Raw genomic sequence first — 210979 nt, forward strand, 5'->3', positions numbered from 1 at the left:
ATTAGTTTATTAGTCATTGATCATAGAGCTATATCTGAAGTAATGAAATTGGATTGCAGTATAATGACTGCTATGAAGTATATATAGGTAGTTATTTGTTTTGAAATAAAATTAGTTTAAAGGCTAAACAAAAAAGCAAAGAGAACCTGAGCTTGTATTCGTTTTCTCTTATATTGGAGCCCACTCTAACACATGGTCATAGCTGATACTCGCTATCACCTTATACCACAAATAGCTTGAGTTCAGAGAGTTGTTCAATTGTCTCACAGATGCAAGCATGACTTGCCATTGCTTTTGAAGTGTCTCTCCATTCCAGTACTATTTGTGCAATATCGTTATTGTACGAAATGTTTGGCATTTATACTATTAAAAGTTATATAATAAAAGATTTAAAACTACAAGGCGTATACGGTATATTTGAGACAAACAGCATTATTCTTTTCATTCTTTTCAGATGTTTTTTAAACCTGTGAACAACAAAGTACGTAGTAACTGAAGGTTAGCAATCACCTGAGGCCACTTTTTCACCCCTCTTATCAGGTGAAAACAGCGCTGAAGATAACATATGTTTGAACAAGTTGGACCCAAACAATTATTGGAGACATCACCTATTTTTACTCTCCTATACACTTGTCATAACATGCACTTCTACTCTACTTGCTGCAATATACACTACTTGCAGACATGATGCATTATGCACTACCAGTATACCTGCTGCCCTTTGCACTACCAACATTTCTGTCACATTATGTGCTACTGGCATACCTCTTGCACTATGTACTACTACTACTACTACTGTATTTGGTGCACTATGATCTACTATTATATCTGCTGAACAATGCACTACTATTCTACCTGCTGCACTATGTACTACTTGCATACTCACTGCACTATGCACTAATTGCATACTTACTGCACTATGCACTACTACTTTATTTGCTGCAACGTGCACTACTATCATACACGATGTTATATGCACTACCAGCCTACCTGCTGAAGTATGCACTACTAATATTTCTGTCTGATTATGCGCTACTGGCATACCTCCTGCACTGTGTACTACTACTGTATTTGGTGCACTATGCACCACTACTCTATTTGCTGCACCATGCACAACTACACTACTTGCAGTATTATACACTCATAATATAAATGCTGCACTATGCACTACTGGCATACCTTCTGCACTGTGTACTACTACTGTATTTGGTGCACTATGCAGCAATACTCTATTTGCTGCACTATGCACAACTACAGTACTTGCAGCATTATGTACTCCTAATATAAATGATGCACTATGCACTACTGGCATACCTACTGCACTATGCACTACTACTTTACCTGCTACAGTATTCACTACTAATCAGTTTGCTGCACAGCCAGTGTAGTTGTCAGCGTATGCTGCCATTATTTGTAGTGAATAATACACACTTTATCAAACATGTCATTCAACAACTTTCTGTGGAGTTTCATCTACCATAGTAGATTCCATTGAACCTTAAAGCAAGAAATAAAGGACTACTCTCTATAGGATGCTGGCGGACTAAATTCTTTTCAATCCTTCAGTTTATTATTTCATATTCATGCTGGTATAACTTCTATAATTGATTTTTATCACGGATTACAGCAGTAGTTGTACGAGAGACAAGCTGAAAGCTCAGCTCAAGGTTTTCAAATGCTTACAGACTGTGTTACTTGCGATTTTCCCTTGAAATTCTAATTACTTCTCATTTTTAAGGTTTTTTTGAAAAAGTATATAAATATTGTCTATTAAATATTTCACAAATTTTACTGGCTAACTGATGTTATTTTTTGTTTTATATTATGATTCTTGTATAGCATAAATTGGAAAACATTTCTGTTTGAAATGAAATTGTTACCAATGAAGCAGTATTTACAATGTATATAAACATCATTTTATGTTTGAATTTACATGTAAGTTAATTTGTGTATTATGCTATTGGCACTTCAAATGTTGAAGAAAAAATAGCTGTAAAATGCTTTCCACTATGATTGCTGAGTTGCCTGGCAACAATATATACAAATAAAAAGCCTGTTTTTGAACTTTTTGATGGTGGGGTCGTCAATTCAGAATCAGTCCTACCTCATGTGAGTTTTTTTTAATTCTTCAACTTGTCCAAACTCTTTTTAGCAAAGGTTTTAGAAACATACTTTGGTGAAAAACTTGTAAATTTCCCAACCAACTTGTAATGAAACAGCTCAGCTAGAAAGAGCAGAGAAGCTAAGGAATCATGTGATCTATAGTCTTAGATACTTTCTTCCAGATGGACGCTAACAAGATAAGAAGAGATAAACCAACAATGGCTTTATCAAATATAATGACAAGTAACCTGATGATTTCTTAGTCCAGAAAGTCACGACTTTCCACACTAAGCTGGAGAATGCTGTAGAATATGTGAGACTGAGATGGTTGATGAGCTTCCAAGACCAGATCTGAAGTTTGGCCAAGCTGCACTTATGGAGAATGAAAAGACAGAAGTTGAAGTTGTTAGTAGTGGTGGGCCATCGGCTCAAACGAGGACCAAATCAACACGAGAAAAAGTACTGCAGATTAGCCTCCTGTTGCTAGCAATTTTTGTCATTGTCACGGCGTACTCTGTGATCGCTCCATTCTTTCCTCAGCAGGCCACGCGTGTCGGCATGACTGAGACAGAAGTCGGCTTAGTCTTTGCTCTATTTCCGACCATCGTTTTCATCATGAGTCCAATCTACGGATATTATGTAAGTATGCTCAATTTTTAATTACATAAATCTTTACTGTAAAGCCATTCATTTTAAATGTATTCTCTAGAGAGTTGAGGAGGAAAGCATGCTTACAATTAAGATATGCTAAATTCTTGCCTTCAGCCTCTGTACACTGTCAACAAAAACCATTTTCACCCAGCTTTAACAGTTCAAAACTAGCTACGAACATCAAAACTTCATCTATACAAGTACTTTGGTACTAGCTAACAAGTTAGTTCATAATATTTATTAGATTAGAATATAAACTATGTACATTGTCAAATAACACCTTCTGTAATTCTTGTGAACAGTTCAACAAATTTAACCATAATCATTATAGAATAATTATGTCTTTGTGTTTATTATGGCCTTTGTCAAAGGAGTGTTTCTCATTGTGAAAACCTGGATCTTTTCATACCGAGGGTATATCATGAAAATACAATTCCTGGAGGTTTGTTGAAAGGTTGAATAATGATTTTGTTGTAACCTTAGCTTAAAAATTAAACACAAGACATTTTATGCATTTAGCCAAAGCAGTACATTTTGTTAAAATAGCAAACAAAGACACTTAAAAGTTAAACACAAGTCATTTTATGCATTTAGCCAAAACAGTAAATTTTGGTAAAATAGCAAGCAAAGACACAGGTAAATTCACTAAAATATCATGAAGATATAATGAACTTAACCACATTTATTGTACATGTATGAAGAATATTCAGTCTTTGTTATTCTTACTAGTTCTCTCCCTGCTGCTGCTACTAGTGTCGACAGCTATCTATGCTACAGTATCTATTTGTACTTGCTGTGAATACAACCACTAGTCAACAATGTCAAAAGGTTATGTAATACGCTCTTTCTGCCTGGGTAAGAGCACGCCAACGTCTGTGGATAATTAAGAAAAGTCTTGTTTTTATAAATTTTAATAACAGGTGCTACTGTCACCACTGCATCGGTACTATACTACATCTTCTGCTAATATTTGTGTATTACTACTACTACTACTATATATGTAACATCAGTGCTGACTGGTTGACAGGGAAAAACTAAAAGCGGCTCTGCTAGTATCAATTCTTCAAAGCATTGACTTACGTTGAAATCAAAATGCCCGTAGCTTCAGAAGTGAATGTGAAATTATTAACATTGTGAAAAAGAATCATGGAGCTTATATTTTTTCATAGACAATGCAATACCATTGTGTTGACTGCAGATTGTCAAGATGGGTCCAAAGTTTCAAGTGGTGTCTGGATGCTTCTTGTGTGGAGGAAGTTGTATACTGTTTGGGTTAGTCTCTAGTAATTTGTAACTAACTCAAGTCATCATATGTAAGTTAGTTGTTCTTAATTTATTACTAACTCAAGTCATCATATGTAAGTTAGCCGTTCTTAATTTATTACAAACTCAAATCATCATATGTAAGTTAGCTGTTCTTAATTTATTATTAACTCAAGTCATCATATGTAAGTTAGTTATTCTTAATTTATTACTAACTCAAGTCATCATTTGTAAGTAAGCTGTTCGTAATAGGTCACTACCATTCTTACTTTGTTAATAACTCAAGTTATCATGTGTAAGTTAGCCGCTCCTAATTTGGGTTAGTCTCTACTAATTTATTACTAATTCAAGTCATCCTATGTAAGTTAGCTGTTTTAAGTCATTATCCATTCATGTCACCTTGTTTTAGTTTAATTAGTTTGGTACTAACTGAAGTTGACTGATTTCAGTAATCTTGTGAAACTAAACTTTGCAGTCTATCTATAAGATGCATACATTAAGTAAATTATAGTCAAACCTTTTAATAACTTACATCTAAACTGTCCAAACTGATTTGAAAATCATTTCAGCTAAAGATGCAAAAGTAGATTGTGTTTTCTTTGAAATGCTTCTTTTGCAGACTTTTAGGTCAAGTCAACAATAGAAATACTCTACTGGGAATGACTCTGTTGTGTCGCGCCGTGGAAGGTAATGGTTCAGCAATGCTTAACGTTGCAGCTGCATCGCTTGTCATGAAGTCTTTTCCTGGTAAAACCGGGCTGATGTCAGTAAGTATTTATATAGCTAGAGCAAGGTTAAGTCTTAACTCCATACGACCTCCACTCATACAATCAAAGAATACCTAGCGCTGTCTCATCTGATTGATTGCGTTGTCTGTTTCCATAATTACAATTTTCTATCAATAGCTGATGAGTTTATTTATACATGCAAAACTTTGTCAAATTCACATGTCAGATACCTTCCCTGTTCATACATGTTATAGTTCACATGTCAGATACCTTCCCTGTTCATACACGTTATAATTCACATGTCAGATACCTTCCCTGTTCATACACGTTATAATTCACATGTCAGATACCTTCCCTGTTCATACACGTTATAATTCATATGTCAGATACCTTCCCTGTTCATACATGTTATAATTCACATGTCAGATACCTTCCCTGTTCATACACGTTATAATTCACATGTCAGATACCTTCCCTGTTCATACACGTTATAATTCACATCTCAGATACCTTCCCTGTTCATACACGTTATATTTCACGTGTCAGATACCTTCCCTGTTCATACACGTTATAATTCACATGTCAGATACTTTCCCTGTTCATACACGTTATAATTCACATGTCAAATACCTTCCCTGTTCATACACGTTATAATTCACATGTCAGATACCTTCCCTGTTCATACACGTTATAATTCACATGTCAGATACCTTCCCTGTTCATACACGTTATAATTCACATCTCAGATACCTTCCCTGTTCATACACGTTATAATTCACGTGTCAGATACCTTCCCTGTTCATACACGTTATAATTCACATGTCAGATACTTTCCCTGTTCATACGCGTTATAATTCACATGTCAGATACTTTCCCTGTTCATACGCGTTATAATTCCACAGAGCCTCATAGAAGCTGCGATTGGACTGGGATTCATTGCTGGTCCAGCCCTCGGTTCTGCCTTCTATGCTGTGAGTATGAACTTTAGCAAATTTGAGAGATCTTCCATTACATCCAGCTAACTCAGGCTAGTCACGCACAGCTCTAAAATAAGACTCTTGGTGTCAATATGCATTTATAATATAAGTGAAAGCAATTTTAGTGTTGGGGTAAGTGCTTCATAGCACTTAGGGTGGTGGTATGCAGTAGGCTACTAGCAGAACTGGAACAGTTGCTCCAAAGTACTAGAGGTGTGGTATGTAGTATTGGAACAGTTGCTCCAAAGTACTAGGGGTGTGGTATGTAGTATTGGAACAGTTGCTCCAAAGTACTAGGGGGTATGGTATGCAGTACCAGGGCATATGCTCCATAGTGCTAGAGAGTATGCTACACAGTATTAAAGCATGCCCTGCACTCCGATATTTCTTCTACAGTTATAAAAAATTGTAAGTAGATTTTGAGTAAAACTCAAAACAAGCTATGTCACATGTTACTAAACAATCTCGTACTGGAGGTCAACACAGGTGTAGTCTGTAGTCCACAACAGCGTGTCTACACTTTGGTAACACATCAAACTTGCCAAAATAGTCCATGAGCAAAGTTTGCTGAAAAAGGAGTTGAGTAGAGAACCTGTGGGCCTCTCTTCTTGAAAAAGGAAAATCTGGCAGTCAACTTGAGCTAGTAGCATCCAGCTCTCCCTACTAGCTGTTAGATGCTGGTGGTTGACTCTGGTGTTAGTATACAGAGACTAAGAGACTAAATACATGTAGATATGATGACCTGAAGAGGAGACTACTCTATAGCAACTCTCAACTATCATATCAGTTGCAACACCTGCAGTTCAACTTGTACAACTTTTATAGTTAGGTCAAAGCGACGGGCGAGCCATATTGATGACACAAGTATATCTGTAATGCAGTGAAAAGTAAAGTGGGTGGTTAGATAACTAGGGGATCAAATAGGTCAGTCAGCTCAAAAATGAAAATGATGGCTGGCGGTATTTGTTGATAAATGGCAACCGACTACAGGTGGTTTGTGGTTGGTTCTGGTGGCTAATAGAAAGAAATTGAATACCTGAGGTAGAGGTCAACCCTGCAGACGTACATCCAAAAAAAAAGATGAGTGGCATACCAGTGCTAGAACAAAAGGATAAAAACAAACTCACCGAAGCGATGGTATCCATAAAATATTTGCCAAATCAAAGTATATTAATGTTCCTGATGGACTGAGCATGAGGTATTAAGTGTGAACATAGTTATGCTAAATACTCCTATATTACATTTGATAGGAAGCTTAAATTTTACATACTTTGTCATTGTATTTTTATAATAAAAATTATTTATCTCAGAGTTTACTCCAGCAGTTACTGTAAATGAAATTGACTACTCAGTAAAGAAGTCAATCAACTCTACCAAATCTGTTAACCGAAGATGAAAGCTTCACAAGTGACAACCTAATTCAACCCCTTTTAGTTACTGTGCCAGTTGTGGAGCAGTATTAAACCTTTGCCTTCCTGAAGCAATACTGTCTTGCAAAGAGCAGAACAGTAACACAATTGTCAAGTGCCTTATGCTTATATCCATTCAACACCTGACAGGAATAACCAACATTTTAAACATAAAATATCTGTGACAGCAACAATTAATCACTGGTATTTCTCATTGTCTATATTATGTTTATCTTACGCAATAAACATTGCTGCTAAATATTTCATTTCATTATTCAAACTTTTTTCATAAAATTTCATGAAAATCTTATGTAAAATATAGTAATATTAATTTCAGGTAATGTTCAAAGCCCAAGTTTAACTTTATCACTATTCAACTTGATGAGCATATCTATATAGCTCAGTTCAGAGTCAGAATCCAAGTGGAGACAACATTTAATACTAACTAGAGCCTACCTATATCTTGTTGCGCAGTTAGCATTGTAACCTAGTATGGTATGATTGTTTCTGTAGCAATGATATTTTTTAGATTGGGGGATTTATTTTACCCTTTATTGTGATTGGAGGTCTGGCTATGCTAGCTTCCCTACTGCTTCTCATAGTCCTTGACAAATCAGGTGAGGTCATCTAAACTGCTTCTCCTACGTTCTACATGGCAGCCGACGTAATACATGGCACAAATTTAGCATGGCATCACAAATGACTAATAATTAGTTGTCAGTCAACCCTAATATAAATGAAATACTCTGTGACGGTAGTTCATTATCTGCTCCTGAGTATAAATAATGCAGACATAATACCATGTTGATACAAGTCCTCGGGTTCATGATGTATTTAATAACAACACCGCTAGGCGCTATTGATATTTGTTACTTGAATATTTCACAACTGGTTGTAGATGATGTTGATCCCCAACCTCAGAACTTTTTGAGAATGTTCCGGATTCCAGGAATATTTGTGATGTTTTTGCAGTTTGTAGTAAGCTCTCTGGTGATGACCTTTTTAGATCCAGTCTTTGGCACCTGGCTGGAGAATTTGGTAGGTCATTATCAAACTAACAGCACTTCGGTGACACAAATTTTTAAAAGATAATTTAATCAGTTTCACAATATAATATAGAGAAATTGATTACAGTTATCACTAATCTGTATAGTAACGTAACCCATAATCATGGGACAGATAGCATGCTTACAGTTAGATTACAGCATCTGTCACTCTAGATGAGTTAGTTGTGCTATCTCTTGTTGTCATTGTAGAAATTTAATAAAAATATAATTGATTTAAAATTAGCTTAATGAATGTTTGAGTGTAGAGATATCTGACCTTCACATGCTGACTTTCACTTGTCAGAAAGATTTACCAATTCCTTTTCATTTCAAATACAGTTTTGAATAATGCATGTTTAGTGCAACAGGATAACACGACTCCATACCCTCATATACCTGATTACAGATATGTATATATATATATCTGTCTATAAGTGATATACAGATATACATGTGCGTATGGTTTAATCTCACAATGTTGCAGCTCGGAGTTACCCCATCAATAGTTGGTTTAACCTTCTCTTCATGGTCCCTATCCTATGTGATTGTGACTCCATTAATTGGAAAAGTTGTAGACAAGGTAAGCCTAACCGGACTCTGTTTCATTTCAGCATTATTAGTAATCGTCATCTCCTGGACTACACTAACTTGCAGCCGCAACTTAGCAGAAGCTTTAAATACCACTTGAATGTTGCTTTGCTACATTTTGAACTCTATGAACTCTATGAACTCTATGAACTCTATGAACTCTATGAACTCTATGAACTCTATGAACTCTATGAACTCTATGAACTCTATGAACTCTATGAACTCTATGAACTCTATGAACTCTATGAACTCTATGAACTCTATGAACTCTATGAACTCTATGAACTCTATGAACTCTATGAACTCTATGAACTCTATGAACTCTATGAACTCTATGAACTCTATGAACTCTATGAACTCTATGAACTCTATGAACTCTATGAACTCTATGAACTCTATGAACTCTATGAACTCTATGAACTCTATGAACTCTATGAACTCTATGAACTCTATGAACTCTATGAACTCTATGAACTCTATGAACTCTATGAACTCTATGAACTCTATGAACTCTATGAACTCTATGAACTCTATGAACTCTATGAACTCTATGAACTCTATGAACTCTATGAACTCTATGAACTCTATGAACTCTATGAACTCTATGAACTCTATGAACTCTATGAACTCTATGAACTCTATGAACTCTATGAACTCTATGAACTCTATGAACTCTATGAACTCTATGAACTCTATGAACTCTATGAACTCTATGAACTCTATGAACTCTATGAACTCTATGAACTCTATGAACTCTATGAACTCTATGAACTCTATGAACTCTATGAACTCTATGAACTCTATGAACTCTATGAACTCTATGAACTCTATGAACTCTATGAACTCTATGAACTCTATGAACTCTATGAACTCTATGAACTCTATGAACTCTATGAACTCTATGAACTCTATGAACTCTATGAACTCTATGAACTCTATGAACTCTATGAACTCTATGAACTCTATGAACTCTATGAACTCTATGAACTCTATGAACTCTATGAACTCTATGAACTCTATGAACTCTATGAACTCTATGAACTCTATGAACTCTATGAACTCTATGAACTCTATGAACTCTATGAACTCTATGAACTCTATGAACTCTATGAACTCTATGAACTCTATGAACTCTATGAACTCTATGAACTCTATGAACTCTATGAACTCTATGAACTCTATGAACTCTATGAACTCTATGAACTCTATGAACTCTATGAACTCTATGAACTCTATGAACTCTATGAACTCTATGAACTCTATGAACTCTATGAACTCTATGAACTCTATGAACTCTATGAACTCTATGAACTCTATGAACTCTATGAACTCTATGAACTCTATGAACTCTATGAACTCTATGAACTCTATGAACTCTATGAACTCTATGAACTCTATGAACTCTATGAACTCTATGAACTCTATGAACTCTATGAACTCTATGAACTCTATGAACTCTATGAACTCTATGAACTCTATGAACTCTATGAACTCTATGAACTCTATGAACTCTATGAACTCTATGAACTCTATGAACTCTATGAACTCTATGAACTCTATGAACTCTATGAACTCTATGAACTCTATGAACTCTATGAACTCTATGAACTCTATGAACTCTATGAACTCTATGAACTCTATGAACTCTATGAACTCTATGAACTCTATGAACTCTATGAACTCTATGAACTCTATGAACTCTATGAACTCTATGAACTCTATGAACTCTATGAACTCTATGAACTCTATGAACTCTATGAACTCTATGAACTCTATGAACTCTATGAACTCTATGAACTCTATGAACTCTATGAACTCTATGAACTCTATGAACTCTATGAACTCTATGAACTCTATGAACTCTATGAACTCTATGAACTCTATGAACTCTATGAACTCTATGAACTCTATGAACTCTATGAACTCTATGAACTCTATGAACTCTATGAACTCTATGAACTCTATGAACTCTATGAACTCTATGAACTCTATGAACTCTATGAACTCTATGAACTCTATGAACTCTATGAACTCTATGAACTCTATGAACTCTATGAACTCTATGAACTCTATGAACTCTATGAACTCTATGAACTCTATGAACTCTATGAACTCTATGAACTCTATGAACTCTATGAACTCTATGAACTCTATGAACTCTATGAACTCTATGAACTCTATGAACTCTATGAACTCTATGAACTCTATGAACTCTATGAACTCTATGAACTCTATGAACTCTATGAACTCTATGAACTCTATGAACTCTATGAACTCTATGAACTCTATGAACTCTATGAACTCTATGAACTCTATGAACTCTATGAACTCTATGAACTCTATGAACTCTATGAACTCTATGAACTCTATGAACTCTATGAACTCTATGAACTCTATGAACTCTATGAACTCTATGAACTCTATGAACTCTATGAACTCTATGAACTCTATGAACTCTATGAACTCTATGAACTCTATGAACTCTATGAACTCTATGAACTCTATGAACTCTATGAACTCTATGAACTCTATGAACTCTATGAACTCTATGAACTCTATGAACTCTATGAACTCTATGAACTCTATGAACTCTATGAACTCTATGAACTCTATGAACTCTATGAACTCTATGAACTCTATGAACTCTATGCCTGTCACATTCATAAATCTTGTTTGTTCATTTATTGCTAATTTGTTATTTCTTTGTTAATTTGTTTTAATGTAGTTTGAACAAATCCAATAATAGATTTATAGCATAATTGTTTTATAGCATACACAGAATGTGTTTGCTATAAAACAATCATTCTTTTATCGTAGGCTAAGAGCCTAAAATATTTATAAAGCTCTCGAGTCATGGCTTTTGGACTATCACGCGTTTCATTGGAAACACCAAATACTATATTTATCTTTAAAATATGAGAATTAGACAATTTGATTTTCAATTCATACCTTTGCTTGTATGGAACCCAAAAGGATCCCGAGTCGTCTGCTAGCCGATTGTATATATGTTATGTATATATAACATGTAAAGTTATACATGTACATATTATGTTATGTTATATGTTATATTATGTCATGTTATATATAACATGTTATATATAACATGTTATGTATAACATGTTATGTATACACACATCTAACATAGTTGAATGCCCGGCGTTGCACAAGTAATAAAAAGTCTTTGCACAGAGAATTACCATTTATCTACCATCTAACTTTTAAATGAAGGTGTTTGTTTATTTCTATGCATGCTCACCTGTCTGGAGATCTGGAGGTTCTGAGTTCATATCTAGTGTGAAGCAGATTTTTGTTCTTAAAACTGTATTGCTAGAGCTGGATGAATGATGAATGACCAACAAACAAACACTGAAACACGTATATATAAATTAAACATATATCTAATGCAATGAGAAATGTAATTGAATTCATGTGAAATAAATTACAAGAGGATAGAAAAAAGAGTAAAATAAGACAATAGCCTCAGTACCCATGTTTATATTGATTTTTGCTTTATGTTTTATATGAGCAAACACATAAAGAAAAAGTTTAGAACTGTTTCTTGTATGTGTTAGCTTACGGTCAGATATACCGTATGTAAATAAGAAGACAACTCAGAAATAGATTTTAAAAAAGAACTCATAGCTCTAAGAAATACTTGTTTATAAGTTACATTAATCCAGTTTTGTCTCATAAAAATTTCAACTTGAGGAATGTCTTTTTGCTTGGTTTTTATTTTATGTTCTGTAAAAGTTGCAGAGAACCAGAAGAATGCAGCATTTTAATTAAATCTAGCTCATCATAGTGAAAAAATCACTATGATGAGCAGATAAACTAGTCCATAGATGAGTTTCAAAACTTTGATCTGAATAAAGTCATTATTCTCCCTGTTTTTCTAGCCAGTTTTATATATGTATTTTGAAAAACTCAAGTTTGATAAGATAAGCTTTTTTAGCCTGGTGGCCGGTAAAAATAGGAAATTTATGAAAGGCTTGGAGTCATTCCTAATAAAAATAGTTTGTATTTTTTGTAATCAAAGTAGACAGAAATAGAATTTGCAAGATGATTTGTGAAAACCGACTCCTGCTTTTCGCTTGTCAGAGCATATCACTCTCTTTTAGGGTTACGTGTTTTCAACAATGATAATTGGAGTGTTCTCATCTGGAATAGCTTTCATGTTCCTTGCGCCATCTCCGTTGCTCGACTCCATATTTCCTGGAACAACGTGAGTTTGCAGAAACATTACTTCAAGATTTTCTAGCTGAGCTGGTGAGTCAAGCTTTGGTTGCAATCATTCATATATCTCATATAGAAAACAATAGACAACGATAAACCGGAAAATCATAAATAAGTTGTTGCAAATAAAAATAATTATTCGGTTAGTTTATATTTTCTGTAATTACTCTTCATCTCTATACTTTTCGGCGATATACAAAGAGTTGCTGAACAGTTTTTCAAAAACGCAAGCTTCTCACTAACCGTTTATTTGAAATAGAAATAATTTACGCTATTGTAATTCCAATGCTATGAATCAATCTCTCAAGTGAACAATATAAAATATATAATTGGAACACACACCAATAAACTATAGAACTGCTTTTCATACAAAGAAAAGGCAGCTTTAAGTTTAAATATTTGGCATTGGAAAGTTGAATTTTTATCTCTACGATTGCTGTATATACATTTGTAGAAGCTTGTGGATTGTGGTGGTCGTCTGTCTAATACAGGGCATCTGCAACGGGGCTCTCTACGTCCCAGGATACCAGGCTACGCTCAACACCGCTGAGTATGTTCTAAAATGCCTAATGAGTCATTTACTTCTCGTTGATGAAATTTCATTTAATGAGAATTTAATTGATGGATATTTTGTTGAATTTCTTAAAAAGTATTATATTTTATTATATTATATTTTAGAGTAAACGGATATGAGCTTAATGTGCAAACGTATGCTTTGACATCAGGCATTATGAACTCAGGCTATTCTCTTGGTTCAGCAGTAGGACCCCTGCTCTCAGGCTATCTCACTGAAACCTACTCATTTGCTTGGGCAACAACTATAATGACCTTCACTCTGGTATCAATGGTATGTTTCTAGCAGTGGGTGACACGCTTTATAACTCTAGATGGCTATGTTAGAAAACAGTAGATGGTATGTTATCTTGTAATAAATTGTATGTTCTCAAACAGTAAATGATATGTAATCTAACAATAGAAGATTATGCTATAAAGCAGTACATGGTACATTATACCGAGACAGATAGTGAGTTATCTAAATGACATGTTTTATAGCAGTATCTTGCAGTACGCGGTACCCTATCAACCAAAGATTGTTTTACTATTTAGTGGATTATAGTATGTTGTCTAAGAGTATCTTCTGCTTTTTGCAAGTATAACAAGATTACTAGAGGTTTGGTCTTAATTAAGTACCTGACCGACCATATCCAATAGCATTGAATAAGGACTAATATTTCATTGTGAAGACACCTAATAATCCGTCAAAAGTCAGTGAACAACTATTTCTTAATTAATTTGGTATTAGATTTATAGCCAAAACAATGTCTTCTTTAAGAAAATATTTTTTAACGCGGCGTGTAATATTGTTATACTAGGGGTGTAATACTTCTTCAATAAGAGATGTAATATTGTTATACCAAGGAGTGTAATACTTCCCCAATAAGAGATGCAATATTGTTGTACCACTGGGTATAATACTTCCTCAATAAGAGATGTAATATTGTTATACTAGGGGGTATAATACTTCCTCAATAAGAGATGCAATATTGTTATACCAAGGAGTGCAATATTTCCTTAATAAGAGATGTAATATTCTTATAGTAAGGGATGCAATACTTCTTCAATAAGAGATGTAATATTGTTATACCAAGGAGTGCAATATTTCCTCAATAAGAGATGCAATATTGTTATACTAGGGGTGTAATACTTCCTCAATAAGAGATGTAATATTGTTATACCAAGGGGTGTAATACTTCCTCAATAAGAGATGTACTATTGTTATACCAAGGGGTGTAATACTTCCTCAATAAGAGATGTACTATTGTTTTCCCAGAGGGTGTAATACTTCTTCAATAAGAGATGCAATATTGTTATAGTAAGGGATGTAATACTTCTTCAATAAGAGATGTAATATTGTTATACTAGGGGTGCAATATTTCCTTAATAAGAGATGTAATATTGTTATAGTAAGGGATGCAATACTTCTTCAATAAGAGATGTAATATTGTTATACTAGGGGTGCAATATTTCCTTAATAAGAGATGTAATATTGTTATAGTAAGGGATGCAATACTTCTTCAATAAGAGATGTAATATTGTTATAGTAAGGGATGCAATACTTCTTCAATAAGAGATGTAATATTGTTATACCAAGGAGTGCAATACTTCTTCAATAAGAGATGTAATATTGTAATACCACGGGGTGTAATACTTCCTCAATAAGAGATGTAATATTGTTATACTAGGGGGTATAATACTTCCTCAATAAGAGATGCAATATTGTTATACCAAGGAGTGCAATATTTCCTTAATAAGAGATGTAATATTCTTATAGTAAGGGATGCAATACTTCTTCAATAAGAGATGTAATATTGTTATAGTAAGGGATGCAATACTTCTTCAATAAGAGATGTAATATTGTTATAGTAAGGGATGCAATACTTCTTCAATAAGAGATGTAATATTGTTATAGTAAGGGATGCAATACTTCTTCAATAAGAGATGTAATATTGTTATACCAAGGAGTGCAATACTTCCTCAATAAGAGATGTAATATTGTTATACTAGGGGGTATAATACTTCCTCAATAAGAGATGCAATATTGTTATACCAAGGAGTGCAATATTTCCTTAATAAGAGATGTAATATTGTTATAGTAAGGGATGCAATACTTCTTCAATAAGAGATGTAATATTGTTATAGTAAGGGATGCAATACTTCTTCAATAAGAGATGTAATATTGTTATACCAAGGAGTGCAATACTTCCTCAATAAGAGATGTAATATTGTTATACTAGGGGGTATAATACTTCCTCAATAAGAGATGCAATATTGTTATACCAAGGAGTGCAATATTTCCTTAATAAGAGATGTAATATTGTTATAGTAAGGGATGCAATACTTCTTCAATAAGAGATGTAATATTGTTATAGTAAGGGATGCAATACTTCCTCAATAAGAGATGTAATATTGTTATACTAGGGGGTATAATACTTCCTCAATAAGAGATGCAATATTGTTATACCAAGGAGTGCAATATTTCCTTAATAAGAGATGTAATATTGTTATAGTAAGGGATGCAATACTTCTTCAATAAGAGATGTAATATTGTTATAGTAAGGGATGCAATACTTCTTCAATAAGAGATGTAATATTGTTATACCAAGGAGTGCAATACTTCTTCAATAAGAGATGTAATATTGTAATACCACGGGGTGTAATACTTCCTCAATAAGAGATGTAATATTGTTATACCAAGGGGTGTAATACTTCCTCAATAAGAGATGTAATATTGTAATACCACGGGGTGTAATACTTCCTCAATAAGAGATGTACTATTGTTATACCAAGGGGTGTAATACTTCCTCAATAAGAGATGTAATATTGTTATACTAGGGGGTATAATACTTCCTCAATAAGAGATGCAATATTGTTATACCAAGGGGTGTAATATTTCCTTAATAAGAGATGTAATATTCTTATAGTAAGGGATGCAATACTTCTTCAATAAGAGATGTAATATTGTTATAGTAAGGGATGCAATACTTCTTCAATAAGAGATGTAATATTGTTATACCAAGGAGTGCAATACTTCTTCAATAAGAGATGTAATATTGTAATACCACGGGGTGTAATACTTCCTCAATAAGAGATGTAATATTGTTATACCAAGGGGTGTAATACTTCCTCAATAAGAGATGTAATATTGTTATACCAAGGGGTGTAATACTTCCTCAATAAGAGATGTACTATTGTTTTCCCAGAGGGTGTAATACTTCTTCAATAAGAGATGCAATATTGTTATAGTAAGGGATGTGATACTTCTTCAATAAGAGATGTAATATTGTTATACCAAGGAGTGCAATACTTCTTCAATAAGAGATGTAATATTGTTATACCAAGGGGTGTAATACTTCCTCAATAAGATATGTAATATTGTTATACCAAGGGGTGTAATACTTCCTCAATAAGAGATGTAATATTGTTATACTAGGGGGTGCAATATTTCCTTAATAAGAGATGTAATATTGTTATAGTAAGGGATGCAATACTTCTTCAATAAGAGATGTAATATTGTTATACCAAGGAGTGCAATACTTCTTCAATAAGAGATGTAATATTGTTATACCAAGGGGTGTAATACTTCCTCAATAAGAGATGTAATATTGTTTTCCCAGAGGGTGTAATACTTCCTCAATAAGAGATGTAATATTGTTATAGTAAGGGATGCAATACTTCTTCAATAAGAGATGTAATATTGTTATACCAAGGAGTGCAATACTTCTTCAATAAGAGATGTAATATTGTTATACCAAGGGGTGTAATACTTCCTCAATAAGATATGTAATATTGTTATACCAAGGGGTGTAATACTTCCTCAATAAGAGATGTACTATTGTTTTCCCAGAGGGTGTAATACTTCTTCAATAAGAGATGCAATATTGTTATAGTAAGGGATGTAATACTTCTTCAATAAGAGATGTAATATTGTTATACTAGGGGTGCAATATTTCCTTAATAAGAGATGTAATATTGTTATACCAAGGGGTGTAATACTTCCTCAATAAGAGATGTAATATTGTTATACCAAGGGGTGTAATACTTCCTCAATAAGAGATGTACTATTGTTTTCCCAGAGGGTGTAATACTTCCTCAATAAGAGATGTAATATTGTTATAGTAAGGGATGCAATACTTCTTCAATAAGAGATGTAATATTGTTATACCAAGGAGTGCAATACTTCTTCAATAAGAGATGTAATATTGTTATACCAAGGGGTGTAATACTTCCTCAATAAGATATGTAATATTGTTATACCAAGGGGTGTAATACTTCCTCAATAAGAGATGCAATATTGTTATAGTAAGGGATGTGATACTTCTTCAATAAGAGATGTAATATTCTTATACCAAGGAGTGCAATACTTCTTCAATAAGAGATGTAATATTGTTATACTAGGGGTGCAATACTTCCTTAATAAGAGATGTACTATTGTTTTACCAGAGGGTGTAATACTTCTTCAATAAGAAATGTAATATTGTTATACCAAGGAGTGCAATACTTCCTCAATAAGATATGTAATATTGTTATACCAAGGGGTGTAATACTTCCTCAATAAGAGATGTACTATTGTTTTCCCAGAGGGTGTAATACTTCTTCAATAAGAGATGCAATATTGTTATAGTAAGGGATGTAATACTTCTTCAATAAGAGATGTAATATTGTTATACCAAGGAGTGCAATACTTCTTCAATAAGAGATGTAATATTGTTATACCACGGGGTGTAATACTTCCTCAATAAGAGATGTAATATTGTTATACCAAGGGGTGTAATACTTCCTCAATAAGAGATGTACTATTGTTTTCCCAGAGGGTGTAATACTTCCTCAATAAGAGATGTAATATTGTTATAGTAAGGGATGCAATACTTCTTCAATAAGAGATGTAATATTGTTATACCAAGGAGTGCAATACTTCTTCAATAAGAGATGTAATATTGTTATACCAAGGGGTGTAATACTTCCTCAATAAGATATGTAATATTGTTATACCAAGGGGTGTAATACTTCCTCAATAAGAGATGCAATATTGTTATAGTAAGGGATGTGATACTTCTTCAATAAGAGATGTAATATTCTTATACCAAGGAGTGCAATACTTCTTCAATAAGAGATGTAATATTGTTATACTAGGGGTGCAATACTTCCTTAATAAGAGATGTACTATTGTTTTACCAGAGGGTGTAATACTTCTTCAATAAGAAATGTAATATTGTTATACCAAGGAGTGCAATACGTCCTCAATAAGAGATGTACTATTGTTTTACCAGAGGGTGTAATACTTCTTCAATAAGAAATGTAATATTGTTATAGTAAGGGATGTAATACTTCTTCAATAAGAGATGTAATATTGTTATACCAAGGAGTGCAATACGTCCTCAATAAGAGATGTACTATTGTTTTCCCAGAGGGTGTAATACTTCTTCAATAAGAAATGTAATATTGTTATAGTAAGGGATGTAATACTTCTTCAATAAGAGATGTAATATTGTTATACCAAGGAGTGCAATACGTCCTCAATAAGAGATGTACTATTGTTTTACCAGAGGGTGTAATACTTCTTCAATAAGAAATGTAATATTGTTATAGTAAGGGATGTAATACTTCTTCAATAAGAGATGTAATATTGTTATACCAAGGAGTGTAATACGTCCTTAATAAGAGATGTACTATTGTTTTACCAGAGGGTGTAATACTTCTTCAATAAGAGATGCAATATTGTTATACTAGGGGTATAATACTTCCTCAATAAGAGATGTAATATTGTTATACCAAGGGGTGTAATACTTCCTTAATAAGAGATGTACTATTGTTTTCCCAGAGGGTGTAATACTTCTTCAATAAGAAATGTAATATTGTTATAGTAAGGGATGTAATACTTCTTCAATAAGAGATGTAATATTGTTATACCAAGGAGTGCAATACGTCCTCAATAAGAGATGTACTATTGTTTTACCAGAGGGTGTAATACTTCTTCAATAAGAAATGTAATATTGTTATAGTAAGGGATGTAATACTTCTTCAATAAGAGATGTAATATTGTTATACCAAGGAGTGCAATACGTCCTCAATAAGAGATGTACTATTGTTTTACCAGAGGGTGTAATACTTCTTCAATAAGAAATGTAATATTGTTATAGTAAGGGATGTAATACTTCTTCAATAAGAGATGTAATATTGTTATACCAAGGAGTGCAATACTTCTTCAATAAGAGATGTACTATTGTTTTACCAGAGGGTGTAATACGTCCTTAGTAAGAGATGTAATATTGTTATACTAGGGGGTGTCATACTTCCTTAATAAGAGATGTAATATTGTTATAGTAAGGGATGCAATACTTCCTTAGTAAGAGATGTAACATTGTTATACCAAGGAGTGCAATACTTCCTCAATAAGATATGTAATATTGTAATACCAAGGAGTGTAATACGTCCTTAATAAGAGATGTACTATTGTTTTCCCAGAGGGTGTAATACTTCTTCAATAAGAGATGCAATATTGTTATACTAGGGGGTGTCATACTTCCTTAATAAGAGATGTAATATTGTTATACTAGGGGGTGTCATACTTCCTTAATAAGAGATGTAATATTGTAATACCAAGGAGTGCAATACTTCTTCAATAAGAGATGTAATATTGTTATAACAATCGGCATAAAAGCATCTCAAGAATGATTTAAGTCTCTTTCAGAGGTTGAGCAGACCTTTTTATTCAGAAATAAATGTAATAATTTTTATGAGTAAATACCAACAGCAAGTTAGAGGAGTTGGTTGTAGATCAATCCAATATAAAAGAGATTCAGGGGAGGCATTGCTAGATTCGTGAATACCTGTACATATATGTACATGTCATATAATTTCAGGGCTTCATCGATGTAATATATGTTTGTGCAATGAAGTGGGCAGGAAAGCCACTAGCTTTGAATAACAACGAGTCTGAGCACGAAGATTCAGCTGGTACAGAACTACATCCTGTAAACCAATGATCAATATAAATCTCTGACTAATTGAACAAGTGCTTGTGTTAAATACTGCATTACTGTTCTAGGATTGAGGCATGCGCTTGCTTTAACTCCTTTTAAACAAACTTGTTTCATGTTATATTATTTGTTAACATTTCTATAAAGTCTTATAACACTTGTTTGTTTCTATTTATAGTTATGATGAGAACTGCTTTAACTGAATTATAGTTGATATAATAAAATCTTTTCATACAGAGACTGGTATGGAAAACTTCCATGTGTGAGCTTTAAACGGCTAGACTTGATTGATTGTCTGATCTCTATAGCCACTAACCAATTAGTGAATCATAACCTTGATTAACCTCAAGTGTCTGTTTTTAAATATTCATATATATATATATATATATTTTCCTGGTAAGGTCAATGAAAATGACCGCGCTAAGATCCTCTGGGACTTCTACATCCGAACTGACAAGCATGTCCTAGCAAACCAACCAGATATAGTGGTGGTAGACAAGGAAAACAAGAGGGCTACTATAATAGATATAGCAGTACCCAATGACTACAATATAGCCAGCAAAGAAAAAGAAAATGTAGAGAAATATCTCCCTCTTGGAGAAGAGATTGAAAAATGCTGGAATGTAAGAACAACTGTAATCCCGGTAGTCATTGGGGCACTGGGCGCAATAACACCGGCGCATAAAATGTGGCTTGCCCAAATACCAACAACAATCAACTCAGGTGAATTGCAGAAAAGTGCGCTATTGGGAACAGCTAAGATCTTGAGGCGAGTGCTCAAACTCCCAGGTCTCTGGTAGGAGACCCGAGTTAGAGCAGAATTTACCACCCATACGGGGTATCCGGGGTGAGGAAACAAATTTTTATATGTATAAGCTAATTTATACTGCTCCACCCTATGTTGAGCAATCTGATTTTATTTCAAAGTATGATACATTTCAATTATGTGTTGGTTAGTCTATTGTATGGCCAGTTACAGCAATAGAACACTTGCACTTGCCAGTGTTAAAAACTAAAACACCCTTTGCACTGAAACTTAACTCAAAAACACCAGTTTGCACGCAGGCAAGCTAACCACTACAGCACTCAGGCACCTTGCCATACTATGGAATAATCATGCACATACTTATTACACCTGACAATCTCTAATGGTCCATGAGACTGCCAGTGTACTAGAAGAAAAATCCGTGCCCAGACTTCCCCAACTTCAGCTCTAAATTTATGTACATATAGTATAAACTTAATTAAACTCGGTCTACACAGAAATAAATATATTCATTTAAAAGTTAGAATGATGAACGTTGTATAATTATGTTGATTAAAAACAAATTTTTGGCACTAAAAAGTATTCATTATTCATGCAGGGCATTCGCCAACATAGTTCTATATCAAATAGAAAGACAGATAAAACTAAAAAAACTTTGTGTCTTAAATTCTATCTAGATAAATTCCTTGTAGAACATGACCTGATGCCCAAACATAAGAAATAATTTGTACCACCCTGTAAATATCCTTAATAACAATCTATGTGCCTGAAGTGTATGTGCCTGAAGTACAGCCTGCAGTGTATGTCTTTATGAAGAACCTGCTAGCACTTGCTCAGAGTAGTCAATAGAGCCAATGAGAAGAACAGTCTCTTGCTCATCTACATTACATACTTGTAACAAGCATTCATACATAATTCTACCTTTTTATTTATGGTAAGTTATGAGTGATCCAACTCCTCACTAAACAATGCATGATATATATTTAACCTGTATCCACACACTTCCTGTAGGTACAAAATGCATGATTACTTGATCTTAGATGCAGTAAGTGACTAATGTTCTCCGCTCCTTTACATACTAATCAGCTGGGTCAGCTGCATCTACCATGCGCATGACAGGGGTCTCATTATAAATGTAGTTGACAAACTTCTCTTGAGCAGCCCAGTTATTGGCTCCGTACTTTCGCTCAGCGAGCTCAAACAGCAGAGCAATATCAGTTTCCATTCTAACTTTGTGACCTGAAAAGAACAAGCTTTACTCCATCATAGCATTGACTTGTTAAGTGAAATAATACATAATTACTCATTCCTAAAAAGCTTGTGGCTCATGGTTAGTAGGCAACTAGAGACGACCAAATAATTGGTTTAAAAAATTACAGCAGAATATCAAGACATTAGCGTATTTTATGTATTGTACGTATTGCATGTATTGTACGTATTGTACGTATTGTACATATTGTATGTATTGTATGTATTGTACATATTGTATGTATTGTATGTATTGTACATATTGTATGTATTGTATGTATTGTATGTATTGTACATATTGTATGTATTGTATGTATTGTATGTATTGTACATATTGTATGTATTGTATGTATTGTATGTATTGTATGTATTGTATGTATTGTATGTATTATATGTATTGTTATCCTTTTTTCTGTATTCTTATTTTGTTCCTAGAGCCGTGACTTTTTTCCATGTTTTGTCAAATTTAAGAATTTATATAAATACTCTTATCTGCATTACGATACAATGAAGAAACATGAAGCTAGTATATAAAATATTCTTATCCGCATTAGGATAAAATGAAGAAACATAAACGCAAGTATGAATATTTGAAGCGAGGAAGTCTGAGCGGGCAAACTGAAAAGCTCTGATGTTACAGAACTGACGTACACACCATTCTAATGATAGAGGTTTCATATCGATAACTAAACTATTATGCTTGTAACTACAAAGCCATATTTATTGCTACAATGACATCTAAGATTATAGTGATACTTCTATGGCTAACAATCCATATCTATAGCAAAACTGCCATATCAATAGTTGATGTTTTATGTCTATGATTAAGATATGGTATTTGCGACTAACATGCCACATCAATACTAAGGCTTAAGTTAGTAACTAAGGTCCTATATCAATGAGAAAGATCAAATTTCTAGGTATTTTCAATCCTAGTTAATGTTAATCTTATTATTTAGATTTGATCATTTTGCGCTGTGTCATCTTCCAGTCAACTTGTTTGAAGTAGCCCACTCAGTCTTACCATATGGCCTGTCTTTTGTTCGGAGACTTGTCATGCAGGTGCAACACATGGTGAAGAAGAGCACTAGGCCACAGGCAGCGGCTAGTGAGATCCCGATAGAGTCACGCGTATTCGCAGGTGTTTGCTCACAGGTCTCACCAAACCATGTTCCAATGCAGTAACATTTAAATCTAAAATACAATAAAATATGGCAGACTCACATGTAGCTAAATTTAAAGTTATGAAACTGTAATCTATTCATAGATCTATTCATAGAATGCACTGCTGCCGATCAACACAAAAGTACAACATCTGAGGGAGATTATTATAAGAACACCCATTGAGAATCAGAACAATGTAATTTAAAATTAGAATTTAAAAATATTAAAAACATATAATAATTATAATTAATCATGAATAATAATAATAAATAACATTTTAACATTATAAAATTTAAAGAATGAATTATAAAAAATTTGGACAATTAGTTAAACATGAAGAAGCTCAAAAACTAGCTTTAGGAGGAATACAAAAAATGCTTATAGTGGCAGGCATATACATGTATTGCAGGCAAATCAGGTGAAAACGCAAAAAGTCGGTAAAAAAAGTTGGGATTCTTTAGGCTTTAAATAATGCGTGTTGTATATTTGAGATGCATGATAATACATGTTCATGTTCAACATTGTCGGGATTTCACAAGCTACACTGTGATTTTAATGTTTCTTGATAAGATATCCCTCTTACCATGTGTCGTTACATAGACTGTGCTGCAGGGCAGCGAGCTATCATTCAGATTTACTACCAATATCTCAATTGCTGATATCATTCCACCCTGCTGACCTAAAAGAGCTTAAGTCAGCAGGGTGTCATGGTGCATTAATACCAGTACACCAGTAATCATGCGAGATCGCAAAGCAAACTTTGTGATTAACACACTCTTAGAATTAGCATCGGTATTCTTGTTAAAAAGCATCCAATATTGTGGAGATGCTGAAAGCACTTAGCAGCCTGTTTTACTGTAATTACTCGGAAACTGAGCTTTCTCAAAAACTGTGATTTAATAATAGTTTAACTAGAGTTGTCTTCTCTTTCTTTAATATTCTTGTCGTGACATACCCATTGACAGTGTTGTAGCACTCTCCCTCATTTTTACACGGCTCTCCATGACAGCCCGTTTGTGTCTGACTGCAATCACTACCAAAGAATCCGTCTTTACCTAAAACATTTATGGAGACAAATGTTTCCATCATGGGGGTGAGTTTTTAGAGTGGAAACACTACAGAACTAAGAAATTTGAGATGGTGAAACAACAAAAATAAATGACTTGAAATGGTGAAGAACATACAGACAAACAAACATACAGACACATTGACTGTGAAGTCGTTGATCAACGCAAACTCCTTCATTTTGACATTCTGTTCTCTTGCAATCATCTACATCAAACGCGCACTTTGGGCCTGTGAAACATATATGGCCGTTTGTCGTCAGATTATGACATTATCAATGTACGCAGTGGTTGTTAATCAGATCTGTACAAGTACTATGGATTTACTAACTTGTTTTCTAAAATTACAAAATAAGGTTGAAGATACTTATTTTAGGAAGTAAATAACCTACAATATACATACATGTACTTATCGTAGATTGTTAATTACTGTCTATAATTATAATCTATAATTGATGCAGAGATATTTTGATACCTAATTACACATTCTGTCTGAGTATGAGTAATCTCATGCATGTAAGACCAATAGCTAAAGAATAACGAGTTTTAACAACAGGGCTTTAAATACAAGCTAAGCCACAGAAGATAGCCAAAGACAGATCTCTGCTGACAGCATGTAAAAACAGCGAGTCCTCTCAAAGATTATTTGAAGAAGTTATACACAACATCTGAGACAATATCTCTAATCATCAAGTAGTCATCTACATACAAGTTAAAAGTTTTAGCTGTGAATCTATTACTGTGGTCTGTTAAATCATTAGATGACAATATCTGCTTCCATCACCTATTTTCACAAACTCTTCTTAGTAAATCCAGTAGACAAGACTGTTGGCAAACCCCAATTCCATTCTATCTGTAATACCTTAGTACATATGAATAGAAGAGGAAGGATATTTCATGTATATAAAGAGTGAAGGGTGAGGAATAACCTACATCTAACCAACTCAGCTATCCTATTATCTAAGTCTGATCGGAAAACCACCTAAATAATCACCGAACCTGCTGAATCCAAACAGTCACACCTGCGCTTGGTCAAACCCGCACAGGTTCCATGTAAGCAGTAGCCTTTTTTCTTTTGTTGTCTTACATCTGGAGGTACTGACCAAATCTCTCCTACTTTCTCACTATTGTTCAAGCTGCAAGACAGTAGCTCACACCTGCGATAAAGTTGGTACAAGACAGTAGCTCACACCTGCGATAAAGTTGAAACAAGACAGTAACTCACACCTGCGATAAAGTTGGTACAAGACAGTAGCTCACACCTGCGATAAAGTTGGTACAAGACAGTAACTCACACCTGTGATAAAGTTGATACAAAACAGTAACTCACACTTGTGATAAGGTTGATACAAGATAGTAACTCACACTTGTGATAAAGTTGATACAAGACAGTAACTCACACTTGTAATGAAGTTGAAACAAGACAGTAACTCACACTTGTGATAAAGTTGAAACAAGACAGTAACTTACACTTGTGATAAAGCTGATACAAGACAGTAACTCACACCTGTGATAAATTTGATACAAGACAGTAACTCACACCTACGATAAAGCTGATACAAGACAGTAACTCACACTTGTGATAAAGTTGATACAAGACAGTAACTCACACCTTTGATAAAGTTGATACAAGCTTAAACTTTGTACTGTAGTTATATACATCACAAACAATAGAAACAGACACATTTGATCTTGTTTTTTCTTTGTACCTTTTACCGAAGTGAGGAATTTTACATTTGCAGTAATAGTCTTCTAAAGAGTTGGCATTGTTAGGGTTTTTAAAGGAAATACATTTTCCATCATTCAAGCATGGCTCCATGATGCAGGCTTCATCAGGTACACAGAACCGCATTCTAATCTCATCAGTAAGAGTCAGGTTGGCATGACAAATGGCTGTTCTAAATAACAAAGTTTGCTGGATGTATATAACACATGAAAACACGTCATCTCATAGAAAAGAAACTATTTGGCAGTTTATGAGAGTATGATTATGTCATGTATAGGAGCTCGTGTGGCAACTAATGACAGTTGGATTGAGGCATAGTAAGGAGACGATGTCATAACAGAGTACACACTTGCTAGATGTTTGCCATGAGTTGTTGCTGTAAATGCCTGTGATGACATGGAAGTGAGTGCTACAGTCAAATTTGATGAGATCAAATGGGTAAACTGTCATCCGCTCTATATGATCTTCTGTAACAAACAAGTATTTAGTGTAGATAGAACTAGGCTAGAAAGTCTATAAAGTTTGCATAAAGTACAATACGAGGTTGAGCAGACAATATTTCATACAATTAATTTCGTTCATTTCGATAGATATGATGAGGTATTGAAATATTTATTCGCTCACATGTATCATATATTTATTCGCTCATATGTATCATATATTTATTCGTTCATATGTATCATATATTTATTCGCTCATATGTATCATATATTTATTCGCTCATATGTATTCAAACTTTTCAAACTTTGAGCAATCATTATGATTTTTATGTTGTGCTTACTAAAGAGAGTTTTACGTTTATGAGTTGTGTTATAACTGAACTCTCACCAAAAAGGGTTCCTCGGGGATGAGTTGTATTATATTTGAACAGGCTATAGACTGCAACCTTCTTCTGCGGAAACAGGAAGTCACTTATCTTTATATCTCTCAGATAGTATACAGTGGCAGCTGGCTTTAAACCTTTTGTGGTGCCCAGATATCTGTTATACTGCAATAGGTGTCAAATAGTTAGCTCGGAGCAATGTCACTCACGACTCACTAAGGAGATCATCAAGCTGTGCTACACACGAAATTGTAGAGGATGTGTATTCTCTTTATGCTTACCCAGAATGGAGAATAAAGTTGTTTTTTTGGACAGCCGACTGATTCGTTCAAAGTCTTTATACAGAAGACCTGAACGCTTGAGCCCTATAATGACATAGAGTAAAATGAAAGCACACTAAAATATATAAGGAAACCTGCAGCACCAGCTAATCCCAAGTCAGCACCAGCTAATCCCAAGTCAGCACCAGCTAATCCCAAGTCAGCGCCAGCTAATCTCAAGTCAGCACTGATTTAAAGTCAGCTTTGGCCAAATGAAAGGACATGGTTCAATTTCTTTTCATTACATATTTCTCAGACAATCTTGAAAATCTGATTTTTGTTTTGAAATGTGTTCGCTTGTATTTAAAAATGTTTTTGGTCATGTTACTCTCTCCTTCCCATCAATTTCACCTCATTTTTGCACACTTCTTATTGCCATGCAAAACTATTTTAGCCCCTTTTGTTGTAAATGTTTTACAAAGATATTATAAGTATAGCATTCTGTTTAATGACATAAATGATAAACTAGTAATTTAGCTCTACTAGGCATTTCAATTGATCATCACAAATGTCTTCTTTTGCACGACTCAACCCAACCCAACTCAGGCTCAACCCAACCCAACCCATTGCCTACACTCTGCAGAACAATCTATTTACATGTTTAATTCTTTAGCGTGATGCATGCAGTTCTGGTGCTATCGTGAGTAAGTTATGTTGATTAACTTTTTCCAACATAATGCTCTTTGATTGTGAAATAGAAAACAAAGCAAACCCTTTTGCGTGCAAGCGTGTTTCAGCGCGTGCCAGCGTGTACAAGCGTGTGCAAGGGTGTGCCAGCGTGTGCAAGCGTACTCGCACAAGCTAACATGCCTGACCCACCCTTTTGCTCACACTCAAGGAAATAGAAACCAGCGCAGTCACAAAACTACATAAGGTTGAACTCACGTTACTTATATCAGCCGGACCTACAAAAAAGGAGAAAAACTACAAGTGTATGTATTTGTCAAACTCCTTACTTGTCATGCATATGATGTTGTGACTGCAGAACATTATGGCCGGGGCCGGCCGGATTGAGTGTAGGACTGAACCCATCACGCTGTAGCCGAGCCTCCATACCAGGAAAGGAGACTCGCCTGCCGGTGTTTCCAGATAGGACAAATAGAGATGGAAGGAAGCAATAAGCAGGAAGTGGCGCCAATTGCACGGGCATGTAAATAGAAGGTGCAAGTGGAGCTAGCGCAATCCCTCTGCACTATTTTTATTGCTGTGTGTACATTACATTCATGTACTTTTATATATAGTCATAAGATAATATATATATTCTGGAGATTAAACACTCAGTGTTTATTTGCTTTGCTTGTCTTGTGGAAAGCAAAAGGACGGGCCGAGTCTTTTACAATTAAATGATTAAAAAATGGCTGTTATACGTAGATGAGCAGTATGATGACAAAATTTTTACAATTTCTCAAAATTTATTTTCTGACAATTATGATAATTTTTTAGAAATTCAAACTTTTAATTTGCTCCGAGTACAAAGCTGAACTTGCAATAGAAAACAAAATTAATTGAAATCAATGCCTACACTGTAAAAATTTACAGTGGAATATACAAAGCTGTGTAGTTGCGTAAGCCAATGGAATATCAAGAAACATACCTTGGTCTGAAGGGAAAGCATTAATTGAGGGTTTGTAAGTGGGGTCAGTAGCCTTAGCTATGTTTATCAGCAGAAATCCTCTAAGGTCCTTAATCACATCAACGCAGCTCTGGTTGCAGTTTTGTTTATTCTTCTCCAGGCTACTATAACAGAAACAGTTTCTTGCATCAGTTCTTCAGAGCCTCTTGAATGAAAATTGAGAGCTTCATAAAAATGTTCCAAGTTTTGGAGTCATTTCTTATATTAAAGAAATCTATTGTTTCTTTCCTTAATAAACGAAAGCCATAAAAAGCATAGACAGGCGTGAACTACGTGTATTTAAGAGATTTAGACAAAATATTAGTTTTCAAAGGTTGCTACCACATGTCAAAGGGGGTTGCAACGTAACTAACATGTAACATGTAACGAGGGTTGCAACAGACAGTTTAGGAAACCTGAAAAACTAGAAGGAGTGTTTATGTGTTGCAGTTAAAACAAGTGGCTAGCAAATGAGTGTTTGAGTGATACCACCATAATTTTTCATTGAGCAGATAAATGCAGGAAATACAATTTTGATGTTAGTATACGCTAGTAATGAGATGAACAATCGCTGAGACCAGAGCCGGATGCCAAAGAGGAGCCAACACCTAAGCGACCGATGAAAGGAGCTGAGCTCGATGCTGAGCCCCCTTGAATTGACAGATGACACAGCCACCAGTAATACTTCCGGTCGGCTGACGGTAGACTCCCGAGTTGATCATGCTACTGATGGGCGAAACCAAGCAGAGATGAAAGATATAAAAGAAGCCACAGAAGCAAGCAAGATCAGAGCATCAGAAAGTTTTCTGCTATGCGGTTGATTGTATGAGAATTGTTACCTTTATTCTTAAAAATTTGAAAAATACATATTTGTTGCCTCGCACTCAAGCCGTTTGTTTCCTTTTGGAGCAAATCGAAAAACTCGGTTGGTTCCTTTACAGTATCAGAACTGAGTTTTTCTGTTTCTGATACATTTGACATGTTATGAAAGTAGAGAAGTATTGCAACTGATGAGAGTACTTATAGAAGTGAAGAAGTATTGTAACTGATGATAGTGCTTATAAAAATACTATTAACTGACAGCAGGATTTACTTACTCTCCTTCTATGTACCGATTACCCATTTGAAAGGCACTAGCCGCCTGAATCCACTGATAGTACCATTCACCGTTGTTTGATACCACTACATGCAGGTTCAGTGGTATGTAAAACTTTTTAGCTTTAGCTTTTTTCAATCCTTTAAGCAGCTCATCACCGGCTTCTAGCGTATTTGGTATGAATGATGCTACAGGAAATCAAACAAGTTATATTTGTGTTGCACGGTGGAGCTAGAGCAATGTATGTTATTTCAATTTATATTGCACCGACCTAGTGAAGGGCGAGGGCAGACAGCAGATCGAACTACTCAACTACATACTAAACTGCCAGTAAAAAAATAATTTAATGACAACAATAAACAATTAAATTGTCAAATCAAACTAAATAAGTTCATATTTAGATAAAGACATATGAAGCTTTTATATAAATCAATAAGATCCTTATTATTACAGTACTATTACTAGTATTAATTTTGAGCTTACTCAATTACTTACTCATTAGTATTATTTACAAACTAAGTACCCGCACTCACCTACAATATCTTGATGAAAATATTCTGGCAACCTAGCCTCAGCTTCGCCATCGCGTACAGGCAGATTCCCACAATATGCTCTAGCTCCTTTCCAACTTATTAAAGGAGACACGTGGTAGCAAACAGAAACTCTCTCATCATTGAATGTGCCTGAGGGCAATATGTTGCTTTAATGAACTTAAAGGACTACAGAAGTCGCTCGACCTATAAGACTTAATAAAGAGTAAAGGACAAAACTAATCCATTGATCAAATAACCCTAAGATTTGAGTAAGAGCTCATCAGGACTGACTATTAATGCATTCAGACATGTTCCTTGCCAGTTTCATTAAATTGAACACGTATATATTAGTGTGTATATATATATATATATATATATATATATATATATATATATATATATATATATATATATATATATATATATATACAGTAGATGCAGTATGAACAGTCTCTTGCATGAAAGTGCTCAATATTAAAATAGAGCGATGTAAAATTGGGTAAAAATGAAAGTTAAAGTTAAGTTTAAAACAACTTCCACCAGTAATACTTCCGGTCGGCTGACGGTAGACTTATTAGTAATAAAGTTGTTTTAAACTTAACTTTAACTTTCATTTTTACCCAATTTTATATATATATATATATATATATATAGTATATATTAGTGGACTACATCTGGCTATTCTTGTCCATGCACGGTTAGACACCAAGAGATGTATCAGCTTCCTTGTTAGTTAGCTACAACTGAGCATTACTGTAACTTGGTGGAAAACCGTTATGAGTGGCTTGCAACAAATACGGTGCAAACAAAGCGCTTCCCTGAAATGAGGACATACTTGCAAGAGTTATCTACTCTCGCTACAATATTTTGGGTAGTGAAGGCAACTCTTACTATATGTTTAAAACCTTAGAGTTGAAGGCTTCATGGTGAGAACAGCAGCTCTGTGAGTCAAGGCAGCTGCAGCCATTCCTTCTGTTAACACAAGATTACAGGGCTTGAGCAATGATTCTCACCTGATAACCCATAAGGTGACATAGCCTGCAACATGAGAGAATGAAGCTCTATTGTAGGAACTTACCCACCGGGACCCACCCACCAGTACTTCTCACTTCTTCACAATCTAAGGAGTAGGAAGAAAAGAAATCCTGCTCGGCTTCTGTAAACAGGAATATAAACGGTAAGAGAATTCATCTACTGTGCAATAACCGTATAATGACTGTATGATCACTGCATAACGATTGCATGACGACTGTACAACGTCTGTGTGATACCTAATAAGTAATAACGGTCTAATACACAACATAACACATGCTAGACAGACTCCTGCCTTAGTTAAACAAGTTAAATAACAAATCATTTGCAGATACATCCATACTAATGAACTAGACCAGAAATTAGTGGTTTACATGCTTTTACGATATTTTAATAATTAGGTTGAACAGTAGCATAAAACAGAAAATATTGTGAGAATTTTCATTCTTTTTATGACGACTAAATTTTTAAAAAGCTAACTGAATGTATGTGAGTATAAGAGGTTTGCCTGCAATTCTATATAATCTAGCCATGCCTGCTTCATTTTACATACCTTTTACGCTTTCGAGTGATTGAAGACATATCAGGAAGGAGAAGAGCTTGTGAATGCCTCTTTCTAGCATTATGCTCTACTGTATGTAATGCACTACGCATGGACGCAATGACTTGTTTTGTACTTGTGTATATAATAGAGTTACTCCATCATCTCTATATCACTGTCTTACGTTATAGTATATGTAGTATAAATTAGTATAAGATGTACATATATATATACATATATTATATATATGTATACATATATATACATATATATATATATATTATGCATATTTTATAGAGACAGTATATTCACTGTATATTTATTATAGCTAGACACACTGGTTTTGTAAAGAATAATAAGGAAAAAGCACTTGATACACTATGTGCAGGGTGAATTATAGTACAATGTATCGTACAAAGTATAATATGGAGAGTACTTAGCTGTTAGTTTATCACTACTAACAGATCTGTTTCAAGCAGATACAGGTTTGCTCTCATCAGGTGATAGTTTTAGAGAGCAGACCTGTCTCCTCTCTAGTAGGCACACACACATGCACGCAGGCACACACACCACACTCTACACCACACGGCACGCACCACACCCACCACACACCACACACAGCACACACGCGTGCACACACATCACCTTCAGTATGACAAAAAAATTCTGTGACTCAGTCGTTTAGTCATGGCTCACATAATGACCTCTAAAACTCAACCATCAGCTCCCTCTCACACTCCCTGACAAGGGTCACATGTTTAGTTATCACATATGCAATTCAATCACTAAATATAGCCCTTCTTTTGCTAGCAATGGCTCAAGGAAGGCAACGAAAAGGCCATTATGAAGGATTCACATTTTATTTTTACGTCAGGCATAAAAGTCTGCATTTGTGACGATCTCAACTATAGCCGCCCTTGTAGCAAAAATAATTAATGCTGTTGTTATACTTTTCATTGGAATTATTGAAATTAAAAGATTAAATTTTCTTTTAAAAAATCTAAAAAAAAATCACATGAGAGTATGACTATAAATAATGTTTGTGTAATAAAAAAATAAATTGATTGATATTAAATACAAGAGATCATGTCTGAAAAATAGATTCTCTATGAGTATTGATTGTGGCAAAATCGATTGAAAATTGGATGACAATAATATGGTCTGTATCATCTGTCTGGGTAAGTATCATCGATGTTCACCTTTATGGTTTATCTGCAGTGGGGTAAATATGTTTTTCATTGAATCGACTGCTTTTTTGTATAAATTCAAGCAGATGTTGATAGTTGTAAGGGTCAGGAAATATTTCTCTCAGATTGGTGTAATTGCAGCATCTGTATGCGGTCTACTGTTTCGTCTTCATCCAAGCATGTGCATGTTGGTGTAAATGTTAAATTGAGTTTGTGCAGGCGATAGTGTGAGGTTGTGTGGCCTGTGAAGAGCCCGGTTACATTAAGTAATATAGGTAATATAGTTAAAACAGATAATATAATTAGAATAGAGTTTTTCTCCTGAAGTTATGCTTCTAGGTTCCTTAAAAAACCAGTGGAGCAGTGTCCTGTTATCAGATGAGTTCTCCACTGGTGTTGCCGATCATTCTTTAGTTGTTTCTGTATGGTGAACTTTTTAAAATGACTTGCTAACATATCTGTTATAGTTGTGTTTCTACCATTTAGGTTTACAGTGTGAGAATGTATCTTTTTTAAGTTTGCCTTTGTAAATAACAATTTTTTTGCGAAATAGCTCTGTCCTATTGCCATTCTACAGTATGTGTATATGTCTCTGGAGAGTAAAGACTCAGCTGTAGGTATGTTTGTGATATAGTAGGGTGCTTCTGTTGAGAGATTAGTCTTTGCTCTTAGTATGTCTTTCAAACAGCTATGGAAAGATGTTAGCTTTTTGATCCCATATAAAACTACGTGTATTTTAAAAGCTGTTGGCAGTATGGTTGGTTCTGGTATATTTTTAGAATAGTATGGCTTTAACCCTGCATTGATGAAAAGGAGAAGTAGTCTCTATTTCTTAGCCAATATTGCTATTGCTTCTTCTCTTTGTTTGTTGAATGTTAACTTAGAGTCTAGGGTTAAACCTAAAACTCTAGTAGAATAGGTAATATTTATGTTTTCTCCGCTGACTTAAAGTTGTTTTGGGTTACAGTTGAACCAAGTTGTATTTGACTTGGAACAGTTTGCTTTCATGTGCCATTGTTTCAGCCAGTGTGTGAACTTCATGCAGTTACTTTCCATTGTTTCCTATAGTAGGTCTTCATTTGGTCTTGAGCAGATAACTGAACAATCGTCTGCATATTGGAGCGTAGTTCCATTCATGACCTCAGCATGTCTCTGGTGTAGAGTACAAAAAGTATAGGGGATAGGATGCTTCATTGTGGCAGTCCTATTTCACATTGTTTTGGCTGTGATAGACGATTGTTAACTTTAATTCTGATTGTTCGTCATGTGAGAAAATCAAATATTAATTGAAGGAAGGTCCATTTATTCCTAATTCGGCGAGTCTGAGCAACATCCTTTGGCACCATACACTGTCAAATGCTTTTTGCAGGTCGATATAGAGGCCTGCGACCTTTAGTTTAGGTGATTGTGTTGAATTACTATCATCATAAGTAGAGGTAAGTAGGTAAGCAGAGGTAGATCTGTTTTTACGGAATTCATGTTGGTATTCTGGTATTAGCCTTCTGACTCTGTTGGAATTCTAAGTCTGTGCTCAATTATTCTCTCTAGAATTTACTACAATGTACTATTCTAGAATGTACACTACAATTACTATTCAAAAAACAAGAAAATGTTGGTCATCAAGTAAAGTGGAATACATCTATTATTTAATCAGTTAGCCGAGTTGGTTGACGTCTGCGTAGCCATATCTATAGCAATACGTATACATGTATATACCCGTTTACACTACATACACTACTCAAGTCCGTATACATTTACATATACACATGGCGATTATTCGCGTTTTCATTACAGTCCGTGTTTTCGTGAAACTACACTACAACGACGGCGCGCTTACATGTAGAAGCCAGAACCGCCGCATCTACGCATGTGAGGAAAACAATTAATTGTAGAACAGACAACTCCAACAATAGCCAAAATACATCTCTAGAATAGGTAGACAAAAATTGGAAGCCTCGCAAGCCCGAAATACCTGCATTAGAGAGATTTTATAACTATTCGGCGCCATTACCGATAATGCGTGATCGCAGTCACGATTGCTGAGCGGTTAAATTTTATCGCCTGGAGTTTCACATATTGAGTTACTTGTAGTACAATGTTTGTATGTGATATTTTTGTATGAATTCATTTTAAACATTTTTGTATAGCAGTTTGTTGTAAACAACGTCACTAGCGTTTTTTTTCACTAGCCATGCTCTCCACTAGCATGGAACGCCATAATAAGGTTTTCAAGTTTAGGATCATAGCATCTTTATGATTTCAAAAGGGTTGTAAAACTACTTTACTGTGTTTGAACTGATTGGAAATGTAGCTAGAGTTCTATGCTCGATATGTCTGCATTAATTTCCTAGAAATGCAGTACATCTGTTGCAAGTCTTAAAATCACCACCGATTTTTGTCACAAAATCATCTCTCAGTGCTACATTATCTATAGTTGAAATGTATGGAGTTTGTTTTCTAGCATATCAATTGTTTTCTGTATGACTGTTACGAACAAATTGTAGACAAGCTCATAGCAGCATGGCAAACTTGAATCGGCAGAGCTTTGGTGATAGGGGTAGTGGAGCTGAATACATTGGCCCCATTCATATACCCAGATCACAAGAGCGTGGTCAGGGTGAAAACAATACAAAACCAATGATTCTTACAGGTATGAAGTATACTGCCCTTTTGAAGACCACAGTTGAAAGTGTATTTTTTTGTTTCTTTTGCTCATTAAAAGTGCTTGCATTAGATTACGTACAACCATTCATACTTTCTTTCAGTTTTGTGGCAATGTTTTATGATCTATTCGTGTTTTGTTTGCTTTCATTGATTATGAAAGTATAAAATTGCATTTGTTTGCTTTCATATTGACACAGTTTTACACTGTGTTGTTGGTTTTTCTGTTCTTATGACCAATGTCTGCCAGATAAGTATTGAAAGTTTGTCCATTTTTTTCTTAGCAAATACAGGATTTGAAGTTGCAGCTCAAGTTTCACAAACCAACAATACTCAGCAAAAATTACCACCTGGAGTGGAGAAGCCAGGGCCTCGCCCTGCGGTGCCTATAGAGTCGGCAGAATACCGACAGTGGTATGAGAAGTGGTATGCATACAGTCAGGCCACCGGTGATATGAGTTATGAAGAAGTGCAAACTATGGATGTCAGCTCTCAGTCTTCACATGATACAGCTGAGTCACTAAGTGCAAGTGCCAGTTGGAGCCAGGAAAGTCAGCAATATTACTCCAGCAATGATAAGCCGTATCCTTTGGATTCTGGGCAACAATTGAATCAATCATCAAACTTGTTGTTGCAAGGTAATCACAGCTCATCCGGTGAAACCACTCATCACGGCCATCAAATGACTTTTGTGACTTCGTCTCATGTGAGGCAAGGTGACTGGAATAATGCTAGAGCAAACGTAGTCGGCAACCCAGCTCAGTCGCCATATAATGAGAAGCAAACTGAGTGGCAAAAAAATATGGATACTCAATATCAAACTGCTGAGTCTGCTAGTCATAATCATGTCAGTCTGCATAATCAGTTTTCTGCGCAATCTGCACAAAAATATTCTAGTGCTGACCCAACATTTCCACCTAATGAACATACAAGTGGGAGAATGCCAAGGCATCAGTTTCAAGCGGGTCACAAATTAGGTGCGGTAGAACATTTTAGCAATACTTCAAACTGGCCCATTGACCACGAACTAGGTACTAATCTATCAAATCAGTCTTTTGAAAGTGGATTAAATGCAGCTAAAGAGAGTGAAACTTTTCATTCAAGAAATGATGGAATCCAGAGTAAAAGTTTAAATCAAGGTGTGTACAATAGGCACAGTGCTGTGAAGATGGGAATTGATTCTGATAGGGGCCCAACTGTTCCAGAAAACATTGCTAGCAACTTGCGTACCAGCGATATGCCTCGTGGGTTTGAAACAGGCAGAGCTGAGTTTTTAGGCAGGCCACCTTTTCTTCCCAGCCAGAGCCACATAGGAAGGTCGCATGCTAATGATGCAAGCAATAGTTACACAAATGTAGGTTCAAATATGGGAAATAATCCTCAAAATCCAAGGCTGAATCGCTTTGTTTCCCAACCTGGAATGGAGAGGCCTTCATTGAGTAGTGCTAACATACGCACATCTTTAACCAGTAGCGAACACACAAATCAAAATTTTGCTTTCCAAGCACAGGTTCGAGGTCTTGCTCCAAGAGTAGCCAGCAATACAAATGCAATACACAGCAATAGTGTGTTGAAACATGAAAGTGTGACTCAAGCTCTTGTTACAAATCAAAATAATTCTGATGGTAAAGGAGAAAATGCAATGGTTGATGCGTTGAATCGAATGAAAAACACTCCAAATTCTCTTATGGCAAGCATGATGGGGAAGGAAGGTAATATTGACCAGTCAGCAATGAACCGTATGATTGCTTCAGCCATGAAGAATGACCCTGTAGTTGTTCAAGGGCTGATTGGTAAAATGGCATCCGGTACAATGGATCCTAAGGATATGACAAATGCTGTCACTCAAATAATGCAAGCTGCAATTGGTAATCGGTCAATGACTATGCCAACAAACCCTACAGTACACCAGCAGCTTGATAATTCGATGATGGGTTCTTCTCGGCTTGCTTCACCCAGAAATGTTCGACCAATGATGAAGCCATCAATTCCTCCTAATATGCCCTTTAATCGTCCACCCATTCGCCAAGCAATGTTGGGGGAAAAATTTATGAACCGAGCGCCGATTGCGAGTAACCAGTTCACAAGAGGGCCTGTGAATAGCCATATTCGTGCCCATAAAGTTCCCATTAACACTGGCGTGCCACACAAATCCCCTTGGGTTGGTGATGAAAGTGATGCTTGGCAGACGCAGGGTCCTCCTAGCAAAAAGATAAAGACGGACAACCCAATCGCAGAATCAACTTTAGTATCGCCTGTAGGAAGGTAAGGCCCTAGTTGTAGTTGTACTGCCAAAGATTTCAGCGGCTTTGTTCTTACAGCCTTCCCTCTATTCTTTCCATCTGCTCATTTGGTGGGCGGTTCTATTATTTAAATGGGTGTTACTTTTCAAGATACTAGGATTTCATAGTTATGACATCATTTTGGAATGGTATTTCAAATAAATTATCTTGGAAGAATAATATCATGTATGTCTGTACATGAAGCTAGTTACTTGTTGCCAGGTAAGTTATTGCTAAAGGCACTTCTAAAATCTTTTGAAATGAATAACTTGACGTTTTACTTTATAGCAAAGTTCTATCTTTGCTTGCTGTCTGGTTTTACTTTTAGTTGAGTTGGATTGTTCCTTTGATGTGTAGTTATTTAGATTACCTGCTATTTCTTAATGACATCTTTTAACAAAACATAGCGTAGGTCACCTTTTTTTTTCGTTGTAAAACACCTCACACATACATACATGTATTATAACCCCAAGTTTTGTGAGAAGTTTCTAAGAGTTGCAAATAACACTCAATCGAATTAAAAGATTAATCATAGACATGTGACCTGAAGATGGCTCCGAACTTTTGAGCTAACTTGAGATCATTCAACTTCTATGTATGTGTCAAGGATGAATTGCTTAATATATGCGGCCAGTTGTTTTTCCAGAAGTATTAAGCAAATTAGTTGTATGCCATAGATGCCTATGGCTGTAACTTGCAATTATTTATTCTTTTTGTCCACTTACGGTGTCATTTTCTACCAACTTTCATCATCATATTGTATGTCAGCTATTTCATATTCGGAGTTTTATATGTCACATTTATAGCATAAATCTCTAAAAAAATTAGGTTTTCAATTCAATATCTACAGCTTCAAAATATATGGCATGATACCATTGGGGCAACTAAGTGTCCCAACCTTATCACATAAGATTTCCGATACATGTATCTCAAAAAGGTAGGATCATAAAACTTTGAATCATCTTCTGGACGCAAAAATATGCAGTACACCTGAAACAAAAATTGCTGCAAGTTCTAAAACAAGGCTCGTTCAAGGTCTTATAAAATAGTGCTGAGTTGCATTAGGTCACATTGGTTAGGTGTCGTAATCAGTGATCAGTGCCTTTGACAAGGCAGATATATAGTAGACACTCCAGATTCTTATGTATAAGATATGCCCTCCTTTATTTATCACCGATATATTACATAATCAAATCCAAGTCCAGACCTAGCATTTGTTGCATCATCTGGATATACTTTTGTCATACAATAGGTTTTAAATCTGTTGATTAACTTGATTTTTTTAAAAATTTTTGTTTATTAGGCTGCACGTTGTAAGCAGTTAAAAATCTCCACTTAACCCGAGCTGCCAAAAATGCTACAATGAATAATGAGTTGCAATCCTTCCCGAGAAACTGACTAATGCTCGTTTAACATGTACTGATGTATTTGACACTGCCGAAATTTGACACTCGTAAACTAGATGCCATAGTTTAGTGATTACTTGCACCATTTAATTGAGTCTTTCCAATTTGGTTCAAGGATTTCATGCAATCAGTTAGTCTCCGTTATGTTATACAGTATATTTGATGGTAAGATTCAATGGTCATACCTCGACATAAAAGTGTTTCAACGTACGAGAAATTTGAAATGCAAGCAAACTCTCGAGCAAATTTTTCCGTTGAGGTGCGAGACAAATTTGAGATACGGGCGTATGAGACGAATCACGACGCAAGGTGGATGAGTATGTGAGAGGCTACTTCAAAAACAGAATAGCTCGATCTTGTCGGATCAAATTGAAAAAGTTTATTAAAGGCTGATTAAAAGTGAAGGTGTAGGCGAGGCAAAAGGAGCCAAGCCCGAAGAAGATAATAAAGAAAAATTAAGACGAAGACAAAATTAATTTTAGTGTAAGACTAGATGAATGCCTGACGTTGCAGGGCAATAAATTAGTAATCTGGTTAGTAATCTTTACCAAAACAAGTGTCGTGTTTATAGATACTTACTAATCATTCCGTTACGTGTAGTGATTTACAGTGCTAGTTAATAACCCCAAGCGCCGTAAGCGTGAGTATTTTAACTGATGTATTGAATGTCTCTACTTTTAATAATTGCCAATCTCAGTTGGACACCTAGTCTAACGATTAAGCTAGCTGCCTCTAGATGTTCCAAGAACAAATATAGTGCGTTACAGATTTTTCATTGTAAGATTTGATCGCTATAACTGGGTTCGGGGATAAAAATGAAAATACAAACGAACACCGAGATTTATATATACAGATTCGAACTTATTTTGTAAGCTAAATTTATCTGGGTTAGATTTGAAAATTGTCTGTTGTTTAGTGTCACAAAAGTAGCGGTACTGAACTTGTTGTTGTCAAGTTGGTCTCACACAGCCGTTAGCCGCTGCCATCAGTCTCGACGGTAAAAACTTCATATAGTACTGTACATAATGATGTTACATTTTATTGCTGATCATGACTAGATAGGTATTTGTTATTTCGTGAGCGTAGGTGGTGAATTAGGACAATTGAAAACACATTTTTCCATCATAATATCCAGTTTTGAGGTAGTTTTTTTCAGAAGGTGAGAACGGATTCACTTATGTTTAACAATTTTATATAAGCAAATTTGATTTGAGATAGGGGAGACTTGACAGGCGAACTCGGTCCCGGAATGCATTAAGTTTGTATGTCGAGGTATGACCGAACTGTTAATTTGCTAAATCATTCAAGCCTGGTTTTCAGCTTGATATTTTTTAGTTTCCTCGGTATGTTAGTTCAGGTAAACAAAACACATCCACGTGTTATAGTGACACATCTTATGGTTTACCATTTAAAGCTCCAGATGTTCTGCTCTTCAGCAAGTACAAAAACAGCTTTGTTAGGCCATTTTATTTCTACAAAGGCCTGTATACTATAGTCACTAACTTTCTGTTTGAGACATTTGTATGAGCTGTTAGTAACTTGATTTATAAAAGTGTGGATAATTTTGGTTTTTGTCTTGAGGTAGTTCAAGCAAATTATTCGGATATCACAACCCATAATTCACACAAGTGTTGGTGCATTCATACATCTAGATTGTGCAGAAGTAGCCAGTGGTTCAATGAATTTTCTATAGATGCAATTACAAAATGATGGTAGTTGTTGACATTTATATCATTACATTGCACTACCTTTAGCTTGTTTTCCTGAAAACCATTTGAATCGATGTACGGAAAGGGGTTCATTATTAGTACTATCATGTCACTTTTTGTGCCTTTTGAGGTCATACTGGTCGAGTTGGTGGCACTGCGCCTCGACAAAGTTAACTTGATCTAGTCTACACACGGCAAATGTTTAGATTAACTACATTACACAGATTGATGAAACAAACATCCAGATTCAAGTACAAAAGAAGTCTACTTAAAGAAAATATGGCAGCACACTACAAAGAGTTTTGGTGCAGTATCATCAAATTGACATTAAATTACTAGCCTGCTATATGAGAGGTTTTTTATTTTCGTTTTTAATATTTTTGTAGTACATGAACCAATTATCATAGTTTCAGATTGATATTTTTCCTTTCAATGTTATTCAGCCAATATTCATTTCAAGTTAACAAGCATGTAGCTTTCTTTACAAAGTCAATTTGGCCTTCCTATGCTATAATTATGATATGTTAGTCTGCACTATACGAGTTGTTATTGAGTATATGAGTTATTTGTATTAAGTTATGTTTTTGAGTTATATGAGTTATTGCCCTTCCAAGTACAAGTACACCTCACTCCGAAAGGAGATAACTGTAAATAATTACTGCAATGCATTTTTACATCAAATTTTATTATCCATTCTTATCACATAGTACTGTTTTGATGTTTTGTTAGTAAGTGACACTGAAGGTCACATTTTTTAATCATAACCCAGTGTTATGCTACATGTTCCTAGTGTGAACCCTTTTAAAAAGGAAACATTTATGTGAGTTGTTTGCTGTTGAGCATTGACACTGAAAATCCATGGGCAGAGATTACTGTCCGAGTTGAGCTACCTGTGGTAAATGTAGTTACCAGCCCTTCTAATGTTGTTCAAAAAACAAGTGGTGTCCAATTGGGTACTTTCAATATCTTTTGTTCTCATGATTTACTAAAACAACTGTGAGACTTATTAATCACACTATCAATTATTTACAATTTTCAAGATTTATGTAAGATATGTTAACCTGGGTGCTGTAGCCATGTTTGAGGACACATTTTTGGGAAACTGCATACCCTTCAAATGAAGTCATATGCCGACATTTTTTATTTTTGAGCTCGTATTAGCAATGCCTATACCAATTATAGGGCATTCCATGTTTTGAAAGGTGTTTAATAATGAAAAATATAAATTAAGATCAGTTTTATGTTTAGTTGCATTGATTTTCAGTTTCCATAAAACCATCACAAAATTATTTTACACTGCAGTGTATCTTTCTTTAAATATTTCTAACATGTAATCATCTTGACCTGTAGCTTTTCATATCACACCGTTTTGTAGGCTTGAGCGTGTGTTATCATATAATTTTATACCTTACAGGATGAATTTATTCGCGGAGTTATATTTCGCGAAAATTGTCTTTTCACGCATATTCGCGGATGAATTTATTCGCGGCTGACAACTGCCACTCTCTAGGAAAAGTTAACTCTATTGCGGCTAATAATAGATATTCCTACGCATGCGCACACCACGTGTTCCGGTTTATATTTAGCTTACAACTGCGAGGTGATCATGATATTCTACGGTAAACATTTTTGCTGCGTCCAGAGGTTTTCACGATTATTCATCGCTTTGGAGGCCTTTGATAAGCCAACAACTTGTGGTAAGTAATGAGTTTTTTACATTTACTAAATTAGTTAAATTTTACTTTGGTTCTTCGGTAAAACGCAATACTAATTTTTTCCATCCTTACCGCTTCATTATTTGTTTTAGTGTGAGAGAGATTTTTCATCATACACCGAAGAACAATGATTGCAAGGGTGGTAGATGCCATTCTTAGAAGATCACCAATCATTCAGGGAGGTCTGGAAATTGAGGTTGAAGTGACCGCAGCTACTTACGAGAAGAATATATCTGTTTTTAAAAAAGGAATGAAAACGCCTTTACGAGCACAAATCTTTGGCCAACCGGTAGAACTTTGCAATAGTAAGCCACGAGGAGAGTTCTGATGATAACTTCCTTACCAGCCATGTAGTAGCGAGAGAATCGCCTTCAACACATACCCAAGACAGTGACAGCGACAGAGCTGCTATTACCAAAATAACTAGTCAGAAAGCACCATTACACGCTAGTATTCACATATCAAGAGTACCAGTTTAATTTTATAGCTAGACAAACGCCATATGGACTAAACTGTTTATATTTACTCCATGCATCGTTTGTAAAATTTTATTTGTATTTGAAATATTTTATTTGTACACTCAAGTTTGTAATAAATTATAATACATCTATACATGAAATAAAATATATAATTTAATCATGTTTGCTACAGCGATATCAAGGAGTTGTCGATGAAGGGGTCTAGGTTGACTGGTTGCCTCTCTGCCAATATTCCTGCCTTGAATATTATTACTACTTGTCTCTAGTTTTCGTAGTCAATCTGCAGTAAACACAAATAAGAAAAAATATTAACGAGTGTTGAGGAAGTACATGAACAATACCTGAAGTATTTGATGAAAGTGATCAGTTTTTAAACAAAAGAATTAACTAATGCAGATGATAATAGAAAAACGTATCTGCACTGCAAATCAAATACATACCATAATGTCCAGATCAGAATCATGATCGTCCTTGACTTCGGTATTAGAGATTGATGGAGTTGATTCTAATGTAAAACGACGAGGAGAGCTTTTTTGCTATGCTGAAGCCATGCCGAATAACTTGTGAAAACCTTGAATAATTTTGTAAAGTTTGACGCAATGGCAATAAAGCTCGAAGCCTGGCGATGATTTTAAAGAAGTTTTGGAACTCGGCTACGTTTAGTACTTTTGCCTCGCGGCTATTTTCGCGTTGACGCCATTCTGCATATCTTGTGACAACTCGAATAATTTTGTAAATAAATGTGATGCATTGCCAATGGTGTTAGCTCAAAGCTCAGGCAATGATTTTAAAAATGTTTTGGAACTCAATTATGTTTAGTATTTACATTAAAAACAAGGCTAGCGACTAGTTTTAAATTTGATGCAGTAGTTATTCTCTCTTGTGATTAAAAATAGAACTAATTATTCACTGAATTTAATAATTCGCGGGATTGACTGTTCGCGAAATCGCGAATTTTTATGACCAACGAATATTTTCATCCTGTAGGGTAGGTAGTAATCAATCGATACATTTAGATAATGACTAAAATTAACGCAGCAAAGCCCAACCTTTTTTTAAAGAAATTCACTTCCTCACTCGTTAACATGATCTTTTCATATCTATGGGTGTCATTGCATATTCAAAAACTCACTCCACTCTTGCCTTCACACTAGCTTGGGTCTAATACAAATCATTAGAGGGATAAGTACCGGAACCTTGTAATGATGGCTGCTATTATTTTTTACAGATTTTCATTAAATGCAAATATGCTTGACTCGTACAAATTGAAGTCGAAATGTAGGTTTCAAGACACTGCAGTATTTGTTGATAATCGATCAAAGTGTGACCTATAATTGTTATAAGTTATCATTCTTTAGCTTTCAATATCTGAGTCTACTCTGAAAATGGTGGGTCAGGTTTACAATTAAGAATCCATCATGTGTCTGCAATAAAACCAAATCCTCATATTACTTACCCCTTACTAGCCAGCGATATATCCAAGTGTATCAAAATTATCATAAGCTGCAAATCTGTCTTGATTGTAATGTCTTGCCGTACCTAATAAATGTTAGTAAGCATTTACTAGCTAACATGGCCAACATTGTCAAGAAACTTGTGGAAACTCTAGTGGACAGTGTGACAGCGAAGCAGGTGTCACCACGTGATAGCTTGAGCTGTAGCAAGCCTTACTACCCTTTAGAACTAAACATATCTGTGCATTGTATTATAGCAGCTGTGAAACAGGAAATGATTATAATGTGATTCTACTTATGTAAGTTTTTTTGCAGCTCTAAACCAGCATCTCAGGTGCCAGCAGCTCACCATGTCACACCGGTAAGTGGTTCTCATCTTCGTTTCTTGCTAAATGAGTTATGCGAGTGTTTATGGTATGGACATGCTTGCTCTTATTATAAAGAGTTTGTATAAAAGACCTATATATAAATAATTACATAATAATAGATATATAATACTTGCACGGTTACATACCCGAGGCATCTTTCTTGATTTTTAGTTTATTCAAAATGGTAGGAGCTTTAAAAAATGTATAGGTAATGCAGAATTGGCTACCAAATATGAGTAGACGCTCCTATAACGTATGCGTCCTATAGCTTAAATTCTACATAACATAAATAATTTATGTGAAGTTTTTGCTTCGTACTATGTAAAGAATTCCATATAACGTAAAGTGTCAAGTTGGTGCAAATTTTCAAACATGATTTGATTAACGTAAATCTTTTAGCCCTAAAAATATCTTCATCTCTTCTATCTAATCTCTTCTAATCTCTTCTATTTATCTTTATCTAATAAAAAAACTTTCTCTCTTGCTGCATTTAAGAGAGATTACATTGTATGAGGCTTTATTATATATACAGTAGGCGCTCCTACAACATTAATAATTCGTTCCAGGAATGTTTACGTTATACGGATTTTATATTATAAGAGCGGTAAAATACATGTAAAGCGCTTAATTTGTTCTAAGATCTTTCTAAACTCGCCCATTTCTGCATACAAAAAGGAAAAACTTGATTTAGCTTTTGTAATTTGTGGTCTGTACCATAACTGCAGCAATATTAGTTTGCATCGACAATTTCTATGATCAATTTCACTGGTTGTATAGACCATGATTGAGGTAATTTTACAATAAGTTGATGGAGAGCGCACACCTTCGACATTCATTTACAGCGATTTGATTATTTCATTTAAACAGCAACGTAAAAATAATAACAAATATTTTATACGTCTACAAGAAAGCAAAACAAAATCACAAAAAATGGTACTACCTGTTCGTCGTCTATTTGTATCCAAGGGTCAAGTTAGGATAAAAAAGAACATTCAACTATACTCCAACGCGTGACATTCAGATTGGTGGACCGACGATGTAACACCTGCACCAATCAATCGCCTTTTGTATTTGTGAACAACTGCGCAGCTATCCTATTCTCTGTTTTGTCGGCACATCTGACGATTTTTATTTCGAGAATTTTTTATGTGGGTAGCAAGCAAAACTTTGCATCATTTTTTTATGTCATCTGGAATTTATGTTATAATAGGTATACGTTATAGGAGCATCTACTGTACAAGTACCCTGGCAATATAGTTCGCCTTCACAGACCGTCAGATGTGTCGGCAAAGAACTGAAAGTGGGTGGGTGCGCAATAGTTCTGAAGTACTTCAACAAGCTGAGCTATTAGTGAAGGTGTTGGAGTGTCGATATACCAAGCTTAATGTCTCGAGTCTTAATCTAGTCGAAACTGTTCTTTTATCTATAACTTCGAACTCTGACGGCGGATGGATGGACAGTCAGGCAGACACCGCTCCTAATGTGTCTAGTAAAGCTACAGTATATTTTTGTTTTGCTTTAGACCTGTAAAATATTTTGCTAAATTTTTTCTTTGCAAAATAAACATTACTGTTTAGAAAAAATGAAAGTACCGATGTAAATTGACATTGATGCTGTGCGCTCCCCTTAACTTAGCGTAAAATTATCATATTCATCAATGATAAACCAAGTAAAATTGGTAAAAAGTAAAAAAAAAACTTGTTTATACCAACCATTAATACTGCAGTTGCTGTACAGTCCTCAAATTAAAAAGGTGAAGTCCAGTTTTTTCCTTTTGGAAAAGCTAAATGAGTAAGTTTGGGAAGATCTTAGAAAGGATTAGGCAATTTATATGTGTTTTATTTTTGTATAACGTAAAATCACTATAACATAAACGTTTGTTTACGTTGTAAGATCGTCTACTGTATTTAGTAAACATTACTATTATTGTTATTTTTGTCAAATAAAGTCCTCATGTGTTACAGGAACGGAACAATCTGCTTTTTATGGATCAGCTCAGGAAAGCAAAAAGAGGAGGCATGGATGTTCGGAACATGCTCATTTTTTGTGAGGTAATGCATGACTTATCTCCGGTCAATCAGCAATCCCATCAATTCAGTTGTTAGTATATCATCTCAAATTGAAGATGAAATGCCATTTATGATATGCTACCATGTCAATAAATGGTGAGATCTACCATGGTTTATCTAAGAGCTTTCCTGTTTCTGAGGGCATTGACAGGTGCATTAGCTAAATAGGACTAGTATGATGGTAGTCTCGTGAGCTGTTTGAGATGGGCACGTGTAATAACTATGGGCACAGTTATCCTTAGATGTTGAGTTAGGGGCAGGTGGCTGAGTGGATTAGATGGTGGTACACTTGGCCAGGAATCTGAACATCTAGGTTTGATTCCCGTGTCGTGCGATCTTTTTCCATGCAATCGTTTTTGCGTGGCTTCGAATGGAAACTCGAAGTCACCCAAAAAGTATGGCGCTTAGTATAGCAAAGAGCCAGTAGAGATTATTAAGCCTATCTCACTGCGAAGTGTTCAAATGTTTGCAAAGCCAGATTGTGATAATTGTTGCTTCTTTGATAATTTGTTCATTTTGTAATTTCCAGTTTTTAGTTATTTAACAAGTTGACAGTGTAAAAAGAACTGACTAGTGTTGTTAACATACATGGTAGATTAGGATATTCTGAACATTTATTTTTAATTCTCTTGTTTTTATCTGAGTGTGTTTTTTGTAGACATTTTTTATGCCGAGTGAAAAAGTGCTATGCAATTACATTACCAAGCCAAGAAAGTCAGAATGTTTTCTTCTGTTATTGTTGCATGAAAAATTTAGTGTCGTAGACAGCAACCTGATTCGCGTGAAATCACTGTTTAACGGAATTTACTAAAAAAATCTTGTAATTTTCCACACAAGATTGAGATCAGTTTTGGCTGAAGTGGGTTTTTTTTATATCAGCTGCTTCTGTTGTGACAGGCTCCACTGCAGTTAATTCTAAACTACAGTCTCTGTTTCAATTCATCTTTTAACACAACTTAATACTTGTCTGGTTTTATTATTGTAAACAAATGTAAGCAATAGGCTACTAGGGAACCTACGTGGTGTCGAGTACCGCTGATACTTGCCGGCGCTGATACTTGCCGGCGGGCAATTTTAGAGTTTAGTGCTGTTCAACATTTGTTAAGTGCCGCAAGCAAAACCTTCCCGAAATGTACTGTACAGTTGAAGGTCGGCACTTTCGAAACGGCATGGCGAGCAGCCATTTTTATGTGATAATTAGCGATGCAGTTTTATGTGAACAAAAGCTGCCGAGCCTAGCGCCATAAGTGTTTTGCTGCGCGAGATTGCTGCCAGGGTCTCGCAGCCGATATGACGTATATTAAATATGCCTACTAAACAATTTTTGAACAGCATGCAGTTTAACTGTCATTGCCTTCAGCTATTTTACCACTGCATATATATGTGTTTTTATGATGATGGTTTTACGTGGCAAGATTTCGCTATTCAGATGTCTATGTGTGGCTTCAGCTATTGTTTTTAAGCTTATTTAGTAAATTAGCATTAAACTATCTCAGGCTTCATATTGGTTTTTTGGATGCATCTTACCTCTCAATGTCTGTTCTCTTGTGTGTCGTGTAGCACCATTACTATATACATATATTTTACTATAGTGGTGTGCGCCGCTCCTTTTTGCTGACTTCTCTTTGGTTTTGTAGTAAAACGTATTCCCAACCTGCGATGACCCATTGCAAACATTTGATAATGTATGTTACAGGCATATTGCGGCACCCATTGCAAACATTTGATAATGTATGCAACAGGCATACTGCGGCGCCTATTGCATAGTTGTGAATCCGATGTCTGTTTCATTTAGGCTATGCTTTACAGGTTTGTGATGATGTTTGGGGAGAGAAAGCGCATCCAGTCAATGACTATGTGACGCATCATGTGTCATCTCCCGACCATTGCAAGGTAGGTGATTCTCTCCTTTAAATCTCATTTACTTCTTCTGTGGCGAAACATATGTATGTAACCTCGATGCTTTTTACTTTCTTATACAGGGACTCATTGGCTGGCTGGATGTTCATCCCAACAAGAGATACCAGGTATGTCTTCTACCCAGTCTTCCTCTCATTCATTCATTCTACCCAGTCGTCCTCTCATTCATTCATTCTACCCAGTATCTTACATATAATAGCAGATATCCAAGCAGCTTGATCACAAGCAGTCATCTGCCATGAGTTGGTCTTGGTCTGCCTTTATTTTAAACTCCTTTTAGCTTAATCTTTATAGCGGAGTCTAGGCCTTCTTTGATTTCACTTACCATCACCTAGTTGTGAATATAATAGTTGACATGAAAGCCAGTCTTGTTCCATTCTGTCTACATGGCCCAACCGTCTTAGAATCTTTTCAATAAGGATGTCAGCCATGATGATATACCTGACCGTTTTACGATTTCTGTTAAGCAAACATTACTTTTTAGGAGATGCTGACTGTCCCTCCACACAAACCACGGTGTGATGCCAAAAAGTCAGCTCCTCTCAAGGAGAAACTGAAATACGCTTATTTCTGTGAGGTAACATTGTACATGCTCATTTCTGTGAGGTAACATAGTACTCGCTTATTTCTGTGAGGTAACATAGTACACGCTTATTTCTGTGAGGTAACATAGTACACGCTTATTTCTGTGAGGTAACATAGTACATGCTTATTTCTGTGCTACTTGTATGGTTCTGATAATTTCTGAATGCTCATCATCCTAAAGCTTGCTCACCTTCAGTAAAGTATCTTAGCCCTATAATTGGTCAATGTTTGCTATGTACATGTAAGTGTGTAAAACTGCTACAAGTCTGAATGTCCAGGTCTCGTGAGAGGTAGCAATTATCGGGGCTGTTAAAATGATGAGCTGGTTAGCTAGGAGGATGCTGTTAGACCTAGCTTTATCTGTAGAGCTAATGGAGCTTTATCTGCGCAACAATTGAGGTTCTCATCCTGTTCTGGTTTAAAATGCACCCAAATAATTTTTTGATTTAATAAACGTCAGTGATCTCATAAGCTGCATAGCTATTTACCTCACAAGCCTATTCGTTATATGCTTTCAATATATATTCTCTTATTAGAATTCATAATTGTCTTTAAGAAAGCTACCACAAAATTCGTAACAGATTTCTTTGGGATTTCACAGTTTCTATTTATTGACCTCAGCTCTAACCAATATACAAGGGTGTTTTTGCTATCATTGCAAATATTTACTCAAGTCTCCTGAGCTCAAAGAAAATGAATGGGTAACATGTGTTGCGATAATATTGCAGTTTCGTGTAAATCAGGCTGACTGTCTGGGTTTAAGCATAAATAGTCCAAAAAGACATCTATAAGCTCATTGCGCTTATAATGGTCTATTGATGGTTTGTAATGAACACTTGATTCATGAGCATCTAGAATCTAGGCACTTTGCAAAGGCCTGTGTGAATATCTCAGCAAGCCTTTAATTCTCTAGAAGCACCACTGTTCAGCTGCATATTGAACGGTTTTTGTACACCTCGATTTGAGGTTTTTACGTATGACGGAATGTTGTCACAAGATTTCCATAAAACATTTCGAGATTTCATATACAAGATCATTTATACATCTCGTGTACATTGAATCTTCATTCAAGGTATGTGAAGTCCCTGCTGGCTACTGCAAGAAGGTGTATTTCCAGCACATGAAGTTAAAATCACACTTAGATAAGATGGTGGTAAGTAATGAATATTCATTCTCAGCGCTCACATCCCTTTACAAACATATTTCGTGGACTCATAAATTCACCAAATTCATTAGCACTTCACTCACAGAACCTGCTCTTTTGTCATCCCTAAACAGGTTCATTACTAATTATCACTAGTTAACATGCTTGACAGTGGACTCGAGGTAGGCAAAATTATTTGCAGTGTGGCCGCATGGCAGTAACTTCACATCTTACTTTGGAGTTTGGATTAGCTCCCGGGTCAGTTTTGTTAGGTTGCATACAAAATCTATTCGTGGATAGGTAGGTGCAACTGCCGTAGTTAGGCTGATATCATTAAAGAGACCAACAGAGTCATTTTAATAAAGAAAACAAGGTTAGATTGTCTTGCAGCAAGCTTCTATGTCATTTTATGAATATGTCAGATTTTTGTCAATTTTTGCTTTGACAGTCTTTGATAAATACCATCAAGCCTCAACCGAGTGGAGCCAAAAAAGTGGAAGAATTGGTGAGTGTAAATACTTCTCTTTAGATTCTTTACACTGGTCAACAACTTTAGTACTCTTGATAACTCTTCACCATTTGTCTCTGCAGAAAGATGCCGAGTACTTGCTTGTGCCTCAAAGGTTGCCAGACCTGACTAGAGAGAAGAACAGATTAAAGAGATTTCCTTGCCAAGTAAATTTTATCTACAAAATCTTCTATTTTGTTGCTTAATCAATCTTGTCAAGTCTGTTTTTCCATCTCGTGCAGTTTTATACCACGTATCATATCTGTATGCTACATGACTTTATTAAAAGGCAGTATGCTGTGGAATTTTCCAGATTTGCTCAGTGGCTGCGAATGATGTTGGAGAGCTGACCTTTGATAACTGGCTTGGTCATATGACTACCCAGTTTCATATGTCGGTAAGTACATTATAACTTATAATTGTTATAACAGTTGTACGTTTGATAACTGGCTTGGTCATATGACTACCCAGTTCCATATGTCGGTAAGTACATTATAACTTATAATTGTTATAACAGTTGTACGTTTGATAACTGGCTTGGTCATATGACTACCCAGTTCCATATGTCGGTAAGTACATTATAACTTATAATTGTTATAACAGTTGTACGTTTGATAACTGGCTTGGTCATATGACTACCCAGTTTCATATGTCGGTAAGTACATTATAACTTATAATTGTTATAACAGTTGTACGTTTGATAACTGGCTTGGTCATATGACTACCCAGTTCCATATGTCGGTAAGTACATTATAACTTATAATTGTTATAACAGTTGTACGTTTGATAACTGGCTTGGTCATATGACTACCCAGTTCCATATGTCGGTAAGTACATTATAACTTATAATTGTTATAACAGTTGTACGTTTGATAACTGGCTTGGTCATATGACTACCCAGTTCCATATGTCGGTAAGTACATTATAACTTATAATTGTTATAACAGTTGTACGTTTGATAACTGGCTTGGTCATATGACTACCCAGTTCCATATGTCGGTAAGTACATTATAACTTATAATTGTTATAACAGTTGTACGTTTGATAACTGGCTTGGTCATATGACTACCCAGTTTCATATGTCGGTAAGTACATTATAACTTATAATTGTTATAACAGTTGTACGTTTGATAACTGGCTTGGTCATATGACTACCCAGTTCCATATGTCGGTAAGTACATTATAACTTATAATTGTTATAACAGTTGTACGTTTGATAACTGGCTTGGTCATATGACTACCCAGTTCCATATGTCGGTAAGTACATTATAACTTATAATTGTTATAACAGTTGTACGTTTGATAACTGGCTTGGTCATATGACTACCCAGTTCCATATGTCGGTAAGTACATTATAACTTATAATTGTTATAACAGTTGTACGTTTGATAACTGGCTTGGTCGTATGACTACCCAGTTTCATATGTCGGTAAGTACATTATAACTTATAATTGTTATAACAGTTGTACGTTTTCAATGACAGTTGTATAACAGGAAAAAGGGTTTGTCTTGCAACGATTGCAATGACAGTTATTCATTAACAGATAAAATAATTTCTTTTCAACATTCATTACAAAAACTTTGTTGTGCATTTCTATCCCTTTTTTCAACTTGCCATTGTGCTACAGATTCTCTATGATTGGTTGGCCAGATGCAAGGCAGTTGCTGCAGTTCCTTATCAGGTTTGTGCATTTCCAGTTCTCTTTTTATTAGATTATGAGCAAATGTGTCTAGCAGATTTCATTTCTTAACATTTCATAAAGAACGTTTTTTTTCTATCAGACTTGGCAGTTATGTGTACGAGCTATGTCTACAAGGCATCTCATTTGTTAACAACATTGGTTAACAAGTGTTATGTTATGTCAATGTTACTAGTATTTAAAATATTAGATAATCCTTTAAGAGGCTTGAAATGCAATTGATTGAAATTGATTTGGATTGAAATGTGCAATGACGTTATGCAATATCTAAATGGAAACCTAAAAGCTCATTCAAAAAGCCTATTCAGCGGAATGCTATATATTTGTATTTAAAAGTCTATTCAAATACTCCGAGAAACTTCTGCGTCACTTTATTTTACATTCATTTTTAGTTAAACTTGCTTGTATGTTTTTTTAAGTGGCATCCATGTTATCCATTATAACTTATGATGGAATTTTTGGCTCATAGATCAACAATAACTACAAACGTAATTCCTTGCAGAAAGTGATGATGTTTAAAGGACATACGGTTGCTGAAAAGAAAGACCCGCATTATTTTTGTGAGGTGAGTCTTTTTATGTTTCTACTTGCTTTTATGGTAATTCCTCATTTTGAGCCTTTAGAGGATGTTGCTTTTTAGCTCAGTTCATTTGCTACCTTCTCATTTTTCTTAGATTTCTGGTTGAACTTTCCATTTGAAGAAGTATAATCAATTAGAGTCAATGATCCTATCCGAGTATTTGGTCATGCCAATAAGGGGTGATGTTTCAAGGAACTCTTGATCTTATAAGCAGCCAAGACCAAATTAGAAGCAATAAACTCATGTTTAGTAAATTTTTAATAAGAAATTGAACTTACCAAACATGATTTTTGCTATGAAATGTTTCTTATGTGATATCAACGCACAAAGTTTTTGTAGTATTGTTTTTGAAAAGGTTGTTTCTATTTGAGACATGATGTAAATGGTCGGAACTTTGTTTTTAGATATGCCTAAAGAGGGTGAAGCATGAAGATGAGCAATACAAGAGGCATCTGCAGAGTTCTAAACATCTCAAGAACAGTAAGGTATGCTTGGCCACTATTAAAACTTTGCTTGTTTATTAGACACGAGGAAGTTTGAGTGTATTTATATTGCTTACACGCAAAACTGCGCTAACATGTTTCTATAGCTTCCATGTATACTTTAAAGGCTTTAACGGATGAAGTGAATAAAGCTCTTTCTGGTGGTCCTGTCACACGAATCCTTGAGGAAGAAAAGAAAAGCATCGATGTGTATTATGATGACATAGATGAAGAGTGGCTTCACCCTCATGCGCAAGCGCATAGGGAAACGCAACAAGAGACAGCCATTGAAACCCGGAGGTTGGCGGTAGAAAATGAGATGAAACAACAAATCACTAGAGAAGCGCACCCAAAAACACTGCCACAGAACACAACTTCAGAAGGCACTCCACCACGTTCGATTGCTCAACAAGCCGTGGGAACGCCTTCAAATGTTGGACAGAACCGAATGCAACTAAAAAACAGTACTCGGTCTGAAGGCCCCATTTTACGTCATATTCCTCCAAATGCATCCACACCAGATCTGATTCGGCAGCCCATGCCTAGAGTTCAAAATCCGCATCGGTTACCAGGACCACGTAGTGAACAGTTACGAATGCCACCACCTCGAATTGCTGGTCAGAATTTTCCCAGACAAAGACAAATGGAAGCACCGAGTTCCGATCATAAACTACAAAACCCATCATTAGGACACGGTACAAATGCTCAAACAGGTGGCCCATCCAGAATGAGAATGCCACCCCCTGTTGGTTTTCCAAATTTTGAAAACCCTCGACATCCTATGCCGCAAAATATGCCCAGAAATCCTTTGCGTAATATTCCTCCAAGGGACCAGATGATACCACCCAATTTGAGACCTAACAATCCTCGAGCTAGTATGTCGAGGGGACAAATGCCTACACCGAATATGAATCGTATGCCTCTCCCAAATATTCGACATCCTCCTCCACAACCAAATGTGGTGCCACCTGCACATGCTAGACCGCAGCCCAATATTCCTCCTAGACCTTTTGGCCCTAGAACCATTAGTCCGAGGCCAATAAAAGTGGAAGGCTTAGAAGAATCGCCTTTGGATGTACCGCTGGTGGGCCCTGAACGATTGCCAATGGCACATCAGAGATTTATTCGTCCTCGCCTGAATGCTCCCACTTTGCCTAATAGAATGAATCGTCCGCAAGCTCCGCGGCTGTTACCTCCGCGGAGTGTAGTACCGCAAGATGGTCAAGAGTATTTCCCAGATATGCCGCCGCAATCACCAGATGCAATTGAAGGTAGGAGAATAGCTTCACAAAACATTAGAATGCAAGGACCAAATAATATGGGCCCTCCGCGCAATCGAACTGCAGCTCCTATGCAACAGTTGCGTGGACAAGCACCTACTGGCACCAGAGGCCCAATGCCTTTTCGCCCAAGAGGGCCTTTACCTGTAATGGACCGACCGCCTTTAGGCATGCCACATCCTATTAGGAATATGAGACCGCGAGCAATGTTGCATGAAAGCGCACAAAATGATGCGCATTTCAATGAGGATGTATTTGAAAAGAATACATTTAGAACCCAAAATGAACCGGACTCCAGATTTAAATCTAAAGAAGACCAAGAAACGCTAAAAAACCCAACTGTTGCCCAAGATAAGTGGATGGAAGCTTCAGAAAGATTTGTGCAACAAGCATCTCAGGGCCTTCCTATAGCCACAAAATCGTCAGGTTGTGTTGATCATCAAGAGAAAAATGCAAGTGGCCACTCATTGCAATCAGTTATGGATATAAAGTTTGATTCTCGTCCACCTGCCAAAACAACTCCTGAACATATGCATTTCCACAGTTCGTTAGAGCCCCATCAGCACAGTACATCACACAGTGAGCTCAGAGTTTCAACTGAGACTGATCGTTTCCAGCAAAAGCGGAATGATGCTCCCCTCTCGTCAGCTCACGAGCGAGACATTCTTCAGGAACAACGCCAATTGATCAAAAATGCTCTTAATTCAGTCAAGGCTAATGATGCTATGTTAAAAGCAAGTGAAGGTCGCGATGGAAAACCTGTTCAATTAATGAGAAGCCACAACGCCGACCTTGATAGAAATTCGTATTCACCAAATGGGCTAATATCACAAGTGCCTTTCTCTAATGAAGCTAGTCTAGAACCAAAGTTATCACCTCCCTTTCCACGAAGTCAAGCTAGCAAGGCTCTCTTACCAACACCAGGCAAATTAGCTTTGCTACCAACACCGGCAGTTTCAGTAGCCACAAACAATGTGTTCATTCAGAGAGAGCGTGGACCTGATGTGAGTCACTGGCTATCCTCATTGACCCAGATTGTTTTACACTAACGCTGTCTTGTAACATTTGTATTTAGTTATCGCTTTTATGTTGCAGATGTAATATTCTTGCTACGGTATACATGTTATAATAAGTATGTTTATGTTGGCAGGACTACTTATTGTTTCCTGACAAGCTAACAAAGTTGGCTATTTTACCAGCATTTCCTCTGAATGATGCGTATTGTGAGGTGAGTAGAACAACTGTGGTATGAGAAAAGTATACCAAATAATCATTCTCAAAGTAGCCTTTATTGTATTGACACTCCTTTTTTTATTTATGCTTAGAGTTCTAGGTTTTTGGTTGTGGTTGTATCATGGTACAACTGGAAATGCCTTACTACTGCAAGCGTCAACAAAGCGGCGTTTTTAGTATAAGAAGATAGTAAAGTTCACCCATCTTTTGTAGCTCTGTCCACAAATTCCTGCCTTCTCAGACATTGTCGAATGGGTGGAGCATGTGAGCACCCTACCACACATGATGGTAAGTTATTCAAGCTCTATTAACTTTAAAGTTAGATTTAATGTCTAAAAAAATTTTAAAACTGACCTGGCCATATATAATCTTTCATAACATGAGAAGTAATTGGTACATCATTAAACTGAAAATTGCATCTTATTCAGCTCAAAATCTCATTTCTAATGATATATAAAATAGCTAGCTTTATTAATTCTCTATTCCATAACAAACGAAAAATGGTTTGGAGAGATAATTTCAAAATCTCCTTAAAATGCAGGAGATTATTGACTATAAGGACAAAAAAACAATGTTTCACAAGTTTTCTGACTTTTCATGTTATTGATGTAGATCAGGGCTGGGCAAAGTGCGGCTCTTTGCAAATTTTGTTGCGGCTCTTTCAACTCTGAAAATTCAAATTCTTTTTAGGTATATAGAAATATCCTTATAATCCACTGTACAAAACTACATGCATTGTGACATGTTAGGCTTATGTAAAAGTGCACTATTACAGCGTTATATACATAGCCAACACATGCATCATGAGTCATAATTCATGACATCATGCACTTGTAGCTTTTCTGATGTAATAACGTCCTTGCTGACCTAATGAGGACAAAAATGGAATGCTCCAGAAAGGTTCATCAGGAAGTCATTTCATCATGATTTCATAATGTTGGCTTATATAAGATGCTGTGCCTTAGTTGAACATGTCATTTGCATTAAGCCAATTAATCCAGTGGGGATAGCAATGGCATCTTCAACAAAACAAACCATTTCCAGAGTTACAATTATAGGAGTCTCACAAAGTAAACGGAATAGAAATGAATCTACAAGAGAATTCCAAGATGAGTGGACCCTGGCATACGCGTTCATTTTTAGGCATGGCAAACCGCAATGTCTATTGTGCCAGGAAACGATCTCCACTAACAAGAAGACGAACATCAAATGACATCATGAGACGAAGCACAGAGAGTTTACTCCAACACTTCCACTGGGATCTTTAGCTAGACATCAAAAGCTGAATAAACTTCAAAAATCACTAACTTCAGAAAGTATGTTAGTTTCTTTCACAGCTGATGATAAACGCGCTACAGAAGGTTCTCTACGAGTCTCAAAGATTCTAGCAAAAGCAATGCTTTCCTATTCTCATTGCTGAGATTGTAAAAGAATGCATGGTTGAGACTATGGAAACACTTTCCAAATAAGCGTGATGTGATTGCTAAAGTCAAGGCAATACCACTTTCTAGGAAAACTTCCACTAGTAGAATTGAAAGCATTAATGATCATCTCAGAATGACTTTGCTAACCCATATAGACCAGGCGATTACTTTTCAATCGCTATCGATGAATCTACTGATATAATGTATGTAGCTCAATTAGCAGTCTTCGTAAGGTATGTAGGCTACTGTGTGTACACTAACAACTGGTAATAATGTTTACCATGCAGTTGCAAGCTGAAGTCGTACAAGTGCATTTTAAAAGACAGTAAAGAGAGAACACAACTCCAAGTAGAAAATGTTGCACTTATTTTATAATATTTGTTTCAAAGTGACTAATCATCACATTTTTACTACATGCTTCTTTATAAAGCATCAGCATGTTTCTTCATAAAGCATAGTATTATGCTTTAGTCCTATACCCTGTGTTGGCGATTCTTTGATGGTGAAGAAATGAAGGATGAGCTTCTTACTTTGGTTGGATTAGAAGGAGAAACCACCGGCCAGGCTACCTATGATACTCTCGTTAAGGGACTTGATAATATGAAGATACCTCTCCACAAATGCATATCTGTAACCACAGATGGCGCACCAGCTATGGTTTGAAGAGATCAAGGTGTCATAGCTAGAATGAAGAAAGATATGCCATCAATGCTAGTATTTCATTTCGTCATCTACCAAACTGTTTTATGCGGAAAACTAAATGATCACTTTCAACAACTAATGTGTAAGGCTATGAAGATGATCAACTTCCTCAGAAGTCAATCAGCTCTCAGACACAGAAACTTAAGGAAGTTTCTCAAAGAAAGGGATGCCACTTGTGAAGATTTACTAACATACAGTAACATTAGATGGCTAAGTAAGGAAAATGCTTTGTCGAGGTTGTGGAGTATTCGTCAGGAGCTAACCTCATTTCTAAATACATGCACAAGTCTGAATGCAAAACAGTTTCAAGAGATGATGAGCTCTGCTAAAGATATGATTGACCTTGCCTTCCATGTAGACATCTGTGGCCATTTGAATGATTTGAACCTCAAGCTTCAAGGGAAAAACAAGTCTATCATTAATACACTACCAGCTGTTCAAGCCTTCTCCCATAAGTTGGAGTTGTTTCCATTAGATTTGCAAGGTGATATGCTTCACTTTCCTACTCTAAAAGCATTTTTAGATGACAATGAAGAAATGGCGTCTTGTACAGCTGAGTACACTCACTTTATAGAAAAGCTGCAACAAGAGTTTAACAATCGATTTAGTCAGTTTCAATCTTTGAAACACATCATACAACTCATAAAAGCACCAATGAAGGCAAAGCCTAATGGAGAGTGGGTTACTCAGTTGCAATTGAAAAGTTTTAATGTCTCATCTCTGCAACTAGAGTTGTGTAACCTCAAAGGTACAGATATAGATGAAATTGAGGAGGGATTCTACTTGAAAGCTTCAACGAAGGCTAAATATCCACAGCTTGCTCAACTAGGAAGATGGTTGTACACTGTGTTTGCTGCCACATATATATGTGAATCAGCATTTTCATACATGAATATTATCAAGAGCAAGTTGAGATCCACTTTGACCCAAGATCACTTGCGTCAGCTCCTAAGAATAGCATGCTGCGGCAGAGAGCCAGATTACCAAGAGATAATGAGCAGCCATAAACAATTCGATGTATCTCACTAAACTTTAAGTTATGCAAAGCTCGTTAGGCTCACTTCAACATTATTCAATGGTATTGCAAAAGTATTCTAATAAACAAATTTAATTACAATACCGCTACCAAACTTGTATTATCAGTATGAAATGGTATACTGATACACATATTATGCTGCTCCCAAAAATCTTGCAACTTTGAAATTTGAGAAAAAACTTTGCCCACCCCTGATGTAGATCGTAGTAAGCACTGAAACCTTGTGATCATAGTAGCTTTATTATTTTGAACTTTAGAGGACATGTTTCCATCAATCACTCATGAAAAATTATGAGTAGGATTATAGAAGGATTGTAGAAGTTGTGTGCTCTTTTGTATTATAATGGATTAAATCCTCAAGTGTAGAGGTTCTTTATAAGTTTGTACAAAATAACAGTGTTGACTTTAAAAGCTATTTAAAAAAATCGTTTCTAGTCCTAATACTTACTGAAAAACTTCCGAAACCTAAAGCGCCTGTAAAAAACGATAGTAGGTAGGGTAAGAGTAAATTATCAGTCAGATAAGTTGATCAAAAACCTTGCTAAAGTGCTTTTGATTAGTTGCAATAGAATCCGAAACTAATGGAGAGTTCATATATCAAAATTCACATTGATTGTGTTCATCGTTTCATAGCGATGAGAAAAATTAAACTGGATACTTGGCTCTGGTGGTTTAGTTATCATTTTTGATTTCCAGTTTTGGAAAAGTGATAAAACAAGTTAATTTGCCGATATAAAATTTCATATAGGTTGTATCTTGTAGAGAATTTTGTGGATAACACAACTAAAAAATTATTCAGCTACCGTTAGTGATCGCCATGTAACAAGCAAATGAACTAAGCAATGTTAGCAAGCCGCATGAAGCGGCTCTCTAACATTGCGGCTTGCCGACCTTGAAGAGCTAGTGTCCTGTTTAAAACATCTGTATTTATATAGACCCATGAACCACCTATGCATACATTTGTTTTTAGACTCTCTTTAGAATAGCAGAAACGCGTCGTGGGCCTCTCGCTCATCACTTATGCGTAAGTATTTGTCATAATCGCATTGTCCTTTTGCCTAATCGTCCTTTTGCCTAATCGTCCTTTTGTCTGTTACTTTTCCAAGCTGGGATATCGCTTGTTGACACTCTAACATTTCTTCGTTTTATTACTTGATGATTTATTGATGGATTGCAGGGGAAAGTTGTCATACCACCTCATGGTCCCCAAAACAATTACTACATTTGTGAGGTATGTTGTCATACTGCTTTATTGGTACGAATATGCACTCTTTTACCTCTCATGTACATTTAGAGTTTGAAGCATATGTTTATGACCCACATTTGTCCTTGAGTTTGAGTTGCTGAACCATATTTAGCAGTAAATATTCGTTGCATTAAAAAGCATAAACCAAAACTAAAACTTGATAATTTTACTAGTTCTGTCTGAATCAGCCTGCAGAAATTAATACTAGCCCAAAAATGTCACTCCTTTAAAGAAACAAATGGAAACTTGCTAATGCTAAAGAAAACTATTTCATAAGCATTCTTATAAAAAGAAAATATTGGTTAAAAGACATTCTCTTTTTAATTTGCAATTTTGACTCATTTTACTATTTTGTTTCAAACCTGTATTGTTAGTGCAAACGACTGAATTATCCTTACAGACCCAAAGGTTCACACTTTACCTGAGATGAAGTTGTATAGTAGCCATACAGATGAGTGTGAACTTTTGCAGGATCATTTTAAATGTTTGTTAAGTAGTGTTCTCTCAAATAGTTTTATTTTCATTTGCTACTGAACATTTTTGGCACTTTGTTGGTTCAACTAGAAATTCCCCTGTCATACAGCCCACGACCAAAGAGAAATTGGACAAAAAGAAAGGGTACTGATGGTTGAGAAATGCAATATTATTAGTAAAATGGCACTGCAGTGCAATAGGATAACTGCAATAGTAGCTGTAATGTACTGGGTGTGAGTGTTATTATATACAACAAATAGCAATAATGAAAGGAAAAGATTATATGTTTATATCTCTCCCCCTGCAATAGGAGAAATGCAATATTGGCTAATATTAGAAGTAAAATGCACTGATATTATTAGAATAACCAATATTATTAATATAGTAATAATATAAAACCAATACACAATTTTGTTTACATTTAAAAACTTCATAGTTTTTATAATCTCATAAGTATAATCTCATAATCTTAAAATCTCATAAGAATCGTTAGAAAAAAATATCATCGTCATTTCCTTTACTTACACTGCGTTGTACATCAGTTAGAATACCGAAGTACTCAAGAGTCTAAAATGTCAGTTACTTTGAAATCGGCGAAAATGAAACGATTTCAGTACTCTTATGTAAATTACAGAAACCTTCAACAATGCTATAGACTGGTGAAATATGCACGTTATTTTTTTGTGAAATGCGCACGACTTTACCGTTCTATTCTCTTTTGCTCGGCGTTTCAATTTCCGGTCTTAACTTTTATTAAACCAAGCTTATCAAGCGTTTTGTGGCGATTTTCGTCCAAATTAATCTGTCTATTTGTGTATAATCCGATCAGATGGGTTAGTTTTAGGAATTTGCGGTAACCTTTCATAGGCTTGGTAACATATTTAAATAGGTTTATATGCGTTTTGTATCATTATTATACTTAAACGACTTTACCGAAAAATAGTTAAATTTGTTGATAGGATTTCGTTGAAAAGGTTTGGTGAGGGCCGTTAACGGATAATTTTTCGGGAGTTGTGTGCACATGTGCATTTATCATAAATCTCCCAATCAATCGCTTCGCTCTTGTTTGGTCGTGGGATGATCTTAAACCTTGATCAAGGTTCAAGATCAGGTTGTTTTTTAAAGTCTCAGTCTAGAAAAAAGCTTATATGGAAATTTTGTTGCTTTTCAATTGGGCATTTGATGAATTTGGTGAATAGCTACCAAAATATTACCAAATATACTACCAAATATTATATCGAAGCTTAGGTTTGGAGTAAGAAATGTCTGTTACTTGTAGATTTATCATTTATAATTTTGTCAGAGCACGCCGGAAGCATGTTCAAAGCATGTACATACGCTACCCCACTTATGAACATTCATGTTATATACCACAGTAGATACGAATGGTGTTGTGCATACGGACGCTACCCTAAAACTATCCTTTATAGCTATATTTAACCATGTTGCGTTTTAGCTCATTTCACTCATTGATATGTTTGCTCAAGTTTGCAGCCAAAACTGGCTTTTTATGTACAATAGAAGAGGAGTTATGAGCGTCGATCATATTTAAGCCGCGAGTCTATATAACCGCATGGATGCTATCAAGTAATTTGCTATAAACCTTCACGCTTATACGTTGTATAATAATCTATCAAATGCTACAGATGTATATTCAAGAACAAGTGACATAAACACCCAATAATTGTAATACATGCAGATACAAAAATTAACATTTTAGGGACAAAAATATTTGTGTCGTTTGCTTGACAGGTTGTGTTTTGATTGTTGATTTCGTATAGAAAAATTTTATCGTCTGGTTGTCCAATTCTTTCCAAATTGTTTGTCAATCTCAACTTTTTTTCTGCACTGCTAAAATAGGCAATATTTTTATTAGCATTTTATTAATAGTCAATATTTTTTGTTCGCAAAACGAAACTTTTACGCTTTGCTATTTGAAAATCTTTGGAAAATAGCAATAAACTTTTAGCCTGTGCGCACTGCACAAGTTATAGTCTAAGACAACTTACGCACAAATTTGCTTAACGACCATCCGGAATGTATCTCGTTCGTAAGTTGGAGAGCATCTGTAGTAGGAGTTATTAAACTGTTAATCATAGTAGAAAACAATGCATCACCTAGCTGTGTTTGCAGATTGGTCAGCTTCGTGGCAACATTTAGTGGCTTGATAGTAAAATTCGCATGACTTTGAGGTATAAAAATTTTTTTTTATACATTTTCACTCTTTAGTCTTATTTAAATTATTTTGAAAAGTTGGTATAACTTATATTAAACCTTGAGTTATTTTGGAAGAAACTATAAAAAATAGCTTTCACATTTTGCCTATCCCAGGTTTATGCCATATATTAAAACTTATTCCTATGCATTTAGTAAGAAAGTCAAGTCATTTAAAAGACTAAAGATGAGTTTGAATGCTTTTACACCCAGTGCTAACAATTACTCCATCATGTTCAATGTGTACAGCTATAAATACAACTATAAGTGCAGCTATAAGTTCGCTAATGTCACAGGTCTGCTGCATCCTCAACACAGAGAACAACATGATTGACCACCTCAGTGCCCGCAAACACTTGATCAATCTCAAGGTATGTTTCGCATCACATCTCTCTCCTTTCTTGTCTAGCGCCTACGATTATATGCGTAGCAGCTGCCAGTGCGAGTGGTACGCATGACCAATGGTGTACGTATTACAACTGGCAAAGGTCTCACACCGAAAGTGGTGTGAAACCGCACTATGGAATATGCGACATAACAAATATGCCTTAATACCAAATATGTCGATGTGCTATTTGCTGACATCCCTTTAGCAACTAATGAAGGAGATGAGATGTTTGATCTCACTCAGATCAGCATTATTAATTATTGTAAAAACGAAACCGGAAACAGATGTGTGATGAAATTTTAGCGATGAGAGAGTTTAAGTTCTGTATAATAGTTAAAAATACATACCAAAACTTAGTATGTGTTTAATAAGCTAAATTCATATAAATTAAATTGAACATTTATGTTATATGTCTGCCTCAAAGGTAAGACCTCCCCACGGTAAGTACTGCACATATTACATTGCACATAGTACAGAATACATTTTACATACATTGCAGATCATAGCCACTAAATACTAAAGTTACTGTAGGTAACTATAGTTTTAAGGTTAATGTACTATTTTGTTACTAATTTTTAATATGTAGTACATATATTAAATTTTGATGGAATTTACCAGGGTGTGTTGGCATTAGATATTTACTACGGTTTCTATACCCCTCTATACTAAATTTCCGCCTCACGCTGCCAACATTGGAATAAATTAAAACAGACTGCGAGGCTCCATTGTACTATGCATTGGTGGAAACATTGTCATAGTTACATTTTTTGGTTCATTTAATTGTAAATAGGGATTTTTTAATTTCTATTGTAATTTTTAATAAATCTCATGTTAGTAACCCTTTCGCTGCCAAAGACACATTTATGCGTTTTCTAGGGTCGAGTGCCGTAGACACATTTTCGCGACTTTCTCAGCAATTGCGTTGTAACTTAATTTTATTATTCGTTAACAACATAACCCATGGCCTTTAGGGCCTTTATGGAATTGACAGTGTTGTCCGAAGATTTCTCTATAAAATTAGCCTAAAACAACGAAGCAATTTTAAATTTTTGTTTGAGAATTTCTAAACTAAAATCGAACATTTTTTGTTTAAATTTTGTTAAGTACCGCGTGAGTCAGAAAACAGGTAATTAGTTATGTTGATGACATTATAGCCAATTCAGATTCAGATTTTCGTGATTATACAGATAATTAAAGTAGCAGCACTGTCTCTGATAGTGGTGAAAGTACCGTACTTTTCGGACTAAACCGCACCCCTATATAAGCCGCATCTGCTTTATATTTGCAAAATGATAATAAACAATACATAGGCCACACTTTTGTATAGGCCGCAGAACTCAGGACGGTGCTTTTTAATGCGGCAGCAACTTCCCTGTTTAAAACGGAACAGTGCCTAAAGACATAGTTTCGTATTAATCGACTCTTTTTAACCTAGTGCCTATCGGAACAGTACCGTTAGGCATTGTTTCGTATTTTCTTTCACCGCTAAAGGCGCACTAACCGGAGATTCCCGTTAATGCGCCCTAGCGATGAAAGAAAAATCCACAGATTAGCCGCACCCTTATATAAGCCGCATGGCTCAAATCATCAGAAAAAAGTAGCGGCTAATAGTCCGAAAAGTACGGTAATAGTTTTGTAAGAGTAAGGAACATTGCAGGGGATCGTTTTAGTTTCGCAGCGATCAGAGCTTCACATAGCTTTATGATCGCACAAAGTATAGATACATTGAATTTTTGGCATAGCAATGTTGGTTAAAATGGCAAAATATAATATATAAGAAAAATGTTCCAGATAGAGTTTGAAACTGAAAAAAATATTGTATACATTTCATGAAGCAATATCGGCAATTTTCGGTAAAATGGCTGGCACTAGGCCGATAGCCGAATTTGGATATGGTTGGCAGTGAAAGGAATAAAAGCAAGTACAATGTGCTCACTTGCGAGACAATGGTTGGTTTTTTGCAGAACTTGGCAGTAACTATGAGAGATTCGTGTGCTTGGATGAGGGAGTTTCTTATCAGCAGCAAAAAAGAGTTCTGGAATAGAGCGGTAAGTGCACACTGAACCTCTCGTTTACAGCTAGTGCTCTAGCGTCTTTTATGCCATGGGTATGCCTTTTGCCTGATTATATGAAACTTGGTGTACATACATACACACACACCTTATTGCTGGCTTTTGTTATACTGCGAGTTGTTAGTTCTTTTTGGGGCTACTTCAAGATTCCTAGTTTGATATCGTCAGCTCATGAATTTAATCAATGAATCCTCATTATCAATAATTCTCTATCGATTATAAAAACTAGGGAGATAACAGATCATCACCAACTTCAAACTTCATTTGTTCCTAAACAGTTGAAGCTGTACTGACCTGCTGCACGTGCTGATAGATGGAGATTTGTACGTTAAACCATAAGAGTAAATTTGCAGTTGGTGTCTGTCACACTGACATGTTGAAGACTATTGAATTAAACCTCAACAAAATACTAAGGATAGTACACTATACTAAGGGTACGCCCCCAAATCAACACCTACGTGTAGTTGGATTTTCCTTTCGGTGCATTTAATTCTCATTCACGTTAATTACTCTGTTAATTACATTGAAACTTAAATATTAGCCATATCTGTTATTTTTAGTGGTTCTTGCATTTATGTTGCTTTACAGCCCAGTGAAAGTTTAGTCGATAAATGCTGTGAGAGTATATTTGAACGCAATCAATCGAAATCAGCACCTGTAACTCCATCAGTCCTGCAACACGTATCTCCTTTAATGCAAGCTGTATATATATCAACTTCAGCTTCAAGAGAACTACTGACCTTAAATAATTGATGAACCCCTTGAAGAGATATTCTATAATAGAGTAGACACTCCTATAACATTTACCTCCTATAATGTAAATTCTACATAACGTGAATATAATTTATGTAAAGTTTTTGCTTCATACTACATGAAAAATTCCATATAATGTAAAGTGTGAAGCCAGCGCAAGTTTAGAAATTTGATTTGATTAACAAGCATCTCATGGCTAGCCATCATAACGTACAGCATGATTAGCCATTATAACATACAGCACGATTAACCATCATAACATACAGCATGATTAACCATCATAACATACAGCATGATTAACCATCATAACATACAGCATGATTAGCCATCATAACGTACAGCATGATTAACCATCATAACATACAGCATGATTAACCATCATAACATACAGCACGATTAACCATCATAACATACAGCACGATTAACCATCATAACATACAGCATGATTAACCATCATAACATACAGCACGATTAACCATCATAACATACAGCACGATTAACCATCATAACATACAGCATGATTAACCATCATAACATACAGCATGATTAGCCATCATAATGTACAGCATGATTAACCATCATAACATACAGCACGATTAACCATTAAAACGTACAGCCTGATTAACCATAATAACATACAGCATGATTAGCCATCATAACGTACAGCATGATTAGGCATCATAATGTACAGCATGATTAACCATCATAACATACAGCATGATTAACCATCATAACATACAGCATGATTAACCATCATAACATACAGCACGATTAACCATCATAACATACAGCATGATTAACCATCATAACATACAGCATGATTAGCCATCATAATGTACAGCATGATTAACCATCATAACATACAGCACGATTAACCATTAAAACGTACAGCCTGATTAACCATAATAACATACAGCATGATTAGCCATCATATCGTACAGCATGATTAGGCATCATAATGTACAGCATGATTAACCATCATAACATACAGCATGATTAACCATCATAACATACAGCATGATTAACCATCATAACATACAGCACGATTAACCATCATAACATACAGCATGATTAACCATCATAACATACAGCATGATTAGCCATCATAATGTACAGCATGATTAACCATCATAACATACAGCACGATTAACCATTAAAACGTACAGCCTGATTAACCATAATAACATACAGCATGATTAGCCATCATATCGTACAGCATGATTAGGCATCATAATGTACAGCATGATTAACCATCATAACATACAGCATGATTAACCATCATAACATACAGCATGATTAACCATCATAACATACAGCATGATTAGCCATCATAACATATGTACAGTATGATACCAAACTATTTGGGCTCATTTTGATGAAAAACATGTGCCTGCCCATGGGATAGAGGGCTTCACAGGCATTTTCTACAGCTTTTGGTACTGCATCAACCAATCATAGACATCTCCATTCTCGGTGTTGTGTTTTGTCTTGACAAGCTTAAATTATACAACATTTATTCACATAAAGTGTTATTGTTTTTGACTTTATAAAGCATCGTGACAAGATTTAATGCCACGATGCATACTGTTTGATGAATCTTTAGCATGTATGGATTTTGGTGTAGGATTTAGTATTTTTTCATTTTATAGCTTGCATGTGGTTGTTGGTTAAAGTCAAAAATGCCTGTTCGGTTGAATAAAATTGTAGGGAATGAGTTTAACTTATGCATGTAGAATTTAAATCTTTCACTAAAGTGAAATGGAGAAATAAATTAACACGAATAAAGTTAAATCTCACTGCTTGTCAACTTTGACAGGAAATCACCTGCCTAGCCTTACGAAATCTTTCACAGAAGCTTCACAAAATCCTTCACAAATGATTCACAATATGATAGGTGTAACATGATAAAACAAATAGTGGAAGCTCTCCTTCACTGTGGTTCTTCCATTTTGAATTGGCCCCCTTTTCGCTTATGGAGTGGACTTACTGTATCCTTCGGTTTTAAGGATGATGACAATCCATGTAAACTAGATGAACTTCAGTTACACGCCGAATGGATCTCAACGGATTTGAAACGTTTGATTGACAAGCGAAACCGAGCTTACAGTGCAAACTTGAAGTTTCCCTCTAAGCATGCTAACGAAAAGTTGCAACTATTGAGGAAACAGGTGAAGCAAATGTTGCGAAAGGAAAAATGTGCTCATTTCAAGATAAATGCTTACAGCCACATTGAAGATTCCCAAAAAAGCGATGATGATTGTCAAGTCGAGACTAAAGGTGAAAGCTCTGAGGTCAAGGTATGCATATGCTAACACTTGAGTCTACTTGATAGAGAACCATTAGATGTGACAGCAGGAAGGATATTTCACAAGGGCTGAATCTACTTTTTACACACATTCATTTGCGTCATCATAGTAAAAGTGGGCAATGAGTGGCTTTCACTTCACTCATTTTTGCTGCTCACAGTGTCAGCCGCAATATTATTTTTACTTTTATTAATTATGAGCTAAGATTTTGTAGAAACCAATGTCAACAACTTTTGATGTCTCTATTGTGACTATCAAAGTGCTCATGCTTAGCAGACAATAAAGTCATGGCCTCCATGCCTATATTTTATATTTTTATAATTATATGGAATTTATTTATTGGGAAATAAAATGATTAGTGTAAAGATTACGTGAACAATAATTTCTGAGAAACACTTACCAGTGATTATCAAACATTGGTAAAATAAAACATTCATGCAGTGATTATCATATCACAGATGCACTTATTGACAAAAACGTTGACAACTGGTTTCATTTTATCAATATGGACGGTTATATGGACATATAGCTAAATTGTACTTGGATTGAGTCGCTTCATTTTAAATAGGTCGTCCTTAACCCTTTGGCTGGGGAAACGGCAAAAAATGTTGTTTATCGGTTGCGTGGGGAAATGACATTTATGTCACTTTCGGTAAACAAGCGACATAAAGCTGTCCCCTAGTAACGCTAAACAAAGGATATAAACGCTAGTAAGTTTTAAATATCATCAACAAGATATTAGTCGATGAATTACAATATGAAACGATTATTTGAGAGGCAGTGCTTTGTGCTAAAAGCTAGGGATGGCATTTGTTGTTTGAAAAGGTGTTGTCGACTACCGTTGGAGTTGTCCCACCGATAGCGATAGTTCGAATTATAAATGAGCAGACAGAGTTCACCGATAGTTATCGCGTGACTTGGCAGCTGGTAAAACTATCGTATTATCGTGTCTGAAAAGATCGAGGTTTGTGGGAAGGGACAGGAAAAGGAAAAGCTGCAGACAAAATAACAAAAACTACAGGCAAACTTGGATAACTCTAACTTCACGGGACCGAACGTGTTCGAGTTATCAGAGCGTTCAAGTTATAAGAGCACTGTTACAAGTCCATGTATTTATTAGTAGATAAATGTACATATACAAACCATGTATAAATCAAAGGTATAGATGGCTTATTGCAAATTTAAAGGCTTCTACTGTAAAGTTAAAAAAAAATTCATCAGGAAGTATAGAGACTTTTCTATCACTTGAAATTGGTTTGTTGTTTTGGGTGATGTGATTGCCAGGAAGTTTTCAGATTGAAATTGGCAAAACTCGATCGCTGTTGAAATGCTCAGAAGAAAAGACATCTTTTCTTTTGAGCGTTTTAGCCAAGATCAGGTTTGCCTAATTTTCTTCAAGCTTCTTCGAAGGTTAGCTCACTTTTCCTTGCTTTCGGAGGGCCATCGCTAAGCGGATGTTTTGCAAAATTTGATCTTTTGTAAACTTAGAAAAATCGTTAACAAAAATATTTTGCCGATGATGGTAATAACCATGCCTAAGAACTCCTAAAAGTCGAGGTTTATCTCTATGGCTTGGAATAAAGCGATATTCTAAAGCAATAACAACCGTCGCAGTAGCCGTTGGGCAAAAAAACTGTCCGAGTTAACCAAGTTTAGGTCGAGTTATCTAAAGCAATTTATCATTGCGTGTGAGCGGACCAAACAAATCTGTTCGAGTTAACCATGTGTTCGAGCTATCCGAGGGCGAGTTATCCGAGTTTGACTATATCCGCAAAACTATCGGGTTATTTTATGTTTTATTATTCGATAACGATACATAAGTTTCGGATGTTTCGATAGGCTAGAAATAGGCAACATTCATATCGAGAAAGATAACTATCGAGCTATCGTGCAACCCTACTAAAAGCTAAAGAAATCGCGCCTCCTTGGAAACGAATAAAAGTTTGAACAACCAGTCAACATCGGCTCGACGTTCAAAACAGTAAAATAAAAATTTATTTGATCCTGCGATCGTTAGTGGTTTTTTTTCTGAGCAGAGTAAAAATAATTCAGATGATAGAAGTGATGTAAACTTTTTGGACTTTTAATATACTTAGAATATACATAGAAAAACGATTGTTATGGTAGCTCGCACGGCTGCGTTATAGCGTTAGACTCTACCGAAAGAAATGCTTCCAAGCATTTCATACAGGGCCAATTGCACATGGTTGTATTCTTTTTGTAGTAGTAGATATGTAAATGAATGTTTATGTACAAAAGAATTTGTTCATAGAAATAAATTCAAGTTTGAGCTATGCATGTTCATAAAATACCAATTTTATCGAATTTTCAAAAATAAATTATGACTTTCGGGTGTTTTTGCGAGGCTTTAACCCAACCAAAGGGTTAAGTTGAAACCGACCTGTAGATGTTGGCAGTAGAAGAACATAGTTTATGTATTCCAGGCACCAGGCATACCAGGCATACCCAGTGGTATTGTGTACTAAGTATCGCTTACTTCTGCTTTTCTGATTACACTGCAGGTGTAGCATTATCATACCAGTATATCTATGTTAGTAACATGCTATTTCTTTAACAGCCTCCGTCTGAGGGAAAATCAGGTGCTGGAGTCATGACTAATACATCCAAGCCTGAGTACGATGTGGAGACAGGAAGCTCAACATCAAATTTGGTAGGTTGTCCCAGATATGTCGGATAGTGCATCACTATTTTCTTCCCTCCTCTTGCTAACTCAACCACAGCAAGCATCAAATGCTCTGCATGGTTGTCCATAGTATGAAGGGATAACATATGGCTAGACGGCTACCTCTCATGTCTCGTTTTGTTTTAGCTAGTGTCTTGGCAGTCTAGTGTGCCATGGGTAATCGTTAGGTGTGCCAATAAAGCTCTAGGAATAAGTATCTGCACAATTGTGCTTACGAATAGAATGGTGCAGGTGTTAGAGAATTGGTCTCTCAAATTAAGTGTTGCGAGCTCTATTCCCGCTTGTAGCAATCCTTTTTTTCCAATCTCTAACTGTGGCTTCGAACATAAACAGCTCTTATTATAGCACATATTTGCTACACTACATTTACTGACTCCTAAGATTTAAAACATCACCAACATATGTCTAAATTGATATGTAAACTTTTTAGTTTTTATATTTGCAGAATGTTTACTAAATAGGTTCTGAAATTGTGGAGTCGTCGAGAGCTTTGTTTTTATAAGAGTTACTAGCTATAATGAATGAGAGCTTCATGTCTTCTTTAGGGTATTGAAAAGTGTAGAATAGCTGTTGAAACCGATTGCATGACAAATTTTATGCGTTGAATGTGAAGATAATCTCGAGTAAATTTTAGGATAGTCAAAATGCAACTGGTGACTACTGCCCTTGTATTCACATATTTTAAAACTGAGGAAAATAGTACTTTGGCTGCTTTACTTAACGGTCTATTGGTTTATGGCTTATGTTTATGTTTATTGGCTTATCTGAAGCCTTGTTCAGTCTCTCGAAGGTGAACAGGGAACAACTATGATTGCTTAGTGACCATTATCATTATGTACTTAATTCTTTTACTGCTTGAATAACCAATGAAGTTGTTTTATATACAGGTCAATGAACACATTTTTGTGAGTGTAAACGTTTACAAGTAAATCGAAACAACATTCATATGTTGAAATTGATGATACGAACAAGTTGTATGGTTGATGCTGGTAGTTAGCAATACAGAGTGAGAGACTAGCATTAGTGATAGGCCCGAGTAGTAAATTGTACCTTCCAGGAATTACTATGAGCTAGTACTTAATTCTGATGACTCTCAAATTCTCAAATGCCCTTCAGGCACTTTATCAGGCACTTTAAAAGCTAAATAAGCAATAACGAATGATTGATTTCCTTCCTTCCTATCAATTCTATGTTATTCGATTGTCATCATTGTCACTTGTATTATTATGTATTATTTTGTGGTATATTCAGGATTCTACTAGTATACTGATCCATTGAAGAATAACTAAAGCTATATATTTAGTTGCATAGCAGTATTGGTTTACTGTTGAGATGAATGCTGAAATAACTTAACTTTTATTAGTCAAGATTAATTTGCTAGCTGTACATCAACACTGAAACTATTGTCCTCAGCTCGCAACCAATGTAATAAACACTGAAACTATTGTCCTCAGCTCCCAACCAATGTAATAAACACTGAAACTATTGTCCTCAGCTCGCAACCAATGTAATAAACACTGAAACTATTTTCCTCAGCTCGCAACCAATGTAATAAACACTGAAACTATTGTCCTCAGCTCCCAACCAATGTAATAAACACTGAAACTATTGTCCTCAGCTCCCAACCAATGTAATAAACACTGAAACTATTGTCCTCAGCTCCCAACCAATGTAATAAACACTGAAACTATTGTCCTCAGCTCCCAACCAATGTAATAAACACTGAAACTATTGTCCTCAGCTCCCAACCAATGTAATAAACACTGAAACTATTGTCCTCAGCTCTCAACCAATGTAATAAACACTGAAACTATTGTCCTCAGCTCCCAACCAATGTAATAAACACTGAAACTATTGTCCTCAGCTCGTAACCAATGTAATAAAGATATAAATATGCGACCTGTCCAGCATCATTTAATCGTTTGAAATGAGAAGCAAAAGTCAAGCTAAACATAAATTATCCTGACCCCAAGTTACTAGCCTTTCATAGACGTGCAATTTCTATTTTGAAGCGTGAAGCAAGTTCAATAATTTAAACAAACAGTTGATAAGCCCACCAAATATGTTATTCAGGGACAAACATCCTTCTCATGTGGTTTACAATTTCTGTATGTTCAGCACCATGTACCAACAAATATTTGATAGTCTGGTCACAATTTGGTTAGTTTTGGATATTCGCTACATATTCATCTATTAGATCAATGCCATGTTTTACTCATTGCATAGACCTAGAAGAGACTAGTTATGTTTTTCTTTGCAGTTTGATTTCCAAGATCCTCAAATGGCATTCCTACATTCAGTGTTAACAGGAGTAGTGGCCCTGACTACGTTCAAGGACATGAAGGTTAGTACAAGATGTTTAGATGCTATGCCCTGATGGTTGCACACTGCAACACATGTTTACTAGATGTGGCATTACTATATGATTATATGTCAGCCTACTCGACCAATTTGGACTCACCAACTCACCCTAGATCCATTCTCTAATTTATCTTTGTAACAAGTTATCACTGTCATTTAAAGCACTGTGTGCAACACAGATTGGAGATTTCTACAGAGCATGCATTGTGAGAAATTATTGCACCATCTTGATTGCCTACGAGTGGATTAATCCATGTGAATGTGCTCACATCTGCCTTTTGGTAAAAAAGCGGCTGTTTGCATGTCACATACAGCAGTTGATCTCTGATGGGCCATTTTATTCAGTTACAAACACACCATGTATTATATTATTTGCGATGTCGTACATCTAAGTTCTTTAAAAACTCGTTATATTGGTTTTATTATATTTCTACTGATATAATAAATAAATTGATTAACTGAGTTCAAACCAACTCAAATATTAGCATTCCTATCCAGGATATTTAGGGAGCGCTTGATGTAGAGCTCACTGTTAGACACCAATGAAACGTTGAAACTTGTATTCACTTTAAGAGCTGAGTAAAGAAATTTGTTTGACAAACAATTTGGTATTTAGAATACTTACTCAATATTTGATGTAATTTTCTCTTTTAAACTAACCATGAAATATTAAAAATCCTTAGTATAGACTAAGAGCGGGTTAAAAATTGGAATAAAAACTAAATAAATGTCTCACAAATCTGCTTGTTTAGCTAAAAACCTTATATTCTCTGGTTGGGATACTTGAGCATCACTCAGCCATGGATATATTTTACTGTCATTAAAATTAAATGCTTAAACTACATTGAGAGGGTTTCTGGTCGCGCGCTGTGTAATGGATTAAAAATAGCATTGCTACTCGACCTTTCATTTGCTTACAATTGTCAATGTAAAGCCTAACAACCATGAACTGTCCTATTACTCATTGTACAGACAACTTCTGTCATTCGTGCAGGGTGACCCTTGCTAGATTTTACTAATTTTGTGGGTTGCCTGAGATCAGGTGTTTTTATTTTTGCTATTCACGTTGTAACAGTACATGTATGTTGTTTACTTTATACGATTGAACGCTTTTTACAAAGCAGAATTATCTTTGTACTTGATGTACATACTTCCTGTATGACAGATATTGCAACAGGACAAACAATAAAAAAGAACAAGAGTAAACGCAGTCATCGTGGATTCGTTCCACCTTGCTTATTGCTTAATCAATAGTTGTGTTCTCTTGGCATATCTGTTAGCGCAGCAATGACAACTGGCTTAGTAACTGAAAAAGTAATACCAATATACAGTTAATTCTATGTGGATTGGAGGTTATAAAACTAGTAAGATGTGTATTCATCACGTACTGAGTTGAGAATGAGCGTTCAACAATGATATACATAGGTGTGGGAAATAAATTGGACTCCTTTGTTGGAATACTAACTCACATTTATTGCATTTTAATTTTTAAATAATCTTAATATTGTTTAAAGTTGAATTTACCTAGTAAACTAAAATGTTAAAAGACCATGTTTTTAAATGATTAAACAAGCGTGCGTACTCCAATTTTTTTAGATGATGATACTACTTCATACATAATGTGAAACCTCAACATACAAAAGGCTCTGCATAAGAAGTTTTCATGTTGTGAATTGTTTTTGGTAGACGATTTGCTTCGACTTGAAAATTTTTTTTATAGATATTTTCGTGTTTTGGTTTAGTTGCTTGCTTACATCACGCGAATACAATGTACACCGTGCCTGACTCGGTCTGATTCGCTAGTAAAAGTCAATAAATGGCTAAGGATTAGTTTTTGTTCGCTGTATAATTAGAAGTTATCATATGCTACATGAAGGGTAGAACGACTTCAATTTTTATCAGTCAAGGTTTTGCGGGTTTATTATCGTAACGCGTCCTTTTAAAGTTGTGGCATGTAAATGAATTTTTTACTTGCAACTTTTATTCTTGAAACATTTAATCTGAACAAAGACAAAACAACACTCACCTCCACTGACCGCCAGTTCTCTCACTTTCTCCGCTCTTCGCTTAGCCTCATCCAGGCGGCCAATACCAAAGGTTAACTAACATACTATTTTTAGTTTTTGTTTGTTATTTCTCTGTTTTTTCCATGTGTACTTCTTCTTTCCGTTATGTACTAATGTAATAATAAAATTCTAACATGTAGTTTTTTAGGTTTTAGCCCTTTGACCAGGTATAAGCCCCCCAAAAACAAACGAAACTCATGTAATTTATTTTCGAAAATTGAAGAAAATCGATATTTTATGAACATGCATAGCTCAAATCTTAAATTTATTTCTATGAACAAAATTTTTTGTACATAAACATTCATTCACATATCTACTACTCAAAATTAAATACAACCATGTGCAATTGTCCCTGTATAAAATGCTTGGAAGCATTTTTTTTTCGGTAGAGTCAAACGCTATAAGGTAGCCGTGCGAGCCACCATAACGATTGTTTTCTCTGTATATTCCAAGTATATTAAAAGTCCAAAAAGTTTACATCACTTCTATCTTTTGAATTATTTTTATTCTGATCAGACAAAGAATCACTAACGATCGCAGGATCAAATAATCTTTAATTTTACCATTCTGAAAGTCGAGTCGATGTTGACTGGTTTTTCCAACCTTTTTTATTTTCCAAGGAGGCGCGAGTTGTTTAGCTTTTAGCACAAAGCAATGCCTCTCAGATAATCGTTTCATATTGTAAATCATCGACCGATATCTTGTTGATGATATTTAAAACTTACTAGTGTGCATATCCTTTGTTTAACGAAACTAGACGACAGCTTTATAAACGTCTACCAAAATAGACAAATTCGTTTCCTCACGCAACCGGTAAACGACATTTTGGTTGTTTCCCCTGCCAAAGGGTTAATCATTACATGTATTTATAATTTATACAAACATTGTATCCGAGTTTTGTGGGTGCTTGGATTAGAGCATTTGCATGGTAAAATGTGTTTCTATTTGCAAAATTTTCTACTTATGAAACGACTTCCAGAACGAGTTACTTTCGTAAGTAGAGGTTCCACAGGTTATGATCACACCACGTGCACACCTATTTTAAGCTACCCTACAGGATAAAAATATTCAATGGATTTAATAATTCGCGATTTCGCGAACAGCAGCAGACGATTCCGCGAATTATTAAATTTCGCGAATAATTAGTTCTATTGTTAAACACAAGGGAGAATAACTACTGCCTCAAATTAAAAAACTAGTCGCTAGGCAGAAGTAGTAAACGTAGCTAAGTTCCAAATTTAAAAGAAATCATCGCTGAGGCTTTGAGTTAACCCCATTGCCAATGCACCAGACTTTTTTACAAAATTATTCAAGGTTGTCACAAGTTATGCGGAATTTGACACGGCATCATCATCGAAAAAATCTCCTGCAGTTTACTTTGAAAAAACTCATAACTTACCACAAGTTTGTTGGTTCATCAAAGGCCTCCAAAGCGATGAATCTTCGTGAAAACCTCTGGACGCAGCAAGAAATTTATAGCTTAGCATGATCGACTTGTAGTTGTCAGCTAAATAGAAACCTAAACACGCGGTGTACGCATGCGAAGGGTCAACTCTATTGGTAGCTGCAATAGAGTCAACTCTTAATAGAGAGTGGTTGCATTCCTCCGCGAATAAATTAGTCCGCGAATATGCATGAAAAAGGCGATTTGCGTGAAACTTAACTCCGCGAATATTTTCATCTTGAAGGGTATATTTAGAACAACTTTAAAAAGCGTTAGGTGGCCCAGAAAAGGGATATTCAGGTGGCATAGTTAAACTCTTGCATATTATTCTTAGTAATAAATGCTAGTAGATAGGTTCTTTGAGATCTATCTATACAAGTGTAAGTAACATTTCCAATGGGTAGTTGCAGCTATATTGTTGTTATAGCAAACACATGAGCGCAATTTAATGAAAATTCCTATCACATTTTTTGTTTGATGCTTATTCTACAAACCAATAACATTTTCCTCCAAATGCTTTGTTTATGTTTGTTACAAGTGAAATGTTATTGCGTTTTATTACTTCAAAAATCTTTTCAACTAGCTACGTTTTCATTGAAGTATTTTTTTAATTTTTGGATACTGTGATTGTAAAATATGTTGATCCTCTATATTAGATGACTGGTTTTAGGAAGAAGGAGGAGACATACCTGTAGATCTTGAAGCCAAGATTGGCCGGGAACAAAGAGTGATTGTTGAGAAGATGTGCACCAAGTCTGGTCATCTTGTTATCAGCATCGCCAGGTTAGCCTATACTAGCTACCATTCTTTTATATCTATATCTCAGTATCCGTGTGTTCAGTCTAGCAAAAACTTTTCTAGCGATAAAGTTTTTGTAATGAAAAATCCGCTTTGTCTGGATTTAATCTCGGAACTTCCAGTTCTGGAGGTGTCAAGCTTACCCATTAGACTACTGCAGTCAACTGAGTTGGCTGATTAATAATGGTGAAGATATTCATTACATCGATTAAAATATGCATAGCGACATTGCGTCACATGTAACGAATGCCAGCTGGCCTCATCAGGTAAATGTCCGGCATTGCGCGGGTAATAAGAACTGCTTATGAACAGTTGCAGGTAATGTAGTGTAAAGGTAATGTAGTAGGTAAGGTAGTGTTTAAAAGCTGTATGTATTTTATTACTCATACAACGTGGGGCATTCATCTAGTATTATATATATCAACTTGACCGCTTTGGTATCAATATCACAATGTTAGTCTACACTAGTTATTATTCTTAAAACTTTGTGTCACAAATACAGTGTGATATCACAAACATTTTCATGTGTGCTGTATATCTCATTTTTATATTTGTTTTGTGGAAAACAGTTTATTTATGACTGTTATGTGTTGTCTGTTCCAGTCTATTAGTTTGTTTAAAGAGATAGTGATTTTAACTACAAATAGAACAGGCATAATCTTGGAACCTCAGGCTTCTTTTGCTCTAACACGTTGGCTTCACGACCATGTCCCTTCTTATGCATCTATACCAATGGTTACTTGTCATCAGAGTTTCCTTGTTTGATTTAGGCGTGTTATTGAAAAGGAGAGAAAAGAGAAAATCTTGGAATATTATCCTGAAGTGAAACCTCAGTTTGTGGACATCGTAACAGGATTGCAGCCAGATATTCTCAAGCTGATAGCAGACACTCCTATTTTAGACAGGCCGCCCTCCTAATCCAGTCCTGTCTGTAAACTTGCATGAAGGAGGCTTGTTGGCGAGACTAATTCACTGACATTGTACATACCATACACATTCATTTATAAATACTGCAGTCACCCAGGCATTCATAATTCTATTCAGTTTTGTCACATTTCCTTCCAAGCACCTGTCGCTAAGTGGCCTTTGTAAGACTGTTTATAGATTTTTGGCTCACTTTTTGCTATTATTCTTACGCATTTGTATTTGGTTGTTACCGAATATATTTTAACAATCTCAAAATGAGGAACAAATACATTATTGTATTGTAGGTGTCTAAGCATGATCAACCGCAATGTAATATCTTTTAAATGTGTTTTTGCCCTGCCTTCCCATAGGATAACTAGCTATCTAATTACAAGGCATGCCATTTGCTAAATGTTGGTGTAAGTGGACACCTGCTATTAATGCCATCACAAGCTAAGCATAAAAATAATTTCAATTTGTTGTTTCTACAATATCAAGAAACGCATAGGACAATTGTATTGGAGCTCCTTTAGTGAATGAACAAACCTGCTTGAAGTGTAAACTTCAATGGATAAACCTTCAGATTTAGACATACACCTTCAAAATTCTCTTTGATTCACATGAATTTGGGCCATTATATTGATTGATCAACATGTATTTACAGTGTCACGACTCGGTTTGCCCTATTTTAAAAATCAAACTGCTGAAGTTCTTGATTGATTTGAACAAGGGCTTCTCCGCTTAGATCATCCTTGAATAATTTTCAATTAACACTGTTCACTTATTCTTTCACAATGTGGTGTATTTCATAGATATCGAGTAGTTTCACCTCTAACCATTTTATTTTAAGGTTCAGAATATGTGAATAACCAGGAAAGCTTCTAACACTGCACAATTGAAAGCTAATTTTACTTGGCTGATTACCAGGTGGTGTCAATGGCTAACGGCGTAGACCAACCTGAATTATTGTTACTATACGAGTAGTTACATTAATGGTTAGTAGGCAAGTTGAAATTTATTGTTATAATACCAAAGTGAGACCTGCAAAACATTAGATCAAATAGTAAACTTCACAAATATAAATACAGTAATTTCACAACTAAGTTTTGACAACTATTTAATGAGATCACACAAGGCACCTACAAAACGGTGGTTGCTGATTTACGCAGTATATATGAAAACTGCTACACAGATCATTGTTGCTGACTAACTCATAACAGGATTATCATATTACGCTGATGTGGGTCTATAAAAACAAAACTTACTAAAATAAATGGCTGACAAGTTCATGCCCTCATCAGGGGCGAACCATAAATTCGTTCCAATTATGCTGAAGGTGACAGTTACATTTTAACAGCATATACGTATGTGGCTACCAATATTTTACAATTCAGAACTGAAATGAAACATCGATAGCCCTTAACAAAAAACCTAGGCTACATTCACAATGAGCACACCTCCTATCACCATCAGAGATATCATGATACTAAAAAGAACAGTCAGTTGAAATCGTAGAGGTGATGCAAGACATCAAACTGCACAGTCCTAGAAACAAAAAACATTGAGGAGTGTCAAGTGAATGCTGACACAAGGAGACAAAACAGAGGGTGACAAACAGGAAACTGCTTGGCAGCTGGTTCATGTTAAAAAATTACTAGCTACTTGGGACCACCTACTAATACTTGTCATGTAGGATTTGTCTTTCCTTTCATGCACATTACTTTAGACCCATGGCCTACAATATTCAGTTACCATGACATCCAAAAGCTGTGCAAAGAAAATGAAGTTTCCTTACCTTGCAATACTCTGAATAAATTCCAGGTTGACTAGACACTTGTATTTAGGACTATCAAACTGAGAACCACTGCCAACAGAGGAAAGGAGCTGCAAGGCCACCAGATTTGATACCTGTAACACGGGAAAGACGAGTAGGAAATACTTGCTAGCATTCAGTTGTAACCCTTTCAATTAAACTATATTTTTGAATGACTAAAATCTACCTGGGTGTGAAGATGTGTGGTGGGTAGCACTTTTCCATCTACTATCGAGTAGAAAATCGCCATCAGTCTATCCAGCTGAAACTGTTTCGGTCCCAACACCTGACTGCTGGTCTGCAAAAGGATTGCTTACTAAAAGCTATGTCATGAGCAAATGGATACCGTACAACCTCTATTTGAACGCCATAGCGCTCTATTTATCAACCCTTCTATAATAGTGGCGGTCAAATAGAGATGGCGTTCAAACAGAGGCTGGTATTGTATTTTCCAAATGGTTCGTCAGAATTTTGAAAAGATAAATTTAGCCCTTTTACATGTGAGTGAATTCCTATATTTTGTCTGCTCCTTCAGGCGGAGCAATATTAAACCTTTTTGGATGCAGTAAATCTGCTAAATTATCTCGAACTTGTCGAAGATCTCTAAATAAATATGCATTAGGAAACTGAGAAATAAAATATCTTTACCAGTTGATATCTATTGCTTCCAATTAACCTGCGATGATATTATAGCCTGTGTCCTGCTTTGCAATTTGTTGGAGCTTTCAATTTTCATTTCATTCTAAATCTGAAGGCATATTTTTATTTTATACATATATTCGACAACGTTGCATAAAAGCTCGTTGCACTCATTGATATATTCGCTATAGTTTGCAGCAAAAACTAGCTAATAATGTGCAATAGCAGAATTACGAGTGTCCATTGTAAGATCAGATAGCCGCAACGATGCTATCAAATAATATGCTATAAGTCTACAAATTTATCTACTATATAAACGGCAATCGTTGTCTGTGTATCTGTGTGATTGATTGATTGTCCGCCTTATAGAGTACCGTACTTTTCCGACTATTAGCCGCTACTAGGTATCTAGGGCGCGTTAACGGGATTCTCCGGTTAGTACACGCCTCTACTATACATAACCTATTCATCGTAGGGATGAACGATAAATACTGATATGCTAATATTGTATCTTTAGGAGTTGTTTTCTCGATATGTTGAGTTACCGATAGCTTCCGAATATTGGTGATGCGATAGATTATAGAGCGGTCTTTCCTTTTATCGTCGTACGAATTTCGGTCGTACGAAGCAAACTGAATTAATATGTGTACTAACAGTAAATAAATTATAGAGCAGTCTTTCTTTTTCCATTCGGTCGAACGAAGCCAGCCGAATTAATATGAGTACTAAATATCATAATTTCGTAATATGGACTATTAGCCGCTACTTTTCTTTGACGATTTGAGCCAAGCGGCTTATATAAAGGTGTGGCGATTCTGTTGTTTTTCTTTCACCGCTCGGGCGCATTAACCGAAATCCCCGGTTAGCACGCTTTTTAAACGGCAAATTTTCTGCCGTGTTAAAAAGCACCTTTCCTGAGTTCTGCGGCCTATACAAAGGTGTCTATACCGCTATACAAATGTACTATTCATTAAATAAAATAAATTAACGAGTAGTTATTTACATGCAATTAATATTTACTGCCAACGTGTACCGAGAAGGTCACGTAAACGTTTGTTTCTTTGAGCCACTGGAAAAACGCGTTTCTCACCTACTAAATTTCCACATCAAAAAGGTAAGTGTTTCTTATACGACGTTGTATTGTCTATGAATTGCCACATCTCCACTACTTAATAACATTGGATTTGCCGCTGTTCGTGATAGTGGGTCATGTTCATTTCCTTCAGCAGCCGAGTTACTAATTTTTTCCAGCTACGAGTAGGCCTACTGTAACTTACTATTACAGAACTTTCACGAGTACTCCGAGGGTTGCGATACGCTATTGTCAAAAGAAAGAGAGCAGCTGCTATCGACTTACTGTCACCCTGCATCAGCCATGACCAGCTATACGTCGCCTGCTCAAAAGTAGGCACACGCCGAAAACTGTTTCTTCATACGCCCGACAGAAAAACCAAAAATGTTGTCTATCCGCATGTGTTGCGTTGAACTAAGGGAGAGAGAGAGAGGGAGAGAGGGACAGAAAGGGAGAGAGAGCGAGGGGGAGAGAGAGGGAGAGCGAGGAGGAGAGGGGGGGGGGAGAGAGAGAGGGGGGAGAGAGAGAGGGGGGAGAGAGAGGGGGGAGAGAGAGGGGGGAGAGAGAGGGGGAAGAGGGAGGGAGAGAGAGGGGGAGAGACGGAGAGAGGGGAGAGACGGAGAGAGGGGAAAGAGGGAGAGGAGTGAGAGAGGGGGGGGGGGGGGGAGAGAGAGAGGGAGAGAAAGAGGGAGGGAGGGAGAGGGGAGAGAGATGAAAGAGGGAGAGATGGAGAGAGGGAGATGTAACTGCATACTTGGAGTTGTTTTACAGTATGAAAGCCAACTCTCAATAAACCTTATGCTGCACGTGAATCTGTTACTGTAGGCGGGTAATGCAGCTAGTATGTTATATAACAATAATCTATCAAAGGCTACAAATATACGTTCATGAACAAGAGACATAAACGAACCATACTTATAATACATGCAGAAACTAAAATATTTGCATCATTTGCTCGGCCAGTTGCATTCTGATTGTTGCTTTCGATGGAACTAACACCTGGTTGTTCAATACCCTCCACAATGTCTTCTGACCTCAACTCTTCTTCTGCACCGCTGAACTAATCCGGTATTAGCGATGAAACAATTTTTTTCGCAAAGAAAAAGTTTTATACGCGTGGAAATTCGTACATATAATGGTAAACTGGTAGCCGCAGGCGGGTTAAGTACAACTTTTAGCCTAAAACTAGTTGTTCATCTACCATCGTAAATGTAAACCATTTTTCATATACGCCGAAGTATCTAGACAGCATTAAACAAAGAACAACTATTAGCCTGATACAGTTATTAATTATTTTTATGGTGTTGCTTTCTAAGTTATGACGGAAAAGAAAACGAAAAGCCTTGGAATTGGGACAACGAGACAATTAATTGTTATTGATGTAACCAAGTCATTATTACTACGATTTTGTGGACACTTCTAATGATCGCTTTTTATTATGGGTTCGTAAAAATCAAAGAACGTCAAAGTGGCAGTCAAATGAAGGCGACGTTCAACTAAATAGTGGCGCTCTATTTTTCAACCTTTCTCCCATAGTGGCGGTCAAATAGAGGTGGCCTTCAAATAGAGGTGGCCTTCAAATAGAGGTGGCCTTCAAATAGAGGTGGCATTCAAATAGAGGTTTCATGGTAACTGCAAAATGCATCAACGTGAAACATCACAGATCTATCAAAGGACGATCTATACTAACATACCTGATTATAGATCTATCATAAGGAATGTCTATACCACATACCCGATCGTCTTTTCTCATCAACTGAGCAGTTTTCTTCATCTTGCCAGCATTCTACAATAAATAAATGAAAAGTCAAGTTTTGCTACTGCCCTAAAACATCACCCAACCTCTCAAGACATGACTCGTCAGCTGATAAAGAGCACATACACGTGCACATTCAAGTGCACATACAAGTGGACATACAAGTGGACATACAAGTGAACTCAAGGCAGAAGAGAGTTTCAAGCTATGAAAACTAAGGCAATGACTTGGCTGACCTCTGACCTTGACAAAGAACCTTCGATCTGACTTGGCTGGATTGTAAGAAGCCAAGTAGGCTGCTATGAGCAAATACTTAGAGAAATATGGCAACTCGACAGATTGATTCCATCCTCCATCTGCAAATAGCAAATTTCGTTAGCAAAAGGATTAATGTCTGTGAACGTCTCAACTATCGTAGTTTTAGTATAAAATTGTCACACCATTCCATGAGTCCTTTATTTGTATTAGATATTATGCATTTCTACATGTGAACAGATGACACTGCTTTGTGGGGAAATTAGATACTGTGTGGTATGGCTCACATTACCACTATGAGAAAGTAGGTAGGTCGCTGGAACATTGTGAGCAATTATATAGCAAAGACCAGATACATTCTTGGGTGGTAGTTGATGGGTTTGCTTTTTGCCACAATTAAATTTCAGTACAGTATTTGTAGTATTTTTCCGTTAGATTTTCTTAATGAAATTCTTTTGGAAATAAGTGTAATTCTGATTAGACAGCCATAAGAAGGTTCTAAGGACTGGATTGGAGACAAGAAAATGTTGCCAGAGATTTGTCTCAACTCATTTTTATGGATTTATTTCAAAACTTCTAGTTGCGTCCTGCATATTGTCGTGCATTTACAGTTTCATAACGACCATTCAAGAACAACCACCAAAATTTGTGCAAATGTTTTAGCATTGTTACTGGCTTGCACCATATTATGAAATGCTCATCACATGCGTTTACCACAGATTAATAGTAGTTAAAGAAAACTTTTAAGTAAAGAGTGGGAAAAATGTTTCATCGAATTACACTAGTTCGATTTTTTCTCATTTTTTGTATATTATCATATTAACAGTTGGAAATAGAAAAACAAAAGGAAGCGAAAAAGGTAGACTAGTTCAAACCTCAAGTAGGTTGCTGCCTCGGAGAATGAGTGTAAATGTTCTTGCTATAGTTAAAAAAAGATCTAAAATATCAGTGAAATATGTAGATGTATCTTTGGTCCCATCAATGTTGGTTGAGGACCCATGCAACTCATGTACCCGCGTATCCACACATCGAATGCCCACTGGGCCAAATGACAACTCATGTATCGACAGAATCCTGTTTTGGTCAACTAGAACTCAGTACTAACCTGTTAACTTGACAGCTCCCTCGGCACTTGCCTGCGCCTTCTCCCACTGTAGGCTGGAGACTTCATGCAGAAATAGAGAACTCATTGCAGCCTTCAAGTGAGGTTCGATTGCCTTCCAGAGGGCTCTATCATTGTCAGAACTGACTGGAAAAATAAATGGAGATAATAATGTGAAACACCAGCTCACAATACTTCACTATGCTTTATAGCAAGAGGGTAAGCTTTCGTCGAGTTCATGTTTTTCGGTCACTTACCATAAAACCTCTAATTGAACGCCATGGTGCTCTACAGTGGCGGTCAATTAGACGTGGCGTTCAAATAGAGGTGGCGGTCAATTAGAGGTTTTACGGTAACTGCTATCTGTTGGCAAATAATCTGGTTTGCACTTTAATAGCTAACCTAAGTGCAGGATCTTCTATACATGTACAATATGTAGTTGTGTTTCACGGTTATTATCAGTTAGAAATGTCACTAATGGGCGCGTGAAATGAATGGTTTAAGGCTATTATTGCCAAACTCAGTTTACTATTTAATTTTTTTTACTATAATAAGAGCTGCGTCTGTCCGGAGCCACGATTAGAAGCTAGAAAAAAGGATATCCATCGTACGAGATTTGACCCGTGATTATTTATTTGACAAAAAAGCATTAAAATTATCACATGCCAACATAACTTACCTGCAGTGTGAACAAGAATTACATATAAGATGGGCAACTCTTAATAGATCATGAGTTGCATGCTGTGGTAACAAGAACTCCCTAGTATTAATGTCTGGCCTGAGGCCAGCCATTAGATATACAACCAAACCCTGATGTACGAAGTTGATCCATTCTGATAATTGCTCAGATGTCAAAGCTGTTGTATGCCGGATCAAATAACCTAATAAGAATACAGTAGACGCTCCTATAACGTATACCTCCTATAACGTACACCTATAACTTATACCTCTTATAACGTATACCTCCTATAACGTACACCTCCTATAATGTATACCTCCTATAATGTATACCTCCTACAACATATACTTCCTATAACGTAAATTCCATATGACATAAAGAATTTATGTGAAGTTTTTGCTTCCCACTACATAAAAAATTCCATACAGCGTAAAGTGTCAAGCTGGACGAGTTTTCAAAGCCGATTAGAATGCTAGTTTATTTCGCAGCACTTGCGAAGAGAAAACGACGTGCGTATAGCGTTATATCTATTATATATAACTTTTGCGACAATCTAGTTCGTCGTAATAGATCATCAGATGTGTCAACAAAACAGAGAATAAGATGGCTGCGCAATATTTCATCAAAACAAAGGCGATCAATTGGTGCAGGTGTTACAGCGACAGTCTACCAATATGAAAGTTACGAGTTGGAGTACCGTCAAAAGTTATCTTTTATCCTAACCTTGACCCCGGAATACGAATAGACGACAAACAGGTAGAACCGCATTTAATAGTTAAAAGATTTTGTTGCTTTAACTAATTGTAGACATACAAAATATTAGTTGTACTTTGCAGTATAGACTTTGCTGATTAGAAAAATTAAGCAAAATCGTAAATGAATGTCGAAAATGTGCAGTCCACATCAACTTGTCTACAACATGGTCTATAAAACTAGGGAGAATGATCATAAAAAGGAGAAACGAACAAATAATACCACAGTTACGGTACAGCCTACAAATTAAAAGAGTTTAGCCACGTTTTTCCTTTTTGCATGGCCAAAGGGAATGAATTCGGAAAGATCTTGGAATGGATTAGGCAATTTACATGTATTTCACTGTTATTATAACGTAAATTCGCTATAACGTAATGTCGTAAACGTTCCTGGAAAGGAGTATTTCCGTTGTAAGAGCACCTACTGTACATTGTATCCTGTTTAATTCATTCTGCAGATCAAAACGCATTAAAATGAAACTAATTAACTAAGGTAATTATATATAGCATTAAAATGAAACTAATTAACTAACGTAATTATATAAAACATTAAAATGAAACTAATTAACCAAGGTAATTATATATAGCATTAAAATGAAACTAATTAACTAAGGTAATTATATATAGCATCAAAATGAAACTAATTAACTAAGGTAATTATATAAAGCATTAAAATGAAACTAATTAACTAAGGTAATTATATAAAGCATTAAAATGAAACTAATTAACTAAGGTAATTATATAAAGCATTAAAATGAAACTAATTAACTAAGGTAATTATATAAAGCATTAAAATGAAACTAATTAACTAAGGTAATTATATAGAGCATTAAAATGAAACTAATTAACTAAGGTAATTATATAAAGCATTAAAATGAAACTAATTAACTAAGAGCAATGATTAATAAAAAGCTTCCACTGTCACTTCATCGTTAAAGACTGGCAAGTTGACAGGTAGCCTTGGTGCCACAGGTAACTGATGGATGGTGCGTAAGCAGAGGTCACACTAGAAATATGGAACTAGTCTAAGTTACATGTAGATTACATAAGTTTTAAAATTAACATAAATTACTTTGTTCAACTTTTATTCTAGATATTTATACATTTTATATTAAATTAGCGGTAACCCCGGCAATGCCCGGGCTATTTCATGTTCAATCCGATTGCCCTTAGGTGGGTGTGGCGAGGCTGGTCCTTAGGTGGGTGTGGCGAGGCTGGTCCTCAGGTGGGTGTGGCAAGGCTGGTCCTTAGATGGGTATGGCGAGGCGGGTCTTCAGGTGGGTGTGGCGAAGCTGGTCCTTAGGTGGGTGCGGCGAGGCTGATCCTCAGGTGAGTGTGATGAGGCTGGTCCTTAGGTGAGTGTAGCGAGGCTGGTCCTTAGGTGGGTATGGCAAGGCTGGTCCTTAGGTGGGTGTGGCGAGGTTGGTCCTTAGGTAGGTGCGGCGAGGCTGGTCCTCAGGGGAGTGTGACGAGGCTGGTCCTCAGGTAAGTGTGGCGAGGCTGGTCCTCAGGTGGGTGCGGCGAGGCTGGTCCTCAGGTGAGTGTGACGAGGCTGGTCCTCAGGTAAGTGTGGCGAGGCTGGTCCTCAGGTGGGTGTGGCGGGCTGGTCCTCAAGAACGAGATAGTTTGGAAACCAAATATCTTTGGTGGCTTTGCGGAAGGCATACATGTGAAGTTTGGACGATGTGAAAACACAGACACAATGACTAAGTAGAATTCATTAATAGAGATGATCCCGACCAGCCTCTTTACTTTAACTCACTATTTCATATCTATCTTTATCTTTCTATATCTTTCTACTTTCTGCCTCATAGTACCTATTAATAATTCGAAGATGTTTGCTCATTGTTTTATTATTTTAATTGTTGAAAGTACAACCTTCTTTCTCTTTCACCACTACGACTGCTAACAATAGCCTTCCTAGGATCTATGATTTTAAAACTAAAACACAAAAGGTAAGCGGGTCTGTTTAGCATTAATAGAATCATACTATGTGAAGGTGAGAGAGCAATATTTACATTGTATACCATACGTCAAAGTGATTGTATATCGAGGTTTCACTGTATGGTCAAACTTCATAATGCAAAATAGCTGCAGTATTTATTAAGGTGTTTGAGATGTAGAACGAATTAAGTGCAAGACATTGTATTCTCATATAAATATTTGCTCCAACATATGACGAATTTAACTTACAAAGCAGATCTTAGGACAGATTAGTTTTGCATGTAGAGGTTTGACTGTAACTTTTTATACAGAGGTTTGACTGTAACTTCATATGTAGAGGCTTGACTGTAACTTTGTATATAGAGGTTTGACTGTAACTTTGTAAGTAAAGGTTTGACTAACTTTTCATGCAGAGGGTTGACTGAAACTTCATATGTAAAGGTTTGACTGTAACTTTGTATATAAAGGTTTGACTGTAACTTTGTATGTAGAGGTTTGACTGTAACTTCGTATGTAGAGGTTTGACTGTAACTTTGTATGTAGAGGTTTGACTGTAACTTTGCATGTAGACGTTTGACTGTATCTTTGTACGTAGAGGTTTGACTGTAACTCTGTATATAAAGGTTTGACTGTAGCTTTGTATGTAAAGGTTTGACTGTAACCTTGTATGTAGAAGTTTGACTGTAACTCTGCATGTAGAGCTTTGACTGTAACTTTATATGTAGAGGTTTGACTGTAAATACAGTCTACATGAAATAAAAAGCCCCACCTTTTCCGAGATGAATTGGCTCGAGGTACTTGGGAAGGTTCATCCGAGCAAGGTAGCTGAGCTCTCGTAAGTTTCTTGTGCTTGAATGGAAGACATTGACGATGAGACTGCAATAGCTACGATATGTGTCTGCCGAGCAGTCATCTGGAGACGCACTTGACAATATCTCTATAAGATCTTCTGTAAAACAAACATAGTAACTCTATAAGCATGAAATAGTGCGGTCGTTGGAGGGTTCAATAATTTATGTCCAAACCGATGCGCCTCATATATTTATTAAATGATATACAATTACAATACCTTTGTATTACATTACTAGCATAGTGTTGGTTGAATCTTCTGGAGCGATTTGAAGATACCGGTAACTGCGAGCCCCATAAAGTCACTGACACTGTCAGTGACTAAATATGAACCGAGGAAAGAAGGTGATGGACTAGACACTCTGAATAAGATGTTCCGAGTAGGTTCAAAGTGATTTGCACTTTCAATAGTTTTTATAGACCTCAATTTTATTATTTGAAGCACTATTCAAATCACTACAGTAAACGCTCCTATCACTACAGTAGACACTCCTATCACTACAGTAGACACTCCTATCACTACAGTAGACACTCCTATCACTACAGTAGACACTCCTATCACTACAGTAGACACTCCTATCACTACAGTAGACACTCCTATCACTACAGTAGACACTCCTATCACTACAGTAGACACTCCTATCACTACAGTAGACACTCCTATCACTACAGTAGACACTCCTATCACTACAGTAGACACTCCTATCACTACAGTAGACACTCCTATCACTACAGTAGACACTCCTATCACTACAGTAGACACTCCTATCACTACAGTAAACGCTCCTATCACTACAGTAGACACTCCTATCACTACAGTAGACACTCCTATCACTACAGTACACACTCCTATCACTACAGTAGACACTCCTATCACTACAGTAGACACTCCTATCACTACAGTAGACACTCCTATCACTACAGTAAACGCTCCTATCACTACAGTAGACACTCCTATCACTACAGTAGACACTCCTATCACTACAGTAGACACTCCTATCACTACAGTAGACACTCCTATCACTACAGTAGACACTCCTATCACTACAGTAGACACTCCTATCACTACAGTAGACACTCCTATCACTACAGTAGACACTCCTATCACTACAGTAGACACTCCTATCACTACAGTAGACACTCCTATCACTACAGTAGACACTCCTATCACTACAGTAGACGCTCCTATCACTACAGTAGACACTCCTATCACTACAGTAGACACTCCTATCACTACAGTAGACGCTCCTATCACTACAGTAGACACTCCTATCACTACAGTAGACACTCCTATCACTACAGTAAACACTCCTATCACTACAGTAGACACTCCTATCACTACAGTAGACACTCCTATCACTACAGTAGACACTCCTATCACTACAGTAGACACTCCTATCACTACAGTAGACACTCCTATCACTACAGTAGACACTCCTATAATGTAAACCTTCTTTCACATAAATTCCACATGAAGTAAAACGTCTTCTAAGTTTTTGCATCGTTTTACATAAAAAATTCCATTTAATGTAAAGCGCTAAATCGGTGCAAGTTCGATAAGGTTGTTGGTAACGTTGATAACAAGAGTCCGAGAGTCGTTAGAAGTATCATTTTCTCTTGTCTCACTTCGGAGAGCAAGCGACAGGGGTTAGGGGTTTTCTCTATAATATATGCTACTACCCTGACAGTCTAGTGTGTCATGAGAGATCATCAGGTGTGTTGATAAAGCGCAGAGAATAAGTAGCAGCACAATTATTCAGAAATAACTAAAGGCAGTCGATTGGTGCAGGCGTAAATTGACAGTCTACCAAGCTGATTGTCACGAATTGGAGTCTCGTTGATATTTATGTTTTATCATAAGTTTTGGCCATAGATATAATAAAGTATATTATATCGGTATTATATAATTTATAGATATACATGTATCTACATATATAAATTATATATCTATATTTATTTATTATATCTAAGGTTTTAGCCCTTGCTTCAGAGGAATGGACAGCAACCGTTCATATTATAGTAACGATGTATTTTCGTTTCACTTCGTTGTACACAATTATGATTTTTTCCAGCATAGACCTTGCTGTGGAGAAAAAAACGCCAAAAAATCAATGAAAATTGACATAGAAGGTGTGCAGCCCCTTTAATTTAATGTAAAATTGCCATAGCAAAGGTTCCTAAACCATGTGAAAGTGCAAAATCGAGGCCAAAGTAAATGTAAAAATAGATGCAAAGCGACAACGAAATTGTGCGTTTCCCTCAACTTATTGTACAATTATCGTAATCATGAACCATAAACCGAGTGAAAGATATATGCAAAGGAGAATAATTGTCAATACGAAACAATAATACTGCAGTTACTGCACGGTCATTAAAGTAAAAAGTTAAGTTTAGTTTTATCTTTTTGATGGTTCAAAGAAGTGAATTTGGAAAAATCTTAGAACAAAGTTGGGAACAACATGTATTTTACTGTTTGTATTTTACTGTTCGTATGTCGAACCTGTTCAAATGTCAAATCTCTATATCGTAAATACCGTTCTATATAATCGCTCTATAATCGTTCTAAATACTGTCTATACCGTTATCAGAACAGATTAGTTATGTTGTAGGAGTGTCTACTGCATTTGAAAATGGGCAATGCCCTTCTGCAGCGAAATCATGTGACTTTTCATCTGACTGTTACATGGAAAAAAGTTTAAAAATCTGATAGTAAACCTTTGGAATAAGGACTGAAGCAAATACACAGTGGCTCAGAGCATCCCGTAGCGAATATCCTGAAGTTTTCCCAGATAATTTCACTCTCAAGAATGACGGACACTTTGCAACCGCTCTGTAACAAACAATGCGTTCTTCACTCAGCTACACACATGTTTTGCCATTTTAAAGATGAAAACATAAATGATGATGTTGCACAAAATTTTAGCAGATTTTATCAGTATCGGCATTTTTGATGTTTATGATGATCCGACTGGCCGGATATTTCAAGAATAAAATCGACAAAAACTCATCGCAGTTTAAATGTTCAGAAGATAAATGATGTCACTAATTGCGCGGCTGCCGATTACGTTTATGGTATCACATCTCTATTCTGTTGGTCTCTTTGCCGAAGCGCCTCTATAGATATCATTTTTGCTTGAATCTGAGAATTTTAACCACCATAAAATTTTGTTAATTTCAGTCTGGAAACATCCTGGCAGTCAGATCATCTCAAACATCAAAAACAATCGCAAATAATCAAAAATACAGATACCTTCTAATAAACCGACTAAAATTTTGTGTGAGCTCACCTTTAATATTAAACATTAATCCTGTTGTCGTAAATAGCGCTAACAAGTAACGTTGACTTTAAACCACACAATGCAATGACTGGCAGGTCACTGAGTGAAGATTAGATCAATTCAACTCTTGACTTTTTTATCAAGAACTTGAGAGTCGACTACAAGAGGTGATTTATGAACTTATGTTCACTCATCAGTAGTAGGATACTGCCTAGTAATATGTTCACTCATCAGTAGTAGGATACTGCCTAGTAATAAATTCCTCCTGACTGTCAAGCGCCTTCTTAATAACGACACATTTACAAGAGAAATATCTTTTCTATACGCAATCGATATAAGCTTGAAAGTTTAATTTTATCATCTGCCAGTATAAACCATGATTTCTGATATTTTCTCTGAAATAAGTAAAGGACACTAACACTATTTAATAGAAATTCCGGTGAATGTGACTTTTTTATTGTCATTTTCCATTTCATCTAGAATTAGGTGTTTAAAAGAGAAAGGAAGTATATTTGATGATTCCTTCTGGATGTTCAAATGTAAATGTTGCACTATTAATAATTCCATATACTATGAATATATGAAATATATATTAATAATATATTCCATATTTGATTATTGTATTATTGTTGCACTATTGCACTCATAACCCCAAATATAAACTGCTGACTTTTAGCTGACATAAGTTCGAATCGCTGTACAAAATGCCATAAAATGAAAACAATAATGATTTGCTAAAATACTAATATTAGTCATATAAGGAGAAGGATACATTCGCACTGTAACAGAGCCATTTTGGCCATGAGAGAAAGATAGGTTATTATATTAACAACCAAGATGTGATAAAACGGTGCAGTTAATTCAGTCACAAACCTACAGAACGACTCAAATGATACGCAGTGATAAAGACTTTGAGCAAGGAAATAAGACATTGGTTGACTTACCAATTCCTGCAGCTTTAGAAACACTGGTAAAAAGTTAGGAGGGAAGTCGCGAAGTCGATCAGCTTTCTCAAACACCTAGTCAGATATGAAACACCTAGTCAGATGAAACACTTATAGTCAGAGATAAAACACCTATTGTCAGATATGAAACACCTATCGTCAGATATGAAACCCCTAGTCAGATATGAAACACCTAGTCAGATATGAAACACCTAGTCAGATATGAAACACTTATAGTCAGAGATAAAACACCTATTGTCAGATGTGAAACACCTAGTCAGATATGAAACACCTATAATCAGATATGAAACACCTAGCCAGATATGAAACACCTAGCCAGATATGAAACATCTAGTCAGATATGAAAGTGAAACACCTATAGTCAGAGATGAAACACCTATTGTCAAATATGAAACACCTATAGTCAGATATGAAACACCTATAATCAGAAATTAAACACCTAAAATTAGATATAAAACACTTACAGTTGGATGGGAAACACCTTCAAATGAATATGAAACACCTACACTTGAAAATGAAACACCTATAGGTGGACACGAAACACAAAAAAGTTGGATACAAAAACCTACAACTGGATACAAAGCACCTAGATTTGAATGCAAAACACCCAAACTTATGAATATGAAACATCATTACAATGAAAATGTACTAAACAGGCCTCTATAATATAATAAAAGATGACTGCTATGCAACATACCGTAAAGAACTAATACGACCAGATTACTTCTGTGAATTAGTGAGTCACTAGCGAATCCTACTCACCAAATATACTGTGTTGTTCGGGTAGTCCTCATGCAGAATCTGCTTGAGCAAACGAATGAAGGTGTTTATGTCTGCGCAGCGAGCTTCCTGGTTTGGTTGCAGCTGGGAGAGGATGTGCTCAAAAACGAGACGCGGCGAATAAAATTCGGCACAATGTAGACGAATGTACGTAAGCTAAAATATGAATTTGAAAGTAAATAGGTATACATGGAGAGCGGTTATGTACATCTTTGTATGGTTTTTAAGTTTCTGTTACAATGCCCCAACTTATTATCACTACAAACTAGATCTGATCTCTTAACTTAAGCCATCTTATAAACATTTATAAATCCAGCTAATCAACCTGAAGGTGGAGTCGTGATAACTCAGTGCAACAAGGTGAAACTAAAATAACTAAGGCAATAGAATATTTAGAATAAAAAACAAGAAACAGGATACCTTCTTATGGTCTAGACAATGTGTGATACAGAGTGTCTTGCCAGATGCTGTGTGTCCATTAACAAATATGCTTGGCAGAGTGCAACCCTACAGAGAACAAGCATGTCTACATAGAGAATGTAAGTAAGCTGGTGGCTGTAGGTATAGCGATACCAAACTGGACTCTGAGCTTCATAAGACAGTTGTTATGTGATACTTCAACACTTCTTGCCAGGAAAGGTACACGCTCATCATTGCACTAGAAACCTGTTACTGTGATGTACATAAACAAAGTTTTCGAGTAAAGGTGTATGGAAGCAGCTTATCAGATGATCCATATTTGCAAAGGAAGTTATCAACCAAGTAAGCGATTCTGATATCTTGAAAAATCAAAGATGTAAAACTGCTTTTGGATTCTCAAAGTGTAAGGGATAAACGATTGAGGTGAGACATTTGAATTTTAATGAGGTACCCTTCACAATTTTAGGAGAATTAAGGCTATCGTTGTTTTTTCACTTTTGAAGACGTCTTTTTCTTCTGAGCATTTTAATGATGATCAAGTTTTGTCGATTTCAATCTTGGAACTTCCTGGCAGTCAGATCACCTCAAGCATCAAAAATCATCACAAATGATAGCAAAATACCAATTATACCAACTACTACTACCAGTTACTACTACCAATTACTACTACCAATTACTACTACCAATTACTACTACCATCTACTACTACCAATCACTACGACCAATCACTACTACCGATCACTACTAGTAGTGATCGGTAGTAGTGATCGGTAGTAGTGATCGGTAGTAGTGATTAGTAGTAGTAGATGGTAGTAGTGGATGGTAGTAGTAATTGGTAGTAGTAATTGGTAGTAGTAATTGGTAGTAGTAATTGGTAGTAGTAATTGGTAGTAGTAACTGGTAGTAGTAATTGATAGTAGTAATTGGTAGTAGTAATTGGTAGTAGTAACTGGTAGTAGTAATTGATAGTAGTAACTGGTAGTAGTAACTGGTAGTAGTAATTGATAGTAGTAATTGGTAGTAGTGATTGGTAGTAGTAGTAATTGGTAGTAGTAACTGGTAGTAGTAATTGATAGTAGTAATTGGTAGTAGTGATTGGTAGTAGTGATTGGTAGTAGTAGTAATTGGTAGTAGTAACTGGTAGTAGTAATTGATAGTAGTAATTGGTAGTAGTGATTGGTAGTAGTGATTGGTAGTAGTGATTGGTAGTAGTGATTGGTAGTAGTAATTGGTAGTAGTAACTGGTAGTAGTAATTGATAGTAGTGATTGGTAGTAGTGATTGGTAGTAGTAATTGGTAGTAGTGATTGGTAGTTACCAATTACTACTACTACAACTTTGCGCAAGTTCATCTTTAAAAGAGCCTGGATAAGGAGCTAGATGTGTTTTGATGCACCACTTCTATTTATTCATCTAGTTAGCCCAGCAATGCCCGACCTTCTTGTCAGACTAGGTTTTGATCAACACGTTTATTTAAGCATCAATAATTACAGATCAATAATTACAGATAACACAAAGTAGTATAGTTTTGTAAGTTTCACAAACTATTAATAGTGGCAGTTATCTTTTTATTTGATTAGAAATATAAGCAAAAAAACAGTAGCACCAGTCTAGAGGTAAGATAACATCATTAATGAACTTTCCTAAATGAACATGACAATACACAAAAAAGTATGAGAATATCTCTTGTTTCTGCGCATTAACAATATAAATCTTATCTTCGTTGCGTAGCCCTTGGTTTAAAGATGAGCTGACAAATATTAGGAATAATATATATATCTGAATATTACTGATTGGCATCTGACGAGACTATAATCAAAAAGTCTAGTCTGCTAGTGATTTTACAATATGTTAGCAGTTTGAAAACTGAGAAAGTATTCCGTCGGTTCAGAGCCATCTGTAAGATTTGCATATACAGTTGACACTCCTATTACTAAGGTCCAGATAACATATAAAATGTATGTGAAGTTTTTGCTTCCTACTACGTAAAAAATTCCATATAACGTAAAGTGTCAAGTCAGACACGTTTTCAAAACTGATTTGAATATTACCTTATCTCGCCGCATAAGAAAAAACGCTGTGTGTTTAGCATTATATCTATTATATATATACAAGTTTCGCGACATTCTAGTTCGTTGTAATAGATCATTAAATGTGTCGACAAAAAGGAGAATAGGATAGCAGCTCAATTGTTCATAAATACAAAGGCGCTCGATTGGTGCAGGTGTTACAGCATCGGTCTACCAATCTGAATGTCACAAGTAAGAGTATCGTCGAAAGTTATCTTTTTTATCCTAATCATGACCCCTTAGATACAGATAGCCGACGAACAGGTAGAACTGATTTTTATAGTAAAAAGATTTTGCGTTTTGCATTATTGTAGACATACAAAATATTTGCTATTTGCCATACTTTGCAGAATAGACTTTGCTGTTTAAAAAAAATGAGCAAATCGTTGTGAATGAACTGGTTATAAAATTAACACAATTATGGTCTATAAAACCAGTGAGATTGATCATGAAAAGGGGAAAAGTTGTCGATGCAAACCATTAATTCTGCAGTTACGGTACAGCCTAAAAATTAAAAGAGTTGAGTGAAGTTTTGCCTTTTTGCATGGCCAAAGGGGTGAGTTTGGATGTGCCAAATGGGGAAAGATCGTGGAACGGATAAGGCAATTTTCATGTATTTTACTGTTCTTATAACCTAAATTCCCTAAAACGTAAACGTTCTTGAAATGGATTATTTACGTTGTAGGAGCGCCTACTGTATCTTGGATCTGAAATTACTGTGAGGCTCTGTCTTGTGCAAGAATATTTTGAAAAACTAACTGTTAGGAAAGAGAGTGCGAGAACGACGAATGAACAGTGACCACACCATTTAGAGCAGCATCGGTTCTCAATTAAATGGAATAGGGTCTCATAAGCTAAGCCATCATTCCACTAGTAGATCGGAGATGAATTATCCAGCTATTTTCTCATAGTTTTACTTTTTGTTTTTGAATAATTGAATTTCAAATCCTCAAATTTCAGATATTTCGCTTTTGAAATTGTTCCAACGATTTTGAAACATCCGCTGAAAAGAACTTGTGTATTGCCATATAGCCATACCGACTGCAGCATGTTTAATAGCGGCTGTCATATACCCATGCATTTGGTCACATCTTTAACATTAGTAGGTATCTGGTGTGCCATCGTCAAGAGCAGTCGTCATGATGGTTGGTCAAATACTCAAATGAATTATTTAATGCACTTGTATCTTTCGAGATTTTGTTGATATTCCTACATAAAGAGGCCTCAGCATAGTTGATTATGAATACCGCAAGTCCTCATGCTCAAGCCGCGCGGCTTGTGCTCAAAAACAGATGACTCACGGAAGAAAAAATAATCTTCCAACAAGCCGCTTATGCACACAGACCGCGGCTAATGACCGAGGTTTTGTCGTCCTTGACCCCCTTCGGGAACGAGAGTGTTAAGACGGGTTTCGCTATACCCTCGTCCTCTTGAATAAGAAATCAGGCTACATCAGTACACGTGAAAAGAATTTTCTTTTACTTCCAAGTTGGAACTAAAATTCCTAAACCCTTGCATCAATAACTTATTTGCCATGTCTCAGCTAGATTTTTATTGCACTGTTAGAGGGCTTCACGTTTATGGAAAGATGCTGGTCAAGAATGAAATGGTGTTAATTACCTATGACTGTGGTGAGTTAAACATGAGCGATAAATTCTTCTTTATTCTAAAGTATTCCATAAACATGACCTTGAAAATAAACGAGTAGGTCGCCAAAACCCCGTACATAAAAGTGTATCATGACTGCGATTCTATGGCTACAGCGCGGAACTGAGCAGAGACCGCATTTATCGAGAAGCCGCCCTGCGCCCCACGTAAGTTTTAAAAACTTGGCTTTAGCCGCGGCCTATGACCTTGAACTAGAAGCCGCGCCCACGACAGGCCGTGCGGCTTGAGCATAAGGAATTACGGTATATAGATCTCTCTCTATATATAGAACATCCTTTTTCTAGGTGTTGTAAGTCATTTCAGTGTCGATCACTATGCTCAAAACTTTAGTTTCTGAAGGTGAAGGTTCTCCACTAATAACGAGTCCTTGAATAAGATGTGGAATTACCTAGATCGGTCTAGGAAAAAATCACTTTTATCTTCTATTTTCTTTCCTTAACAGCTTGATATTGCTTGACAGTTCTTCTGAAAGATGATTTTGAGTGACTGGTCATCTTTGGCCAATGATACAATGGCTGGTGTTGTATTTCTAATTAGAAACTTACAGCAAAAGGAATCAAATGAGTAAAAACCGATGCTACCGGACAAAATAACCTTATCACAATCAGTACGTGAAGATATAAAAAACATCGGAGATATAAAAAGGTTCGTGAATACGACGACTGTCAAACAATGTTCTTGCAAACTTTATAATTAGTTTAGGGCTAGCTAGTGATTTTCAAGTAAATTGCTTGAATGTTAACAGACTACACAATAACTAAAGGTAATTACCAACTGATACAACAATGGCAAATGACCTTTTGCAAATTATAGTGTCAGCCTCAAAGCGTCGATTCGCATGTCTCTTATACATATTTCATAAATAATAATAAAAAGTGCCACTGCACTGATCATTTGCGTAACTTATATATTCATTCGCCTTCAGTGTGACCAAGGGTTCATTTAGAACGCTAAGTAGCGAAATAGATCATCATTACCACCGATTAGAGCTGACCAGTAGGCCTAAATTAAGCTATCATGCCAGACGTTAAAAGCTTTTGGAAGGTCATGAAAAAGGCCTACAGGACTCTTTCTGTGGGCCTTTTAGTGTTCATAAGTTTAGGTAAGAGGTAATTACGTTTACTTTACCAAACCCATATTGTATTTTTGTGACAATTTGCTTATACAAATTATCGACTCTGTATTCAAGTTTAAATAGAGTCCCTTAACCACCCGTAGGTGGAAATGGAGACCATCAGACTCCTACAAGTATCAATTAAAATATTTGCATCTCTGGTTGTTTTTAGTATAAAGCTGTTAAAATACGCACTTCAGTTAGATGAAGTAGCTCTTGGCTGGACCTGACATTTTGCGCGAGTGCCAGGACACTCATCATTAAAACGCAGCTTAATAAAACCATTTAGTTCTTCGAAGGATGGGTTTTCAGACAGCATTATGTTATGACAGGTCTTGACCCTCTGAATTCTCCTACGATTTTGTAATAAATCAAGTCCCATCAATTCCTTCTCTTGAGTAACACTCTACAGACCACTAAGACCCTTCAGACCACTAACAAAATGAGCAGCCTTGTTTTGTATCATCTCAAGTAATTGAATAAGAGATTTCAGTCTGAGGTCTCACACCTCTGATGCAAATTGTGGTAGTCCCGGAAGTGTGACGCAGCGCGGGAGACGATTCAAGACGCTCCAGCTCGCTCTCTCTGATCTGCTAGCGACCAAGAAGGACGTGCCTTGACCGACGCTCTGGCTACATTCCAGCTATACTGCTACGCACTACCAGGTATAGTACATGGTGTCAGATAGTGGACGTCAATACTTACGCGTGTAATAAAAAGGAGGCAGCCGAGGTTTGGTTGAACCTGTGTTTTCGAACAATAGTATTAGCATTTAGGTTAAGGATTAAACAATAATATACACTAGCTAGTGTGGTCCTTTCTCAATTCAGAGAGCACATTGTTATTTACGCAGTACTGGGTTGAGTAACTGGCAAAAAAATACATTGTTGTAATTGCAACAAGTTTGATTGTTCTAATACTTATAATCCATTGTTGATCTGCATTTTCTCTGTGGTACGTCAGTGTCCATCTGTTAGGTTAAGTTTGGTTGAACTCCCTGGTCACTGGTGAGCGTTGAACATCCACAATAATGGCCGAAGACAATCACTCTAAGGATGACCGGTTTGTGCAGAGATTGAGATGGGCTGATGGAAATTTAGCAGCAAGCTGGAAGGTTTTCAAGGGACAACTGTCGATTTACATGATTGCAAAGAAATTCAGTACAATGGACGAAGATGAGAAAATTGCCAATGTATTGTTGTTGATGGGTGCGGAGAGCGTTCCTATTTATGATCAGTTTGTGTTTAATGAGGAACAAGAGGCACAGAAGAAGACCTTGACGAATGTGTTACGTTACTTTGATGCGCATTTCGAACCTGTAAAAAACATTATATATGAACGGGTCAAGTTTAACAGTCTGGTTCAAGGAGACTTATCAATACACAAATTTATTACTACGATTCAATCTCAAGCTGATGTATGTGAATACGGCACCATGCGAGAAGAATTAATTCGTGACCGCATCATAGTGGGTGTCAGTGACAACCGTTTGAGAGAATACTTGATCGACCTTGAAAATAATGACTTGCAAAAATGTATCAGTAAAGCTAAACAATATGTCAGTCATCATGAGCAATCAGCTAAGATGAATAGACAGACTGAGGTCAACCTAGATATGATAGGCAAAGGGAAGTCTGAATATCAGCCTAGGGGTCAACAGCAAAGAAAGCATCAAAGAGAAACTGCAAAATGTTTTTACTGCCCAAGAGGAAACCACAAGGCAGAGTTCTGCCCTGCACGTAAATCAGTTTGTAGGGTATGCAAACAGAAGGGACATTGGGCCAATTCACAGGCATGCAGAGGTAAGCAGGGAAAGCAAAGAGCAGCTCATGAAGTTGAAGATATTGATGTAGATGGCTTATATCTCGGATCGGAATCAGATTGACTAGAGGTGATAAACGGGAGCCCCATGACAGAAACTAATAAGGCATGGTTTATTGAGATATTAGTCAACAAACAGCCGATTAGATTTAAGGTAGATACTGGAGCAGCAGTGACCGCAGTCCCAAGTTCATTGTCTAGTATGTTCCCAGAAATGGAGGAATCGTCCAAAACTTTGAGGGGAGCAGGCAACTACAAGTTGAGCATAGCCGGGAAAACAACGGCCGAGCTTCACCTACGAGATAAGCAGGTGATGGAGACAATCTATATAGTTGAGGGGTTGGTTACACCGTTGTTGGGGAAGCCAGCTATCTCTAAACTAGGGCTGATAAAGTTTCTGCATGAAATACAGGAAGACAGGTCCTGGGTTGAGAAATTTCCGGAAGTCCTCACAGGACTAGGCGCAATGCAAAATGAAGTTGTGGTCACACTTAAAGATGATGTCAAGCCCTTTGCTCAAACAGTTCCCCGAAGAGTGGCAGCTGCAAGGAGAAAACCTCTCAAGCAAGAGTTGCTGCGAATGGAGAAACTCGGGGTAATTCAGCGTATAGAGGAGCCGACAGATTGGTGTGCACCTTGTATTGTTGTACCAAAAAAGAACGGAAAGATCAGGGTATGCATCGATTTCACCCGATTGAATGAGGCAGTAAAAAGGGAGCTTCACCCATTACCCAAAACAGAGGAGACGCTGAGTGAGCTTGGGTCAGCAGTAAAATTTTCAAAGTTGGATGCAAACTGTGGATACTGGCAAATGAAGCTCAGCCTAGAGAGTCAAAAGCTTACCACCTTTATAACGCCATTCGGCAGATACAAATGCAAACGCTTACCGTTTGGGATTAGTTCTGCACCAGAGATCTTCCAGCGGGAAATGCAGAAAGCATTAGTGGACAGCGAAGGCGTAATCTGTCAAATGGATGATATTCTGGTTTATGGTGCTAGCCAACAAGAGCATGACAAAAGAGTAGAAGCCGTCCTGCAGAAGCTGAAATTAGCTGGAATTACCTTAAACAGTGACAAATGCCAATTTAACACACCAGAGGTGGTCTTTCTGGGCCATGTTATTTCTAAAAAGGGCATTAAAGCTGACCCGGAGAAAACTGAAGCAGTGCGAAGTTTTAAGGCATCTACCAACAAAAGAGAGTTAAGGCGGTTTTTCGGAGTCCTAAATTACCTCGGAAAATTTTTTCCTACATTGTCTCGAGGAACGCACAATCTACGGCAATTGCTACAAAAAGACAAGGAATGGGTCTGGGAAAGTGCGCAAGCTAATGAGTTCGATCAGTTGAGACAGACGATCTCCAAGGCACCCACGTTAACACCTTTCTGTTTGGATGCACCAACAAGACTGAGTACAGATGCTTCTTCATATGGGCTTGGAGCCGCTGTCCTACAGCTGGTCAATGGGGAGTGGCGACCGGTGGCATATGCATCGCGCAGTCTCACTGCAGCAGAGCAAAAATATGCTCAAATAGAGAAGGAAGCACTCGCAATCTGTTGGGGATGTGAGAAGTTTCATTACTATTTGGCGGGTCGTGAGTTTGAGGTAGAAACAGATCACAAGCCACTCATATCAATCCTCGGAGACAAGGAACTATCCAAGCTGCCATTACGTGTTCAGAGGTTTAGACTCCGAATGATGGCTTACAGCTACAAAATTATGTATACACCAGGGGCAAAGCTAGTTTTGGCAGATGCCTTGTCTAGGTCTCCATTGAGTGTAGCGGAAGTTGAGGGGGACGCAGATTTGGTCGAATCTCTTGTTGTGTGTGAGTTGGTTGACTCACTGGCTATATCTCCTAATCGACTTGAAAGGATCAAGGCATCTCTTCTGGAGGATGCTGCGGGAATGAGGTTGTTGAAATACATCGCAGAAGGCTGGCCGCAATACAAGGATGTAGACCCGACTGTGCGCAGCTTTTACACTTTCAAGGATTTCCTTTCAGTAGTACAGGGGATTGTGTTTTACAACAGCAGGGTGTTCATCCCGGAACTGGAAAGACAGTCAGTACTAGCCTCAGTGCACAAGGGCCATCAGGGGGAAACGAAGTGTATACGTCGGGCTGTGGAACTAGTCTGGTGGCCAGGAATGACCACTGAGATCCGGGAACTGGTCAAAACGTGTCCTGAGTGTGCCGTGTTCCGTAGACGGCCCAGAGAACCGCTGATGCGCGCAGAACTGCCTGAGCGACCATGGTGGAGGTTGGCTGTGGACATAATGGAGAAAGAGTCTCGGTCATACTTGGTAGTAGTGGACTACTTCAGCAGATTTATTACAGTGCATGAGTTGGTTGACTCAACCTCGTCAGAAGTCATCGTTAAAATTCTCCAAAAAATGTTCTGTCTGATTGGTGTACCAAATTCGGTTATGAGTGACAACGGTCCACAGTTTAGTTCTGAGAGTTTCAAAAAGTTCATGAGAAAGTGGGACATACAGCATGTCACAAGTTCACCTAGGTACCCTCAAAGTAACGGTGAGGCTGAGCGGGCGGTACAAACTGTAAAAGCTCTGATGAACAAGAATGTCAGTCTTGATGTGGCACTCTGTTCATATCGAGACACACCATTAGCCAATGGCTACTCCCCTGCACAACTGTTGTTCGGAAGAGGGCTAAATTCGATGGGATTTTTGAATGGCCGCAAGATCGACTATGTGAGGCTACTGGAGACAGAGAAGTTGCAACGGAACTACCAAATATATCAGTATAATCGAAGGTACAGGACTAAGGCACAAGAATCAGTCCCGATTGGACAAGATGTAGCCATACAAGACCCAGGTAAAGAGCCAGTGAAGGCAAGAGTTGTGGCGGCACAGGGGCGTGAGGTTGTAGCCATAGGACAATCACAAAGGCTGTGGAGGCGAAATCGGCACTTAACCAGACCTTGTAGGGATTCAGAAGCATCGGTTCCAGGTGTGGTAGCACCTCGTGGTGAAAACTCAAGTCCACAGTCAGAGTCAGGTGTGGTTGCACCAGCGGTTCAAGCTGAGTTCGGCACAGGGGTGGATGTAGAGGTACCAGCGGTACCCGACTCTAGACAGGTGCCGACAATTGCTGAACCGGAGCCATTGACGGGTCCAACGGAGAGATGGTCAGAAGAGAGTCAACGAAGATTGGAGGTTCAACCCTGTGACCCTCGTGCCTCACCAACAGTAACCAGGAGGGTGACAACCAGAAGTGGCCGGGTAAGTAGGGCACCTGAGAGGCTAAATATATAACTTTTGTGTGGTTCTTTTTAGCATGAGAAATTTCCTAATTGGCAACTCAATCGTCAGAGACGTGGTCAGCTCACAATGGGAGACCATTTGCTTGCCGGGGGTAGGTTGGCAGGAAGTCATTGACTATGTTCTTGATAGAAGGGAACACTTCCAGAGGTCTTTCATATACATTCATGTAGGACCAGTCCGATTCTCTAGGCTTCATAGGACTCAGAATAGACGGGAGGCTCAACTTATGACAACCTACCTGGGTACGGTGTGGAGCATTTTTGAAAGATGGGATCATAGGCTAGGTAGTCTTAAAATCTTCCCTATATTGTGTACAATTTACCCAATGGACTTTAGGGTGTACAATGATCATCTGGCGGCCAGTGTTCCTGGAGGTCATGGTCGTCAGATTTTAACAGCGGATTACGCTGAAAATTCTCGCGTAATAAGGGGCATGGTGGTGGAAGAAAATAAACATATCACAGCTTTTAATGATTCCAATGGATTGTGCACACCATTCTTGCACCATACCATTTTTAAGAGAAATAGAGGTTATTATCGCTTTCGGCTTAGGTTTTTGAAGGATGGCCTTCACCCAACCCGAGAAATTGTGAGGCAGTGGGTGAGGGAGCTTAGGGAAGTCGTGATGCTGAATAATGCTAAATGGAGTGGTCTCCATTAGATTTTAATTATATCGCTGATAGGACAGCTAACTAATTAAGTGTACCAGGAAAGACCTTTCGTTTTTCCTTCAATTTCTTGAGAGGGACAGTTCATAAATGATGAAAAAAAAAATACATGTATACTAATAATGTAACTCCATGCACTACTCAACTCGTGATACTGCACCCGTGTTTGGATTGTCGGTTTTAGGTGTGGTTGCACCTTCACTAACACTGGATTGGAGGAGAGCTTAAGAGGGAGGTGTGGTAGTCCCGGAAGTGTGACGCAGCGCGGGAGACGATTCAAGACGCTCCAGCTCGCTCTCTCTGATCTGCTAGCGACCGAGAAGGACGTGCCTTGACCGACGCTCTGGCTACATTCCAGCTATACTGCTACGCACTACCAGGTATAGTACACAAATCCCACTTTAGGCCGACGAAGAGTTGTATATGCCAACAGCTTTATTTTAGGTGATGCTGTCGAAAGATTACGTCTGAGCATACCTATAACCTGCATCGCTTGTGAGTGTTTTTTATATGAACAGATGTGCTCACTCCAGTTAAAATCACTAGTTATAAAAACTCCTAAATACTTGATACTATTAACACGATTTAAAACCATATTGTTGAGTTTATACTGTACACTTCGAAAATAAACAATCTTTGAAGTTGCAAAAAATATAACAGAACACTTAGATGTATTAAAAAACATTTCCCATTTTTCAACCCACTTCTCTAAAATATTCCAATCTTCCTAAAAGACCTCAACAGAACCGGTACTGGTAACTGAATGATTCAATAATGCATCAACGGCATAGGCCTATAGGCGAATGGTTGAAGTCAGGGAATGACTAATGGCATTACATACAGTTAAAAGAGCACAAAGCCAAAGACCGACCTTTGAGGGATGCCCAAGGTTACTACCTTAACTTGTGAAAAAGAACCGTTTAAAACCAGTTCTCAGATATAGGAGCTAATGGTTATGGATTGAGGGAATGAAGCTTGAAAACAACTTGTTTTTCCAGATTTTTTGCAAAATAAACACTATTAATGAGCTAATATTCGATATTATTACTAAGCAAAACATGCAAATTGTAAAACTGTAAATATAATATTTCAATTCTTCGAAAATGCTGAAAAGGGTAGCCATACAGCTTAAAAAGCGAATATCGTCTTTCAAACGTCAACCAAAAAACGCGTCAGTTGTACGACAGCATACCTAATACAAACGTGTGTAACCTACCGTTAACAATGCAGATCTCAATAAGTTTATTTCTCGCGTTCGGCAAACAATGGGCCTTTTGGAAGCCATGGATATTTAAATATAGCTGTAACCGTAGAGCCAAATAAATTTATTCTACAAATACTGTTTACCCACGTGAACTATATTGACCTTGACCTAACTAGTTTTACCCGCCAAACTATCTTAGCCAATTGGAGTTTAGGTGCCGCGCGATCCCGTTATCTTCAGTGTCGTTTATGGAAAGTTACGCCACCAGAAGTTTACATTACTTCAAGAGTTCCAAACAAATTTACGTGGCCCTATAAAGTTCTGTTGTAAATTGAGGTGTTGAATCTGTAATATGTTGGTTCTAAGTTGCTCAAGTAAGGAATATTGCTTGGAGAATTAAAACGCAGTTTATTGTTCGCAGGTCTAGACCAGAAGAGAGAGTTTCAGTACAAGACACCGTAGTTATAAACAAAGCTGATAAAGCAAAGCTGATAAAGCTAACACACAGTATAATTCAAAGCTGATAAAGCTAACTCATAATATTATACAAAGCTGATGAAGCTAACACATAATATTATAATTAGAGCCACGTGATTAGTAGAGTTAGAAGGCGCGGATGCATAGAATATACATAGAATGTTACAGAATCAGACATACAACTTATACACAGACGGAATCACTATGTTTTTAGCGTTTTTATATACCCAAATATTTGTCAGGATTTTCCCATTATCTTCATGTATAACGCAAGCATCTTATCCTTGGTTAGTTAAGTTTGCACCAAGTTAAAATCCCTGTGCCAACAGCTAAAGAATTTAAGTATGCTCTAAAACTGATCCCTGTGGCAGTATCTCAAACCGACCAAAACTTCCAACTATGTAGAAGATGAACGAGAGTATTATTGCTATCTGCCATAGAAGTACCTCAGAAGTACCAACTGCAGAGCCTCAGCTTATAGATATACCTCTGGCTACACGTGGGAAAATCAGCGCAGCTGGACAAGAGTCACTATTAATATTACCTAGCTGGCTATTGTCTACAGAGTTTGCTGAAGTTGAAGCAAGTATGGGAAGGTTGTTGCACCAGCCTATTTAACACATCTGATATTCCACACTGTAGATTAGGCTTTCGACAATTAAAAAACTTTAAATAGAATGCTTTGTGTGAAGTTTCTGGTGACACAATTGTTCTGTTCAAAAAGTGGGAGTCAGTCGTGAGAAGCTTTGAGCAACGATATAATAGGAGTTATTTACTATGAAGTAGCGGAAACTTTGTAAATATGAAGTTATCATCTTTATAAGTGCAGTGTGAGTTAGAGCAAAACCTGAGCTTTCTTGTGGTATACGTGATAGTGCTCTAAGGCTACCCAACCTAGTTTTATTGGCATAAACAAAGAAAGGTAAGAGCAGTCCATTGTAATTCTACATATATAAAAGTAGGCATGGCTGATGTTTGTTTGGAACTTTCAATGCGTTTGTATAGGCTCTGTTGGTGGCGTAACTCTCCCTAAATGGCCCTGGTTGACTTGACAGCAAAACTTCAACAACATAATCTTAAACTCGCAAAGATGGCATAGAAAATCATGTGTGTAAACAATCCATGTACTTTCTTTGTTGTCACTACATTTCTAAAACCTGTCTTACCGGAAACTCACAGAATTAGCAACCGTGTAGGATGAACATTTCCGCTACACTAAAATAGACACTAATGTTTCTTACCAAATTGAATGGGAGTATGTTAATGAAAACCAGCACACGCTATGTAGTGGTATTAGACATAATATAGGACCTTGAACGCTGTCAAATTTTAGCAAATCAGCAACAAGCAACAGCCAATCACTGGCTTGAGGTGTAATGCTTTCTTTATTTGGATACGAAAAGCCCATCACCAACAGGTGTAACATTTGTAATGTTCATGTATTCACACAATGATTCACGTTTAGGCATTTGATCATCTTATAATCTATAGGATAGCTTGTGACATGTAAATGTAGAAGGAAACGTTTACATCTACATGATTTCTAGCAGGCTTCCTCCTAACAGCATGAAATGTTAATACACTGTAAATGAGAGCTATTTAGCCGCCCAATTAACAATCAGTTCTCAAATCTAAAATTGTCTCCCCATGAAAAGATTTCTCCAATGCATAAACTGCAGATCATCAGAAACTACAGCACCGGTGTGGGTGGCACCAAGAGAGCCTTTCTATCAAATGTGTAGCTATAATTTGAGGAGATTAAAAGTGATAGCAACATGACTTGCAGGCATGGAAGAGTGGCAGGTAAGAAGGAGGGCCTACCAGCAAGACTATGTTAGCATATACAGAAATATCAGTTATAAGTTATATGACGTGTGAGTTGAGCAGCACTTATTTTGACTTGTTTTTAAGTGCTTTCAAGTACATTTCCAGAGACTTCTGAATTGAGTCCTTAGTAGTAAACTTTACGAAATAGTCTATATCTTCTTGCCTTCGACTCAGTAAACGATCTATAGTCTTCTGTCTCAACTGTAACTTGGTTAAGTGCCTCGCGTGGTCTACAAAGAGAGACACCATTATAGCTCACACTCATTCTACTTCTGTCTAACATGAAATACCTCAACTACCCTTTACAAACAGGGCATCATATAAATGAGAGCTTGGAGGAACATGACCTCAAATCAGAGTTACTATATAGACCTAGCTTTATGTTCAGTCACCAACCCACATACAGTGAAACTCATATAACTCTCACTCACGGGACCGAACGAAAATGTTCGAGTTATCAGAGCGTTCAAGTTATCAGAACACTGTCACAAGAGCATGTATTTATCAGTTGATACATGGTACATATAAAAACTATATATTAATCAAAAGCAAAGATTGATTGTTGCAAGTTAAAGGGCCTCTCATGTAAAGTTTTAAAAATTTTTATCAGAAAGTATAGATATTTTTCTATCACTTGAGATTTGTTTGTTGTTTTAGGTGATGTGACTACCAGGACGTTTTCAGATTAAAATCGGCAAAACTTGATTGCTATTAAAGCGCTCAGAAAAATGACATCTTTTTCTCCTGAGCGTTGTAATCAAGATCAATTTTGCCAATTTTACTGTAAGTTTATCCGAGGTTACCTCGCTTTTCCTTGCTTTCGAAGGGCCATCGCAAAGCTGATGTTTAGTAAAATTTGATTTTTTGCAAACCTTTAGAAAAGTCGTTAACGAAAATATTTTGCAGATTATGGTAATAACTACGCCTGAGAACTACTAAAAGTTGATGTTTATCTCTATGGCTTGAAATAAAGTGATACTCTATAGTGATAACAACCGTCTCGGTAGCCGTTGGGCAAAAAACTGTTGGAGTTAATGATGTTGAGGTCGAGTTATCTAAAGCAATCTATCATTGCGTGGGAACGGACCAAACAAATCCATTCGAGTTAACCATGTGTTCGAGCTATCCGAGGGCGAGTTCTTCGAGTTTCACTGTATATAGAAAAAAGACACGGAATCACAAGAAACTCTGTACCTGGAATATTAAGCCAACTGGCCATGGCTTTGTTCACAGCGATCGGTAGATCATCCAGGGGAGCCAGATGGTCGACCAGACCGACTGTCAGAGCTTCACTAGGGTTGTAAAGTTTTCCTAGTTGCAAAGCCTTCTCCGTTTCTCGCTGTCCAATAGTGTTGAGCATTGTCTCGGAGAACCATGGTGGAGCGACAATACCCTGCATGTTACAATAAACACGATAAACGATTCTATGGCAACATCCTTTACACTGTTCCGTATTAACTGGCAAAACTAGCAAAATTATAACTAGCAAAATGGCTGCTGTATTAAAAATCACCGTCCTGAGTTCTGCGACTTATACAAAGGTGCAGCCTATGTATTGTTTTATTATTGTCATTTTGAAAATAAAGCAGATGCGGCTTATATAAGAGTGTGGTTAATAGTTCGAAAAGTACCGTAGTCGAGAAGTGACCATCAAGTGCTACGTAATTGAACAACAGCGCATCCAGATGGATTGCGGATAATGACGATAGTGAAAAATTAATCAAGATACAAGGCAGGCTTTGTATCAACTTTCAATTTGAGTCTCCAATCTCAAACATTAGAACAGAGTGGAAGAATATAGATGGATTATTGGTACTTAGTGATGGTAAAACAGTGTGGTCATGTTTATTCAAACTGCAACCGGTATACCCGCCTTAACCTGGCTGCATGATTTCTCCATGCTATAGGTAAATGCTGTGTTTTTCATGGCAATGATGAACTTACCAACTTTGGTACTTATTGAGTTAATGTCTCCAATAAATTTTGTAGTTAGAGACGCTCCCTTTCTGACACATACTCTACTATGTCACACCGCCAGACATCACACATCCAAACATCATGTACTATGACATAAACTGCCCTAACATCACACTTTTTAATGCAAGACTTTTGAGAGTAATATTTACTCTCGTAAATAATAAGCAACGACTCAAATTTGATCAAAAAAGTCATTCTGATGAACATCACATCACAGTAAGTGTTATTCATTCTGACGACCATCACAGTAAGTGTTAGTCATTCTGATGAACATCACAGTAAGTGTTAGTCATTCTGATGAACATCACAGTAAGTGTTATTCATTCTGATGAACATCACAGTAAGTATTATTCATTCTGATGACCATCACAATAAGTGTTATTCATTCTGATGAACATCATAGTAAGTGTTATTCATTCTGATGAACATCACAGTAAGTGTTAGTCATTCTGATGAACATCACAGTAAGTGTTAGAAACTTACTAGCAGCGTCTCGTTGAGTCCAATAGTGAACTTGCCCTCTGCCATAACCCTCCAGTCACAGCACATGGCAAGAAGGCAACCCCCTGCTGGAGCGTGACCCTTCAAATAATAACAGCTACACAAATATTTATAACAAAACATGTTAATGAGAATAAATCAACCCCTCCAGAAAACTCCAAATGATATACTTTGGAAAGCTTTGGAAAGCTGGTGTAGTTAAAGGTACAATGTTCAAGAGTAACTGCCAATATGGGCCTTTAGAAATTATACTAGGATTTTCACAATATTAAGATGGTTCAGAAAACCATGTTTTAAAGATGTTTGCGATGCTCAGACATGTATATTGAGTGCAGAGTCTAGGTGGAAGATTTACCAGCGATGTAATAGGACTGCTTAACCAACTTTTTTTTAGATAAATACAGTATGATAGTCTGATCCTCAGGCCTAACCAGTCTTTAAAGGTTGACTTGCAACAAAATTTACATTACAGTTATTTGGTATCAAAAGATTCACCATGTTTTACTCTGCTGTGTTGTAAGGGCAAAATATGTGGAAATTTGATTACAAGCTCTTAAAAGCTCAGAAACGAACAGTTAATCGCGGCCATCACGAAACTGCCGTAGATTAGAATCCCTTCGCAAAGCAGCTCAAATGGCATGTAGCTGAACAAGATGGCTTCAGTTTACACTTTCATGCAACCTCATTCGTCGAAATATTTTCACAAATATACTTCTCGCATTCAATAAAACCATGTCTATTGTTCTTACGCCTCTATTTTATCCTCATTGTAATGCTGTCACTTTGAGCACTGATATCTTAAAGCCCATTGTAAAAATTTGTTTCATTTTTTAACATTTGCTTGAAGGAGTGCATATCATCCTCTGATAAACATGATGATGAGCCTGTTGGTCACCTGTGATAGTCGAAAAATGCTGCAGAAATCATTCGCGCTGTTTGGCAGGAAGTATGGGTCACATGATCAGATTACGACTACACAATTAGACCAAGCCGAAACGAAACTGTAAACTAGCGAGCTTCTATATTTGGTTAAGGGTTCTTTGGTAAAACCCGAAGTGTTTGTCATAAATTAGTGCTATGAGAAGTTTTATATTGAGCCTTTTATTGGCCTTTCAATTCACGTGAGAACATCACGTGTCAAAACAATAACTAAATAATTTGACTAAATCAGGGAAATAAATTGATTCCAATCTACGGCGGTTTCGTGATGGCGGCGATTAACTGTTCGTTTTTGAGCTTTCAAAAGCTTGTAATCACATTTCCACATATTTGGCACCTACAACACAGCAGAGAAAGACATGGTGAATCATTTGATACCAAATAACTGTAATGTGAATTTTGTTGCAAGTAAACCTTTAAAAAATGTTTTACAAAAAGTATAATAAAATTTCTGAGTAGTCCATTCCAACTTACCAGCTCTATCTTGCTGTTTGTCCAGCGAACGATAAATGTTTAGTGAACTTCATCAAAACACAAACCTAAACAACTGTGAGCGGTGCAAACTTTGCAAATGTTCCAAAGGTCGGGGTCTCACCGTTATAGCAGCCATTGTGACCATCGGTGAGCCATAAAGCTTCAGCCAAACATCCTGAAGTGACCGCCAAAACTCTCTTAGTCTTGCCTCATCAGGCTGATACATTTCTGTAATCTCAAGCCCGGCGCTGAATATCTTAGGTAGACTTGAACCAAGCACAAGGCCACGACACCCTGTGGGATGATAAGAAAGCACTCTGTACCAAGAATTTCAAATCTGAAACTCAAATGAACCAACCAGATATGTTAGTCTACACAAGAGGTGCGAAAGCCGAAAAATGGTTGATACAGTGGCAGTAAAAAAATGAAATATCGATGCTAACCATTTAAACGAGAAGAAAATGAAGGTATGGCTTCTGTATATAGTTCTCTCTCACTTAACCTAAAATGCCGATTCGAATGCTTGCATGAGCATAAACTGTGGCCGATTTCATGCAAGAATATTGAAAATAAATTCAGTTCATGTGACTACAAGTGACACCGACTTGCATGGAATACTAAACTGACCCTCAGCATGAAGTTTGTCCAGGGCAATTCCTATATCAGTGAGAAATTCCAAGTTCAAACTGTTCACTGGCGGCTTCCGCATATGCATTGTAGCAACTCCTGAATCAGATAACAAGAACTATCTTACAGACATAAAAAACTATATAGACCATTCACTTTATGATTTAACACGCTGAGACCTTAGGCCCTACATGAGAACTTACCAATGTGGTAAAAGTGATTAGTTCTGAACTGTAACTGCAAGAACATAATTTAATACAGGCAATTTGTGACTTTTAAGTCACAAATTGCCTGAAGTAGTTGTTTTGTTAAAAGAAAACAATTTAAAGAGTAAGATGAGCAAATCTTCATCATGAGCATCAATACTTCATCATGAGCATCAATACTTCATCATGAGCATCAATACTTCATCATGAGCATCAATACTTCATCATGAGCATCAATACTTCATCATGAGCATCAATACTTCATCATGAGCATCAATACTTCATCATGAGCATCAATACTTCATCATGAGCATCAATACTTCATCATGAGCATCAATACTTCATCATGAGCATCAATACTTCATCATGAGCATCAATACTTCATCATGAGCATCAATACTTCATCATGAGCATCAATACTTCATCATGAGCATCAATACTTCATCATGAGCATCAATACTTCATCATGAGCATCAATACTTCATCATGAGCATCAATACTTCATCATGAGCATCAATACTTCATCATGAGCATCAATACTTCATCATGAGCATCAATACTTCATCATGAGCATCAATACTCCATCATGAGCATCAATACTTCATCATGAGCATCAATACTTCATCATGAGCATCAATACTTCATCATGAGCAGTAGAAAGTTTAGATTTACTGAATGCAAAAGCATGTAAATGTTATTGAGTTCTTCCGCAGTCAGCAGCTCCTTTCCATGATATTTTGGTGTGAGCGGATGAGCCAGATAATGATCTGGTGATAGATTGGAATCTACCTGCTAGCCCAACGTTTCCAACTCTGAAGTATTAGGTGCACCTTTTAACTTTGTTTCAAGCTCTTTTCAAATTGCAACTGTATCTGTTAGAATAGAGTCAGATGTTTGTCCCTGATCCAAAACATTAGCAATAGGTTGAATTCAATTAAAATAGTTTTCTGTCCTTTGTTTCAAAGAAATATCACTAATGAGACATGCGATATCCTTGTCAATTTGCTCTCTATGTTCCTCGCATACTACCATAAAGATTGACTAGCTATCTAATGTAGATATTCTTTTAAACTGTCAATTAGAAAGTTCCATCGTTCATCCAATGGCATAGGCAGCTTATTCTCTCCAGCAGCTTTATATGTAGTGAGGAAAAATTTGTTGAAATATTATTGTCTTTTTTGTCAAGCTTTTCATAGCTTATTTCTAGTGTAATGTAATTATAGCTTACTGGTTTATGTGGCTTTTTTTGCTTTTCTAGCTTGGCTTGCCAGCTGTTGATAATACTTGTTATGGTGTGATTAAAAGGTTGGACACTCCTGTTGTAGCTGTCATATTGAACTGATATAAAAAATATACTGTCTCAACATTTGCTATAGTAATTTATTTTTCAGCTATAAAACATAAACAAACAACAGGTTATGGGCCCAGTTACCAGATTGACTACTGCTAGACTCTTTGTTGGAAAACTGGATTTTTTAGTTGCAAAGACTACATGTATATTATACCTCTGGAGTAATCACTCGAAATGGCTGAGGAAAAATGGTCGATAGACAAACTGAGTGGAATCAACTACTCAACATGGAAATTAGACTCAGGTGCATCTCGTCACATGACACCTCACCGCAAGTGGTTTAGTAAGTACCATACTTTAGATACCTCGGAGAAAGTCAGCCTGGGTGATGGACACATAGTTGATGCCATAGTCGTTGGTAACGTTCATGTAATGCTCAAACCTAGGGCGCAAAGTTCGTAGGACGGCTATTATCTATGACGTCTTACACATGCCAAGTCTAGATGGAAGCTTGTTTTCTGTAAAATCAGCCACCGAAAAAGGAAAAATTATCCAGCTTGGTAAAAGTAGATGTTGGTTAAAGGATGAACAGAAAAGAGTATGCGCTATGGGTACTATGAGGAATAAACTTTATTATCTGGATTGTGAGCCAGTATGCAAAAATACAGACGAAATTGCAGCCACAGCTATCGACACTTGGCATAAATGCTTTGCTTATGCAAGTGAAACAACTCTAAGTTGAATTATAACAATGTATTAATGGGGACCAAAATTCCAAGTGGCAGTATTTCCTTCTGTGAGAGCTGTGTGGAAGAAAAAATGACTCAAAACCATTTCACTCAGTGGGAGGTATCAGATGTAAACATAGATTAGAATTAATTCATTCAGATGTATGCTCTTTCGAAACTGAATCGATTGGTGGCAGTAAATATTTTGTATCATTCAATGATGATTTTTTTCGATATTCTGCTGTGTATTTGTTAGGTTATAAATTTGAAGTGCTTGACAAATTTAAGGAATTTGAAGTTCTAGTTAAAACTTTTCAGGGAAAAGATAGGTACTTTTAGGTCTGATGGTGAGGGCGAGTATATGTCAAATGAGTTCAATAGCTATTTAAAGACACTAGGAATTCGTTACAAGTAACTTCAGCCTACTCTCCAGAACAAAATGGTGTGGTAGAAAGGCTCAATCGTACACTTGGTGAATTTGCTCGAACTATGATGTCTCATGCAAAACTTTCAAAAGAATACTGGGCTGAAGCAGTTGCCGCAGCAGTATATGTTAGGAATCGTCTTCCCACTAGATCATACAATGACAACATAACTCCTTACGAAAAATGGTAAGGACGGAAACCAGATGTTAGGCATTTACGAGTGTTTGGATGCGCAGCCTATGCCCATATCCCAGATCAAAAGAGGCAAAAGTTAGATATCAAAGCGGAGAAATTACGCTTTATTGGATACAGTATCACATCGAAAGCTTATAAATTGTTCAACGAGCAAACTAGAAAGGTTATTGTTAGACGTGTTGTTGTATTTAACGAGTCAGACTTCGGGAGCCAGATAAAGATATCATCAAGTAATGTTCCAGTAGCCACTGTAGACGTTGTTGTGCCTGCACCCCAAGAACCTAACAAGGACACTATACATGAAATCGTTGAAGAGCCGAGGCGATCTAATCATGTACAAAGAGCCCCTGCACGTTACGGCATAGAGGAATATGCGGATCAAACATCACAAACTTCTCATACCGCATATCAAGCTTGTCAAATTATTGAACCACAAACATTTGAGCAAGCAAGAGGGAGTTCTGAGGCTTAGGAGTGGCTGTCTGCTGCTAATTCTGAATACCAATCTCTAATAGAAAATGATACATGGGACCTTGTACCATTACCTCCAGGTAGAACGCCAATAGGATCTAAATGGGTGTTTAAAGCCAAACTTGCTGCTGATGGGACTGTAGACAGGTTTAAGGGGCGTTTAGTCGCCAAAGGATATGCACAAAAGGCTGGAATAGATTATGAAGAAACATTTGCACCAGTTGCTGTTGGCATATGCTCTACAGCGCAAAATGAGTATACATCAGATGGATGTTGTCACTGCATTCTTGAACGGAGTACTGGAAGAGGATATCTATATGACTCAAACTGAAGGATTCATTGAACCACAACAGGCCGACCTAGTATGCAAACTTCGCAAATCACTGTACGGACTTAAGCAACCACCAAGATGTTGGAACACTGTCTTGGATGAATACCTCAAATCAATCAATTTCAGACGATCTGGCGCAGATTCCAGTATTTATGTTCGAGATAATGATAGTGTTAAAACAATTATAGCAGTGTATGTTTATGATCTAATTATCATGAGTGACACTGAACAAGAGATGAGCTTGGTCAAACAAAATTTGGCAACACGTTTCAAAATGAAAGATCTTGGAAAGTTGCATTAAATTACTGCTTGGGCATCAACATTAAACAAAAGGAGGAAACTCTTAATTCACATCAAAATCACTGTATTCTACAGATTCTAAAACGATTTGGCATGGAAGATGCAAAACCGGTGTTAACATCAGCCGATGTGAATATTAAGCTCGTAAAGGATGATGGTGTTAGCAAGCCTGTGCAACCGAAGAGTTACCAAGCTATGGTGGGAAGTCTTTTATATTTAACTATAGCAACTCGTCCAGACATTTCTCATGCAGTGGGAGCAGTCTCTAAATACTGTGCGAACCCAACAGAAGCTCATCTAACAGCAGCAGAGCGCATTTTATGCTACCTCAAGGGATCAATCGACAGGAGAATCACATATCACTGATCTAGTAATAACAAAGTGTTTGGCTACACTGATGCTAACTGGGCAGGAGATCTGGATGATCGACACTCTACATATGGAAACATATTCTTACTATCTGGTGCCCTGATCAGCTGGTTAAGCAATAGACAAAGCGTGGTAGCAGTGTCTACGGCTGAATCTGAATATATTTCACTCTTCCATGGTACTAAAGAAGCAATGTGGCTGAATAAACTCATCACCAACATTGGTCTATCAGCGTCTGCTGAACCAACCAAGATGATGGTTGACAATCAAGACGCCATAAAAATCGCACAAAATTCTAATGGACATGGCCGCATAAAACATATAGACATCAAATTTCACTTAACGAGTGAAGCTGTAGTAAACAAGCAGATTAGTTTAGAGTATTGCCCTACTGATAGTATGGTAGCTGACATCCTGACTAAACCGATAGCACGTGAGAGATTCACAAAATTACTGAATCTGATCGGACTTACTTGATATTACAAAACCAGTAACCTAGTGGGAGTGTTGAAATATTATTGTCTTTTTTGTCCAGTTTTTCATAGCTTGTTTCTAGTGTAATGTAATTATAGTTTACTGGTTTATGTGGCTTTTTTTGCTTTTCTAGCTTGGCTTGCCAGCTGTTGATAATACTTGTTATGGGGTGATTAAAAGGTTGGACACTCCAGTTGTAGCTGTCATATTAAGCTGATATGAAAAATATACTGTCTCAACGTTTGCTATAGTAATTTGTTTCAGCTATAAAACATAAACAAACAACAAAATTTAATATTATATATTTATGGAAGAGTTGGCAAAAAACCAAACAGTTTCCCTAAAAAACATACTGTGTTCATGAGCTAAGCAAGCATGTAATCTGATGTGCCAAAAGCACAAGTTAGCGTTAATTATGATCATGTTGGACAAAGAAACAGTAAAAGCAGATTTTATGCAAAATGTAAACAGTATAAGTATTTACGGTTAAACAAACTTAAGTACTTGCATGAGTAGCCCTTACCAAGTAGTAGTACTTACCAAGCAGCTGGGATGTGTACATTTCTAAAGTACGTGATAACTTTCATGATTTGTTTGTGGAAATTAGGCAGCTGAAGGTCTTTTGCCGGCAAATTTAGCATGTGCTCTACATCCATAGCTAATTATGCCTTCGTTATTGGTTTTAATGGACTTTCTCATGGCTGCCATATTTGCCGCACTATCAGTTACAAAACTTCCAACCTTACCGTCACATGCTTTTTCAGGTTTGCTTTCAGTTTCTTCTAGCTTTTTAGAAGTATGCGGTATATCATAAATGTCAATTGTGCCCATAACATAAACAGTTCCATTTGGCTCAGTGACGGCTACGCACACAATAGGCTCACTATGGATATTTAACCAGCCAACCATCAATACCTAAACTGTCTTGCTTTTGTATCGATCTTTTTATTCACCTTGTAATTTATCGTGCACCTTGTCAAGCAATGGGACAACAATCTCCTAGGTGGCTTATATCCTGACCTGCACTTTTCCATCAAAGGCAAAAATGTCACGTGTTCCACTAAGTGGGAAGGAAAGTTTGTTGCATGAATCATTCTTGTCACGAATTCATCAATTTCTTCCTTTTTAGTTTTGTTTGTTTGCATCACATATGCTGGAAATTCTGAATTCGTGTTGCCACTTTTTGGACTTGCTTGTTGGTGCCGTAGCACAATGTTAAGGTGCAGCTACGGTTGTACATGTAGTTGTTGTAGCTGTAACAGTTTGTCTTTGTTATTCTGAAGCTGTAGGTTAGACTTCCGCTTCTACCTAAGTGACCCCTGTACTGTTGTTTTAAATGCTAATGTAATTTCATATGATCAACAATACCTTGTATGACAGTGTTACAGTCCTCGTCTTTAACTTTAAATCCTTCGCCATGCTGATTCCTTGCATATGTATTCCATATCATATATTTGCTTCGAGCCATCGTGATCTATTTCATTGTCAAGGTTGAAGTTAATGCGAAGTGCTTGAAATCAACACTGAAGTTTTCTAACTGAAAGTCCACACTTTATATGGTTTCCTTAAGGTTCAGTCAAGTGCGATTTTAGATAATTGACTGAATGTGTAGCACAATGCTACAAAAGAACCTTTAAAGTGAAGGTCCATGTGTTTATTCAGTAAACCTGGTTTACTAAGATTCAAACTACACAGTATGTCATCTAAAGTTGAGTTGCGCTATCACCCTACTTGCGTTTAAAATGTGCCGATTAGTCGTGTACTACAATTAGAAATAGAGAAAATTTTTTACTTAATTATTTTATTTTAGTAAATATCCATGTATTGCCCACGGGCGCAATGAATCCTTATGCATATATGCATAGACGGTATACTTTTAGGTCTCCAGAACAAAAACTCGACAATTAATTTCCTATTACCTGTCGAAGAATCTACATCCATATCTAATAAACCCCCAGAATTCATTAGGCGAGATGTCGAAGAGAAATTCCTAGCATTTTGCCTCATGCTACATATCGCAGATTTTACAAATAAAGCTGCCATCTTTCGCGTACTTTCCATCGAAGGGTGTATAAAAACGAAAGAAAAGAATAGTCGGCAAAATAGTTGGAGTCTGGAAATATACTGGAATGTATATCACTGTATGTGTCTATATTCTATACACATTTATAATGAAAATGTTTTTGGAGTTAAGGCTTTTACTTTATCCAATGAACTTTATCCGTTTCAAAGTAATTGGCTTTTCTTAAACTCAATGGCCAATCACAATCTAGCAAGGACCTAATCATCCGCACAGACGTAGTTACTAAGTTTATTTGACCAACCAGAAGCTCGGGTATTCGGACCTTAAGTTGAATACTGGCTCGCTGTTGGGATCATAAAATTGTCTTCATTAGCGCTTTCAAGATCGTCTGATGGTCAGTTTTTTGTTGCTTTTATGAGGATAAGCAGTGAGCGTATTTATTGATAAGACTCGGCAAAACACTACCATTGTTGATTTGTTCACTTACTGAAGAGTAGTTAACATTTATGACTTGAACGAACATCTTGAGTTCGACAATAACAAGGCCGTTTTATATTATCTAACCTAGTTCCTGAAGTACTAATGCGGCGAAGCTAGCTACTTAATATCGTATCAAAGACACACATTCCTCTTGTCAAGGACTCAAGGTACGTTTATTTGTTGGCAAATAGTCCTATACAGTTGAAACTTTTCTGATATGTATAATTGGCGGGCATGTGGTGTGGTTTATTGTAAAATAATTTAATTGTAAAACATTTCTGGTTACTATCGTCGTAACATACTGTAGCGGCACTTTGTAACGGTTTATAGTCCGAACCTCGACTGGTTTGAAACTCGACGAGTTTGTATATCGACAACGGTTGGCCCAATCTCGACAGCAGTTTTACTATTTTACCATCTACTATTTTCATAGTAAATGAGCGATTTATATGTAAAAGATTTATTTGCGCAAAAAATATCTTGTGATCCATTTAATGCAGCACTCCCAGCTTATGTAGGCCTAACAATATTTTGCCCAACCTAAATATAGAACGAATGCTAAAACAAGTAACAATCATAAATATGGTTGACTGTTGTGCTAGCAAAATGTTTTATTTAAAATCTAAACTTCAGTGAGTAGCTTTGATTGTTATTTTTTGAAGTGAGGATAGAACTGCAAAAAGACATTTATTATTTGTTGAAGATTAAATTATCGTAAAACTGCATCAGCCTTTGTCGATGTTCGGACCAACCTTTGTCGAGATTCGGACCAACCTCTGTCGAGATTGGGACTTGTCTAGGTTCGGACTTGTCGATGTTGGGACTGTTTCCCTTTCTAACTACGCTTCATTGTTCGAAGCAGCTTTTAACTAGAAATTTTGCATATTTTTTGTAGGGTGTAATGTTAAATATTTTAACGGGCGCCCGAGACTGAAAGGCTCGGTTCACAAACATAGGTATATATAAAGATATGTATAAAGATATGCAATAAAATGTACGTATGGCAATTCATAAGCCATATTCACGTATGGCAATTCATACATCAATATTCCTTTCATTATTCTTTATATCATTGCAGGTTTTTTATTAACCTGGACCAAAAAGGAGTTTCTCTGAGTTGCGCTAATATATACTTATAATGGCTATTGCTCAGTAATTCTCTGGTAATACAATGGTCGAGTCAGCAGGAGGTTTTTCTTCGACGAACATTATGAGATGGTCAATAACTAGACAATCTCGAAAAAGACTATTCAGTTTATTTATTGGTTGTATGCTCTCCATGTTTCTCATCTTCCAGCAGCTCAACCAGCCTATAAGGTAAGTTTCGCCAGTTTATATTATTTTAATGATACTGACTAATTTGCTTAAGATAGTTCATGTCACTTGACATATGCATTGTCTGGGCTCTAGAATCATTATATAATTTTATCGCTAGTTTCTCAAATCATTAATCCAAAGTTGTTTAGAAATAGGTCACTTGAACAATAGTGATTCATCAATTAATTACTTCATGACAGATATCCTAGTTAGGTTGTACGTATGTACACTAAACATTTTGATTGTCAACCCATGTTTACATCCGCTCGCTTCCACATCCTTGCTTTGGCACTGCCCTTGTTATAAGTGGGATTGTTGCTCTCTATGACTTCACATATAGGTGGATGCTGCTGTCACGCTACGTTCACTGTGAAGATGAGACTGTGTAATCATTAGTTATTTGAAACTAACTTATGTGCTAGTGCATTGCAACTAACTAACAAGGAATGCTAAGTAAATCAATCTATCAGGTAATCTAGCTTACTTAATAATATTAGGAGTTGGTGTGTTTCTGCTATGATGGGAAAGAAACCGTTTTTGATCAATGTGAAAGCTGTTTGTTAATACGCTTATAGTGTGTATGTTTAGAATTCCTGATGGAACTTGTACTAGCTCTGACTTTCTCTTATTTGTAGTTACAGAAGAACAAGGTAGGCTATACATCATCTATCGCTGCAACTGCTTTCCTCATCGTTATTGCTATTTAGACTATTCACTTTCGTCTGTCGACTGAACCATGCCTAGTTTTGGTCTAGCACAAGTATACCTAGCGCAAGTGTAGAGTTGGACTCCTTTTAGCAGCAAATCATGGTGGTCTGCATAAGCATGGCTGGCTAAATTCCTACAAACTATTTGAGCTAGAAATGAGACTGCAACATTTGTAGTTTTTACCAAAGCATACCGCACTGTGTTACTAAGCTACAAAGTTTTCTACGCCTTAATACAGTTCGTGTTATACCATAACGTAATGCTGCTGTGTTGTAATATAAGGCAGAAACTTTTCTTTAGACATATTTTCTATTAACCCGAATATGTGCTTAAAATGATGTCACACATGGCTCTGCATTTTTGGAATTATATATTTTGTATACAGTCATACCTCAGCATACGAGCTCAATGTGTTCCGAGACTGAGCTCGTATGTCCATTTACTCGTGTCTCAAGGCACTATTTCCTATATAAAATAACTAAATACGAATTAATCTGTTACTATACTGTGAAAAAAAAACACATATAACAGGATAGTACGGTGGAAAAACATGTTTTAATTGATGTAATTCTGTACTTACACTAACAAAGTAATAAATACCTATTTAGTTGTTAAAATATGCAATAAACTATAACATTACTATGTAAACCGCCGGAGATTTTACCTTCAAGACAGATGTAGTGGCTAACGGCCGTCTGAGAGAGATTTGACAGCAATGCCTTCGGTACACTAAACTTGCGGTACTACATAAGAGAAACTTTGAATTTAACTTCAATAAATTTAGCTCACTAAACATGGACTTGAAGCTATTTTCTAATCTTTTACTAAACTTCAATATTGTCATCTTATATGTTTCCGGTTTGACACTTTTTGACTTGCGTTCGCTCTAACTTACATAGCCAACCTTTAACAAACCTTTTTCAAACTGATTCAAGTAGAAAGACCCAGCAGCGCCATTCTCAAAAGCGGCCTCTGCATTTAGTGGTCACCGAAAAATGGCTCATATCTCAAAGATCACTCGTATCTCAAGGAAGAACTTTGCTCGAAATTCTGCTCGTGTTTCGATTTCCCATATTTTGGGACACTTGTATGTCGAGGTATGACTGTATTTGTGTATGCACTACCGTGCAAGTGTAAAATAATAATTGTTTTATTTTATTATCGCCTCACGTAAAGTTGAAAGATGTATTGATTTTGTGAAAGGTATCCGAAGCACAAGGCTATTTAATAATGTCGTGACAAATGCGTCATCAGGTGTAAATTCTATGGGCGAGTCCAGAAGATTTTTAGCCATACAAACCGTGATCATTATGAATGTCAATTCGCCTACCCATTATTAATTAACTGGTAGTGTGTTATTTAACCCTCTATCCTTGAAATACCTTGCTTGGAATACTGGAAAGGTGTCTATTAGGGTGCTTTTGGATTGCCTGCATGTAGGGGACCTTACATGGTGGCACAATTGCCTACCACCGCCAATTCTAGTGGAATAATAGTAATCACTGCCATGATTTGGTTATAATTTATAACTTACTGGGTAGAGTCCACTGACAGTGACTACTCTTATGCATTTGAATGCATCATGAATAGCCTAAGATCTCTACATAGATATTTTTCATGTTTTCAGATGAAGATAACCAAATGTGTATGCTGCAAATGATTGCATTAGATTCATTCGTGGGTCATTGATAGAATAATTATTTTGTCAGTCGCATGTTGCTGAAAGCAATGTACAAAATAACTCCAAATTTATAGATGGAAGTAGGACTAAACAAATGTTTATCACATACAATTTTTAATGATAGATAGTAACTTGTTGCGCGAACCCCTCTCGGGACTGTGTAGGGAATCCAGAAGCGCCTGAATGTCGCTTGGCTTTCTTGGGACTTGCCCATTAATGTCACATAGTGTATTTGACACACGTCAATCAGTGTCTCATGGAGTTCTTAACATGTCCATTCCTGTCAGATGGCATGCTTGCTGTGACACATGTTGATCGTGTCTCATTAAATTCATAGCACTTGTTAATTTTTGTCAAATTACAAATGTGACACTGGTTGATCTATATCTCATGCTACATGTAAAGCTAAGCAGGTGTCGGTTTCTGTGTCATGTTGGTTGGCTATCTTGACACATCTTGATCCATGTTGTCTCACGATGCTTGGCATACTTAGCGCCTAGAGTTACATGTTATGTTGTCTGACATACATTTACTTAATACATGTTGATGTGTGTATTGTGATACATGTCATACATGGCACAGGTGAATTCATTACATGTCGCTTTTGGTGACACATACCAATACATGTATCAGGTTATCTGGCATAATTGGAGTCTGCTTATCCATGCCACATTATTGACACATGTCTGTCCATGTTCTATGTAGAATGGTACACGCACATCCTGGGTAGTCAATATGATTTGTTGCAAATCACTGCTTAAGCCTGGTTCCCATATCGAATGCGAGACCGTGGCGGTCATCTCGCGAAGCAAATCAGTTGCGGCGCTAAGCTCGACAGGTAATGTTCGCATAAAGCCGTGTCGCTGGTGATCACATAAAAATGGCCACTAGCCATGCCGTCTCGAAAGTGTTGACCTTCACCTGTACAGTTATTTTGGAGAGGTTTGCCTGCGGCTCTTCGCAAAAGTTGAACAGCGCTGAACTCTTGCATTTACCACTGACAACTACCGGTAGTACTCAGCGCGTAGGGTCACATTTCACCGCTGATAGCCTTGCGATGCTGTCACCGGTGCTTGCGGCGTATATGGGAACCAGGCTTTTGGTTCTACATAAAATCTGACCTGCCAATTCTGTACTGAGAAATATACATAAGAAACATTGAGGGGATGTCACACAGCATGCACGATTTGGTTTAACCAATTGTTACCAAAGATCTCATCTAATTTGATAGCTCATTTCCAGCGAATGCAGTTCATATTTTATTTATTGTTCATCAGAATTTACCAAACGTAATCAAGCCAACATGACACAGGAAATGTCTAGAATAACATTGATTTCTGAGTTCTGTTGGGGCGAGTTTGGCTATTTTTATAAGCTTTGATCGATTTTGTTGAGATAGTACACCTTAGACGACCATTTAGTTGTAATGTGACTTTGTTGTATACATGCTTGAAGATTGTGAGCACCCTAATCTGTGTCTGTAAGGTTAGACACCTAATCTGTGTGTTTAGGATTAGACACCTGATCTGTGTCGGTAGGATTAGATACCTAATTTGTGTCTTTAGGATTAAACACCTAATCTCTGTCTGTAGGATTAGACATCTAATCTGTATATGTAGGATTAGACACATAATCTGTAAGATTAGACACCTTTGTGTCTGTAGGATTAGACACTTAATCTGCGTCTGTAGGATTAGACACTTAATCTGTGCATGTAGGATTAGACACTTAATCTGTGCATGTAGGATTAGACACCTAATCTGTGCATGTAGGATTAGACACCTAATATGTAGGATTAGACACCTAATATGTAAGATTAGACACCTAATCTATAGGATTAGACACATAATCTGTATGATTATACACGTAATTTGTAGGATTAGACACATAATCTGTGTCCGTAGAATTAGCATTAATGACTTATGTCTAGTTGTTGAAAGCTCGGCATTATGTTTTTTCTCATTGTATATATATTCCATAGACCTATTAACTATACTATTGACTATATAATGTATAGTTAATAGGTCTGTGAGATATTCAAAATAATCAAAATTGGCTTTAGCATTGCTCCATTTGACATTCTCCTGTCATGTAATCGTTCTAGCATTTAGCTTGTGATATCGACTAAGTCCAATTTAGTAACAACAGCATGGTGATCAATGCTCTCCAAAAAGGCGCTCTTGCAATCGTATGTAATTGCAATTGGGATTGTCATTCTATGGAATACGTTTCACCTGTAAACAAACATCTTTGAACGTCGTAATCTATTCTGTTGTGCCGTTTGTCTAATTAAAAGCAGTGTAATCTCATAACTAGAAACTTGTGCAAAATCTTTAGTTTTGAAGTTTTTAGCTGTTCCTTAAAGCAGATATTCTTCTTTTATTGTTATGCTTTTATTTTAAACATTATAACTCAACTATGTCAAAAGTCATGATCAAATGCCTGACAAGACTCCCAAGTGAAATACACAGCATTCATTTTTGAGAATAGTGCATTGAAACTGCGCTTAAAACTTTGTTACAGTTGTGTAAACTGTAAACCAGGTAACTAGTGGGAACCTTGATATCAAGGCGGTCAGCAGAAATTTACCTTTTGGTTCAACCGAAACTGTTTCCAGATATTTAGATCTAGATATTCAGATATTCATGACAGCTTATGAATAGAGCTAATGAATCTCAACATATTTGCCAACAGTTATGTTACAAGACGGCAATAAATATAAAAAATTGCAGCTCTCTTTTAACATTTTTACCTTGAGAAACATTTCTCAATGATAAACTGTATTGTATAATATAGCAAAATAAAGCTGCCAAGTCAAGGAAGGGATGAAAAACATAATTATACGCAACGAATTGAAGCAAAAAATATAGTTTACAAAGTAAACCTGAAATAGATCTAAGTTTGGCTCTAGAGCCTGATTGTTTGAGCATCAAGTGGTCCTGAGCGAGCTTCAATGTCCCGAAAATGGGTGAAAATAAGTATAATTATACTACTAAAAATAAGTTAGACATTGTTTGTGATGAGGTTATAAAACAGGTTACGTCTCCAGCTCATCAGCTCTCAAGTAGCTAAGGTGTATCAGGGTGTTCAGCTTGCCTCCAGTTTGACTAAGTCAAGGCAGGCTTACCCTATGATAGTAATATTGAACAAAAAAAACACTTTTTGTAACATTTCAAATATCTGCAACTGGTAGTCCTGGCTTTAAAGTTAGCTTCAAGATGTTTTAACCTAAGTTAAGAAATTAACAAAGGGTAAAACTTTTTTATTGAGTGCGGTTTAATTTGTTGTTGAAAATAGCTAAATGCGTTAAAAATAAATAAATTGCCCAGTAAGTTCAAAGCACTCTGCTTTTATAATTTTACCAAAAATAAATCTTTAATAATACGACTGTTGTACCTGTTGTTAGAGTTACGACTGTTGTACCTGTTGTTAGAGTTACGACTGTTATACCTGTTTCTAGAGTTACGACTGTTATACCTGTTGCTAGAGTTACGACTGTTGTATCTGTTGCTAGAGTTACGACTGTTGTACCTGTTGCTAGAGTTACGACTGTTGTACCTGTTGATAGAGTTACGACTGTTGTATCTGTTGCTAGAGTTACGACTGTTGTACCTGTTGACAGAGTTACGACTGTTGTATCTGTTGCTAGAGTTACGACTGTTATACCTGTTCTAGAGTTACGACTGTTGTATCTGTTGCTAGAGTTACGACTGTTGTACCTGTTGCTAGAGTTACGACTGTTGTACCTGTTGATAGAGTTACGACTGTTGTATCTGTTGCTAGAGTTACGACTGTTGTATCTGTTGCTAGAGTTACGACTGTTGTACCTGTTTCTAGAGTTACGACTGTTGTATCTGTTGCTAGAGTTACGACTGTTGTATCTGTTTCTAGAGTTACGACTGTTGTATCTGTTGCTAGAGTTACGACTGTTGTATCTGTTGCTAGAGTTACGACTGTTATACCTGTTGCTAGAGTTACGACTGTTATACCTGTTGCTAGAGTTACGACTGTTATACCTGTTTCTAGAGTTACGACTGTTGTATCTGTTGCTAGAGTTACGACTGTTATACCTGTTTCTAGAGTTACGACTGTTATACCTGTTTCTAGAGTTACGACTGTTGTATCTGTTTCTAGAGTTACGACTGTTGTATCTGTTGCTAGAGTTACGACTGTTGTATCTGTTGCTAGAGTTACGACTGTTATACCTGTTGCTAGAGTTACGACTGTTATACCTGTTTCTAGAGTTACGACTGTTATACCTGTTTCTAGAGTTACGACTGTTGTATCTGTTGCTAGAGTTACGACTGTTATACCTGTTTCTAGAGTTACGACTGTTATACCTGTTTCTAGAGTTACGACTGTTGTATCTGTTGCTAGAGTTAGACTGTTGTACCTGTTGATAGAGTTACGACTGTTGTACCTGTTGATAGAGTTACGACTGTTGTACCTGTTGTTAGATTTACGACTGTTGTACCTGTTGTTAGAGTTGCGACTGTTGTACCTGTTGATAGAGTTACGACTGTTGTACCTGTTGACAGAGCTACGACTGTTGTACCTGTTGACAGAGCTACGACTGTTGTACCTGTTGACAGAGTTACAATTATAGTGTAATTTGTTTTAATTTTTCAATTCAAATTTGCTCACTTGAAATTATAACCATTGTTTTTATATTATAATCATTGTTTTCCCAAATGCTTTCACAATAGATTACTTATTATAAAAGATAAATATACTTGCTTTTATTGCTTGTTTTTATACTGGCTTTTCAAGATGAAGTGAGCTTATGTTTGCTCATTTTTCTCTGCCAACATAGACCAGCTACGTAGTGGTGTTCGTTTTTTTGTTCTAATATTATGTGCAGGCTTTCTCATATGTACAGGCTTAGAACTTAACAAATCTATATATAAATCTCATTGTTTGCTGGTCTGTCGTTTGTATGTCCAGTTGTACAGCAATGAGGTTTTAAGAATAAAAAAATTGTGTTCTCAATGGAATTGAGCTTCAAAACTTCAGACCACTAGACTTACTTGTCTAACTGGCTATAGCGATGAATAATTGTGAATATACTTATGCACCTGCCAATCTTTTATGCCGATTGGTCACAATGCGCACGTTTTTGTGGTGCATGCTTAAAGATCATGATGCAACCTTTTTTCCTAACGCTGGCTTAATTTATATAACAGCACTTATTATAGTTCTAGCTTAAATTACCTACTCAAATTCATCGAGTAAAGAAACTTAGGCAATTAAAATAAATTTTCTGCGCAAAAGTTCTTTGTTACCTGTGCAACATCTGACATTCATCTAGTTTTAGTATGTTTGGTAGCAGTCAATAACTGGAACATGATCGGAGACAATATGTCAATATTTTATTGGTACCTTGTACTATGCTTTGTGTAAAACGTCATATTTAGTCAAAGTTAACAATCATTGTACCTACGAACGCAGCTAGTACTCCTGAGGAAACTGTACAGTGACTGCTCACCTCATCTTATCATTACAGGAGAGACGTAGAGCTCGACAGTCTGATAGATGTGATATTCTCTACCTCCAATCTCACTGTAGTAGTAAATTACAGTGCTGTTGGCATCCAGCATAGGTCTTGTTTCCCTGTTCCTTTGAGTATTTGTGTCGCTTGCATTTGGTCTAACTTTACAGTCTATTCTGACCCGCTGCTGACATTCTGCTCATGAAGTTTGCATAAATACACTTCTTTCACTTGGTCAAGCTCAGCGTCACAACTTCCGATCCTTTGCTCTCGGGTTGACCGTCCTGTGTGAGTTCGCTCCTCTCTGACTATGTACCGGTGGATATTGCAAAGTCGCTGTTAAGCAGAGGTGACAGTTCATCATCGTGCAAGCGTGATTTTTATCAACCAAGTCATCACAAGTATTTTGCAGTCCCATAAAAGCACCGACTTGGGACAATGAGCAAAATCATAGGCTCAACTTATCGTCGACCGATGGGTTTTAGAAATCAATATGCAAGATCATGCACGCATAATACTATTCTTCCGATACTCCAGCCCAATAAAGTGTTATTGAGGTCACACATTAGTTTTGGGCTTGGTTGAGCATTTTTCATTCACTATGCGATAACACATGGACTGTAAACCGATTGATTCAAATAAAACAATGAAATTTTGTGCCTTTGGCGGAAAAAAATTATGAATATGGTTGTGTATTTATAGGGAGCCCTCAGGTTACCATGATCTCTACTTACGCTTTTTTGAAGTTACGAATGTGACCTATGAAAATATCTAGAATAATATTTAACGAAGTTGTATGTAAGCGTCACTTACATGAACGTAGAGGATGAATATGCTCTGTTGTGGTTGAGAAATGCAGCATCACCGCGGTACAGTTTTGGTGATACGCAATTATGGTTTTGCCCGTCGGGTCTCACTCCGTCGCCTGCTGGAGTTTTTTTACAAAGATTTTGACCTTCATTGTGTCTCCAACCCGCAAGACAGATTCTTCTAATGGTAATGCATCAAAGAAAAAGGAAGGTCACCTTCATGGAGATGAAGATAGATATCACTAACAGTATAAAGTAATTTATTCAGGATGTTCCGAACTTACACTGAAATTCGAGTTGTCCGTGGACTCTTCTGCTCGGCATACAATATTGTCCCCATGCGTTCTCAAGCCATACAAGGAACCGGTATCAAAGAGGGAGTATAGTGCAGTCTGTCGAGCTTGTAACAGCAGTTTTAGGCATCTCAATTATAATCTTGAACAATTTGTCATCATTTGACACGCTTGCAGACAAATGTCATATATATATGTTGAATCATCATATAAGCATATAATGTATTTTGCTTAATTTGTTCCACAGCTGAAGATCCTGCTATAGCGAGAAATAATTTAATTAATTGCTCGTAACATTGAAGTAAGTAATCTACATGAAGCTGTGAAAAAAACAAATGTCAAAAACACAATGATTATAAAAACTAAATTAATAAATTACTTGAAATTAAAAGTATTTTATTAGTTTATGTAATAGACATGCAAATGAAAATAGCTACTATTTAGTGTTCGAAGTGGTAATAGGGGTGGGAATACACAACGTGCCACCCTCACCAACCAACCCTCACGTGGCTTTAAAAAATGGAAACGAATTTGATTAATGTTTTTTTATTGTTTTAGCTTTTACAAGTTTCGTTGTGTTTTCATTTATGTAGGTGTTTTGAACTGTTTGAATTTCAGATGTTGCTTGCCAAAAATTATTTGTGGTGTGGAGTCAGGCATTTGATCAAACTTTTAATTATAAGTTTGTATATTGAATTGTTTGTTTATAAATTTAGGCTTTACTGTATAGGTTAATGTGAAATCTTGCTTGGGCAGCTTCGAACATGTCCAATTAGTAACATTTGCGTGGAATTAATACATAAGATTTAGCTAGGATGACAAGTTCGAATTCAGTTCTTAATATAAGAAGTATCTCAGAGAACCAAAAATTCATTACATCGTTACATTTCCAAAAGCTTTCTTCTCATACTTTCCTTCAATAGCCCAGAAAAACCAAGATCCGTTGTTATTGTCTAAACCTTCGTTGCATGAGCTACCTGCAAAACGAAAATCTTACCAAAAATTTAGTGAACTTGTCGGAAGTAGGCTAAACAATGAGCCTTGTGCTCATCTAATTTGAGACATGATCTTAATGCAATCCCCTGTATTGAAAAACATAGTGTTCTATTAACAGTGTTAATATAATTTTTATCTGAATATACAAGGAAACATTGGCAACACAGGCCGAGCATCGAGGCTCATAGGTAAACGCAATCGAGTCAGAATCTTGTCGAAATCAATTGTGTAAATCCTTCGATAGTTCACGAAGAAGCCCCGACTCTCTGTGAATGAAGGCTGAGCTTGGCCATCTACCTAGAGGGTGTCTGATTAGCCTGTTCTGATCTGCTCTCCTTATGTAGTTGTGTTCATTAGAGTGTATGACAGAGTAGAGCGATATGAAATAACACCTTTGTAAAATAGGTCTGTTTCGATGACTGTTCTCTGGTTCCTAAGAAATGTCGTACACATACTCACATTGTGGCCTCATCCTTAGTAAGCTGTGGTTGATTCATGTTAGTACCATATGTAATGTATTTCTGTAAGCCTGGTTCACATTGCTTGATGTTCATGCATAAATGATATCTTGTAAACAAACCAACATTTTCACCTGTATCATTTGTCTTTTACTCGTGAACATAGGCCAACTTGAACCAGGTTTGCTCGCATGTCAGTTACCACAAGCCTTGGGTCTTGTCACATCTGGTAACAAATACTTAACAGTAAATTTTGATTTGCGTTATGAAAGCTCATAAGTTCCTTCAGATAAAAGCCTGGCTGTTTTGTTGCACTCAATGTTTGCACAAAACGAAACAATCGAGTTCTTTCTGGTTGGCAAACGGCCATGATAACAATTTTATTGATTAGCATTTTACATATTAAAGATTTTTAGTGTTAGTTTTCACTGTGGTCGCTATTCCCCGACACTGCTTCATTCAAAGCCTTTTAGCCAAATTGTTTAGTGCGATGCATCGTCGAAACAAGACCCAAGGGTAGCCTTAGCTTGTACCATACTAACCGCACCCTCTAACCCCGCTCTCCATTGGAATAGGCTTGTCTTGCGTAATCATTGTTGTACCAACCAGCCTTCTCAACCCTGCTTGCCCAGTGTCGGGTCACTTAACAAAATTTTGGTGTGGTGTTGTCCGTTAGCTATGTTTGTCTCCACTTGCCTTTGCTAGCGCGATATGCTGTTTGTGCCCCAACCCATTGTTATTCATGCTCAAATCTTAGATTCTAGGCTAACTGTGCTGTGTTGTTAGCTTGCTCTCTGTGCTGCTACAATTTTCTTGTCTAAGTACATGCTATTGTAGTTAGCTTGCTAGCTGTGAGGTGTAGCAATGGGTTGACAATCATATCTGAAGCTGTTTGAACAAGGGAGACCTGTTTATCTAAGAACTGCTGTCCGCCGCTGTTTTGGGGACAGCATTACTCATCCTTTTAATGACAAGGTTCTGTCAACAACTGCCAACTAAACATGAGAAACCGGTTTACACAATCCAATGTGAAAATTCTCAAGCGATCATTTCAGGAGGTTTATGGGGAACTTGGATTATTTGCAACCATTATTGATAAACTTTGCATCTGCAGTTGTGCAGCGTTCATCAGCCTCTGCTGTATTAGTTGTATCATAATCCTCCCCTCGGTATGAAGATTAATAGCAAGGTCTCCCTTGAACTTGCCAACTCTCTCCCTGGGACAGCAATTAAACGTACTTTTATGTTGCTTGTAGAAATGTCCGTCCGCTGCCTGATCTGAATCAGTCTCGATTAGCCAATATTTATCAAGAGAAATATGCATTCAAATACTATCAAGAGAAACTGATCAGTCCGAACCAGGCGTGTCCATCTCTTCCTATCAACATGTGTGAGTTGGCCAGCCCGGTGTTCATTCAGGAATCGTTTCAGTTTACCTGCTTAGCGTTTTCACTGGATTAGTTAATGCCCATAGTTGAGGCTGTGTTGTCATCAGCAGATGGCAATCGAGCATCTCTGGCATCATCTGGTAATACTGTCCGCGCTGTTTTGCGGACAGCATTACTCATGTCTGATTGTTTGCTATCATTTTTGCTATGAGCTACACATTCCTCCAGTCATTAGATTATCTAAGGTGTATCTAAGGAACGAAAGTGAAATCAATGCGATAAGGTTGAAAATGAGCAAACCATGTTTCCTGTTCATAAAGACAAATAATTCGGCGGAATACTTACTTGGCTTGACATAAACTACAACTTCTCTTTTTATCTTACTTGTCAATAAAAATGTAAAGAAGTTGACCCGAGAAAATTCTCAAACATTGTGTCCATGTGACATTCAAAATTTTTCAGTCTGTATGGAAAAAACCAAATGATGGACTTGGGAGTAGAGAATTCATTGTCCTACTCACTAAAGCACTAAAGACTGGCAGTAGTTTCTCGATCAATAATCTTATCTTATAGAATAGAAGACGCGCCTAAAACTTGAAAGAAACTCGTTTGAAAAAGTTTGATGGATGCTTGAAGAATAATGCTATTTAGGATGAGCGTTGCCCGTTTATTGAAAAGAGCCATCGGTGCATGTTTGACAAACTCTTTAGAACGAGCGCTGAACAGGATGCATATGATCCAAAATGGAATTTTCAGATGATTATTATCATTTTGCTGACTTTTAGTGCATCACCAGTGAAATTGACAATTAGGAAGTAGACATAATTTTTTTAAAGTAATTAGGCTACATTCACAACACTCCAAAGTTTATTTGACTGTAATTCTGAGCAAATGAAAGACGATAATTATTTAAGCTTCATGAAATTCAGGTTTTACGGTTACTATGAATAATATCAATACATTGGTTTTTGATCAAATGCTGATGAGAAGTTACTTGAGTGGCCGGTACATTTAGATGTTTTGCTCTAGCGCTAGCTGAGAGTTGACTATCTATAAGCTTTAACTTGCCTTCGCCAAATATATTTTTAAAATAGATAGCTAGGGTACTATTTGCTCTTAACGAAGGTAAATTATTTGGATCTTTGCAGATAAATATCTCAAGGCTACTCAACAGGACTTCAAGTTTTGAAGTCATCCTGCTATCACCTGCTATGTGTGAATTTGCAGCTCTGACAATGCTGTGGCTATGTAAACATTGTTGCCTAAAAATACTTCACAAACAAAGCGTATCATTATCGTCCTCATAGCCAGCTCAGCTATTGAAAACATTGTTTCATTATCATGTTACTATTGGTAAACAGTAGTGATGCAGTTTCTTCCTCGGAGATGTAAATCCTCGGGAAATGGTCAAATAGCTTAGTGTTGGTTAGGTTTAAAAATGCAATCGAATACTTTCAGAATAGTAGAGGTCATTTGCCAACTCCAATCTCTATTTGTAAATTTGTTCCATAATTTTGTTACCAGTTTGCAGTCCGCTGTCAGCGAGTTGTCGGCATACAATCCCTGTAAAAACGCCATAAGTTCATGTCTTCCGTAACTGTTATACATAGAACCGGAGCTTATCCTATTGTGTAAGAGCTTCTTCTGTCAATTCCGAGGGCACTGCGATGTTCAGAACATTTGTTTTGCTTTTGTTCCAGCCGATAAGTATAGAGTAGTTGAGCTACTAAGGGACACTACTAACGACATATATGCGACCCACTTCCTACTGTGACTTCCTTTACATTTCCCTATCTGACAACACGTATAGGCTGCAACACTGTAACGCGCATAGTTCAGTAATGACTCATCCATATATTTGGGTTTTTGACTCATCTGATGGCTTAATAATTCACTCAAGTCATGTAGGCGGCTCTGAAGTTACCATGAGTGCGTCGTGGATCATTCTGGATGTTGTTGCTCCTAACTATGCGAGAGGTGGAGCAGTGTAGGTCAACTAGCATGGCTGCGATATCAGCTCCTCGCAAACACAATATCAATAGCATGATATGATTAACTAGTCATTGCCCCTTCGCCTAGTGAATCGTGTGTTTAGCCATGGTTGTGTGGTGACTCATTCTCAGCTACATATATTCCAGCTGAACAAGTACCTGTGTATCAAGAGCATGCGTCCTTAACAATGCTAGAAAATATGGGATTCAACTTACTTCCAGGAGGAAAGTTTGTGCCGCCTTGTAAGACCCAGCAGAAGACAGCTATTATTATACCCTTCCGGTAAGTTCTTTGTAATCGTCTTACCCTTTGACATGTCAGATATCATTTTTGTAGGTTCTTTTCCACTGTTTATCTAGGTAGTGTATACATTTCTCATTGGCTCTGTATAACCTAGCTATCGGTGTACATATGTACCTCTATATAACCTGGCTGTTTATGTACAGAGGTATCTCTGTATAACCTGGCTATTTGTGTACAGATGTACCTCTGAATAACCTGGCTATTTGTGTACAGATGTACCTCTGGATAATCTGGCTATTTGTGTACTGATATACCTCTGTATAACCTGGCTATTTGTGTACAGATGTACCTCTGAATAACCTGGCTATTTGTTTACAGATGTACCTCTGTATAACCTGGCTATTTGTGTACAGATGTATCTCTGAATAACCTGGCTATTTGTGTTCAGAGGTATCTCTGTATAACCTAGCTATCTGTCTACAGAGGTATCTCTATACAACTTAGCTATCAACCTACAGAGGTACCTCTATATAACCTAGCTATCTGTCTACAGAGGTATCTCTATATAACTTAGCTATCTGTCTTCTGAGGTATCTCTGTATAACCTAACTATCTGTCTTTTGAGGTATCTCTGTATAACCTAGCTATTTGTCTTTTGAGGTATCTCTGTATAACCTAGCTATCTGTCTACTGAGGTATCTCTGTATAACTTAGCTATCTGTCTACAGAGGTATCTCTATAAAACTTATCTATCGGCCTACAGCGGTACCTCTATATCACCTAGCTATCCGTCTGCAGACTTATAACTAGTGTGTGCATAACAAACTTGGTGCAAACCTGTTACATTGTGGCCTACCAGTTGTTGAATCCAATCTCGATTAGTTATTAAACCTAGGACCGTCTTTCCTAATTATGGAAACAGCTGTATGGATGATGATCATAAAGTACTGGCTCCATTTAGCAAACAGTCTGAGGAACGAATCACATGAATACCATAAAGCTAGCGATATATTCACTCTTTCACATGAAGGGTTGGTCGAAATAGTCAGTTTGAAGCCTTTTAATGAACAGACAACCTATAGAATGGATTCCTATTTTGATTATTCTGTATTTGTCTTTGATTACTTTCTTAGCAACAAGTTGCAGTTCCATTGTTATATCTCTACTGAATGTATCGCTGTGAATTGCAGTCTATCTAAGCGAGTCCATTATTAACTAATGGCAATTATCGTAAGTTATTTGGAATTGACCACTCTTTTTTATATTATTTTAAACATGATCATAGCGTCTGCAATAACAATTCAATTTTGTTAAAAATTGTTAATGTATAATGTAATATTTGAAAAAATGTGTATCACAACCTGCGAAGCAATTTTTAATATATAACATCTGAAGTTTCTTGAAGCGGGACAATCTCCGAAGTAAAAATGAAAAGTTGGCAGAATCAGAGATAACATTTGTGATAATAAAGATCTCTGAAGTTAATATAAATAATGAAATAAATTGTTTAAGCTACACACTAACTCTACTAGCTCTACCACCTACTAACTCTACCACCTACTAGCTCTATCATCTACTAGCTCTACCACCTACTAACTCTACCACCTACTAGCTCTACCACCTACTAGCTCTACCACCTACTAACTCTACCACCTACTAGCTCTATCATCTACTAGCTCTACCACCTACTAACTCTACCACCTACTAACTCTACCACCTACTAGCTCTACCACCTACTAGCTCTACCACCTACAAACTCTACCATCTACTAGCTCTACCACCTACTAGCTCTACCACCCACTAGCTCTATCATCCACTAGCTCTACCACCTACTAGCTCTACCACCTACTAACTCTACCACCTACTAACTCTACCACCTACTAACTCTACCACCTACTAGCTCTACCACCTACTAGCTCTACCACCTACTAACTCTACCATCTACTAACTCTACCACCTACTAGCTCTACCACCTACTAGCTCTACCACCTACTAGCTCTATCATCCACTAGCTCTATCATCCACTAGCTCTACCACCTACTAGCTCTACCACCTACTAACTTTACCACCTACTAACTTTACCATCTAACTCTACCACCTACTAACTCTACCACCTACTAACTCTACCACCTACTAACTCTACCACCTACTAGCTCTAACACCTACTAGCTCTACCATCTACTAGCTCTACCACCTACTAACTCTACCATCTACTAACTCTACCATCTACTAACTCTACCATCTACTAACTTTACCATCTACTAACTCTACCACCTACTAACTCTACCACCTACTAACTCTACCACCTACTAACTCTACCACCTACTAACTCTACCACCTACTAGCTCTACCACCTACTAGCTCTACCACCTACTAATTTACCACCTACTAGCTCTACTAACTCTACCACCTTCTAGCTCTACCGCCTACTAACTCTACCGCCTACTAACTCTACCGCCTACTAACTCTACCGCCTACTAACTCTACCACCTAATAGCTCTACCCCCTACTAGCTCTACCATCTACTAGCTCTACCACCTACTAGCTCTACCACCTACTAACTCTACCATCTACTAACTCTACCATCTACTAACTTTACCATCTACTAACTCTACCACCTACTAACTCTACCACCTACTAACTCTACCACCTACTAACTCTACCACCTACTAGCTCTACCACCTACTAGCTCTACCACCTACTAATTTACCACCTACTAGCTCTACTAACTCTACCACCTTCTAGCTCTACCGCCTACTAACTCTACCGCCTACTAACTCTACCAACTACTAACTCTACCATCTACTAGCTCTACCACCTACTAACTCTACCACCTACTAACTCTACCACCTACTAACTCTACCACCTACTAACTCTACCACCTACTAACTCTACCACCTACTAACTCTACCACCTACTAACTCTACCACCTACTAACTCTACCATCTACTAACTCTATCATCTGCTAACTCTACCACCTGGCACCTACTAACTCTAACACCTACTAACTCTACCACCTACTAACTCTACCACCTACTAACTCTACCACGAGTTTTAAAATTTTTATCAAGCAGTAAAGATCAGGGCGGTTTAGCTGTGTAAGTCAAGGTCTGGCTGATGGTTTAGCTGTGTATCTCAAGGTCTGACTGATGGTTTAGCTGTGTATCTCAAGGTCTGGCTGATGGTTTAGCTGTGTATCTCAAGGTCTGGCTGATGGTTTAGCTGTGTATCTCAAGGTCTGGCTGATGGTTTAGCTTTGTATCTCAAGGTCTGGCTGATGGTTTAGCTGTGTATCTCAAGGTCTGGCTGTATTTGATTTCATGATGGCAAGTGAAAGTTTTCCTCTTGTTAACTAGCTAGCATTATACTGATGTTTTAGGCATTTCTATGTGCAATGGATCTGTTAGTCAATTGATGGCCATGTCTACGAATCAAGTTGACAGTCAAAATGTAGTATCATCAAATTATAATAAACGAAATAGCAGATGTGCAGTTCTTACATTATTTGCTGGCTTTTGGCTGCAAGAAAATTGAGGAATTTGGATAAACCATCAACAAGTGTGCACTCTTCCTAGGTACTGTTGCTATGAAATCAGCCACTTAGTAATAATTGGTCGACATTTCTTCCGTAATTTTGTATGTTTACCTATCTCATTCAACCCTTTGCCAAATATTTACTCTTCTGTTGTTTGCCCCATCCACTCCAGTTTGTCAACATTAAGCCCTACTGTGGTTTCCCGTGATACAATTTCCTCTTTCTTTATCCGGCACAAATATTTCTCCGAGATAAGTTGTGTATGCTGAAATATTCATAGTCATATTTTATCATATCTTAGATTGCTGCTGGATGTGGTGTGTCATTCTAGTAGGCTCTCTCCTATTTCCCTGTCACCCATTTGGTATTTACCCTTTTTATAGCTTCCTTTTTGTGTCCCTACCCTGTCTATTTGAAACGCCGCTTACGTGAGTTCATTAGCTGCCTGGTTCATTATGATTTTAAAATGAGTAAGTGGCGTTTTATAAAGAAATAGTTTTGGAGACAGACTTCAACAAGGGAAAGTAATAGCTGCTAATTTTGTAATGCTGTGATTTTTGTTGAAACAAGTATTATACTGTCCTCCGCTGGCACGGTCATTTGTTCAAGCACTGCCATCAATGTGTTTTCAGTTTCATATACAATAGTATATATAATACTGATTAGTGAAATGATCTGGATAAGACTTGTTTTCACTCTTTTAGTACTGCTAAAAGTAAAAAAGGATTTTGTTGTCATGATTTTCAGGTAAACGAAAATGGATTGAACATTTTCATACTCAATTTTGTTGACAGTTAAAAAAGCATCAGTCGCATACCAACGGTCATTATGATAGACATGGGCGGAGACAAGGATTAGGCATGATTCCTATAGTAGCGAGTGCTGAGGGAGATAACCCATAATTATATTGATGGCACAAGTTTTTTCTATAATAAATTTGGACATATGTCTTTCCTCTAGCCACATTGATACAAAGTCCCCAATATTATAATATAATATACTATAATACGATACTAATACTATAATATACTATAATAAAGCTAACAGCTGCTTGCGCCCAAACAGTGGAAAATGATTTTATAAAAACTTGCTCTTTTCATTTTTAACAAATATGGCTTTAGTGCTGTCATGTCTTCTTGGAGCCTTTGTCATTATCAAGAGGCCTACATTGTTATTCAATTAATTGGTCTGTTTGTCAGTGAATTCCATGAGCTGTGCTGAGCTGTGAAACGTGGTTGTTCTTATCAAGGCTATTTTGATGAAGGTCAATAGCCCGGCTATCAGCGCTAGTATCAACCGGAGTATCTAGGGTTAATCTTTGTGTGACCGCTGGTTGCCATGCAGCAATTATCTGCCTCTATACGCCTTTTCTTTTAGCAACAATATTTTCTAATGCAAATAGTTACAGCCCTTTCACTTGTCATTGAGCTTGTGTACACCTGATAGGGCAGCAGTTGACATATGCTTAATGAATGGGTATTGTGAAAGATTTTAGCCTTTGTATAGCCAAATATTTAGTCCTTTGTAATTCTAGCTAGTAGCTTCCATTACTATATTCTGGCCATCCATGGCGACACTCCTACACAATAAATACACAAATATTACTGAATTGTAATTTTGTAAAATCTACGTTTAGATTTTTAAAGGGAAACCGCTCAGCTGACCATTCTAATGTACAGAAATATTGTGCAACCTGATCAGGCTGGATATTAGATTAGGAATTGGGATTAGATTAGAATATAAGAATAGGTTCAATACCAAAGCTTACCAGATTCATCAGCGTCAAAACTAAGGTTGTTGAAGATGATAAACATAGAGATAGTAAAGCTATAAGTCTATGCCGCCATAATCTAACATTCTTTCGAGAAAGGCTGTGGAAGTATTCATTTTTAATCACTGTTCATCGTGGAGGTTTGGAGTTGTGCTCAAGTTGCGTTACCGTGCCAATTAAGTGTTTCTATAGACATTCGCATGATGCGGGTTGACTCCGGTGCCTTGTTAACAAAGGTAATGAATTGTACGGTATAAGTTAATAATTGGCGATAAGACATGTGAAACTAAATCGAGAAAGAACGACTCAAGTATTTAAAATGTTAAAAATTGAATAGCTGGCGCGGTATTTTAATGCGCGTTATTCGTAAGTGGTGTTTTTATTATTCGCAAGCAAGATGGATTCGATAAAGTTTTGCAAATCGCAAAACTTGCTTAGCTTGCAGATTTATGCTGTCTCCTTGATGCAATTAACTTGTGGACTGGCTTCAAATTTGCGAATCATGCTGTCATGGAAACATAGTGAATTAAAAATGGCTGCTCAAAGTGTTGTACTATTTTGTGGTCATTACAGTAATCCTCACTTTTAACGGCTAATCAGGACTTGAAATAAAAACTAAAATTTTAAAGCGTACGCATGAGTCAAAATTTTAACACCAGAAAACTTAAACTGCTTTCTAAACTTGTTGTATTTATTTTCTATATAATAAGTGAGTAAATTGATGTTATCTTGATTGACCCTCAGTATATATTGCAACTTCAGTTCCAGTATTTTAAGACGGAGAATACACCTACTTAGCAAGGGCGCAGTTCGGACTTACCTTAGGACACTTGAGTATTCGCCTCATCTAACTTTTGCATTTTTGCGGAGTCATCCTCTCGCGACAATTTCATGAGCGACACTAAACTATCATAACGAATGAGCGAAAACGCGGAATTAAATAGCTTTGTTCACTAATAGTCCACGAAACAAATGGCAGCAGGCGATCAAATTGCATTATCGATCTCGGCCACACAATTCTACCTGCGGTTTACAATTACAAACTAGTCCCAAATTGAAAAAAAATTTCTTACCGGTGAACCGAACCTGAGAAATCTAATTATGTTTGTTCCACTGCATTTATTTTCACATCACTATATTTTTGCACTCATCAGAGCTGCGAAATTAAGTTGCATCAAAATTTTACTCTGTATGCAACTCACGAAACTAAATACTAGCAAAATATAAGTGTCCTAGTCGGACTCGTGATTAACTGGGTTTGTTGTGATAAGGAATTTGCATGTTTATATTTATGCATTTTACCTATATATATATATATATTCATGTGTTTTTATTTTTTCAGCGTTTTTCAACTTTCTGTCACTTTTTATTTTTAATGAATTTTTTTTAATCGCGAAGAACTGAAATCGTGAAAAACGTCCCGTGAAGTAGCAAGGGTTTACTGTAATTTTCACCTGTGCCAAAGGGTGTAATAAACATAGAATGTGCTATTCATAGATACTGCTGTAGCAACTCTCCCAAGGACACATAGCATTAGGCCTCTTTATAGTCGCGTTGAGCCATGGCGACACCCAATAACTCCACCGGACCAAGCGTTGCGTTCACCAGATTGACCAGCATAAGTTTGTTTCAATCAAATTCAGTTCATGGCATTTTTGCTGGACTTTCTTTTAATCCGGATCACCAACTATTTTTATAGCAGTAACTTTTGCATGGAGATTTGCACTGTTATATTTCTGGAGAAAAATGATGCATTGGTGATAAAAACGAGCCAATTAAAGGGTGAATAGAAGTTCATCAAATCAAGTTTTCCTATAGATTTGATTGGTTTGAGAGTTGATCTGAAATGTTTTATGAGCAGGTAGGTCTGTTTACCATTAAAGTCCTTAACATATCCGTTAGTGGCAAAGTAGTTTTGTTCATATATAAATAGCTATTTGTGTGAAGTAGGTGACGTTTGGAAGGCAAATCTCCAATGAATAGAAATTGTCGTAAAATTATTGAAATGGTTTCCACATTATGTTCATTAAAAATCAACCTTTTTGTTCAATCACCTGTCTTGGATTTCATTATACCAATGAAGACCTGAAGATAGTGTCACGCCATTGGCTATTCAGTGACCACAACGTCGGTATGGAGCGACAACCGTATCATTTTGCTGGTGCCAGTTCAAGCTTAGTTATAGCTTGTCGGTTGCTTGACATTTGCTTAATACTTTTGCTAACAATGGCCCCTGTTTGTTGACTGATTAAAAGTAATTCCAAAAGCCTGTGTAGAAACTTTTGCGAGATTTATTGGACAATTAGCAAAACTCAAATGAGGCTAGATTGCTACTTTCCAATTGTATTTGTAGTTCTTGCCCTTTACATCTCCAGAACATGTCGTGTATATTTATAGTACATGCCATTTATACCTCTAGTACATGCCATATATACCTCTAGTACATGCCATATATACCTCTAGTACATGCCATATATACCTCTAGTACATGTCATTTATACCTCTAGTACATGCCATTTATACCTCTAGTGCATGCCATTTATACCTCTAGTGCATGCCATTTATACCTCTAGTGCATGCCATATATACCTCTAGTACATGCCATTTATACCTCTAGTACATGCCATTTATACCTCTAGTGCATGCCATTTATACCTCTAGTGCATGCCATTTATACCTCTAGTGCATGCCATATATACCTCTAGTACATGCCATTTATACCTCTAGTACATGCCATTTATACCTCTAGTACATGCCATATATACCTCTAGTACATGCCATTTATACCTTTAGTACATGCCATTTATACCTCTAGTACATGCCAGTTATATCTCTAGTACATGCGTTAATGCCTGTACAAAACGTGCTATTGACACCTAGAAATCATGTCATTGTCTTCTCGATGACATATCTGTCATTGTCTTCTCGATGACATATCTGTCATTGTCTTCTCGATGACATATCTGTCATTGTCTTCTCGATGACATATCTGTCATTGTCTTCTCGATGACATATCGCTTTGCCTAGAGTACAAGCTGTTTGCACTTAGAGTGGGTAGTAGTTTTGTATAGCGGAGGAAAGTGACCTTATCATTTTATTGCTGTTTTTGAAAGATAACTTATCTAGGCAGTTCCTAATTGTAATAACAAATAATAGAAATGCTCGTCTTTCTAGCCCGAACTTGTGGTCACCACTACACACCAAACTTTCAACATGTGACATGACATTTAGGAATTACTTATCTCGATGAGCATTGTAATGCCCAATATACTATGTTCAAAGTTTCTTGAAATATTGCAGTCTTGTAGATCAGTACACACTATAAAATTATCTGTCTCAATTCTCTCGTTCTTTCGTATACTTAAGCTCTATTGCGCTGAAATAATAAACACTGTTACGTATGAACCTGACTGTAATAATTTTAAAATCATGGCTCTGAGGAAGCCCAGTGTGAATGGTAGCGGTGGTGAAAATAGGAAGAAGGTAATGCTTAGAATTCAAAGCTTATATAATAAAAATCTGAGTTGACATCTTTGGACCATTCTGACAAAGATTTTCAAAGTTGTGTGATAATTATCTTAAGGAATAAGTTTGAAGTTATACTAAGGAAAAAGCCTTGAACTAAGTGCAGAGGCTGGTAATGGTACGGGAAGACAATTCTTAAAACTCCAATATTTAACAGTGAAAGATTATGTTAGATAAATTTAAAGATCGGTTAATCTAGGCTATATTGATATTTCTAGTTCCATCTCTATCTACTCACAGTTCGTCTTCTGTTTGTTCGTCTTTGATTAAAAGGCACCAGCAAAAACCTAGTCGTATTGGATATTAGTTTGTTTGGCTTTTTACAGATAATGAAGTTCTTTTTCATGATGACCACTTTTACATTGGTGTAAACGGCGCACTGCAGTTGTTTTGATTGTTCAGGTTTGCTTATATAGAGCGTCAAGTTCACTGCGCTATCCCTATCTATTCATTAAAATGTAATTTATTTGACAGAGAATAACGCTATTGCCTATGTTGCTACTATGATGGAAGTATTACTCCCAGTGTCCATAGCGTTGCCATAGTATACCTTGTATGCCTAGCTATTGGTTGACCCATAACCTGTATCTGATTTCACTATTGACAATTGGAAAATAATTGATTAGGTTGGGCTTACGCTTGCTGTACACACACATTTGTGATCATGGAGTTGCCACATTGATGGGTAGCCAATTGGTAGTACCTCCACTCCCAGCACTTTCATATACTACCATTCAAATGATCATAAAACGTTCACTTCTGCCGAGGACAATCACCTGTATTATCATCCTACATTCCTCTTCATTCATAAAATTCTTGATCTATTGATGTCTGGAGTCGGTGGTGCCAATCGCCTATTCAGATGTTAACAATGGGTGTTTTTTATCCCTGTACACAATTTCAATGTAGTGGCCATGTTTGTATCCGAACTGAGCTTGTGGTCTACTCACAGACATGATGGCCACGATTTTACAATCACTATGTTTCCATGATGCGCAGTGCTTCGGAGTTGCGCTCTCCGAAGTCGTGGGGATCGGGCGTTTCCATGCTGCGCAGTGATGATTATGATTTCCAGCAAAACAGTCGGAGAAGAGAAAGTGTATAAATAGGAACGCCACGCGCCGCGCTTGCGCACAGCAATCATGCAGACCGAACGCCAGAAACGTCTTTTTTATGCTTTTCTCGTAATTACACTTTTATTTACAATACACCTTCACAATGTATTACTAATTTTAACACAATTTTTACAAAGTAATACGCGACAGGACGCCATACTGTTAGAAGCCACTTCTAGAAGGACAAGAAGACAAAATAGAAAGAGAAAGTTACCTGTTGAATGGGAATCTGTTCAGTGTGTAAGTCTGTTTAGTTGTCATTCATTAGTAGTATGTTAGTTGCTTTTATTTTAATTTCTGTATGACATTTATTTTTTCAAACAATATTCACAATACATATAAAAATAAAATTTATAAAAAAAATAATTGGAAATACAGTGCTAAAACATAAATATCCTAAAATATTAGTGTTAACACATCATACTATTCTGTCATTTCTACTCATCGTCTCCTCTCTCCTACAGGTGACACCCTCTTGGTATGATAATGTTTTGCCTAAGTCAAGGCCAGGTGTGTGGCTGCAGCATTTCAGAATGCCAGAAACCATTGTGGATGAGATTTGTGAGCTAGTACGTGACGATATGTCTCCTCAAGAAAGATGTGTACGGGAACCTGTTCCACTGAAGAAGAGGTAATGCCATTCATTTATTATGTCATGTAGGAATTTTGGCATACGGAAAACATGCCATATAGGAATAATGGTACATTTTTCAATATGTCTTGTAAAACTGTTTGGTTAATTGTGGCAATATTCTCTTATTCACAGGGTGTGCATAGCAATCTTCAAACTGGCTTCATGCTGCGAATATAGCAAAGTTGCAACAGTGTTCGGGGTCAGTAAGACTACAGTTCATCGATGCTTGTATGCTTTCTGCCATGCAATGTCAAGAAAAAAACATCAGTTCATCACCTGGTACTCAGATGTAGAAGCAGGGGAGATTGCTGATATCATCGAAGCTAATTACAAATACCCACAAGCCATAGGGGCTGTCGATGGAACACACTTTGAGATCATACCACCTGCTGATGGCATGGCTGATTTTCTATGTAGGAAAATGTATCCAAGTGTTGTCATGCAAGCGGTGGTTGATGTTCAGTATCTGTTTAGAGACGTTTATGCCAACACCCCAGGCAGTGCTCACGATGCCGCCGTTTTTAGAAGATCAAGGCTGAGTACATTAGTGATGCAAAATATGCCAAAACGGGATAAAATTGTTCATGGAGAGAGTCTTCCACTCCACATCCTTGGCGACCCTGCATACCCTATATCTAGACAAATCATTAAAGGTTTCACAGGGGCCAACTTGTCACCCGAAAAGGAGTCATTTAATGTTTACCACAGCAAAGCACGCATGTGTGTCGAGATTGCGTTTGGAAGACTCAAAGCACGCTGGAGAATGCTGCGGAAGTGTATTGATGTCAAGTATAAGTTGGTGCCCAAGCTTATTACTACATGCTGTATATTGCATAACATGCTGGAAACTAGAAAAGTTGTGATTCCCCGCCACCTTCTTAACAGACTAGCAGATGAACCAGCTGAACGTGAACAGCCGCCACCTGTGTTCAATCATGAGCAAATTAGAGATGCAGTTGAGATCCGTGATACTATCAAAGAGTTCCTTGCTCACACCCAGCCATTACTCCGTCCCTTTCACATGTAAAACCGCATTTGAATTTGTTACATTAATTTTGTGAGTGAGTTGAACTAATTGTGTTACTGTATTCAATATTTATGTAAAATCTTTACTGAGTAGAAAATAATAATGTAAATAATAATTTCAACTGAACATACATGAACTGTCTCCAATATTTATGTGAAGTCTTTACGTAGTTCAAAGTACTAGTCTAACGTGGGCACATTGTACCCTGACAATTCATTACTGGCCAATGAGGTAGGTAGCCTTTCAGGATTGGTTGCAGTGTGGGGTGCACAGGGGGAAATATTGTGGCGGTGGGGTGGTATGGTTGAAGCGAATGCATTATTTGACGAATGGGTGGTGTGAGGAAATGTATTACTGATGGTGTGGGGTGGGCTGGCGAAAGTATCATTAGGAGGTTGCGGAAAAGGGACAGAGCCCTGGAGGTGGTTTGGCATGGCATAAGGTGTGGAGGGTTGTTGCATTATCTGTTGCATAATAGTAGAAATTCCATTCAACATTGTCATTGAACTTTTTTCGATAATGGCAGCAACAGCCTTTAGGTCGTCTTGTCTTTGCTCTGTTAAGATCCTCTTCAAATCATGCATGTCCTCATCATCTCTCGACCTCTTTCTCCTGTTGGTCGAAGAAGATGAACATGCTGACACAGCAGATCTGGGCCTCTCCTGATCAGAGTCAACATCTGTTAAAATTAGATATTTTTAAATAAATTTATAAAAATTTTATTAATATGTCTTGTATTGTCGACCCAGATACCCTAGGTTAGGACCACCCCACTCAAATGCAACACCTTCCTTACACAATTCAACAGCAGCTAGCAGGTCTGGTTTTACATGAAATCAAGTTCTGTTCAATTATTTTTAAGATCAATCACATAGTATGTAAATAGCATGCTTCACAAACCTTGGGTATTTTCTGCCTGCTCCTCCGTGTCGATCTCATTAGCTATGGGTCTATGACCCATAACCTCCTGAAGCTTTAGGTAAAAGCGCCACGAGGGTGCTGGTGCTCCTGGATAACGGAAATGACAAATGTATCAGCGTGAGTATGAGCAGTTGTGTATGGTATATCACAAAGATAAAATAACATATTGATAAAATGTTACTATTGTACATTACATGTTTTATTGCTATTAGAAAACAATTATTTTTAACAAAAATAATGATAATACATCGTGTAATACATAATAGGTAAATCAATCACCGACTATCTGCAAAATAGAATTAATTTTACGTGATAGGAAAGAGTATCTGGTGCTTTGTTTGACCAACTTTTACTTACCTGACTTTGATGCTTCAGCCTTGTAGCGTAGATATTTCGACTTCAATGATTTCCATTTAATACGCCACTGAGTCCCTGTCTTTGGACTCCACGACTTCCCTTCACCGTCCGCAGCTCGCTCAGCCACCTTTGCAGCCAGCATATCAAATATTTTAATATTACTTTGGGACTTGCCATCTATCTTTTGAAAAGTGTTGGTATCAATAATAAAGTCCAAAAAAGTAATCACTTCATCATCCTCATAAGTGCAAACCATATTTAATTGAAAGAAGAGCAGAAGAATAGAAAAGAACAATATACGCGAGAAAACCTTCGTACGCGGTTATGGCGCTCGATGAATCTGCCTCTACAACAAGAGAGCGATGCGCAGCCACTGCGCAATAGCTGTTTCCTTGCTGCGAATTTGCACTGGCTTCGCACTGATCAGTGCGCAGTGATTTCAGTGCGGAGACGCCGTTTCCATGATTCGGAGAGGGCCCAACTCCGAAGCACTGCGCATCATGGAAACATAGTGTTTGTGATGACATTGATTGTAGCCAGCTCCCACTTTCAAGATGTACCTTCAAGCCAGTAGAGTCATGTCTTTTTATCTGTTCACGGAAATGGTGTAACATGATTGATCATTATTTCATCGAGTATTGACGTGAAGATGCTATCTGAAGGGTCTCCTTGCATAAATGTCTGTGTTTCATCAATGTGCCATTGAACCTTTAACACAAGTCAACAAACTTGTTGAATTTATGAGTATGTATTTTGCAGTGATGTTTTTGTAGAAATAGGGAAGTACATCTTTCTGTATGGTTGTTACATCTCCACCCATTCCTCCAGAAGCAAAATATAGCCTACACAGTATTCGTAGTTAATCAGGTAAGCCTGGCTACAGGAATGACTCGCTGTCACAAGTGTCACCAAGAACAACTAGTTGTTCTGCTTCTGTTGTTACATGAAATGCTTGAGTGTCAAATGCTATGTAGGCCTACAGTAAACTAGCTTTGTATGAGGTTGAACTGTAATGCTTTGTTCGTATGAAAATGAATCTCAACTAAAACTAGAGCAAAATGGATCATTCATTTTGTATGAGCGATCACTCACCAAAGTTTCCCTTGCCTGTTCATTCAACCCGCCAATTCAGCCAACGATAATGCAAGCTATATGCTGTGTGAACCTGAACATCCTGACTTTCCTGTGAACAATTGACCAATAGTGTAGATCTAGCTTCGTCTATTGGGAGGCAACAAAAACTGGAACTTATCAGACTGATCCTAATCAACTGATCCTAATCAGACCCTGCTCCCTATTTCTATAATTTGACATGAACTAGTAACGAGAAAAGTAAAAGCTACAGTGTTTACAATTTTATAATATTCTGCAAACTTTGAAGTGTCATTTGATGTAAACAACTTCGATGGCTGTATTTTGATGCAAATGGTTTTAAATTGATGGAAATTGTAGACAATTAAACATTTGCCATAGATTATTATGTCTTTTTGAACAGAACTATAAGTTGTGCTGCTAGCAGCATCTTGTAAGTAAAAATTTTCATCAAATGGTGGATACGCGGGGAAATAGCCCCGCCCTCTTGTATAACTATTAATACTCAACAGACTACAGATGTGGTCCGCATATCCACCATTTGATGAAAATTAACTATTAATAGTTAATAGCAATACAAATGCATTTGTATCGCTATTAACTAAACATAAATATGAGGTATTCATGTCCCTCTATGGTGATGCTGGTCGCAATCTTGATTCTTGCTAGAGTAATATTCTTGGTTTGGGCTTTAGGTTGCTAATGAGACGTTTAACAAGGGCATTCTCATGAATTCTGGTTTCGTGGAGGTTGCTAAACTTGATAAATTCGACTGCTTCATCTTCCACGATGTTGACCTGCTTCCTGAAGATGATAGAATCTTTTACACATGTGATCCATCCGGCATAAAACACCTCGCCTATGCCCTCGAGGAATGGAACTACAAGTATGCTTTTAAGGGTTGATTCCTTAGAGTTGATTCCTTAGCATTGATTCTTGTCTTTATTGAGCTCTAGTACAGATTAGTAGCCGCTAGTTTACCTACGCCTTGCTATTAACATAAACTGTAAGCTCGCATATATCTCGTGGGGTGAATGTACTTATCTGTAATCAGTCTGTCAATAAAATGCATGTTCAGAGAAATTAATAACCGACATAAACAACTTTTAACTTTTGTTCATTTTCATCAGCGGATAACTCTAAAAAATTTCCAAAGCATATTCTATAGTCTCTCAACAGCTTTTAAGTTGATATATGTTGAGTATTTGTTCGTGTTGGTTAGAATACCGATAAATGTATCACACGATAATATAAAATATCATCTCTGTAGCACAACTTATACTAGTAATAGTTTGTATATCGAATCAACCTTTAAACTCTTGTGTCATTGTTTGTGATAAAGTAAGTTTTGTCTCTGACCCCAGAATGGCATTCTGATATTTGGAGGTTTATTTTATGTCCTTGTACAATTTTTAGGCTGCTGTACCAGTCACTCGTTGGAGGTGTAGTGGCTGTCACCTGGCAGGACTACCTTAGGCTCAACGGGTTCAGCAATCAGTATTTTGGCTGGGGTGGAGAGGATGATGATTTCTATGTGAGAATATCTCAGAACAAGCTTGACATTATCCGCTACCCACTTGCCATTTCTCGCTACACCATGGTGCAGCACCATCGAGACGCAGGCAATAATGTCAACGAGGACAGGTAGGGCAGACGATTTATGGATGCTCTTTTTACAGCGCATGCTGTAGGTAAAACTGGGTAAGACTCGGCTGTGGTTTTGGGCTGAAAATTGAGAGAACAAGCCAATTACAGGACATAACCAAGTAGCGACAGCCAATGAGCTATAGTGAGAGTTGGTATGAGAGTAGCTGGCGTAACAGATCGTAGATCGTTCAATACCTTCCAGCATGCATTATATTGGGTAGGGGAATATCTTAGAAATTGTTATTCAATGTAGTTGGGACATGTATTACAATCTATCTTTCAGTCAATATCTGTTAGATGGTTCACGAGTGCATTTCCATGATAAAATGGAACATTGATTACCTTGAGGTTGAAGGTATTCTCATGATGTAAATGTTGAAGCTCGTGTAAGGATAGCGAATATTAAATATGTAATGGAAACTTTAAATGGCCGAAGAACCCTGGAGAACCACTTGCATGTCTAAGAATAGCTGAGAGCGTAGCACCGATTGGTCGACATCAACAAGCGTACAAGTGAATAAATAAGCATGATACGCGTTTCCATTTGTTATGATCGCACATTATTGGTCCTTTTACTGTAAGTTACAGTAATAGTTGTGCGAGATTGTATTTAATTTACCTATAGCAAATGAGTTGAAGTAATAGTTGTGAGAGATTGTATTTAATTTACCTATAGCAAGTGAGTTGAAGAATTTACAAAGCTCCAACCGGTTAATTCTATGTGTAAATGTTCAATTTCTGAATGTCAAGTCATCATTGTTTTGACAGTTTACTCTACGAGTCAAATTCGCTCAATCAATAAAACTGACGATTGCTCAAATCTGTTAGAGTAGATATAATAGAAGATACAGACTCCATTAGTTTATCTGCACTTTTTTAACTTTAACAGATAAAGTCTAAGTACTTACACTACTTGTAATTTACCAAACAACTTTGATACGTACACGGGTTTTTGCGGCATATACGGATTTTTCATGTTTATCATTACTTACACAGACTTGCCATGCTCTTGCGATATACACACAGACACGCCATGCGTTTCTATTGCAGATACAGACTGTTACGAGAGTCAATAACAACTAACATGCATCAGCGAGATGGACTAAACAATTTGCGCTACACAGTCGAGGGCATACAAAAGCTCCCATTATATACCCAAATTGATATCTCATTTGTAAGTGACGAAGTGCGGAATGCTAAACCCTCGACTATTAAATTCCCGTATCTGAAAGACTCTACATGAATGGCTCTAATTGAGATGTAGATGTCTGATTATCGCTGCGTCTCCTCCCTAACTGCTCAAGTAGTTTCATCTGCATTGTGGTACGTCTTTTGAGTGGCTGCTATACCAATGAGAATATAACAAAGGACTCAGTGTCATCTTTTTGTTTGTACTCTGATACAGTAGAATGGATCTATTTGCATGACTGTTGCTACTTTCTTGCTACGTTGACTAGGCCTGTTTTTTCTCGTTAACCCATGAAGGATGTACTATATTTTATTATACATTGTTTGCCAGATAGTTAAAACATTTCTAAGAAAATATCATTTGTTATCTAATTAAGTTCCTTACGATCTAGCAAGTTTTTATTTCTTTTTAAGTTCATCAAGAAACTTGACTTCAGCACAGTTACTCTAACAAAACATGCAATGCACTCATAAATAAGCATAACTTAACCCACACAGGAATAAAATGTGAAAAGTAATAGCAGTGATTTGAAAGTTTGCTAACATGTCAAATCATTTTCGCTTTCAAAAATTCTCTGCTTAGTGAAAATACCTTGTTCAACTATGCATACTAAGCCTCAGCTACTATCATCATTGCAACGAACACGTGTTTTTTCACCCTTGCGTTGAGAATGAGATTTTACGCCTCAACAGCTTCTTGGAGTAGCTCCTCTGGAAAGCACATTTCCGGGCCTATCTCAGCCATCTCTTCCAAATCTATTGCCCGGATCTCAACACGATATTTGTCATACAGATCCTTGTACTTCTTCAATGGATTGTTGTTGACTGTGATATGCTTAATAGCCCACATTCCAAAATGTCCTGCAACATTTGCATCAAGTCTCAGTGGAGTTGCACCAAGGAGGGTGATATTTTTGCAACATCAGTTATTCTATCACATTGAGCACCTGTGGTTGCTTGATAGGAATAAAAGCAAAGCTCTTCAGGTTCCTTACTAGTACACAAAGTAACAAACCCAAGGAGTAGGTGTCAGTAAAAATCAGCGGTTATTCACTACAAAAATGAGCATTACCTGTATCCATTTTTATAAGATTTCCAACTTTATAGTGACACTCCTCTCCAGTTCGTCTGGTCGTACCCTTGCAGAGGAGTCTTCCATAGGGAACCATGCCTGTGCAATAATCATACTTTCAATGTTTTTGCTAATAAAAACTATGCAAACGGAAGTCACGTGATATATAAATACTGATGAAGATGGTTGCAGTTCACTAGAAGCAGAGTGCTCAATTTTAACAGAGCATTTATATAAAACGTATTAAGAACTGTAAACTTAGAAAACTTTTTACTACTTTAAGTTTCATGGTTATTAACTTATTACCATTCATCAGGTGAAACTGAAAAAAAAGAGATATATATAGAAGCTTATGGAAGTAGAGCCAGTCTGGCAGCAGGTGGACTAGAACATATGATTCATGAATTTAAGCCATTTTTAGAGCTGGTTGGCTAAGCTATTGACTCCCAGATCTGCAAATACTGGCTATATTGGCGACGGTATCTGACCTCCATTCCCATGCAAGTAGTAAATGCAGATTACCCAAAAGTTTCGATGTAAAGGGTGTTGTCAAATATCGTATGCAGGGTAGACTTTACACAGAAGACGCACATGCAAGATATTAGCATCTATTTGCTAACAGTTACCCTCTAGCATGAAGCTTCTTTTAGAATGAAGCCTCAATAACCGTGGTGCTTGATGATGCCGAAGTACTACCACTACATCTACTGCATTATGAATTATTCATGTACATGGATATAGTTTTGATATGATTAAAATCAATAAACATGTACATCTACTATAGGTTTGTCTTCAAGTCATGCCAAAAGTCAAGCAGGGTATCGGACATGTCAAGACATGTTCTTACCATCCATTGGTTTCATAAAGGTGGGATCCGGAAAAGGTCGCACTCTCTCATGTAATTTCTCATCCATGATGAGAAAATGATTCTGTCCATACTTGCGCACGTCATTCATGTCCCCAAGAGGATTGCCACACGACTTGCAGGCTACCTTCGCCACATGCGTAACATTCGAATGCTTTTTTTCTGCTGCCCTTTTCTTAGGCGTTAGTAATCTGAGTTGCTCAGCTACTCTTTGTTGAAAGTTCTCCCTCGGCATCACTGCAACACGGCATCATGTAAAAATGGAGGGTTACTAATAAGCTAAGGGTCATGATGACCAGATTGATCAAGTGGCGTATTGACTTGTTGTGAGCCCAGAATAGTACTCTATGGAATTTTATAACCACATGAAAAATATCACATAATATAGGCAAAAACTACTGGCACCTGTTTATTCACATTGTAAACCTCATATAAACATGCAGTCTAGAAAGGAAACGCCCACAATCCAAGTGAGTAGAGAGATTTCATTTGGGTTTCCGAGTGTTCTTTTCTAATGTGGTCTAACATAAAATCTACAGTATATAAAATTCGAAAAAAGGCAGACAGTAGTAGGTTTATCTCAGATATAAACTTATACAGGGATAAATTTATTGGATCTTCACTGATTGCAAGGGAGCTGAAATGAAGGGTGTGCGAGCGAAGGTCCTTTGAAGAGTCCAGGCTTCTGGCTGCATCAAAAACGACAGCCAATCAAATGTGTGCAACAAACAGCATGAATTTTGGTTATGGCACTATCCTACCAACTACTTGTATGCTTGAGAGTGAGGGCAGCTACATATTGCCCATAATGAAACCTTAATACCTGCAGCTTTGGCCTCCATACCTGCCATTTCCACATCAATACCTGTGACCTCGCTAAATGCTTGTCGCATGACTGTAAATGCCTGCCAAATAGCCATCAATACCTGCCACAAGCCCCTTAATGTCTGACAGGTGGCCCTATATATCTGCCACATGGCCTTTACTGCTTGCCATTTTAATATCAATATCCCCAAATACCTTTTAGTAAACTTTGAATTTATGTTGTGAATCACTGCAGATTAAATCTCATATAGTACCATATTAAATATCAAATAGTACCATATTAAGTCTTCTAGAGCCATATTAAGTCTTGTAGTGCCACATTAAGTCTTCTCGTGCTATATTAAGACTTCTAGTGCCATATTAAGTCTTGCAGTGCCACATTAAGTCTTCTAGTGCTATATTAAGTCTTCTAGCGGTATATTAAGTCTTCTAGTGCTATATTAAATCTTCTAGTGGTATGTTAAGTCTTCTAGTGCTATATTAAATCTTCTAGCGCCACATTAAATCTTTTAGTGCCATATTAAGTCTTCTAGTGCCATATTAAGTCTTCTAGTGTTATATTAAGTCTTCTAGCGCCACATTAAGTCTTCTAGTTCCATATCAAGTCTTCTAGTGCCAAATTAAGTCTTCTAGAGCTATATTAAGTCTTCTAGCGCCACATTAAGTCTTCTAGTGCCATATTAAGTCTTCTAGTGCTATATTAAGTCTTCTAGTGCCATATTAAGTTTTCTAGTGCCATATTAAGTCTTCTAGTGCCATATCAAGTCTTCTAGTGCCATATTAAGTCTTCTAGAGCTATATTAAGTCTTTTAGCGCCACATTAAGTTTTCTAGTGCCATATTAAGTCTTCTAGTGCTATATTAAGTCTTCTAGTGCCATATTAAGTCTTCTAGTGCCATATCAAGTCTTCTAGTGCCATATTAAGTCTTCTAGAGCTATATTAAGTCTTTTAGCGCCACATTAAGTCTTCTAGTGCCATATTAAGTCTTCTAGTGCCATATTAAGTTTTCTAGTGCCATATTAAGTCTTCTAGTGCCATATCAAGTCTTATAGTGCTATATTAAGTCTTCTAGAGCTATATTAAGTCTTCTAGCGCCACATTAAGTCTTCTAGTGCCATATTTGGTCTTTTCGTGCTATATTAAGTCTTCTAGTGCTATATTAAGTCTTCTAGTAGTATATTAAGACTTCTAGTGCGACATTAAGTCTTTTAGTGCCATATTAAGTCTTCTAGTGCTATATTAAGTCTTCTAGTAGTATATCAAGTCTTCTAGTGCCATATTAAGTCTTATAGTGCTATATTAAGTCTTATAGTGTCATATTAAGTCTTATAGTGCTATATTAAGTTTTATAGTGCTATATTAAGTCTTCTAGTGCTATATTAAGTCTTATAGTGCTATATTAAGTCTTCTAGTAGTATATTAAGTCTTCTAGTGCTATATTAAGTCTTATAGTGCTATATTAAGTCTTCTAGTGCTATATTAAGTCTTATAGTGCTATATTAAGTCTTCTAGTGCTATATTAAGTCTTCTAGTGCTATATTAAGTCTTCTAGTGCTATATTAAGTCTTCTAGTGCTAATACAGTTACCCGCAATCTCATCAAGTGCTTTATACATTAGTCTTTCTTTAAAATGGTTTTTCTCTTCTTGTTGCCTGAGATTCTCATCCAACATGGCGATCATAACGCCCTTTTCACGCCGAGCTCGTCCTACAAATATACTTTTGCTCTAAGCCAAATGTTTTTTCCATTGGCAGAAACTCCTTCCTTGCATATACAGTCAAACATGGATAACTCGAACTTCACGGGACCGAGCGAAAGTGTTCGAATTATCAGAGCGTTCAAGTTATCAGAGCACTGTCACAAGTCCATGTATTTATTTATTTATTTATTAGTAGATACATGCACATATACAAACTATAATAGAAATCAAAAGCATAAATGGCTTGTTTCAAATTAAATGCTTCTAATGTAAAGTTTAAAACTTTTTTATCAAAAAGTATAGGAGATTTTTCTATCACTTGAGATTGTTTTGTTGTTTGAGGTGATGTTAATGCCAGGACATTTTTTAGATTAAAATTGGCAAAACTTGATCGTTTTTGAAATGCTCAGAAGAAAAGACATCTTTTTCTTTTGAGCGTTTTAACCGAGATCAACTTTGCCGATTTTTCTTGAAGTTTATACGAAGGTCACCTCACTTTTCCATGCATCCGAAAGGCGATCGCTAAGCGGATGTTTGGTAAAAATCAAAATTTACCAAACCTTTAGAAAAGTCGTTGACAAAATTATTTTGCCGACGGTGGTAATAACGACGCCTATGATTTACAAAAAGTTGAGGTTTACCTCTATGACTTGGAATAATTTTCTAAAGCGATAACAACCGTCTCGGTAGCCGTTGGGCAAAAAACTGTTCGAGTTAACAGAGTTGAGGTCGAGTTATCTATAGCAATTTATTATTATGTGAGAACGGACCAAAGAAACCGTTCGAGTTAACCATGTGTTCGAGCTATTCGTGGGTGAGTTATCCATGTTTGACTGTAATTATCAAACTTCAATATTAGATAGCAATATCAGCAACGCTTGAGTTGAAACCATAAAGTTTACTTTTGTGATAACAACACTTAAGAATGAACACTCTTATAAACGAACACTCTGGAAAACATTATTAAAACAAATTAATATTACATGTACTTATTGTACCGAATGCAAACATTGCAAGAAATTACTATTTCAGTGCAATTCCGTACGCCAGTCCAAAAGTTAATCTTACAAGTTGCTTTCCCAATGAGTAAGACAACTCCTACACAGATTACTTGTATTGTCATGAATACTTTACAGCAAGTTAACTTACCTCTGCTCTGTATTTTAGCAATCATGTCCTTAACATACATGTATCTGATCACCATGTTGCATGCTTGAATGTCTATTCCTTCCTCCAACACCGAAGTAGCGACCAAAATATTGTACTTATGACCTTCAAATCCCTCCATCACGTCATATCGGAGCTGGGGAGTCATACCTGAGTGTTAAAATTTGCTAAGCATTCATCACAATAGGAGGAAATCAAGTGTTTGATAGTTTAAAAATATTTAGAAGTAACTAAACACTGTCTTTGTCAGTACCAGCACTCAATTCCAATTCATTATCAAAAGCTACTAAACACTGTCTTTGTCAGTACTAGCACTCTGCTCCAATTCATTATCAAAAGTAACTAAACACTGTCTTTGTCAGTACCAGCAATCTGTTCCAATTCAGTATCAAAAGTAACTAAACACTGTCTTTGTCAGTACTGGCACTCTGCTCCAATTCATTATCAAAAGTAACTAAACACTGTCTTTGTCAGTACCAGCACTCTGTTCCAATTCAGTATCAAAAGTAGCTAAACACTGTCTTTGTCAGTACCAGCACTCTGCTCCAATTCTGTACCAAAAGTAACTAAACACTGTCTTTGTCAGTACCGGCACTCTGCTCCAATTCAGTATCAAAGGTAACTAAACACTGTCTTTGTCAGTACCAGCACTCTGTTCCAATTCATTATCAAAAGTAACTAAACACTGTCTTTGTCAGTACCAGCACTCTGCTCCAATTCAGTATCAAAAGTAGCTAAACACTGTCTTTGTCAGAACCAGCACTCTGTTCCAATTCAGTATCAAAAGTAGCTAAACACTGTCTTTGTCAGTACCAGCACTCTGTTCCAATTCAGTATCAAAAGTAACTAAACACTGTCTTTGTCAGTACCAGCACTCTGCTCCAATTCTGTATCAAAAGTAACCAAACACTGTCTTTGTCAGTACCAGCACTCTGTTCCAATTCATTATCAAAAGTAACTAAACACTGTCTTTGTCAGTACCGGCACTCTGCTCCATTTCAGTATCAAAAGTAACTAAACACTGTCTTTGTCAGTACCGGCACTCTGCTCCATTTCAGTATCAAAAGTAGCTAAACACTGTCTTTGTCAGTACCAGCACTCTGCTCCATATCATTATCAAAAGTAGCTAAACACTGTCTTTGTCAGTACCGGCACTCTGCTCCATTTCAGTATCAAAAGTAGCTAAACACTGTCTTTGTCAGTACCAGCACTCTGCTCCATATCATTATCAAAAGTAACTAAACACTGTCTTTGTCAGTACCAGCACTCTGCTCCAATTCAGTATCAAAAGTAGCTAAACACTGTCTTTGTCAGTACCAGCACTCTGTTCCAATTCAGTATCAAAAGTAGCTAAACACTGTCTTTGTCAGTACCAGCACTCTGCTCCAATTCAGTATCAAAAGTAACTAAACACTGTCTTTGTCAGTACCAGCACTCTGTTCCAATTCAGTATCAAAAGTAACTAAACACTGTCTTTGTCAGTACCAGCACTCTGTTCCAATTCAGTATCAAAAGTAACTAAACACTGTCTTTGTCAGTACCAGCACTGCTCCAATTCATTATCAAAAGTAACTAAACACTGTCTTTGTCAGTACCAGCACTCTGTTCCAATTCAGTATCAAAAGTAACTAAACACTGTCTTTGTCAGTACCAGCACTCTGTTCCAATTCAGTATCAAAAGTAACTAAACACTGTCTTTGTCAGTACCAGCACTCTGTTCCAATTCAGTATCAAAAGTAACTAAACACTGTCTTTGTCAGTACCAGCACTCTGTTCCAATTCAGTATCAAAAGTAACTAAACACTGTCTTTGTCAGTAACAGCACTCTGCTCCAATTCAGTATCAAAAGTAGCTAAACACTGTCTTTGTCAGTACCAGCACTCTGCTCCAATTCAGTATCAAAAGTAGCTAAACACTGTCTTTGTCAGTACCAGCACTCTGCTCCAATTCAGTATCAAAAGTAGCTAAACACTGTCTTTGTCAGTACCAGCACTCTGCTCCAATTCAGTATCAAAAGTAGCTAAACACTGTCTTTGTCAGTACCAGCACTCTGCTCCAATTCAGTATCAAAAGTAACTAAACACTGTCTTTGTCAGTAACAGCACTCTGCTCCAATTCAGTATCAAAAGTAGCTAAACACTGTCTTTGTCAGTACCAGCACTCTGCTCCAATTCAGTATCAAAAGTAACTAAACACTGTCTTTGTCAGTAACAGCACTCTGCTCCAATTCAGTATCAAAAGTAGCTAAACACTGTCTTTGTCAGTACCAGCACTCTGCTCCAATTCAGTATCAAAAGTAACTAAACACTGTCTTTGTCAGTACCGGCACTCTGCTCCAATTCAGTATCAAAAGTAGCTAAACACTGTCTTTGTCAGTACCAGCACTCTGCTCCAATTCAGTATCAAAAGTAGCTAAACACTGTCTTTGTCAGTACCAGCACTCTGCTCCAATTCAGTATCAAAAGTAACTAAACACTGTCTTTGTCAGTACCAGCACTCTGCTCCAATTCAGTATCAAAAGTAGCTAAACACTGTCTTTGTCAGTACCAGCACTCTGCTCCAATTCAGTATCAAAAGTAGCTAAACACTGTCTTTGTCAGTACCAGCACTCTGCTCCAATTCAGTATCAAAAGTAGCTAAACACTGTCTTTGTCAGTACCAGCACTCTGCTCCAATTCAGTATCAAAAGTAGCTAAACACTGTCTTTGTCAGTACCAGCACTCTGCTCCAATTCAGTATCAAAAGTAGCTAAACACTGTCTTTGTCAGTACCAGCACTCTGTTCCAATTCAGTATCAAAAGTAACTAAACACTGTCTTTGTCAGTAACAGCACTCTGCTCCAATTCAGTATCAAAAGTAGCTAAACACTGTCTTTGTCAGTACCAGCACTCTGCTCCAATTCAGTATCAAAAGTAGCTAAACACTGTCTTTGTCAGTACCAGCACTCTGCTCCAATTCAGTATCAAAAGTAGCTAAACACTGTCTTTGTCAGTACCAGCACTCTGCTCCAATTCAGTATCAAAAGTAGCTAAACACTGTCTTTGTCAGTACCAGCACTCTGTTCCAATTCAGTATCAAAAGTAACTAAACACTGTCTTTGTCAGTACCAGCACTCTGTTCCAATTCAGTATCAAAAGTAGCTAAACACTGTCTTTGTCAGTACCAGCACTCTGTTCCAATTCAGTATCAAAAGTAACTAAACACTGTCTTTGTCAGTAACAGCACTCTGCTCCAATTCAGTATCAAAAGTAGCTAAACACTGTCTTTGTCAGTACCAGCATTCTGCTCCAATTCTGTATCAAAAGTAACTAAACACTGTCTTTGTCAGTACCAGCACTCTGTTCCAATTCAGTATCAAAAGTAGCTAAACACTGTCTTTGTCAGTAACAGCACTCTGCTCCAATTCAGTATCAAAAGTAGCTAAACACTGTCTTTGTCAGTACCAGCACTCTGCTCCAATTCTGTACCAAAAGTAACTAAACACTGTCTTTGTCAGTACCAGCACTCTGCTCCAATTCAGTATCAAAAGTAGCTAAACACTGTCTTTGTCAGTACCAGCATTCTGCTCCAATTCTGTATCAAAAGTAACTAAACACTGTCTTTGTCAGTACCAGCACTCTGTTCCAATTCAGTATCAAAAGTAGCTAAACACTGTCTTTGTCAGTAACAGCACTCTGCTCCATTTCAGTATCAAAAGTAGCTAAACACTGTCTTTGTCAGTACCAGCACTCTGCTCCAATTCAGTATCAAAAGTAGCTAAACACTGTCTTTGTCAGTACCAGCACTCTGCTCCAATTCAGTATCAAAAGTAGCTAAACACTGTCTTTGTCAGTACCAGCATTCTGCTCCAATTCTGTATCAAAAGTAACTAAACACTGTCTTTGTCAGTACCAGCACTCTGTTCCAATTCAGTATCAAAAGTAGCTAAACACTGTCTTTGTCAGTAACAGCACTCTGCTCCATTTCAGTATCAAAAGTAGCTAAACACTGTCTTTGTCAGTACCAGCACTCTGCTCCAATTCATTATCAAAAGTAACTAAACACTGTCTTTGTCAGTACCAGCACTCTGCTCCAATTCATTATCAAAAGTAGCTAAACACTGTCTTTGTCAGTACCAGCACTCTGCTCCAATTCATTATCAAAAGTAGCTAAACACTGTCTTTGTCAGTACCAGCACTCTGCTCAAATTCATTATCAAAAGTAGCTAAACACTGTCTTTGTCAGTACCAGCACTCTGTTCCAATTCAGTATCAAAAGTAATTAAACACTGTCTTTGTCAGTACCAGCACTCTGTTCCAATTCTGTATCAAAAGTAACTAAACACTGTCTTTGTCAGTACCAGCACTCTGCTCCATTTCAGTATCAAAAGTAGCTAAACACTGTCTTTGTCAGTACCAGCACTCTGCTCCAATTCAGTATCAAAGGTAACTAAACACTGTCTTTGTCAGTACCAGCACTCTGTTCCAATTCAGTATCAAAAGTAGCTAAACACTGTCTTTGTCAGTACCAGCACTCTGCTCCAATTCAGTATCAAAAGTAGCTAAACACTGTCTTTGTCAGTACCAGCACTCTGCTCCAATTCAGTATCAAAAGTAGCTAAACACTGTCTTTGTCAGTACCAGCACTCTGCTCCAATTCAGTATCAAAAGTAGCTAAACACTGTCTTTGTCAGTACCAGCACTCTGCTCCAATTCAGTATCAAAAGTAGCTAAACACTGTCTTTGTCAGTACCAGCACTCTGTTCCAATTCAGTATCAAAAGTAACTAAACACTGTCTTTGTCAGTAACAGCACTCTGCTCCAATTCAGTATCAAAAGTAGCTAAACACTGTCTTTGTCAGTACCAGCACTCTGCTCCAATTCAGTATCAAAAGTAGCTAAACACTGTCTTTGTCAGTACCAGCACTCTGCTCCAATTCAGTATCAAAAGTAGCTAAACACTGTCTTTGTCAGTACCAGCACTCTGCTCCAATTCAGTATCAAAAGTAGCTAAACACTGTCTTTGTCAGTACCAGCACTCTGTTCCAATTCAGTATCAAAAGTAACTAAACACTGTCTTTGTCAGTACCAGCACTCTGCTCCAATTCTGTACCAAAAGTAACTAAACACTGTCTTTGTCAGTACCGGCACTCTGCTCCAACTCAGTATCAAAGGTAACTAAACACTGTCTTTGTCAGTACCAGCACTCTGTTCCAATTCATTATCAAAAGTAACTAAACACTGTCTTTGTCAGTATCGGCACTCTGCTCCAATTCAGTATCAAAAGTAGCTAAACACTGTCTTTGTCAGTACCAGCACTCTGTTCCAATTCAGTATCAAAAGTAATTAAACACTGTCTTTGTCAGTACTGGCACTCTGCTCCAATTCAGTATCAAAAGTAGCTAAACACTGTCTTTGTCAGTACCAGCACTCTGCTCCAATTCAGTATCAAAAGTAACTAAACACTGTCTTTGTCAGTACCAGCACTCTGTTCCAATTCAGTATCAAAAGTAGCTAAACACTGTCTTTGTCAGTAACAGCACTCTGCTCCAATTCAGTATCAAAAGTAGCTAAACACTGTCTTTGTCAGTACCAGCACTCTGTTCCAATTCTGTATCAAAAGTAACTAAACACTGTCTTTGTCAGTACCAGCACTCTGCTCCATTTCAGTATCAAAGGTAACTAAACACTGTCTTTGTCAGTACCGGCACTCTGCTCCAATTCAGTATCAAAAGTAGCTAAACACTGTCATTGTCAGTACCAGCACTCTGTTCCAATTCAGTATCAAAAGTAGCTAAACACTGTCATTGTCAGTACCAGCACTCTGCTCCATTTCAGTATCAAAGGTAACTAAACACTGTCTTTGTCAGTAACAGCACTCTGCTCCAATTCATTATCAAAAGTAGCTAAACACTGTCATTGTCAGTACCAGCACTCTGTTCCAATTCAGTATCAAAAGTAACTAAACACTGTCATTGTCAGTACCGGCACTCTGCTCCAATTCAGTATCAAAAGTAGCTAAACACTGTCTTTGTCAGTACCAGCACTCTGCTCCAATTCATTATCAAAAGTAACTAAACACTGTCTTTGTCAGTACCAGCACTCTGTTCCAATTTATTATCAAGAGTAACTAAACACTGTCTTTGTCAGTACTGGCACTCTGCTCCAATTCAGTATCAAAAGTAGCTAAACACTGTCTTTGTCAGTACCAGCACTCTGTTCCAATTCAGTATCAAAAGTAACTAAACACTGTCTTTGTCAGTAACAGCACTCTGCTCCAATTCAGTATCAAAAGTAGCTAAACACTGTCTTTGTCAGTACCAGCATTCTGCTCCAATTCTGTATCAAAAGTAACTAAACACTGTCTTTGTCAGTACCAGCACTCTGTTCCAATTCATTATCAAAAGTAACTGAACACTGTCTTTGTCAGTACTGGCACTCTGCTCCAATTCAGTATCAAAAGTAGCTAAACACTGTCTTTGTCAGTACCAGCACTCTGCTCCAATTCATTATCAAAAGTAACTAAACACTGTCTTTGTCAGTACCGGCACTCTGCTCCAATTAAGTATCAAAAGTAGCTAAACACTGTCTTTGTCAGTACCAGCACTCTGCTCCAATTCAGTATCAAAAGTAGCTAAACACTGTCTTTGTCAGTACCAGCATTCTGCTCCAATTCTGTATCAAAAGTAACTAAACACTGTCTTTGTCAGTACCAGCACTCTGTTCCAATTCATTATCAAAAGTAACTAAACACTGTCTTTGTCAGTACCAGCACTCTGTTCCAATTCAGTATCAAAAGTAGCTAAACACTGTCTTTGTCAGTACCAGCACTCTGTTCCAATTCAGTATCAAAAGTAGCAAAACACTGTCTTTGTCAGTACCAGCACTCTGTTCCAATTCAGTATCAAAAGTAGCTAAACACTGTCTTTGTCAGTACCGGCACTCTGTTTCAATTCAGTATCAAAAGTAACTAAACACAGTCTTTGCCAGTACCAGCACTCTGTTCCAATTCATTATCAAAAGTAACTAAACACTGTCTTTGTCAGTACCAGCACTCTGTTCCAATTCATTATCAAAAGTAACTAAACACTGTCTTTGTCAGTACCAGCACTCTGTTCCAATTCAGTATCAAAAATAACTAAACACTGTCTTTGTCAGTACCAGCACTCTGTTCCAATTCAGTATCAAAAGTAGCTAAACACTGTCTTTGTCAGTACCAGCACTCTGTTCCAATTCAGTATCAAAAGTAGCTAAACACTGTCTTTGTCAGTACCAGCACTCTGTTTCAATTCAGTATCAAAAGTAACTAAACACAGTCTTTGCCAGTACCAGCACTCTGTTCCAATTCATTATCAAAAGTAACTAAACACTGTCTTTGTCAGTACCAGCACTCTGTTCCAATTCTGTATCAAAAGTAACTAAACACTGTCTTTGTCAGTACCAGCACTCTGTTCCAATTCATTATCAAAAGTAACTAAACACTGTCTTTGTCAGTACCAGCACTCTGTTCCAATTCATTATCAAAAGTAACTAAACACTGTCTTTGTCAGTACCAGCACTCTGTTTCAATTCATTATCAAAAGTAACTAAACACTGTCTTTGTCAGTACCGGCACTCTGCTCCAATTCAGTATCAAAAGTAGCTAAACACTGTCTTTGTCAGTACCAGCACTCTGTTCCAATTCAGTATCAAAAGTAACTAAACACTGTCTTTGTCAGTACCAGCACTCTGTTCCAATTCAGTATCAAAAGTAACTAAACACTGTCTTTGTCAGTACCAGCACTCTGCTCCAATTCAGTATCAAAGGTAACTAAACACTGTCATTGTCAGTACCAGCACTCTGTTCCAATTCAGTATCAAAAGTAACTAAACACTGTCTTTGTCAGTACCAGCACTCTGTTCCAATTCAGTATCAAAAGTAACTAAACACTGTCTTTGTCAGTACCAGCACTCTGTTCCAATTCAGTATCAAAAGTAACTAAACACTGTCTTTGTCAGTACCAGCACTCTGTTCCAATTCAGTATCAAAAGTAACTAAACACTGTCTTTGTCAGTACCAGCACTCTGTTCCAATTCAGTATCAAAAGTAACTAAACACTGTCTTTGTCAGTACCAGCACTCTGTTCCAATTCAGTATCAAAAGTAACTAAACACTGTCTTTGTCAGTACCAGCACTCTGTTCCAATTCAGTATCAAAAGTAACTAAACACTGTCTTTGTCAGTACCAGCACTCTGCTCCAATTCAGTATCAAAAGTAGCTAAACACTGTCTTTGTCAGTACCAGCACTCTGCTCCAATTCATTATCAATAATCAGTCAAATTTGAGGAGCTGCTGCATGGATCAAGTATAAAAGATGATATTGAGAGTTGTTAATGCCAGGCTAAAATACATTTCGATAATTGAATACATGCAATAAATGAGCGCGTTTTTCTCGTGAAATGCGCACTGCTAAATACATGTAGTTCTACTATCTGTCGCACGGCTTTATTGGCGTATCGTAGGTCGGTCACAACTATTAATAAACCAAGCGATTTGTGGCGATTTTTGGCCAAATTAATCTGTCTATTTATGTATAATCCGATCCGAGTTAGTTTCAGGGTTTTGCAGTAACCTTTCAAAGACTTGGTAACATATTTAAAAAGGTTTGTATGTGATTTGTATCGTTATTATAATTATTTAAATGACTCTACACAAAAATGGTTAAATTTGTTGATGAGATTTTAGTACAAGGGTTTGCGACGGCCGTTAATGAATAATTTTCAGGAGTTGTGTGCACATGTGCATTTATCATAAATCTCCCAACCAATCGCTTCGCTCTTGTTTGGTCGAGGGATAACGCAAATTCTAACAGTAAATTGAGGCTTTCATCATTTTTTTCAAACTCTCAATACATAGTAAGCTGTAAAATAGAGCATACCAATTGATGCCAAATTGACAAAAATAAAACAAAATATTTGAGATCAACACGAAAACAGAAAGATTAGAGCAGTATTTTAAAAAATCTTCCCAACAGCATCAAGTCTAACTAAAAAGGTCAAAGGTCAAATAGCCTGCTGGTTTACTTAGCTTATTTTTTTGACAGTAAGTATACCTATACATTCACGTCTATTTCTTCAAGGGTGAAAAGAGGGCTGTTTGATAACTCCAGAGGATCTATAAACACCTAGCGGAAATACTGCATAAAGTTCTCATTTTTGACCAGAGGACCAAATCAACTATTTTAGATTTTTAGTCATAAGCTAGCCTGATTCATAATTTCGTGGTAAGGCAATGTATCAAAAATAGGCCATATTCTAGCAGCTGGGAACCTCAAAGTAACTGCCCTCTGTCATCTACAAGTTTGCTAAGCTAGTGAACAGGGTCACCAGCAGTCCTGGCCTTATATCGGCTAAACTGATTGCAGCAGTAAGGAACTGTCCAATTCACTTCAGCAAATAAGGTTCAATCTATTCTACTATGGGATGAGATGGAGTATAAAAGGTAGAGCATCTGTGAGGGATGCATAAATACATAATATAGTATGAAATAATATATAATAATGTATATAATATGAAATATGCAACGTAGAGCATGGAAGTACAAGGAAAATAATTTTGGAAATCAGTAAAACTTGAAGGATGTATTCTGTCTAGCCTAAGTTCTCTATTATAATTATAGAATTAACTTTGGCAAAACGGCGAGATAATACCTATAAATCAAAATATTCAAGTGGTAAGTTTTTACCCTTTTCCTCAGCTGATGGCCCTGCAGATGTAAAGGCCTGTGCCTGGAACGTTGGGCTGGCCTGTTGTAGAAGTTCGGCAAGGTATTGAGCAACTACTCGCATTTGAACAAATATGATTACTTTGGAGTCAGCGTCTTTCTCAAATAATGCTGTCAACCTCCTTTGCAAACTCTCAATCTTTTTATTTGGCTCAGCAGTGTCTTCTTCCTTGGCCAGCCGCTGCAGTTCTTTAAAGTGTTCTGCAAAGGGCCATTGCAAAGGGTCATTGCAAAGAGTCATTGCAAAGGGTCATTGCAAACGAACACTCACCTTTACATAAGAGCGGTGATAAACAGCTCATCCTGAATACTTAACTGAATAATCCTCTCATTTTACAGAAAGCGACTGACTGCCACAGTGCAATTTATACTTACAATCATACTGTAACTGATATTGGTGACAATAACGTGTCCGATACAGATGACCAGGGTGTGACTGATAACTATGGTGTGACTGATAACTATGGTGTGACCGATAACTATGGTGTGACCGATAATTATGATGTGACTGATAATTATGTTGTAACTGATACCTATGGTGTGAATGATAACTATGGTTTTGACTGATAGCTATGGTGTGATTAATAACTATGGTGTGACTGATAGCTATAGTGTGACTGATAACTATGGTGTGACTGATACCTATGGTTTTGGCTGATAACTATGGTGTGACAGGTAACTACGGTGTGACCAACAACTATACGAGTAATGTCATAATGTCACTGATACTGATGCCTATAATGTGACTGATAGGAGTTGCTTAGCAACAGTAGCTGTTGTCAACTGAAGAAATGTGTCATCAGGAGAATATCAGCGAGATGTGCTTTGCTAAACCTACTTTGGAACAATTTCCATATTTCTTCGATGCCTTCATACATGGGATGCTGCTCCATCTCTTTGAGGTGCCGCACACCGTGTTCACAAGTCAGCAGACTCACCAGCTGTAGTGTTCTGTAGTAGTGCTACAGAAAGGATAGTAATCAGATAATTCTGGAACCAGCTAACAACCAACAATATGATAAGTCTATATACTGATCTGTCTATGGAACCAGCTAATAACCAACAATATGATAATTCTATATACTGATCTGTCTATGGAACCAGCTAACAACCAACAGTATGATAAGTCTATATACTGATCTGTCTATGGAACCAGCTAACAATCAACAATATGATAAGTCTATATAGTATATAGACTTATCATATTGTTGGTTGTTAGCTGGTTCCATAGACAGATCAGTATATAGTATATTTAGTATATAGTATATATATATATATATATATAGAAATTCATTTTCAATTTTTCTCTTGTTTATATTGGATCTGTACACTATCGACATAAAAATCTGTATTTTGATTGACATTTAAGTATCAGTAACGGATACTTAATTAGGAATAACTAGGTACGAACTATTAGGTACCAACTACTAGGTACTAACTATTAGGTACTAACTATTAGGTACTAACAACTAGGTACTAACAACTAGGTACTAACTACTAGGTACCAACTACTAGGTACTAACTACTAGGTACTAACAATTAGGTACTAACTACTAGGAACTAACTACTAGGAACTAACTATTAGGTACTAACTATTAGGTACTAACAACTAGGTACTAACTATTAGGTACTAACAACTAGGTACTAACTACTAGGTACTAAATACTAGGTACTAACTACTAGGTACTAACTACTAGGTACTAACTATTAGGTACTAACTATTAGGTACTAACTACTAGGTACTAACTACTAGGTACTAACTATTAGGCACCCTTAGGTACATTAGCCGCGAACATCCATGTATTCTTATAAATGTTGTGACAATAAAACAAATTTGAAAGAAAAAGAATTCCTCCAATTAAGTAATCCATGATTTCTTTCACCTATTAACCAAGTGTTGATGATTTTGGGTGTTTGTAACCTCAAGCCATTGGTGAATAATTTGCGGTACTCTAGTTATATAAAAAAGATCGATGTTTTGATTACTACTGATGAGTTGGCAAAGCAGCCATTCGGTTGCTTTACAAATTGTGAAACATCGTTTTTGAGATACGCTTTAGCACACCGACTTCAACCAGGAAAGTTGACAATAGATAATGGTGAGTCATCCTTTGTAAATCAGGCAAAAATGTGTTATGGAAATACCTATGTACATATACATTCACTATCTATCATATACCTAGCGATATATGTCGCCATGTGGGTGAAAATACGCTATTACTCTCCATAATGATGCAACGTAATTTTATGCTTGCTCTCCCGTGAGAGCAAGTAGTTAGCTCTTATTACTAATCTTACTCAAATTAGCCATTGACAAGGTGCCAGGCTGATGGCAAGTGGCAGGCAACTACATTACTTCTCATTATTTATAAGCTTAATTTTTAATACCCGTGCAATGCTAGACATTCCAGTAGTATTAAAATAAATACGGTAATTACTTTGAGATGGTCAAGGGCAACCATGCAGTAGTGTACATCACTTCTTAAATCTTCTATTGAGTGCAGCTGTGTTAGGGTGTCCCTCAGTTTGACAATATAATGTTCATAAGTTGTCAAGTGCCGATTATCGGGAAAGGAAGCCTTGAATGATACATCATGCCTCTGGAATACCTCTGACATAACTGCAAAGCATTAAAAGGCAGATTACAGATGCAGACATAATTCAAAAAATACAATTAATGGCAGCTTTTAAGGCTTGGAACAACGATGCCAAACTATTTCTAGTGTTTCAAAAATGTCATGAAGCAGTGTTGACCCCTTGACCTAACTCTAATGTTGATTAACTGTGATGAGCTGACAGGCTAGTATTATTATCATTATAAAAAAAATTAGAGAGCACAGCAATTAGTTCAGTCATTAGTACAGTGTGGCTGCTACGGGCACAAAGTTACAAAATTGTCACTGTTACAGTCCAGCCACCACTACAAAGTGTAATTGTTACTCCCTGCGTGTACCTACAGAGTGCAGCTACGACAGTCTAAATGTTGCTCCAGAACACAGCTGACACAGTTTAAATGTCAACTAAATAATATGGCTGTTGCAGGCCAGCTATCATTAAAGAGTGCAGGTATTACAATATGAGCGTCATTACAGAGTGGAGCTGGTACAATCAAAGCATCACTACAGAGTACAATTGATACAGTTCATACATAACTACAGAGATTAATTGTTTCAGTCCTAGCATCACTACAGAATGCAGCTGTTCTAGTCCAGATGTTCATACAGAGTGCAGCAATTCCAGCCCAGATGTCATTACAGAGTGCAGTTGTTACAGTACAAACATCACTACAGAGTGCAGTTGTTACAGTACAAACATCACTACAGAGTGCAGTTGTTACAGTACAAACATCACTACAGAGTGCAGTTGTTACAGTCCAGAAATTACTAAAGAGTGCATGTATAAAAGTCCAGACCCCATGAGAGCACAGTTAAAAAATTTGTCATGAAAGAAAACAAATAAGGAAAGCATTCAACAAGAGTCCCAGAAGTTAGAAGCAGTGAAAGAAGATAAATCTTTTATTAGCTAGTGAATTTTGGATTTTCGACACATCTCAGGAATTTTTTATTGTTTGATTGGGTACGTCCCAAAAAGAATTTTAGTTATGCTCTATTATTCATTTATTCAATCAAAACTGTGTTACTCAATTGAAACGTGGGGAAATGCACCGTAGATACATCTAAAAAGCTTAATCATATTTCAAAAGAAACTATTGCGTATAATTAACCTTAAGCCTTTCGGGTTTCCAACAAAAACCTATTTGTCAATTTAGATATCTTAACTGTAGATAAACTTTATAGGTATAAATTACTCATTCAAGCTCATAAATTGTTTCACTCTAGTAGCTCTGTATCACTATCACATTATCATACTCGTCATCAATTACTATCACTTCCTGTTCCCAAACATCTATCATCTGCTGGTCAAAGATCCTATAATTTTGCTACACCTGCGCTGTGGAATAAGCTGTCGACTGTTTAAAGACAAACAAAATCCCTAGAAAAATTTAAGGTGAAGCTGAGGCTCTATCTTAACTCTGTCGGGTGATCGTTGTTATCTTGCTTTGCGCTGCTGACTCGGGCTCGCGTACTGCTGGCTTTGTCATTTCGCAATGAGCCCCATTATCATCTCTTTGGGTTATCTCTTTTTACACACCTGACTATATGTTTTCTGCTCTTTATTATTATAACTTTAATCTGTGTATATTTTTTGTTTGCTTTTTGATGAAAAAAAACACACACACACGCACGTACACACACACTTACGCCTGTGGACTATATTCTGTTCTAATTTTTCCATGAGCTCTAATTGCAGATAGTCAGACATCTTGTCCTGTCTCCTGGATTGAACTAACTCATACTCTGAAAATGGAAGACAGACATGCAGACAGCTATTTGAAAAAACTCATTAATGCGAGGCTATTATTCGTCAATGATAATGATCTTCCAAAATCTGACTTTGAATAAAGTTTAAGACCTGTCAATGCAAGAGCACAGATATGTGAGAAATTGCGGAAACAATGAGGCTCGTTATGATTGTACATCATTAGAAAAGCTACAGACTACTTGCTGGAGTTGTCATCCCCTTATATTTTAGTATTGCCTGGCTACTTTAAACAGCTGTAGTTCATAAGCACACACTTGAAATTGTTAGAGTGTTCCCTATACATCACCATACCTATACACCACCTTACCTATACATCACCTTACCTATACACCACTTTACCTATACATCACCATACCTATACACCACCTAACCTATACACCACCTTACCTATACACCACCTTACCTATACATCACCATACCTATACCTCACCCTACCTATACATCACCTTACCTATACACCACCTTACCTATACACCACCTTACCTATACATCACCATACCTATACCTCACCCTACCTATACATCACCTTACCTATACACCACCTTACCTATACATCACCATACCTATACATCACCCTACCTATACATCACCTTACCTATACACCACCTTACCTATACACCACCTTACCTATACACCACCTTACCTATACATCACCTTACCTATACATCACCGTACCTATACACTTCCTTACCTATACACCACCTTACCTGTACACCACCATACCTATACATCACCTTACCTATACATCACCTTACCTATACATCACCGTACCTATACACTTCCTTACCTATACACCACCTTACCTGTACACCACCATACCTATACATCACCTTACTTATACATCACCTTACCTATACATCACCTTACCTATACATCACCTTACCTATACACCACCTTACCTATACATCACCATACCTATACATCACCCTACCTATACATCACCTTACCTATACACCACCTTACCTATGCATCACCTTACCTATACATCACCTTTCCTATACACCACCTTACCTATACACTTCCTTACCTATACACCACCATACCTATACATCACCTTACCTATACACCACCTTACCTATACACCACTTTACCTATACGCCACCTTACCTATACGCCACCTTACCTATACACCACCTTACCTATACATCACCTTACCTATACACCACTTCACCTATACGCCACCTTACTTATACACCACCTTACCTATACACCACCTTACCTATACACCACCTTACCTACACACCACCTTACCTATACATCACCTTACCCATACATCACCTTACCTGTACACAACTTATCTATACATCACCTTACCTATACGCCACCTTACCTATACATCACCTTACTTATAGATCCTTTTACCTACGTATCTCCTAACCTGAATAATTCATTGCAAGCAATCCACTTACCTGCACATCTCTTTACCTGCACATCTTCAAAAGTGTAAATACTGTAACTATACATAATATACAATACATAAAAATTAACTCATTAAGCAAAATATTCATGTACCTTCCTCAGGAGTAGACTGTGAGACTTCAACCAATTCCTTGCATTGAATGGGAGGAGACTCGAGGCAGAACTTGGCACACATTCCGATAATGTAGTCTTTGGCAGAGGCGAGACTGGCAGCACCTCCAGTGCCAATGGTGGCTGTCATCCCAATCAGCTAATAAAATGTGAATTTTACAATCATGTGCTTTTTTATGATTACTTATGAATATATAACTATGATTATATAATAAATACCTGATACTGACTCTGATTATATAATAAATACCTGCTACTGACTATGGTTATATAATAAATACCTACTACTGACTATGATTATATAATAAATACCTACTACTGACTATGATTATATAATAAACACCTGCTACTGACTATGGTTTTATAATAAATATCTGCTACTGACTATGATTGCATAATAAATACCTGATACTGACTATCATTATATAATAAATACCTGCTACTGACTATGTTTATATAATAAATGCCTGCTACTGACTATGTTTATATAATAAATACCTGCTACTGACTATGATTATATAATAAATACCTGCTACTGACTATGATTATATAATAAATACCTGATACTGACTCTGATTATACAATAAATACCTGCTACTGACTATGATTATATAATAAATACCTGATACTGACTCTGATTATATAACAAATACCTGATACTGACTCTGATTATACAATAAATACCTGCTACTGACTATGATTATATAATAAACACCTTCTACTGACTATGATTATATAATAAATATCTTCTGACTATGATTATATAATAAACACCTTCTACTGACTATGATCATATAATAAATACCTACTACTGACTATGATTATGATTATATAATAAATACTTACTACTGACTATGATTATATAATAAATACCTGCTACTGACTATGATTATATAATAAATGCCTACTACTGACTATGATTATATAATAAATACCTGCTACTGACTATGATTATATAATAAATACCTACTACTGACTATGATTATATAATAAATGCCTACTACTGACTATGATTATATAATAAATACCTACTACTGACTATGATTATATAATAAATACCTACTACTGACTATGATTATATAATAAACACCTGCTACTGACTATGATTATATAATAAATACCTACTACTGACTATGATTATATAATAAATACCTACTACTGACTATGATTATATAATAAACACCTGCTACTGACTATGATTATATAATAAATACCTACTACTGACTATGATTATATAATAAATACCTACTACTGACTATGATTATATAATAAATACCTACTACTGACTATGATTATATAATAAATACCTACTACTGACTATGATTATATAATAAATACTTACTACTGACTATGATTATATAATAAACACCTGTTACTGACTATGATTATATAATAAATGCCTACTACTGACTATGATTATATAATAAACACCTACTGACTATGATTATATAATAAATACCTACTACTGACTATGATTAAATAATAAATACCTACTACTGACTATGATTATATAATAAATGCCTACTACTGACTATGATTATATAATAAATACCTACTACTGACTATGATTATATAATAAATACCTACTACTGACTATGATTATATAATAAATACCTACTACTGACTATGATTATATAATAAACACCTGCTACTGACTATGATGTGATTATATAATAAATACCTACTACTGACTATGATTGTATAATAAATATTTGCTACTGATTACAATTATATAGATTTTATTTTCAAGAATAAATATGTCAGTAGAATGCAGGAAACATGTTTATGAGATGAAAGAGTGTTAGTAGTAAGTTGTTATTTAATGCACCTGACTTGATTGTCAAGGCTGATTTACCTTGGGTGACTTTTATTGATTTTATTGATTGCAAGGTCTCATATTGCTGTCAATTTGTAAACAGTGAACCAGAAATCTCATTGATTAGGTTTAGAATGCCAAGAACATTTCCGTATTGGCTTGAAATAATTTCTCCATTGCCAAACGGTTAAGAAATTATCGTGTTGGTTTTTTAACTATTGCACATTTCATAGTTGATAACATTGCTCTATGACAAGTTTCGCTAGCAATTATTTCAGACAATTATTAAATAAAAATGAATATGTATATATAAATACGCTAGGTATTGATGTTTCACTAATGCTGATTGTGAATTAATTTTTTCTCAACAAGTTGAACGTTTCAGCATAGATCTTTACCTTATATGCTAACCGATCCACATTATTCAAAAATTTAGGCAACGAAAACCATGTGTACAAAATGGCTAGGTTTAACTGGCATCGAGAGCTTAAAGGTTGACTTGCAACAAAATTCGCATTACAGTTATTTGATATCAAAATATTCTCCATGTCTTACTCTGCTGTTTTGTAAGTGCAAAATATGTGAAAATGTAATTACAAACTCTTAAAAGCTCAAAAACGAAAAGTTAATCAACGCCATCATGAAACCGCCGGAGAGGAATTCCACAATTGGAGAGAGATTTCAACCTACCGCGTTTTCGTGATGGCTGCGATTAACTGTTCATTTTTGAGCTTTTAAGAGCTTGTAATTACATTTTCACATATTTTGCACTTACAACACAGCAGAGTAAGACATGGCAAATCTTTTGATTCCAAATAACTGTAATGCGAATTTTGTTGCAAGTCAACCTTTAAAAGGAATCGAACAGACCTGAGGTAGCTGTGCTAAAGCCTTGCCATCGTGACTCATCTGAAGTTTGATTTCTAAATACTTTGATATGAGTGCATTGTACGGGCTGTCCTTTGTCGCGCGATGATACTCGTCAAAGATGAAAAGTGAGAACTGCGAGAGAGAGGCTTCTTTGTGCATGCAGAAGTAATTGAGAATAATGGCAGGTGTGACGACGAGCACAACATATCTATCCTCCGTGATCACTTTCACCAGCTGCTCAAAGGGCATCTTCACGTCTCCAGTAATCAAACGGGACTGTGGCAAAATGTAAATTCGAAAAATTGGTGGCTTTGTTTCAAGTGAGTTAACGACATGAGACAATAACAATGAGTGAAGACAATAACAAGTGAAGACAATTGTAAAGAAATTGATGCCAATCCTGAGAGAGCTGCAAGGCCAATCATCACCAATGCAACATGTAATAATTTCATTGCGTACCCGATCCTCCCAGGCCAATGGGAGATAATCCTGGATCTTTCGGATTTGTTGAATGGCAAGTTCAACGGTAGGTACAAAAAAAACAACTTTGGGTTTGCCTACAAAATAAACAAACCATCTGTAATTAATCTAATACATAAGCCTACAGAACAAAGACTTAGGCTTGCTCATGGTATATATAAACTGAGATAGGGAGGTAGTTCAACTAACACATAGCTGAGCATATTTACAAACTTTCAAACTTGTATATGCACAGGCTCAGATGTACAGATGTACATACTTTTGGTAAGATCAGCAGTGTGAGTGTGTTAATAATATATCAACAATCAATGTACGTAGAAGTGTAGAATCATAGTACCATTATTATGAAGTAAGTGTCTGTACACACCTGTTTCCCTTAGTGAGTACAGATGCTCTATAATAATCTTGATAGCGACGTATGTCTTTCCTGCACCAGTAGGTAAAAGAATGATATCGTTCTGACCTCTCAATGATCTCTCCGCCACTTTTACTTGATAATCTCGCAGAACTAGCTTTTTGTGAAAGTCGTGGTACTCTGAATAACTCTGCCCTGTATTTATGATATAATATAACTGAGTTGAACAGAGACCTAGTTAACAACCATATGATACTCTGTATAACTCTGGCCTGTATTTATGATATAATATAACTGAGTTGAACAGAGACCTAGTTAACAACCATATGATACACTGTATAACTCTGGCCTGTATTTATGATATAATATAACTGAGTTGAACAGAGACCTAGTTAACAACCATATGATACTCTGTATAACTCTGGCCTGTATTTATGATAAAATATAACTGAGTTGAACAGAGACCTAGTTAACAACCATATGATACTCTGTATAACTCTGCCCTGTACTTATGATATAATATAACTGAGTTGAACAGAGACCTAGTTAACAACCATATGATACACTGTATAACTCTGCCCTGTATTTATGATATAATATAACTGAGTTGAACAGAGACCTAGTTAACAACCATATGATACACTGTATAACTCTGCCCTGTATTTATGATATAATATAACTGAGTTGAACAGAGACCTAGTTAACAACCATATGATACACTGTATAACTCTGCCCTGTATTTATGATATAATATAACTGAGTTGAACAGAGACCTAGTTAACAACCACACGATACACTGTATAACTCTGGCCTGTATTTACCACTAGGGTTATATGCTACGAATTTTTGTCGTATTTCTCATTGTCGTAACATGTAAATGATTTAAAACGTTGCATATTTAATTCTTCAAAGCAATTCAAACTTTCGATTCAAGAGGGGGTGTTTTGAAAACATTGTATCAACAATGAAGTACTGCGTATGATGTAAACATCAATATTCGTATTATTGCACAAATCTTTGCAATCGGAGGTTGAATTTTCATCATCTTCATTAGTGACGTCTATACAGCATCCCAACGCAGCTCTGTTTTCAATGCTTTTGTTTTAAAAATTTTATCTCCAAAATAAAAAATATTAACCCCGAATTTGGAAGAAAAATTTCTCACACATTTTTACATTGACGTTTGACCTTAGACACACTTTAAAAGTGCCAGTCGCGATATAAAATAGGTGCTCCGCTGTAGCTAAAAGCGCAACAGGCTAATATAGAAAACGCGGAGTTGTGTGACAACGTCTTTGTAGCAACTCGTCAGCTACGAACAGTTTTACTAAAGTACTAGTCTCTGATTAAACGTTTTCAACTTATTTTTTTCTACATAAAATTTTGGGCTAAATCCGTTATGATTATCAATGGAGCGACGACCAACAACATCGCGGCTAAGCTGCATAGACGGAAGAGAACAACTCCCTTTCAGTGCAGCTGATGCATCAGGTGCAGTGCTTATTGTGACAAGCTGCTGTTTTGCTTGCACCGCTCGACGGGGGAAAACTCCGCAAAAACAACTATTTGTCAAGACAGGCTATATGTGCTCACATACTTGGTTGCCTACCATCTGCTTCCTGCAGCTGCGAGACATCACTCATCACTGGCATATCGATAGAGTGCTGATTTGCTAGGGGATGAGAAGAAGCTAATGTGCTGGGAGAAAGTAGATTGCCCAAATCAGGAAGTAAAGTTCCATCGGGACATGCGGGTTGTGGTTGTTTCACGGAGGAGTGTCTTTCCTTATGTTCACCAAAAGTGCCTACGAAAGAAGTCAGACTTGCACTAAGCTGTAGTACGCTTTTTTGAAAACTAATCAGACACTTCAAGGATTTCATAAACCAACATCAAAACATAGCGTTGTTTGGCTGAGTTTATGACACAAATTGGCATACCTGGTTCATGGCCGTGTTCGTAGCCATCTTGCGAATGTGCAACCCTGACATATAATGCGGAGCAAAGATCTTCCACTATTGTTCTCTCCACATCAACCAATGCCTCTTCCTCTCCTGCTAAAGCAAATGGTGAGACCGGAAGAGTATTTAGTGAAGGAAAATGTTCAATTTTTTAGATTTTCAATAATGAAGGGCTTTTGTCGACAGTAAACTTTTTGAAACTATTCACTGATGTGATTAATAGAGTAATCCTTCCTACTTCAATGCTTCATCTATTGCGGTTTCACTGTATCATGGATTTTCAGTGACTTTTATATGTATACACTGTCAGTCGTAATGGTAAATGTACAAGTAATGGTAGATGTACAAGTAATAGCAGATATACAAGTAATGGTAGATGTACAAGTAATGGTAAATGTACAAGTAATGGTTGATGTACAAGTAATGGTAGATGTACAAGTAATGGTAGATGTACAAGTAATGGTAGATGTACAAGTAATAGTAGATGTACAAGTAATGGTAAATGTACAAGTAATGGTTGATGTAAAAGTAATGGCAGATGTACAATAGGTAATGGTAGATGTAAATTACTCTGATATACCTACCTCTAGGAGATGGTTGTAATTCTACATTGTCGAATTCTTTATTCAATTCAAAATCAATAGAGAAACTCTCTGGTTCATCGTCACCCATCACGTCACCATGAAAAGAGCAACCTTTTCCTACACCTCACCTCTGAATACTTCCAGCTGGAAACAGTATTACGTTGAGTTATTAACAGTTATTAACACTTCCATCTTATACTAGTACTATTCAGCTTTACAACAAATAGATTGATTTGCCTCTCCTACAGTTTGTTCTAGTGCTTCATCATTTCAAATTAGGTTGATAGATAAATAATACTGTAAAGGTTTTGTGCGACCTTCACTTTCCTCCACTAGTACAAGACTCGGTGCATGAGTTTATACATATACTAGCTGCATTACCCGTCTACAGGAACAGACTCACGTGCAGCATAAGGTTTATTGAGAGTTGCCTTTCATACTGTAAAACAACTCCAAATATGCGGTCTACTGAAATTGTTGTCTTGATCAGAGAATGCATGCCCATATACATGTCAATGTTGGGGAGAACAATGGAAATCTGCAATGTGTCTTACAGCTAGATGCGTGTAAAATCTAGTAAATATTCTAGATTCATGTGTCTAGATTCATGCATCCGTTTACCCTCGTCTATATTTGCAGTTGACGATCGCGCACTTCTGCCGCTGAGCCCCCGCCTCGGCTGACCAGTCTTTACCCGCCGAGCAGTTGACAATTGCGTTCTTGCACTCGCCTCGCAATCAACCGCTTCGCACTCGTAATCAATCGCTTCACACTCGCAATCAATCGGCCCGCATCCGCCTCGCAATCAATCGCCTCGCACTCTCTTCGCAATCAATCGCCTCGCACTCTCCTCGCAATCAATCGCCTAGCAATCAATCGCCTCGCACTCGCCTTGCAATCACCTCCACTCGCCTCGCAATCAATCGCCTCACAATCAGTCACCTCGCACTCGCAATCAGTCGCCTCGCACTCGCCTTGCAATCAATCAACTCGCAATCAATCACCTTGCACTCGCAACCAATCGTCTCGCAACCAATCGCCTCGCACTCAATCGCCTCGCACTCGCCAACTCATTCATCTGGAAAGCCGCGCCTAGAGACTCTCGCTGTACTCGGGGCGAAAAAGGTCTCCCGCACATCCCCGAGTGATGCCACGGCCCCAAGCCTAGCTGTGCTACCCAGCGTTGCCCAGGTAGTAAAAAAAGTCTTTGCACAGAAAATTGACTTGTATTTAATATATAACAACATTTGCCATTCTAACTTTCAAACTACATATCATGAAAGAAGTGTTTTGTGTAGTTGAAATAAATTAGGAAAGAAAATAAAACAACTGTGAAGGTTTTCAAACCAATGTAAATTTAAAATTTCATAACTTTTAACGACCTATATCTTTTGATAACGTATAGTGGAACCTCAGTTCTCGAACATAATCAGTTCCAGAATTTAGTTCGAAAAGCGAGTTGTTCGAGATCCGAAACAATTTTTCCCATTAAAATAAAATAATGTAAATTTTAATCCGCTCCAAGGCAAGAAAACAACTTCGGTAAAGTATTTTTTCAACATTATACACCATAAGCTGTACTTGTACCCGGGTAATAAAAAAGTCTTTGCACAAAAAATCTATTTGTATTTAACATATATAACAACATTTGTCATTCTAACATTCAAACTACATAGGTAACGTGAGAAAAAATGATAGGCAACGTATCATGAGAAGTGTTTTGTGTAGTTGAAAGAAAGAGAAAATAAAAAAAACTGTAAAGTTTATCAAACTTTGTCAAACAACTGTAACTTTCACACTTCATATCATGAGAAAAATGTTTCGTGCAGGTCAAATAAATTTTAAGAATAAGACGACTATAAAATGGTTTAGATGTAGCAGTGAAATAATTAGCAAGTAATAGCTAAATTGAGTCTGTTTTGCTGCGATTACAATATGAGATGATTCGGTAATAATACAATTAATACGAACTGAGAAAATAAAATAAAATTCGTGAATATGTTGAATTAATAATAACAATTCTTGCATAGAAATGTGTGTATAAAAAGTTACTGTTCCACCAACAGCTATCCATCAAAACTCTGAATACGACGATACTGGTATGACGATATGTTATGTAAAAAATAAAATATTGTAGTGTCTTTGTCTGATCGAAGGTGAGGGAATCTGGACGCTATTCCTACTCGAGATAATGCAATTGTCCGCATGAAAAGTAGTGACCTTAACAGCGATTTAGCAATTGAACCTTAAGAAAAGCCAGAAATAGAGGTTCACAAAAACAGCATCGTGTTTCATAAAGTTAATAAAATTTAATCGCCAAGTTCTAATATCGAGAGAGTCTATTGTCGATATCGTTTTGCCGAAAACAAATTAGCCCTAATACGTCGAGGACAAAAAAGCATCGCGTGTCATGAAGCTAAAAGAAAGCCATAGAGTTGTGATTATTACATCATTTTTGTGTGAAAACGGCAAACGATGAATAGCTTATGTATAGAGGCGTGTACTAACCGGAGATTCCCATTAATGCGCTTTAGATACCTAGTAGCGGCTAATAGTCCGAAAAGTACGGTACTCTACAAGGCGGACACTCAATCAAACAGACAGACAACGATTGCCGTTTATATAGTAGATTTCTGCTTAGTTCATAAGATGTACAAGAATGCTCAAGTAACAGGCAATGAACAGGCCCAGAACAGCAGCTCTGCTCTTCTACACAAATGTTTGAGTTTATATAGCTAGTAAGCTCCGACTCCGTTCTACTTGGCTGGACCTGGCACGGCTCCGGCCTAGACTCGGCACGGCTCTGGCTTGGCTTTGGCTAAACTCTGACTTTGGCTAAATTATTTTGCCTGACTGAGCACAGCCTGGCTCGGCCCTAGGCTCAGCTCTCAGTGGATCACATTCCACCACAATACATATATAATATAGGCTGTAGATCTCAACTCGAGTTGAGATCTACAGCCTGATGACTGCGTTAGCATGAAATTGACAATAGCTGACCAAGATAAGTACTCTATTTAATTCTCTACATTTATTTATATATATATATATATATACTAGTTGAATGCCCAACATTGCCTGAGTAATAAAAATGCCTTTCGACAGAAAACTTATTTTTATTTACCGTATAAAACATTTACAATTCTAATTTTTAAAATTCGTATCATGAAAAAAGTGTTTTCGTGTAGTTCAAATAAATTAGAAAAAAAAGATAAAACAACTGTAAAGGTTTTCAAACTTTTCCGAACAACTGTAACTTTTAAATTTCCGATCATGAAATACGTGTTTTGTTGAAATAAATTAGGGGGAAAAATAAAACTGAAAATGCTAAACTGTAAATGTAAAATCCTTAGCAAGTAATGGCTAAGTGAAGCCTGTTTTGCTATAATGTTATGGATTTGCTAAACTCAGCTATTCCTAATAGCCACGTGCATCAAGCTATCCTGGGGTTAGCATAGTAATATGCAAGCCAGCTTTCATGGAAAGCCAATGGAACTCTGTATATAAGGATATGTAAAGCATTGGAGACCAGGATGGGTAAGAATAAGTAACAAAGGAATATACACTAGTGAGACAGAAGAACTATGAGCACGAGATACTGCCTACACGCAATGAAACTATATATGGACATTTGTTGATTATTTGAACTTTAACTCATCTCTGTGCAGCTTTAGCTTGCGTAATAAAGAGCCATACTCATTCACCAGTCATCTTGCTTGCAACAATTATAGTTGTGCATGAGAGCTAATACTCATTCGGTATAAGACAACTTGTAACCAGAACCCACTTAGTAGTGATTGCAAATGCCGTAAGTCGCTATATTAGCGAGAGGCAAGCGCAAAAATTCACTACATTGGTGGCAGTAGTGGGATATCTGTAATCCTGTTGCTACTGAAAGTTTAGCTGTACGCACAACCTAGTAATTGTTAAACAGCTCTCTGGAGAGAGATGGCTCAAGGCAGAGACTACAGAATGTCTACTAATCCATTCCTGCCGATCAGTAACCCGTTCGTGGATGGAGCTAATCCATTTACTGATACTGCGAAGAAACAGCCAAAGGAGGTCATGCATTCCAATACATCAGTACACATCGATGCGGCAACTTTCATTGACGATATGTACCAGAAGTATATGTTGAAACTGCAGGACAGACAGGCTGCCAGCAATCACATATCGTCTCCAGCAGAAGATGAATTAGCTGGGCATCAACCAGTGCAACCACCAAGAGATCTTCTTAAAGTTACCCAAATAGCCAGTTTGAGCTGATGTGCTACATTTAATTTCATTAGAAATGGCTAAACAGACCAAGCTGATAAAAGATCAGTCTGCCAGAATTGCTGCTCTGGAGCAAAAGAGACAAAGCGATAACAAAACCAATGGAAAATCTCGAAAAGTGAAATGTTGTTTCCGATGTGGAGACAACTCACATCTAATAAGGAGTTGTACGGTACCAAAGAAAAGGTCACAGCTATCCATAAGCTCTAATCAAGAGAAACCACAAAAGTTCGTTCCTAAGATTATGAGTAAGTTGGTTGAACCTGTGCCCTATACCAGTTACAACAAATTGGATAAACCATGCAAAAGCACAAGGGTAAGCCATGCGGACAGGACTGCCACTACCTCGACGCTTGATGTTCCAGGAATGGAGGAGCAGCTGCATGTCGGTTCAGATAAAAGGCTTCAATTTGCATCCGCAAAGGAGGTTGGCACTAAACAAGAGCAATACCAGTCAAGGCTCCCACATTGCAAAAGACACCCACGAAATCACGCTGGTATGGCGCCTTACAGTGCCTCGCGTTTCGCGTTCACAACTCGAGTTGTACAACTCGAGTTATATTTACCAACTCAAGTTTGTAAAAATAACTCGAGTTGTACAACTCGAGTTACACAACTCGAGTTCATCAAAAATCCAGGCTGAGTTCTTTTAACAGCAACTCGAGTTCAACAACTCGCCTTGAGAACATCTCATCATTTCATTTTCTCTAGCTATATTTTCTACATATGGAATTTATTTTAGTGCATCATTAAACGCCGTTAAAATAATTTCTATGTTCATTTTCGGTGTTCATTCAGTTTTTGTCAGGTTCTAGAGAGATAACTCTTTTTTCATTTGAAAAAGAAGTGGCCTACCTCCCACATAGATTGTTTTTTATTTGTTTTTTACATTCTACAATTGATTTTGTCTCATTATATTTATAGAAATAAATATGCGCAAATATCGCCAATATATATATAATTTAAATGTGTCTATATATTTAAACTATTATTATTAAATTTCTGTAAATGTTCTGTAAATGAGACACCCCAATTACTCACTTTGCTTTTTATAAACCCGTGTTAGTTTTGCGTATAACACAACTCGAGTTAATCATAAACCCAGGCCGAGTTGTACAATTCGGCAACCCGAGTTGGACAACACGGCAACTCGAGTTGGACAACACGGCAACTCGAGTTGTGAACGCACAACGCGAGGCACTGTAAGGCGCCATACGCTGGGCATCACTCTTACGGCAACAGTAGTCCTTTCACAGAAAAGGTACAGCATTGTGGAGCAACCAGTAACTCTCGCAAGCATTGGACTGCTAGCACAGCTGGTAGCAGCAAAGTTTATTCGAGTAGCAACGCTACTCGTGTACCTGCAACAACCTATCAGCTGCATGCTAAAAATATGCAAATCAACATCATGACTACAAAAATACACTGGAATCTTGCCTTTATGAAGTCGTCCAAGAAAAGAATGAAATTCAATGCCAATACCTGAAGCTGCTTCTCAAATATGATGACCTAAAGTATCACTTCGACTCAGGCCAAAAAGAACACTCTAAGTTACGCTACTTAAATCCATAATTGCCTTATCGATGCTGGTAAGCCATTATTTGAATACTGGCACCGCATCTAGGGGCGGAGTATGTTATGGATTTGCTAAACTCAGCTATTCCTAATAGCCACGTGCATCAAGCTATCCTGGGGTTAGCATAGTAATATGCAAGCCAGCTTTCATGGAAAGCCAATGGAACTCTGTATATAAGGATATGTAAAGCATTGTAGACCAGGGAGGGTAAGAATAAGTAACGAAGGAATATACACTAGTGAGACAGAAGAACTACAAGCACGAGATACTGTCTACACGCAATGAAACTATATATGGACATTTGTTGATTATTTGAACATTAACTCATCTCTGTGCAGCTTTAGCTTGGTAATAAAGAGCCATACTCGTTCACCAGTCATCTTGCTTGCAACAATTATAGTTGTGCATGAGAGCTAATACTATTTCGCTATAAGACAGCTTGTAACCAGAACCCACTTAGTAGTGATTGCAAGTGCCGTAAGTCGCTATATTAGCGAGAGGCAAGCGCAAAAATTCACTACAATATCAATAAAAAATTATTTGGTGTACGAATATATGAGTTTAAATCGCTTCAGCGCTGGTATCATAAAGCAAAAGTATCGTATAGAGTGGTATAGAAACCCACGGTAAATATCTAATGCAAACATTGTGAAAATCTTGTTTACGGCAACATTCAATTTTTACCTTATTTAAGCGACTTCCAAAAATAACGCGCAAATGACCAGCTCTGAATGGGGAAATCCCCTTCCAATAAGTAGCTGCAACCTCGTTTCTAGCTAGCCTAAACGTATACGCCGTGAGTATATGTTTGAGTACTTGGTTGTCATAGCGAGTCTGTTTGACAAAAAGCGCTAAGAGTTCGCCTCAAGCGATACCAGTAGCTATTCATCAATATGTAATGTATTCATTGTGCTGCATGCACTCATGTCATTCTAGGAGTTATTTGAATTCAAATCCTTAGTTCGAATTGGTCACGATATTTTCAATAGATTCAAGATCATAAGTTTCCTGTCCTCAGGCTGGTTGAGTTGTTACATTAATGTACGTAACTGTATTATTAGCGATAAAAGAAGAGAGGAGACAACTCCGTCATCGACTTGATATCTACTGTCGGATTGCTACACATAAATTTTATTTCAGAGCCGTTTTCCCTTTGCATACCCATTATTCTTCGTCGGTGTTGTATTTTTTGTTTTAGTTGAGACATGGTGCATTGGATGTTTGTGAATACTTTCTACATACTAACAAGTTACAACCATGCCAAGTATATAATTTCTCATAAAAGGTACTAATGCTACCAAGCCGATAAAAGGCTCAATACTAACACTGATAAACTCTAACCAAACCATTTGCAGAAAAACATGATATTTCTTAAGATGAAAATGTAAAACTTGTCATACATCTTCCCCGAAAAACCCCTATCAGCATGATAGGGGTTCTTCGGAGAAGATGAAAAGTGATCTGAACCGTATGGAGACTGGAGGAATAATATCTAATGTTGACAAACCCACCAGATGAGCAAGCAGCATGATATGTGTTAAAAGAAAAGATGGTTCGGGACGCACATGTAGATCCAAAGAACTTCAATAAAGCGGTTCAACGAGAACATTACAAAACTCCAATCCAAGAAGATATGTACTACCAACAGCAAAGAGAGACGGTGGTCATTCTGAATGCCCCAGAAAAAAAGAGAGCCATACACTCTCTTGATGAAGCACCTGTCCACTATTGACTTCATTCATCAGCTTTCATAAGTGTCTGTTGCTTCAGCTTTTCAACTTCAGCGGAAGGTTTTAGCACCCACTGAAAAAGACTTCTATAGAATCAGGTCCTACAGTTTGCAGGCCAATAAGGCCAAGTTTTCACCTCTCTTTTCCACCATTCGTCATTCATACATGTGACCTAAAGGGACGGATAGTTTCATCTAGAGAAACTTTGTTCAAGCATAAAGAGCTTCTTTCAAGGTCTGTGGCTTTACAACCAGCAGACTGAAGAGGAAGCAAAAGAGGTTCAGCGTAATTCGGGTATATTAGCCAAGTCACTTCCGCAATTTCTTGTAAAGTGTTTTGACTGTTGTTTTGTAGAGCAGTCAATCAACCACTAGCTTCTCCAACAGTCAACATGAATCTAGCATCAAAACCTTGAAGCACATCGTCTCTGACCTTTGACTTCCCACCTTTGAGTGTCATTTTTCCAGAACTTTCCAATGTAGCAGGCTGCAGGCCTTATACAGACTAGGTAGTAGGGTGAATACCAGTTAAGTAGCAGGCCTATTCCATCGTCTATGAAAAATTTCAAAGCTTCTCCAATCTTCTGCCAGTCTAAAAGCCTCTCCCAATACCTCTGTTAGTTTGTTCATTACACCATCTTTAAGGTCAATTCATTCAGCCAATGTAGCTCTTCTTTTAGCCTTCTGGAAGATTTTTGAGTGTCATGAATGCAACTTGTTTTTTGCTACAGACTAATTTACCAAATGCTGGAAAGATCGTTCCAAAGGTTGTAGAACTACATGAGATGGCCACCAGATGCAATGGCCTGACTATCCAACCGGAAGAGGTCCCACGTTTCATTTCATAGCAATACATGTGTGAGCTGTCAATCTTGAAATTAGCTATAGTTTGTTAGTGTATTTTAGAATAGACGTAATAGACACATTATAGTTGCTCAGCATGGTCAGGCATAATACAAAACTGAAATCGGTTCACTCGACAAAATATATCTCCACCAAATATTTATATAAATACATGTAAAAATATATACATATATGTCTAATTCACATCAGTAATAGCATCACAGAATGTAGTACTGTAGATGTAGCTACTTTACTCATCATAACTCTAGAATGACCATATATCACAGTCCAGCTGCGACATTTAAGTAACTAGTTCCGCACCATTTGCTGTAACCCGTGCCAAAGCTTCCACTTCAAATGCTACGCCTTCTGACATATTATGTCACATGTTCTTGAAACAAGGCTATATTTTTTTCATCATGCCAAAGGTTATTTAAAATGGTTTAGATAATACATGTAAGTATTACATGGCGATCCAACAACAGTACATTGATCATCTTTACAGGTTGGTGTCATTTCAGTAGATTGGCGCAGGGATGTCCGGTTGATCAGTGCTATGAGAACAGAACTAGGAGTTGTCTTTACTAACCTTGAAAAACATACAAATCCCAGTTGTTGTTTGGAGTACCATTTTGGTTTGTAATAATAGCGGATACTGTTGTATTGTAGTTGTTGTATTGTATTATCACGATAAGTCTTGTATCACAGAAAACACAGCTAACAGGTAAGAAGCACATAAAGGAACTGACTTAGTTAGCAAGCCCATAGCTATGGGTTATTAGACAATTATGCGATTATAGCACAGCTAAAAGAAAGCTGACTGCACAGCTAATATGTAACAGATACATATACATATGATTAGTTCTAGCGAAGAACGCATAAATTACAAAAATGATCTATGTAGCTCTGTGTGAAATAGATATTCCAGAAAGAAACCAGAGAAGCTAGCAGCTTTCCTAAATATAAATATTGTTGCGAGAAATATTTGAGATGCGAGTCTTTACAAAAATGTGTTTATTAATAATTAACAAGACACGGTGAATAAATAATCTTGAAGGATTGATAATATGACAAAACAAAAGGATTAACAACAGATTGAAAATATGCTATTATACATGTATATGTTAACGAGAGTATTTGCGGTTTTGAAAAAATAAATTACCATCAGAATAGCACCAAAGAAATACCAATGACGCAATAGAGAAAAATGAAAAATAATCACAGAATAATAAACATAGAATGATAAACATAGAATGATAAACATAGAATGATACAGCGTGTTGAAGGTTCTGAATACTGTTAACACGGCCAGAGTTCCGAGTTTCACTGTTGGTTTTTCACCTGTCCAACTATGTTGATGTTTTCTGTGATTCCTGAAACAGCATATGCATAGCCATTACTTGAGCTAGGCAACACAACCACTAATAGTAATAGAGCTATCATTAGTAATAGAGCTATCACTGGTAATAAAGCTATCACTAGTAATAGAGCTATCACTACTAATAGAGCTATCACTAGTAATAAAACTATCGCTTGTAATAGCAATACTACTAGTAATAGAGCTATCACTGGTAATAGAGTTATCACTAGTAATAGAGCTATCACTAGTAATAGAGCTATCACTAGTAATAAAACTATCGTTTAGAATAGCAATACCACTAGTAATAGAGCTATCACTGGTAATAGAGCCATCACTAGTGATAGAGCTATCACTGGTAATAAAGCTATCACTGGTAATAGAGCTATCACTAGTAATAAAACTATCATTTAGAATAGCAATACCACTAGTAATAGAGCTATCACTGGTAATAGAGCCATCACTAGTGATAGAACTATTATATGTACTGGTAATAAAGCTATCATTGGTAATAGAGCTATCACCAGTAATAGAGCTATCACTATTTATAGAGCTATCACCAATAATAGAGCTATCACTAGTAATAGAGCTACCACTATAAAAAAACTATCAGTAATAATAGAGCTACAATAGGCAATAGAATGATGATAACACTAGGACAATTGAAGTGATCAGACTACATGTAAGTAACAGTCCTAGATCAGGGTGTACAATGGTGGATAAGAAGTACACTTCAGGGCAGCTCTTGTTTGGAGTGTCACTTTGCAACAGCAAATAAGCTTTGGACTACCAGATCAATGTCAAAAATGGACTCACCACAAGTGTTTGTGCCTATCTTTATGTAGATGTATCCATTATGGCCCCAGTCAGTGCCCCAGCTATTTCGTACTATATAGTAAGGTACGTCGCCTGAGAAACACAAATGTAATTCAAATAATATATAAATATATATATATTATTTGTATAATAATACAATAATAATAATAATATACATACATAAATAATATATATAAATAATATACATATGGTATACGAGTGTAAATCTTACATTCAGAAGGTTCAAATAAAGTAGAAAACATGCCAATGATCACACGCATCAGATTTTTCACTAATTCTTTATGCATAGAGCATGTATAGTTAATACATATATATGGCAAACACAAATATGAAAAACACCCGTACGCAGAGAGTCGCTACCACTTGCAGGTGGAATACCAGCAACGTCTGCTTGAGAACTTGTGAAACAAAAAGTTGTGAGTGAGAGTGTGAGAAAAGTGCAGTGAACAGAAATCAAACTACGTATTAGATGTACCTGTACGATCATAGCCCACAATCTGTACAGCATGATTAAGTTGGGTGCCACAGTGGTACTGTATGATACCTCCCATATACTCATTCCATGTATTGGCATCGACAGCGGCTATCAGAGGACCATAATAATAGAGATGAGAAAGGATGTCGGTCTCATTGCTGCAGGTAAAACAATAGAAAAAATATAAAAAATGTGTCAATCTTGCAGTTGTTCAACAAAGATACATTCAAACTGAAAGCGTGGAAAAAGCTAGGCAGACAAATAGCCATATTCTGACAGCCCAGAGCTAATTACAGATAAACAAACCACCGTATGGCTTAGAGAAGATGCCCGTAAGCCTACACATTACTAATAGCATATATCTTTTTCTTATTACAAATGGAATATGGACAAACCTCCTAAGAAGACTATGAAAATGCAAGCAAAAAACACGAGGGAATAACTACCGAGGTTTACCTACCTGAGTGCAGGTAGACAGGCGTATTGTGAAACAGAGACACCTTTAGATGAGTAGTTGGAAAGCTTGCATGACTCGGTACCATCAGTCAAAGGGTAACTAGACTCTGGCAGCAAGTGAGTTGAATTCTGTAACAAACATAGCATTCCTAATAACTGTACCGACGCAATGCTTTTATGAACACATCCAGCAGGACGTTGAAGTTGATGTTCTATCAGAGGGAACGTGGGTTAATACTCTGATTGTTAAATACCAGGTGAGTATTTCTGGCTGCAATGAGTTGTTAGGCACTGATTAGATATAGAGTGTGTAATCATCCATGTTAAGAAAAGCTAGAAACTGAAAAGTTGGCAAGCAGGTAAAGTTGGCGAGCAGGTAAAGTTGGCAAGCAGGTAAAGTTGGCAGGTAAAGTAGAAAGATCAAGAGTTATAGGAGAGGATGAAGTGAAATAGAGAGGAAGAAGGCAGTCAAAGGTGGAGGTAAAGGGTTAAGACGGCATGTATAAGGCTGTGCCAAATCAGATATTTAATATAGTTGATAACTCTTACCTTACTGAGCCATTTGAGTGTGGAGCAGGTATTCCCGCCTAAACAGCCATTACTATAAGGATCACAGTCTATGATTTCTTGCACACTGAATTTAGCAACCGAGATGTGTTCCTGTATAGCAAACCTCGACTCAACGGTCTCAGCCACAGAAAATGCCCTGCAACAGAAAACACTTATATATCCAAAGTAGGTGAAGGGAGGGTGTCTAGTACTCCCATGAGTGAAGTGCGTGATCACCTCTGCTAAAAGCCTAAAACTATGTACTTACTAACGCTATGTACTTACTAAAACTATGTACTTACTAACGCTGTGTACTTACTAGCGCTATATACTTACTAAAACTGTGTACTTACTAAAGCTATGTACTTACTAACGCTATATACTTACTAAAACTATGTACTTACTAACGCTATATACTTACTAAAACTATGTACTTACTAAAGCTGTGTACTTACTAACGCTATATACTTACTAAAACTATGTACTTACTAACGCTATGTACTTACTAACGCTGTGTACTTACTAAAGCTGTGTACTTACTAACGCTATGTACTGTACTAACGCTATATACTTACTAACGCTATATACTTACTAAAACTATGTACTTACTAACGCTATATACTTACTAACGCTATATACTTACTAACGCTATATACTTACTAACGCTATATACTTACTAACGCTATATACTTACTAACGCTATATACTTACTAACGCTGTGTACTTACTAAAGCTATGTACTGTACTAACGCTATATACTTACTAACGCTATGTACTTACTAACGCTATATACTTACTAACGCTGTGTACTTACTAAAGCTGTGTACTTACTAACGCTATGTACTGTACTAACGCTATATACTTACTAACGCTATGTACTTACTAACGCTATATACTTACTAACGCTATATACTTATTAAAGCTTTGTACTTACTAACGCTATATACTTATTAAAGCTTTGTACTTACTAAAGCTGTGTACTTACTAATGCTATGTACTAACTAACGCTCTGTACTTACTAAAACTAAGTACTTACTAACGCTCTGTACTTACTAAAGCTGTGTACTTACTAACGCTATGCATGCAATTATTTGTTTACAGTTACTGGTAAATATGCTATCCAGAGATTGTCAATGTGATGCTTGGCAATATAATGTTAAATGAACCTTGAGCAAAGCAACAGGTGGTTTCTATCTGAACACATTGAGTAGACATACCAGCAACCACCGCATGACTTCTGATCTTTAACAGGAGAGACGACTCCTTTCTCCCGCCTATAATCAAAATAACTATGATAGTAAGCGAGACAAGAAAGAGACTAACCGGTCAGTATATGAATAAGTTAGACAACGTGACGGCAAGTGGTATCAGCACTTAAATACTTAAAGAAATGTTAAACTTTTGGAATAACCAAAGTAGAAAAAGATTATGGAAGAAACCGTTATACAACTCCTCAATTGTTCTACGTTATGGCTAATAACGAGGTTATATTAGTAATTAGTTCTACATTATGGTAAGCAGTGAAAAGGTTTATTATTGTTCAGCAACGAATACATAATTGCTAAAAAAGAAGCAAGATTACATTGATTAGTCTCGAAGTGTGAACTGCGAACTCACCTCTAATGAAAGCCTTAAAATTAGGAGTAGAATTGAAATTTGTAGAAAAGCTATTATAAAATACTTTTTGTACAATACAGTATTTTGAACAAAATAAAATGCATCTAGCGCAATGCCTTATTAGCATTATGTTAACACATAAAACCATCAGTTGAATGTAATTAAAATAAACAACCATTATTTGAAGAAGGACTATGATATAATCAAAGAATCCAGCCAGACAAAACTTACCAATCGAGTCTCCTAGGTAGATCAGTAAGAGATAAAGACTTGTTTAAACTGAGACGTGGAGGCTGAGACTCATCAAACCGTCTGTATGAACTGAGATACAGTTCTGCAAACAGATGCACACAGACTCGTAAGTGAAGAGACTTGAGAAAAATGTCTATCAAGTACCTCAGAGCATCTGTGCACAAGCCATGAATGGCACTAATGAAAAGAATGAAAGAAAAAGGTGATAAAAACTAAGCGGAAATAAAAAGGCTACCAGAGCTAATCTACATCAACTGTAGATGCAATCTATCAGTTGATGCAGACTAGTTACCTTTGAAGCGGTCATGAGACAAGGAGTAAATGTGACTGGAAGGCTTGACTGAAGGGTACAAGTCTGTTTTAGCAGCTGCTATGCCCTGCAATGCAAGTTATCGCATCATGCATTCCTAGATGAATGCAATGCAAGTTATAGCAACAAGTATTTTCAGATGGATGTGCGGAGACCAATATAAATGAAAGTAAAAAAGGACCTAAACGTACCTTGATGAATATGATGAGGGAGAGGATAATGATGCTATGAGAAATCATCATTCACATTCACCTTGTAGGATGTCTATAATTGTACAGGTATGAATATAAACCAGTGAGCTCTTGTTATTCACTTTCCTGGGGTAATCGCAGGAAATATCATCAACACTTTTTTATGGTGTGTTATGTCAGCATGTTTTTAGGTTGTAATATATCAATGCCTTTACAAGGTAATCATATAAACATTTTCTGTATAGGTTGTCACATCTTTATACCTATATATGTCATTCATTAAACATGAAGACCATCATGGGATCTGAATGATATAACTGTCTTTTGGTACAGAAGAATGAATTCTCACTAATTAAAGCAGAGTTGATTCTTAAGATTGGTTTACACCATGTACAGGAGTTGTTCTCTCGGCGGTTAGTCATCGATTATGTGTACTGTACAAAAGAACGAAAGACGATGAACGAAAGACATGAACGAAAAGATGAATGAATGCTATGAACGAAAGACAAAGTTTTCCGAGAGTCTGTGCAATGTGTACCACTCCTGCAATGGTGATTGGCGGTCGAGGATTGCTCTATCATATTTTCTTTCATAACAGTTGCTGCGGTACTAGTATTTCATCGTTTTCGTGACCTCAATGTATAATGAGAACTCTATGCCGCAGACTATTTGATTATGTAAATGGAGATGGATTTGTGATAATGTGAACATTGTTATCACTGACGATCACTGAAGTATTGTGTGATTAACCCCTACAAACAGTGATATACTGTGAACCAGCCTTTGGCCGTTACATTCTGAGTTGACACAGTCAAGCATCAGCAGTTGCAATAAAGTGCCTTATTCGCTTATTATCTATGATCTGTGACCATGGAGAGCTTTTCAATTCCCTGACAACCTGCATTTTGACCAGCTACTGTTACACCTTCCTTTTTGTGTTTTTTGTTATGTAAAATGTTGTCTATTTAGATTTAACAATATTCCTGGTAGCTGTAAAAGATGCTAGCCACTTAGAAATTGCTACTATTCTATGAACACTAGGAAAAACCTCAAATCTCTCAGAGTAACTGTAATGAAACTGAAACACAATTGGTTCAGTATGAAGACAGCCATTTGTGGGTAAAGCACAGTAATCCCTCCATTTTATGATTGATTGAGATTTGCTCCCCCATGCAAAAGTGAAACTAAGAAACTCACATTTAATGAAGCCACTTTCTCATTTATCGTAAACAACTTCCTCTTTTCCTAGGTTTATTAGGTTATTGAGGACAGAGAGTGTTCAAGAGGCATGATCAGGGTGTCACAGGAACTTTCACACATCATAAAACATTGAAAGAAAACAGCAGACTGTAGCGATTGCGACTCATAATGAGTGTGAGAGACTCATGTATTTTAGTTTTATATTTCAATACACTTTTTGTAGTTTTAATTTTTTAACAAATAAATTTTAGCCCACAAAGTACTGAAGCCACGACAGGTGAGCTGCAAAGTAGCGAGGAATTATTGTAATGTAAAATCAGGTGGGCACCACTATCTTGAATGTTAGTGTCTTTCTTTGTCAGTAACTTGGAAAAGCAAAAAACCTTGACCCCAACATGTAGTATTTCTGTATACAAGTCCCGCCGAAGTCTTGCAGCAACGTGCCTGCTTTATTTTTTATTTGCTACACAAGGTCCATTTTTATGTTCTGGTATAATCTAACAAAAAGCTTGATATATATTCTACAAAACAATTGTGTAACAGAAACACTAACTTGTCTATGGTCTGGATTGACTACAAAAAAGCTATGACTCACTTTCACATTGATTCTTTATACACTTTAGGTCGAACGAGTCGAGACATTTAGTGAACCACCTGCAAGTGAAAGCACTAGCAGCTCGCATCCAGTAATGATGTCCTCGATGGTCTCTGGTGCATTCTCGCGTATTCTGAATCTAGGATTATTTTTAGTGCGAAAGACCTGCGCTCGCAGTTGCCTGGTTTGGGAGCACTTGCTCTGCTGTGGCCATGATTAGCAAGTTTTTACTGGCTGTTAGGTCATCTATGTTCAGTCGCATATATACCTGGTGGAGGTCACCAACCATAGATACCTAAATTTAGTAGGCATTCACCTGGTGAATGCATTTTTTGTATTCAGAAATAGATTTGTGATGCACTTTGTGGTTATGGTTGATTTTGCTTAACATAATCCATAAGTACTTGTACCCATCCTTTACATGTAAGTGTATTATATGTACATTTGCATATATAAGAGGAAAAAAGCTTTGTAAAAGTCACTAAAAATTGATTTCGTGCAACCTCGCTCTTCAAGTGACCAGTGGCTACCTGATAATCTGCACTAACCTTTCATGCAACCTCATTCGTTGAAATAGTTTCACAAATATACTTCACGCATTCAATAAAACCATGTCTATTATTTTTACGCATCTATTTTATCATCATTGTAATGCTGTCATTTTGAGCACAGATATCTCGAAAACCACCGTAAAAATTGGTTAAATTTTCTAACCTTAGCTCGAAGAAGTGCATATCAGCCTCTGATAAACATGATGAGTCTGCTGATCTCCTGCGATAGCAGAAAAACGCTGCAGAAATTATTCGTGCTGTTTGGCAGGAAGTATGGATCACATGATCAGATTCCGACTAAACGATTAGACCAAGCCGAAACAAAACTAAACTAGCGAGCATCTATATTTGGTACAGGCTCTTCGGTGAAACCCAAAGTGTTTGTCATAAACTAGTGCTACGAGAAGTTTATATTGCGCCTTTTATTGGCCTTTCAATTCACGTGAGAACATCACGTGTCAAAACAATAACCAAATGGATTGACTACGCCTGAGAAATAAACTGGTTTTGCTCTACGGCGATTTCGTGATAGCCACGTTTAATTGTTCGTTTTTGAGCTTTTAAGAGCTTGTGATCACATTTCCACATATTTTGCACCTACAACACAGCAGAGTAAGACATGGTAAATCTTGTTATGTGAATTTTGTTGCAAGTCAACCTTTAATATTTTGGTTGTGTAAAGAATCAAGACCAGCCATATAAATGAAACATTCACTTCCTATTTTGTGGTCTACACGCGGCGTACCCGAACATATGATAATGTTATGTGGAAATACTGCAAAAACAGCATACCAATAGGGAATGCAGCCAGATCACAAGATAAGCATATAATATGTACAAGCAGCAAGACACCTGAGGACATCAAAAGATCCAAAAAATAGAAAATGTCAAAAGCAAATTAAGAACTGGAGGAATCAATCATAGAAATTGCGTCCACCCAGATAGAGAACATGCCAAAGGGAAGTCGAAGCAATTAAACATACCAGCCACCATCACCAGAAAAATACCAGAGAAACATTAAAGACGAATCAAATGAGTCACATACAGATCTGCCATTCCTGTCAAACATGACCTAGATATCAGAAGTAACAAGCGTCACCCTACATGCTGACATCTCGTGCACCAGCTGAAAACTTACGCAGACAAGATATCTTCACACCCCTGACAAAAAGCATTGAACCTTAATACTCAACCTACATCCAGAGGCTAAAAATCCCACATGCCAGACATCTATAAATGAGAACAGCTCCAATGACTCAGCATCTCATCCTCCATCTATCTCCAATGCTTTCTTCCCGAGTACCTCAGTGGACGCTGTCCCCTCTGCCTGCTGAGGATCCTCTCTCCCCCTACGGAGCCTCATTTTTCTTCATCAGCTGAGCCTCTTCTACGCAATTATCTCAACTGCCGACACTCTCTACTTATGGCCTCTCCCGACTCTCGTTTGACTGTCGAAATTCACAGCTGTACAAGACTGAACAAGCATGGCTAAGACCGTTCAAGTAAGGATGTAACTTTCATTAGCTATTCTAATTGTTTGTCATTAATATTATTGTTTTAGAATTTTGTTAGCTGTGTATTTTAATTGTTGAATTTTAGAATAAAAAATTAACTTTTACTGGTAAATATCAGTATTGCTTACAACAGTTTAACACCTTTACTTGTACCTGAACCAGTAATAATTAAATTAGTACCCACAAACTACGCAAAAGCGCACAAACTAAACATAGCCAAAAGAGAATAATATGACAAGCAATTTCAACACTGATGCTGTGCGTGGATTCGGATTAGTTATGCATAACATAATTTCTCCACATCCACCAGTAACAATATCATTATCTTGGGTGGGAGTAGTCGACTCTATAGTTTCACTCGCGTTATTTGATGTTAGCAAAAAATGAATCAATGATCGTTGATTTTTTTAAGATTATATTTGTCTGTGTTTGCTTCACGCAGGTTTTTTTACTGATCATAATATCTATAGTAAAGTTCCGGGTAGGACAGCTAGCGCCTTTCGGTATTAGTTGCATTTCGTTGGAAAGTGTAAGCGAATCGAGAAACCATCTGTTCATCTTGAACGGATCGTCGTCTTTGTGTATACTGCAGTATATGCAGAGCTACTCTCACAGTAAGAGCTCCTATTGCAATAGGCAACCGTAGAAGCTGAGATGATGCTTGTTGTATTTGTGGCGAGTCCACTGTTTTGATCAGTACAAAAATAAAGGCTTCCGGGCTAAACTGAAATCACGAGTGTTCTGATTTATTAACCTGAATAGTTTCTCTGCTAGAATTAATGCACAACAGCCTCAAACAAACAATCTAACATGGTGGCAGCGTAAATAGTTACCCACTCGTCTATTATGGATGGTATTTCGCCTCCGGGTCAGCTTGATTTGAGATCTAAGGACATTGCTGGTGAATGGAGAAAATGGTCCAGGGCTTTTGAGGATTATCTTCTAGCTATTGATGTGACTGCAGGGACTTTGGCTGCTGAGAAACGAAAGTTAGCTTTGTTTCGCCATGTCGGTGGGGAAGATGTACGTGAAGTGTACAGTCAAATGGAATTCACTAAGGTGGTAGATGGTGAGACTAAGGATATAGATGAGGGTACAGAAGGCAGGAAATTGAAGGATGTCCTAAAGAGATTCCGTGAGTACTGTAACCCGAGATCTGGCATTGTAGTCTCCAGGTATGAATTCCATAACAGTTCCCAGAATGGTGAGACTGTAGATGTTTATCTCATGAGGCTGAGGCGTTTGGCAGAAAGTTGTGATTTTGGTGATCAACGTGATTCCCTCGTGAGAGACAAGCTGCTGTTCGGACTGGATGATAGCAAGACTATAGAGAAATTGATGAGAGAGTCCGATGAGAAACTTTCGTTAGATTTCGTTATCAGGGCTATTCGAGTAGCTGAGGCAGCTAAGGTGGCAAAGTCGAGTGAGAAATTGTCTGCTGATGTGAATGCGATTGCTCTTGGAGGTAGACCAAAAACAGGTCGTCCAACTAATATGGACCGAAGAAAGGCTAAGGTACACTGCGGAAAGTGTGGGAAAGAGCATTTCCCAAACAGATACCCTGCGTTTGGTTCTAAGTGCTACAAGTGCAAAGGAAAAAACCACTGGGCTAGTGTTTGCAGAGGTGAACCAGCTGTTGATGAGTTGTCTGAGGATGAGAATAACTCTACTCAAGAGGTCTATTTTGGAGAAATAGTGCAGATAGATAATGTTGACACAGGTTCGTGGTATTCGGTTCTCAATGTTGGTACGAGAGAGAAGTCTAAGCAGTCTGTTAAGTTCAAGCTTGACACTGGTGCGGCGTTGAGTGTATGTGGACCTAGACATGTGATTGGTCAGATGAAACCGACTAACAAAAGGTTATTTGGACCAGGTCGGACACCACTGAAATGTCTGGGAGTTATTAGTTCTCTTGTCGGCACAGGTGATCGTGTTCTTTCAGAAGACATCTACGTGGTCGATAATCAGACTGTACCGCTTCTGAGTAGAAAGGCCTGTGAGAACCTTCAGCTGATTACAGTAGACAAGGAAAAGTGTGCAGTTGAATCGGTGACCGTGAGCAAACAGCTGTTCCGAGGTCTAGGAAAAGTCGCTAGAGAGTATTCTATCACTATGAAGGATGATTCAAAGCCTTTTGCTATCAACGTCCCCCGTCCTGTACCTTTTCCGTTACGCGATAAAGCTAAACTGGCCATAGAAGAGATGGTACAGCAGGGTGTAATAACAGCCGTGGAGGAATCAACCCCGTGGGTAGCGCCGATGGTGGTAGTACCCAAACCAGGTCAGGACAAGGTTAGAATTTGCACGGACTATACCGAACTAAACAAGTTTGTTATGAGAGAAATTCACCCCATGGCCACTGTCGAAAATAGTCTGGCTTCTATTGGTCAGGCGAAGATCTTTTCCAAGATCGACGCCAATAGTGGCTTTTGGCAGATTCCGTTGAATGCAGAGTCCAGCAAACTTACAACATTCCTGACTCATCAGGGACGATATCGATATCTTCGGTTACCTCAAGGTCTATGTAGTGCACCAGAAATCTTTCAAGCAGAGATGAGCAGAATACTGAAGGATATAGCAGGCGTAGTCATTCATATGGATGATATTCTTTAGTGGAGCAGCAGCCTACCATAAAGTGCTCAAAAAAAGTGATTTATTTTATATTAGGATGGACAATATGCTGAAATAATGTTCTAGACCAGAATTTTATGCTGATTCTGAATATCTAGTTTCTACACTTCTAAACTAGCCACCAGACTAATTATAATGTATTACGTGATACAATAAATTAATAATATAATTTTTATAATTTACAAGTTCGACCAGTACAGAGCGGGACTGTGATACATCAAACTAGATCCAAATTTGTAGCTGATTTCAAATATCATATTTTGAGATTTCAAAAACGGATGGATTTGAATTTATACTACGTAATGTTATTATGTAAGTTATATGCGTAACTTGAAGTATGTATTAAATATAATTGTGAATACCACTCAATTCCATGTGTTTTTGGACCAAAATTTGGAGCTTGTTCTGAGTATGTAATTGACAATTCTCTCAACTGGCCACAACATTTTCATAATGTATTATGTAATACATGAATTTAATGATATAATTTCAAATTTCGCCAGTTTATCATTTGGGGAAAGGAAAGAGGTTGCAACACATCAATCAAGATCAGAATTTGTCGTATATTTCAGATTTAATATTTATATCTTTCCAAGTTGCATAGAGTTTAACTTATACACGCTATTATATAATATAATGGATTACATAATTTGTCTGTCTGTCGGTCTGATGTAGCACCATGACTGTGTGTTATCTCCTACACATCTACAAGAAGGAAAAATGAATCAAAAACTGTTACAGCTGTTTAAAGATTAGACCAAGATGTAGAATTTCTTTTTCTGTCTGGTATCAGGGAAAGGTATCATAAGTGGAAATATTCTGCAAACTTTCAAAGAAATAACCTGATACTTGATGTATAATAACCTACCTTTACCAGCATCCCCATCAGAATCTGTATTCTCTTCTTCAACACCAGTTTTGTTTCCACAGTCCTTGCACTGACACTTATCTGTACATTTGAGTCCTCTGGCATCTATTGGATGAACATCCTGTCTTACATCGACAAAACATGACTTTCATCACATCAGAAGGCGCTGGGTTCTGTGTCATCCATGTAATTTTGAGATTTCCATTATACAAAGTCCAGCCACGATTAGTGGGTAGGGGAGGATCAATTGTTGGCTGCACAGCTCTACGCCATAAGGCTGCTTGGTAACCAGCTCTCATTACATGCAGCGTCAATTCATCTTGGGTTGGAGGAAGGTTAGCTTGGGAAATCCTTGAGGGAGAGCAATAAACCAAATATCTTGCTTCATTGACCTTTTCAGTTGTGTCAATATTATAAAGCCTGCATATGAGTTTTTCTATAGAGTGCTGAGTATCATCATCTACCTCAAACTCTAAGCCCAAAGAGCTTAATACGTTGATGAACTCAGGGTTCTGATTGAGCAAATTGAAAAAGGATTTCTTTGCCTTTGAATGAAATGCACTGATACTATCACAACCGCTGAGTGCATGTAGACCCAGAAGTGCCTGACAGTAGGGCGGTGTTAGAATACCTGATACATTTCAATTGTGTATGTATCGCATTCGTTCTTTCTTCCCACAGAAGTAGTACAATTGATCTGATGGAAGCTTATGTACCAAAGATATACAAATCATAAAGACATCTGTAACTTGACACTTTATCATCACCGTACAGTTCGATCCTTTGTCTTCCATGATGGACATTATATGTGCTATCATTCTTGTGTCAGCTTCCTCATGATCTGATGCTAGACTCACTATAATTTTATTACTAGTGTTCCCATCCATTTGAAAACTGATCTTGTTGCACTTGGAAGAAAATGCTATGTATACATCAAGATTCTGTTTGATCTGTGCACTGCTCCACTCCAAGAAAGCCACCAAAGCTTCTTTGTTAACTCCCTCTGCCAGGAAGTCGGACCATTTTGGTACCATTTAATTCGGTCCAAAAATTGTCACCTTTTGACTACCTTTCAATCCACGACGCATTCGTTCTGTTGATTTGATGCTGGCCTCAGGATGGCTATCGCAGACAAAATCCACCCGAGAAGAACCATATGATGTAGCGATTGATGCTAGCCTTTTCAATAGGACACTAGCAACCATTCCGAATGTGGCTGGGAGTTTCAAAGCTTGAATCTCAGCCATTCTATCAATGACCAAAGCATCAAATTTTGGAAGGTTTTCAAATTTTGTGTAACATGTTGGATATGGCTCTAGCTCTTTCTCCAATGCTGTCATAAGGGCAGACTTAGCTGTCTTCATCATCAATCCATCCGCATTTGCCAGGCTCCAGCTTACATTGCAAAGGAAATAAGAAAGTACTTTTCTAAGATCGATGTTCCTCTGCTGGCTGATAACAAGAAGACGATCAAAGATCCGTCCTGTACACTGTAGATTTTTCTTACTAGAAATTTTTTTAGCACTTTGACTCAAAGCAAAATCTTTCAGTTTGTTTGCCTTTATTGGTGCATTGAATTCTACTTCTTGAGTTGCCATCCGTTTGGTGACAAAATCTTGAAACTGCTTTTCTCCGATCTGTCTTGCATTTTGTAAATCATAGGCAATGTCAGTTGAAGCCTCCACTCCACTGACGATAGAAACAAGGTTTTTACATTTGTGCTTGAATGGGTTGATTCGAGCTAATATGATTTCTTTGATGATACATCTTATGTCTTCGTCAACTTTCCATGCTGATTCTGACAAGCCGTGCTTGTCTGAGCTAGTGGAGTCCAATTCTAGAAGGTTCTTTATTTCTGTGTGCACAGCTGTCCTTTGTGGATGCGCCATGGTCCATCTCTGTGAGGCAGATTGGGTTTTTGTGAATCCAATGAGACCTCCCTGTGATTTAGAATCCCGATTGAAAGTCCGTTCTATCGCCATATCACAGGCAACGCTGGAGAATGGGCGGTGATGCTCATATTGAAAGGTAGAATAACCACGGTGATCTGTCATTGCTTGGTAAATTAGGGGGTGAGTCTTTGCCAGCTGCGTCATCTCCGTATAGTAAAGTGTGCCATACCTTGCATAGTTGGAGTGGTCGTATGCAAAAAACCATGGCAAGAGTCGTTGTAGTCAGTTGACATGGAGGTTCCAATCAGATTCCCTTGTGGCACGGACAAAACTTAGCAGTTGTGTCACCATTTCAATATACTCTACCCAGCTTTATCCTCATACTTGTTTATCATTTTGGTAAAGACTTTGGTCAGAGCCACCAATCTATATATTTTGCCTTGCTCTACAATCTTTTTCTGGATGAATGGCATAAAGTATTTCCGGTACGTTTCAGTGTATGGATCTGATTCTCTGAAAGCATCAATATAAAAAGCAATGAAAAACTTTCACCAATGACCCCAAAAAGCCCAGAATTTAACATGGTAATGTGCCATTGCTAGATAGCTCTATTTTAAGATAATATAAGATATACAGTATATGTTCAAGTTAGATTGATTGCAGGCAAACAAAATGGCTTACCTTTGTACGGCTGGCTGTGTTGTCCTAGTGTCTTGGCGGGTGAGTTCTCTGAAACATACTCTGTGGTATCTCGCTTCCATAGATACCAAGTCAGGGTCCTGACCAATTAAATCCAATACCTTTTGTCTATCTGACCGTCTTCTGGCGGAGTCAATCGGCAATCCTATAAAAAAGTGAATGCCAAAAATTTATGTCGATTGGTTATTTTGGAAGTAATAGAGGGCTGAGTAGGTCGTCATAATCATGCAGCTTATTTGTAACAAGACTTGATTCATCACATGCTGTCAAAGTTTGTGCTTTGACTAGCGTATCTCTTACAGTTTTCTTTCCCGATTTCTTCAACCATTTATCTTTCTTCTGACATATGATGCACAACTGAGGTAAAAGAGGACCAGTTCCTCCAACAGTGCCAAATGACCTTGTTCTTTCTGTGGTTTTCTAGAATAAACTCATGACACAAATAAACAGTCATTGTAACCACAGGTGTCCTTTAGCGGGGATATTGCCGAAGCCGAGATCGGGCCGTAGTCTACACACACAAAATAACAACAAAGGTCCACGTAGTTATGAGCAAAAACAAAAGAATCCACCCAAATATCTCACCAATCCGATGAGCAGCACACACAAAAACTAAATCAATCGACTGAGCCACCCATCATGTCAAAATATTCCAAGTTTCAAGTCATGTCTTGCACAACTCACCTTATGGTTTGTCAAAACTTGTCCCAAAGTCCCTATTAATTTGAGACGGTCCAATATCTGTTTTAGAAATGGTCGCCGCTAGCCTAGCCTAACGTCCTGATTCAACATTTTAGTAACTATCAGGGCATTGCTAAAAGAGGGAATCAAAAAGTTCGGGAGCACTCAGCAATGTATCGATAGTTACTGAGATGTTGAATTAGGACGTTAGGTTAGGCCAGCGGCGACCATTTCTAAAACAGCAATTAGACAGTCTCGAATTAATAGGGACTTTGGGACAACTTTTGATAAACTATAAAGTGAGTTGTGTAAGACATGACTTGAAACTTGGAATATTTTGACATGATGGGTGGCTCAGTCGATTGGTTTAGTTTTTGTGTGTGCTGCTCATCGGATTGGTGAGATATTTGGGTGAATACTTTTGTTTTGGCTCATAACTACGTGGACCTTTGTTGTTATTTTGTGTGTGTAGACTACGGCCCGGTATCGGCTTCGGCAATATCTCCGCTAAAGGACACCTGTGATTGTAACAGTGCATGACTATAACATGGCCGGAAATCACCAAACACCATGTAGACTTTCAAATAAGTTAACACAAATGGGGCACAAATGACATTGCTCTGCTCTTACTAAACTTGTAAAACAATATGAATATAGAGATTTATTAATGATAAATATATAATTTATGTGTATCACAATGGCAATAAAAACAATGAAGAGCAACATTATTCAGTGCCCAGTGGTGAAATGGATGGTCACCACAGTACCCACCTCTTCAGAGCTGGCAGCATCCTCTGCTGATTTTCTCTTCCTATGTCTGGCCTCAGCTCTTTCCAAGAGTAACTTATTGCAGTATTTTTGTAGCATGCATAGTGACAGACAAGGTTTGTGTGTGATTCATGTTCAAGAATGTTAGCTGCAATTACTATGTTAAGTTCATCATCCAACTCAGTCCACTTCCGTGTGTACTCCTGAGCAGTTTTCCACTTCTGTGACCCTAACCAAGGTTTCTCCACAAATTTCCACACAATGGAAGACACAATCCTTATCATCCATGCTTTTATAACTCTTAAATGTGAAAACTTGACTCGTAGCAGTCATTTCAAACGGAAAAATGCCGATTTTCCGAAATTTTAGGAGTTGTCCTCTCTCAAAATAAACTCGTCTTAGAACTTCTAAATGTGACCGGTTATAGGTGCAGAAACTATATCATTAAACTCAGCATAAAAATCTGGCCAAGAATCTGGTCTTACTTTATTCTCCATATTTATATAAATAAGAGTGAAAGATAGCTCTGGGCTGCTTCTCCACTACTTGTGTTTGGCCAGACTAAGGAAGAGCATGACTCGAGGCTGAGAGAGGTTCTGGGTAAAATCGAAAAGGCAGGTCTCACATTGAACGAGTCAAAGTGCGCGTTTGGAGTGAAACGTGTGTCTTTTCTGGGGCATCTGATCGATGAGCAAGGTATACACGCTGGCCCTAGAATACAGGGAATTTTGGATTTCCCAACGCCTACTGATGTTAAAAGTGTGAGGAGCTTTCTTGGCCTAGTGAATCAGTATGCCCGGTTTTCCTGCCGCCTAGCAGAGGTGAGCAAACCCATCCGTGAGCTCTTACAGAAAGACATTGTTTGGACATGGGGAAAGGCACAGGATGATGCTTTCCAAGGCATCAAGGAGCTGTTCAAAGAGCCTCCTGTGTTAGCTGCTTACAGCTCGCATAGAGAAACCATCATATCAACGGACGCGAGTAATCATGGACTGGGTGCCACTTTGAGTCAAGTTCAGGATGATGGTTCAAGACGATTGGTTGCAGCTGCGAGTCGGTCGTTGTCTGAGACAGAGCAGCGCTATGCTGCTATCGAGAAAGAAGCGCTTGGGGTATGTTGGGCTATGGAAAAGTTTTCGCATTACATACTTGGTATGAAGAGTGTGGTTATCGAAACAGACCACAAACCCCTGATCAGTCTCTTTGGCAACAGATTCTTGGACAAGTTACCTCCCCGAATCCAGAGTTTTAAGCTGAGACTGCAACGTTTCCAGTATACTATCCAGCATATTTCTGGTGTTCGTAACTCCTCAGCTGATGCGCTGTCTAGGTTTAGTATCTCAAGAGGAGAGGAGGTTGATGAGCTAAGAGAGGAGGAGGCCACACACTATGTTAACGAAACGGTGGTATTAAACGGTCTGGATAGTCGACTGGAGGAGATGAAGGCTGCTCAGAGGGATGATGAGGGGCTCCAGAAGGTAGTCAGTCTGGTGAAAGATGGTTGACCACACTATTTGTCCTCAGTGGACAGCGCTCTGAGACCATACTATGATCGCAAGGAACTTCTAACAGTGAATAAGGGCTTCCTTATGCTTGGAAGTAGGATTGTAGTCCCTCTCTCGGAGCGTTACAGGGTGCTTCAGGACATTCACCAGGGCCATTTGGGGATCACCAAGTGTCAATCTAGAGCGCGGAACAGTGTATGGTGGCCGTCTATGGCCAAGGCTATCGAGGACATGGTATCTCAGTGTCAGGTCTGTAAAACTGAGGCTAACAAAGTTGTTGAACCACTGCGACCTATCGCCACCCCTGATAGACCTTGGCAAATAGTAGGAACTGATTTGTTCCAGTTCAAAGGAGCAGTGTACTTACTGGTAGTCGACTATTATTCCAGGTATCCAGAAGTAGCACTCCTCGATGATGGTACTACCTCTAGAAAGATCATCACCCATCTAAAGAGCTTCTTTTCCCGGCATGGGATACCGGATGCAGTAGTCTCGGACAATGGTCCGCAATATGCTAGCACAGAATTCTCCAGTTTCGCTGCAGAGTATAAGTTCAATCATGTCACTAGCAGCCCCCACTATGCCCGTGGTAATGGAGCTGCTGAGCGTGCAGTTCAGACCATAAAGAGGATGCTTCAGAAAGACTCGGATCCATATCTGGCAATGTTGTCATACAGAGCGTCGCCTATCATTGGTGGTTTTTCTCCTGCAGAGCTACTGATGGGTAGAAAGCTCCGAACCACTGTGGTCACCCATCCGGACAACCTAAGACCTCAACTTCCAGACCACGAGATGTTCAAGGCTAGAAATGATGAGTACAAGGAGAATTCGAAAGCCTGTCACGATGATGCCCACAAAGCCGTTCCGCTTCGCCCGGTAAACAAGGATGCTTCGGTGGTAATGAGAGCCACTCGTGGTGAAGGAGTTGTCATCACTCCGTCCGATGATCTCACTAGATCTGCTGTGGTCCAAATGGATAATGGTAGTCGCCTACGACGCAACCGTTCTGATATTATATCACTGGCTGCTAATCCTGAGACCCCTTCACCTTCTGTCACGAGAGTCTCGCGATCCGGTAGAATCGTTAAACCCCCGCCATACCTCTCGGACTATCAGCTCTGATGAGCCGCGCATAGCCAGCACGCTGAGACGTTGAACACAATCAATTATTCGTTGTTTTATTTTTGTTTATTACCTTCATATTAATCTCGGGGTGAGATGTTGTATTTGTGGCGAGTCCACTGTTTTGATCAGTACAAAAATAAAGGCTTCCGGGCTAAACTGAAATCACGAGTGTTCTGATTTATTAACCTGAATAGTTTCTCTGCTAGAATTAATGCACAACAGCCTCAAACAAACAATCTAACAATGCTTAAAATTGTTAAGGTTACTAATTGCTTTATAACACGTGACCCTCATTTAGTTAGGCAGATAACATCGTTGGAGAATGTGCAGCGAAGGGCTGTGCGTTTTATTTCAGATTTGAGGGGAAAACAGAGTGTTACGGAAGCAAGGCAGTTTTTAGATCTAGAGCTGTTGGAGGCAAGGCGTAAGAATGCTCGCATGACATTGATGCTAGAAATTTTAACAAATAGCAAGCACAGTTCTTTTATTGATAGTTTTAAGCATTTACAAGATACAATTCATGATCATAATACAAGGTCAACAACTAACGGGGAACCCCCCGCCATTGAGTCAAATTCGAGTTTTTATCA

The 210979-nt window shown here is 37.1% G+C and overlaps 8 protein-coding genes across 16 annotated transcripts; 3 read left to right on the forward strand and 5 right to left on the reverse strand.

Moving 5' to 3' along the window:
• The first annotated feature begins 2427 nt into the window (after positions 1 to 2427).
• LOC137407276 (MFS-type transporter SLC18B1-like) lies at positions 2428 to 20542 on the forward strand. Its single transcript, XM_068093881.1, has 11 exons — positions 2428 to 2742; positions 3953 to 4026; positions 4637 to 4784; positions 5648 to 5716; positions 7661 to 7748; positions 8030 to 8169; positions 8662 to 8757; positions 12884 to 12987; positions 13453 to 13548; positions 13677 to 13845; positions 20420 to 20542. Exons 1-11 carry the CDS (start codon positions 2428 to 2430, stop codon positions 20540 to 20542), a joined length of 1422 nt encoding a protein of 473 aa, XP_067949982.1.
• Positions 20543 to 22040: 1498 nt separating this feature from the next.
• LOC137407278 (uncharacterized) lies at positions 22041 to 32543 on the reverse strand. Its single transcript, XM_068093882.1, has 15 exons — positions 32474 to 32543; positions 31985 to 32044; positions 30889 to 31038; positions 30357 to 30543; positions 29242 to 29384; positions 28533 to 28552; positions 27609 to 27692; positions 27333 to 27492; positions 26854 to 26971; positions 26488 to 26676; positions 25778 to 25935; positions 24915 to 25010; positions 24670 to 24769; positions 23575 to 23744; positions 22041 to 22541 (listed from the first exon to the last, which is right to left on the reverse strand). Exons 1-15 carry the CDS (start codon positions 32541 to 32543, stop codon positions 22381 to 22383), a joined length of 1866 nt encoding a protein of 621 aa, XP_067949983.1. The 3' UTR covers positions 22041 to 22380.
• A 5175-nt stretch (positions 32544 to 37718) lies between these two features.
• Positions 37719 to 80404, forward strand: LOC137405602 (uncharacterized). Its single transcript, XM_068091918.1, has 24 exons — positions 37719 to 38574; positions 45670 to 45715; positions 47687 to 47773; positions 49601 to 49684; positions 49774 to 49818; positions 50196 to 50288; positions 51369 to 51449; positions 51889 to 51945; positions 52032 to 52115; positions 52262 to 52345; positions 53577 to 53630; positions 54151 to 54213; positions 54633 to 54713; positions 54838 to 56994; positions 57141 to 57218; positions 57437 to 57511; positions 61356 to 61409; positions 61563 to 61616; positions 64616 to 64690; positions 66672 to 66755; positions 72417 to 72509; positions 74803 to 74886; positions 79084 to 79196; positions 79982 to 80404. Exons 1-24 carry the CDS (start codon positions 37730 to 37732, stop codon positions 80127 to 80129), a joined length of 4719 nt encoding a protein of 1572 aa, XP_067948019.1. The 5' UTR covers positions 37719 to 37729; the 3' UTR covers positions 80130 to 80404.
• A 721-nt stretch (positions 80405 to 81125) lies between these two features.
• Positions 81126 to 108384, reverse strand: LOC137406028 (origin recognition complex subunit 5-like). Its single transcript, XM_068092541.1, has 12 exons — positions 108260 to 108384; positions 96422 to 96508; positions 95984 to 96157; positions 95201 to 95275; positions 93694 to 93808; positions 90899 to 91078; positions 86758 to 86901; positions 85641 to 85753; positions 85377 to 85427; positions 82118 to 82228; positions 81913 to 82025; positions 81126 to 81662 (listed from the first exon to the last, which is right to left on the reverse strand). The coding sequence occupies exons 1-12, from the start codon at positions 108326 to 108328 to the stop codon at positions 81617 to 81619; spliced, it is 1278 nt and encodes a 425-aa protein (XP_067948642.1). The 5' UTR covers positions 108329 to 108384; the 3' UTR covers positions 81126 to 81616.
• A 1710-nt stretch (positions 108385 to 110094) lies between these two features.
• On the reverse strand, positions 110095 to 121924 carry LOC137405954 (enoyl-CoA delta isomerase 1, mitochondrial-like). Of its 2 annotated transcripts, none has more exons than XM_068092436.1 (6): positions 121779 to 121924; positions 115070 to 115168; positions 114564 to 114736; positions 113012 to 113110; positions 111746 to 111944; positions 110095 to 110781 (listed from the first exon to the last, which is right to left on the reverse strand). In XM_068092436.1, the coding sequence occupies exons 1-6, from the start codon at positions 121918 to 121920 to the stop codon at positions 110615 to 110617; spliced, it is 879 nt and encodes a 292-aa protein (XP_067948537.1). In that variant the 5' UTR covers positions 121921 to 121924; the 3' UTR covers positions 110095 to 110614. The 2 variants fall into 2 exon arrangements, with proteins under 2 accessions (XP_067948537.1, XP_067948538.1); XM_068092437.1 differs by having other exon boundaries at positions 115061 to 115168.
• Positions 121925 to 122201: 277 nt separating this feature from the next.
• LOC137407313 (beta-1,4-N-acetylgalactosaminyltransferase bre-4-like) lies at positions 122202 to 154938 on the forward strand. Of its 4 annotated transcripts, XM_068093928.1 has the most exons (11): positions 122202 to 122529; positions 123258 to 123318; positions 123441 to 123679; positions 124315 to 124329; positions 131572 to 131667; positions 135369 to 135502; positions 137639 to 137774; positions 151394 to 151487; positions 152408 to 152598; positions 153129 to 153356; positions 154410 to 154938. In XM_068093928.1, exons 3-11 carry the CDS (start codon positions 123534 to 123536, stop codon positions 154600 to 154602), a joined length of 1233 nt encoding a protein of 410 aa, XP_067950029.1. In that variant the 5' UTR covers positions 122202 to 122529; positions 123258 to 123318; positions 123441 to 123533; the 3' UTR covers positions 154603 to 154938. The 4 variants fall into 4 exon arrangements, with proteins under 4 accessions (XP_067950029.1, XP_067950028.1, XP_067950030.1 ...); XM_068093927.1 differs by lacking the exon at positions 123258 to 123318; XM_068093929.1 differs by lacking the exons at positions 123258 to 123318; positions 131572 to 131667 and having other exon boundaries at positions 122203 to 122529.
• Positions 154939 to 155082: 144 nt separating this feature from the next.
• On the reverse strand, positions 155083 to 188470 carry LOC137407312 (ATP-dependent RNA helicase DHX58-like). 3 transcript variants are annotated; one of them, XM_068093924.1, is made up of 17 exons: positions 188429 to 188470; positions 181894 to 182037; positions 181289 to 181402; positions 180949 to 181155; positions 179364 to 179546; positions 178976 to 179073; positions 178517 to 178792; positions 175813 to 175969; positions 174180 to 174275; positions 172356 to 172537; positions 170756 to 170879; positions 169879 to 170118; positions 160159 to 160326; positions 158898 to 159017; positions 156467 to 156721; positions 155620 to 155718; positions 155083 to 155408 (listed from the first exon to the last, which is right to left on the reverse strand). In XM_068093924.1, the coding sequence occupies exons 2-17, from the start codon at positions 181979 to 181981 to the stop codon at positions 155227 to 155229; spliced, it is 2589 nt and encodes an 862-aa protein (XP_067950025.1). In that variant the 5' UTR covers positions 181982 to 182037; positions 188429 to 188470; the 3' UTR covers positions 155083 to 155226. The 3 variants fall into 3 exon arrangements, with proteins under 3 accessions (XP_067950025.1, XP_067950026.1, XP_067950024.1); XM_068093925.1 differs by having other exon boundaries at positions 180961 to 181155; positions 181289 to 181405; XM_068093923.1 differs by having other exon boundaries at positions 181289 to 181405.
• Positions 188471 to 191313: 2843 nt separating this feature from the next.
• Positions 191314 to 198887, reverse strand: LOC137405944 (cathepsin O-like). Of its 3 annotated transcripts, none has more exons than XM_068092423.1 (10): positions 198870 to 198887; positions 196361 to 196433; positions 196152 to 196236; positions 195839 to 195941; positions 195208 to 195264; positions 193991 to 194147; positions 193446 to 193570; positions 192986 to 193143; positions 192490 to 192582; positions 191314 to 191689 (listed from the first exon to the last, which is right to left on the reverse strand). In XM_068092423.1, exons 2-10 carry the CDS (start codon positions 196409 to 196411, stop codon positions 191640 to 191642), a joined length of 879 nt encoding a protein of 292 aa, XP_067948524.1. In that variant the 5' UTR covers positions 196412 to 196433; positions 198870 to 198887; the 3' UTR covers positions 191314 to 191639. The 3 variants fall into 3 exon arrangements, with proteins under 3 accessions (XP_067948524.1, XP_067948523.1, XP_067948522.1); XM_068092422.1 differs by lacking the exon at positions 198870 to 198887 and adding an exon at positions 196710 to 197475; XM_068092421.1 differs by lacking the exon at positions 198870 to 198887 and having other exon boundaries at positions 196361 to 197474.
• Positions 198888 to 210979: the final 12092 nt, after the last annotated feature.

This window comes from Watersipora subatra, chromosome 10, assembly GCF_963576615.1.
Source record: "Watersipora subatra chromosome 10, tzWatSuba1.1, whole genome shotgun sequence".
NCBI classification, from domain to species: Eukaryota; Metazoa; Bryozoa; class Gymnolaemata; order Cheilostomatida; family Watersiporidae; genus Watersipora; species Watersipora subatra.

Excerpts from the sequence above, each read along its gene's own strand:
- LOC137407276 (XM_068093881.1), top strand. The coding sequence starts at position 2,428 with ATGGTTGATGAGCTTCCAAGACCAGATCTGAAGTTTGGCCAAGCTGCA. Across the intron at positions 7,749-8,029 it reads CATAGTCCTTGACAAATCAG|ATGATGTTGATCCCCAACCT; the intron begins GTGAGGTCATCT and ends AACTGGTTGTAG. Across the intron at positions 8,170-8,661 it reads GCACCTGGCTGGAGAATTTG|CTCGGAGTTACCCCATCAAT; the intron begins GTAGGTCATTAT and ends ACAATGTTGCAG.
- LOC137407278 (XM_068093882.1), bottom strand. The coding sequence starts at position 32,543 with ATGCTAGAAAGAGGCATTCACAAGCTCTTCTCCTTCCTGATATGTCTT. Across the intron at positions 27,693-28,532 it reads GTCCGGCTGATATAAGTAAC|GGCTCAAGCGTTCAGGTCTT; the intron begins GTGAGTTCAACC and ends ATGTCATTATAG. Across the intron at positions 23,745-24,669 it reads TGCTACAACACTGTCAATGG|ATTTAAATGTTACTGCATTG; the intron begins GTATGTCACGAC and ends ATTGTATTTTAG.
- LOC137405602 (XM_068091918.1), top strand. The coding sequence starts at position 37,730 with ATGGAGAGGCCTTCATTGAGTAGTGCTAACATACGCACATCTTTAACC. Across the intron at positions 52,116-52,261 it reads TAAAGAGATTTCCTTGCCAA|ATTTGCTCAGTGGCTGCGAA; the intron begins GTAAATTTTATC and ends GGAATTTTCCAG. Across the intron at positions 79,197-79,981 it reads CTTGTTATCAGCATCGCCAG|GCGTGTTATTGAAAAGGAGA; the intron begins GTTAGCCTATAC and ends TGTTTGATTTAG.
- LOC137406028 (XM_068092541.1), bottom strand. The coding sequence starts at position 108,328 with ATGGCTTCCAAAAGGCCCATTGTTTGCCGAACGCGAGAAATAAACTTA. Across the intron at positions 96,509-108,259 it reads TGAGATCTGCATTGTTAACG|GGTTGCACTCTGCCAAGCAT; the intron begins GTAGGTTACACA and ends TGTTCTCTGTAG. Across the intron at positions 85,428-85,640 it reads ATCGAAGGTTCTTTGTCAAG|AATGCTGGCAAGATGAAGAA; the intron begins GTCAGAGGTCAG and ends TATTTATTGTAG.
- LOC137405954 (XM_068092437.1), bottom strand. The coding sequence starts at position 121,920 with ATGGAAAGTACGCGAAAGATGGCAGCTTTATTTGTAAAATCTGCGATA. Across the intron at positions 115,169-121,778 it reads GGATGTAGATTCTTCGACAG|GAGTTGCTACAATGCATATG; the intron begins GTAATAGGAAAT and ends TATCTGATTCAG. Across the intron at positions 110,782-111,745 it reads CAGTTGGCTTAATATTCCAG|ACCACGCGAGGCACTTAACC; the intron begins GTACAGAGTTTC and ends CTCTCTTTGTAG.
- LOC137407313 (XM_068093928.1), top strand. The coding sequence starts at position 123,534 with ATGGTCGAGTCAGCAGGAGGTTTTTCTTCGACGAACATTATGAGATGG. Across the intron at positions 152,599-153,128 it reads CTCGAGGAATGGAACTACAA|GCTGCTGTACCAGTCACTCG; the intron begins GTATGCTTTTAA and ends TACAATTTTTAG. Across the intron at positions 153,357-154,409 it reads AATAATGTCAACGAGGACAG|ATACAGACTGTTACGAGAGT; the intron begins GTAGGGCAGACG and ends TTTCTATTGCAG.
- LOC137407312 (XM_068093923.1), bottom strand. The coding sequence starts at position 181,981 with ATGGGTGACGATGAACCAGAGAGTTTCTCTATTGATTTTGAATTGAAT. Across the intron at positions 178,793-178,975 it reads CATTGGCCTGGGAGGATCGG|TCCCGTTTGATTACTGGAGA; the intron begins GTACGCAATGAA and ends ATTTTGCCACAG. Across the intron at positions 155,409-155,619 it reads TCTTATAAAAATGGATACAG|GACATTTTGGAATGTGGGCT; the intron begins GTAATGCTCATT and ends CAAATGTTGCAG.
- LOC137405944 (XM_068092423.1), bottom strand. The coding sequence starts at position 196,411 with ATGATGATTTCTCATAGCATCATTATCCTCTCCCTCATCATATTCATC. Across the intron at positions 193,571-193,990 it reads CACTCAAATGGCTCAGTAAG|AATTCAACTCACTTGCTGCC; the intron begins GTAAGAGTTATC and ends TGTTTGTTACAG. Across the intron at positions 192,583-192,985 it reads TGTGGGCTATGATCGTACAG|GCGACGTACCTTACTATATA; the intron begins GTACATCTAATA and ends TGTGTTTCTCAG.